Below are 288,358 nucleotides of genomic sequence, written 5' to 3'. Positions count from 1 at the left end.
GAAATGTGGTCATTGATTTGCAACCAATACTTGATGGTATTTTACAGGTGACAACACATATGCCTAGAGAAGTTAGCTTCCTCTTCTGGGTCCCCCCAGCTAGTGAGTGGTAGTGCCAGAGGAGCCGGGCATCCCATCCCTGTCCCAGGTCCTTTCCATTCCGGCACGTGGATCGCCTGTCCCACACTGACATAATTGGCAGGTTACAAATGATTTTTCATGCATAACTACTTTGATTTGCACTTGTTTGCCAAATCCACACATTAGCAAGTTCAGGACCCTAGGGAAAAGGTTTACATAGGACCTTCTGAAAACTAGTCTAGATCTAGGATGGCCTGAAGGAGACCCAAAGGGTTATGTGGGTGAAGGAAAAAAATGACACCCTGTCACTCCCCCTTCCCTTGGGGACATGTGGATTACTTACTTTGTGGATTAATGTGACACAGTCTTTAATCCCACGCTGGCTATGCCTGCTGCTCCCTCCACCATGTGGGGCGTGCGTTCAAGCAATGCAAACTCAGCAGTCAGTCTGCTTTTTACACCTGCCACTCCACCTACTTTTTAAAAATTTTATCCCCCTTGAGCTTTAGAAAAGCAGAGATAAATGTGTTTTCAATGATCTTTGCTCAACTTCCACTATGAAAACAATCGAAAGCCAGCTGGATGAGAAGTCAGGAAGCCAGGGGCTTTCGTCCAGGTAGGACACTGGTCAGTCTTGGGCCCTCAGGCACCTTGGGTCAGTGTTTCAGCCTTTGGTTTTTAATCTGTAATACAAAAAGAAGAAAGGAGCATTTACAGAGTACCTACTCTGTTCCAAGGGCCTTCAATTATGTCACTTTATTTAGTCCTTTAAAAAAAAAACTCTACTTGATAGGAATTTTTATCTGTGTTATGTAAATGAGAAAATAAAGGGACAGGAAAGCTAAAAGCTAAATGAATTGCCCCAGGCTCAGGTGGCAAAGAGGAATCTGAGCTGAAATTTGCACCTAGGACCATCTGACTCCGAACTTTATTTACGCTTGGACTAGTAATCCAATACAGTCTGTAATGCTCCTTTTTATTTTAATATTATGCTCTTCTGTAAGCACAGTTAATCAATAGTTGCCTGAGTTTGTTACAGTGAGTCATTCCACGGGGTCTTATTCTGAGGAGTCAGAGGCCCTGAGGAGATCCAGTACATCCCTTATTTGGTCACCATGACATTAGCTAGCCCTCCTGACATTCTAAGAAGTAGTTTTATTGCCATCAGGAGAAATCTGATACTTGCCTTCATCTTACATGCCTCTTCCAATAAGAAAAACATTTCCTTGGAGGCCCTTCACTTATCCTTCCTTAGAAACTTAATGTTTGCATAACTGACTTTACCTTCAGTTACTGAAGACTGTTCATCAACAGAGCAAAGATATTTCACTTTATATATTTGAAAGATTCTAACCCACCTAGACTCAGGAAGTAGTATGAGAGGTACTTGCTTGATGAGAAGAGAGACGATGAGAATATTGGTGAGGAAGGAGCCCAGGGCACGGAATAACCAGCTACTCATTATTGTAGTGGAGATTGGTCCTTCCGCCTCCTGTTCCACTGAGGTGCCCCTGAAGTCCAACTCAAATGAGAACCTAACAGGCTTCAACTGCAAGCTCACTGTATAACAGCTGGGAGAGGGGGGTACGGTGGTGTGCACCCCACTCTATGGGAGGAGAGACAGGAACACGATGTCTTACCTTTTCTTTTTGTAGTGAGACACGTATATCATCAAGCCTGGTCCTTTTACATTGTACTTATGCTCTTTAAAGATAAGGATGATGTTTATTTTATTTGTTGTTGCATCCTAAGTCTAGCCCAGTGCCTAGTGCATTGTTGGTGCTCGATAAGTATGTGTTAAATAAATGAATGGGCCAATAGGGAAGATAATTAGGGGAATCCAGGCCATCACTGGATTAAATGTTAGTTAGCGAAGCCACCTAAATCATATGATATCAGCTCCTTGAGACCAGTAACCGTGTTATACTCATCTTTGTGTTCCCTAGGATTTAGGCTTGTGGAGTAGGGGCTCAAACATTTCTCTGGAATCAAATCAGCTTTAGGGACCCCTATGATCATGTAGTAAAAACACCCTAGAGAATGATATGGTGGAAGATGAAAAAAAGGCTAAGTGATCTGAAGTTGAGAGTGATAAGAACAATAACAGCGACCACATAATCAAACTTGGTAGTGACCAGAGGCAAGGACACTCGCGGGAAGGAATGACACTAGAGCTGGTGACAGAGTTGTCCAGGGAAGGGCTATGGTGGCTGGGTCCTGCATGCCAAAGTAGAGTCCATTCGCATTTGCACTTTAGCAAAGGTGACTCCCCCACACAACACTCTGCTCAGCAGTTGCCCCATCATCTTCCAATGGCCCAAAATAGCATAACCCTCACTAGTCAGGTTATTTTTTCTTTTTCCCTGTTCTCATATGCAGCCACTTCCCGAGTATATGAGCACTGAGATGAATTCCAGCTTCTGCCTTCCTGGACCCAGTACCGCATTCCTCTTCCTCTCCAGGGACAACTCACCAAAGGGTCGAGGGGTTCACTATACCCATGACTCCTGAAGATGGCCATGCTCAGTGATTCCAAGGGGATTCCCTGTTCTACACTGTGACTGCCATGGCTGACAACTATGTCTGTTAAAGAGGAGTGAAACATGCTTTTTAATCTTTAGTGGGGCCCCTCCCCTGTTTAAGAGAGCATCTGGTTATATAAAGCCCAAGAGGGGGAGAACAGAGGACTTAGTGATGCTTCATAGGTTTCTGGCAGGGGGGTCAACTTAGAGATTGACTCAAAGCTGGCAGGAATAGGAACAAATTAATGGCTTTTGTGGGGGGTGAGTAAGGCTGCTTTAAAGCCCAGTGGGAACAGTGAACTACGTGGATGAACAAGACAGACAGGAAATATTCTTGAATGGAACAACAATGCGGGAAATATTTGGATGAGAAAACTGAGACAAAATGAAGAAATGCAGAGAGCTTTTATGTCCATCCTGAAGGTCTGGAGACATAATAAGAGCAAACATGACCCACTCAGCACTCTTCTAAGCTCTTTAGATATTTTACTTTATTTAGGCCTCACAACAAGTCTTTGAGGTAGATATTAGTATTATATCCACTTTACATGTAAGGAAACCAAGATAAAAACTATGGAGTAACTTACCCAAGGCTACACACAACTAAGTGGTAAAGAAATCTGGAATGTGGGCGCCTGTGTGGCTCAGTCAGTTAAGCAGCTGCCTTCGGCTCAGGTCATGATCCCAGAGTGAAGTCCCAGGATCGAGTCTGCATCAGGCTCCCCACTCAGCGGGGAGTCTGCTTCTCCCTCCGACCCTGCCCCATCTCATGCTCTCTCCCTCTCTCTCAAATAAATAAGTTAAATCCTAAAAAAGAAAAGCTGGCATTTGAAGCTTCAGCTCTATCCTATACTAACAGTTATTCAGCACTCTGTACTAGGTAGTATGCTTTAGTCTAGATCTGGGGTGACCCCAGGAGACCTAAAGAGCTATGGGTGAGGGAAAAATATATATCCTGTCACAACCCCTCCAATTATTTAGTCTGTGAATTGATGTGACACAATCTTTAATCCTATGTTTATTTAGGTTTTTTTTTACATGTGTCCTTCCCACAAAATACTTGTATCTACACATCTAAGTGTGTATATGGTGTGGTATTTATGTACTCCTATGTAATTCACCGTCAGTCCTCAAGATCATGCCTCATTCTTACCTCTAGTTTTTAGCATGGTTTCCATTAGCAATTCCTGAGAGGAAATGAGCCACTCCTTCCAGTTAACAGACGGTGAAAGTGGTTTGGAGGAAGTCATTGGCTTGAGCAAGGTCACAGGTCAAGTTAGCGGCATTTGGCTTAAATCAGGATCAATAACCTCTGTCTCCCCAGCCTGATCCTTAGAGGGGCTGCCTGTCCCGGGACCTGGGCCACATTCCAAATTGGGTAATCCGGTGCATGCTGCCTGTCTGAAATTCCCCTTGTGGTTTTGCTCACATCTGGTGTTTTTCACTTCTCTTTCTAAACACGTGCTTTGATCCTACTGCTGCTACAGCAGAAGGATGTCCATGGTTCCAAGGAGCATAGTTAATCTGCTGAGAGGTGAAAGATACTCCTCTCAACAGGACTTCTAAAAATAAACAATATCAGAGCCTCACTATGTCATGCTTGAAGCCCTTCCCGGAAACCCCCACGTTTTGTAAAGTCTACAGTCTCCCTACAGCTTCCAAACCTCTAATGTGCCTGGAGTCTTAGCCTCCCCTCCCCAGGTCCCCTCGAATGCCCAAAAGGTTTGAAGTCTCATGCTGTTCTTCCTTTGGGTCATTCCCAGAGTAGACAAGGGTGACACGTGGTTAAATGTCTTCCATGAGCATTCTGTGGTCATATTTCTCCATCAGTTAACACACGTTGGACTAAGAGCTATGTATATTTACTTCCAGAAAACCTTATCTACAACTAGATGACTTGTTTTACTTATTTTGTCCAACTTTGATACTCATTTGCCTCTTACCTTATCTTTGTAAGTCTGGTTCTTAATTATAAAAGTATTTTTCCATTTCATGAAAATGTTTAGGGAAATAGAGAATAAGAAAAAAAATCCAAAATCCTGGTACTCGTAACATAACATTATTAATTTATTAATTATTCAGGGTTTTTTACTTCCATATGCTATTTTCTTTGTATGGGTGTATGTGTATTTTTTGTTTGTTTTTACATGGCCAGAATCATAATTTACATGCAATTCTTGCATTCTCTTCTTTTCACTATTTAATATTATATTAAATGTTGCTACATAACTAGCAGATATAAAATGAAAGAAACATGTAGACTTTGGCAAGGGGAGAGCCAAAAGCCATCCGTGACCTCCCATAAACAAATGGATTAGGAATATCATTTGTGGGGACACAACTCTTCCCCAAGTTGCTGAGGTTTAAAATGGGGATAGAGAAGGCATAGCTGACCACAAAGAAGCAAAGCAGCCCAGAATTTTTGGAGACGAAGGATTAATTTGAAGTCACAAATGGCCGGATTCAAGATTCAAGACAACCCCCCTGTTAAGTCAGAGGCAAGGCTAAATGCTTTGGTAGCACCTGCCTAGACAGTCTCCAGAAAAGAGCACCTTATCACAGATATGGCCAGAAAGAGGGGTGTTTGGGGAGCACTGCTCCACGGGAAGGAACATTTTCCCATGCGCTGTGGAAAGTTATAATAAGTAAGTTACATTACCCATTCCATTCCCGGAGAGTTTTCAGAGAAGAAATGAGGAGGCAGGGCATTCTTTATTCCTGCTGGAGGGAATTGTTTGGCTTCCTAGCTGTGTTTCCTACTTTCTCATGCTTCTTCTTTCCTTTTCAATTGCCCCATCAGACCCCCCTACACCGAACTAAGAAATGTTACCCCAAACAGATTAAGTTGTCCTCATGTTACCAACCTTTCCCCAATCCACCTTCCAACCTCTCTTGCTTTCCTTCTCGGACCCTCCCAAACCCCAGGTGTCCAGCCAGCTCCTCTGCGCCGGCTCACTCTCCACATCCACCCCTGCCTCACACAGAGGCCAATGGCAAGTGGCGCCCACATGCCCTGCTTAGCAGCCAGGGTGAAGCCTTCTTGTGAGAACAGAGCTATCCCCTAATGAGAGGTAGGAGAACACAGATATTATACCCTGCTTTACTTCTTTGGAGCTGCTCTCTATCCCCATTTTAAACCACACCAACTGACCAGCAGCCAGGCACATCGGGCACCTCATGCCTCACGACAATGCTGGACGATTGGTATGGCTATTCTCCAATTACAGATGAGGAAACTGAAGCCCAGAGATGTGTGCATGTACTCATATAGAACTCATATAGGACGTAAGGGAACTGATGAAAAACCCAAAGTTGCAGAGAAAGGTACAAAGAAAAATTACCCATCACCCACCCTTCCCTCGGAGCCACTGTTCACTTCTGTTTTTTTCTTTTTTAAGATTTATTTATCTGAGTGACAGAGAGAGCACAAGCAAGGGGAGAGGCAGAGGGAGAAGCAGGCTCCCCACTGAGCTGGGAGCCAGATGTGAGACTTGACCCCCAGACCTGGAGATTATGACTTGAGCCAAAGGCAGATGCCCAACCATCTGAGCCACCCAGGCGTCCCTGTTCACTTCTTTATATACTTCCTTTCACTGTGTGTGTGTGTGTGTGTGTGAAAGAGAGAGAGAGAATAATCCATGACATATATGGGGTTTGTTTTGTTTTACAAAATTGGGATGATACTACTTTTATTAGTTTGCTAGGGCGCCACAACACAATAATGTACCACAAACTGAGTGGCTTAAACAACAGAACTCAATTCTCTCTGGTTCCAGAGGCTAGAAGTCTGAGACCAAGGCGTCTGCTGGATTGGTTCTCCCCAGGGCTATGAGGGAGACTGTGCTCCAGGCTCCTCCCCTAGCATCGGGGGCGGGGGGTTTCTGGCCATCTTTCCTGTTCCTTGGCTTCTTCTCTGCCTTCACCTTCACCTGCTCTTCTGTCTGCCTGGCTCTCCACATGACAGTATTTTTATAAGGACAACAGTTGTATTGGGTTAGGGACCCACCCTACTCCACCATGACCACATCTTCACTTGAATAATTACAATTACAATGACGCAATTTCTAAATAAGTTGGCGTTCCAGGGAACTGGGGGTTAGGACTCCAACATATCAGTTGGGGTGGGGAGAACACAATTCAACCCATAACAACTATTTACACAATATTTCATCTCTATTTTTTTTCCACTCACCATTCTATTGTGATCATTTTCTGGGACAGGTGCATTTTTGTCACGGAAGGGGACTGGAAGTTGCCCAGGGCATATGTGGGCAGGGTGGAAGGCCTGGGTGGGGCATCACCTTGGGGAGCAACCCAAAGCTACGGGGGGAAGGCAGGAAATGGAAAGAACATATAGAAAGGGCAGGAGAGCTGTGAGAACATGGACCATCATCATGGTTTGCCTACCTCACAGGTTTTCTAAGTACTTCCCAGAAACAGGTGTTAGAAAAGGAAAGCTGCCAGGACCTCCCAGGCCCTCCAGGCCCAGCTCCCCACCCATACCCTCATCCTGCCTGGGAGAGCTGCAGAGACGCAGACAAGAGGGAACGAGTGTGAGGGAAGTTCGGAAGGTGAGTGTACAAGATCTGTCAGCTAGGAAGCACTGCGGTATGGTCATTAAGAAGTCCCACACAGACTCAGAGAAATCTGTTTTCAAATTCCAGCTCTGACTCTCGTGTTTCTGTACGATCTCGGGCATTATTACTCAGTCTCTCTAAGTTTCAGTTTCCTTGGCTGAAAATGCGCCTGATTATAGTACCTATTCACAGGGTCGCCGTGAGAATAAAAACGAGGTGATACGTGTAAAGGGCTTGCTGTGGTGCCTGGACTGAAGAAAACCCCTCATGCACGCAAGCCACAGATACTCCCCGTCTGTGGCTCCTGGGGGCTGCGCTGATGCTAAGGATGCAGCAGGAAACAGAAGTGACACAGCTCCTGTCCTCACACAACTTACGTCCTGGTGAGAAAGGTAGATACTGAAGGAAAGAAATGCACTCCTGAAGCCTGTCGTTAGAAACTAAGTAAATAATTTGAAGAAAAAAATGATTTCTGAGAGAGAAGAGTGGGGAAATGGATTTAGTTTTGTGGGGATGGGAAGGGAAATGCTGAGGCGGGGGCACTCTGGGGAAATGACAGTGGCCGAGACCTGAAAGTCAAGTTGGAAATGGCCAGAGGGAGGGTGGAGGTGGAGGGGCGGGGAAGAGGATCCCAGGTAGAGGGAATCAACCAAAGACAATCAGAGCTGGGTGTCCTAGAGCAACCCAATGGTACCTGAGTTCCTGCTGGAGAACCCGGCTGATACCAGATCTTGTAGGGGGTCAGGAGATCTCTGTGCCTGCCTGTACTGCCCAGGCAGTCACAGGGGAGAGGGCAGTCAGAGAGAGGGTAGGAGAGGTGGGAACACCAGGAAAGAAGAGGGACAGGGCCCAGGTGCAGAGGGGGGATTCAGAGAGAAGGATGAGGTCTAAACAGGACCAAAGGATTTGACAGCTGAACAGTCCTGTGAGGCCTCTGACTGAGGTCAGAGTGAAAGCTACCTTGCACGGGGTCAAGAAGCAGCGTGTGGGGAGGAAGTAAAGGAAGAGGAGGAAGTTAGCATATATTCTTTTCAGAAGCACTATGATGAAGAAGAGAAAACGGGTGATAGCTAAAAGGAGAATGGCTTTGTTTATTTTTCTTTTAGATGGGGGCATTTTTGAGCATTTTTCTCAGCTGAGGAGAGGGATCCACTGGACAGACCTCCAAGATAGGAAGAGAAAGTAGGACTAAGTCAGCTTTCAGGAGGCCTCATTCCTGCGACTGTCTTGCCTGCGATCGGAAAGTGGTAGACTCTGGTGTCTTTATAGGGCCACAGACCTAAAACAGTGCAATATCAGTCAGAGATATGATTAGTCAAAAACTCTGCCCACAGCATTTCCGTGGTTTTTTTCAAATTAAAACTATACATTAAAATAGTCATATTTTTAAATTCTGGATTTCAAGGCAATAGGCATTTAAAGTAAAATTTCAGGAAATTCCTATCCAGACACAATTAAGAATTGATCCCAATAACACTTTAGTGCAATTCATGGTCCCCTTAATGTAATCCTGGTTTTGGTTTTTAATTTGATAGAATCCTTTCTTTGCATTTACCTTGGATTGCTTCCTTGGGTCAGAACCCTCCAGGGCAGCCCCAGATTTCAGGTCAGTTTGGCACCAACAGCTCTTTTCAATATTTTAAGTCTTAATTTCCCAGTTGCTCAGAATTCTTCTTCCTGCCTCAACGGGAGATGGAAAGACAATGGCCCTGTTGGACTGACGGACCCAAGGAACAAAAAAGTCTCACGTTACCTTCTCAGCTTCTCATCAGCTAGGAAGGATCCACATTCGCCATCTCACCTCCTCCCTTTCTCAGGCAGCAGAAGAAAAAAGACAAATTACTGATTTTAATTTATATCAAAACTAAACATGCACAAAGTCGACAGAATCAAGTAGTTCTATATTAATAACTAGTAGTTCCCCACTCCACCCTTTCACCACATCCTGGGGATTCCCTTCATCTCTTATGTTGAGTATTCTGGTTCTTGAATTCCACCTCTTCCTCTTTCTTGATTCACGCCATTGTTTTGGTGGAGCGCATCCTCCAGTAGCTTCCTAAGAAAGAAAGCAGGGAAGACATAACACACCATGAGTGCCCTGCCCATATTCTCCTGGCACCTGCCACATCCGTGCAGTCTAAATTACCAATACAGGGGCGCCTGGGTGGCTCAGTCGGTTGAGCATCTGCCTTCAGCTCAGGTCATGATCCCAGGGCCCTGGAATCACGGCCCACATCAGGCTCTCTGCTCAGCAGGGAACCTGTTTCTCCCTCTTCCTCTGCCTGCTGTTCCCCCTGCCTGTAATCTCTCTGCCAAATAAATAAATAAATAAATATCTTTTAAAAAATTACCAGTACAAATGTCTCTTTGTCTGAGGGCTTCTTCTGGACAGCAAAGGTTTGCTCATGAAGAGTTAGGGATAATCAACCCCCTTCTCCCAGGGAGTAGCTCTTAACCAATGAGCAATGAGGGTTAGTGGAATAAATCCCTCAGCTTACTCAGCCCTGAGTGGGGATAACTTTGAGCCATGATTTCCACACTGGTCTCCGAGAGTCTCTGCAAGGAATCAAGTTCCAGGTGTTCACAATAACTTACTAGATATAGTAGCTTCCTTGTTTCACTTCCCCACGGTCCTAGAGGTGTTTCCTGGATCATCTCCCAAATAAATTGCTTTTGCTCTTATATCTTCTATCCTATGTCTTATCTTTTTGCTGTACTTTCTACTTTTCACATCTTCTGGTGAGTTCTTTTTTTCTGGGATCGTATTTAAATTTCTAAGATTTTTTTTTTTTCTCTGACTGTTCCTTTTAAAAAATAGCACTTAATCCATTCAACTGTCAATGGACATCTGGGGTCTTTCCATATTTGGGCTATTGTGGACATTGCTGCTATAAACATTGGTGTGCAGGTTCCCTCCAAATCATTATTTTTGTATCCTACGGATAAAGAAGATGTGATACACACACACACACACACATACACACACACACACTGGAATATTACTCAGCCATCAAAAAGAAGGAAATCATGCCATTTCCAATGATGTGGATGGAACTAGACAGCATCATGCTAAGTGAAATAGGTCAGTCAGAGAAAGACAAATACCATACGTTCACTCCTATGTGGAATTTAAGAAACAAAACAGAGGAACATAGGGGAAGGGAAGGAAAAAGAAAATAAGATAAAAACAGAGAGGGAGACAAACCATAAGAGACTCAACTCTAGAACACAAACTGAGGGTTGCTGGAGGGGAAGTGGGTGGGGGGATGGGGTGACTGGGTGATGGGCATTAAGGAGGGCACTTGATGAAATGAGCCTTGGGTGTTGTATGCAACTGATGAATCACTAAGTTCTATCCCTGAAACTAATAATACACTACATGTTAACTAAATTGAATTCAAATAAAAAATTTTTTAAATAAAAAAATAAAATTTAAGCAAATAAAATTAAATTTAAAATGGCATATAGAAATACATATAAATATAAAAAACTATTTTTAAAAAATAGACTATCCTGTCTCATCTCTCTGAGGATACTGATAATTTTTTGCTTTCTTTTTCTCTCAGAGATGATGCCACTTCCAAATGATCTTTAGGGAATTTCTCTCCAGTGTGTCGGGTTCTCAGAAAATCTCCAGGCTGGGTGTCGGGGTTACAATCTATGTAAAGGAAGAAGGCAGGGGGTCTGTAAGTAATCTCCTTTTTTCTTCAGTATATTATCCTTCTCACAACTGTGCCTGGTCCTCCTTCTGTCTTACTGTCCCAAAGAATGAAAAAAGCTCCATTTTTTGGCCACTGTGGGGAAGGGTCAGTCCACTTGAGAGACGCAAGGGGAAAGGGAGAGTTGGGGGGACCTCTTTGCTTCTTGAAATTTCAACTCATCTTACTCTTTTTAGCCACAGCTTTATTCACAAAATACCATAGTTCCTGGTGCCACAAATTGCTGAGCGTGTAGAGAATTCTGAAGTATAAAGCAAGTGACATTAGCTTTCTGTTCCACTGGCTTAGAATTCACCTTACTTGGGTCTCTTGGTTCAGTTACCACACATTCATCTACGTTCCAGGTTTTAAAATTATCCTGCGGTTACCCTTTTCATATTCTCTTTGTCCTTGTAGGTTTAGCCTTAAAAAAAAATCCATTTACTTAAATTCTTGTTTGCTTATGTATGCATGAAGTAATTCTGGAGACTGGGGCACCTGGGTGGCTCAGTCGGTTATGCATCTGCCTTCTGCTCAGGTCATGATCCCGGGGTCCTGGGGTCCTGGGATTGGGCCCACATGGGGCTCCCTGCTCAGTGAGAAGCCTGCTTCTCCCTCTCCCTCTGCTGCTCCCCCTACTTATGCTCTCTCTCTCTCTCTTGTTTTCTGTGAAAGAAAGAAAGAAGAAAGAAAGAAAGAAGAAAGAAAGAAAAAAGAAAGAAAGAAAGAAAGAAAGAAAAAGAAAGAAGAAAAAAAAAAAGAAAAAAGAAGAAAAAAGAAAAGAAAAATCCCAGAGACACACGTAACAAACTAGTGAAAAGCTTACAATGGACAGGAAGACAGTGGGACCCAGGCCAATGGGAGATGTAGATGAGGGAAACTTTTTTCCTCTGAGCCTTTTTACATTTTTTTGGTTTTAGAACCATGTGAATATATTACTTAACTTTAGGTTACGTTCTAGGAGGGAGTGGAGCACAATGTGTGTGTCTAATCTGTTCTCTTTACCTGGAAGTCTCAAGTGTTATTCTTCTAAATCAGCATTCTCGGGGTTGAGACCATGCAAAGCTTCCCACCAAAAGCCATTCTAAGCACGTTCAGAAGCTACAAGCAAAAATATGGACAAATTTGACTCTGAAAATTAAAAATTTCTGCAAGGCCCAAAACAAAATCATGAAATAATGTCAGAAAACCAAAAACAAATTGGGAAAAAATCTTTTCAACAAATATGAAAAAGGTACAGTTTCTTAAAATCTGGAGTTCTTACAAAAGAATTAAGAACAGATTGAAATCCAATTGAGAACAATAGACAAAGGAAATCTATAGAATACACAGGTATTTACAAGTACCTTTTTTTTTTTAAGATTTTATTTATTTATTTGACAGAGGGACAGCCAGCAAGAGAGGGAACACAAGCAGGGGGAGTGGGAGAGGAAGAAGCAGGCTCCCAGCAGAGCAGGGAGCCTGATGCGGGGCTCAGTCCCAGGATGCTGGGATCATGACCTGAGCCAAAGGCAGACGCTTAACAACTGAGCCACCCAGGCGCCCCACAAGTACCTTTTAAGTATATGAAAATGCTCTACCCCACTCATGGTTTAATGAATCAACATTAAAATAAGAAACCAGGTGTGCCTGTGTGGCTCAGTCAGTTAAGCATCTGCCTTCGGCTCAGATCATGATCCCAGGGTGCTAGGATCAAGCCCCGCATCAGGCTCCCTTTTCAGGGGGAAAGTCTGCTTCTCCCTTTCTATCTACTTCTCCCCCTGCTTGTGTGTTCTCTCTCTCAAATAAATAAATACAATCTTAAAAAAAAATTAAATGAGAAACCAGGAGCGCCTGGGTGGCTCAGTCGGTTAAGCATCTGCCTTCAGCTCAGGTCACAATCCCAGGGTCCTGGGATGGAGCCCCGCATTGGGCTCCCTGCTCAGTGGGGATCCTGCTTCTCTCTCTCCCTCTGCTGCTCCCCCTGCCTGTGCTCTCTCACTCTCTCTCTGGCAAATAAATAATAAAATCTTAAAACGAGAACCATTTTTCACCTACCAGAATGACAACATTATAAAAATCTTGTAATACACACTGATGAAGTAAGGATATGGAAAACAGGGAGACTAGGACATTTTTAGTAGGATTAAAAGTTGGTGCAGCCTCTTTGTAGTACAGTTGGATACTATCTGTCCAAAGTTTCAAAGTTATACCCTCTGGCCCAGCAACTTCACTACCAGAAATTTGTCTTATGTGTATGCTTGCACTGGGCATTAAGACATATCAAAGGCATATTTACAATGATATTCATTACAGCCTTATTGGTAGTCATAAAAACCCTAAGCAATGCAAATGTTCACAGAAGACTGGCTACATAGATTATGGAATCTTCATTCAGTGAAATACTAAGCAGCCATTCAAAAGAACGAGACTCCTTTATATTTATGGAATAGTCTCCAACATAGATTAAGTTTAAAAGCAGAATAACGAACTGTGTGCATAGAATGACCCCACTGGTCTGCATGGTGGTTTTTAGAAAGTATTTTTTTTTTAAGATTTTACTTCTTTATTTGAGAGAGAGAGAGAGATAGCCAGGGAGAGCATGAGAGGAAAAGAAAGGGAGAAGCAGGCTCCCTGGCAAGCAGGGAGCCCATTGCGGGGCTCGATCTCAGGACCCTGGGATAATGACCTGAGCCGAAGGCAGACACTTCACTGACTGAGCCACCCAGGCGCCCCATAAAGTATTTTTTCTTACAGACATTGATAGGTTTACATACACAGAGACTATCTCTGGAGGAATATATAAGAAACTAGCTAATTTGACTACCTCTCAAGAAGGAAAGTGGCACAGTAAGAGGCCAAGAAAGGGAAGGAGATGTTGTTTCTGTCTTAAATATTGTTTTTTACTTGCTCTTTTTCAATCAAGTGTATGTTTTAGAAAAACACTGGACGTACTGGTCAGGGGTTTGGGTTGCAAGCCACAAAAACAAACTCCAATTAATTTAAGCAGAAGATGAATTTATGAAGGGATATCGGGTGGTTCACAGGTGCTGCAGGAGGACTGGAGACCCCAGGTTTAGCAGCGAGCCAGAAACGCCTTCTCGAGTTATGCTGCAGAACAAGGGCGTGAAGGGTAACGCTGCTGGGATGGGACACCCCGAGTCCAGATGCCCATCCCTGCTGCTTGAACCTCCAGCACAGAAAACTACCAACGTCGTCTATATTTGGGGCTGCTTCAAAGCATGACGGGAACTCCAAAGTCATCCAGTCCAACCTCATTTGTGGATCAAGAACTGAAATAGTTCTGGGGGGGGGGGGGGGAAAGCAGGTGGTTTGAGGCTTCACCCAAGATAGCCAAGCCAGGAGAGTAATAGAGCTGGTACTTCTCTAAGACCCGTGCCCATCGCATTGTGTTGCTTTCTGCAACTTTAAGAGGAAGAGGGAGAGCAGTGTTCTCTTTGTAAATACTCAGATGTTCAGATCACACTCGATTTCTCAGACAGCAGGGCTGGTGCTCCATGCCTGACTTGCTGCCTATGAGCTCTGCCGTGAGGTTTTACTCTTGCCTTCTGCACGCCTTTCTAACCTCCTTTAATTCTTCTTTAATTTTAATTCCGGTAGAGTTAACATACAGTGTTATTTTAGTTTTAGGGGCAATATAGTGATTCAACAGTTCACTGTATCAGTGCTCATTGTGATAAGTGTGCTCTTAATTCCCTTCACCTAGTTCACCCATCCCCCCACCTCCCTCTGCTAACCATCGATTGTTCTCTATAGTTAAGAGAGTCTGTTTTTCAGTTGGTCTCTTTTTTTCCCCCTTTGTTCATTCGTTTTGTTTCTTAAATTCCACATATGAATGAAATCATACGGTATTGGTCGTTCTCTGACTGACTTATTTCATTTAGCATTATCCTCTCTAGCTCCATCCATGCTGTTGCAAATGGCAAGATTGCATTCTTTTTTATGGCTGAGTAATATTCCATTAACTCTTTTCTGGGACTACCAGTTTTGCACTTTCCAATCATCTCATGGCAATTTGTATTACTTCTCAAACCTGGCTTTATTACTTGCTGATGTCTTGGGAAAATATTGAATAAGACATAGTATTAGATGGATGACAAAAGGAGAAGAAACAAAAAAAGACAAGTTCATGTAGGTGCCAATCATTTATTTGGGGAATGGTCATTTAATGCTAGATAATGAGGACAAGGGTGAGCTACAAATCAGAACTAGATATATTTCTTGCTCTGTAGAAGCTTACTTTCTAGAACAGTTGCTCCAAACTCTTTTCATCATGCCACTCAAGCCAAAAAAAAAAAAAATCACATACCCAACAACTGCATATTTATTATAAATAATATAAGCTCTACTGTACTGGTTTTTGAATATTGGTAGTTTAATTTTCTTAGTATCTTAAAGAATAATAAAAACAAGTGTTCACATATTGTCTTCCCTCACCTCAGTATATCACCTTTGGCCCCCCTTGAGCATGGTTCCAATAGGGGAATCAGATGGATACCCCAAAATACTATACCACAAAAAAGTGTGAAGAGGCCTGTCACATCAGAGTGAGCAGAGTATTCTTAGAGGATTGTGGAAGCATTGCAAAAAGAAAGGAAAGCTGCGAATATTCAAGGGCTTCTGACCTAGATCCTGAGCCCAGCTTGGGCCACGCATCAATCTGGGCTTCAGTTCCTTGGCTGGTGTTTGTGCAAAGACTGCTTGATAAAAAGGCTGCAAATGGGGGCCTCTGTCCCCTCTGAAGCATCCATTTCCCAGCACCTCAGGCTGGGAAACATGCCATCCCATGATGTTAGGGACAGACACGTCTGACACATGGCCCAGAACTACCTTTGACTGTCCACACAATCAACAGCGGAGTGGCAAGTGCCATGGATGTGGAGGCAGGACACTGAATCCTGGCTCTCTTGCTAACCAAAGGTATGACTACAGTCCCTCAGCTTCTCTGAGCCTCAATTTTCTCATCTGTAAAGTGGAATAATAAATGCCTTCTAGGATAGGGGTGCCTTAGTGGCTCAGTCTGTTAAGCATCTGCCTTCAGCTCACGGGTCCTGGGATCAAGCCCTGCTTTGGGATCCCTGCTCAGTGGGGAGTCTGCTTCTCCCTCCCCCTCTCCCTCCCCCACCCCACCCATGCTCACTCTTGCTCTCAAATAAATAAACGAAATCTTTTTTTGAAAAATGCCCTCTAGGATATTAACAACTGCTAACATGTGTTGGGTTTTTCATTGTGCAGTACACGAATCATCTCATGAACTCCTCATGACAACGTGATGAAGTAGATGCTATGATCGTTCCCATTTTGCAGGTGTGGAAACTAAGCCCATACCCTACCCACTGCGCTCCCTGCTGACCGCCCAGTGCTGCCCGGGGGTGGGCAACTAGGTAACGTGAACCCTGAGGTACGCACAAGGTACCCTTACACATCGTGTAAGATGTAGTCATTGTCCTCAAGTCTAAATTCAAACTATGCTTCTCTACACAGCCTTGAAGGTCAACAAAGTAGGATCTGGTTGGAAAGAAAAGGTGGAGAAAGAGAACTTTAAAGTTACCCTCGCTATTTTGGGTGTATGAGTCTGGGAAGAGCGCCAGGTGAAGAATAAGGAGACCAGCTCTGCCCCCACTTACACGCTGCGAATCTGGACACATCATTTGAGCCGAGGTTCCTTGTCTCTTAGGGATCCTAATAAACGAGCTCTACGGGGTCTTCTTGTTGACTATTTGCTAAACGCGCCGCAGTCTGGACTCTCCCTGCTGTCAGGGCAAGTGGCTGAGCGCGGCAGGAGCACCGGAGGCGCTGCTTGGGTCGGCGGGGGCTTACTCGGAAAAGGCCTTGTAGGGGCCCCAGTGACAGTGGATGGTGACTCCAGCCAGAGCTCTGGTGGGCTGGGCTGGTAATTACAAGGAAACATTGCAGAGAAAGTTTCTGTTGTGGTTGTTCCCTCTGTTGACTTTGGGCAGTTCTGTCATTTTTGAAATGACCCTTCCCAGATGAGATTGTCCGTTTTCAGCTGGGTAAAGCCAGAGCCTTGCAGCTGATGGGGTATTTGAATCCCCTGTGGCTCGGTCGCTGGAGGGAGGCCAGGGCAGCTGACCCCCCCCACCCCACCCTAGCTTCAGGGAAGTGAGGCCAGAGCTGCAAACTTGCTGACACTGGCCAGAGGCCTGCAAACCCAAATGTCCTCCTCTCCTCCGCCTCAGGGGGGCAACCCGAAGAAAACCAAACCACTAGCTTTCCAGAGCAGGGAGTCTCCAGCCGAGCCCCCTCCCTTGGCTCACAGCCTCTTGGGGACAAGGTTACAGTTACAAATTGAGAACTGCTGACGTCTCCTTTTTGGTTGTTGTTTTAAAAACAAAACAAAAACACAAAAAACAAAAAAACAAAAACCACACGTACGCTTTCCTTCATGACTTAAAGCTTCACATAGCTGATTCAGACCCAAAGGTATATATTTACCTGCTTTGCTTTTCTTGTTTTCTCAAGTTTGAACAGTATGAACGCGGCCGTTTAGGAGTCGGAGAGAAGGAAATCTCATCTGCGTAGAACTTTTTCCTAAACTTTCCAGTTTCTTTTGGCCTCTGAAAGCCAAAGAATAGAGTCTTTTATGCCGAAGATTAGAAACATCTGGCCCTCACGTTTGAGCAAGGCCGGGCTGAAGTGCGCAGAGCCAGGTGGAATGGCCTGCCTATTTGAACTATGGAATTTAAAGCCTCGAGAGGACTAAAAGTTACTAAATTCAACCGCCTCGTCTTATAGATAAGGAAACAGGCCCAGAGAGGTTAGGACTTGCTTAATGTCACATATCTTGTGAGTGTCAGAGGTGAAGCCAGACCCGGAGATTAACTGGAGGAAACTTGCTCCCACCGACCGCTGCTTACATAGACCCAGGCACGGGGAGGAAACGAAAACAGAAAGAAAATGTGTATAAATATGCTTAAGCACTCTGTTTAACTATTTCCACTTGTGCCTGCTTCCGCTCAGTTCTCATCCACGGGCTAGCTGTGCTTCCTCAGGAGAAGAAAGGGATTCAGTGTTCCCAGAGCACCTACTATGTGGCAGGTGTTCGCGACATTATTTCGTGGTGGAATTTTCACAACACCATGAGGGAGGCATTATTATACCTGTTTTGCAGAGGGTGAAACGTAGAGGTTAAGTGCACTTGACCAAGGTCACATGACTCAGAAGCGGTGGGGTCAGGATTCGAATCCAAATCTCTCCAATGCTGCAGCCTCCAGACGGCCTGACACCACATTGCCGTGGTCACTGCGCGTGTCACAGTTTATACTTTTATACTTTCCCGCTTTCAAAATCACAACCTCGTTTTCATAAGTATTACTTTGTGGACATAATCATTCATGCAACAAATATTTATTAAACAGCTTCTCCACGCCAGGCACGATCAAGACGCTGAGGCTATAGCCGGGAGCATTGTGCACGGATCCCCGCTCCTGGAGAGCACAGCTTCTATGGGCGGACGCAGTGGATAACCCAAATCCGTAAGTCAGTCTAGGTGACAAGTGCGAGCGCGAGGTGGGGCAGCGGGGGTGGGGGGAGAACAAAACAAGGCGGGGGAATAGGAAACGTTGTGAGCTGGGGGTGGGGAAGGTTAGCAATTCTAAATGGGATGGTCAGAGAAGGAAAGTCTCCTCGGTGACATCTGAGCAGATCTGAAGGTGCTGAGGGAACAAGCCAAATGGGTATCTGGGAGAAGAGGGAAGGGCAAGTTCAAAGTCACTGAGGCAGGAGAAGGCCTGGTGTGTTCAAAAACAGTTAGGAACCCTTAGGGCCAGAGTGGAATGCGCAAGAGGAAAGAGTATCCGATGGAGTCAGAGAGTAATGGGGGCCAGATGAGCCAGGGCCGGGGACCAAGAAAAACACCAGCTTTTCTGCTGAATGAGAAGGCGGCCGTGGAAGCTTTTGAGTGGAGGATCGACACATTTTCATTTTCGAAACGATCCCTGTGACTACGGCGTTGAGAGTAGACCAGGGGATGGGGAGCGGGGCGGAAGCAGAAAGACACATTGAGAGGCCGTTGCAATAATTCGGGTGACAGAAGGTGTGACCGGGACCAGGGGAAGTGAAGGGTGCAGTGAGGAGCGAGGCAACTCAGGGTGTATGTTGACAGTGGGACCAGGGTGATCACCTCCTGTCTCACGTGCCCGGGTGTCGCAGAGCATCTATTGTGGGGTCTAGGTGTCCCAGCGGGCATTATCACAGATCATCTTTCTATTCACATTGCCACTCACACTCTTTGCATGTCTTCTTTCCTTAGGATGAACTCCCGGAGCTGGATCACTGAGTCAGAGAAGGGGACCATCGTTATGCCTCTTGTTCCATACTGTCTCCTCCTTAGTAGGCTCCGCCAGCAGGGCCTGAAAGATCCTTCATTTAAGATGCTCCGGAATTCCTCTCCTATCGCCAGCATCTCTCACCCTCTCTCCCACTAGGGTTTTCTTCTTTTTCGCCCTCTCCTCCTTCTCCTTTTGAGGAACTTATAAAGGGGAAGGGTAACAAAGATAGACAAAGTTTAGTGCTCGCTACGGACAGAGGTGAGCAAAGACATGGAGGGATTTCTTCATTTTTTTTCTTCACTTTTCCTCAGGGTCTTACAGCCCTGAGAAAGGGCCAGCTGCTTCCCTCAGTTAGATGGAATCTTCTGTAAGAATCAACAAACTAACAATACTGCTGACTTGGAGACCCCCCCTTTTATTTTCCTTCTGGGGAGATCAATGGACTTAACAATTTCAATTATCTTCCACAATGTCCCCTGGTGCTAGATCAAACTGCCTCCCTGAACAAACATTCCTCTCACCAGGGTGGGAAGTTCACAAACTTTTTGACTCGGTTTATTCCCCTCCCCCATCCGTTTGGTTCCCCTGTCAAAGGATGCCCTTGCTTTCCACCATTCCAGAGCGGACTTGCTCAGTCTTCCTTATCCAATTTCATTCTAAGTATGGAAAAAAATGTTTTCATTATGTATTAGGGGCAGATGCATTCTTATGGACTGACCAGTTTGTCAATTTCTGCTGGTCCTAAATTTCATACAGAAATGCAAGAAACTCAGAATAGCCAGACGATCTTGGAAATGAACAAAGTTGGTAGACTCATGCTGAAAGACTACAGTAATCAAGACGGTGTGATACTGGCATAAGGATAAACATTGGGATCGATGGAATGATTTAAGAATCCACAAGTAAACCCTAACAATTATAGTCCGTTGATTTTTGACAACGAGGCCAAGAAAATTCAATAGGAAAAGAATAACCTTTTCAACAAATGGTGCTGGAACAACTGAGTAAACACATGCAAACAAACTAAGCTGGACCTCTAGTAAATATCATACACAAAAATTAACTCAAAATGAATCACAGACCTAAACGTAGGGGCTAAAACTGTAAGACTTTTATTTTTTTAATTAATTAATTAATTAATTAATTATTTTGACAGAGAGCACGAGCACATGAACAGGGGAGAGGCGTAAAGGGAGAGGGAGAAGCAGACTCCCCACTGACTCTGGGATCATGACCTGAGCCCAAGGCAGACGCTTAGCCGACTGAGCCACCCAGGTGCCCCAAAACTATCAGACTTTTAAAAGAAACCTTCAGAGTAAGTCTTTGTGGTCTTGGATTGGGCAATGATTTCTCAGAGAGAACACCAATACAAAAGATTGATGTGTTGAACTTCATCAAAATTAAAAGCTATTGTGTTCAGAGAATGCCTTGAGAAAAGCTGAAAGGACAGCCCAGAGAATGAGAGAAAATATTTGCAAATCATAAATCTGATAAGGGACTTGTATCTAGAATATTTAAAACTCTTACAATTCAATAATAAAAAGACAATTCAACTTAAAAATGGGCAGTTACAAGAGACTCTTTTCCAAAGAAAACATACAAATGACTAATAACACAGAAAATCATTAGGGAAATGCAATTTCACCCACTAGAATGGCTAAATAAAAAAAGGCAGACAATAACAATTTTTGGTGAGGATGTGGAGAAATTGAAATCTCATACACTGGTGATGGGAAAGTAAAATGGTGTAGCCACTTTGGAAAATGGTTTGGCAGTCCCTCTCAATGCTAAAAATAGAGTTACCATATGACCTAGCAATTCCAATCCTGGCTATCTACCGAAGAGAATGAAAACATATGCCCACACGAAAACTTGTACGTGAATGTTCATTGCAGCTTTATTCGCATAATAAAAAAAAAAGGAAATTACCCAAATGTATCACAGCCAACAAATGTATAAACGAAATGTGATACAGCCATACAGTGCAATACTCTTTGGTAATAAAAAGCCACAAAGTACAGAAACAGGCTACAATATGGTGGAGCTTCAGAAACATTTTGCTAGGTGAATGATGCCAGGCACAAAAGACCACCTATCGTGTGAGCTCATCTATATAAAATGTTTAGTGCAGGTAAATCCATAGAAACAGAAAGTAGATTAGTGGTTGCCTAGAACTAGGGAGAGCAAAAGGGGGGTGGGGGAGTGGAAACGGTGTGTGAGTGCTAACTGGTACAGGTTTCTTTTTGGGATAATGCAAATGTTCTAACATTAAGGTGATGGGTGCAAAACACTATATACTAAAATCATTGAATGGTGTACTTTAAAGGGGTGAGCTTTACAGAATATACATTTTATCTCAGTACAGCTATTTCTAAGAAGTGGCTGCTTGTTCTGGGAAAATGACACCACATTGTTCTGTTCAGTGCCCTCAAAAAATTAGTTCGTGTAATGCATGAAGGAATATGGAATGGGACTGGCCTACAGGGTCGCTAGTAATAAAAGCTGGAGACAGAGAGGGGCCAGGGGAAGAGGAGGACAGCATAAGGGACGGGGGAGGGATGATAAGGAATAGGCAAAGAGATACACCCAGAAATGAAGACATAAATCGTCCTAAGGTTGGAAAGCCGGGCAGGAAAGGGAGAGGAAATGTGGGAATGGAATTTGCAGGGTATCTTTACGCTATAGGAATGGAGGTGGGATGGTTCAGAGCAAAACTGCAAAGCAAATAATTAAAAGAATAAAAACTTCACTGATTCGCTATGTGTATCATGCTGTGTAGAGCTGATGGGAATTACTCCGTGAAAGTATGCAAGCACTGTAGATAATTGGGAAAGGAATCATGCTGCTGTTGCCAAATTTGTATCAAAGCACAATTATAATGCGATTCTGCAAATAGCCAGAAAAGATAAAGTGTTGACCCTTCTTAACAAAGCTGTGAATTAACATGAGGTAACTTTTAGGAAACTGCTTCTTTGTCTAAGCAGAAATCCACGTTTATAATCCTATTTGTATATCTCTTGCCTCTCAAGAAGGGTATTTTTAATTTCTAAAAATGTCTTCCCTAAATTAAAGCTTTTTAGAGAGATGTTGGATCTGAAATGTGTCCATTTTTTTAAATGAGGATTTTAAAATAAGAAATTTGTTGTATCTAGTAAGACACACACACTCGTGGAGGCACACACTGTCTCCCCAAAGTTCAAAGCATGGTGAGATACAGGTCACACCACTATTAGCCTGTCCCTGGCAGGTCATGGCCTTGCCGACTCAAGAGCCCACCTCCTCCTCACAGTGCGTCACATAGGGTAGAAAAGCCCGAGACAGATCAGCTGTGACCAGGGCTTACTCATCTGTACAGATGCTAGATGATGATAGTTATAATAATTAGCATGTGTAAAGGGCTTTGCGGTATAAATGCCACCACCGTGCATTTGATTTTCATTTAATTTTAATCTTCAGAGAAACCTCTTCTTTTTTCTCCCCAGGGGAGAGAATCAAAATTTAGGAATGAAGTGAGATCTCTCCTCGAGTATGTAAACATACCTAAACCTCTCTCGGTCTAAAAAAATGAAATCCATTCTTTACTTCACGTGCCCCCCAGCCAACTCATCTCTCTCCTCCTGAGGAAGCTTTTTCAAAAGCAGCTCACACTCATCATCTCCCCTTCTTTGCACTCATTTTGTTCATTTCCCTGTGTAAGTAATGTAGTGTGGCAGGGCAGGTCACAAGCTGACAGCACCTGGGGAGCACAGTCAGGCGCTCTGTACAGCTTGGATCATGCCTGGTTATTAAACACAACTTGTGGGTTTAACAGAATGAGTCCTTGACCACTCAAGTCAGCGGGCAACCTCTGGGCAGGCAGTCTGGCTTGGGAAGCTTGTAGCATTCCTCTGAGCTTCAAGGAGCTTCCGATTCTTGGCTACTTCCCCGTCCTTCCTCTCTGAAAGGGAGGAAGAAAGGAAAGAAGGAGGGAGGGAGGGAGGCAAGGATCGTTTCAAAGCAAAATCATCTGACTACAGACTCCATTCCCTTTTTCCTTTATTAGGATCCATTCCAACTCACTGCTGTTGGGGCTGCTAAAACAGAGACCACGTTTTTGCCACTTTAGATCTGGCCTTGTAAGAGAAGAACTCTTTCCCTCACCTCACCTCCTATCAAAGTACCTACCATTCCTCCATTGAAATTTCATTAACGATCTAGATCTTGGAAGATTTTCTGGGACGAAGAGAACACAAAAGTGGAGCCTATCAGCAGAGGTGAGCCAGCAGAAGGGAAGGGGGTTTGCCCCAAGGCATGCTTCACCTGCTCCCCAGTGCTCCCAGGAGTCAGTCCTGGTCACTTACAGGAGAGGAAAATGGGGTGAAAGAAGGCCATGAGTGAGTTCACAGCCTTGGTACACAGTGAGTTCTCTCTCCCCTCCCAGCTGCACGAACCATATTTCCTGTTCTCTTATGTGAAGTGTGAGCTTGGCACTCTGTGAAGACGCAGTGCCCACTTTCAGCCAAGCAAAGCGGCCTTTCCTCCAGATTGACATGGCTGTGCCTCTTCTCAGTGCTCTGCTTCTCCAGCTGCAGAAGCAGGGCCCGGCTCCAACCTCCCCAGATCCAGAGAGAATGAACCACTACGAGGCTCTAGCAGTCCACGGAGTTCCCAAACTTACCAGCGTTTCAAATCTAAACATAGCTACTACCCACTTCCCTGCACTTTCCACCCGCTTCCCTATAATTCAGGCTGCTGAACAATCAGTACCTCCTTTGACAACAAGGGGGACAAGTGTGAAAAGCCAGGGTAGGCGATGGGCAAACTCAGAAAGTAGGTGGAACATTTCTCTGATGTGCCATCTCGTTCCTTTCTCCTGCTCCCTCTCCTGAAGTCAGCAAAGAGTCTGCAAATAGTCATGTGTACGTGAGTGTGAATTTCAAGTTCTCAAACGGTAGCTCATAGGGACTTGATCTTTCCTTATAAAATAAAACAGTTTTGGCCACCACGAGAAACAGCTTGTCTGGCAGGTAGCCAAAGGACTTTTAGGGACCACGGGGTCCTTCATCTGACCATCCCACACAGAGAGCTCCTTCGAAACATGCACAGAGCTGGACCAGGTGGAGCGTCTGAGACGGAAGGTCCACAGTCATTCATTTCAGGGACTTTCCCCCAGCCTCTGCCTCTCTGGTGGCTTTGCTGTCATCACCCACCTACTTAGGCCAGACCTGGGGACACTCATGGGTGACCCAGGAAGGCTGGTTCAGGGGAAGTGGAGGACAGGCTGTGCTGATTATTTATTAAATGCTGTGGCTTCTTCCTCCTCCACAAGGCTCCTCATCAGAGGGTGCGGCTTGGGTCATGCTGGGCACTCAGCAGCTTTGTGGTGGGTATCGGTTTGTGCTTCCTCCCCTTTGCTTTCGATTCAGTGCTTTCCTGTTGCAGTCTGAGCAGTTCTATTTAACCACAGCCCCACAGCAGCTACCGCTGCATGCAAACTGGGTCCACCGGGGGGCAAGTGTACGGCAACCCGAGGGGAAGAAAGGGCTGAGAGGTGAGAAAGGAGAGTGGTGTAAGCCAGCTGGAAATGAAGAAAAAAATTCCCAAGATAGAATGCCATGATGAATAACAATCCAGAAAACATTCCAGTAATTTAAAAAATATGTTCCAGCTACATTCAGCTATGGTAAAAGTCAATCCTGATCTAAGTTAATCAGCTCAAATATATTTTCATTGGAACATACCTTTGGAGGTATTTTTCAAAGAAATAAGAAATCTATAGGTGAGATGAGGTGAACTGGGGTTTTAATTCAAGAAATAATTTAAAATTAAGTATCCAAATTCAGGTCTGATTCAGGAATAAGATAAATGACAATTTGGGGGTAGAATTTAAATTAGACAGGTTTGAAGCCCAGGCAAAGGAACAAGAGTTTGTGAAGGCCTAGAAGCAAGAGAAGGCAGCGTGTGTTTGCACCACGGGAGGCCAGCATGAGTGGAGTGCAGGCTGATGGCAGCTAGGCAGGTGACTGATCGTGGAGAGCTTATGAGCCATGCTAAGACGTTTGGACTCTAGCCTAAGGATAGTGGGAAGCAACTAAATGATTTTAAATGGAGGAGGTGAATTTACCAGAAGTGCATTTATAAAAAAAACCTTTCTCGTAGCTGGTGAAAAATGATCCAAGGGGAGAAAAACTAGAAGCAGGAAACCAGCAAAGACTTACAAAAGTCCAGAGGTGACTGCTTAGGCCAGGTGAGGATGAGAATAAGTGGGTAGATTCAAAGAAGTTGATTTTACTGGACTTGGTTATTGATTGAATGGAGAGAGTGAGCAAAAGAGAAATCAAAGATGAATCCCTGGTTTCTAGCTAGGGCAACTGGGTGGATGTTGTGGCATATATTAGGAAAAGGAACATCAGAAGAGGAATAGTCTGAGAAAGTGAGTTGATTAATATGACTTAGGAATATCCAATCAGAGAGGTTCCAGAAGGTAGTTGTTATATTAGTGTGGAGTTCAGGGGAGATGAGATTTGGGAGTCAGCGGCATATAACTCTCATAAAGCCATGGAAGAGAGGAGATTTCTCAGATGAGGTGTAGAGGGAAGACAGGCTGACATAGGACAGGGTCCTGAGGAACACCAACACCTAAGGAGTTGGTAGAGAGCTTGCAAAGGTGCCTAGGATCCATGAGGAAGGTAGGGGGGAATAACAGTGTGTGGAAACCACAGGAAGACGGTGAGTCTATCGAGGAGATTGATGGTGTCCGTTTCTGCTCAGTGTCAGGTAAGACAAAGATTGATATAGCCACCGGGTTTAGTAATGGGGGACATTACTGTCCTTCATGAAATCCCCGTCTGTACAGTGGGAGTCGGTGCCAGATTAGTCTGTGTGTGAGAGAGGGAGAAGTGAAGAATTAGAAATAGCAAGGCATGCCGACTGTTTCCTCTCCCTCAAATGCCCTTCCACGCTTTACCTACTTGGTAAAATCTTCCTCCTTCCAGGGTAGGGGTGAAGTGAAGGATATTTATAAGCAAGCAAACACAAATCCAAGGAATATTTTCTTTTCCAGATGCAAATTCAGCCAGGGCTGGAAGTCAGGAAGTGGGTGACTTACTCCATGCTCACCAGACAAGAACTTTCAACCAATAAAGGAGGTCTGTACACTCCCTGGTGCCAGTGTGGGGGTGTTGGTCTACATTAAGCCAAGAATGTGAGGCAATTCTTAGGAACAGGAAGAGGTTTAGCTGGGATGGGACGAGGACTCTGACTTGAGGGAGGTGGTAGAGGGAGTGGAGTGGGAAACAGAGTAGTTTTTTTTTTCAAAGAGCAGAGCTAGCAATGAGCTGACAAAAGCAGAAGGGATTGAAAACCTATACCTGAAAGCCGTTCTACCCCATCTCTAATTACAGTAAAGCACACAGAAAAAGGATCAGATTCAGAATTGTACCACCTCTTGTACCACCTATTGGGGAGAGAAAATACTCACCTCAGGACTCTCTTGCCACAAGGGACCCCCGCCTGCACTTTTCTCTTCAAGCAAAGAACAGCTATTCTAATCATGGATGAGAAAATTTATCGGTAAGATGGGGATAGTGGCTATCAACATACATGATAACATGTAGAAAAGCACCTTACATGCTATTTAAGAACAGTTCACGGTTGCCTGGGTGGCTCAGTCGGTTAAGCGTTCAACTCTTGATTTCAGCTCAGGTCATGATCTCAGGGTCCTGGGATCGAGCCCCACGTTGGGCTCTGCACTGAGCATGGAGCCTGCTTGAGATTCTCTCTCTCCCTCCCCTCCATCCCTCCCCCCACTCACACTCTCTCTCTCTCTAAAAAAAAAAAAAATGCAAACAATGAATCATGGAACACTACATCAAAAACTAATGATGTACTATATGGTGACTAACATAACATAATTTAAAAAATTAAAGTAAAAAAAATTTGAAAAGAACAGTTCAAATGTTAGCTGCTGATGTTCTTACAAGGTATACAAGCACAAGCATATTTTTAAACAAATTTGAATAAGAAATATTAGATACAGATGACATTTGCTCTGAATGACACAGACGCATGTTATGGCAGACGTTTTTAGACACTGTTGGGAATCTTTCTTTGGACTTAACCAGTCATCTTAAATGGAAAGAATCAGCCCTGAACAACTTACTTTCTTCAAGCTTAAAAAAAATTATTTAAGAATTGGTGCTCTGTGAGATCTAAAAATCTGGGGTTAAATGGAAAAACATGGCCAGAGGTTTTTGTTTGTACAGGTCAAATCATTAAACTGAGATTAAAGAAATAGCCCAAATTATTTTCCTCAGAGGACAAAGAAAAGGCAAACAATTATTTTAAATGAGTGTATTTTTGTTATGGTATTTATTTATAGCAATGAGATTTGCCTTGTCTGTCACATAAAGACCATAATTTTTTAAAAGCTCTTCTCTTTTCAGTATAGTTGTTTTCCAAACACTACATTAGACACTTTGAGGAAGTGGCAGTCTTCAGACTGGAGTTTTGCTGCCCTCTTCTGGGAACATGAAATCATAGCCCGAGAAATAGCCCGAGAAATGGACCTGAATACTGCCACACAACCAGACCAGGCAGAAAACGGCCCCATCAGTAATAAAATGATCACAAAGGAAGTTCGTTAGTTTCCAGAGGAACGAGCAGAATTACATTGATGACCACTGCTTTCCTTGAACAGTTAGAATAGTCATGATAATAGTGATACACTGTGGTACTTAGAGATCCCTTCATGGCTCATAAACTCATGACCGTTATTGCATTTTTACCTGCTTTTATCCTCAAAGAGTGCACATGAAGTGGGTGAAGCAGGTCTCATTCCCACTTTCCAACCATAGGAAACTGAGGCACATGGTACCTAGGTAACCTTAAGCCTTATAGCTACAGACTGGCAAGCTGGATTTAGAAACCAAGTCTCCTGGCTCTGGGTTCAGTATTTTCCAGCCTTCCCCACCACGTTCCCCACAGACCACTGCTGCATGTGACGGCGGTAGTTTGTCTCTGTTGAGGTTTCATATAAATCGCTATCCTTTTCCAGTAATGTCCATTTTACACTACGCTGTTTACCTAACTGATGAAAATAAATATACTGTTCTGTATAATTCTAGCAAGGCTACACTGTTATTGCAGCAAAAAGGACAAAAACAAACATATCTACATAAATCCCACAAGCAAGTGGATGGGCTGTAGCAGAACTTCTTAAACTTTTGCTCAAAAGTTCTTTAGTGTTTTGTTTTGTTTTTAAGAATCTTCAGCAAGCAGACTTCTGCAATAATAAGTCCCAACTCTGCTATGGGGAAAACTGAGTTTTGAGAAAGATGAAAGAAAAAATAATGATGAAAAAAAAAGATGAAAACAACCAAGAAAAACCAGCTCAAGAGTCAACGTATTTTCATTCTAAAGTTCTAACTGTGCAAATAACACGCTTTCCATATTAATGTAAATGGCCAAACAAAAGGCAAATAAATATGCTCTTCAGTCCTCACTTTTATAGGGCTTACTACCTGCCTCTGCATGCCCAGCCCAACAAACCTCACTGCCTACCCACACTACTTGCAAGGGCATCACTGGGAGTTTGGCAGGTGCAAACTGCCATCGGTTGCTCACAACTAAGCCTTAAACCAGTTTTTTTTTTAAGTTCTTTTTTTAAGATTTTATTTATTTATTTATTTATTTATTTATTTATTTATTTATTTAGACAGTGCACGCAAGCAGGAGAGGGGCAGAGGGGGAGAGAGAGACTCTCAAACTTTGCACTGAGCCCCACACTGGGCTCAATCTCACGACTGAGATCATGACCTGAGCCGAAATCAAGAGTCGGGTGCTTAACTGACGAAGCCACCCAGGCCCCCAAACCAGTTTCTTAACTCTAGCATGGTAAAATATGTCTTACTTTATATGGCATGGTGGTCAAGGTATTTATAATTGAGCTGGAGTCACTTTTTCAGATGGCAATTTGGCAAGGGGTTGAGTGACATGAAAAGCTCGCTTAATATTATCCATACAATATACAAGCGTGATGCCTCTGTGGCCAACTGAAAACATCCCCAGACCGATATCTGCCAGTCTATTTGACTTTTGTACTTTCTCTTCAAGTCAAATTTGTCTCCACATCTTAATCTCTTCTCCCTCTTCACCTTCTTACTTCCAATTGTTTCTGCCCTAAAGAATCAATTTCATTTGCTGTACTATCTCTCTTCCTTTTCTCCGATGTCTTCACCATATATTGCTAGAATCTTCCTGTTTTTCCTTTATTTTGTTTTTCTGTTTCATTTGCCTTTTCCCCTTCCCATCCCTTATTTAAGGTGGGGGAGAGGGGGGGTGGCGGGGAGGGCCAGAGGGAGAGAGACAGAATCTCAAGCAGGCTCCACACCCAGCACGGAGTCTCAGTAAAAACTCATTGTGCAAGTACTTTCTATTCAGCCACGATGCCCGTGTGTGCAGGTAGTAGAAAAAGAGTATTCAATACACAACACTCAGGGAGTCCTGATTCCATCACTAGGAGTCTTTGAAGGTGAACTTCACCCAACGAGAGATGACTGGGAAATTTTGGCTTTCGAACAGCTGGTCACTGTTGAATAGACTCAATTGTAGATGTAAAACAAAAATCTGGGAGTGGAGCAGGTGGGAAAAATAGGAATAAGCAGCATCTGTTTCACTGGGTGGAAACAATAGTATACGAAGAGTCAGGTTAAGACAGAGGTAAAGAGAAAATAGAATAATGTCAAACGTTTGAGGTTGAGGGGTCACTTACAACTTAGAAACTGAATGTGAAAAGTTTGACAAGCTAATATGGAACCAAAGATGTCCAAAAACTTTTGGTGCAATGTTCAGCCCTACCTCTACAACCTTCTTAAACACCACACTCACATATAGGCACACATAAGAAGAAAAGAAAGCAAATACCACAGAACGACAAACAGATGAAATTTCTCCCCCATAAGTTAACTATAGCCTAAAAGAGATGGAGACTCAGTGTTAAATATGGCGAGGAGAACCAAGAAGATTTACTTTACTGTATACCCTGATACATCAAATCAACCATGATAGTAGGGATTAGAGCACCAGATGCAAAAAATACACGAGTCGAATCATTGAACACTACATCAAAAACTAAAGATGTACTATATATTGGCTAATTGAACATATTAATTAAATAAAATTCACAAGTGCACAATGATTGTCAAAACAAATACTTTAATGATATAGAATGGGGAGGAAATATTCTTTTCCACAGCACAATGCCAGCAAATACACATTGTATAGGAAGGATAAAGTTAGATAGAATTCTTCCAATGTACAAACACAGATGCGGTTATGATGCACCACAGGGATCATTAAAGATGGCAAAATTTTAGAAAAAGACTTTAGAGAAGAAGATCTTCATACATTCTCAGAGAACCCCTTGCCAAAATGCTAATTTTAGGAAGAAAATCATGTGTCCTGCTATGAACAGATCTGATAGGCCCTCCATAGCAAAGTAACCAATGAAGCTGTCACAAGAATGGTGATGGGCAAACTTGGACCCTCTTGGTCTCCAGGTGGGCTGAGCTGGGACACACACAGCGTTAACTATGGAGTGTCCTGGCCAGAGGGTTAGGCTGAATTTAGTCAGGAGGAAATGATCAGACAACTTCAGGATGTAGACCCTTAAGCCAAGACATCTGACTGTCCCCTACAAACAAGGAAATGTCAGCACCAGCAGACACAGCCACCTAACGGTGAGGAGATGTTTTGGGTTCAAAAGGACTAAAAAAAAAAAAAAAAAAAAGGAACACATTCTTTTTAGTCCTTTGGAACCCAAAATATCTCTTCTCGCTTGTGTTGTCTCTTCTATGTGGTGACACTGACTGTTTGAAGAAAGTCCAGTCATCTTGTTCAATGATCTACATTCTCAAGTTGTCTGGTAACTTCCTCATGCTCAAATTCAGGCTAAACCTTACCAGCAAGAACACCGCGTAGTTAATGCTGTCTGCTCCTAGCGCAGCCCATCTGGTGGCCCAGAATGTCCAGTTTGACTTGTGGTCTTTTTCCATGGTGCTCTTGACTCAGGTTCTCTGCAGGGTGGAATTGAGAGCAGCAAGACTTAAGGTCTGTCAAAACTGTGTCATCTAGTCAGGCATTGGTCTCCTGAGGGATTTCTCACAACTGGAGCTGAAGGCTAGAATCTCTCTCATCAAAGCAGTCTTTTGCAGTCAAAATCACAGAGAATGGCTTGTGATTGTGATGTTGATTCTCAGCAAAGGATCCCACCTGTGCTGTGTTTGGGCTTTAAGTTGATTTGCTGTTCTAGATTTCTTTTCATCAAGTGGAAAATGATGGGGTTTTGTGATGGGGTTTATGATGGGGTTTTCTTCACATGAGGAATCTCTTAGTTTCTGAAGTACTTGGTATCTGAGAGAGAAAGAGAGAGAAATCAAATGTGAGTCTTGGTCAGATGGCTGAGCCTGGAGGGGTGGCTACCTGGTGACAGAGGCCAGGAGCAAGCTGAACCCCTGTCCAGAGAAGGAGCCTAAAGGGGAGCCGCAGGCAGCCTGAGGGGGAGAGTGAGAGCCACAGGTCAGAAGTAATACCTCACTAAACTGAGCGTCAGCCTGTGTTGCAGGATCTAGGGACCCCTGTGCTCCCCCACCCCCCAGCAGGAGCCTGGTGATATCCCAGCTCAAGGCTGCTGTGAGCTTTGGCCAGATCCCAACTACCCCTTCCTCAGTAGCCACTTCACTCTTGAGCCCCCTTCATCAGAAGCCCAAGTGATGGCTTTCTCACACCTCCCAGAGAGGGATGCACCTAGCACCCAGCACACACGTTCAGAAACAGACTGCTGTAGGAAGGAGGGGACCCTTGGCAGACAAACACACCCCCTTCTCACCCTTGTCCCCGTCTTCTGAGGAGGAGGCCAGGCTATGGAATGAGTCCTAGAATGTCAGAGCCAACAGGGGCCTCAGCCTATCTCCAAGTTCCTTTCTGCCATGTGCAGATGAGGACCTCCTAAAGCCATGTGACCTGTGTCTGAAAACCCTGGACTGAAACCCTGGCTCAGGCCCTGTGCAAACATGTGGGGGAAGGGAGAGGAAAGCCTCTGATCTGGAGGTGTGGGCAAGCAGTAGACATTCTTGGTCACTTGGCTGGAGAGGAACAAGCCCAAAGGGGCAGAGGGAAGAACTCAAGGAGGAGAAACTCAAAGGGGAATTCACAAAAAGAGAGCAGGGGTGTTACCATGGCCCTAGTCATTTTCACTCAGGGACGCCAACATTCTCTGAAGGTAATCTCACACAGGATAGCCCTTGGGGCATTTCTAGGACTATTCTCAATGCAGAGACTCACCATACTCTGAAGTGAAAATGAAAAGGCATTCGTTTTAGCTCTCTAGATTCTCATCCCTTCTTTTCCAAAGTTTCCCTAAAGAAAGAGTCTCTCAGTGTTTACCCTGGTATAAAGAAGGACCTGCAAATGGGTTGATATAGGAGAATGAGACCTAAGGTTCTTTACTGAGATGTTGTATAAGGACAAAATTTGATTAAAATATTTTTTTTCAGTCTGCAGTGAACCTGCAGGGGGCTGTGAAATCCACTCAGTGACTAGTGAACTGTCGATTTCATTGTCATAGGAGGAAAGAAAGCACTAAATTCTTTGACCTTTGATCAGGGAAGAGATTATGTTTTGGACTCTGGGTATCTATGTAATATTTATTTTTTTCTTGTCTTTTTTTCTTTCATTTTCTTTTTTTACTTATTATTCTGTTTCGTTAGCCAGTGTATGGTACATCATTAGTTTTTGAGGTTGTGTCCAATGATTTATCAGTGACGTATAACACCCAGTGCACATCACAACACGTGCCTTCTACATTATAGGGGCTGAGGAGAAACCTAACTCCAGGCAGTCCGGTGTGGCACTCCCAGCTGTGACAGGTTCTCATTTAGTTTTTCTCATGGAGGCTCTTTCTCCTCAGCTTTACACTTCTTATTCACATGGAGAAGTTGAGGGTTACGTGTCCTCCTAGGTCAGATTCCCTGAACGACCCAGGAGGAGAGTCCTTTTGCAAGTGACTCATTAAAACAGTGCTCCTGGGAGGATGAGGCCTCAGAGTTGGGCAAGCAGGGAAGGAAGGCAAAGAAGCCGAGAAAGTGTGTGATTTCCGGCAAAGTTCGCGTGTTTGGCGACATGTGTAACTGACACTGCTCTGCCGAGGAGGGCCATGAGGCCTGCTTCCCCGTGGCCATGAGTGGAGGGGAGAGGGGATCTCAGGACGGCCCCAGCAGGAACACAGCAGAGTTCAGATGCAACCAGGTGATGGAGATGGCAGGGCCGGCAGGGTGGCAGCCCCTTGGGAAACAGACAAAAGCCCAGACAGAGGTAGCACCAGCTGTGGGAGTGACCAAACGAGGAAGACAAGGCAGTGTGAGTGTGTTGGGGGGTGCAGCTATCATCTGAAGGACAGCAATAGGAATCCGTGCCCCAAGAGCCACAGGGGGCGTGATTACCTCCATTCCCTAAGCCTGAGGGCCACGGAATCTGCATGCGAGTCTCCACCGGCCAAACTGCAGTTTTCTCTTGGGAATCTTCTCTTCCATGACACCTAGGGCTTTCCTGTGGCCAAAGACTTGACACTCACACTGGCTGTCCCTCGAGGCCTCAGCGGCATCGCCCTCCAGCTTGGGAGGGTTCTTCACGCAGAGGGAAGCATCCAAACCCAGCTCTGGATGGAAAAGCACATCAGCAGGATCTGTTGTTATTCGTGATCTTTCTGATCCTCCACCCACACTGACGTCAAAGGACGACATCGACATCGGACAGAAGGAGCAAGGCCATCCGAGTGTTCAGAGGGGAGGGGAAGCCAATGGACACGCTTTGATTATTTCCTGTTTTGTTCATTTCTCTCACACTACCTGTAGGGATAAGAATGCCAGAAGGCCAAAGTGCTTGCAGTTGACAAAAGTGAAATCAGAGAAGCAGAATTGGTAAAAACAGAGTTCCGGAGAAGAGAAGACAAAGGCAGGGCAATCAGGCTGGAAAGAGGCTGTGCTATTGGTGGGAAGAGACTGTAGACATCAGCTAAAATCAAAGTTGAAGGGAAGCCTTTGGAGAGCAACCAGGGAAGAGAAAGCTGGGGAGTTGACACAACACGCGTCAACACGTGGTGCACTTCATACGTGTACACTCTGGATAATACACACACGGATTATACATCGTGTATGTGACCTGAGATACAAATGTGTGTGTCTGTATGTACGTATGTACCTAATTCAGTAAATGATTAAATAGGGATCTGGGGGACACGGAACCTAATATTCTAACCTCCCTTCTGGTCAGTTGAAATTGGAAAAAATACACAATCCAAGGACAATGAGAAAGGGGGTGGAAGAAACAGGTGACTGTTCAACACCACGGAGGGATTACAGGGGGGAGCAGGTGGAAACAAAACAGAGTAAAGCCATCTGCCATGGCGTGACAGTTTGTATTTGCCCCCAGTTCATAGGGGTGAATCACAATCCCCAATGTGATGGTTTTGTGGGGTGAGCATCTCGTAGGCAGATGCCCCCTAGAAGGGATCCGTGCCCTATAAGGGAGACCCCACAAAGCTCCCTCACTCCTGGGAGGACAAGGGAAGAAGGCGGCCACCTCCGAACCAGGAAGGCAGCGTCACCAGGCCCCAAATGTGCACCTGTTTGATTGTGGTTCTACCGCACCTGCAGAACTGTGAGATCACAACTTCTGTTGTTGACAAGGCAGTCTGTCTGTGGCATTTTTTTCCTCAGAGCCGGAATGCAAAAGAATCCGGCATGGAGCCTGGTTTCCTGCTCAGGCCTCTGTGAAAGGTGAGTCACAGAGAGAGGAACTGAGCCAGCGGGGTGAGTCGGGGCCACGACAGTGGGCGCCATGGAGAAGTGACAGAGAGGCTCGAGGGGGAAGACAGTAAGTACGTCAAGTTCTAAGGCCCTTGTCGGGGCTGTGCTTCCCCAAACACTCCCTGAGCTCTTTCTCTGGGGCCTCTCCCCGGTGCCACAGTCTGCTGCTTATGTCACCTCCACCTGAGAACTGCATCTCCTCATTTCTCAGGTAGTTCTGACAGAGGAGCCCCAGGCCAACCCAGGCTCCAGGAAGGGGCAGTGAATGCAGGAGGGTAAGGAACACACGACCCAGGGGAAGGTCAGAAAGCTCAGTCTTCAGGAAATCTGAGCAGAGGTGGGTCCTGATGAAGAGGAAGCTGGGGACGAGGCCCCGGAGATGAGGGGAGATGATGAACTAGACGGAGGATCAGAGGAGAGAGTGACGTGTGCACTTCATGTAAGAAAGGGGCCACTTATGTCCTTAGAAAAGGGAAAAAAGAAAAATAAGTGGGAGACAGTGTTGTGAGGCCAGTATTACCATTGTGACTGTGAGCACCGAACAGGGAAGATTGCCTTGAAGATGTCGTAGGAGAGAAAACTGGGCACAGGAGCCTTTCTGAGAAAGCTAGGGAAGATGGGGTCCAGTGAATGTGGAGCCGCTGACAACTGCCCCGCCCCCCATGAAACAATGCCCCGAAACCATTTGCCGAGTGCTAAAGCCCCACAGCGACCCACAAATTAGACATGACAAATTCATAGATGATGTCAAGCAATTTCTGTTGAATCAGGCCCCCCAGAATTTATGCTGTTTCTTCTTTCCCGTATTGATGGAATGGAGATACTAGTTTTGCGCTTTCCGATGAAGGGACAGAGGGGAAACTAGGTAAGAGGATGAATAAGTTGGCCACTTAAAGAGCTAGGAAGTTGCAAACCCAGGACCCGGGGCAGAGCTGATACTAAACACCGGGCTCTTGCTGACCTCGCTGGATTGGAGCATCATGGGGTTCGACCTCACCCCGTTGCTGCCTCCAGCCACAAGCCTGTGACAACCAACACAGGGACTAGAACTTCCTACTCCCCTCCCTCTCACCTTGGAAGAGCGGCCATTGGTTCCCAGAACCCATCTTGGCGTCCAGGCTCCCGATGGCAGAGGAGAGGCCGAGCCTGGCTCTGTTGTCACCACAATCCAACTGCTGTTCCAGCCGCTGTCGCAGAGAATTGGCCACCTGGGTGCTTGGCTGTGTCTGTGCTCCTGACATTTGCACCTTTGCCATTTGGAAACTCACATTTCCACTCGATGGGCCCTGGTGATGGGGAGCCTGCATCGGGGCTGAAGCAAGAAGAGATTTCAATGGGATCCACCCCAGGGCTCCTTAGCTGAGCACTCCCAGAACACCCACGTCTGATGTCCCTTCTGGTCTGAGAGACCACCCTGTGAGCAGGTACAAAGGTAGACACCATGTGTATGAAGGAGATGTCAGTGTTGTGTCCAAGCCTAGGGATGCTGGAACGGCAGGTGCCCACCCGGCAAAGTCCCTGAGGTGAAAATCACCCCTTTCACTCCACCAGGCCTTGGCATGGGCACACAAGTTCATTCCTATCATTCCGTTAGTCGTAACCTTCTTCCTACAGCCTGGAGAGAGTAGGTCCTAGAGAGTTCTTAGGGCATGGGGAGAAGGAGTTGCCAGTGGGAGCTGGGCAGCATTACAGGGGTGCCAGGCAGCCAAGTGAAGAGCCTCCTGGGGACCCCTCGTGACAACAGAAAAGGCCTGGGACCTCTCAGCTCTCATTGCTTTTGGATGGAGCCTCATGGAGACATTGATCTCTCAGAGGGGCTGAAAGAGCCACTGGCTCTGCTCACAGGACAGAGTGACTGACAGGGTAGGAGTTGGCAGATGTGTGGCAGGGTCACAGGGATCTCTGGGGGCAGTCTTGCAACTTTTTTGTTTACATTTACAACTGTTTCAAATAATTTGGTACAAAAGCAGAGAGGACAGGACCAACCCCATCCCCACATAGGCCCTACAGGACCGAGTGGAGACCAGTGGGCAGTCTGAGCTGGTGCGGGTCTGAGGTCCCATAACCACTGGCCAGGGGTCGTGGGCAAGTGATATGACATTGCTGAGTCTCAGCACCCTCAGCTCTCACAGGAGATGCCACACCAACTGGAGAGTGTCCTGTGAGGACACGAGCGGCTCCAGCACAACAGCGCTGCTGGTGAGCGGGCACGGAAAGGGACGTGGCAGACAAACGAAGCAAAGTAACTGTGTGTTTCATTTCTGCTTCCTGAATTGCTGTAATCCTGAGGAGGCCTTTCCTTCTTGGCCCCTCCGAGAGGAATGGGAAACAGGGGAGAAGGTGGTCCTAGGGTGGAGAGACTGTTAACTGACCAAAAAGATGAAGGAACAAAATGTTTCATGGCCAATTTCACTAGACAACATTGACACAGTGAGGAACATCATAGACTCCTTGCTGCTCCTACAAGGTGATTTGATGAGCAAGGAAAGTCGGCTAACAACGCAAACGCTTCTCCCAGAAGCAAAGTCCGAATTGTAGCCTGAGTGGGAAGAAATGAGAATTGGATGTTAGCCTGCACTCCTGTGCGAGTGTGACCCAAGGGGGTCTTGCTGAGCAGGCAGCACTTTTCTGAAGATTCTGGACAGGGGAACAACTCTGCTTTGCTCCAGAATGAGGCCAATACCCACGGCAGGTGCACGGACCATTGACCATTTACATGACATTATGCTACTGAGAGCAACACTTGACGGGGAGAAAATCACTGAAGCTGCACACAGGGTGGAAAGGACACCATCCGTGGAGGATGGAAAACCAGGGCTAGAGCTTCGGCTTCACTGAAACCACGGGGTCAAGCTAGGACTGGGTGCTCAGGATCTTCTATCTAAATGCTGAGCATTCTGGGCTCCCCAGAAGCCAAAACTTTGAGCTCAGCAACAATATCACAGATGCTGCAAATATGGAGCACATGCAAATCTGTGTGGAGAGCCAGACAGTTTGCAGGACACTACAACAGATATACAACTGGCAATAGAATCTCATGAGTAGCAGAAGTCGGTTCTTACAAAAAAAGAAAGAAAGCAAGAAAGCAAGAAAGAAAAAGGAGAGAAAAGAAAGAGTCCTGTTACCCAGATATCTACAGTTGACATCGTGGTGGCTGAAGGTTTGCTCTCTTCCCTGCATTTCTCCTCTCTAAACTGACTTGGTACCAAGGGCCTGCACTTGGGAGGGGGCTTGGTGGCAGAGGGAAGTCTGGGACAGAAGGAAAGGAAAATTGTCTGACCCACATGATGCCTTTTCTTTTTTTTATACACTCCCCACCCAGTGTGGAGCCCAACGTGGGCCTTGAATTCACAACCCTATGATCAAGACCTGAATGGAGATCAAGAGCTGGATGCTTAACCAACTGAGCCACCCAGGTAACCCAGTGTTTTTGAAATGATATCCAAGAGCAGAGTTCAAACCAGTTTGAGTCTCCAGGGTCTGTTGGCTGGGATGCACATCTCAGCCAATTTAGGTTGTTGGATACAGAGAAGACAGGCTTCCTGACCTCCCCTCCACCCAGGAGTGTTGTGCCCCTCGATATGGGAGTACTTACCATCCACACCCAGACCCAAGAAGGTTTCCTGCTTATCAAGTGTGAATGAAACACTTGTGTAAGGTCTGCAGGTGTCTGGCAGGTCATGGCCAAATGAAGAAGTCAAATAACAGTCATCCAGGGAGTCCTGTGCGTCTTCATTCTCTTCTGTCACTGGCAGCTCCCTGTGGAGCCTCGTGTGACAGGCAGGACTGGAGATGCAACAAGAAAGTTGAGTCAACATGGAGTCCCAGCTGCTTTGGGCGGCAGGGAGGAAGCACTGGGCACAGAAAAGAAATGCGAAGTCTTCTTCCCATGAACCTTTCTGCCTCCATCTGGTGCCAGAGTGTGGATGTACCGGGGATAGATGAGGCAGGCAGGGAGGGAGCAAGAGCTGGAGGGGCCCAGAGCATGGCCAGAATGGGAGACTAAAGGGAAGGAGTCTGAACCACCCCAGCACACAGCAGTCACAACACACAGCACACTCAGAAAACAATAAAACCAGCATCAACACTTTTGCATACGTTTTGTTGACATTTACAGAAAGCACCAAGACAACCCCAGACTGGCAGCATTGTAGATTCCTAGAAAGCTCGTGTGTCCGAGGCCTACTTGTCTAAATACTGAGATATGAATTTTTTTACACACTTTTCTTGCCATGAATTCCTGCCAGCGTCATAATGCGAAACGAGCAGAGACAGATGTGCATCTTAGGCTGGACTCAATAGAAAGAGAGACCATGAGAATTCAAGAAATCCTGTGATTGGTTAGTATACCTGTGTCAATGGCCTGAGCCTCCAAATTTGGGACGCATAAAGAAAGGGTCCTATACGAGTACCACAGTGAAACAGAGAACATTGCTAACGGACCATTTTTATGGGTGTCTGAATGGGTGAAATAGGTACATTTAGCACTTTCTAGATTTGCCGAGAGCCAAGATCCCCAGACATTACCACTGCATTAAAGCCCATGATTCTTCAGAGTTACCTGGCGCATATCCGTCCTTGGTCTTCTTCCTCCACAAGATCATTATGACTGTCTACAAATAAATACAGACAGGGCCAGTCATGTTAAACAACACCATGTGTACATTCCAATTAAGTATCTGATACAACTAGCAGACGGACTGTGCGCCGCTTAGCGGGGCAGAAGGATATTGTGAGAGTAACCATCCAGGAGGCCTCAGGTAGTGTCTTGGGAATGTGCCTTGGTCTGCTTTCCTGAGCCATTGGGCATGAGCTCCCTGCTGTGGTAGAGCCACATCTCAAGAGTCTGTGTACAGCGTGAAACATGTGTTTTGCCACAGATTTTGGGCAACAGCTTACCTACATTCTAAAAACTTAGTGCAACCTTCTCTCATTACCTTATGCCATGAGATAAATGGTTTAAGGGAATTTAGACACAGAGACCAGACTGATGGATGGAATCTGCAAACCCTCAAATCAAAAGAAACCTTTTGTGTACAATTCTTTGTGCTTACAGACATATGAGCCATGCATGGGAGGGGCAAAGGCCAGAATCAGCTGTGCTTCAAGGAAACCTACGAGCAAGCTGATGGTAGAGGTGTTGATGACCTGATACTCTGATGACAACTCAGTGTAGACAGCCAACATAGAGGACCCAGACACTAGGAGTCAGAGCAGTCAGGCAGGGAAACAACAAATTGAAAGATGTAGGTAAGGCTGCCAACATCTTTGGACAAGCACAAAAATTCAAGAGACAATATTCAGCTATGAAAATGAGAGTATTGCAGATGAAGAGAGTATTTAATGGAAATCAGGAACAAAGAAAGAGACCTCTGCATGTGGAGTACAAGTGAGTGTGAGCTGTCACATCTGCCTTGAATCGAATGTCCTAACTTCTGTCAGAAGCCATAAGCATGGCCTGAGATGAGGAACAAAGGGCAGGTGCCTGACTCACCTGAGGTTTGTGCTAAAAAGTGTATCCTAGAGCCTGACTCAGATCCTTATGTCTACTGGACTTCTACAGAGCAATGACACATTTCTGCACAACCAGAGGTTGGGATCCCAAAAATAGGGGGTCAACTTGGGAGTCCAGTTGGAGCTTTATCACCTTGACAATGGAGGACTCACTAGCTACTTCCAGAGCAGAACAGATGTCCAGATCTTCGAATGAGGTGATGTCAGCCTTGCTACAAGTCCCGAGGGAGTCAGACAGGTCAGGAAGGGCTGAATAAGTCAAATAGCATTCATCCAGGGAGTCACATGGGGTATCCTCTTCCACCTCTGGCAGCTCTGCGGTGAGCCTCGGAGGGTCGGGAGATCTGAAGTTTAACACAAGAAAAGTAGACACCCCAGCATCCTACTGGTTTTGATGGGAGGCTGAGAAGTATACTCATAACAAAGGGGCACAGCTGTGATTAACAGCAAAAACTATCCTCCTGTTACAGGGGCAGAGTGTGGCTGCTGTGGGGGCAGTAGGGACTGATAGAGAACAAAAGGTGCTCAGGATAGTGGCCGCAGAGCTAAGCTTCTGAGCAACAAACTGAACGACTATGGAATGGAACACATAGCTCACAGCGCACATGGGGAATCCTAAAGGTGGCTTCAACACTTCTGCATAAATATTGTTGATACTACCTTGGGTGACCAAGTGAACACAGGCTTTAAAAGACAACATCAACATGGAGAGACCTTGTGTCGTTGGTGCCTCTTTCTCATCCTGTGACATGACGTGAATGGTTTTTTTAGGTATTCTTTGGCTATAATATATCCTCGGTGTGGTAACACCAAACAGGGAGAGGCAGATAGGCCTCTCACTCTCGTTTTAGCAAAAGGAGAGAACAGGGGAATGCAGAGAATCCCAGTGACTGCTAATTCACGAAGTTTCACCCCCTGCAGGTTATTGAAGTGAAGGGGTCAGTAAATGGAACTTAACCATGTAACATGTGAAGCCACACTTCATGGTTAAACAAAGGTACTTTGTGATTGGAGAACGGATAAAACAGGCATGTCTGGCAGTTTCTGTTTCTTCCTTAAAATGCAGTTTAACCACTGAAATAACAACCCAGGATTCTTCAGAGTTACCTGGGGCCTATCAGGTCTTGGTCTTCTTCCTCCTTATGAGAGATCTCATTTTCTGTAAATACATAAAGACAGGGAGGTCATTAAGCAGATCCTGCTCGGTACATTAATAATCTAGTGTCTAATGCTAGCCAGGCACTCAGATATGCTCAATGTGAGAACAGGTTTAGGCAGAAAAATATTTCAGGGTGCTTCTGATATTGTCTTATGATAAGTGGCTTGATTTCCTGGCCTGAGGCACTGAGGAAAATTTACTTTTTCTAGGAGATGATCATCACGGTTGCCCTTGGCTTAAGTCTGTGCAAACACTTTACTTACCTTTTTCATACAGATTTGGGGAGCCAGCCTCCATGCATTCTAAAAGGATTACTGCAGAATTCAGCCTCTGCTCATCAGAGAGCCTGCTTGTTAAAGACGTAGTGGAATTTTTACAAGGAGAGTGAACAGATGGAATGCAAAGACAAACCCTCAAATGAAAGTGAGTGTTTGGTGCTACATAGAACGTTGTCTCAATTCATGTGGTGGGGAAAAGCAAAGCACAGCTCTGCTTTGGGAAACATAAAAACAAGCTCTCAGTGGAGGGACTGAGGGTGGGTGTTCAAACAACTGTTTAGGAAGACAAGTCAACCCAAAGGAAAGACAGAGCGGGGCTTGGAAGAGCAAAACCAGTTAACCCTGGACAAGAATGTCAACTGACAGTGGCAGGCATAGATTCGTAAAGGACGTGGCTAAGAGATGAAACGTAGAGCTTATTGAAGGTGAGAAGAGAGGTTTCATCCAAATTAGGTCTGACAGACACCTTCTGCGCTCATCTTGCTCAGGTGAGTTGAGTGTGGCCCAATGACGTGACAGAGAAGCCAACATGACATGGGCATGCCCTCGGACTAGGAAGAGAGCAAAGCTCCCTGACACACCTGATATCTGTGCTTCAAACTCAATCCTAGAGCCCAGTTCAGATCAATATGTCTCTACAGGGCCTGCGCACAGGGATGACCTCTCTCGGCACAGCAGAGGTCTGGGGTACAAAGAACAGGAGATCTATGTGGGTGTCCAGTTGGAGCTTTATCACCTTGACAATGGAGTACTCACTGGCCACTTCTAGAGAGGAACAGACTTCCAGGTCCTCAGGAGAGAAGATGGCGGCGCTCCTGTAAGGCCAGTAGGAGTCAGACAGCTCAGGAAGAACTGAATATGTCAAGTAGTGTTTATCTGGAGAGTCCCGTGAGCCGACCTGCTCTACCACCTCTAGCAGCTGTCCGCTGAGCCTGCAGGGTGGGGACAACCGAAGATTAACCTGAGAGGGATCTGAAATCCTATGTCCTGTCTGGCTTTGATGGAAGGGACAAGGGAATGGTCAAGAAAGCAGAGAGGCTGACCCATTCAGGAGAGAAACAACTCTTCTTGTTTGAGTGCGACAAGCTCTGTTTGTCACAGGAGCAGCAGATAGAAAGGACAGTAAGTGCTCAGCGCACAGGCCAAACAGCAAGCTTGTGAGGAAGGAGCCTCAATTATCTCTGTGCCATCCAGTCATGACTCACTACATACAGAGTCTCAGAATGGTGGCTTTCCCCCTTCCTGTCAAATGGCATCCAGTTCTGCATGGAGTGGCCAAGCGACTGTCCCAGCTATCTCATCCAGAAAGGCCTCTTTCTCTCAATATCTGGCACGATAGTATATGTTTGTCTTCTTGCTGTGATATGGTCTTGCTAGGAACACATGTCAACATGATAAATCTAACAGGCAGAAAGAAGACATGCATCTCTCAAAAAAGCACAGAGGAGAGAATGAGCGAGCACAGCGATCCCTGTGACATATTAGTTTACCTGGGTCGGCTGACTGTGGGTTACTCAACGAGAGAGGTAACTAAGAAATGGGAAGCAATCCAAGTACCACAAAAAAACGGAAAGCATTGTGAAAAAGGATAACTTGTCATTGACCGAATAGATAATATAGTTCTCTTCAGCACTTTCTGCTTTTCCCTGGGTGCCACGTTGGAATTCACAGCCCCCAAGAATTCAGAATTACCTGGGGGCAACTGACTCTTGTCCTTTCGGTCCCTCCTGATCAATTTGGTTTTCTGCAAATAAAGGAAGAGAAAGAGTTACATGACGCAGACTCTCCTTCACAAATGCCCACTCTTAGGTCCCATGTAGCACAGGAGAGCAACAGAAGCAGATTGAAAACAGGCAACCGTGAGAGAACTCATCCAGGAGGGCTTAGGAGGGCCCTGCAAGCAATCACTGGCATTGCTCTCTTAAGCCATTAAACAAGTGACCCTGGTATGACAGGCCATCAGCAGAGCATCCTGTCTTGAGTGTAGGCAAACAACACGTTGATTCTTTTCCCCCCGAGATCCTGGGGAAGAACCCGGTTGCTTCCTAGACGGTTGCTGCAATATTCAGGCTTTTGTCATCTGAAATGCTGTTGGTGAATGGTTGAGAGGAAGAAGCCATTGAGATTAAACCCATGAATGGAATCTATACACCATCAAAGCAGAACAATCTTCAAGGCTGCATAGACACTGGGGCCTTTCATGGGGTACGTCTGTTTCAGGATCCTGCACGGCTCAAGACAAACATACACTGTCCGATAGCATTGGTCCAGTTCTGGTTCTCAGCTAACTTGAGAGGAGGGAAGATAAATGAAGAGACAGACTAAAGGAAGGGAACACACCAGGGGAGTGACACCTCCAAAGATATAGGAAAGCCTGCCAAGGCTGTCAGGCATCAAAGGAGAGAGACAAGTGGGGTTTAGAATAGCAAAGCCAGTTACCCCTGGACAAGAATGCCAACTGACAGTGGCAGGCATAGATTCGTAAAGGACCTGGCTCAGAGATGAAACGTAGAGCTTATTGAAGGTGAGAAGAGAGGTTTCATCCAAATTAGGTCTGACAGACACCTTCTGCGCTCATCTTGCTCAGGTGAGTTGAGTGTGGCCCAATGACGTGACAGAGAAGCCAACATGACATGGGCATGCCCTCGGACTAGGAAGAGAGCAAAGCTCCCTGACACACCTGACATCTGTGCTTCAAACTCAATCCTAGAGCCCAGTTCAGATCAATATGTCTCTACAAGGCCTCCCCACAGGGATGACCTCTCTCGGCACAGCAGAGGTCTGGGGTACAAAGAACAGGAGATCTATGTGGGTGTCCAGTTGGAGCTTTATCACCTTGACAATGGAGTACTCACTGGCCACTTCTAGAGAGGAACAGACTTCCAGGTCCTCAGGTGAGAAGATGGCGGCGCTTCTGTAAGGCCGGTAGGAGTCAGACAGCTCAGGAAGAACTGAATATGTCAAGTTGTGATTATCCGGAGAGTCCAGTGAGCCGACCTGTTCTACCACCTCTAGCAGCTGTCCGCTGAGCCTGCAGGGTGGGAACAACCGAAGATTAACCTGAGAGGGATCTGAAATCCTATGTCCTGTCTGGCTTTGATGGAAGAGACAAGGGAATGGTCAAGAAAGCAGAGAGGCTGACCCATTCAAGAGAGAAACAACTCTTCTTGTTTGAGTGCGACAAGCTCTGTTTGTCACAGGAGCAGCAGATAGAAAGGACAGTAAGTGCTCAGCGCACAGGCCAAACAGCAAGCTTGTGAGGAAGGAGCCTCAATTATCTCTGTGCCATCCAGTCATGACTCACTACATACAGAGTCTCAGAATGGTGGCTTTCCCCCTTCCTGTCAAATGGCATCCAGTTCTGCATGGAGTGGCCAAGCGACTGTCCCAGCTATCTCATCCAGAAAGGCCTCTTTCTCTCAATATCTGGCACGATAGTATATGTTTGTCTTCTTGCTCTGATATGTTCTTGCTAGGAACACATGTCAATGTGATAAATCTAACAGGCAGAAAGAAGACATGCATCTCTCAAAAAAGCACAGAGGAGAGAATGAGCGAGCTCAGCGATCCCTGTGACATATTAGTTTACCTGGGTCAGCTGACTGTGGGTTACTCAACTAGAGAAGTAATTAAGAAGTGGGAAGCAATCCAAGTACCACAAAAAAAAAAAAACAGAAAACATGGTGAAAATGGATAATTGGTCATCGACCGAATAGATAATATAGTTCTCTTCAGCACTTTCTGCTTTTCCCTGGGTGCCACTTTGGAATTCACAGCCCCCAAGTATTCAGAATTACCTGGGGGCAACTGACTCTTGTCCTTTCGGTCCCTCCTGATCAATTTGGTTTTCTGCAAATAAAGGAAGAGAAAGAGTTACATGACCGAAATTCCCCTTCACAAATGCCCACTCTTAGGTCCCATGTAGCACAGGGGAGCAACAGAAGCAGAGTGAAAACAGGCAACTGTGAGAGAACTCATCCAGGAGGGCTTAGGAGGGCCCTGGAAGCAATCACTGGCATTGCTCTCTTAAGCCATTAATTAAATGTCCCTGATAGGGGGCGCCTGGGTGGCAAAGCGGTTTAGCGTCTGCCTTCGGCTCAGGGGGTGATCCTGGCGTTATGGGATCGAGCCCCACATCAGGCTCCTCCACTATGAGCCTGCTTTTTCCTCTCCCACTCCCTCTGCTTGTGTTCCCTCTCTTGCTGGCTGTCTCTATCTCTGTCAAATAAATAAATAAAATCTTTAAAAAAAAAAATGTCCCTGATATGACAGGCCATCATCACACCATCCTGTCCTGAGTCTATGCCAACAACAAGTTGATTCTTCGCCCCCCCCGCCCCGAGATCCTAGGGAAGAACCCAGCTGCTTCCGAGAGGGTTGCTGCAACCTCTACGACATCAGCCACAGCAACTTGTTTCATGACACATCTCCAAAGGCAAGGTAAACAAAAGATTAAATGAACTTCTGGGACTTCATCAAGATAAAAAGCTTCTGCACAGCAAAGGAAACAGTCAAAAAAACTAAGAGGCAGCCCTGGAATTGGAGAATATATTTGCAAATGACACTACAGATAAAAGACTGGTATCCAAGATCTACAAAGAACATCTCAAACTCAATACACAAGACGCAAATAAACAAATCATAAAATGGGCAGAAGACATGAATAGACACTATTCCATTGAAGACATACAAATGGCTAACAGACACACAAAAAAATGTTCAAAATCATTAGCCATCAAGGAAATTCAAATCAAAACCACACTGAGATACCACCTTACGCCAGTTAGAATGGCAAAAATGGACAAGGCAAGAAACAACAATTGTTGGAGAGGATGGGGAGAAAGGGGATTCCTCCTACATTGTTGGTGAGAATGCAAGTTGGTACTGCCACTCTGGAAAACAGTGTGGAGGTCCCTTAAAATGTTAAAAATGGAGCTACACTGTGATCCAGCAATTGCCCTACTGGGTATTTACCCCAAAGATACAGACATAGTGAAGAGAAGGGCCATATGCACCCCAATGTTCATAGCAGCATTGTCCACAGTAGCTAAATCATGGATGAAGCCAAGATGCCCTTCAACAGATGACTGGATTAAAAAGAATTGGTCCATATATACAATGGAATATTACTCAGCTATCAAAAAGAACGATGTCTCAACATTTGCTGCAACATGGACGGCACTGGAGGAGATAATGCTAAGTGAAATAAGTCAAGCAGAGAAAGACAATTATCATATGCTTTCTCTCATCTATGGAACATAAGAACTAGGAAGATCGGTAGGAGAAGAAAGGGATAAAGTAAGGGGGGGTAATCAGAAGGGGGAATGAAGCAAGAGACTATGGACTCTGAGAAACAAACTGAGGGCCTCAGAGGGGAGGAGGGTGGGGGAATGGGATAAGCTGGGGATGGGTAGTAAGGAGGGCACTGGGTGTTATATGCAACTAATGAATCATCGAACTTTTCATCAAAAACCAGAGATGTACTGTATGGTGGCTAACATAATATAATCAAAAATATTATTATATAAAAAAAAGAGAGAGATACAGTGAAAATTAGGAGGTCTGGAAGTGACCTCCTGTGCCTGGGCTGGAGAGGTATATGAGTCTGGCAGGGCCACCTTGAGAGCAGTGATTGGCAGTGGCCCAGACATAAAAGTGCTGTGACTTAGACAGGAGTTGAGCAAAGCTCACTGACTCATGGAATGTCTTATATCAAACTCAGTCCTACAGCCTGGATCACAACAGTTTGTAAGGATAGGATCTACTTATGGGGATTAAGACTCTGAGTCTACACAGGGTGTGAGGAACAAGGAATAGGGACACTACCTGGGGAACCACATGGAGTTTCATCCCCTTTGGTATGGGACCATTCTCTGGCTACATCCAGAGCAGAGCCGATTTCCTGTTCTTCAAATGGGAACTCACCATCACTGTAAGACTGGTCGCTGTCACACCCTTCTTCCAGAACTGAAGGGGTCAAATCACAATCATCCACTCTGTCCTGTAGGACTTCCTTCTTTTCGACTTCTTCCTGCTCCACGCTGTGCCGGATGAGACAGGAATGACAACAGATCAAACCAGGGGGATCAGACATCATGGCTTCCTAGCTGGTTTTGATGGGAGTTATAGGGAATGGTCACTAGAAGCAAAGGGCCATCGCTTGGAGAGGGAAAAAGCTATCCATCCTACAAGAGGCAACGTGTGGCTGCCAAGATGGGGGATGAGGGGAGAGTAGCAGCAGCAGATACGCAGAGCACTGCCCACAGCAGGGCTGACGAGGAATGAGACTCTACCGCCCCAGTATGGTACAGTCACGGCATGAAGCACAGATGGAGAGCAGGCCCGGGGCAGCCACCACGTGCCTGAGTCGTGTTGACTTTAACATAGATTGACCAAGTGGTTACAGCTCTGGAGTCACTGCAGACTGCAGAAATGTGTGGCTACTAGGCACCTTCGTATTAATAGTGTCACATGACACCCCACGTGTTTGGTTTTGGTAAGTTACTTCTCTTGCTGGTTAATTTTGCTAGTGTCTGTGTACCAATTCCTTTGCTGGTCACCTTCCTACCAAGGCCCTTACAGAACTCTGTAGGAAGTAGATACGCATCTCCTGGTGTCCAGTCACAGGAAAGAATGGGTATGGTGTCCATACGGGGAGTCCCGAGGCTGGTGAATACATCTTGGTTTACAGCACCACAGAGACAACAGGCAACAGGGCCGTCCTTTGCTGACCACCTATAGTTTTGCTAATCCTTGCTTCTGACATCTGTGACTCTCTTGACCTCACTTCCTTTTCTTTCTGAGACCCTGTCCATTTTTACACACACATTACCGGTTCCTGAACATTCATTGTCACCTGGGGGTCCATGTTTCTTCTTCATGTTCATCCTCCTCATCATCATAATTTTCTGCAAATAAATTCAGAAATGTCCCATCAGCTGTTCCCACATCACCACTATGAACACAGTGGCCTCTATGGCCCGAGAGACATAAGTGTCCTTGCATGACTAGGCATCCACTGCATTTAGGGCACTGTCTTTAAGAATTGCTGTGGCATGGCTTTCTGATGCATCAGGCAGTGTGTCTCTGATTCTGAGGATCAGCATCACTGACCCTGGGCAACAGCTTCTACTGTCTCTTGTTGTCCATATCAGGGGATGCTTGTCCAGTTTCAATCTTGGCTTCTACACACCATGTCTAGCAGCGTGCCACGAGTCGCGCCACAGGCACAGGCTCTCTGTGCGTTCACAGCTCTCACATAGAGCCTCCTCCTTGTCCTGAGGACAGGACAACCACCCTGTCCCACATCCAACCACTGGGGACTTCATGGGCCCCCGCGTGGGCTCCAGTGTTACCAAGGGGTCATCTAGGAAATGTGTTCCTGTCTAAACAGCGTTCCCACCTCCAAGTCCTACTGCATCAAGTTCCTCATCCAACTCCACACGGTCAGGGGCTCTACTTTGTCTGAAGTGCATTCATGAATTTTCCTTATCTGCTCACTACAGTGACAACAGGTTATTTGATATACATTACAGATGAGGAGACAGATATGGACGAAGTAAACCTCACTCTCTCACCCACAGTTCATACAGACTTGGCTGAGTCCGGGAACCTCCCACTTAGGCGGGGATCCTAGCACACTAACTAGCTGCCTCCTGTCACAGTCTTCTTTCCGGGATCTAACACTGGTGGATGCTGCCTCCTGCCCCAAGGGCTGCGTTCCCTCAGGGAGGAAGCAGACATGTGGAGCACTATGACCTCCAGCCTGTGCATTTCTCCTCTCTGTTACCACCTTCTAGTCCTGGTCCTCTCATGGCCTTGCGCACAATGGGGAACAGAGGACAGCTGCTACAAACAGTGTGAGGGCAGGTGGGAAGTCTCTTGTGAGCCCAGGGCCTTGGAGAAGCTCAGTGCAATCAGGGCTTGTGGCTGCCTTACCTGAGCTGAGCTTTCGGGCAAGGCACTTGGCCAGCCTGCGTCCCTCAGCCAGTTGGTCTTGGAAGCCCTGTCCTTGGCAATGCTCAGGGTCATCATGGGAGAGGAGGTCCTCGAGGTGTTTATCAAGGAGTTGGCAAACATCTCTCCCTTCGCGTAACTTATCATATAAACGGGTCAGCTCTTTAGCCTGGTCTTTGATCAGCAGATGGCACTGTCTACGGGGGGACAGAGAGAAAATTTAACAATGCAGAGAGTTGATCAATAGATTATAAGAGCTTTTGGGGAGATTTCTGGCAGAATTTCCCACAAGAAGCCGCCGAAACAAATTTGTGCACATGTGTGGTTACCTGCCTGTGGCAGAGAAAGAAGAAAGTAAAACAAGGCCTCCTCTGTATCAGAGAGTGCTCCTGTGAGCCCCCTTGACATCCCTTGCATCTTTTCCTTCTGGAAACAGACCCAGGGGTCCTCCTAAGCACACGTCACAGACATGTCCCTCAGCAGCTCACTTTGGGCATATCCATTTCCCTGGAACTCCATATAGTGCGTCGTGCAGCAAACGGAAACACTGGCAGACACAGAAGTGTGGACCGTAGGGCTGGTGTTAAGTCCTGAGCTCAGGAGAATGGCAGGGTCAAGAGGACAGCATTTGCTGAAGGAATGGATGACAAGCTGTAGTCAGCCACGTCGTGACTGTGTGAAAGGGAAATGAGGTAGTGATCTCACAACACTGTGAATGTGCTAAATGCCACGAACTGTTCCCTTGAATTTGGCGACTTTGATATTTTTTTACAAGAGAGAATGAGGCTCTGAGTCATTGGAGTCCATCATTTACCAATCACTGTTGTCTTAGTTGTTTTAGACATAGTTGTGGAACGTGCCTGCCGTGAGGGTTTCTGCCCTTCTGGCCCAGACTTGTTGCTGCCCCAGGTCAGAGATGCCCACAGCTTCCCTCAGGCCTCCCACACAGAGCCCTGCTTACCTGAGCTTCTCAGCCAACGTGTCTGCCCGCTCCCTCTTCTCCAGCTGCCCCTTCTCCCCCAGCACGGATTCGATGATGTCGCTGGACTCTTCGCACTCTGAGAAACAGAGATGCCTGCCTCAGTGGAAAGCTGCATATGCTGCAGTGCTCGCTGCCTTCAAGGGAGGAGATGGGGTCCATTCCAGCGCAAATGGAACCCTGGTAACCAGGCTCTGCGCGGGGAGCTCCACTTCTCATTCCTCAGCCTCCTAACTACAGGGCATTCGATTCCTCCCTGTTTCAGAGCCCAGGAAAGAACAGCCCCAAAGCTCAGAGGGGAAGTAGACGCGGTGAGTAGCAGGTATTTGGCGGAGTCAGGATTCGTATCCCCTGACACCGACCCTGATCATGGCCACTCTAGCAAGTCTTGTGGCCTCTTAAGTAAAACACTAAGCAGGGACATGACGTAAGGCCCCCAGGACTCCAGGACCGATGGGTCCCCTGAGCTAGGATTTCTATACTGAACAAGTATCTCAAAGGTAAAAATTCACCAGATACACTTGTGTGAACTAGAATGCATAAAACCAGAAGGACCTGAAAGGAATATGGCCAAATCCTAATAAAGTTTGTGTTATTAATCATAGGAATGATGTCAGCCTGGGTTTTTGCTTTTTTTTTTTTAATGAAAAGACAATAGTAATAAAACATAAAAGAGAAAAGGCCATATGGCAAATCATTTTAAGTTTATATCCTTATGATAAATTTATTATAAGCATATACTAAAATCTTTTCATGACTAATAAATAATCTTTTCCAGGTATTCTCTTAAATCCAGCACCCTCTTCCTGTCCAAGTGTTAAGACACCATCTGCTCCCACCTCTATCCCACGAGACCTCATGGCTGCCTAACAAGCTGAAATGTACTAGCAGTTTGAGAACCCACTACTTGTCTTCTCCTTGATTTCCAAGAGAGTCATTTTCTCTAAGATCTGTTGAACCCACCCACACGGTGCCAGGCAGGATGGCGCTGAGTTCACGCAGTGGGAGCCAGTTCATCATGTTAAAAGCAGGGCTGGAAAGAAGATGGCAAGGGCCATGAGCAGGAGATGACGTCAGGGCCCCAGGGGGCATCATCCTGGGCAGAGCCAGGGTACAACAGAGTTGGAAGACAGAGGGTGTCTCCCTGAGCAGAGGCTGGCCTCTACAGCCTCAGACAGTCTTCCCAGGCCCTCGAGACCATCAGGGCTCATCCCACCACTTCCTAAATTCCTACTCGGCCTTAAATAGGAGACATAACAGCTCTTCAACAGGATTTGTGTTGGGGACAATTGTCCTCACAAGACGATGAACCTGAAAAACATGATGCTAAGGGAAAGAAGCCAGATGCAAAAGGCCACATGTTGTATGATTCCATTTATATATGATGTACCCAGCATATAGGTAAATCCATAGAGACAGAAAGCAGACTGGTGGTTACCAGGGGCTGGGGGAGCAGGTGTGGGAAATAACTCCTTGACCGGTTAGGAGGGTTTACACTGGAATGATGAAAATGCTCCGCAGCTAAATTAGAGGCACTGTTTACACAACCCTGTGTGTGTGCTAAAGGCCACTGAATTGTCTGCTTTAGAATGGTTAATTTGATATTATTTAAATTTCACCTCAATAAAAACATATATATATTTTGTGTTATTAGAAGCAGTAGAATTATGAACAGAGTTTACACGGTGCCAGGCTCTGCTGTTAGAGCTTTACAAGGAACTACTCAGTATTCATTTCGACTCAGAGAAGTAGCACCCACGATAGTAGTAGTTTAACAGAGGAGGAATCTGAGGCACAGGAAGATAGGCAGTTGGATTTGAGTCCAGGAAGCCTGGCCCAGAGCCCATGCTCTTCACCCCTGTGCTGTGTTACCTCCACCGCAAGCCCTCGGGTGATACCTGTTTTCATCATCTTCACAACTGCTTTCCCAGTTAATGGGATGATTATCGGGAAAGTTGTAAATAAAACTTTGTTTGTCCTTCCCTGAAAACTCATCACCTCTTCACTTTCCTAAATAACAGGCTTCAATTTTTACTTTTGTCTGCATCAATCGTTCTTAATTATACCTCCCCTTGTTGTATTGAAAGCAGATTGTGAGAAAATGAGAAAACTTCGGGCTAAGAGTTGTCAGGATTCCTTCCTATCGCTCGGCTGTCCACGTGCCCCATTCTCATGATTCCTTCTGTCACCGCAGCGCCCTCCTTAAGAAAAGGCCTCCAAGCTCCCCATTTCAGGCTGACTGTGGGGGACAACCTACCCCACGCACTGGCTTGGGTGATTCCTGGGGCCATGGTCTCCCCCACTCACCCTCATTCTCACTTGGCCACATGTCTCATGGCCCAGGCCTGGACGTGTTGGCCATCCTATATCACTGAAGGTTCCCCTTCTCAGGGAGATACAGGGGAGGTAGCAGAGGTTGTCTGATGTTTCTGGAAACACCCTCAGCCCTACCACAGGGTATCAAATGGCCTCTGTGGAGCCAGGAAGCAGAGCCTGCACGGGTTCCCTCTCACCAGGGGAGTCACTGTGTGGATGGCGTCACCCACGGATACCACAGTTTCAGGGAAAGCAGACCCCACCTCCATCTCCTTGAAATCAGGTCATGTCAGCTGCTACCCTTCCCCCATGTGTACCATCAGCATGTTTCCCCAGTGTCACTAACTCGGTGCTTTGCCAGTGGGACATCAGAGGAACCTGACCTGATGGAGTTCTGGAGTCATTGTGATGCAGGATCTGACACAGCACAGAGACAATCCTGAGAGGACCAGGCATTTCTGTGTCTGCACCAGGAATCAATAACTGGGATGTGAACTCTAACCCCACCCTACTTCTCACAGCTAGCCTGTGGAGGTTGCTAACCTGTTTGTCTTCAGTTTTCCCATCCTCAGCAAACTGAGGCTAAAATACCCACCTCTACCATTCCTGGATTGTGGTCAGAATGAAATTTATCGTGACAGTGGAAATAGAAAGGACAACATCTGCAGAGGGTTTTAGTTTCTCAGAAGGAATACAGACAGCCATCGCTTTGGTGAGCATGACCTTGTAGGACTTACTGTATTTCTGCAGCTGGTTGGCCAGGGAGTAGGCAGTAGCTTCGGATATAAGGAATTTCTCCTTGAGGTCTCGGAAGTCCTGCTTGCTTTTCTCCAGCTGGGATTGAAGGTCCTGGTTGATTTTCAGGAGGCTCTTTTCTGCCCCAGGATCGGAAAGAGGGCCAAGAGGTGCTGCCATGGTGACGTGTGGCAGAAGAGGTAGAGCTGGGGAATGAGCAGAAGAAACCCAAACACAGGATGGGTTAAAACCCAGTGAAATCAAGTAGTTTAAATCAGGACTGAGGGTTGAGGATACAGGAATTCTCTACTTACTGTTGGGAACAATTTGAACAACACCCCACAGCACTTGAGACTCAGTAACCACAAAAACAAGGTTCAAGATGCCAGAGCTGATAGCCGAAGGCCCTGCCCCAGCTCAGACTCCAACCGGAATGACAGAGGGAGCACCCAGAATGCCAGGTAATGGTCTGCACTTACAATAACAGATTTGGAACGTTGGGGCTTTCAATGGAACCCGGGGAGCCACTGCCTTCCAGTTGCCGAGGCCGTGCTGATACACCAGGCTGCCCGGTCTCCCCTGAAGGTCATCACTGATGGAGACCTACCCTCAGTGGCCACTCTCAATAGTTGTCCACCCTTGTGCTGAGACCACAGTTCCCATCTCTTTCTAAAAAATGATGTCAGCATAGTTCTCATTCTTCATTCTTATGTGTGTATAAAATCATCAAGGCACAAATAGCTTCCCATGAAGTTTCCCTTTTTTTTTCTTAAAGATTTATTTATTTGAGAAAGAGAATGGGGGCATGGGTAAAGGGAGAGAGTGAGACAAGGGGCTCAGTCTCACAACCCATGAGATCATCACCCTAGCCTAAACCAAGAGTCAGATGCTCAACTAACTGCACCTCTCCCAACAGGTATTCTTAAGGGCTGTCATGAACTCATCCCACTTGTCTTTAAGGTAAAACAGATCTTAAGGGAAATATTCCAAAGTCGCAGACTATCACGATGTTCTTCTCTGTGTCTTCTCTAGTTTTTTTTCTCTAGCCATTAAAAACACGAGAAACATGCTAGCGCTTTAGTTATCTTTAGTTGCTTTGTATTTGAAAAGCTTTTAAATTTATTTGGATCTTCCTCTATTTACATCACATTTTTAGGATGTATGTAGTAAATAAAGTTTTCTTTAAAGTAAAACAAACAAACAAACAAACAAATGACAAAAAACCAAGAACATAAGAGAAAAACCAGAGTTAATCTATGCAATGAAGTTTGGAAACTGTTTCCTGTCCCAGCTCTCTCAGTGTTCTTCTTCCTGCATCTCTGTGTTATGTAAGCTACTCTTCCCCTTCTGTGGACATGTATTTTCAACTTTCTTAGCTATAAACCTAGGAGTGGATTTGCTATGTCATATGTAACTCTATGTTTAACTTTTTGAGAAACTGCTGAACTATTATTTTCCACAGCAAAGTGTGACACCATTTTACACTCCCACTAAGAATGTGTAAGAATTCCATTTCTCTACAAGTCATACTAGTGGGGTGAAGTGATATCTCACTGTGCTTTAGATTTGTGTTTCCCTAATGACTGATGATATTGAGCACCATTTCATGTGTTCATTGTTGCATTGGTATTATCCTTTAGAGAAAGTCTACTCAAACTCTTTTTCCCATTCTTAAATTGGCTGTCTTTTTTATGGCTTAGTTGTAAGAAGCTTTTTGGTTTTGGGGGTTTTTTTGTTTTTTGTTTTTGTTTTTGTTTTTTGTATTCTAGATAGCAAACCTCCATCAGATATACAATTTGTAAATATTTCTCCCATTGTGTGGATTGGCTTTTCACTTCCTTGATAGTGTCCTTTGAAACTAAAAGCTTTTAATTTTGATGGAATCTGGGTTATCTATTTATTCTTGGGTTGCTTGTCCATTTAAGAAACTGGCTTCTAACTCCAAATCATGAAGATTTATAACTACATATTCCTCAAAACATTACTTTTGAATGAGAACTTTCCTGGGTTTTATGGGGTGGTGGACATTATTTGATAATGTTTCTTGTCTCTTGATTAATTGTCTCTTGATTGATATCTCAATTGATACTCTTGTGCTTGTTTTCCCTCCTATGGAGCATGCCTTGGCCTATAACAGGGAGTTTGGAAATGGTATCTAATGATATCCTGGCCTTGATTCAGGGGAGAGTCCTGGTTATATAGTTGAGTTGGTCTACACCTCATGCATAGTTTCACAAATTGCCAGGGCCTATAGAGGTGAGTAGTTGATTATCTTTCTGAGGAACACTTGTCCGGTAGTCCAGATCATTCTAGGGCTAGGGTGGACTTTCTCAGTCCCCTCCAGACCGAGAAGACTGCAGGGGTTGGACCTAGTCAAGAATTTCATCTCTGGTCTTCATGGAAAGTAGACATGCCTCAGGGTTTGGGGAAAGTTGTTCAATACAAATTGGTTCCTCTCCAATCTTTATATTATATACATGATTTCATTCTAGAAAAGGTAAAAGGTGAAAAAAACTAAGAGGCACCCCACAGAATGGAAGAAGATATTTGCAAATGACACTACAAATAAAAGACTGGTATCCAAGATCTATAAAGAACTTCTTAAATTCAATACATGAGAAAAATAATCAAATCAAGAAGTGGGCAAAAGGTATGAACAGACACTTTTCCAATGAAGACATACAAATGGCTAACAGACACATGAAAAAATGTTCAAAATCATTAACCATCAGGGAAATTCAAATCAAAACCACATTGAGATACCACCTTACGCCAGTTAGAATGGCAAAAATGGACAAGGCAAGAAACAACAGATGTTGGAGAAGATGTGCAGAAAGGGGAACCCTCTTACAGTGTTGGTGGGAATGGAAATTGGTACAGCCACTTTGGAAAACAGTGTGGAGGTCCCTCAAAAAGTTAAAACTAGAGCTACCCTATCACCCAGCTATTGTACTCCTGCGTATTTACCCCAAGGATACGGACGTAGTGAAGAGAAGGGCCATGTGCACCTCAATGTTCATAGCGGCATTGTCCACAATAGCTAAATTGTGGAAGGAGCTGAGATGCCCTTCAACAGACAAATGGATAAAGAAGATGTGGCCCATATATACAATGGAATTTTACTCAGCCATCAGAAAGGATGATTACCCAACATTTGCAGCACCATGGACGAGACTGGAGGAGATTATGCTAAGTGAAATAAGCCAAGCAGAGAAAGACAATAATCATATGGTTTCACTCATTTATGGAAGGTAAGAAATAGCAGGGAGGGGGCGCCTGGGTGGCACAGCGGTTAAGCGTCTGCCTTCGGCTCAGGGCGTGATTCCCAGCATTCTGGGATCGAGCCCCACATCAGGCTCCTCCGCTATGAGCCTGCTTCTTCCTCTCCCACTCCCCCTGCTGGTGTTCCCTCTCTCACTGGCTGTCTCTATCTCTGTCGAATAAATAAATAAAATCTTAAAAAAAAAAAAAAAGAAATAGTAGGGAGATTGGTAGGAGAAGGAAGGGAAGAATGAAGGGGGTGTAAACAGAAGGGGGAATGAACCACGAGAGACTATGGACTCTGGGAAACAAACTGAGGGCTTCAGAGGGGAGGGGGTGGGGGGATTGGGATTGGTCGGTGACGGGTATTAAGGAGGGCACATATTGCATGGAGCACGGGGTGTTATGTGCAAACAATGAATCATGGAGGGGCACCTGGGTGGCTCAGTCATTAAGCATCTGCCTTTGGCTCAGGGTGTGATCCTGGAGTCCTGGGATTGAGCCCCACATCAGGCTCCTCCTCCGCTGGGAGCCTGCTTCTTCCTCTCCCACTTCCCCTGCCTGTGTTCCCTCTCTCAGTGGCTATCTCTCTCTGTGTCAAATAAATAAATAAAATCTTTTTAAAAAAACAAAAAACAAAAACAAAACACACACACACACAAACAATGAATCATGGAACACTACATCAAAAACTAAGGATGTACTGTATGGTGACTAACACAACATAATACAAAATTTAAAAAAAAAGTAAAGGTGAAAGGATATTTATTTTAGAACAACTTGTCTGTTCTTCGCCAATTGTTCGTCTATGCTTTTAAAAATGTGTAAAGGACAATTCAAGGTCAAATACATTCTTAGCAAAAGTACAGTTCTTGCACCCTACCAGGTGATTATACTGAATCCTATGAATTGTCTTATTACTCAGATGTTATCCTTTTCCTGATGAGAAAAAAAAAAAAAAAACCTGAGAAATATTACAAAGCTTCCCAAGGCCACATATCTAGTGAAGAGAGGAGGCAGCATTAGAAACCATTTTGGGGGGCACCATCCAACTCTTGACCTTAGCTTAGGTCTTGATCTCAGGGTCCTGAATTGGAGCCCTGTGTTGGGGTCCACTTAAAAAAAAAAAGGCAACCAATCTAGCAGATACCCCATTGGGTTTTCATATGCTTATTATCATTTGGATGTCTTCTTTTGGGATGGGCTTTTTAAAATATTTCTGCTCATTAATATACTAGGTTGTTTCTCATTTTCTTTGTGTTTTATAAGAGTTCTTGATATATTTTGGATGAGCGTTTTGTCAGATATATGTATTGAAAATAATCATTCCTGGTCTACAGATGGCCTTCTCATTTTTGAAGAATGTCTTACGGTATACAGAAGCCTTTATTTTTCATGAACAACAATTTAATTGAATTTTTTATAGTGAGTGCTATTGTGTCCTGTTTTAGAAATATTTGTCTATGCCAATATTATGAAAATACTTCCTATTTTTCTTTTATAAGCTTTGTAATTCTTGCTTTCATATCTCCAATTAATTTCGATATGTAGTGGGAAGTGTTTGTTAAAATTTACTTTTTAAAAAACAGGGGTGCCTGGGTGGCACAGCGGTTAAGCATCTGCCTTCGGCTCAGGGCGTTATCCCAGCGTTATGGGATCGAGCCCCACATCAGGCTCCTCCACTAGGAGCCTGCTTCTTCCTCTCCCACTCCCCCTGCTTGTGTTCCCTCTCTTGCTGGCTGTCTCTATCTCTGTCAAATAAATAAACAAAAAATCTTTTTAAAAAATTTGAAAAAAATAAAAAATAATAAAAAACAAATCATCTTTTGCTCTATTGTCTTTAACAGAAAAGTCTTCCACTTATCCAGTAAAGAATATTAACATATACACACACAAATATACAAAATCAAATAGCTGTGCATATGTGGGTATATTTTTGAATCTCTGTTCTTTCACTTTGATATATTTATGTCGGTTAAGTGTCTGACATTGATTCCGGCTCAGGTCATGATCTCATTGGTGGTGAGATCCAGCCCCAAGTAGGTCTCCGTGCTCAGCAGGGAGTCTGCTTGAGATTCTGTCCCTCTCCTTCTCCCTCTACTGCTCCCCCACTCACTTTCTCTCCCTCTCTCTCAAATCAATCAATTTTAAAAACAAAACAGAATTTACAAACTATTTTCTAGAGTAGTTGTAGAATTTAACATGCCCATCAGCAGTGTACGAGAATTCTAGCTCCTACACATCCTTGCCAATACTTGGAATGGAGATTCTTTTCATTTTTGCCATTTTAATTGGCAGATAGTGGTTTCAGTTTGCATTTTCCTAAAGTAATGATGTAGATCTTGTCATGTCCTTATATGCCTTCCGTATATATGCTTTGCTGAGCTGTCGTCACAAATCTTTTACCCATGTTATCATTTTGTTTTAATTTTTTAAAGGTTTCATTTATTTATTTGAAATAGAGAGACAGAGAGCAAAAGCGGGGGTGTGGAGGCGGGTGGGGAGGGCAGAGGGGGAGGGAGAAGCACATTCCCTGCTCAGTGGGGAGACTGACAGAGGGGGTAGGGGCTCAATCCCAGGACCCTGAGATCATGACCTGAGCCAAAGGCAGCTGCTTCGCCAACTGAGCCACCCAGGCACTTTTCTTTTACCCATTTTTAAATTGGATTGTCTTCTTCTTAACTTTTGAGAGTTCTTTCAATGGTTCTATTAGGAGATCTTCAGCAGATATGTAATTTATAAACATAGTCTCCTTGTATTTTTTTCCCTTGATTTTGCATTCTCTCACCAATGTCTTCTGAAGAGCAGAAGTTTTCAGTTTTGATGAAGTCCAAATTTGTTCTTTCATTAATCACAATTTTGGGTATCATACCTAAGAAACCATTGTCCGGGGGCGCCTGGGTGGCATAGTCGGTTAAGTGTTGTGATGCCAGGGTCCTGGGATCTAGCCCCACATCGGGCTCTTTACCCAGCGGAGAGCCTGCTTCTCCCTCTCCCCTCTGCTGCTCCGCCGCTTGTGCTCTCTCACTCTATCAAATAAATAAATGAAATCGTTAAAAAAAAAAAAAAGAAAGAAATCATTGTCCAACTTTAGGTTCTAAACACTTTTTTAAAGATTTATTTATTGGGGTGCCTGGGTGGCTCTGTTGGTTACTCATCTGCCTTTGGCTGAGGTCATGATCCCAGGGTCCTGGGATTGAGCCCCCTGTCGGGCTTCCTGATCAGCACAAAGTCTGCTTCTCCCTCTCCCTCTGCCTGCCCCTCTGCATGTGTTCTGTCTCTCTCAAAGATATAAAATATTTTAAAAATTACATATTTATTTATTTAATTTGTGAGAAAGTGACAGAGAGAGAGCAAGTAGGGGGAGGGAAAGAGGGAAAGAAATTGAAGCAGACTCCCCACTGAGTGCATAGCCAACTCTGGGCCTGATCCCACCACCCATGAGCTCAGGACCTAAGTCAAAATCATGAGTCAGATGAGCCACCAACTGTGTCACCCAGGTGCTCCTAAAGACTTTTCTACTATGTTTTCTTTGAAAAGTCTTAACATTTTAAGGTTTCTATTTAGGCCCATACTCTATTTTAGGCTAATTTCTGCATGGTGTGAGTTATGGATCCAATTTTATGTATTTATTTCTACATGCATATACATAGGTCATATCCATATTCATGTGCTGAAAATATTACACTTGACCACTTACTGAAAGATTATACATTTTTAAAAGATTTATTTATTTATTTTGGAGAGGGAGGGGCAGAGGGAGACAGAGAGAATCCCAAGCTGACCCCCTGCTGAACATGGAGCCTGATGCAGGGCGAGATCCCAGGATCCTGAGATCATGACCTGAGCCAAAATCAAGAGTCAGACACTTCGGGACGCCTGGGTGGCACAGCGGTTAAGCGTCTGCCTTCGGCTCAGGGCGTGATCCCGGCGTTATGGGATCAAGCCCCACATCAGGCTCCTCCGCTATGAGTCTGCTTCTTCCTCTCCCACTCCCCCTGCTTGTGTTCCCTCTCTCGCTGGCTGTCTCTATCTGTGTTAAATAAATAAATGAAATCTTTTTTAAAAAAAAAAGAGTTGGACACTTCACCAACTGAGCCACCAGGAGTTCCAAAAGATTATATTTCTTACAACGCTTTGCTTCTCACGTTTATCAAAAACCTCTTCTCCGTATAGGTATTAGTTTCTTTTTGGAATCCGTAATCCATTTTATTGATCTGCTTACCTGTCATATGCCAATACCAATCTGTTTCAATTACTATAACTTCAGAATCGTTCTTCAAATTAGGTACAGCTAGCCCTCAAACTTGGGTCTTTGTTTCACACGTGTTTTGGCCACACTAGGTCATTTACAGTTTTCTATGAATTTTAAAATCAACTGGTCACTTTCTACCAAAGATACAGGCTGAGATTTTGAGAGTGATTGAATTGAATGTATATATATCAGATGGGGAAAATTGATGTTTGAAAAGTATTGAAGCTTGGGACCCATGAATAAGAATGTCTCTTCATTTTCTATGGCTTCATTCATTTCTCTGTGAAATATTTTGTGATTTTCGATCAGATCTATCCCTCAGTATTTCAGGCTTCATGCTATTATCAATGGTATCACTTTTCACATTTCAGTGGGGCATTGCGATCACATAAAACACACCTGAGTTTTATATGTAGATGTTGTATTTTGATACAAACTGAAAATGCTTTTCAGAGTCAAGCTAGATCTGCCAGTGACCATATCTTTGGAGATTTAGGTATTTGCCAGGTGACAAGAATCTTATTCCATTCACTTGGAGTTTTCTTAGCAGCCCAAAGAAAAGGTAAATAGCCCTACAAAGAGTCTTGTGGACCAATGCATGTGAAATGCTTTGTATGTTCATTAATAAACTTTCCTTAAGAGTAACCACTCAGTTGGTAAGGCTGCTAATCTATCTTAAGTTTAGATGTGATACCACAGTTGCAAAATTTAAAGGCCACTGTTTTCTCTTATTATTTTACTTAGTCTTGAATAATCTACTGCCAGCATGATGTACTACCAGAAGCCTTGGGACGGTATGCAATGATATATCCATCAAATACCATGAATGGTGCCCAAATCTGATTCGTCTTCTTTCTGATGTGATCTATTATAAAATGACACCAACAGCATGAAAACAATTAATAGTGGCAGGCTGAGGGCTGTGTGTGACTCAGTTGTGTGACTGAGTTACCGTTGGAGACAATGGCTCCTACTTCAAATCTGAAGTAGGTGTCCACTCCCATGAGTCTGTAAGCGTCAGGTCCTGATTCTGCAACAGAAGCTGTAGTCCTTTGCGTCAGCTTCATTCCCCCAAGGAAGAGAGAAAGATCTTTGGTTTAAGTCGTGAGTGGTGTGTGTAGCATATTTAAGTTACCTCTTTAGGCTTTGAACTTAACATCCTATCAGGCAAAGCTTGCTCACCTCTGTGACTCACAAGTTCAAATTCCCAGTGGCTCAGGTGACATGTCTCAAAAAAACCAAAGCATCCATTCAGTATTAGGTGTCTCTCCTAAAGTTCACCCTTGATGGCCTAAAATGTGGCACACAAGCAGCTTTATATGTGTTTGATTTATGTTTGTCTAATGGTTTTCCAAAGTCTAAGTACACAAATGACCTTCGGTCCAGTTTTTGTTTCCCAATGCTCTGCCTATTTGACAAGGCTCAAGAGTCAATATAAACACAGATTTATTTCAATTTATTTATAACCAACCAATCATTGTGTACATCACATATAGTTCTATACATTCCTTCTTTTACCTGTTTACTTTTGGATGTTGAGAGGATAGGACGTTACTCGCCTCTTCCACTGACATGCTGAATTACAGTTCTGCTCTCTGTTAAAACAAAACAAAACAAAAAGCTGCTTGACTTGTTATTCATCAAAGTCATCGTAGGATGTGTTTAAATCTCATTATTTGTGAGCATCATTAATTTTTAAAAGATTCTATTTATTTTAGAATGAGTAGTGCGAGCTGGGAGAACAGAGGGGCAGACTCCCAGAGGGAGCAAGAATCTGAGGCAGACCCTGGGCTGAGCGTGGAGCCCAACTCGGGTCTTGACCTCACTACCATGAGATCATGACCCGAGCTGAAACCAAGAGTCAGACGCTTAACTGAATGAGCCACCCAGGTGCCCTTTGGTTTTCTAAGAATGGAAAAGTCATTTTTGGCTCAAGCCAATAGTGGATAACCTGTGAAAGAACTATTGCATTGCTCAACTTCAACCTACTCACATATTATTTTAATCTGATTGTTTTAGGTGCCTTCCCCATTCTCAATTGAGGCTCTCCTGAAATCAACCTGTCCTTATGGGAAACATCAGAAATATACGCCCAAGTAACAGGCAGAATTTGAAATTCATTTCCCCATTCTATACCATCATCTAATATGCCCAGAGGGAACCGTCAACAATTCTGGATACACCTAGAGGTAACTTGTACTTATCCTTACCTAGCTAATCCAGTCTCTATTCCATATTTTCTTTTTTTTTTAGTAAGATTTTTTATTATATTATGTTAGCCACCATACAGTACATCCCTAGTTTTTGATGTAAACTTCCATGATTCATTACTTGCGTATAACACCCAGCGCACTATGCAATACGTGCCCTCCTTCATACCCATCACCAGCCTATCCCATTCCCCCACCCCTTCTCCTCTGAAGCCCTCAGTTTGTTTCCCAGAGGAGAAAATTAACTAGATACAAAGAAGTAGAGTGAATTGATGACCTTCCTCAGTACTAGTGAACAGCTTCCAACAGTAGGCCTTGACTCTTTGCATTTAAAGCATATTTGTATTTGGGAGTTTTTAATTTGGGGGGAACATTGTATGCATTTTCACTTTAGCATGTTTGTGTTCAACTTCCTTTATAGTATATGGTTAACAAGGCTTCTGGACTAGTCAATATCCCCATAATTTCATGTTGAAAACTACTATAGTTTTATAAATCAATAACCAACTAATACACAAGGTTATTATGGTTTTCTCATTGCCCTAAGGAACCGAAGTATACTGTGTCAATTACATACTTCAAATCCTAGACAGACTGTCACATAAAAAGTATTTAAGAAAATTAACTTATGAGAAAATATTCAACTTCGACAGTAATCAAATAACAAAGTACAAAAATTAAAATAATCATTGCATTAAAAAAAGAATTATTGCAGATCATGGACTAAATTTTTAGTGTCCATCGAATCCAAAATTTTGCTAGATATGTTTTCTCAAGATCGTGTAATGTTACTATGAGCCAGCTCACCTGTAACTTCAAAAGCCCCAACCCTTTTTCTCCACCACCTAGGGGCTACTGTCACAAACTCAGCCCAGCCCTTTCTTCTGTCAGCGGCCAGGTGATCTGTTTTATTGCATGACCCTCCTGGCAGAGCAACTTTCCAGCATGTTATGTGCATTAAGGGCTTCCTGTTTCTCTACGACCAATGCAAGAAAGTGGTTTGCTTTGTTATTTGGCATCTAGAGCCATGATTAGCGTCAGCTTTGTTTCCCCAGAAGTCATGAGGTGCTGTTAAATGCAATAACTTTTCTCCCACTACACTACACTTGACTCCACTCAAACATTATATTCCCTAAACCTTCACTTTCTGAGTAGATCCTTGACCCTTTCCATTCATGACCCCCAGGCAGCATTATTAAGAATATTACTAATATCATGTGGCTTCAGATGCAATGGTCTCCTACCCTGGGCCTTCCTGACCTTAGGGTAGAACTATCTGCAGTGAGAATGGACATTTCCAACCCTTATCCAAACATCATTGATCCCTCTAAGCCCACGCTTACGTGGAGGACATCGACCGTGAGGGCAGCTCCAAGGTCGAGGCTAGGTGCCTGAGGCAGAGCCTCATGGTCACATCCTCCTCCTCTTGGAATTGGTGCTTCCCAGCAGTTCAAACCAAGCCTGCTCCATCCTGTGGGGCACCTCGGCAGGTGCACAGGTTCACTGTGGCCTAAGTTACTCTCTTAGTCCTCCTTCCTCAGCTCGGGCACCTCCTTGCAGAGTCAGAAGCTGCTGTATGCATTCCGTGGTCTCCCCTGATTTCTTTGAACTCAACTTGTCCTTCTTCTTACCTCCTGCGCCAACCACCTGCTCCACCATTGCCTTGGCCATCTTTGGGTTATTCTCATCCTCCAAACGTGCTGCTTTTCTGTCTTCCATCGGCTCCTTCCGTTCTCTGTTTTCAGTGTGGGCTCAGCTCAGGCTCCTGCAGGAGACACGCAGAGAAGTCAGGTCTCAGCTGCAGTCCCCAGGACTGCTTAACAGGCACCTCAGTCCCTCATGCACTCACAGAATCTGAGCAGGAAGTAACTTTGGAAAATTTGAATAACAACCTTATCTTACAGATGAGGAAACTGAGGCCCAGAGAGATTAATTGCCCCAAACTCCTTCATCACTTGATGGCAGCAGAGCCCCCACACTGGCCTTGGCTGCAAGCTTCCCTGTCGAGGCTCCTAACACATCCTCCAGAAACCCACAACAGAATTTCAGGGGACACTGAAATTAAAAGTTCCCCTTAAAAATGCATAAATAATTTTCAGGAGACTTTGGATTAAATCAGAAGGCCTATTTGGGGACAAATCTTTTCTCACAGCGATATAGCTCTCTTCCTTTTATTCACTTTTAAATCACTGGCTAATAGACCAGGATCACAGAACACAAGTGTATTACATAACACTCATCATGATCACAAATAAAATGCACTTACGTGATTATCGCTCAGATATCTGACTCCTGTGCCAACATTCATTTCCCTGAGAGCTGGCATCGGTCTGCCTTGCTCAGCCATGTCCCCAGTGCCTCCATGACAGCCTGCCAGGTGAAACATTCAGTAAATACTTGTCAAGTGGATAAATAACAGTTACCAGGAATGATGAACTTTTACTGATCTCCAGTCCCAACCATATTTCTGTTCCAACTCTATCCCGGGTCTGTGCTGAAGCAATAAAAGCACAGCCTTCAGAGAAGCTGTCCAAGAGTCCGATACCAGCTTCACATACGCTTTACTGGATCATTTAATTATCTCTTTGAGCATATGTATCTCCTGTATGATAGAAAATGTATACTATAAATTAGGAAAGGCAGCATGAGCCACTGGAAAGTTAGATGTGAACTGGGACATCATGCAGCAGACAGGGCTCCAGTCCCTGGGCACCTGCTGCAGAGCTAAAGGACACCTACATCAGAGTCACTGTGGTGCTTGTTAGAATCCCCTGGGAATAAGGCAAAGAAGCTGCATTTCAGACAAAAACTCCAAGGAGATTCTCATGTATGAAAAAAGCCCATTTTAAACAAAGAGCCTAGGATGGAGATTCTGACGCCCCAGTGCTCACAAGACTGACCCCGCTTTGAGCAGACCAAGTCCCTCATCCAAGGTGGCTTTCAACGGAGAAAGGGGACATTTCCGGGAAGGGCTCCTACGTGATGTGGGTCCTGCTTCCAGGACTTGGGTTTTTAGGGTGTTTCCTCCTCGGCTCCAATTGCTGGGGGATGTCAGCCCTCATGGGAGTCATTTCTTTATGAAGACCTCTGTCATTTATTCTCCCCCTGGAGAAGAGACAGCAGAGATCAGTTCTGGGCTCCACAGTTCTAGCCTTCCTCCTAAGCCACCTGGGTAAACTGAAAGCATCATGACAGACAGAAATCAGGGTCAGGGAAGAGGATCCCAAAGGAGTGAGATGGTGAGGGCAGCCCCTCCTGGGAGTGAGAACCACAACAAGGTCACTCTCAGACCTGTTCAGGTGGGGATGACATACCAACCATTAAGGGGAGGATGCTGTCATGAGATGGAAGTGGAAGATCCAGAGGCCTGTGAGAGAAAGAAAAATAATAATAATGAATTAAATGAAGATGCAAACATATGCGAGCCCAGAAGTAAAGCCTCATGTCACAGAGTATTATTCCTGAGTCTTGAAACCTATCCAAGGAATTCTTGCTGAAGTTTATTTTGGTGGATTTCCAAATTATTTTGGATCAGTGACCTTTTTATACCTTCCATTTTCCCTCTTTTTGAACTGGAACCTGAATAATGTTGTCCTTTATCTGTCTCACTATTGCACAAGGGGGACAGATCAATTGTTCTGTAGTTTCTCAGGTCTACAGAGGGAGAGGAATTGTACCCTGTGGTTAATGGACACCCTCAGGAGTCTCATCCACACCTGATATAAATGATTTAGATGTGATTTTGTAATTTTGAGCTGATGACATTAACACGACTTTTGTTTGTTTGTTTGTTTTTACTTTGAACTGATGCTGCCATGGATGAAACTTTGGGAATATTAGGGGTAAGGTAAACGTATTTGCCTTTGGAAGGGACATGTATCCCTAATCCAGAGGATGGCCTGTAGTAAAGAGAAGTTAAAATGGTCTCCAAATATGTCTCCACCAAATCCCTAGAACTTGTTAGAGTGATGAGATATTGCTCCCATGATGATGTTGTTATATAGCATGGCTGACTTTATGATGGGGAGATAATCTGGGTGGGCCAGATCTAATTGCATGACTTCTTAAAGAAGAGACCTTTCTCTGGCTGGCAGGAGAAGACAAAATCAGAGTGAAGCATGAGAAGGATTCAGTGCACCATTACTTGTCTGACAATGGAAAAGGCCCCATGAAAAAAGAATGGAGGCAGCTTCTAGAAGCAGAGCATGGCTGCTGTCTGATAGCCAACAAGAAAACAAGGACTTCAGTCCTACAACCACAAGCAACTGAATTATTTTTTTCCATTTAATTTAATTTAATTTTTAAATTTAAATTCAATTAATTAACATATAGTGTATTATTAGTTTCGGGGTTCAGGTCTATGATTCATTGGTCTTATATAACACCCAGTGCTCATTATATCACATGCCCTCCTTAATGTCCATCACCCAGTTACCCCATCCTCCCATCCCCCTCCCCTCCAGCAACCCTGTTTGTTTCCTATGATTAGGAGTCTCTTATGGTTTGTCTCCCTCTCTGGTTTTGTCTTGTTTTATTTTTTCCTCTTTTCCTTTATGAGCCTCCATTTTGTTTCTTAACTTCCACATATCAGTGAGATCATATAATAATTATCTTTCTCTGACTGACTTATTTCACTTAGCATAATACTGTCTAGTTCTATCCATGTCACTGAAAATGGCAATATTCCATTTTTGTTGGCTACATAATATTCCATTGTGTATATATACCACATCTTCTTTATCCATTCATCTGTTGATGAACATCTGGGCTCTTTCCATAGTTTGGCTATTGTGGACATTGCTGCCATAAACATTGGGGTGTAGGTGCTCCTTTGGATCACTACATTTGCATCTTTGGGGTAAATATCCAGTAGTGCAGTTGCTGGGGCGTAGGGTAGGTCTATTTTCAAGTTTTTGAGGAACCTCCATACTGTTTTCCAGAATGGCTGCACCAGCTTGCATTCCCCAACAATGTAGGAGGATTCCCCTTTCTCTGCACCCTCATCAACAACTGTCGTTTCCTGATTTGTTAATTTTAGCCATTCTGACTGGTGTGAAGTGGTATCTCATTGTGGTTTTCATTTGTATTTCTCTGATGCCGAGTGATATTGAATACTTTTTCATGTCTGTTGGCCATTTGTATGTCTTCTTTGCAGAAATGTCTGTTCATGTCTTCTGCCCATTTCTTGATCAGATTATTTGTTCTTTGGGTGTTGAGTTTGATAAGTTCTTTATAAATGTTGGATACTAGCCCTTTATCTGATAAGACATTTGCAAATATCTTCTCTCATTTTGTCAGTTGTCTTTTGGTTTTGTCGACTGTTTCCTTTGCTGCGCAAAAGCTTTTTATCTTGATGAAGTTCCAATAGTTCATTTTTGCCTTTGTTTCCCTTGCCTTTGAAGACATGAAGCAAATGAATTCTTCCAGCAACTGTAGTGAACTTGGAAGAGGAGCCTGAGCATCAGATGAAAACAAAGCAAACTGACACCGGGATTTCAGACTTGTGAGACTCCACGCACAGAACCCACCCACACTATTCCAGATTTCTGAATCTACAGGACTGTGAGATAACAAATGTGTGTTGTTTTAAACTACTGTTTTTGTAATCTGCTAATATGCAGCAATAAATCATTAATTCAGATGCTTATCTCTATATCTCTATTTTCCTGATTTTTAAAAAAGATTATTTATTTTAGAGAGAGAGAGAATGAGCAGGGGGAGGGGCAGAGGGAGAGAGAGAATCTCAAGCACACTCCCCACTGAGCGCAGAACCCACGGCTGGGCTCAATCTCACAACCCTGAGATCATGATCTGAGCCAAAAATCAAGAGTCAGTTGCCTAACTGACTGAGCCACCCAGGTACTCTGCTACTTTCCTGATATTTTAATTTTCAGAAACATTATGTTAATTTCTATAAGAGAAAAAAAAATCAAAGAAGCACAGTAAAAATCTTGTGCTCACTTTCGCATGACTGTTCCCAAGCCCTGGTAACATAAAGGACATTGTGAAGGACATTTCAGGCGCTGGAGGAATGTCTCTCTAATGTTACTAACCAAACTTCTGAAAGAATAAAGATGGTATAATATTTAACTGCATGTTAAATATGTGAATTCATCATCTATCACCATTTCGTATAGCAGATAGTTTGTTGTTATTTTGTTTTCTTTTGTTTAGCTCCTTGTTCTCCTGAGCTACCAGACAAGATTTCATAGCAAGTACCACTTACCAGCAGAGGAGAACCAATTCAAAAGAGCAATAGAACAATATGTTAAGTTCCCCCAAACAAAGTCCCTAGAATGCAACCTCTCTTCTAGTTATCACCAAAGAAAGAAAAGGACTTACTATATAAAGTCCCAATCTAATAAAATTTCAATTTAAATTATCTGTTTTCCAAATTGTTCTTTTGCTCAGGTGTAGTCATGGTAAGCAGGGATTAGGGATTGACTACAAAGAGGTTTGAAGGAATCTGGGGAGGCAAAGAAAATGTTCTAAAACTGGACTCTGGTGACAGACAACCCTATAAATATACTAAAATAATTGATCTGTACATTTGCAATTAGTAAATTTTATAGTATTGTGTAAAGGTTCTCCAGAAAAACAGGACCAATGGAGATGTATTATGAGTAATTGGCTCAAGCAATTCTGAAGGCTAAGAAGCCCCATGATCTACCATTTGCAAGCTGCAGACCCAGAAACCCAGTGGTGTAATTTCAGTCTGCGTCCAAATGCCTGAGAACCAAGGGATCCAATGGTATAAATCCCAATCCAAGAGCAGGAGAAGGCACTGATGGGCCAGCTCAAGCAGAAAGACAAAAAGGAAAAATGGATCAATTTTTCCACTTTTTGTTTTATTCAGGTCCTCAAATAATTGGATGATACCCACACATATGATAGGAGGCAACCCAAATAACTAAGTCCATTGAATCAAATGTTAATTTCATCCAAAACATCCTCACAGACACACCCCAAAATAATGTTTATTCTAAGCACCCTTTGACTCAGCCAAATTGACGGATAAACTTAACCATTGTATATATGTTATTTACTTAAAAAAAAATATCAGGGCATCTGGGTGGCTCAGCCAGTTAAGCATCTGACTTCAGCTCAGGTCATGATCTCAGGGTCCTGGAATCAGGCTGGGTTGGGCTCCCCACTCAGCAGGGAGTTTGCTTGTCCCTCTTCCTCTGCTCCTCCCCTTGCTCGTACTCTCTCTCTCTCAAATAAATAGATAAAATCTTTTTTAAAAACCCAAAACAAACAAACAAACTAGGTTTCTACTCCAACATGAAAAGAACTTGGAAGTCATCACTCTCATCCTTACAAGAAAAAATGCTGACAAAACTGAAAATCTATGACTCTTCTTGGACCAGACAAGTGAGGTCATAGGGCATGTCACTCCCAAAAGTAGAGAGACAGGCTAATGAAGGGAATCACAGCTTATTGGGAACAGAAGCTACTGGAGCCAGCAGCTGGCAGAAATCTTCAACGGTAATTGACAAATTTCTGGAACCGAGTGTGGAATAGCTTGAGAGTTTAAAATTCCTGGGGGCACACATTTTGTGAGGTTTTACCTCCAGGAACCTGAGCAGGTTCTCCTGGTGAAGATTAGGAAAATCCCCAAAGGACTGATACTACCGACTTCAAGGTGATAAAGCGGTAAAGCTACGGTAATCAAAACAGGGTGGAATTGGTGAACACACAGACAAATAGACCAATGGGACAGAGTCAGAAATAGATCTCCATAAATAGAGTTAACTGATCTTTGACAAAGGAGCAAAAGCAATTTAATGATGAATGTATAATGATAGTCTTTTCAACAAATAGGGAGCAACTGGACATCTACATGCTAAAAAAGGGGGGGCTCTAGATAGAAACCTAATACTTTTCACAAAATTTAGGTCATAGACCATATAAAACTATAAAACTTCTAGAAGATAACATAGGAGAAAATCTAAGTGACTTTGAGTTTGGTGATGACTTCTTAGATACAACACCAGAGACACAGTCCATGAAAGAAAAAATTGATAAGCTGGACTTCAATAAAACTAAAAACTTCCATTCTATGAAAGACACCACTAAGCCAATTAAAGACAAGACACAGACTGGGAGAAAATCTGGGCAAAACCTGTATCTGATGAAGGACTGGTATCCAAAATATACAAAGAACTCTTAAAGGTCAACAATAAAGCAAATGGCCCAGTTAAAAATGGGCAAAAGATCTAAACAGACACATCATCAGAAAAGATATACAGATGGCAAATAAGCCTATGAAAGATGCTCAGAATCATTTGTCATTAGAGAATTGTAAATTAAAACGACAATGAAATACCACTACACACTTATTAGAATAGCTAAAATCCCAATCACTGATGACAACAAATCCTGGGAAGGATGTGAATGAATAGGAACTCCCATTCATTAGTAATGGGAATGCAAAATTGTACAGCCACTTTAGAGGATGCTTTGGTGGTTTCTTACAAAACAAAACATACTATTACTTTTGATCGAGAAATCACAGCCAGATGAGGTATTTACCCAAATGAGGTGAAAACTTATGTTCAAGCAAGAACCTGCATATAGTGTTTATAGCAGATTTATTCATAACTGTCAAAAAGTGGAAGTAACCAAGATGTCCTTCGATAGGTGACTGGATAAACAAAGTGTGGTACATCTATAAAATGGTATTTAGCAATGAAAAGAAATGAACTATCAAGCCATAAAAGACATGCAGGAACCTTAATATTACATAGCATTAAGTGAAAGAAACCTACAGTAAAGTCTACATACGATGTGAGTCTAACTATAGGACATTCTGGAAAAGGCAAAACTATAGAGACAATGAAAAGATCAGTGATTGCCATAGGTCTGTGAGGAAAGGAGGGATAAATAAGCAGAACACTGGGACTTTTTAGACAGTGAAACTATCCTGTATGATACTGTGGTGGTGGATTCATGACATGCATGTGTTGAAACCCATAGAACTGTATGACAAAGAATGAACTCTAATGTAAATTACCGGCTTCAGTTAATAATGTGTCAATATTATTTCATCACTTGTAACAAACGCACCACAGTAATACAAGAATGTAAAAGGAAATTGTGTGAGGGAGGACGGGGTGCACATGAACTCATTTATTAATTTATCTGTAAACTCAAATTGTTCTTTAAAAACAACGTCTACCAATAATAATAATTTAAAAAGTAAGGATGCAACACTCTCAAACCAAAGTGTTCCTGGCATTCTGTAATGATGTGGTTAATACTGAGTGTTGAGGTTCACTAACCTAGAGTCTGACCAGTTGGTAATTTTGATGCCTGTGCCGTCAGCCTCTGGCCCCAGCAGTTCTCCGGGAATCCAGATGTTGGATCATATAGGTCAAGGTGGCCTTTGTGCTCCAGATGGAGCAGAGGGACTGGAGGCATCTGGTAAGAATGGAGAAAAACCATCCCACAGGGCAGAACTAGGTGAATTCAGGACGACACCCCACCTGCAACAGCAAATCAAAATGCGGGGTGAGGTGGGAGGACTGAGAGCTGCTGGGTGAGATCACCGCCTGAAAGATAAAAGCTGCTGGAGAAGCTTTGGTAAGTTTTGAGAATCGAAAGCCAGAAAATGCATTTCAGTAAAGACTAGAACTTCTGGTGATGGGCTTGAACCACCAACTTTCCACTGATAGCCATAGGCGCTGATTATACCACCAAGACCAGGTTATTACAAAATCTCAGTGTTGCTATGGGTGAGAACTTGCTCCCCAACCCCTCCATCCTCTGCTTAAAACACACTTAAAACCCGCTGGCGCTGGCAATGGAGACATTGAGTCTCGATATTGGGCAGAGTTTTGGGGCATTGATACTAGCGAGTGAGCACTCGAGGCCTCATGCCGGGCCCAGGGGCCTCCCCCCAAAGTCTCCCTGCTCTAGGTGACGACCACAGGCTCATGGGCCGAAGTCGTCCATTTGCCATTCTTCCCTAGCGTCACCTGTCGCGCTCACCTCGAGTTCCTCAGCCAGAACAGGTGCTCTGGGAAAGACACTAACCTGCTGTGCCCCCCAACTTGCTGCCTGTTCTCCGTGCCTCCAGAGGAGGGCTCCATCAGGCGGGACCTGGGGTCTACTCACCATGCAGCCCCTGTGCACAGCAGGGCCGAGCACCAATAGGCACCCAATAGATGCTCAGTGAAGATGCGTTCCGCAGCAGGGTGTTGGGAGGGACCAAAAATGTCACTGTGGACTCTTAGGTTTTAGTTCTAGAAGAACCCTGGAATGGAAGAATGTGAAAGACTTTCAAAACTGGTTGTTTTTTAAAATTGGCAGCTGAATCGTGTTAATGTCCGGATCGTGGAAACGTCTAGAGGGCACCACCTGGAACTGCACTGAGCTCTCCACCCAGGGCCTTGTGGCACCCTCAGCCTGTGGGGACGCCAACGGGGGAAAGGGTGAAGAGAAAGGTGAGGGTGGGACAACCAGTGAGAAGAGAAAAAAAACGAGAGAGAGATAGAGAGATGCAGTTATAGCCACCGAGGAAAAAGCCCAGGAGAAAATGCTGTCACCTACTTACACCTGACCACACCACCTTAGGTCTTGGGTGGCGAGCCTTGCTCATGGGGGGGGGGGGGGGTACAGGGGCCATGGCAGCTTCCTTTCGAATCCCATTCATAATAGGGAGAGGACTCTCTGTCCTGGATTGAAGCCGGCAATGCTGTCTCATTTTACTCTTTGGACCCGGGAGCTCTCCCTGGGGCGAGGCTGCGCTGGGCGCACTTTTAAAGGACGGTTAAGTGTGGCGAGGCGCTGAGACTCAGCCCGAAGTCCTCATATAGGGACTCGGCAGCTCCCCCAGGACGGAGGCCCAGAGGGCGCGGCTCCAGGGCTCCCGACACCTCCAGGAGGACAGGGGCGGGGGGGATTTCTTGGTAAGCGTCTGGGTTCGAGTGGACCTTCGTCTAACTGGGAAGTTGGATTGGTTTTCTTCGGACAAGACGTTGGGGCATCCTCGGTGATGCTGACCCCAGGACGCCGTGTCTGAGGGGACCACGGGAGGCGCCGTTGTCCTTCCACTTACAACGGCTTCCAGAGGACTAGGTAGCCCGCAGGTTTCAATTTCCCTGGACTTTGCCTGTCGGATTTAGCTTGCGGAACGCGATGTCGCCGTTTGGGGTCGCCCCAGCCACCCAGTCGCCTTGGAGCAGCCCCTCCTGCCCAGATCTTGGGGACTGGCTGCGGACCCTCAGTCATTCCTCTGGGGCCACCTCACTCCGCCTCCCCAACATGGACCCCGAAAGAGCCCTGACCAGAGAGAAAGGTCTTCCTCATCGTCCTCTCAGACTGGGTAGCCCAATCCTACGCTGGCCTGAAGAGTGGCGGTTTGAAGGGAAGAGAAGGAAAAGGAGCAGTAGCCAAGAAGGAAGGAAAGGAGGAGATTGAGGGAGCTAGAGAAAATGGGTGGTGAGGAAGACAGCAAGAAAGACGGGAAGGAAATAGGATCAGGAATGGAATGGGAGGGGCTGGAATCCCAGAATTCGGAGGATCACCGGAGCTCCCAGGGCGGTGGGAAGAGCACAAGTGCAAAGGGACGGAAAGGAACACCTGGTTTTTTTCTGGCAGGAACTTCACCTCAGGGCAGGAAACTAGTCATCCAGGCAGAGCAGGTGCACCTCCCTGTGGCTAAGCTGCAAATGGACGTGATCTCGTTCCCCGACTCGCGAGCCCGGAGAGCGGCAGGGAGAACGTGAGTAGCGGCGACTCCTCGCGGGTCTCGGAGCTCTGCTCCAACCCCGGGGGGAGAAGACGAAACCGGCAGGAGGCGCATCCCGGGAACGCAGGGCGGAGGAAGGCGATGTGCAGACACCTCGGAGAGGCAGGCCAACCTGCGCCCGGTGGTTCCATGGTGTAATGGTGAGCACTCTGGACTCTGAATCCAGCGATCCGAGTTCAAGTCTCGGTGGAACCTTCCCCTTTGGGCCAAGCCGCAGCCACCTTTTACTCTCTTCTCCAATACCGAGCGACTGACACCTGCCTTCCCGTTCCCGCTGCCCCCGCTCCGGGGAGGGAAACTCCGGGGGCGTCGCGCGCGGGTCCGGCTTGGGCGCCTCGCAGCCGCGTGCCCCGCGCTCTGCCACCTCCTCCTCAGGAATCGGGGACCCAGAAGCCCGCGTCTCAGAGTGGCGTCCCCCCCACACACACACACTCCCCACGGACACAGGCGGGGCACCGGGCCAGTGCTGCCCCTCGTCGGGGTGCCCCTCGGGCCTCGGGATAAAAGGCGGCGGCGGCGGCCACTAAATCCTGCACCGCGAGGGGCGTCCCGCCGCGCGTCCTGAAATTGCACCCATTAGCCTGCACGCGTAGAAAACGATAGCAGTAAGAAACAGCGCTCCTTACCTCGGTCGCGCGGTGGCGAGACTGAAGTTTCGGGTCCTGGGTTCAAGCATAGGGTCGGGTGATTTTCGTTTAATTTTTCTCGGATCCTTTCCCACCAGCTACCAGAAGAATCGCGAGTCTCTGTTCAGGCCAGTAGGGGTCGCGGTTGTCCTAAACTTTGTACTTCAGTGTGGGGCGTCTCCTCCGTAAACCCTAAACCCAGGGAAAGAGAGATTCTGGCTGGGGATTCTCTGTGCCTGACCTGCGGCCGCCCTCGGGGCTCCTCCCGGGGCGAAGGTGACGTGAGCCAGGGCAGCTCCGAGTCCTGACCTGCGGTGCTCCCCCTCGTTCCTGGGGCGGCTCTGCTCCACGGAGAAGACGCCTTAGGACGGGACATGACGGAAACACGCCGGTTCTCTTCTGCTGGGTAGAAAAATCCGGTCCCAAGTTCTGAAGGATCTCATAGCTAGTGAAATGTTCGCCGCCAAATCTTAGTTTTGAAACTTCCACCAGTTCACAAAGGACTGTAAAATACAACTTTTTCAAAGGCTCGCTTTGAGGGTCTGAGAAGCAAGGGGTGAGGGCCGGAAGGCGGGAGGGGAGAAACGGGAAAGCGGAGACCGGAGGAGAAAGAAGATAGGAAGGAGAAGGGGCGGAATCCGAGGGCGGGGAGCCTGGTGTTCGGAGCGCTGGTTCAGTTGCCGCTTCTGGCTCAGTCTGGAGCGCTCCCGCGTTTGGGTTGAATCTCCTTGATCCCCTGAGAACTTCGGCTCTGCCTGGAAAGTGCGAACGTACGTTCCTGGCGTTTGTCCTTGCTCTCTTCATTAACTGTGGAAGTCAGAGTAGGAGGGTAAATAGACCTGAAAGTTATTGGGAACCAGGTTAGGACCTTGTTGAATTCCTTGGCCTTACCTGGCAAGTAGACTTTCCCTCTCTCGTCTTGCAAGAGGACTGCCGGCAGGACAGGCTTTGCGACGGTCGAAGCACCCAAGACCATAAAGATTGTCAGGGACTAGTTCTTTGCTGGGCTTGTGGTGGCTGAGCAGACTGTGTCCTTCCAGAGCGTGGAGCTAGGGGTCTGGCCAGGAGACTGAGCAAGGGGGCCAGTCAGGGTTAATCAGGAGGCTTTCTCCAAAGCATCGCAGACATTCCTTTTTGACCTCCGCCTTCTTTACTGGATTGATTCTTTTAATGGAACTGCATTTATGCATAGATTTTAATACCCTTTTCTGGCCAACTATAACCGCACTCCCTACCAAGACCTGAGCTCCAGACTTTGCTTCAAGGAGAAGATGCCCTTCCTTTATATTCTTTAGTTCAAGCGCAGTGTCTGCCTGGTGACCAGGACAGCCCCTCACTGCTCCCCTCAGGTTAGGAAGAGCAGATGCTCCTCCACTCCCAGCCCCTCTGCAGCCCCACGCATATGTATGGCTTCAACCCATACAAGCATATCCTAGGCCTACGTCTTTCAAAACTTCTTTCCTCATTGCAGAGTGATACGTTTTCTTCTTGTCCTTCTTGTTGACTACCCAGCACTCCAGCATTTTTCTTCTTTTGTTTTTGGAATTATTGCTCCTTTTTTGGATAATATCTTCCTTGTACTGTTCATGAAGGTACTCTGCCCTCATTTGCTCAAGGAGAGGGCATTGACTCAAGCAACCAATCCAGTACCTCCCTGGAATATGAAACTGGGGCGGGGGGGGGGGGGGTGACCAAAGAGTAAATAAACCTTAGATTTATCCACTTGAAAAAAAGAGTCCCTGAAAACACTGGTCTTTTGTTCCTGCTATTTGTATCCTATGCGGCCCAACTGTGAATATGGAGCTTACATAGTTAAAATAATTGACCCATCAAATTATGATACAAATATACCGGAGGATAAAGCAAGAGGAGGCGTATTTGGGTGTGGGGGTGATAATAGAGGAGTATGTGAGAGATAATGTTTACAGTTTGAAAGTCAAGAAGTAGTAAAGGGGGGGTTGCTGTTTTCCTAAATAAACTTATAAGTATATATAACTTTGATAAAAATTTGTCCCAAATACAAACAATTCCTTTGCCATATATGTACGTATGTGTGAATTTAAAGTTTATTGTTTGTATCTTGAATATACATTTTTATGTAGTCATATTATTGGCTCTTTTCATGGAAGAATTCTGGGTTTGGAGTCTTGCACAGAACATTTTCCCACTGCAGGTCTATAAAAATATTAGCAAAAATAGGTTCAAACAAAACGATAGGTAAGTACTATCCAATTTTGGCAAAACATTGGAAAAAAGAATATTTTCATAAAATGCGGGGAATATGACCTGCTACATTTTCTTTTCAGGGTAGTTGGGCAGGCATTAGCAAAATTTGATTTGACAATTCCATTTTTAGGACTCTGGAGAAAAGGAGAGGAGTGATGACAGATATTTGTATAAGGGTGTTCCCTGCAGTAGTATGTGCGATAACAAATATTGGAGCCAATTGCATCACCATCAATTAGAGACTGGTTGAATAATGACTCATTTATATCAAGAAGGATCTTAACTAAAAAGAACAAAACAGGTAATGAAAACACTGATGGCAATGGCACTGGTAAGAGCTAATGTGTATCGAACATTTGCTTGTGAGAGTCATTGGCTATGTTCTTTCCCTACACATCTCATTAAAACTTTGGACAACCCAAATACTCCATTTTGCTCATCTTACTTGTAAAAATGGAAGCACGGAAAAGTCAAGTAACTTTTTCGGACTGATTATATTTCCCACCCAGAGCCTGTGCCTTCACCGTGGGTGTGACCGGGGTTTTCTTGTTCTCTCTTTTAGAGATTTTCAAATACGACTCTGGAACTCCAAACCTTTTCCTCAAATAGCCGCTCGTTGCTAGTGGTGCCCGGGAAATAGAAGCATAAGTTCAATGCCCCAACGAGAAATAGAAAGGCTTTAAAGGCCAACTTTCCCTGAAACACAAGCGTCCCTGGGTGGGATCGAACCACCAACCTTTCGGTTAACAGCCGAATGCGCTAACCGATTGCGCCACAGAGACACCTGGCGACGCACTTTGAGAAATTTTAGCCAGTTGTATTATATATATAATGGTTTTGTGTTCCTGGTCAAAGTTTTTATGATTTCCAGTTATAAGAGAAATGAACACTGGGGATATAATGTACAACATGACGGCTATAGTTAACCCTGCTGTATAGTACATTTGAAGGTTGTTAAGTAGGTGTTATGAGTTATCAAAAGGAAAAAATACGTTAAAAAACCTTTTTTAAATCTATATAAGATTGTGGATGTTCACCAAACGTGATCATTTCACAATACATGTAAGTCAAGTCTTTACGCTGTATATCTTAAACTTGTAAAGTGCTGTACCTCATTTCAATCTCAATAAAACTAGGGGGAAAGTATATGATACATAATCGTCTCGTTGTACAGAGGTACAGAGAAGTGTTCTTTGTGCCCAAGCTAGGGCACACTCAACTCTTCTGTTTTGCCTAACTTCCCTCCCCGCTCCAGAAGCCTGAGGGCGCGGGAGACATTGAGGCCAAGAGTCCTTTGCTTACCTAAATTTGGGCGACGACTTGGAGCCCGAATGAATGGAGAACTCCCAGGATCAAACATCAGGTGCCCGGGTGACAACCGCAGCCTCTCGGTTTGAAGTCATATATTTTCCGGTTCTTTGCTCCACTTCATCTGTCCTGCTCCCCGCTAGTACCCTCAGATCGCGGGGGCGGGGGGGGGGGGGGGTGGGGAGCGCGGGCGCGCGCGTGAAGTACCAGAATCAGCCGTGCCTCCACCGCGCTAACCTCCTGGATGCGTCTAGATGGTAACTCCATGGGGGCAGGGACGTTGGGTTTGCTCACGATGCAGCCCCCTCGTTTACAATATTGCCTGGGACTTAGTAGGCTCCCAATAAATGCTCCGTGAAGGAGTCCATTCCGCCGCAGAGGCCTGGAGGGGACAGGAAAGGCACCAAGAATTTCACCTTGGACTATTAATTTTAGTTCTGGAGAATCCCCTGAATGGGAAGACGTGGAAGCCGGCCATTCTTTAAAATCTTTATACTGGAAGCTGGTTTAGAACGAGGTCAAGGTCCTGGTCTTGGAAACGTCTAGAGGACACCACCTAGAACGTCACTGAGCTCCCCAACCCAGGACGGTGCGGCGGCCTCAGCCTAGGGGACGCGGGTGGGCGCAGGGAGAAAGGTGATAGAGCTGGAGAAGGAAGTGGGTGTGAGTGAGGGCAGTCTGGAGTAAGAGAAAGAAAGGGCAAAGGGAAGAGGAGTGAAAAGAAAGCTGAGAGACACCAACACTAGCCAGTAAAGGAAAAACCAGTTAAAAAACGTTAAGGCTTTTTAAAAAGATCAGTTAATAGGTCTCAACCACAGCGCAGCAGGCTGTCGTTGGCGTGCGGTAATGGTACAGTGGTTAGTACTCCGCGTTCCGACCCTAGTAACCTTGCTTTAATACGAGTTTTGACGTTATCTAACTCGCTCTTTTCTTCTTTACACAACCCCCCACCCCAGAAAAGCCGGCGATATGGTGCAATTTCCCGCTATGAAACTGTAGACTGCTAACAGTTGTACCAGGCTCTCCAGGTCCCACGTGGCGGAACTCCCAGCCTCAGCCTACGACGGGGAGCAGAGGCATGCGTGACTTGAGGAAAGGCCGAAAGTCGCCCAAAGGCTAGGTCTGCAGCGCCCGCAGTCCCCACCCTTACCCCCGCCCCTAGAGGCGAGGCAAAGACAGCAAAAGCGCCAGACCCGCTTTGGGGAAGGAAAGAGCGTACACCCAGAACCACTTACTTTAATTTATGGGTAAGACTGAAGAAAAGCACCCAGCATTGCCTTGGAAAGCGAATTCTTGCTACTATTAGGTAGAAGACAAAAATCCCAGCTTTTCACATCTAGCTTGTTCAGTCTGTAGTCTGTAGTGTATGACTTCCACTGATGTCTTAATTATAGCAAAATGGACCTTTTCTTTTGGTACAAATTCTCCATAAATTTTAACATATATGTAGATTTGTGTAGTCACCACCATAATTAGAATACATACAGTTCCATCTCACCAAAAATCTTCTTTGTGCTATCTTGTCACTGTTACAACTCACCACAAACATCAACCCTTGCAATCATTGATCTGCCCATCACTGTAGTTCTATCTTTCTGAGAATGTCATAAGAATGGAAGCGTATAGTATGAAAAGTAGCCTTTTCAGACTGGCTTCTTTTACTCAGCACGGTGAAGTTGGGATTCCTTTAAGTTGTGTACATCAGCAGTTCCTTTTTATTGTGGTGTATTCCATCTAGTGGGTATACCACTCTTTTGTCTGCCAGTTAACCCTTTGAACAATATTTGATGATTGTAGTTTCTGCTCTTAAAAATCAAGCAGCTATGAACATTCCTGTAGAGATTTTTGTGTGCACATTAGTTTTCATTTCTTTAAGGTGCAGTCCTGGCAACCTAAGTTTGCTAGATCATATAGAACTTGCATGCTTAACTGTATGAGAAACTGCCAAATCTTTTCCAGGGTGGCTATACTATTGTGTATTCTCACCACCAGTGTTAAGAGAATTCTAGTTACTCCTTATCCCAGACACTTGGTACTGTCATTCTAGTAGGTGTGTAATGGTATTTCATTATGGTTTCAGTTTGCATTTCCCTAATGCCTAATGATGTACATGTGCTTATATCCTCTAGGGAAGTCTGTTCATGTCTTTTGCCTATTTTTTTCATTATTGTTTGTTTCCTTATTGTTAATTTAAGATTTCTTTATATGTTCTTGTCACTAGCCTTTTGGCATATTTGTGTTTGTTAATTTTTTTCTCCCAGTCTGTACCTTTTCATTCTCTTAGCTGTTTTTTTGGAAAACATTTTTAATTTCAGTGAAGTACAATTTATTGATTTTTTCTTTTTTTCTTTTTTCCTTTTTTCTGGATAGAACTTTTGGTGACATACCTAAAAACACTGCCTAACCCCATGTCATGAAGATTTTCTTCTATAAAACATTTAGTCTGTGCTCCATTTTGAGTTAGTTTTTGTATAAACTGTGGATTTTTCATCATATGGATGTCCAATTATGCCAACACAATTTGTTGAAAAGAAAAAAGCCTTTCTTCACTGAATTGCTTTTACACCTTTGTCAATAATCAATTGGACATATTTCTGTAGTACTATTTCTGGACACTTTGTTCTGTTTCATTGGTCTGTGTGCTATCCCTTTGCTTATCCACAATATCTTGCTAACTGAAGCTTTATAATAAGTCTTAAAAACGGGTAATCTTATTCCTCTAACTTTTTGGTATTTTTACAAAGTATATTTAGTTCTTTTTAGGTCTCTATCTCTCTGCCATTCCAGACCAACAGAATGAAAATCTGCTTATATCTACAACTTTAAAACTACAAAGACTGTGAATAGGAGGAAAAGATCATGGTCTTCTTTTCCTATGGTGTCTTCTTGAAGTAGATCCAGGCAGGAAGAAGGGGGAGTGCTGCGGGCGGCCGCAGGTCAGGCACAGAGAATCCCCAGCCAGAATCTCTCTTTCCCTGGGTTTAGGGTTTACGGAGGAGACGCCCCACACTGAAGTACAAAGTTTAGGACAACCGCGACCCCTACTGGCCTGAACAGAGACTCGCGATTCTTCTGGTAGCTGGTGGGAAAGGATCCGAGAAAAATTAAACGAAAATCACCCGACCCTATGCTTGAACCCAGGACCCGAAACTTCAGTCTCGCCACCGCGCGACCGAGGTAAGGAGCGCTGTTTCTTACTGCTATCGTTTTCTACGTGTGCAGGCTAATGGGTGCAATTTCAGGACGCGCGGCGGGACGCCCCTCGCGGTGCAGGATTTAGTGGCCGCCGCCGCCGCCTTTTATCCCGAGGCCCGAGGGGCACCCCGACGAGGGGCAGCACTGGCCCGGTGCCCCGCCTGTGTCCGTGGGGAGTGTGTGTGGGGGGGGGGGGCGCCACTCTGAGACGCGGGCTTCTGGGTCCCCGATTCCTGAGGAGGAGGTGGCAGAGCGTGGGGCACGCGGCTGCGAGGCGCCCAAGCCGGACCCGCGCGCGACGCCCCCGGAGTTTCCCTCCCCGGAGCGGGGGCAGCGGGAAAGGGAAGGCAGGTGTCAGTCGCTCGGTATTGGAGAAGAGAGTAAAAGGTGGCTGCGGCTTGGCCCAAAGGGGAAGGTTCCACCGAGACTTGAACTCGGATCGCTGGATTCAGAGTCCAGAGTGCTCACCATTACACCATGGAACCACCGGGCGCAAGGTGCCCTGCCTCTCCGAGGTGTGTGTACATCGCCTTCCTCCGCCCTGCGTTCCGGGACGCGCCTCCTGCCGGGTTTGTCTTCTCGCCCCAGGGGTTGGAGCACGGCTCCGAGACCCGCGAGGAGTCGCCGCCACTCACGTTCTCCCTGCCGCTCTCCGGGCTCGCGAGTCGGGGAACGAGATCACGTCCATTTGCAGCTTAGCCACAGGGAGGTGCACCTGCTCTGCCTGGATGACTAGTTTCCTGCCCTGAGGTGAAGTTCCTGCCAGAAAAAAACCAGGTGTTCCTTTCCGTCCCTTTGCACTTGTGCTCTTCCCACAGCCCTGGGAGCTCCGGTGATCCTCCGAACGGGACTTGGGACTTGCTGGGATTCCAGCCCCTCCCATTCCATTCCTGATCCTATTTCCTTCCCGTCTTTCTTGCTGTCTTCCTCACCACCCATTTTCTCTAGCTGCGCGGGCCTTCAGTCGGCTCAGGACCATCCCGGGGGTGGGGCGACTCCAGAGTAAAGAATCTGGGGTTCGGCGCAGCTCAAGACTGGCTGGTCACTTCCCGCCAAATTGAACCTCAAGCACTGGTCTCTACTACGGGTGTCTGGGGATGAGATGCGTCCCGGTATCGCCCCTGCGTGGCCACGCCGAGTACAACGTACAGAGCTCCAAGCAGGGCCGGAAGCTGCTGGAGCCAGAGATGCCAGAAAATTCACGGAATGCTGCACCATACTCAGTACCTTGAAATTAAAAGTCCGACAAACCACCGACTAAAATAGATGTACAGAAGAGAAAAAAAGTATGCTCCTGTCTCCTGGCTACAAGAGGGGGTTGGAAAAGCAATTGAGATAGTGTTTTGGGATTCAGACTGGATAGTCCGCCACTGTGAACCTGGGAATCATTACTAGGCAGAAGATTGAGTCATAGAATCCCCAGCCTTCTGCAGCCAGCTCTCTACTTTTTAAATTTCCAGTGACCCAGAGACGGCCAAAGCTCTCCAGCCACCATGTTTGCCCAACCCAGCATCTGAGCACCTGGACATTCCTAACTCTTGAGCCGGGAGGTAGGCGGGGAGGGGAGGTCTTGGACTCTTGGTGTGAGAAAGGAGGGAAAAGGTTTCTCCCCTTAGACTGAATGAAGTATGCTAGTCAGATTCAGTGGGTAGTTATCAATGAGCCAGAGCTGTGGTTTATATCCTGTTAACAGTGGTTAGTTACTCCTATGGAAATTAGTGTGGAGGAGAGGAATTTTCCCCCTATGCATTTTTTATCATGTAATTTACAAAGAGAATAAATATATCGATGTGTTCCTTAGGTTTTAAAAAAAAAGGATGAAAATAAGAAAAAGTGAAAGAAAGATGTTTCAGATGCCAGTACGGAGGCAATTTAATTGGGGAGGGGAAAAGGAGAGCTTCTTTGGGGAGAGAACTCAGAGTGGGCGCCACAGTTCTGAGAAGATCCTAGGGGATAAAGCTGGAGCTTCACTCTACCCAGTTGGGGCAGAGGAAGGAGGCTGACTGTTGGACTGAGTGGCATTCTCCTACAGGTGGCTTATTTGGGGTCCTATCCCCAGTCTCTCACAGTCTGGGGGTGCCTGGGTGGCTCAGTTGGTTGAGTGTCTGACTCTTGGTTTTGGCTCAGGTCATAATCTCATGGGTCATGATCTCAAGGGTTGTGAGATGGAGCTCCGTATCTGGCTCCGCTCTCAGAGGGAAGCCTGATTGAAAAATTCTTTCCCCCTGCCTTTCCTTCTACTCACTCTCTCTCTCTAATAAATACCTAAATATTAAAAAAAAAGAATACTAGACACAGTCTGTTATTGAGGTTCTTGATGTTTCTTTCAGAAGTCTCAATTTCTTAAGTCAAGCAGAGAAAGACAATTATATGGTTTCACTCATTTATGGAACATAAGAAGTAGGAAGATCGGTAGGAGAAGAAAGGGAAGAAGAAAGGGGGGGGGTAAACAGAAGGGGGAATGAACCATGAGAGACTATGGACTCTGGGAAACAAACAGAGCTTCAGAGGGGTGGGAGGTGGGGGAATGGGATAGGCTGGTGATGGTTAGAAAGGAGGGCACATATTGCATGGTGCACTGGGTATTATACGCAAGTAATGAATCATGGAACTTTACATCAAAAACTAGGGATGTACTGTATGGTGACTAACATAATATAATAAAAAATATTATTAAATAAAAGAAGTCTCAATTTCTAGTTTGTAGAAGGGCATTGTGTAAGGGAAAAAGCGGAATCACTGTGTAGGATGACTGAATGGCTCTGGATAATGTTCCATTATAACCAACAATCTTAGCATGGTCAAGAAATATACACAAAACAGGGGCACCTGGGTGGCTCAGTCGGTTAAGTGTCTGACTCTTGGTTTTGGCTCAGGTCATAATCTCAGAGTTGTGAGATCTAGCCTCTCTAGGGTCTCTCTGCTCAGCGGGGAGTCTGCTCAAGATTCTCTCTCTTCCCCTCCCCCTCCCACACATGTGCTCTCTCTCTTTCAAAATAAATAAATCTTAAAAAAAAAAAAAAGAAAGAAGGAAATAGGGGTGCCTAGATGGCTTGTCGGTTAAGTGTCTGCCTTCGGCTCAGGTCATGATATTGGGGTCCTAGGATTGAGCCCCAGGTCTGGTTCCCTGCTCAGCAGGGAGTCTGCTTTTCCCTCTGCCCCTCCCCCTCGTGCTCTCTCTCTCTCACTCACTCTCAAATAAATATAATCTTAAAAAAAAAGAAATAAACACAAATTAATTTGATTAGTGATTACCGTGATTAGTGATTACCCTGAGACTTTGTACCAGTTACAACCATTAAGTTATAATTATATATATGATATGATATGATATGATATGATATAATATAATATAATATAATATAATATAATATAATATAATATAATACATATTGCTAACATAGGGAGTTTGAAAGTATTCCTCCTTGGGGTCACACAGATAAAATGGCATTAAATCATTTAGTGTCTCTTTCTCTCCCTCTCCCCACCCTTTCTCTCTCATACCACACACACACACAGGCATGCACACACACAACTGCCTCATTAGCAGAGATTTAGTATAAATAGCATTAAGCATTTAGCAAGTTACAGGCCAATAAACTCAACTAAGCAGTTGTGAAATCTAATGTGCACTAGCTTTTGAAATTTTAAGAATGAGTGATCCAGTGTTTCTGCCATATCTTCAACTGGTTAAGGAGAGTACATGTGACCCTTGAACACCACTGGTTTGAACTGCGTGGGTCCACTTCTGTGTGATTTTTTTTCAATATATACAGTACTATAAATGTATTTTCTCTTCCTTAAGAGTTTCTTAATATTTTATTTTCTCTAGCTTATTTTATTGTAAGACTACAATATATAATAATACATTTAACATAAAAAATATGTGTTAATCGACTATGTTACTGGTAAGGATTTCCAGTCAATAGTTGGCTATTAGAAGTTAAGATTTGGGGAGTCAAAGGTTATATGCAGATTTTTGACTGTGGGGGGGGGGTGGTCAATGCCCCTAACCCCTCAGTTGTTTAAGGGTCAGCTGTATTTTATTTCCTTCTTATTTCAGCCTTCACACTGATAAACTCTGTTATGTGATGAGCTGCCCAATGAACATATTTCATGTCATTCTTCTCCATTTTGTTCTTGCTTTGGGATCAGAAGCAACGTGATTTGCATACACTTAAGCCCAAACAAAGCTTTCCTATTTCTGTTGAACAGTTTCAATGCCTGTGCAAAATACTTTCCTGAAAGTTCAGGATTTTCAACTCTACCTTGGTTATATTTAACTTCAATGCCCTGCTGACAACATCCCTAGACCTGACAGGGTAAGTGTTGTGTGGATTTGTCACCATGAGCTCCTCTAAACAAAAAGCTTCTCTGCATAGTTGTGTTCATTAATATACAGTTCTGCAAGTTTATGCCATACTCCTTGGTTACCAAAAAAAATGTTCTAAATCCTCATTCATGGTAAGCTTGAACAGCTTCTATATTTCTCGTAGGGCTTTTTGAGTATCAATTTTGTGTTTTCTTGCAGTAGTTGGATCTTCTTATAAAATTGGATTACATGGCTGTAGTATAACATCGTTATATCTTTCTATGGCTTCAGATTTTGCTTATCTCTGTGACTGCCAGGAAAATTCAACACCTGAAGGTCAAAACAATGTCAAGCCATACCTTGGGCTGCAAGTATCACATATTTTCCAAATGTCATTTCCAAGCTTAGAAACATAGTCATGGATTAATTCTTCAAATTCCACCATTTGATCACTGTTGCAAGAATTTTTTTCTTTTTTGCATTTTAGATCACATTTCCTCCCAAGTGACATCATAAAGTTCTGAGACCTTTGCTATCTTTCCAGAACCTAGAGGCAGCCAGGTGAGAGGATGAGCCAATTCATTTGTTCTTTCAGTGCTAGGGGCCAGCTATTGAAAATTTAACCATTATGAAGATGGCTTTTTGTTGGTACACAGCATTGGAAGTGCTCTAACCTCCACTTCATTCTCTCTTGTCTCACTGCCTGACATAAATTGTTTAAACTTCATCAAACCATAGGATAATTCTGGGTTAAAAGAAACTTAGAGTTCATCTACTTACTGTCCTCCTTTTATAGCTGAGAAAATTGAGGTAAAGTGACTTCATCGAATTTGCACAATATTCAATGGCAGAAATAATGTTAGAACCCTGGATGCTCAGAGCACAAAGCTGACATCACTTTCCTCTGTACCATGTGTTTTTTCTAGAGAATTTTAGAAATTAAAATTTTGTGATCATTTTTTTATGTCATAATTCCTTTTTTTATTATAATAATATGTTTTATTATATTATGTTAGTCACCATACAGTACATCCCTGGTTTTTGATGTAAAGTTCCATGATTCATTAGTTGCATATAACACCCAGTGCACCATGCAATACGTGCCCTCCTTACTACCCATCACCAGCCTATCCCATTCCCCCAACCCCCTCCCCTCTGAAGCCCTCAGTTTGTTTCTCAGAGTCCATAGTCTCTCATGCTTCATTCCCCCTTCTGATGACCCTCCCTTTCTTTATCCTTTTCTTCTCCTACTGATCTTCCTAGTTCTTATGTTCCATAGATGAGAGAAACCATATGATAATTGTCTTTCTCTGCTTGTCTTATTTCACTTAGCATAATCTCCTCCAGTCCCGTCCATGTTGCTGCAAATGTTGAGAAATCGTTCTTTTTGATAGCTGAGTAATATTCCATTGTATATATGGACCACATCTTCTTCATCCAGTCATCTGTTGAAGGGCATCTCGGCTCCTTCCACAATTTAGCTATTGTGGACAATGCTGCTATGAACATTGGGGTGCATATGAACACTGGGGTGCATATGCTATGAACATTGGGGTACACACTACATCTGTATCGTTGGGGTAAATACCCAGTAGTGCAATGGCTGGATCATAGGGTAGCTCAATTTTTAACTTTTTAAGGGACCACCACGCTGTTTTCCAGAGTGGCTGTACCAACTTGCATTCCCACTAACACTGTAAGAAGGATCCCCTTTCTACACATCCTCCCCAACATTTTTTGTTTCTTGCCTTGTCAATTTTTGCCATCCTAACTGGAGTAAGATGGTATCTCAGTGAGGTTTTGATTTGAATTTCCCATATGGTTAATGATTTTGAACATTTTTTCATGTGTCTGTTAGCCATTTGTATGTCTTCATTGGAAAAGTGTCTGTTCATACAATTTGCCCACTTTTTGATTTGATTATTTTTCTCGTGTATTGAGTTTAAGAAGTTCTTTATAGATCTTGGATAGCAGTCTTTTATCTGTAGCGTCATTTGCAAATATCTTCTCCCATTCTGTGGGCTGCCTCTTAGTTTTTTTGACTGTTTCCTTGGCTGTGCAGAAGATTTTTATCTTGATGAAGTCCCACAAGTTCATTTTTTCTTTTGTTTCTCTTGCCTTTGGAGATGTGTCATGAAAAAGGTTGCTGTGGCCGATGTCGTAGAGGTTGCTGCCTATGCTCTCCTCTAGGATTTTGATGGATTCCTGTCTCACATCGAGGTCTTTCATCCATTTGGAGTTTATCTTTGTGTATGGTGTGAGAGAGTGGTCAAGTTTCATTCTTTTGCATATAGCTGTCCAATTTTCCCAGCACCATTTATTGAAGAGACTGTCTTTTTTTCCACTGGATGTTTTTTCCTGCTTTATCAAAGATTACTTGCCCAAAGAGCCGAGGGTCCATTTCTGGGTTCTCTATTCTATTCCACTGGTCTATGTGTCTGTTTTTGTTCCAGTACCATGCTGTCTTTGTGATCACAACTTGTAGTACAACTTGAAATCCGGCATTGTGATGCCCCCAGCTTTGTTTTTCCTTTTCAGCAATTCCTTGGCAATTCAGGGCCTTTTCTAGTTCCACACAAATTTAAGGGCTGTTTGTTCCAGTTCTTTGAAAAATGTCATAGGTATTTTGATCAGGATGGCATTGAAAGTGTAGATTGCTCTGGGTAGCATACACATTTTAATTATGTTTATTCCTCTGATCCATGAGCATGGAATGTTTTTCCATTGTTTTGTGTCTTCTTCAATGTCTTTCAAGAGTGATTTGTAGTTTCTAAAATATAGATCCTTTACGTTTCTGGTTAAGTTAATTCCAAGATAACATATGATTTTTGGTGCTATTGTAAATGGGTTGGATTCCCTAATTTCTCTTTTTTCAGTCTCATTGTTCGTGTATAGAAATGCAACTGATTTCTGAGCATTGATTTTGTATCCTGCCACATTACTGAATTGCTCTATAACTTCTACTAGTTTGGGGGTGGATTCTTTTGGGTTTTCCGTATAGAGTATCATGTCATCTGTGAAGACAGACAGTTTGACTTCTTCTTTGCCGATTTGGATACTTTTATCCCTTTTTGTTGTCTGATTGCTGTTGCAAGGACTTCTAGTACTATGTTGAATAATAGTGGCGAGAGTGGGCATCCTTGTCGTGTTCCTGATCTTAAGGGAAAGGCTTCCAGCTTTTCCCCACTGAGAATGATATTTGCTGTAGGCTTTTCATAGATGGTTTTTATGAAATTGAGGAATGTACCCTGTATCCCTACACTGTGAAGGTTTTTAATCAGGAAAGGATGCTGTATTTTGTCAAATGTTTTTTCTGCATCTATTGAGAGAATCATATGATTTTTGGCTTTTTTCTTGCTGATAAAGTCTGTAACACTGATAGATTTGCGAATGTTGAACCACCCTTGCATCCCAGGGATGAATCCCACTTGGTCATGATGGATAATCCTTTTAATGTACTGTTGGATTCTATTAGCCAGGATCTTGTTGAGAATTTTGGCATCCATATTCATTAGGGAAATCGGTCTGTAATTCTCCTTTTTGATGGGGTCTTTGCCTGGTTTGGGGATCAAGGTAATATTGGCCTCATAGAATGAGTTTGGTAGCTTTCCTTCTGTTTCTATTTTTTGAAATAGCTTTAGGAGAATAGGTATTATTTCTTCTTTGAATGTTTGTAAGAATTCCCCAGGAAAACCATCTGGTCCTGAAGTTTTGTTTTTTGGAAGGTTTTTTATCACTGTTTCAATCTCTTCATAATTAATTGGCCTGTTTAAAAAATCAATTTCTTCTGTTTCAGTCTTGGTAGTTTATAGGTTTCCAGGAAGGCATCCATTTCTTCCAGGTTGCTTAATTTATTGGCATAAAGTTGTTGATAAAAGTTTCTAATGATCCTTCCTATTTCATTGGTGTTGGTTGTGACCTCTCCCTTTTCATTCATAATTTTATTAATTTGGGTCCTTTCTCTATTCTTTTGGATAAGTCTTGCCAGTGGCTTATCTATTTTATTTATTCTTTCAAAGAACCAGCTTCTAGTTCTGTTGATCTGCTCTACTATACTCCTGGTTTCTAATTCATTGATCTCTGCTCTAATCTTGATCAACTGCTTTCTCGTGCATGGATTAGGCCTGTTCTTCTATTGCTGTTCCAGTTTCTTGAGGTGAGAATATAAAAACTGCATTTTAGATTTTTCTATTCTTTTGAGTGAGGCTTGGATGGCTATGTATTTTCCCCTTAGGACTGCCTTTGCAGTGTCCCATAGGTTTTTGACTGCTGTGTTTTCATTCTCGTTGGTCTCCATAAATTGTTTAAAATTGATTTTTGATTTTCTGGTTTATTGAATCATTCCTCAGCAGGATGGTTCTTAATCTCCAAGTGTTTGAGTTTCTTCCAAATTTTTCCTTGTGGTTGAGTTCCAATTTCAAAGCGTTGTGGTCTGAGAATATGCAGGGAATAATTTCAGTCTTTTGGTATCGGTTGAGACCTGTTTTGTGACCCAGAGCATGGTCTATTCTTGAGAATATTCCATGTGCATTAGAATAGAATGAGTATTCTTTTGTTCTGGGGTGTAGTGTTCTATATATATCTATGAGGTCCAACTCGTCTAGTATGGCATTCAAAGCTCTTGTTTCTGTGCTGATTTTCTGCTTAGGTGATCCATGTATTGCTGATAGTGGAGTGTTGATGTCCCCTACTATTAATGTATTTTTATCTGTATGTCTCTTTATTCTGGTTAAGAGTTGGCTTGTGTATCTAGCTGCTCCCCTGTTGGGGGCATAGATATTAATAATTGTCATATCCACTTGTTGGATACATCCTTTAAGAATAATATAGTGCCCTTCTGTATCTCTAACTATAGTCTTTAGTTTAAAATCAAAACTGTTGATATGAGAATTGCTACCCCAGCTTTCTTTTGAGGTCCATTGGCATGAAAGATGGTATTCCATCCCTTTACTTTCAGTCTGGATGTATCTTTAGGTTCAAAATGAGTCTCTTGTAGACAGCAAATGGATGGGTCATGTCTTTTTATCCAATCTTCAACCCTGTGGTGTTTATGGGAGCATTTAGGCCATTTACATTGAGACTGATTATTGAGAGATATGATTTTAATGATGCCATGTTGCCTGTAAAGTCTTTGTTTCTATAGATTGTGACTTTCTGTTCTGTATCCCTCTTGGGGCCTTTTTACTTTTATAGAACCCCCCTTAATATCTCCTGTAGGGCTGGTTTCGTGGTTACGAAATTGGTCAGTAACTGGTGATACTGGAAGGTCTTTATCTCTCCATCAATTCTTTTTTTTTTTTTAAAGATTTTATTTATTTATTTAACAGAGATAGCCAGCGAGAGAGGGAACACAAGCAGGGGGAGTGGGAGAGGAAGAAGCAGGCTCATAGTGGAGGAGACTGATGTGGGGCTCGATCCCATAACGCCGGGATCACGCCCTGAGCCGAAGGCAGGCGCTTAACCGCTGTGCCACCCAGGCGCCCCCTCTCCATCAATTCTGAGTGACAGCCTTGCTGGATAATTACTTGGCTGCATGTTTTTCTCTGAAAGAGCTTTAAAAATGCCCCCCAACCCTTTCTCTCATTCCAGGTCTGTGTAGACAGGTCTGACATAATTCTGATAACTTTGCCTTGGTACGTGAGAAATTTCTTTGCCCTGGCCGCTTTCAATACTGTATCCTTGGATCTAATATTGGCAAATTGCACTATGATGTGACGTGACATAGGTTTGTCGTGGTTGAACTTGGGAGGGGTCCTCTCTGCCTCTTGGACACGAATGTTTGTTTCCTTTGCTAGATTAGGGAAGTTTTCAGCTACAATTTGTTCAAATATCTCTTCTAGACCTCTCTCTTTCTCCACCCCCTTGGGGATGCCCATGATTCTGACATCAGAATGTTTCATTGAGTCAGTAATCTCCTGTAACCTACATTCTTGAGATTGGATTTTTTTGAGCCACGTTTCTGTTTTAGCTTTCTCTTCTACCATCCTCCAATTCACTTTCAATCTTCTGCCTCATTTACCCTGGCCATCAGAGCATCTAGTTTTGACTGCATTTGATTCATAGCATTTTTAATTTCTGCCAGATTCGCTCTCATTTCCGCCCTTAGAGATTCTATATTCTCATTAATATTTTCGTTAATATTTTTTTCAAGTCTACACATCGTCTTGACCATTGTTACTCTGAATTCCATTTCTGATAATTTGTTTATATCCATATCCATTAGTTCTGTGGCAGAGGCCACAGACTTGTCTTTTCTTTGCTGGGGTGGGTTTCTCCTTCTCGTCATTCTGATGAGGAGAGGTTGCGGAGTTGTCCAGAGCCCAAATTATTGACCAGGACCTATGCAGTGTGCACTTGTTTTATAGGGACCTTAGGGATGTGGGCTTCTTGATTTTTCAGCCTGCCTTCTGGGGGGAGGTGCCTGCTGCGCCGATACTCAGGCAACCCTGTTTGGGTAGAGTTGCCCCATCCCTGTGAGGGGGAATGGGGATGGGCACACTGTGAGCCAGTATTTCCAGGCTTTTGTTTTCTGGTGGCTTTCCCTGGCGGTTTGCTGTGTCTCTTTGGAGAATCAGAGCAGCAGTGGCCGAATCCCAGCCTCTGTCTCAGAACAGAGGGATCGCAGTCCACTCTCCACTGAGCTCTTCTGGCCACTTTAACTCTGTTTCTGTGGGTGCTGCTAAACCCTGCAGCGTCCTGGGATGTGCGCCCCACACCCAGCGTCCCAGCCCTCACTTCCAGGGCTGGTACGTCTCTGTACTTTGTGTTTCTAACACTGCCATCCGCCAGCCGCCCCCCGCGCGCTCCTGAGCTCTGTTTCAGTGTGGTTCGTGCGCACTCCAGAGCTCTGGTTTTCAGACTGGTTGTGCATGTTCCCCAGCTCACGGTCTCAGTCTGCTCTCTCGCGGGTGCCTGTCCGGGAGTCAGCCCGCTCCCCAGTGTAGGTGGCTACCGCTTCCTGGCGCCCGAACACGGAGGCTCCCTCCCCCTTCCATTTATCTTCCGATATCTGTGCATGGTTTCACAGCTCCCCACTTCGTACCTCAATACTCAGTGCTGGAGATGTTCATTTGTAGAGATCCAGATGTATCTTCCTGCATCTCAGGCTGATTCCATGGGTGTTCAGGATGGTCTGGTACCTATCCAGCTCGACTCAGGGGACCACCTGAAAAAGGGGACCCCTACTCCTCCGCCATCTTAACTCCTCCCTCTCATGTCATAATTCCTAATGCCAGTCCTTTTATCCTGAATCATCACAAAATGGCTTGCCTGGCATAAGCTCTCAATAAACTTAGGTGTGTGATATTTTGCACAAGTAAAACACAGCTTTGTTCCCACATTCAAACCTACAATTGAACCATATAAAGATATTATTATGGATTATTTTCTTTATTTCTCAGAGTTACTGACCTGAAGTGCCAATTTGTTTAATCTTTCCCATGACCTTGAGAATCTCTGATAATGCAAAAGATAGAATCTTCCTAATGTAAGCCCTACCTGTCAAGGAATTATTACTGAACTTTTCTTTCTATAGCCTGTGTCATGAAAATTATAATAATGAACATAAAATTATAATAATGAATATCCTTTCTCAAACAGTACACATACCTCTTTCTCTCCCTCTTGCATCCCCATATTATTCCAACAACTGTCTTTTCTTCTGTCTTATTGAGAAACCCTGTTTTAGTTATTCTCTTCCCCATTCTCATGTTTCAAAGCATTTTTCCTTGATGTCAAGAATGGTTTCACTGATCATCTAGGAGATTCTTTGGATTTTCAACTACCTATGTACTTCTTCAGTGATTGTGTAAGCGTTACCTAGGAAATTTGTGGGGAAAAGGAGGATTCCTTTGCTTTATCCCTATGCCCAGAGATTCTTAACAAGTTCCTCATGTGATTTTGGTATAAGTGCTCCCTAGATTTGCAGCCAATTGGAGAATGAGGGATTCACATTAATTGAGTGACTTCTCAGACTTCACATACACACAGACACACACGTGCGCCCACACACGCAAAGTCATCCAAAAGCTCTATATGTAATGTTATATTCTCCATTTTGTAAAATAAGATAATGAGGCTTGAAGAGATTAAAGAAGTTGCCTACTATTCTATATTAAGTAAGCGGTGGATCTGGTATTCAAATATAATAATGTCCTTTTCCAATCCATGGTTTTATTGCTTCACTTCAGCCCCAGTAAAGGATTGAGTGAGGAATACACTTAGAATTAAGGAATATTGGTAAAAATTCATTGTTTATAATGACTTTATTTATTCAACAAATATTTATTAACTATGTGGTGGGGATTTGTGTAGTGGGGACAAGACAGGTCCTACTCACATGAAGATTATCTTCCAATAGCCGAACATTATACATATAGTTACTAAAAACATTGTAATTGTGATGAACATTAATTATTACTTATGTGTTCCTTGGTCCAATTTGATCAGCTAAGGATTGAAAGCTGCCTGAGCATAAAAAGTATACCTATAGAGTCCATGAGAATATATTTTTCCTGGGCAAGAATTTTCTGATTTATTTGTCTTAAAAGTGAGAAAACATTGTTAATTTCACAGGCTTCTGACATTCTAAATATGAGGTTGTGTGGCATGTTGCAAAGAGCACTGACCTGGGAGTCTTGAAGCTGCTGGATTTATAAAAGCAGCTCTGCCACCAACAGGCTATGGGAGCTCTAGCAAGTTTGTTAATCTTTGCAAGTATCAGTTTTTTTCATCTATAAAATTAAGTTATTGTCCTTAATTTTTCTAGTTTTCCAAGTTTCTTATAGAGGAACAGCCCCACCATGGTACCCTGGAGACCTTGTATATATTCATGTAGCCACACAGGTAAAGGCTTGAATTGCAGCTAATCTAAGTCTTGGTAGAATATCTTTTCATCCACTAGAACATGTGAGGATGGGAGGCTTAAGAGAAGTTGCCCTGAAGATTCCACTCACATTCCTATTTCCCCTGATAGGCTATCAATAGCTACCAAATTTTGGTAAGATATGATGCTTTTTCCTGCCCCCCTCAAGGTACAGCTGGGACTATAAAAGCATTTAGCTGCAATCCAGACCTGGCTCCTTACCCATGGGTATTCTGCAGCTCACACCATCATTATTAGCCCCTTTTGTTTTGGTGTTATATGTTTTGGTGCAGAGGACAGTGGCCCAGGAAGCTGGCACTTTTGGCTATTCTTTCTTGCACTGTCTATGTAAGTAATAAACTGAATCTAAAAGTGGCATGTTGTGTTTTTGCCACCTGAATCAGTCAGGCCTTGGCCTCATTTTATGTACTTGACAGTTCCTTCCTGCTCCAGTGTCCTGTGTCTATGCTGAGCTAAGGTGTATGTTAAAAGAGTCATTAGGAACTGCAACCAAGACCAGGCCATAGCCCCTGGTGTATGTGTTTGCTGAATAAATGCTGTGCTTAGCTGAGATAGTAGTTAGAGGAAAGAGTATCTATAGGTTTAGAGAATGAGAACAGCATGCAGAAGGATGAGCTGATGGTGGTGTCTTGATAGCCAAAGGGGGTAGGAATGAGGATAGTCTTTAGGCTAGGATCAGAAAGCTTGAGGAGAAACTAAGGGATACCTACAACATTCAACACCTTAAGGAGGAGCCTGGGCCGAGCAGTGAGGACTGGAAGAGTAACTCACCCCACATTGAATTTATATACCTGGCCAAGGAGAACCATAAGTGGATTCAGGGTTCATCTAAACTGTTGGGAATAATCAACTCCAAGGGGAGGAGGAAGTAACCATGAGACCCTGCTGCACACCCTAGGACTTGACCTTCAAGCTGTCCTCACAGTGGATGCCCAGCAAATAACTGTTGGATTAGCAGGAATGAAATCTTAAAGAAGTATTGGAGAATTTTGTCTTCATGGTTCTTCTTTTTGGGATCAGGAGGGACTAAGGAAAAAGGACCATTGCATGTAAATAAATAGTGGTAATTGTATTTTTCTGTACTTTCAGTTTACAAAGGGTTTTACACCTTATATCATGAATATTTAATGAGTAATTAATTTTCCTGACACCATGCTGCACCCTGGAGGCAAAGAGGTCAGTCACATTCTCTTTGAGGACTTCTAGTTGGTAGGAAATAACTACTCAAAAACAGATAGTTTTATCAGAATGTGGCAACTGTCCTAACCTTTAGATATTATAGCAGCATAGGGGAGGGGCACGTAATTCAGGACAAGGACATCTCTTGCTAATGAAAAGGTGAAACAGTGAGAATTTTTAAGGACAATCCCATTCTCATCAGAGCTCACCACAGGAGACTGTCCCAAAGAATGGTTGGTATAAGGCAGGGTCTTCTGTAAAGAAGGGTCTTTGCTGCATCTTTGGAGAGTGCTGAGAATTCCCCAGAGGATTCTTGGAATAAGAACTCAGGTAGCTAACAGACATCCAAATTAGAAAGGAAGAATTAGTATTGCTAAGATGCCCATACTATTCAAAATGATCTATAGATCCAATGCAATCCCTATCAAAATCCCAAGCACATTTTTTGCAAAAATAGAAAAACCCATCCTAAAATTCATGTGGAATCTCAAGGGACCCCATATAGCCAAAACAATCTTGAAAAAGAACAAATCTGGAAGAGTCCTCATGTTTTCTGCTTTTAAAACTTACTGGAAGTCAGCTTAGTCAATTAAAGGGCTCATTTCACTTGTTTCCAATATTTCAGGGATCACTGTTCTTTACTGCTTGGTTTCCCTGAAAACCATTTTTTCATACATTTAGTCTGGATGGCTAGTTGTTTTAGGTGGGAGGGTAAATCTAATCCCTGTTATTTCATTTTGACCAGAAACAAAATCTGGTAATTTTTGATTTGATATCAAATGTTGTGACTGTTTACCTCATTGATTGCTACATATTTTTGTATTCCTATAGGTATTCTTTTTTTTCCCTAAAGATTTTATTTATTTGAGAGAGAGAGAGAGAGCGAGAGCGCTAGCATGCACAAGAGTATGTATGAGTGGTGAGGGGGGCAGAGGGAGAGAGAGAAGTAGACTCCCTGTTGAGCAGAGAGCCCAACGTGGGGCTTGATCCCAGGACCCTGAGATCATGACCTGAGCTGAAGGCAGATGCTTAACTGACTGAGCCACCCAGGCGCCCCATATTCCTATAGGTATTCTTGAGTTTTGTTTTCGTATGCAGTTATTTGGAAACCATTTGGCCCTGCAAGAATTTTTAATATAGTTCTTTTATTTTCCACTCCCACATCACTCCAATACTTGACAAATGTCTTAGGACAATGTGCTTCAGTAAAGCCCTCTTGCTATAATTTGTCTTTATCACCTCGGCACCATCAGACTTTGAGAGATTTCACTCTACCTTTTATAAGGCTTTTCTACTAGCTCTTAAGCGTTCCATGCAAGTTCAGACCTCAGTTAGTGTCCTTTGGGGAAAACTGAGGACGCATCTGAAGCCCCTCAAGTTTTCAAGTCCTCCCCTTATCGCCAATGTGCCACTAAGAGCTTTGTTGGTTTTACTTTACCCCATCAGATATCCTCTGCCTGCACAAAGCTCAGTTTTCAGTCCATGCCCAGAATCAGCAAATGGCTACAGGGAGCAAGATGACTAGTGATCTCAGTTCATTTGGACAGTTCTACCTTATTTCATGAACTTGAGTTCATCTAGACCTGGTTGCTGCTACAGTTCTCTATTGTAGCTAAGAATTCTGAGCTCAGACTGGCTCTTTAACTGGTAGAACCCTGGACTGTCAAATTCCTCTACTCTGTCCACAGACACCCTAACTCTAAGTCACTCTTCTAGAGGACCTATGAACCAAATCTGCTAATTGGGGGAGAAAAAGAATTACCATCTTCAGGTTGGCAAAAATGTTTCCATTTGTGGATAAAACAGTGTCTCCTGACCCCCCAAAATATTTTTTGAGATCCAGTTGCATGCAACACCCATCCCACTCCCTACCTCAACATCTAACTTCTAATTGTGACCTGTAACTATTGTAATCTATAACAAAGATCCCTGAAAACAAGAACTAAGCTAGGGTATCGTTCATAGTTTTGAGGAATCAGTCAGCCTGGGGTTAAGACTTCCCCCAAGATCCAGGTACACAGGTCTGCAGTAATCTTGGTGGCTCTTTTAGGTGCTCAGTATTCTTACCTGATGTTCTTTTCATAATCTATCATTAGCAGGTGGGCTTTGGAAGCTGTAGTGAAGGGAATCTATTTCAGAAGTAGTAGAGAAGTTTGTGAAAACCTACTTTTGGTTTAAACAGATCATACATCATATGGACCTTGGGTCTTCTGACCTCTGACAAAGAACCTTGCCCTCCTCCATAGGAAGTCAGTGAAAAGAGAAAACTCTCAAGACAGAAGTCTCCTTCAGAGCACAGCTGAATCCCTGAAGAATTCTAACTGGTAGGAGAGCTTGATATAATTCATCTTCAGCCAGTGGAAGTGCCCTGGAACCAAGGAATGGGTTTAGGGAGAGGAGGTACTCTAGACTTGCATGTGCTGCTGGACGAACACTGGCCACATAAGCTGGGGGGAGGGGAGAGGAGAGAATCATGATGTCTTTGAACAACCTGTGTTATGAGTAACTGTCAGTGCAGAGGATGAGGGGGCTCTGGAAGGAATATGAGACCCCCAGGCAGGCAGGCCAGAGAGAAATGCTCTAGGAAGCACACACCAATGCAAATTTGGGCCTTGATAGAATTCTGGCGCCATGCTGTTTTAGCGACCAGGGTGCATGATGTTTAGAGCATTCTTTAAGAGACTGAGTCCACATCACATCTGACACTGTGCCTTGTCTGCAGTTAGTCTCTTGACCTGCTACTGGAGGTTGAGGTTAACTTTTGTTCTGTTTCTGTAATCACTGGTGTTCATCACCTGCCCCACTTCACCCCTTCACACATCATTTCTCTCATCACCTCCCCTTCTCTTTTCACCCTCTAGTCACTCCCAGTGTCATTCTTTTGTCTCCTTTAAGGAAATTTAACTCATTTTAGATGCTGTAGAGTGGCAAATATAGGGGAATCTGACTGTGTTGTTTTAGGGAAAGTCCAGAGGTCAGCTATGTAAGCACCCTATGAAATAGAGGGATGTAAGACAAAAATTATCCTGTTACCATCATGAACAAAGCCATCTGAGGAGAGTGATTTGGTGTCAGAATGAAGCACATACTCTGCTTTCATATATAATGAAGTATCTGTAAGTAGGGAGACTCTTCATCTGGGACTCTAATACGGGTGCCTGGATCCCATACCAGAGATTTCCATTTAATTAGGGATGGAGGTATTAGATGGGGCATCAATATTTTTTTAGAACCTGCATAGGTGATACGAATGTACAGATGGGTGAAAACCCTTAGTCTAGGGCCTAAGTAAATCCAGCACAGGATAATAGCTAAGTGTGCAGATTTTTAAAATGTGCCAAATTTCAAATCACTGAGTTCACATTCCTCTAGTTAATGCTGGCATAGCCTGGAAAAGAGGAAAAATGGCAGATGGTTGGATGACTTCACTTGTGTCCTGCACCATGACCTCTCCCTTTATTCAAATGTGTTTATGTGGTGATTTGCATTCTTTAGGTTCTGAGACTACCAAGGCAGACAGATCTTTACAATATAATCAGTGACCAATGAAGAACTCAAATATTATTGCTGTATAATACTTTTATTCAACAGTTTTATGGGAAAAACCTCACATTTCTGTATGTGTTACATCACATAATTTTCAGACATGTCAAAGTCCAGTGACAAATTACATTTGGGGAAAAGCTTGTATGCCAATCCTTTGTGGAATACTGAAAAGCAACCCTGTACCTCGGCACTAAAGGTTACAAAAAGCACCGTTTAAAGGAGGACTCACATATTTAATTCCCTTCCAAATTATAGTCTTATTCCCCCTTTATGACAGAGCTGCACTCATTCAAAGTGCTTCAGTGAAATAACAACCAGCATCCTTCAATTTACCAAAATTCAAACAAGTCTCACAAATAGGGCCCAGCGTGGAGATTAGGACTAATGGATATCGGTGAGCTTTGGCTGCTCCAAAACCACAACCTAAGTAAGGTAATTGTTCTGTGGATGGGAACAGAAAAGAGGATGATCAAATACAGAATATAATACTTATGGTAGGTGGCATTCCTCGATCATTTAACTTGACTACAAAATCCAGAGTGTTTGGCATTTCACAGCAATCTTACTGCAAACGCACTGTGCTACACGCAATTAATTCAACTCCAACTAATGTTGGAGCTAATAAAAAATTTAATTTTTAATGAAACTTAATCACTTCAAAGCAGAAGAGAGAAAAGCAAATCAAGACAAAGTCCACATTTGAATCCTAGAGGGATTCCATTGCTAAGAATTGGATTTCATAAGTAACAGACTCTTGAGACTTCTTTCTTCTTATAGTTAAAAAAATAGATTTGGCCTTTTGTTCCAGAAGTTTGGGTTCACTGCCGAAATGATAGCCCTTCAACCTTCCACTGTGGTGGGCGCTTAAGAAGAAACAAATGCCTAGGATCCAGAGTCTTCCTAACCCCTAGCCCTCCCAGGTGCTCTATCCCATGGGTAACTGGAGCTAGCAGTTCCTGGTAGAAGACAGCAAGGACTTGGCTTTAAGGATGAGTCAGAATAATGGGTGAACAAACTGTATATCTGCCTCTAAGCCTATGCCCCATATCACTAGAACGTGAGGACTTAGAAATCTCTGAGAATAGAATATTTTTCAAACACACACAACATAGACTATTGCATATCATTTTTAGTTGAGGTCAAAATTTTAAAAGCCCTATTTCCCCAATGAGAAGCAGGGGATTCTATCATTAGTATGTCTCCTTCATTTATACCCAGATTAATGTAAGCACAGTCTGGAGGTAACACTTCTTTCCAAACTTAACTTCATTTTAGCAGCATACACGGAGTACTGACACTTTGCAAAGGTTTTACCTCAGATCCATTAGGTCTACAAGAGACAAGAAATTGGAGGCCTGGGTTTGTATGATCCTCTCAGAATCTTCTCTTGGACTCTCCTTTTACAGGGTTTCTCTACCATATAAGCATTGTTTAAAAAAAAAAAAAAAAGGCCAACACACTTGAGGCCAGGTGTGCTCATAGGGGGTGTTACTGACAGTGACCAAATCCCATTCAACCCTAAGCTTAATGCAAGCTAATAACCATGACCAGACCACCAAGATGACTAACATTTGTTTTAGGTAATATTTGGCCTGAGACTCTGGTAAAGTCAGCTTGACAAATGAAGCTAAAGCAGAATATAAAAGAAAGGGTAGAGAAAAGTAACAAGAAAGGGATGTTTTATACAGTAGGACCAGTACGTTGTCTCATTTAATTAACAACAAAAAGGCTATTTTTAGTTCTCAGTTAATTAAGCCTTTAATTGCCTAGTATCCTCCTTAGCTCAGTCACTCTTCCTTTTCCCCACAACCCCCAAGCCATGATGCAGTTCTTGAAGGGTGAGCACTCCTAAAGAGTGATTTTCTAACTCTTCTAACTTTGACTCTGTGAAACTCCTATAAGCAAAACAACAACAACTAACAACAACAACAAAAAACAACCAAGCAAAAAGCCATGTTTTTTAAAACTAAAAAAGTGGGTTTTTCCTGCCTTTATTCATTTTCAAAATCTGCCAAGCTCTCGTCTACAGAAAATAAACTATCCCTTTAACCAACAAAAAAGAATGAATGGGTTATACTCTGGGCTACCTTCCCCCTTCCCTCTCTACCGTCTAGAACAGTTTCTTGGGGACAGACTGTGTGACAGGCTTCTTAGGGCCACAGGCTGTATGAGCAGTGCAGAGAAGGAACAGTGAAGGAGGCATCCCCCAGTTCACCTTGCCTGCCCTCTTCCATACTAGCTGGTAGGCTCCCACTTCACATTTGGCGGGGAGATTACCTAAGAACTTAGGAAACTGACACTTTCTGCACATACCCAGATTAGGGATATTTGAAGGCCACCAAGCACCAAAACCTAGTGTCTTTGGAGTCAGAGCCAGTTCATGGAAGCCGCTGGCCTAAGAAATTGAAGGAATCTCTTTTCCTGCCCCATTCTACCGATACAACTGTGCAAAAATTTTAATACATGAACACATAGGCAATTATACTTCAGTACTATTGACAAGAAATAGTAGTGTGACAAAATCTTCCAAGTAACAACCAAGAATCTGAATCCTCCTATGTGGCCCACTTATTTAATGGGTACTGGAAAAAACAGTAGTATAACTGAAGACAATGTAAATCCTGAGAGTTGCTTATAATAGGATTTGGCCTGGATTTTTTAAAATGACACACCACTCAAAAAGTGGTTGGGACCATAAAAGGTTTCCCACAAAAGCCTTTTGCTGCAGAAGGGGGCCTTCACTGGCTAAAGCAGTACTTACTCTCTGCAAGTAACCACCAAAGCACTTAGCAATTTGCATTCCCAGCAAAACCACCCAATGCCCTACTGCCTCACTCGCAGGATCTAAGGTCTACGTACCCAAAGACAACTGTGTCATCAGCTTTGAACAGGAAAGACAGGAGGTAGCTAAGCTGACCTATGGGTACCCTTTCAGTGTCGCTGGGCACATCCTAACAGTCAAGGTGTCTCTCAAGCCTCAAGTTTGTCCTCCTTCAGTGCTGAATGTTTTGACTTGCATTTATCCTTAATGGAAGAGCCACAGATATTTAGAAAAAGATTTTTATCTCTGAACCCCAAGAGTGGATTGGATAGCTACTTTTCATTCCACAAATGAAAATCATTGAACCCACTTCTTCATCGAACACTTTCAAAAAAGAGAAAAACAAAACGGTTCTGTTTGTACTTGGTGCAGGGAAGTAATACTATTCATGGTTAGGAACCCCAGGGGTATTTTTCTTGCTTCTTGGCCTATTGAGTCTTTAAGTTGAAGAAACTTTTTAGGTGCACCAAATGAACCTGAATTTGTTTCTAGAACAGTGTTTAGTGTAGTGATGTGCACAGGGTTGGCCACATAGATATAAGACTGTAGAGGGCTAAACTACTATTCTTGTTGAAGAAAATCTTGGGAACCATTCATTAAGAGCCTAAAATTTTCCTATTCAGTCTCTTAAGAACAATGAAAAGTCATTTTTTAATTAAAGAAAAATGGAGGCACACAAAAATCTCCCAGGGATGAAAGACATTAAGGTTTCCCCTGGTTTCACTCCCACCTTCAAAGCTGTCTGCTCTGTGAAAGAAAATATGGAAGCAGGGCAAGGCCAGGTGGGAAAACCTATGGGAATGTCCCAAGACAGCCTAAGCTGTGTCACTAAACTAAAACGAGAAAGTAGACCTTCTGCACTCTGCCTTTCTGATAATGCTGAGACATATTTTCTTTAGTAGAAGTTAAAACAAGTGGTAACAAAGTGGCCTGGGCCTGTGCTGGGCTGAAAAGGAGTCTTTCTGGCAGCCCCAGTCTGTGTGGTGGGTCAGGTCTCACATAGCCTTTGGAGTTTTGTGTCAGGTATAAGATCTAAAGGAGGTTATCAAAGCAAGAATGTGAAGAGAGTATAGAAAGGGTTCCTGTGGGGCATCTGGTTTCATAAAAAGCAAAGACTGTGCCACATACTCTACGAATACAGAGAACCCATGCAAAAAAAGCTGCCCCTGCAGGGAGGCAACTGTAAGTAGGGCAGAAGTCCGGCACAAGCCCATCCCTTGGAGAGCCAAGGTAGCAGTGGTAGAATCTCTACCCAACAAGGATCCTGAGAGTTGGCTCTTCATCCATTTTAGGAAAAAAGCTTCCTGTAATGGTTCTTCCTGCAGCTCCCCCAAACTGGTCTTGGTGAGTCCCCACAGCAGAGAGAACACATCTAGCTAGGAGGCTTCCACTAACCTTCCTCTCATATATGTGCATGTATGTGTGTGTGTATATATATATGTATGTATATGTGTGCATACACACACACACACATAATTTTTTTCCTTAAAATAAATTCCATGAACTCATAAAGCTCCCGTCTGCAATCAAATGCAAAAGCAGAGCATCCTACTCAAAGGCTCTGAAACACACATATTAGCCTCAAAGCAAATTAGCCTTCCAGTCTTAGTTAAGACTGGTCCAGTCCAGAAAGGCAAGAGAGATGCTTCTCTTAAATCCTGGGAGGCAGGAAGTGATCCCTTCAGATGGGCTTGTACAGCAGAGTAGTGACATACTTCTTCTTGTAACGATGGGTTGCGCTAAGGACCATCACACTGTCCTGCAAGGGAAAGACACGTGCAGCTAATTTGTTAGTTCAGACTACAGGTGGCTCTTCCAGCCTTCAGTCCTTCACAGTTGCCCACTTTTAACAGAGATAGTTGATATTATATAAGCAGGCTGGTTCAATTCAACTTCAATTCCAATCCTGATTCCTACTGTTACTCTATTTGTGGTCTTGAGTAATATACTTGATGCCTCTAAGCCTTTTTTCTCATCATGACAAAGGATAACACCTACCATGAAGGGGGCTCTGATGATTCTATGAGAATATCTGGCAGAGTACCTGACACAAAATAGGTGCTGAAGAAATATTAGTTTCCTATCTTCTTACTCATTTCCCTACCTCAAATTTGAATCTTCGGCTTAAAACTATCATGAAAAAAAAAATCCTGACATTCATTTTTAGAAGGAAGTCTAAAATGCAGTGAGAAGAAAGGGGAGTGATTTTTTTTTTTCTTTCCCATTTTCAAACCCCAAAGCAGGTCTAATTTCCATTTAATGCCAGGGATGAACTTAAAAAGTTCGTTCTAATCAAGAGAAGATTCAGAAATCCCTCTCTATCCTTGAACAAAGTATACCCCAAAATCTTCCTTGGAAAGACACTCAATCCAATGGATCAACTCCAAACAGCCTAAACAATCTGACAGAACCAGGAGTGGGTCAAGGCCAAGCTGAATCACAGTAATCAAAACCCTGATCTGGGTCAGAACCAATATGACAAGTCAGAGGTACTCTTTCCCTGGCTGTGTTACAGCTCAAGGGTATGCCATGGGAGGAGACGGTAGGCCCATGAGCGTCAGTTGACAGTCAAGGAGCAGTTACAGGAGGCAAAATTCAGTTTGATCCAAAGAACTCAAGCAAATCCAACTGAGAAACCAATGCATCTTCCCATTTTCCCATATGCTGTGTTATCTACAATGAATGTTTCTCAGATTAACATTCTGTGACCAGAGTATGCTGATCACAGCCTAAATACGACAAAAGCCAGGAAGGTAAAAAATTCGGCTCCAGGAAGGGTTTGGTAGAAATGAGAAGCAGCTGAGAGAAAAACCTACTTGGAAAGACCTGGCACAGTGATCTCTAAGAAAGAACATGGAATGAGGACGGGAGGACCCCAGTCCTCTCTCTGGTACTTACTGGCATTATGACCTTCTCTGAGCTTTAGTTTCTTTATCTATAAGACAGGGGTTAAAAATAATACTTACCTCACAAGGTTATTATAAAAATTAAATTCAATAATATATATTTGAAAAGTACTACATAATCTATTAAAGATAACTGTATCAGTGATTTCCCTAATCTGGCTGCACATCTAAGAAATATAAGCAGCTTAAAAGACAGTTACTGGGGGTCCATCCTAGATGCACTTATTCAGAATCTCTGGGGATGTAGGCTTTGAAACTGTATTTTTACAAATTTCCCCAGGTGATTCTGATGAGGATACAGCTCTGTATAGTAACTACAGAGCTATATAAAACTTCATTCCAATAGCCAAACCACAAAGACATGCATGACAAGACTGAAAGGGTTATCTTCAACCCAGACTCTAAAGCAGCAGAGAAACTAAGGACTCTAGAATTGGAGGGGACAGAGCAAATCTGGTCACCTCTCTCCTTTACCTAGTGTAGTGGAGTGATGCAACCAGTGGGTGTATGACTGAAGCACTCAAAAGCAGCACATATCCACCTTTAAAAAGCAAAAGCCTTAATCACATTCAAGCATTCTCTGAACTGGAAGATAAACTTGCTTTGCCTGCAAATGAAATCCTAGTGCTGTGAACTCCAATTTAATGAAGGAGGTGGTACAAAGGTTATAGCTACCCAAAAAGAAACCAGGAAGCAAAAAAGTTCATTCAATCACAGCGCAATTTAGCTAGCCAGAACATAGAGGTACTAAGATTAAAAACGAACAAAAAATCCACCTACTAGTTAAAAAAAAGGTTTTTCTCCTATTATTTGACCATTATGGCCAGCTTTAGCGTCAGTGAAGTGGCAGGCCAAGTAACCACTGGAGAACATGTGTCACCCCTGCCCTCCCATTTTAGGGAAGAGCCAGGCCCACCACTTACCTTAATGGATAATGCATAGAGATGGTTCAGCATAACATGATTGGGCTCAGGAAGCAAGGCTGGATCACACTAAGAAAGAAAACAAAAATCACTAAATGGGGTTAAGTGCACAGTTTTGAACCAAACAGTTTACTCTTCCTTAGAGTTCTTTGGATCTGTTGAGAAACGCTAAACTAGAATGTGTATTTCTTTTAAATAATACACTCACCCTAGTATATATCAATCTTTATGTTCTCATTACAGAAAATTAGGAAAATTCTGAGTCCGGGACAGAAACTCTAAGCCTTAGCATCTATTTTTCTCCCTTAATAGAGCTAAAACAAAAATCTTGCCCAAAACACATACAGAAGATTTGTGTTAAGAGGCAAAAATAATCTTAGTGGGAATCAAGTGAATTGACTAGAGATGTAAATTATATGGAAAAAAACACACAAAAACCCAAACCTTTTATACTCCTTTTTATATCCCCAAATGATAAGTATGCCTTATCTTGTGTTGGACTAGAAGTCCCAGAAATTGGTTCTAGCAATCCATGGCTCTGGGTCTAATTTATGAGGACCAGAAGATAACTATGAATTTTGGTATCAGTACCTGGAAAAGTAACAACTCAGCCCTGGAAAAAGGAATCTGTAATGCTATTGATATGTGTATGATATATATTCTCAACACAGCTTTGTAAAAATCCCAACTTCTAGGATTATCAACTAGCTCAAATGGTCCTAGTAACCCCCAGATGCCCCAGTAATTCTCTCAGGATACTCACAGAAATATTAGTGTCCTTGTTAAGAATAACTTGAAGAAGGTGAGGAGGTAGGATGGGTGGGGATTTGAATCTCTCCTCAGATCGAAACACATACATTTCTTGACCATAAGGCCCTGGGGGAGAGCTGGAGAGGTCTGGAAGAGATTTATCCAAATATAAGGGAAAGTTGGAGAGCTAGTAAAAATACATGAAAAAACTGTCAATACATGGCAGCTAATATTAAATATGGGAAAAGCCATAGATCATAAACTTGTAACCTGCTGGTTCTACAACTGTAAGGCAAAGAAAGAGTCTGAATCATCCTGAACATGAACCCTGAAATTCCTCAACATGGCAACATGATATGGAGGACAGAGGAGGGGAAGAGGAGTGAAAGACATAGGTTCAGAGAAGAGCCATTCTATTTATCAGCTGTATGACCTAGAACAAATCCTACTACGGTCAGTTTCTTCATTCATGAACTGAAAGATAATAATCTCTACCCTATTTCACAATGTTTTTATAGGAATCAAAGGAGGTAACAGATGTAACAATGCCTTGTAAACTGTCAAATGATGTGAAAAAATTAGATTTTTTTCTTTTTTCCACGCAAGCAACAGATAACAAGGTTATAAACTCTCAGACTGCTGATACTACAATAATTGCAACAATGAGGACAAGATTACTAATGATGTAGTAGCTGTTAGGGAAATGTATATCAAATGCCACTTCACACTCATTAAGATGGCTATAATAAAAAACATATAATAATAATTGTAGGTCAGGATGTGGAAAAATTGGAACCTTTGTACGATCCCCATTGCTGGTGGGAATGTAAAATGGTGCAGCAGCTCTGGAGAACAGTTGGGCATTTCCTCCAAAAGTTAAACTTTATTTATTTATTTATTTATTATTTTTTAAAGATTTTATTTTATTTATTCGACAGAGGTAGAGACAGCCAGCGAGAGAGGGAACACAAGCAGGGGGAGTGGGCGAGGAAGAAGCAGGCTCCTAGCGGAGGAGCCTGATGTGGGGCTCGATCCCATAACGCCGGGATCACGCCCTGAGCCGAAGGCAGACGCTTAACCGCTGTGCCACCCAGGCGCCCCGCAAAAGTTAAACTTTAAGTTGGCATATGACCCAGCAATTATACTCTTGGGAAATGAAAATGTATGTCCACATAAAGACTTGAGCACAAATGTTCAGAACAGCATTGTCTGTAACAGACAAAAAGTGGAAACGATCCAAATGTCCACCGGCTAATGAATCAGTGCAATGGAATTTTATTCAGGAGTGCAGTACTAAGACATATCACAGCACGGACGAACCCTGAAAACATGCTAAGTGAAAGCAGCCAAACACCAAAGACCACATATTGCGGAAAGGTCCAAAATAGGCAAATCCGTAGAGACACAAAGTAGATCAGGAAATTGGGTGAAAGAGGGAAAAGAGAGATATCAAAAGTATGCTAGTTTCCTTTCTATATAATTATGATTCCATGTCTACTGTTCATCAGTTGCTTCTCCAGAATCATATAATGTAAAAATGTAGAGTTTCAAGTGGCCTCATCACTTAATTAATATAATTAAACCCTTATTAATCACTGCCCCACCAGGCAAGAAGAAGGTTCAGCTTTATTTACTGAGCTTATATAATGAAAACTATTTTTATGATTTTCATAAACAGGCAATTATAATACTATTGATTGGTCTTTTAGAAGCTGCATAAGCCACCTCTGTGCTCTGAGATTCTAATATGCTCCACTTAAGGTTGTGTCTCCTCACATGAGAATGACTGAGAAGCTAAGCCTCTGATTTTAGTAATATGGAACTGAGAACCAGACAGGTCGAAGGACCTGTCCATGACTTCAAAGCTCGTGAGTAGCAAGGGCAGGCTTTGAACTCACGAGGGAAAAGTGTGCTCACTAGGAAAAGGGTGCACAATTCTTTAGACAGTTACAGCCTTAATGTAATGTACTAAAATGGTAACCGTGAGCGTGGTTAGCAAATCACTCTTCTGATGCTGTAGCAAATGGGAAGAAAGCCATGGAAAAAGTAATATTGGGAGAAACAAAAGGACACAGGTCTTTTCCTCTAACAAGGAATTTTTTTTTTAAACCAAAAACTGATAGAACTTCAGTTAACATACACACAAAAGAGCTGTGGGGTTTTTGTAACCCTTTCTCCCCAAAGACAGCCATAGTTGGAGGGCCATACAAAAATGCAGACCTGCCAGCCAAGCTATCAAATTGGCAGAATTAAGCTAATGCAGACGCAGCTAAACAAGGCAAACCAGACGGAACTAGTCTCGCTGGATGATACTGCCAAAAGGTCAATGAAACCTTGAAATATTACTAGAAATAGCTTTTTAAACTACAGGCTATAGCCCATTAGTGGCTCATGAAAGAAAGGATAAAATAGAAAACAGAGTGTATCATATATAACAAAGACACACATTCTGCTGAGATTTGTGTTACAGGAATGCGTGTGTGTGTGTGTGTGTGAGAGAGTGAGAGTGGGGAGGGGGAGAGAGATGGGGGGAGAGAGAATGGGTTACAGTGTAAAACAAATGTCTTGCTGTAGATCTTGGTTAAAAAATTTTGAAATCAAATATACTAAACTAAGATTTTTTTTCTCTCAGACAAGATCTAAATGTTTAGAAGATAAACATATACATATGGGGCGCCTGGGTGGCGCAATCGTTAAGCGTCTGCCTTCGGCTCAGGGTGTGATCCCGGTGCTCTGGGATCGAGCCCCACGTCAGGTCCTCCACTGGGAGCCTGATTCTTCCTCTCCCACTGCCCCTGCCTGTGTTCCCTCTCTCGCTGGCTGTCTCTCTGTCAAATACATAAATAAAATCTTAAAAAAAAAAAAGATAAACATATATATAGACAAAAAATATATATATTAATAAATTATAATTTGTATATATATGTAAAACACATATATGATTCAGAAGATTCCTGAGGAAAAAATGAAAAACAAAAACCACTCTTGGGAAGAAAAAGGCATTATAAGCAAAACACATCAAGAAAGAGCAAATGCTACGTTACCTCTACAAGATGTCTCCGAGCTTTCCATTGAATCTAGCTTTAAAGCATCAAACACCTCAAAGTCCGATTTCTTGACATGGATCAAATTGTTAATCGTGCCAAGCTGACTGGTAACCACAGGCTGAAACAATGAATGGAAAATACTCATATACCCTGTTTTAAATTCATCTCTTCCATCTAACTCTCCTATTTTAAAAAAATGATCATACTTGGCACCTCCATCTTTAATCAAGAGAGAAATCCTCCAGTGTAGGAGCTCATCAATCCTGACAGCAATGATGTTTGACACCAAGGGGAATAATAGCCAAAAGGACACAGTTAAGTTAATGGTTGCCCTTGGAGATCAAGGCCTTACCTCTGACGGATCATGAACCCACTGTCCATCCACAAAGAACTTGTACTGGTGCTCTCCCTCAGGGAGGTCTAAGATGGCAACAAAGTCATTATGGCTACAGAAGAAAACAGAAGGTTAAACAGGCCAAGTTCCTGTTACAAGAGAGAATGTAAATGTAAAAGCCATGAGACATTCACAACATCATACCAGTGATCTCCCACATTCCTAAGCGATTCTCCCCCCTGAAATAAAAAAATTTATAGACCCATTATCCTTTTCTGTATCACCTTGAGCACATATTTGCCAGCCCCTCCCAAGAACTTTAGTTCTTAATATCTGGAAAAGAATAACAGATGTTAATCCCCCAAAATGGTTCACCTTAGTACAACTAATTTGCTTCAGCAGGAACAGATCCTTCACAAGTGTAAAGAAGACAGCAAGTAGCTTCACAATACAGAAGTGCCTCAAGGTACCCTTCCCATAGTTTGTGTGAGTGCCTCAAGGTACCCTTCCCATAGTTTGGTGAGCATTTTCTGAAAAATGACTTACTTATAAAGGGCCATTCTGATTACCAATTAGTTCATTATTGCTCTGCAAGCAACAACTCACATTACTACCTAGAATATCAGTTGTGTTTTGTTTTAGTGCAGAAGTCAGAACAAGTGGACTCAGCCAGTTACAGATGACTTCCCACAGGGATAGACAGGACTTGTGTTAACACAGTCCTAAAGAATGTACCCACAAAGCTGTACGATAAGTTCCTCTGAGGCAATGATATTCTAACTGGTTAAACATTTCTGACTCCCTGTGAGATTTAAAAAAAAATGCCACAGCAGTAGTCATTGGCCACAGAAAATGTTCTAGAGAGAGTCCCTAGCGGGTAGAAAGAAGCAGTCCAGCCAGGTCTCTCTCCTGAGAAGGGAAATCAGGTCTCTACTCCTGGACCCTGTAGACTCAACCAAGACACTCGTCTTCACCTCTTAATCAGTGGAATCTTGGTGCTCCAATTGTTGAAGGACCCAGAGATGAAGACCTCCTTGCCTCCTTCAGACCAGCGGATAACAGTGGGCCGGGCCTGCTGTGTGGGCTTTACGGAGTCCTCCAAATCCTGCTGCCATGATACAAACTCTTTGTCCCCAGGGAGCTGTAAGAAGGATTAGGTCATCCCTAAATTGTGACCCAGGAATTCTTAAAAGGTCACTCTCCTCCCTAGGGCAGAGAGGGGTGCTACATTTCTGGTTAAGGATCAATGAGCCTTGAAATTAGCAACTGCATCAGATTTTGAACAAACTATGGAAAAATAACCCATCTAGGACTAAAATGGTCAAATGGCTTACGCTCAAGGGTTGCCCAAATCACAGCCTAACTTTAGAGTTTGCATATATCACTCACCCTTTCAGAGCCTTAGGATCTCCTTTCAAAAAAAGAGGTGGGGGAAGCTTACTACTCCCTGTTACCAGATTAACCCACAGGCAGGCAATTATGATATGTTTCTGAGTCCCTCTTAAAAGAAAAAATATGAAAAAAGTATGCTTCCATAAAAAGCAATAAAGTTAGCCATGTATTTTTCACATGTAAATATGAACAGCTCTGAATTATCAGTTGTAATACAAGTTAGAGATACTGAAATTCATAAATAATTCATAAACTTCATTCTGGCTAATCGGTTACAAAAGGACATTAAAAGTACAGAAAAATTGTATCATTGGTTTCTTAATTTTTGGAAACTGGTTATGAAATCTTACTTGCTCACTTCTGCCAGGTATATACTAATTATTTCAGGAGTGGGGATAAAAATTCTGGAGCCTCAAGGAGCATCAGATCAAAAACACAGCTTCCTTTTACAAAAGCAGTTCCAATATCAAATGAGGTCTGTAGGATTCTAAAAAAAAAAAGGACTTCTTACTTAGTTTCTTTTCATTACCATCCTTTAGAACAAGAGTTGGCAGACTATGGCCAGGGAGCCAGATGCTTTTATAGATAAACTTTTATTGGAAAATAGTCACACTCACTCATTTACATATTATCTACAGCTGCTTTCATGCTAAGCAAAACTGAATAGTTGTGACAGAGATTGTATGGTCCACAAGGTCTAAAATATTTACTGTCTGGTCCCTTACAGAAAAAGTTTGCTGATCCCCAATTCGAAATGGTTTAAATGACTTCGGTAAATAGGTAAATAGGACTGTACTGCATCAAGTAAAAACATCACCAAATAAAATAATGTGGGTTAAAAAAAAGGATTAACTTATTCATTTGGGCTTTACTCTGAAAATGGCTAAGGTAGTCTACCTTCTATACGGTCTCCCAATATTCCTCAAAACTATACTATGAGACACCTGTAGCAGCATAAACTCAAGTAAACAGAGAAACAGAATTGAAGGGACTTTCACATTCCATAAGGAAGTGTCTTAAGTGAAAACCTTTATCTCCATATTCTTATAGCAATGCACTCTTGCCTGACTGGCTGCATCAGAATTACAGAAATTTTTACATACGCCTAAGAATAACTCAGATTCTGATTCAGATATAGGGCCTAGGAATCTGTTTTTAAAAAGCTTTACAGAGAATAATAATACTGTGATTGTTAAAATAAAGGAAAAAACTCATCTTTACAGATAGATCCTAAAATATTTACAGATAAAATGTTTGATAAGATGTCTGGAATTTGTTTCAAAATAACTGGTGGGGGGAGAGTGGATTGGGGTATAGATGATATAAATTTGTTCACAATTTGATCATTGTTTAAACTGGGTGATGGGTATACAGGAGTTCATCGCACTGTTCTCCCTACTTTGAAACATGGAAAATGTTTCCAAATTTCCATATAGTGTTTAAACAAATCTCAAATGATTCTAATGTGCAAATAGGATTGAGAACCATTGAACTAGTCCACTGAAGAGGACTGGCATTTGAAGCAATGTAGGCCCCACTGCCACTGTTTCTACGAGTTACTTTCATGATTTAGTATTTGCAGTTTAGAATTTGAAAGCTGCAAACTATTAATATGCCTAGCTTTGGAAGAAAGCCCTTCCACATATGACATGACATTTCTGTGGCAGGCCTGAGTGCAGCTGACTAGCTGAAAGACCATTTACTCCAAGTTAAATCGTCAGCAAAATCACCAGAAAAAGAGACAAAACAATGAGAACTACAGTTTGAAAACGTTTAAGTAAAACATTGAAGGAAGAAGTAAAGAGACTAGATGGAAAACTATAAAATTTGAGATGTAGAAGAGACCTTAGGAATTATCTGAAATAATTTTCTTATTCACAAATGGCAAGACTGAGGTTAGGGAAAGAATGAACCAAAATAGGCTCCATTTCAGATGGAGCAACCTGGCTTTTATTCAGCACACTGATTATTGCAGTCACAGTTTGACAATACACCGTACTTAAATCCTGAGTCATCGATGTAGGAAAAGGGTAAAATTACACGGTGGATCACCTTGAGAAAGCTTTGAAAAAGTAAATTCAAATGACTGGGTAGATGGCCCAAATGTTGAGGAAGAAGTTCTGAAGTGGGAGAAGGAAGAAGAAACCCCAAGAAGTGGTTCTTCTTATCACCTTCACTTCTTTTTCTGTAGTTATGTTCTCAATTGGGATTCAAGAAAATAAACTGTAGAATCCAAATTTCATGTGCTACCTATGGGGCAATTCATTCTTTACTCTCTCAAACCCCAATTTGGTGAAAGGTTTGAAGTGATAAGAAACATCAAATACACCCGAATCTCCTCAAACCCTCCATTTTTCTACTTTATCCCACTCATACAGCGTGGAGGGATTATTGTATTTCATGCTGACAGCTCTAAATGTGACTAGAAACATTCCGATGGTAATCACATTGCTGTTTGTTCCGTCTAACTCTTCTATGGATGAACACAAGTTGCCACTTCTCTGAAGGTCCTTGGATTTGAGACAAGGTCTTCCGGGCAGCTGTGGGTGGTTCTTTTTCAGCGATGGTAACATCATGAACTACTATTGGGAAGTGGAGAAATCCTGCAATCATTTGCTCTCCCACTTGAGGATGTAGCTGGGCATGAAAAAAGCACCCCAGCCACCACGATATAAAGTATAAGATGAAAACTGAGCAGCAAACCAAAGGAGGTCCTTTACTGTCCCCCAAGACTGGAAAAAGTATCAAAGAAGCAAGTGGTTGCTGCTCACAATCATGCCAAAGAGGGAGAGGATCAGAAGCGCTGAGTTCTTAGTAGCGCAAAAATGACACTGATACATAGAAATTGTCAGGAAAAATAAATTCATTTACCCACCTCAGGGTAAATCTGAGAAAGTGCCGCGGATGATCAGCAACTCGGGGAACCTACCGTCTTAAGTTTTCTACCAGGGTTTACAACCTATAAACTCATCAGTACTCTAAAAGAGGGCACCTGCCTGTTAGGAAAACCAGGGATGGGGTGGGGGTGGGGGTCTACAGTCCCTATCGTAAAAATATGGACAACAGATTAATCGAAAAACAAAATTCCGCCTCTATCCTATTTTGAGGCAGCACCGCAGGAGTAATCACCCTCCAACATCTCCGTCCCCCCCCTCCCAAAATCCCTTTAATTCAGAAAACCGTATCCTAGGTCAGTGTGATAAGAAAGAACCAGGAAAGGGAGGAGGAGCCCTGACTCCCAGCCTGCTGCAGCTGCGCCCAATGGGGGCGTGGGGACGCTCACCTTGGAGTCCGGCAGGCTGAAGACGCTAGGGTCGTCGGTACTCCCGACCATGATCTTATGCTCCTTGCCCGGCGCATGGCCGCCGGCGCCCTCGGCGCGTGAAGCCTTGGCGCCGTGGCGCTCGCCAGCCACCCGGTCGCTGGTGTTTCCCATGGCTGCAGCTCGAGTCGGGGGCCACCTGCCGTGGGAAACAACACGGGTCTAGGAACACCCCGGCGGCCGCGTCAGGGGCGCTCTCGGCTCCGCCCCTGCGCCTGGGGACCCGGGCAAGGGAATCCCCGCTCCAGGGAAGCCGTGCCCGGGGTCCCCTCCTTCGCTGGCCTCCAGGAGCGCCCGGAACCCCCCAAAACCCTCTTGATGCCCCCTGCTCAGGAAACCCACTTTAGGGAACACCCCGCATCCCCGCGCTCACTGCCCGGGGACGCCCCCACCCCAATCACCTCCCGCGATGCTCTCCCTCCTCCCCTAGCCACTAGTGCGATGGCTGTTCTGCGGACAAGGCCACCAATAAAGTTATTGAAATTGAAGCCGCGCCCCGGGCTAGCTATCCGGGTTTCCTCCTAAAATGGCTACAAGGCCAGTGGCGCGAGACCCGCCCCGCGCGCGTTCCCTACGGCCGCGCGGTGACGGCTCCCGGAGCTCGCCGGCCCCTCTAGCCGCCGCCGCCTCTATGGTAGGCAGCCTCCGGCGCCAGGCGGGGGCGCCAGCTCTGCAGTTAGCCTCGGGCGGGGCGGGAAATACCTGCCGCGGCCCTGGACCAGGAATCTTTGGTGTGGTCAGCTCCAGGGCCTGCCTTCCGGAGGAGGCGGTCTCCAGATGATAATTAGGGCCACGTCCCTGGGCACAGGTGCTCCGTACCCGGAGAAGCGGCGCTACTTTCTTCCCGGCCTCCTCACCGGGCTTCAGGTTAGCCAAAACGTTTTCTCGGCAGCGTTTTTATGGGAAGCAACCGGAGACGTGGGTTCCTATGGGGAATTAAAAACCGGACTTCCTACTAGAGTCAGGCGGAAGTAGTGGCAGTTGTTTGAGGTTCAAGCTAACTGCTGTGGGGAGTAGTCAGCCCTGACTGGGGCCCCAGGGAAGAAGGGATGATTAGGAGATAATCCTTGACAAATTAGTGAAACGTTAGTCTGAAGAAGAGAAAGCTATTCTAAACTAAGAAAGAGCATATGCAATGAGCAACCCGAAAAGAAATACAGTTTGAGAAAGAGAGCAACGACAAAAACATCCGAAGGAACACTGAAAACAGAAAGGGACGAAGATTAAAGATTGTCCTTGGGTTGGGACAGATCTAGGTCTTTACCGATAATTGATGGAACTTACATGGTATTTACTAATTCTTACTTTGTATCACAATCATGTGCATGTCTAATTCCCTACTAGAAACCCTCATCACTCAATATGTGTTGCACAGACCAGCATCACTAGCATCACCTGGGAGCGTGTTAGAAGTGTAGAATTTGAGGCTCTGTCCTACAGAAATCAGAATCAGCATTTTAACGAGATCCTCAGGGGGGATGTGTATACATGTGAAAGTGGAAGGAGCATTGCTTTGACACCTGGCAGCGAGCGGATCTAGATTTGATTACTCTTCATATTCAGCATGCATCTTCTACCGAGTAAGCTTTTAATAAACATTTGCCCAATGAAGGGTACATAAATACTGTTTACTACATTTCCAACAAGATAATACCACTTAAATAGCCAGCGATGGGGAACCCCAAGTCGTAAAAGGCCACCCTTTCAGAATGAGCAGCTCTATTTGTTGGAAGTTTATTTTTAATTGAAAACCCATCCACTGGAGTCCGGCAAATCCACTTCTCTTCCTTTTGTCTTTCCTCTGCTCCTAGTAAACTCAGTTATTCTCTGGCTCTTAACCAAAGGCAGTTTGCAGAAAAAAGGTACACCTTTTGCTCATCCCTCGTAAATCTCCACTGCCTGGTTACCTCCTCTTTGGTTCCTACCGTTCCCCTCCCTGCCAGTTCCTTTCATTCTTTCCATGGGACTCTGAAGCAAGGCCCTTGAAGGAATAATACATTAAATCTTAACTTGTGTGCTATTCAGCTTTCTAACTGCAGGGTGGTTTCTCTATGACAAATAATACGTCCTTGGGGTCTACCTTACAGTAGTCAGATCAGCATAGGAGAAGCAAACCAGGTATTACATTGGCCAATGGAAAACTTATTAAGAAAAGAAATAAACTTCTTGTAAAACTAAATAGAAGTGCTTTTTGGGTTATCTCCTTTAAGGGATTACCCATGACACTGTTTTGCTCTGATAGCACTTTTAAGTCAGTCAGTAGTTAAAGTCAGCCTTGCATATTGCATATTTAGACACAGGAGAAAAGTAATTAACATTGTAGGATGGATTAATTATTTCCTTCTAGTCCCAAGTTTCTTTGTTTGCTGTCACCCCAATGTTCAGTCTTTCCTTACAGAGGGAAAGAAAAGGAGGTGATAGGTAATGTAATTGGTGGGGGTTCTCTTGATGTTACTGTGTCTCAGATGTCATTTCTACTGACCCTCCTCAGATCAGCCATTCTGCCTGATGAACAGAGGAAAATAACAGAGAGCATGGGAAGCCTTATAGCACAGTAAGCTTTTATGTATACTGCTACAGGTGTCCTTCTTCTGAGAGGTGAAGAGGTGGGAATGGGAGAAGAGTATATTGATTTTATAGAACTCGATGACAGGTTAGTTGGGCGTCTGGAGATTTACATTCCCATTTCCCCTCCCATTTGTGGTCAGGGATGGGTAGGACATCTCATCTTGGTGATTTACATTTCAACAATCTGATTTTTTTAATAAAGTTAAACATTCACTCAACATGTAGTTTAGTAATCCCACTCCTAGGTGTTTATCCAGGTGAAATAAAGATGGATTCACACAAAAACCTGTACACAAATGTTTATTTGTACTAAACATGTATGGCTTTATTCATATTTATCCCCAAATGGAAACAATAGAGATGTCCTTCACCTGGTAAATCAATGAACAAAATGTGGCATAGTTGTAAATGGAAAACTACTCAGCAGTAAAAAGGATTAAACTGTCCATACACACGTGGATGAATTGCAGATGCATTATGGGGAGTGAAAGAAGCCAAATTCTATTTGACATTCTGGGAAAAGCAGAGGGTCAGAAACAGAATTGTACATTCCAAGAGTTGAGGATGGGAGGGAGGGGTTGACTACAAAGGAGCAGGAGGGAATGTGGGAAGCGGTACAGAACAGTTTTATATCTTGATTGTAGTGGCCAAAACTTGCAGAAGTGTATCTGCCAAAAGTTATAGAACTATACAATTAAAAGGGTGACTTTTATTGTAAGAAAATTATACCTCAGTAAGAAATAAAAATAATTTAATACTATTTTAAAAATCAGCTTTAGCAAGAGGAAAGATACAAGTTTATACACGAAAGAGACTACTCATTCATTGTAGAAACCAATTATTTTTAAAAACAAATACCATTGATTTTATTTTAAATTTTTTCCAGCTTTATTGCTGTATAATTGACAAAATTATGTATATTTAAAATGTATAACATGACAACTTAATATAAACCTTGTGGAATGATCATCACAATCAAGTTATTTAGCACACCTGTCAATCCACATAGGTACCTTTGTGTATGTGTGATGACAATGCTCAAAATTTGTCTCTTAGCAAATTTCAAGTATACAATATAGTTACTATTTACTATAGTCACCATGCTGTGCATTAGATACTCTTATTCATCTTATAACTGAAAGTTTATACCCTTAAACCAACATCTCCCTATTTTTTCTACCACCAGTCCCTGGCAACTCCATTATACCCTCTGATTCTCTGAGTTGGACTTTTTTTAGATTCCATGTAGAAGTGAAATTGTATGGTATTTGTCTTTGTCTATTTGACTTATTTCCTTTCTCTGTCTGACATTTCACTTAGCATAATACCCTCGAGGTCTATTCATGATGTCACATGTGGCAAGATTTTTTTCTTTCTCACGGCTGAATAATGTTCCATTATATATAACACATTTTATCCATTCATCTATAGACAGACATTGAAGTTGTTTATGTATCTGGGCAATTGTAAATAATGCTACAATGAATACGAGGGTGCAGATACTTCTTTGAGATCCTGATTTCATTTCCTTTGGATGTATACCCAGAAGTGGGATTGCTGGATCCTATGGTAGTTCTATTTTTAATTTTTTGAGGAACCTCCATACTGTTTTCCATAGTGGCTATCCCAATTTACAGTCCCACCAACAATGTATGAGTGTTCCCTTTTCTCCACATCCTTGCCAACACCTCTCTTCTCTTTTTGATGATAGCCATTCTAACAGGTATGAGGTGATATCTCACTGTGGTTTTGATTTGCATTTCCCTGATGATTAGTGATGGTGAGTGTTTCATGTACCTGTTGGCCAATTGCATATCTTCTTCGGAGAAATGTCTATTCAGGTCTCTGTTATTGTTATTTCTAACAAGAAATGTTTATTTAGCCTTTATACCACTTCTGGTACAGAGCTCCTAAAACCCTTGGAATTTCCTAAGTGATGAGTGCACTAAAGTTGTCTCGTTATGTTAAAGAAGGGACTTTTAGAAGGAGGGACCAACTTAGATGGTTAGAGGGCTGGAACTTTCAGTCCCACCCCACTGACCTCCAGGGAGTGGAGAGGGTCTGGAGGTTGAATCAATTGCTAGTGGACAATGATTTAATCAATTATGCCTATGTAATGAAGCCTTCATAAAACCCAAAAAGAACAGGGTTTGGAGAGCTTCCAGGTTGGTGAACATGTGGAGATTCAGGGAGAGTGGTGAGCTAGAAAAGAGCGTGGCAGCTTCATGCCCTTTTCCCATACCTTGCCCTATGTATGCCTTTGCTGTTCCTGAGTTACATCTTTTTATAGTAAATCAGGAATCTAGTGAATAAATGGGTTTCCTGAGTTCTGTGAGCCACTCTAACAAATTAATGGAATCCAAGGAGGAGGTCTAGGAACCTCCAATCTATAACCTGTTGGTCAGAAGCCCAGGTGACAACTTGGACTTGTGATTGGTGTCTGAAGTATTTAAAAAAAAAAAAAAGAAGTATGTGTGCATATGGGGGTTGGGGCACTTCTGTAGGACTGAGCCCTTAAACTGTGGGATCAGACACCATCTTCAGATACATAATGTCAGAATTGAGTTGAATTTTAAGACACGCGGCTAGTGTCAAGAATTGCTTGGTGGTATGGGGTGTTAATCCAACTCCCACGCTGGAATTGGTAACCATAACCCTTAAGGACCTTTGCTTTAGTTGAATTATTTGTTTTCTTGCTATTGAATTGTTTGAATTTCTTATATATTTTAGATATTAGTCCCTTATTTGATATACCGGATATATAGTTAAATATCAGATAAATATTTTCTCCTATTCTGTAGGTCATCTGTTGATTGTTTCCTTTGCTGTGCAGAAGCTTTTTAGTTTGATGTTGTTCCACTTGTTCATTTTTACTTTTATTGCCTTTGCTTTTGGTGTCCAATCCAAAAAATCATCACTAAGACCAATGCCAAGGAGTCTCCCCTCTGTTTTCTTTGAGGAGTTTTATATTTTCAGGTGTTAATTCAAATCTTTAATCCATTTTTAGTTAGTTTTTGTGAGTGGTATAAGATAAGGGTTTAGGGGCGCCCGGGTGGCTCAGTCATTAAGTGTCTGCCTTTGGCTCAGGGCGTGATCCTGGCATTCTGGGATCGAGCCCCGCATCAGGCTCCTCGGTTGGGAGCGTGCTTCTTCCTCTCCCACTCCCCCTGCTTGTGTTCCCTCTCTCACTGGCTGGCTATCTCTCTGTCTGTCAAATAAATAAATCAAATCTTTTTTTTAAAAAAAGATAAGGGTTTAGTTTCATTCTTTCGTATGTGGATATTCAGTTTTCCTAGCACCACTTATTAAAGAGACTTTTCCAGAATTTTTTGGTTTTGGTACCCATGTCGAAGATTAGTTGACTATATACAGGTGGGTTTATTTCTGGGCTCTCTACTCTCTTCCTTTGGTCTGTGTCTATTTTTATGTAGGTACCATACTGTTTTGATTACAGTAGTTTGAAATCAAGAAATGTAATACCTCCAGATCTGTTCATCTTTCTCAAGATTCCTTTGGCTTTTTGGGGTCTTTTGTGTTTTCTTATTTTTTATTTTAAAATAATTTTACTGGCCTGGAAGTGGTAGTGAAGTTCTTACATTCTGTCCACCCAAAGGAAGAAGAACCAAATTAAAAGGTCCAGAATTTTCCAGACATATTATCATTAATTCTGTCCTTCTGATTCCAAAGGATTTGCATGTGAACTATATCATGTGATCTCAAAACTGCCCTGTGAGGGTAGACAGAACAGATGATTATATCTCATTATAAACAAGGCTCAGGTTAAATATATAGCCAGCATTTCCTAAAATGATATGTATACCTCATTCGTTTTTTAAAAACCTTGATGCTGGGCCTATTCTAAGCAGTCCCTGCTCTCAAGTTGCTCACAGTCTTGAAATCTCCAAGTGAAGAATGACTATGACTCCAACTAGTTAGGACCCCAAACCTGACACTTCTAGACACATAAGTATCTGTACTGACACTTATGGCTAAATATTCCCTCAAAATTTCCTTTTCCATTCCCCCACCCCCCTCCCCTCTGAAGCCCTCAGTTTGTTTCTCAGAGTCCATAGTCTCTCATTCTTGGCTGGTGATGGGTAGTAAGGAGGGCACGTGTTGCATGGTGCACTGGGTGTTATGCACAACTAATGAATCATCGAACTTTACATCAAAAACCAGGGATGTACTGTACGGTGACTAACATAATGTAATAAAAAATATTATTATAAAAAAGTAATGTATATATTAATCTAGTAAAAACATTCATTTGGGAAAAAAATTCCTTTTCCAAAATAAACTTACATTGTTTGAAGAATTAGTATTTCTATTAGCATCATAATTATTAACAGGCATTGATTGAGCACTTAATATATATATCACCACATGAGTACTGATTTGGTACAAAGAGACTGTTAGCTGTAAATTGTTTGACTTAGGTCAAGTATCTTTATCTTCCTAATTGTAAATTTTCTCCTTTGTAAAATGAGAAGATTGTGCATGTCATCACTAAATCCTGGGTTAGAGTTGAAGACATTAATGTGAATTCATGTTTACCTTCATATAGATACAGATGGATAAATACAGAAATAAGTATGTGTGTATTTATGTGGTAGTATATACACATGTATTTCCAAGCTCTGTCCTATGAAGGGCCTAGAAAAAAATGACACCCCAGTGGCCATGAGCACACCTGCACCCAGTTTTTTTGGTTTCTAATACCATTCTCTAATAAAAGGAACCAGGACTCTTGGGAGAAATGGCTGCTTTTAGGACTGGGACACTGAGTATATAAGATGAGTCCGGAGCAGCTGGTAGTGCCAGAAAGTGAAGAAGCGCCTAAACCAAACAAACAAGCAAGCAAACACACACACACACAACACAAACAACTGGGGTGTGTCGCAGGAACACAGGAGCCAATGCAATAGCTCCTAATGGCTAAAGATGGGATAATAGGAAATAAATAATACAGTATTGGATTATAACCCAAATTGTAATGTAAATATTCGGGAGTCTATACTGATATAAAGAAATGATTAAATAAGCAAATAAAGGGGGAAAGAATTCTTCCCATACAGAAGAATTCTGACAAATTTATGTAGATATTCTACTCTCAGAGAGATGGAACATAACTGTCAACTGCTCAAGTGTAGGCTGAGTATAGTAATTCCTTCTAGAGAGTACAACATATAAGGGGGGAAAAGAAGAACTTAACAGTAGAGAAACCTGACAAACACTGCATCAGCCAGTTGATCAGAATTAACAGTATTCACGATAAGTCATTAGTAGCATGTACCCTTCATATAATGTAATGAGAATAACACTTTACCTCTGGTCTTTTTCCTGAAAAACCATAACCTCCGCCTAATCGTGAGAAAAAATATCAGATACTCACCAGGTAAGGGACATTCTACAAAATGCTTAACCAGTAGTACTCTTCAAAACTGTAAAGATCATCAAAAACAGGAAAGTCTGAGAAACTATCACAGTCTAAACAAGCCTAATGATGAGGGGTAATGTATTTTGAGTGGGATCCTGTGACAGAAAAAGAACATTAGGAATAAACTAAATAAATCAGAAAAAAGTATGGAACTTAGTTTTTTTTTTTAAAGTGTCAAGGTCCTGAAAGACAACAAAAGACTGAGGAACTGACAAAGATTGGGAGAGAGTAAGGGTACATAACAACTAAATACAGTATGGGATCCCGGAGTTGATCCTGGAACAGAAAAAGGAAATTAGTTTGAAAATTGGTGACATTTGAATAAGGTCTGTGGTTTAGTTAACAGTATTTTATCAATGTTAATTTCCTTGATAATTGTAATGTTATATGAAATCTTATAATTAAGGAGTCTGGGTAAAGTGTATCTGAGAACTCTCTGTACTATTTTTTATTGAAATATAATTGACATACAATATCCTAATAGTTTCAGGTGTACATCATAGTGATTTGATATTTTTATACCTTATGAAATGATCCCCCGATAAGTCTAGTTACCACCTGTCACCATACAAAGTTATTACAACGTTATTGACTATATTCCCTATGCTGTACACTACATCTGCATCACTTATTTATTTTATAACTGGAAGTTTATATCTCTTAATCCCCTTCACCTTTTCTGCCCCTCCCAACCCCTCCTCACTCTGGTAACCAACAGTTCGTTTTCTATATCTATGAGTCTCTTTCTGTTTTGTTTTGTGTGTTCATTTGTTTTGTTTTTTAGATTCCACATATAAATGAAATCATACAGTATTTGTGTTTCTCTGTCTGGCTTATTTCACTTTGTGTAATTTCCTCTAGGTCCATCAATTCTGTCACAAATGGCAAGATTTTATCCTTTTTTTATGTCTGATTAATATTTCTTTGGATATATATACTACATCTTCTTTATTCATCTATCCATGGACGCGAAGTTTTCTTTCAAATCTTGGCTATTGTAAATAATGCTACGGTGAACATAAAGATGCATATATCTCTTCAGATTGGTGTTTTCATTTTCTTTGGATAAATATCCAGAAAGTGATGGGCATTAAGGAGGGCATGTGTTATGATGAACACTGAGTGTTATACGCAACTGATGAATCATTGAACACTACATCTAAAACTAATGACGTGCTATATGTTGGATAATTGAATTTAAATAAAAAACACCCCGAAGTGGAATTGCTGGATCATATGGTAGCTCTACTTTTAATTTTTTGAGAAATCTCCATATTGTTTTCCATAGTGGCTGCACCAATTTACATTCCCACCAACAGTGTATGAAGATTCCCTTTTTTCCATATCCTCACCAACACTTATCATTTTTTGTCTTTTTGATAATAACCAGTCTGGTATAAACCAATCTGACGAGTCAATATCAGTTGTGAGGTGGTATCTCATTTTGGTTTTGATTTGCATTTTCTTGATGATGAGTGATGTTGAGCATCTTTTCATGTGCCTGTTAGCCATCCATATGTCTTCTTTGAAAAAAATGTCTGTTCAAGTCCTCTGCCCATTTTTCAATCAGGTTGTTTGTTTTTTGGAAATTAAGTTGTGTACGTTCTTTATTTATTTGGAATATTAATCCCTTATCAGATGTATGATTTGCAAGCATCTGCTTGCATTCAATAGGTTGCCTTTTTGTTTTGTTTATGGTTTCCTTTACTGTGCCAAAGCTTTTTAGTTTCATGTAATCTCATTAAAATAAACATTTTAGCTTTTGTTGCCCTTGCCTGAGGAAGCTGGTCCCAAAAAATATTGTTAAAGCTGATGTCAGAGCTTACTGCCAATGTTTTCTTTTATTTCTTTGGTTTTAGGTCTTACATGCAAGTCTTTAATATATTTTGAATTTATTTTTGTACGTGGTGTAAGAAAGTGATCCAGTTACATTCTTTTGCATGTAGCTGTGCAGTTTTCCCAACACCATTTATTGAAAAGACTGTCTTTTCCCCATTGTATTCTTTTCTCCTTTGTCAACGATTAATTGTTGATATATGTATGGGTTTATTTCTGTGCTCTCTCTTCTATTCCATTGATCTATGTGTCTGTTTTCATGCAAGTACCATATGGTTTTGATTACTGTAGCTTTGTAGTATAGTTTGAAATCAGGGAGCATGAGACCTCCAGCTTTGTTCTTCTTTCTCAAGATTACTTTAGTTCTTCAGGGTCTTTTTTGATTCTCTACAAATTTTAGGATTGTTTGTTCTATTTCTATAAAATTGGAATTGCCATTGGAATTTTAACAGAGATTGCATTGAATCTGTTGATTGTCTTCGGTAGTCTGAACATTTTAACAATATTAATTCTTCCACGTCATGAGCCTGGAATATCTTTCCATTTATTTGTGTCATCTTCAGTTTCCTTAATCACTGTCTTATAGCTTTCAGTGTACAGGTCTTTCACCTCCTTGGCTAAATTTATTCCTAGGTATTTTGTTCTTTCTGATGCAATCGTAAATGGGATTGTTTTCTTAACTTCTCTTCTGTATTGTTAGTGTATTCTTCAATGTGCAGATCTATTGCATTTCTATACAACAAAAATGAAGCAGCAGAAAAAGAGATCAAGGAAATGATCCCATTTGCAATTGCACCAAAAACAATGATACCTAGGAATAAACCTAACCAAAGAGGTAAAAGATCTGTACTCTAAAAAGTATAGAACACTTATGAAAGAAATAGAAAAGGACACAAAGAAATGGAAAAGCATTCCATGCTTATGGATTGGAAGAACAAACATTGTTAAAATGTCTCTACTACCCTAAGCAATCTACATACTTAATGCAATCCCTATCAAAATACCAACAGCATTTTTCACAGAGCTAGAACAAACAATCCTAAAATTTGTATGGAACCACAAAAGACCTCAAATAGCCAAAGCAATTCCGAAAAAGAAAAAACAAAACTAGAGGCATCATGATTCTGGATTTCAAGCTCTATTACAAAGCTGTAATCATTAAGACAGTAAGGTACTGGCACAAAAACAGACACATAGATCAATGGAACAAAATAGAGAACCCAGAAATGGACCCACAATTACGTGGTCAGCTAATCTTCGACAAAACAGGAAAGAATATCCAAGAAAAAAGGACAGCCTCTTCAACAAATGGTGTTGGGAAAACTGGACAGCCACATGCAGAATGAAACTGGACCACTTTCTTATACCATACACAAAAGCAAATTCAGAATGGATGAAAGACCTACCTGTGAGATAGCAAAGCATCAAAATCCTAGAGGAGAACACAGGCAGCAACCTTTTTGACCTTCGCCATAGCAACTTCTTACTGAACACATTGCCAGAGGCAAGGGAAACAAAAGCAAAAATGAACTATTGAGACTTCATCAAGATAAAAAGCTTCTGTACAGCGAAGGAAACAATCAATAAAACTAAAAGGCAACCTACGGAATAGGAGAAGATATTTGCAAAAGACATATCTGATAAAGAGTTAGTATCTAAAATCTATAAAGAACTTATCAAACCAACACCCAGAAAGAAATAATCCAGTTAAGAAATGGGCAGAAAACATGAGTAGACACTTTTCCAAAGAAGACATCCAGATGGCTAACATGAAAGATGCTCAACATCACTCATCATCGGGGAAGTGTGAATCAAAACCATGATGACATACCACCTCACACCTGTCAGAATGGCTAAAATTAACAACACAAGAAACAACAGGCGTTAGTGAGGATGTGGAGAAGGGGGAACCCTCTTGCACTGTTGGTAGGAATGCAAACTGGTTCAGCCACTCTGGAGAACAGGATGGAGGTTCCTCAAAAACTTAAAAATAGATCTACCCTATGATCCAGTCATTGCACTACTGGGTTTTTACCCAAAGGATACGAAAATACAGATTTGAATGGATACATGCACCCTAATCTTTATAACATTATCAACAATAGCCAAACTATGGAAAGAGCCCAGATGTCCATCAACTGAAATGGATAAAGAAGATGTGGTGTGTATAGAGACACACACACATATACACTGGAATATTACTCAGCCATCAAAAAAAGAAACCTTGCCGTTTGCAACGACATGGATGGAGCTAGAGTGTATTATGCTAAATGAAATAAGTCAGTCAGAGAAAGACAAATGCCAAATGATATCACTGATATGTGGAATTTAAGAAAGAAAACAGGTGAATATACAGGAATGGGGAAAAAGGAGAGAGGGAAACAAACTATAAGAGGCTCTTAAGAATAGAAAACAAGCTGAGGGTTGATGGAGGGAGGTGGTTGGGGGATAGGCTAGATGGGTGATGGGTATTAAAGAGGGCACTTGTTATCATGAGCACCAGGTGTTGTATGTAAGTAACGAATCACTGAATTCTACTCCAGAAACCAATATTGCACTGTGTGCTAACTAAAATTTAAATTAAAAAAGGAAATGCAACTGATTTCCGTATGTTAAATTTGTATCCTGCAATTTTACTAATTTCATTTATTAGTTCTAACAGTTTTTTGGTGGAGTGTTTAGGATATTCTGTATGTAGTATCATCTGCTATTACTGACAGTTTTACTTCTTCCTTTCTGATCTGATTGCCTTTTATTGCTGTGACTAGTACTTCTGATACTATGTTGAGTAAAAGTGGCAAGAGTGGGCATCCTTGTCTTGTTTCTGGGCTTAGAGGAAAAGCTCTCAGCTTTGTTAGTTGTGGGTTTGTCCTGTATAATACATTATTTCGCTACCTACTTTGTTGAGAGCTTTTATCATAAAAGGATATTGACTCTCTAGTCTTTTTCAAACTTTTTAAAAGGCTGAAACCCGTTCAAAATAAAAACTTAAAAAATTACTAAAGCAATCAAAATAAAACACATGAGCAAGTCCAGTGCTATGATTTATAGTCAGAGGACTCTTCAAATGAGAGAATTTGCATCCAAGGAATAAAGAAAAAAGAATGTTCTAAAATATGCTTTAAAATAAGTTTATTTAAAATTCTCATGTAGGGGAAGATGCTAGTTTGAATACATCCCAGCTCCACACCACTCCTCACTCTAACCCAGTTTTCATAAGTTAACAGCTGTTGGTTTCTTGTACATAGTAAGAGTTCATAAGGACCTCAGGATTAGTTTGAGGCCTGACAGAGAGAGCAGGTACAGGTCTTCCTCACCTGGCTAAATCAAAGCGCCTCAAACTTTGCTGTGCATCAGAGTTACCTGGTGGGCTTATTAAGACACACTTGACTAGGCCATGTACCTAAAGCTTGTGATTCAGTAGGTCTGGGGTGGGATCTGAGAATTTCTGTCAAATTCCAGATGATGATGGTGTTTCTGGGTACTTGAAATGCTAGGCAAGAGTCTGGAAACCAGTATAGGACCCTGATAAAAGTCAATGTGCGCAAAAGAACTGAATCTTACAGCCATTATAATGCTTCTCATGTCCCCAAAATAAAATAAAGAATCAAAACCAACCAAGATATGGGAGAACAGATTTCCTATACAGAATTATAAACAAATTATGTAGATACTACCCCCTTAAGGAGGTGAAGCATAACTTCACCTCCCGAGATGATTCGTCTTTATTCATTTTATTTGTTTTTTGTAGTACTTTTTTTTAGTACAGTTGAGACACAATGTTACATTAGTTTCAGGTGTACAACATAGGGATTCAATAACTCTATATGTTATGCTACACTCACCACAAGTGTAGCTACCCTGTGTCACCATACAACACTTACAATACCGCCGACTGTATTCCCTATGCTGTACCTTTTATTCTCATGACTTATTCATTCCAGTTATGGATACTACTTATCATTAGAAAGGCCAGCTTCCAAGTTTGATCTATGGCTGGTTTCTGGGAACTTGGATTTGGGGAGGGTTATTAGCATCCTAACTGATAGAGTGGCTTACTGTGCCTAAGCTATTTGTGCAACCATGTGCTTTAAGCTGAACACCTGCTTTCCTTCTGGGACTCAGGAATTTTGATACAAGCTAGGCAGAGGGTGTCTATGTCTAGCCCCCATTAAAAACATTGGGTGCTGAGTGGAATGATGTGAAGTCTTCTGATTGCTTCTTATTTCATAGAGAAAAAGGAAGCAAGGTGATTAGCTGACTGTGAGGAAAGGGAGCAGGTTTGAGGTTTGAGTAGCTAAAAGATGTGAAATAATCAACTAAGAGAGTAGAGCAAAGAATTGACTAGAAAAATGAAGTGGGATTGGCAGGTAGCACTGAAGGCCCACTTAGGTTTAGCCATCATGAGTTTAAGATGTTAAGTCAGCATAGTGGTGTTTTTGTCTTGCCATATAGAGTTGTTTTAGTGGAGGAGCATAACCAAAGGTAAAATTTAGCCAAGCAAGTTTGGGGGAGGTGGGGCACAGAAGTTGAGAGTGCATGTAGGGTATGATTACAATGTTGCACCATGGATTTTAAACCAGGTAGCCTGGAAATGAAGACAGAGCAGATTGATGGAGGGCCCAGTGGAGTCAAAGAACTGATGGAGTTGAAATGAATGAATTTAAAAGGTAAGAGGTGGTTTTAGAGAGTGGGGAATTGAGTAAAAAAATAACATCGAGATTTTGGTGGTATTGGAGTCATTGGTAATGACAATGTCATAGATAGGACCATGGGTGTCAGTAGATAAGGTGAGGTAGATCATAACATCATTGGAGTGAAAAGGTCATTGAACTGAGAGACCAGGTGGCAGAGAGTGTTAGTGTCTACTTCAACACTCATACTCATTCTCCCTTCCTCCTTAATAACAGAACCTTGGTTTTTACATAGGCACATTGACTACTCTGTATAAAGACGTTTCTTAGCCTCCCTGGTAGCTAGATGCATATGATAGTTCTAATGAGATCTAAGTGGGAATGTATCCTAAGTGGAAAATTCTAGTAAGTCTCCTTAAAAGAAAAGGGTTATACCTTCTCCTACATTTCTCTTTCCTTCTCTGTAGAATGGCCGTATAACAGCTAGAGCTCCAGCAACCGTCTTAGACTGCGAGGTAAAAGCAACATGGTAATAGTGGAGCAGAAAGAGGAGCTGTGGAATGGTTATACCATCTTCCTCCAGACACTCTTACTCCAGACTTTTTTATATGAGACAGAAACAATTCAATTTTTCTCAAATTCAATTTTATTTAAGCCATTGTTACTTTGGGTTTTTCTATTATATGCAGCTGACCCAAATCCTAACTAATACATCGAATTGGTGAAAGTATTGCCTACATACTTGTTAAGATCAACTACAGGAATAGTCATATTTGTAAAGAGAGTGAGGCAGAGAGCTTGGTGCTAAAAGCTTCACTGAATGAAGGGGAATAAACTTGAAAGGTCTGTAAATTACTTTAAATAGTAGTAGTGTGTGCTTGGAAGAAGGTGGGGAATTTGATAAAGGAGAGAGAAATGAAAATGAGGATCAAGGAAGACATTGACCCCACCTTCTTTCCTTTCCTGTGTTAAGATGCTGACTTTTTAAATTTATTATTTAGATTTTATTTTTTAATTTTTTTACATTAAAAATGTTTTTTTAGAGAGAGAGGGGCAGAAGGAGAGGGAGAGAGAAAATCTTAAGCAGGCGCCATGCCCAACACATGTGCCCAACACAAGGCTCCATCTCTCAATCCTAAGGTTATGACCTGAGCTTAAATCAAGAGCTGGATGCTTAACAGACTGAGCCACCCAGGTGCCCCAATACTTTTTAGATCCTGTGTTTGATAGAGAAAGTAAGTTGTAGACAGGACATATCACTGTGTTTCAAAACAAACATAACATTGGAAATGACATACTGACTCAGATCAATTATCTATCCCAGAATATTTTCTAGGAGAACATGCTTGCCCCATAGACATTGCAAAACGTTAAGCATCCCTAAGCTCCTTAATCACTTTTTTATAAAAGTATTAGTCACTCTTTTATTTTTGTGAATGTATATATATTGGGGTATATTCATGATTTGATTTAATCCTTTAAAAACATTCATATATTAAAGAAAACTCATGTCAAATTTTTTCACTCAATTAATTAATTTACTGAGCTCTTACTATGTTTTAAGCAGCACTGGGAATATATAGAGTAATTAAAAAATGTCTTCCTTCAAGGAATTTACTAGTTCAAGGAAGAAACAGGTGAAAGAACCAATTGATACTAAATAGTGTGACAAAAATATTCACCAAATAAAATTGAGCAAAAGAAGGTCATCTATTTCATATTGGGGATCATCAGTAAAAGATTCCTTTTTGAGCAAAATACCAGGTACAATAAGAGCACAGAAGAAGGTCATCTATTTCATATTGGGGATCATCAGTAAAAGATTCCTGGAAGATAACAGATGAAATGAATCTTGAGGGTAAAATAGGTGCTAGTCATCTGGGCAAGTGGAGAATTTACCAAGAGGAGGGTACAGCAAAAGAATATTTGCAGAAGCATGGAAGAGTACTTGGAAAATTCCAAGTAGGCATCTGGAGGATGTTTATATACTATTATATATATTGCCATTGACAAAAGTAACAGGGCACAGACCCAGTATTAAGTAAAATTATCTCATTTATGAATATACTTGCCATTAATATACCATAAATTTTGCTAGTGGAGACTATTGGCTCGATCTGCTCAGCTACAGGAAAGAACTTAATCTAAGTGATCTTAAGAAGATGTTTCTTTTGACCTTATTTCACCATTTTCTCCTCTCTACAATTATAGTTTATATTTATTCAGCAAAGAAAACAAAATTGCTGTAGTAAGTTATATTATGCTTTATTAGAACAACTTAATTTTGTAATCAAGGGAAACCATAATTATTTATTTATTTATTTATATTTTTTATTTAAATTCAAGTTAGTTAACATACAGTGTAGTATTAGTTTCAGGATTAGAAGTTAGTGATTAATCACTTACATATAATACCCAGTGCTCATCACAAGTGCCCTCCTTAATGCCCATCACCCATTTAGTCCATCCTCCCACTCACCTCCCCTCCAGCAACCCTCAGTTTGTTCTCTGTAGTTAAGAGTCACTTATGGTTTGCCTTCCTCTCTGTTTTTATCTTATTTTATTTTTCTTTCCCTTCCCCTATTTTCATCTGTTTGGTTTCTTATGAATAAAATCATATGATATTTGTCTCTCTCTGACTTATTTCACTTAGCATAATTCACTTTAGTTCTATCCACATCATTGCAAATGGCAAGATTTCATATATATACCACATCTTCTTTATTCATTCATCAGGTGATGGACATTTGGGCTCTTTCCACAATTTGGCCATTGTTGATAGTGCTGCTATAAACATTGATAAACATTGAGGTACATATGCCCCTTCAAGTCAGCATTTGTGTATCCTTTGGATAAACACCCAGTAGTGTGGGATGCCTGGGTGGCTCAGTGGGTTAAGCATCTGACTCTTGATTTCAGCTCCGGTCACAATCTCAGTGTTGTGAGATTGAGCCCCATATCAGTCTCTGCACTGGGCATGGAGCCTGCTTAAGATTCTCTCTCCTTTTCCCTCTGCCCCTCCTCACCTCCTTCTCTAAAAAACAAAACAAAACAAAACAAAAAAATCAAAAACCCAGTAGTGCAATTGGTGGGTCATAGGGTAGTTCTATTTTTAACTTTTTGAGGAACCTCCATACTGTTCTCCAGAGTGGCTGAACAAGTTTGCATTCCCACCAGCAGTGCAAGAGGGTTCCCTTTCTCCACATTCTCACTAATACCTGTTGTTTCTTGTGTTGTTAATTTTAGCCATTCTGACTGGTGTGAGGTGGTATCTCACTGTGGTTTTGGTTTGTGTTTCCCTGATGATGAGTGATGTTGAGCATCTTTTCATGTGTCTGTTAGCCATCTGTATGTCTTCTTTGGAGAAATGTCTGTTCATGTCTTCTGCCCATTTCTTAAATAGATTATTTTTTGGGTGTTAATTTTGATGAGTTCTTTATAGATTCTGGATATGAGCCCTTTATCTGATATGTCGTTTACATGTATCTTCTCTTATAGATTGGTTGCCTGTTGTTTTGTTGTTTCCTTCATTGTGCAGAAGGTTTTTGTTTTGTTTTGTTTTTTGTTTGTTTTTTAGAGAGAGAGAGAGAGACAGAGAGTGGGGTAGTGAGAGGGGCAAAGGGAGAGGGAGAGAGAGAGATTCTAAAGCCGGCTTCACGCTAGGCATGGAGCCTGATGCAGGGCAGGGCTTGATCTCACAACCCTGAGATCATGACCTGAACCAAAATCAAGAGTCAGATGCTTAATTGACTGAACCAGCCCGGTGCCCCTATGTAGAAGCTTTTTTATCTTGATCAGGTCCCAATAGTTTGTTTTTGTTTCCCTTGCCTCTGGAGATGTGTCAAGTAAGAAGTTGCTGCAGCTGACACAAAAGAGGTTGCTGCCTGTTTACTCCTCTAGGATTTTGATGGATTCCTGTCTCACATTTAGGTCTTTCATCCATTTTGAATTTATTTTTGTGTGTGGTATAAGAAAGTGGTCCAGTTTCATTCTGCATGTTGCCATCCAGTTTTCCCAAAACCATTTGTTGAAGAGACTGTCTTTTTTCCATGGATATTCTTTCCTGTGTTGTCGAAGATTGGTTGACCATGTAGTTGTGGGTCCATTTCTGGGTTCTCTGTTCTGTTCCATTGATCTATGTGTCTTTTCTTGTGCCAGTACCGTACTGTCTCGATGATTACAGCTTTGTAATAGAGCTTGAAATCCAGAATTGTGATGCCTCCACTTTCCTTTTCTCTTTCAACATTACTTTAGCTATTTGGGAGCCTTTTTTGGCTCCATACAAATTTTCAGATTGTTTATTCTAGTTCTGTGAAAAATGCTCATGTTATTTTGATCGGGATTGCATTGAATCCTGTAGATTGCTTAGGGTAGTATAGACATTTTCACAATGTTTGTTCTTCCAATCCATGAGCATGGAATGCTTTTCCATTTCTTTGTGTCATCTTTAGTTTCTTTCATAAATGTTCTATAGTTTTCAGCATATGGATCTTTTACCTCTTACCTAGGTTTATTCCTAGGTATCTTATGGTTTTGGGTGCATTTTTAAATGGGATCAATTCCTTGATTCGTCTTTCTGTTGTTTCATTATGGTGTATAGAAGTGCAAAAGATTTCTGTGCATTGACTTCATATCCTGCGATTTTGCTGAATTCATGTATCAGTTCTAGCAATTTTTTGGTGGAGTCTTTCAGGCTACGACTTCCAGTACTATGTTGAATAACAGTGGTGAGAGTGGGCATCCCTATCATGTTCCTGACTCTAGGGGAAAATCTCTCAGTTTTTCCCCATTGAGGATGATCTTAGCTGTGGGTCTTCTGTTTATGGCCTTTATGATGTTGAGGTATGTTCCTTCTATCCCTGCTTCCTTGAGGGTTTTTATCCAGAAGGTATGCTGTATTTTGTCAAATGCTTTTTTGCATCTATTGAGAGGATCATATGGTTAGTGGTGAATAATCCTTTTAATATACTGCTTATTCAGTTAGCTAGTATCTTGTTGAGAATTTTTACATCTATGTTCATCAGGTATATTGGTCTGTAATTCTCCTTTTTAGTGGGGTCTTTATCTGGTTTTGGAATCAAGGTAATGCTGGCCTCATAGAATGAGTTTGGAAGTTTTCCTTCCATTTCTATTTTTTGGAACAGCTTCAGAAGAATATGTATTAATTCTTTAAATGCTTGGTAGAATTCCTGGGAAGCCATCTGGCTCTGGGTTCTTTTTTGTTGAGAGATTTTTGATTACTGATTCAAAATCTTTGCTGGTTATGAGTATGTTCAAATTTTCTATTTCTTCCTGCTTCAGTTTTGGTAGTTTATGTTTCTAGGAATGCGTTCATTTCTTCCAGATTGCCCAATTTGTTGGCATATAATTGCTCATAATATTCTCATAATTGTTTGTATTTCTCCAGTGTTGGTTGTGATCTCTCCTCTTTCATTCCTGATTTTATTTATTTGAGTCCTTTCTCTTTTTGATAAGTCTGGCTAAGGGTTTATCAATTTTGTTAATTCTTTCAAAGAACCAGCTCTTAGTTTCATTAATCTGTTCTACTGTTTTTTTAAATTTCTTTATCATTTATTTTTGCTCTAATCTTAATTATTTCATTCTTTTGCTGGTTTTAGGCTTTATTTGCATTTCTTTTTCCAGTTCCTTTAGGTGTAAGGTTAGGCTGTGTATTTGAAACTTTTTTTGCTGCTTCTTTTTTTTTTTAAAGATTTTATTTATTTATTTTGACAGAGATAGAGACAGCCAGTGAGAGAGGGAACACAAGCAGGGGGAGTAGGAGAGGAAGAAGCAGGCTCATAGCGGAGGAGCCTGATGTGGGGCTCGATCCCACAATGCCGGGATCACGCCCTGAGCCAAAGGCAGACGCTTAACCGCTGTGCCACCCAGGCGCCCCTGAAACTTTTTTTGCTTCTTGAGTAAGGCCTGTATTGCTGTATGCTTACATCCTCGGAATGCCTTTGCTGCATCCCAAAGGTTTTGGATGGTTGTGTTTTCATTTTGATTTATTTCTATGTGTTTTTTTTTTTATTCTTTAATTTCCTGGTTGACCCATTCATTCTTTAGTAACATGTTCTTTAACCTCCATGTATTTGTGGTCTTTCCATGTGGTTGACTTCAAGTTTCATAGTGTTGTCATCTGAAAATATGCATAGTATGCTCTCAATCTTTTTGCACTTGTTGAGGTCTGATTTGTGACCCAGTATGTGATCTATTCTAGATAATGTTCCATGTGCACTTGAAAAGAATGTATATTCTGCTGCTTTAGGATGAAATGTTCTTATATATCTGTTAAGTCTATCTGGTCCAGTGTGTCATTCAAAGCCATTGTTTCCTTGTTGATTTTCTGCTTAGATGATCTGTCCATTGCTGTAAGTGGGGTGTTAAAGTCCCCTACTATTATTGTATTATTATCCATGAGTTTCTTTATGTTTGTTATTAATTCACTTATATACTTGGCTGCTCCCAAGTTGGGGACATAAATATTTATAATTTTTAGATCTTCTTTTTTGGATAGACCCTTTTTTTGATGTAGTGGCCTTCTTCATCTCTTATTACAGTTTTTGGTTTAAAATATAGTTTGTCTGATACAGCTTTCTTTTTTTTTTTAATATTTTTTTATTATATTATGTTAGTCACCATACAGTACATCCCTGGTTTTTGATGTAAAGTTCGATGATTCATTAGTTGCTTATAACACCCAGTGCACCATGCAATACGTGCCCTCCCTACCACCCATCACCAGCCTATCCCATTCCCCCACCCCCCATCCCTCTGAAGCCCTCAGTTTGTTTCTCAGAGTCCATAGTCTCTCATGCTTCATTCCAGCTTTCTTTTGATATCTATTAGTGTGATAGATGGTCCTCCACCCCCTCACTTTCAATCTGGTGGTGTCTTTGGGTCTAAAATGAGTCTCTTGTAAGCAGCATATCAGTGGGTCTTGTTTTTTTTTAATCCATTCTGATACCCTATGTCTTTTGATTGGAGCATTTAGTCCACTTACATTCAGAGTGATTATTGAAAGATGAATTTAATGCCATTGTATTATCAGTAAATTCACTATTCCTATATATTGTATCTTTTTAATCTTTGTTGCTTTTGGTCTTTTCCACTCAAAGGGTCCCCTTTAATATTTCTTGCAGGGCTCATTTAGTATTCATTAGCTCCTTTAGTTTTTGCCTGCCTTGGAAACTCTTTATTTCTCCTTCTATTCTAACGGACAGCCTTGCTGCATATAGTATTCTTGGATGCATGTTTTTCTCATTTAGCACATTGAATATATCATGCCACTCTCTTCCAGTCTGCCAAGTTTCTGTGGACATGTCTGCTGCTAACCTTACATATCTACCCTTGTAGGTTAAGGACATTTGGCCCCAACTGCTTTCAGAATTCTCTATCATTGTATTTTGCAAATTTCACCATGGTATGTCTTGGTGTTGACCTGTTTTTGTTAATTTTGAGGGGGAGTTCTCTGTGCATCTTGGACTTGACTGTTTCCTTCCTCAGATAGGGAAATTCTCAGCTATAATTTGTTCAAATAAACCTTCTGCCCCTTTTTCCTGCCCTTCTTCTGGGACTCCTATGATACAGATATTATTATGCTTTGTGGAATCGCTGACTTCCCTAAGTCTGCATTCGTGATCTAATAGTTTTATTTCCCTCTTCTTTTCAGCTTCATTATTTTCCATTATGTACCTTTTATATCATCTATTTGTTCCTCTGCTTCTTCCATTCTTGTTGTGATTACATCCAGTCCATTTTGCATCTCAGTTATAGCATTTTTCATTTCAGCCTGACTTGTTTTTAGGAGTTTTATCTCCACAGCAAGGGTTTCTCTGGTGTCTTTCATGCTTCTTTCAAGCCCAGCTAGCATTCTTATTACTGTTGTTCTGAATTCTTGTTCAGATATATTGCTTATATCTGTTTTGAGGAAATCCCTGACTGTGATTTCTTCTTGACCTTTCTTTTGGGGAGAATTCCTCCATCTTGTCATTATATCTAGGTTTCTGTCTTTTGCGTGTTATGAAACCTGGTTATGTTTCCTGCTCCTGAGAGTAATACTATATTAAGAAGGGGACATACACTGGCCAGGGCCTGACACTTCAAGTCTTTCTGATATATGCTGTGTATACTCTGCTGTTGGTTTTTGGCTGCTCTTTCCCACAGGTCAGTCCTCTGCAGAGTTCCTTCTTGCTTTCAGTGGGGAGTGTTTGGACCTTTAACTAGGTGTGCTTTGATTTGTTTGTTCAGATAAGCCTGATATTAAAAAAAAAAAAAGTTCTGATCCAAAAAAAGAGAAAAGGAACAAAAATGCAAACAGACAAAAGACTATAAGCCTGATTCCGAAGAAAAAGAAAGAAGGAAAAAAACAAAAGAAAAAAGAGAAGCCCAATCCAAAAAATGAGAAAAGGAAACAAACAGACCAAGAAATGAACAAAAAACTATAAACCTGATTCCAAAGAAAAACTAAAACTAAAACTAAAAAAAAAATAATTGGGGGAAAAAAAAAAGAAAAAGAAAGCCTGGTCCTATTTCCACCAGAACTGAAGCTGACGCTTTGGAGCACCCTGTGATCAGTAGATTTGTTGCATGCAGGGGGGCTGTGTTGGTTTTCTGAGGGAGAGACCCACTGTGCTGGCTCAGACCTGCCCTAGAAAAGATTCCCCTGCCAGGCACAGGTGGGCAGGGTTTAGTGTGACCAACTCCAGCCTCCACGGGAGATGCTGTGTTTCTCTCTGATAGTGCTGGTGGGGGTGGGGGTGGTGGTGGGGAGGTGGTGGAGATGGTGGAGATGGCATCACCCTGCCTCTCATCCCGGGGAAGGGGAACTTATGGCTGCCACTGCTCAAGAGTGTCCCAGGCTTCATCAGATCCTTGCCCTCAACCTGTCTGTGCCCTGGCCTTTGGCAGGCCTGGTGCCACAGTTCTGTGTTTTGTCTCTGGCCAGCAGCTGGAATTCAAAACTCCACGTCGTAAAGGACCCAGCAAGGCACAGACCCACTCTCCTTCCCCAGAGGAGAGCCTCAGAGCATTGCACCTGGCACCGTTCCCAGAGAAACAGTTTCATGGCCAGAAAGTTGCCTGGAGTCTATGTTAAAGCAGAGTGGAAAGCTGCAAGCAGGTTATCTGCCTTTTGTGTAAGCCTCTGTCCCCAGCTATTGAATGGCTGCTCAGTGGCACCTGGAGAATCCTTTGTCCATGGAGAGGTAGTATACCGTGTTCCAAATATACTCCAGGAAAGGGAATGTTCTCTCCCAGTGTGACCCAGCAGATCCCCACACCACAGTGTCTTGTGTGAACTATGTGCTGCTTTCTCTCCTGCTTTCTCCCTCTTTCCCTGACTTCTCTTTGTGAAAAGGGCTCCCTCCCCTCCACAGCACTATGGCTTTTCTCTCCCACATTTCATGTCTCGAAATCTTGCATCTACCATATTCTCTTCCTCCAATTGTGCAGATTGTTTTCGTAGTCTTCGCACTGGTTTCCTAGTCGTTCAAAATGATTTGATGTTGATCTAGCTGTGTTCGAGGGCTGAGGAGGCCCAGGATCCCCCTACTACTCCGCCATCTTAACTCCTCCAAAACATAGTAATTAAACAAATGACACTATCCAATAATCTCCCTCTCTCTCAGAAAATTCCACTAGAATATGGCTCTGGGTCAAGTCCTGAACCAAATAAATGTATTTCTTTTTTAAAAATAATTTTTAAACTTTAGAATCATTTTAGATTTAAGAAAAGTTGCAAAGATAGTACAGAGTTCTCATATACCCCATACCCAGTTTCTTTTGTTGTTAACATTTTACATTACTGTGGTATAGTTGTCACAACTAAGAAACCATTATTGTACATTTTCATTAACCAAAATCCATACTTTGTTAATAATATTTCTTTAGGGGCGCCTGGGTGGCTTAGTCAGTTGAGTGTCTGCCTTCGGCTCAGGTCACAGTCCCGGACTCCTGGGATCAATCCCCGCATCAGGCCCTCTGCTTGGCGGAGAGTCTGTTTCTCCCTCTCCCTCTGATACTCCCCCTCTAGTGCTCTCTCACTTTCTCTCCCAAAAATGAATAAAAAATTTTTAAAAATAATATCTCTTTCGTTTTTTTGAAAATGTACTAAAATTTAATTATTCATAAAAGCTGTAATTTAATCTGACAGTAAAACGCAAGACGTAATATTAGAGTTGGTTTTTATATTATATATTTTAGCTTTGAAAGCCATAGAAATCAGTTATCCCAATTTTTTTCCTATAAAAGACCCATTTTTCAAAACATTATGCACAATTTTAATTAGAATATACAGACAGAATGATGTTTTGTAATTTCAAAATATAAAATGAAGCCAATGACTCAAAAAGTTATCTGCTACAATGAGTTTGAGGGGAAATTTCATAATCTATATCATTATAGATAAAAGTATAATGGTTCAACTTTTTAGTGTTTGACAGGGAGAAATCATGACAAAAAGACCAATATGAGGGGCACCTAGGTGACTTGACTAGGTGTCTGATTCTTGGTTTTGGCTCAGGTCATAATCTTGAAGTCATGAGATCAAGCCCTGCGAAGAGCTCCGGGCTCAGCATGGAGTGGCTTGGGATTCTCTCTCCCTGTCCCTTTGCCCTTCTCCCTGCTCACCAGGCTCTCTCTCTCTAAAATAAAAAAAAATAAATCTTTAGAAAAAAAGGTCAGTATGAAATCATTTGATTATACTAGCAATAGCTAACATTTAAAATGCATCTATGCTCTTTTGTATGGTCATATTAGAGTTAAATATATTTTCACATCTGTTATAACTGCTATTACAAAGGAAAAATACTATTGTCGTATTTTCTAAGAGCTATACAAAGAACAATTTTTTTTCTCCAGGGAATTGGTGGAAACCAATATAAGATTTCAGTTATTCACAAAATGTATAAACAGGAGAGGCCTTTTCAGCTTTAATTTTTGAAGTCTGGAATGCTGGCACTTCCCAGTTAGGTAACAGTTCATTCCTGTAATCTGGCCCCGAGCTGCTGCTTAGTACAGGTCTAACGCAGCAGACATGACTTCTTTTTAGGCTTCTTCTTTTCCACTGGTGTTTTTCTATTTATCTGTTTTGACCAGGTCATAAAATATCTCATTAATGTTGATTTTGACTTTGCGAAAGATTCTTTTTTTTAATTAATTTATTTTTTATACTAATTTTTATTTTGTTATGTTAGTCACCATACAGTATATCCTTAGTTTTTTGATGTAATGTTCCATGATTCATTATTTGCGTATAACACCCAGTACACCATGCAATATGTGCCCTCCTTAATACCCATCACCGGCCTATCCTAATCCCCCACCCCCCTCCCCTCTGAAGCCCTCAGTTTGTTTCCCAGAGTCCATAGTCTCTCGTGGTTCATTCCCCTTTCTGTTTACCCCCCCTTCATTCTTCCCTTCCTTCTCCTACCGATCTTCCTATTTCTTATGCTCCATAAATTAGTGAAACCATATGATAATTGTCTTTCTCTGCTTGACTTATTTCACTTTGCATAATCTCCTCCAGTCCCGTCCATGTTGCTGCAAATGTTGTATAATCATTCTTTCTGATGGCTGAGTAATATTCCATTGTATATATGGACTACATCTTCTTAATCCAGTCATCTGTTGAAGGGCATCTCGGCTTCTCCCACAATTTAGCTATTGTGGACAATGCTGCTATGAACATTGGGGTGCATATGGCCCTTCTCTTCACTACGTCTGTATCTTTGGGGTAAATACCCAGTAGTGCAATTTTGCAAACGATTCTAAAAAGGGACAGTCACACCAGTGTCATTCTAAATTCTGACCAATTCTTTGCCAACTATTCCTTCATCATCCAGGTCACATTTATTGCCAGCCAAAATCATTGAAACATCTTCTGTGCCCTTTACCCATCAAATGGTCCTATAAGTCATTAAATGTGGGCTGAGCTATAATAGAATATGCTTGTGCAAATCCTAAGGCCGTTCTTCATATACAAATCCCTCATCACTGTAAATTTCTCTGTCCTGCTGTGTCCAGGATTTCAGGCATACACTTCTGGCAATCCATTTCAACTTGTCTTCTGTAAAGACAGAAGAATCTTCTGTCTTTGGGTCATATTTTGGGTTTAGGAATCTTCTATCATTGGGTCATATTTTTCAACAAAAATTCCGGGAAAAAACTGAACTGTCAGAGTAGACTTCCCATGCCTCCTAAACCAAGGGCCATTGGCTTATACTCATGCATCATGTGGTCTGTTTAAATACTGAGAGTCTACTCAGTGCCACTGAAGGTGCAGTGAGACACACACTGTTATATACAGGGTAACCACTCTCTGACCCAGTTATCCCTCTTCTGGGAATCTGTCCTCCCCTGTCCCACCCAGGTCCGGGCCTCCTCCTGCCTCCTCTCCGTGATGGCTCCTGCTCTGGCGCTGCACAGTGGTGGCAACAGCAGCCGCACCTCCAGAGCACATTCACCTAATATTTAATGTTCCAGTTCCTATCCAGGATACATTACATTAGGTAGTTTATTTTGTTGCTCAGATTGTTTTGCCTTTGGCCATTGAGACCAATGGCTTCAGTTGGCTTCTGTATCCCTTTGAAATACACCTATCAGTTTGCCTTTTGAGCACTTTCTTACTTTCTGGCACAACAAGAGTGTGTGTGTGTGTGTGTGTGTGTGTGTGTGTGTGTGTGTAATATAATGGGAAATGATAAAATATAATGGGAAAGTGATAAAACCTTTCAACATAATTAGAAAAGCAAGGCCTGGTAAATTAATGAATATTAGTACACAATCATCAGCAACTAGGGCTTTGTATCTTGAGTTGTTTTTAGTTCATTTCCTATTCATATCTTACTTTTAGCTTGGTTTAGAAGTTAACCAATGATTTTTTTTGTAACCTTGCATATTGTAAGTAAAATGAGAGAGTCAATGAATTTAGAATGACATACTTTTTACTTAAAGAGAAAACCGATACTTATTGATATTGTATTATCAAAGGATTGTCCATTCAATAAGCTTACATGTTAAAAGAGGCAAATTTATATGTTAAAAGAAGAAAATGAAAAAGAAGCAAGCAACCTTTAATTTACTTGAACTAGAGTAATCTGAAGATTGTAAGATAGTAGGTCTATTTTTATAGATGATAAATCATCAGTATCAGAAGTTTTAGGGATGGAAAAAGACCTAAGAAGTAATACCATTTCTAATTCTCAAAAGGCATTTCCGTGGTAAATTAGGCCCAATGGCATGGAAATGTGCAAATAGTTCAACGTTTAGGAAGAAGTTGTAGTTCTCACATTTCTGGTTCTCCTATGTTTATTAAAACTGGGGCAGACAGTACTTTCTAATTTGTTCCTTTACTTGTTCACATTTATTCTTTTGTAAATATAGGCAGCAGTGTATATTTACCAGGTTTGTAAATATAAACCTGGCTAGTACATCCAGTATCATTCCATATGAAATTTGGTGGGCCCAACTTAACACTTACTTAACTTTGTGAGACAAAAACAGAACAAAGGTTCTACAGATGAGAAAAAGGAATCAACAACAGTCCTAGGACATAAGTGGAAGTCCCTGCTTTTCATTTAATTTGCTCTGTTTTTCAGAACTACATTGTATGACATTAAAAGAACTGTTATAAGCAGAATGTCCCTATTTTATTTATGTATGTATTTATGTATTTATTTATTTATTATTTTTAGGGAGGGGGAGGGGAGAGGGAGAGGGAGAAGGAGAATCTTTTTTTTAAATAATAATATTTTTTTATTATGTTAGTCACCATACAGTACATCCCTAGTTTTTTATGTAAAGTTCCATGATTCATTATTTGTATATAACACCCAGTGCACCGTGCAATACGTGCCCTCCTTAACACCCATCACCAGCCTATCCCATTCCCTCCCCCCCCCGAAGCCCTCAGTTTGTTTCCCAGTGTCCATAGTCTCTCATGGTTCATTCCCACTTCTGTTTACCCCCCCCTTTCTTCTTCCCTTTCTTCTCCTACCGATCTTCCTACTTCTTATGTTCCATAAATGAGTGAAACCATATGATAATTGTTTTTCTTTGCTTTACTTATTTTGCTTAGCATTATCTCCTCCAGTCCCGTCCATGTTGCAGCAAATGTTGAGAAATCGTTCTTTTTGATGGCTGAGTAATATTCCATTGTATATACAGACCACATCTTCTTAATCCAGTCATCTGTTGAAGGGCATCTCGGCTCCTTCCACAATTTAGCTACTGTGCACAATGCTGCTATGAACATTGGGGTGCATATGGCCCTTCTCTTCACTATGTCTGTGTCTTTGGGGTAAATACCCAGTAGTGCAATTGCTGGATCATAGGGTAGCTCAATTTTTAACTTTTTAAGGGATCTCCACACTGTTTTCCAGAGTGGCTGTACCAACTTGCATTCCCGCCAACAATGTAGGAGGGATCCCCTTTCTCCACATCCTCTCCAACAATTGTTGTTTCCTGCCTTGTCCATTTTTGCCATTCTAACTGGCATAAGGTGGTATCTCAGTGTGGTTTTGATTTAAATTTCCCTGATGGCTAATGATTTTGAATATTTTTTCATGTGTTAGGGGAAGGAGAATCTTAAGCAGGCTTCACACCCAGCGTGTGAGCCTGCTGCAGGATCTCACAACCCTGAGATCGTGACCTGAGCCAAAATTAAAAGTTGGACGCTCAACCAAATGAGCCACCCAGGCACCCCTCAATCCTGTTTTAATACAAACATGACCTCTTTGACTATGTACTACTTAGACTCTGTGTGTGAGGGAGTAGAGAGGAGAGAGTAGGAGTAAGGGATGACAAATCAAATCATATCCGTAGGCCATATACCAAAAGTTGGCAGCTACAGATCTAAGACAGTCTTATTGGATCCTATTATGGGAACTAAGAGATCAAAAGAAGACAAGACAGCCAGCTTAAAATCCCAAATTTTTTAACCAAGTTGAACCTATTGGCAGATGCTAGATTATTAGAACAACTCATGAGCCTAGAAAGCTGAAGATAGTTTTCTCATTGAAAAAATAAAGACATGTTGTTTAGGGGAAAAGAGTGAAAAGGACCAGGTATCAGACACACTAGTGAATAGCTAGTTGAAATAAAATGGTTAAGTGTTTATATATCTTATCTTAGATGTATATAACTATTATTTCTCTTATCTCTCAGGAGATATACATTTAGTTACAGTATTAAAAACAAACAAAAGATTAAGCTCCTAACAGAAAACCAGATCCTGTCAGATGCAGAATACATGGAGTCACCCATTTCTTATACAAATATTGACTTATGCTCCCCACCATTATATTTGATAAATGACAACAAACATTTATTAAACACATACCACATGTTAAGAAGTATACTAAGGACAAACAAAGATGACTAAAAGAATACCTGAGCTCATAGTTCAGGGGTTACTAAAAGAAAAAGTGATGGGTCATAAAAGGAAGGGAGGGAAATTAATATGAATGAAAAGTTAGAATCTTACTGTAGGGAAGAGGACAGAGGATTAATGCTTTGGCAAAAGAAAGAAAAGTAGATTCCTAAGCAATGTGAAGCTGAGAGTTGTTCAATCTCATCAGATTCTTAAGGCATCTGTAGATCCAGTTTTCCAAAGAAAACTAGGGCAGTGACAAATGGGACAGCTAAAAGTAGGTCATAATTATAGCAAAGAAAGCAACAGCCAGCATAAACCTGGCCATTGTTATTGTTGAAGTCGTGGAGTTACTGCTTTCAGTTGCTCTAGTCATCAATGGCTTCCTGATACGATCATCTGTGGTGAGGATAGCTTTTCGGGCTCCATCCCATTTTCCAGGGCCTTGAAGACGATACTGGATTGGAGTGCAGGGTCCCCAAAATAGCTGTACTGCCAGTTTGGGGTCAGTGAAGGCCAGAGATAGTAGATTGGGCCTGACACCCACCAGATCAGCAAGTTCTTCCATGGTATCTATATAGTCTCCTTGAATGGTATGACGTTGGCTCTCCACATACCTGAAGCAGAGAAGACAAAAGCCATGGCCTATCAACAAGTCAATCAATCAATCAATTATTCAGTGCTTCTGAGTGCCTGTTATTGGCTCCATATTTGGCTAGGAGCTGTAGAAAGAAAAAGAAGACATTGTCTCCAACCTTAAGGATCTTATATAATCTACTGGAGGATAGAAGATAGATACGCATGAAGCAGAAAAGAATATAAGACTTTTGGTATATTGTGTGGTTTTAGATTGCTAAATAGAAATGTTAGAAGAGGGTAGTTAAAATAGAGCATTAAGTCCTTGAAGAATGTGGAGGATATAACTGATAGCAAACAGCAAAGTGTTACAAGTCGGGGGAGCAGCAGAATGAAGGAATAAAATAGCAATGAGTATGCAATATGAGAATGGAATATCTATGGGTGCTACTGAGAGTAAAGGAGGCATGTTTTAGAAAACAGGAATGAATAGAGAGAGGCGAATATAACATATCCAGATACAGAGGACTCTGATGTTACGAGAGGACTTGCCACAAAAATTCTCAAGTTTGGGATCTTCAGTTGTTTATGAGGGTAGTGGTAGTGGGGTCCACAGAGCAGGACTTCCCAGGGCCAGTGCTAATTTGGAATACTGAAAGAAGGGGGAGGATGACTTATCCCACTAGAGGAAGTGGCCCTCCAAACAGAGTCAGATGGAGTGATTATACTAAGTGCAGATTTGAAGAGCTAAAACTTTTTAGGGGGGAAATGTGGTAACAGATACTTGTGGAAGGAATAGGATTTAGAGAGCTAACTGGTAAATTTTTACCTCCTATAAGGAAAATAAAATAAAGAATAGTAGGACAGAAAGAAAGAGAAAAGCCAAGTCAAACTAATTGAGATTAGGTGGGATAACTTGAGGAATCCAAAAACAAGGACAGGAAAAAATTAGAGAAAATAAATTTGAGGTAGAATTGGTGAGATGGAAATCTAGAGGAACTACCAGATGGTCAAATTGCAATTTATTGAAATGGGACTAGTGTTATAAAAATGGGACTAGACAGGAAAGAATTTGAGTGCTTCCCCTTGGCTTAAGGGTCTGTAGGCATGCATTTATCCTATAGTAATGAGTCAAGAGCTGAGTATTCATGAAGGTTTCACAAGGATTCACTATACTAGCCTTGTAGGGTTGTTGCAAGGATTAAATAAACTCATGCATATAATATACTTTGTGTACATAGATGACCCTCAATAAAGGTTATTGGAAACTGCTCACAGTCAGAAGGTAGTTAGACAAAAATAAGTCAAAGGAAAGTTGAAATAGGATAGTTTACTGCCGGAAAACCAAGGAAAGAAAGCACTCTAAGAAGGAAGAGACGTTTAGAAGCACCAAACTCAGGAGTGAGAAGAAAAATGAAGTTGGTTATGGTTATGGTTAAGGATGGAAGTTACAATGCAGGAGGCTTAGGAGAGAGAAAAGGGTGAGAATTTAGAGAATATACTGTAGAAATTTGTCAGTGAAAGTTAGGAGGGGAACAGCAGAGTACCTGGAAAGGATATCAGGATTAATAAAAACTTTCTCCTCTTCCCAGATAGGGGAGAGTATGCTAGTATAATCAATTAAAGAAGACCACCTCTTTGGCCCTGGAATGATTATACCTCTGACTTTTCCACAAAAATTTAGGATCTTACTGTCATCAACTTCCACTTTATCCAAATAAAAATCATCCAGTGAATAAACTCAAGTTCTGAAATTCAGATTGCTAAATTACCATGTTCACCCAAGCACTAAGGAACTAGCTCATGTTACCACCTTCCCAAATTACAAAGACTGTTCGTACTGTGAGCCTCTGTGACCTGGGTGTGCTGTCACATGATGACAGACAGCAAAGTAGCCTAATCTGATTTGTAAATCTACCTACAGATTTGTAACTGGACTATATCTTCCTCCATTAATTAATTCATTGACACCCTTTCTTTGTCTGGCAGCTTCACTAGCATTTCAAGTAATTCTACCAAAATTAATATACCTGATTTTCTCTCCATGTGCTTTTTCCTACTTGACTTTTCTTTAGGTTCTAATCATAGGATTTTAAATGCTTTTCTCTCCTTTTCCATGTATATCCAAACCACTTGGTGCTATTTCTCCATTTTATTGTCACAAACTATTACTTCCCTTCCCTTCAAAATATAATCTAAATCCTTACCATAACACAAGGAAGATTAAATATAATATAATAGGGGCACGTGGGTGGCACAGTTGGTTGAGTGTCTGACTCTTGGTTTTGGCTCAGTTCTGATCTCAGGGTTGTGAGATTGAGCCCTGAGTTGGGCTCCACCTGCAGGGTGGAGTCTGCTTAAGACTCTCTCCCTCTCACTTTGCCCCTCCCTGCTGTGTGCACGAGCGCCCACGCGCTTTCTTTCTCATATAAATAAAATTAATAAATGTACATCACTCTAATTAAGAAAAATTACATACCTCCTGGAGAATTTCTTACCTTTTAGCGATTTCCTCTTGAACCTTAGCTATTTCTGCTTTCATTTCACTTTGTGAGGGCAATGTCTTTAGCCCTAAAGAGGAAAATCAAAATTTTAAGTGTAAAATTACCTCCCTGGGAACAATAATCCTATTAACAATCACTATGCAATGGAGAACTCAAAGAAATACAGGGTAATTTTCTGTACCCAAGGAGGTTATAATTCACTAGATCACCTTACCCCATCATCACCACAGTATGACATTAACAGCAGTAACTTACTCTATTCTACCTTGTCTTTGGAAGATATTTCTCCTATTCTGCCTTCTAACCAACAACATCTTCCTAATTGGGAAATGAAATAATGGACATGAGGAAATAATAAATGGTCTTAAAAGTATATGAAAAATAAGGAAGTAAAAGGGCAGCCTGCGGGAACCACACACACATTTGTACTCTTTGTAACAAACAGACTTTACGCCACAGGGTGAGAAGGAAAAATAAATTATTGATCCCATTTATGCCTAAAGTCCTAAAGATAAGCTTTTTCCTGTTCTGCTTGGATTCTTCACAATTTCAGAGGCAGCCCAGTCCATCTTGAAATGGCAATAGCTGACCAAAAAAAAAAAAAAAGTTGGCGTGTTTGTTTTTAATGTTAAGCTGATTTTGTGCAGCCCTCAAAGTTTCACTCCTTGGATCTGGTTCAACCCTTTGAAGTGATACTGAACAAATCAGATCCTTCTGCCAGGGGACATTCTTCAAACCTTTGAAGGGAACTCTCATATCTCCCCTCCATCTTCTCTTCTCTAGGTAAACCCCTCAGGCTCCTTCAGTTGTACTTAAAATGTCACGTTTTCAAATCCCTCAAATCTCTCTCCTTTTCATGCACCCCAATTTCACTTTTAAAATATGGGGTGGGGGCGGGGGTAACAGGGTGACGGGTATTAAGGAGGGCATGTGTTGTGATGAGCACTGGGTGTCATATATAACTAACGAATCATTGAACACTACATCAGAAACTAATGATGTACTATACAGTGGCTAACTGAACATAATAAAAATAAAATAAAATATGTCTTTGGGAAAAATAAAATAAAATATATCTTTGGGTATGTGCTGACCAGTTTAGATAAGAACAATTTAAGTCCTTAGTGAAGAACAGTTGTAAGTTCTAGGACATTATAATTCTAATGATGCTAGAGATAAGCCTTTTAGAAGCCATATCATTCTCCTGACTCATATTGAGCCTACTATCCCAAACCCAAAATTTTTTCACATGTTCTCTTGGCCAAAACTGAGAGAGGGTATATAAAAGGGGGAAAGTAGAAATTTGAGAGGTTGAATCTTATACATTCTGGACTAGTCTTTCACCAGGTCTTAATTTTTGGCTGAAATCAAATCACACCATTTCTATATTTGCTTTTCTCTATAATGAAAGATTACATTCTTTTGCTTCACAAATACGTATCAGTTGTCTAAAATCTAGATGAGTGGATTCTAGTCTGGACTTCCCATTGGAATCAATGAAGGAATATTTACTCAGAGATCTCATGTCTGCCCCACTTAGATTTATTAAATAAATATCACCAGGCAAAGTATACCTATTTTGGGAAAATTTCCCAGGAGATTCTAATATATATCTACAGTTATAAGTCATTACTTTATATTCACTCAAAAATAATTTTTGTAGCACTAATTTTATGCCAAGCACTGTTACAGTCATACATGCTGTTTAGCTATTTAAAAGCAAGAACATAAACATAATTAAACATACCACTAAGTAGTTAAGTAATCAACTTGCATGGACACTTACCTTTAAATACTTGAGTGACCCAGCGTCCTTGCAGCTCTGAAATGGGCATAATGGCACCCAAGGGCTGGATCAAGCCTATGATTGCAAGAGTTGGTTTTTCCAGGTTAGGAGGGAAGACTTTTTTATATAGGGATATCTTGTTTTTGACTACTTGGACAGAATCTTCAAGAAAAGGGAAGGCAAAAGTATAGCCTGTGGCAAAGATAACAGCATCAATGTTGTCCTCCCTGGAGCCATCTTCAAATATGGCAGCTGTATCTGTGAATTCCTTCACATTTCCTTTCACCTTAACCAAGCCAGACAGTATACGATTTGGCAGGTCATCATTCACTGTTGGATGTTGACTCAGAGCTCTGTAAGTGGTGATAAAGATCAGAAGAAGGAGAAATGAGAGAAAGAAAAAGAGGTATCCATAACATGTAAGTAAAATTCTACTTTGATGGAGGTGGTTAAACAATATGCTAATGGTCTCCCTGTTGGTCTATCCATGAAATTTGGGAAAGGTCTAACGTATACCAGCTTGGCACTGAAAGAGAAGACAGGGGTGCCTGTGTGGCTCAGATGATTAAGCATCTGTCTTCGGCTCAGGTCATGATCTCAGAGTCCTGGGATCAGGCCCTGTGGCTGGCTCCCTGCTCAATGGGGAGTCTGCTTCCTCCTCTGCTCCTCCCCTTTGTGCACTCTCTCTTTCTCTCTCTAATAAATAAATAAAATCTTTAAAAAAGAAAGAAAGAAAGAGAAGACATTGGAGAAGTAAAAGAAGAATGGTCTTATTTCTCAGGGAATAGCAGTAATATTCTCAGTGATATGATAAGGCCAGAGGTCTATAGATTCTATCCACAGATCAATAGGTCTGGAGAACTGGGCTATCTGCATTCTATTGAGTTTCATTTCTAGTTTCAAAGGCCCAAGAGCTAGAATTAGACCATCATTTTCCAAACTATATAATAAATTACATGTATATAGTAATTTATAGTTCTAAATTGATTCTATGTACATTCACTTATTTGAGTCTCATACAAACCCAATAAAGGAGGGAGAACAGGTGTCATCCAAGTTTAGAGATGAGGAAACTGAGGCCTAAAGAAGTTAAGTGGCTTGCCCAAGGTTACACAGACTAGGATTTTAGAATTTATGTCAAAATGGTTTTCTATAAATTCCCTTGGGAGCCTCTGGGTCTGTTAAGTAGTATTTCCTAGAGATAGCATAGGATAAGGGTGCCACAAAAATAGGGTTTCCAGTGTCTTGGACATTTCTAAAAATCAGCCTGGATCCTTGGGCCCTTAGTTAATAGGCTCTGAGAATTCTCACCACATCATGGTCAGACAGAGCTGGCCTAGCCTCAGGAACATGGCATTACTGTTACTGGTCTATTGCAGTTAGTTATGCTTTGACTCTAACCTTTAGGTACAGATTCTGTTCTTATTATGCCCTCATGATTTCATCTTTCTCTCTAAACTTACTGCTTTTCACAAACAGTACCACCATCTATATAGTTGCCTAAGCCACAAAACTGAGTCTTATATCTGGTCACATGGACTTTTTCCTTTCTCCACTTAATATCCCCAGAATAGTTTTATCTATTCTCTATCTTACCTAGATATTACAATTGTCTTTAGGGCCTCCTGCTCCAGCCCCCTTCAGTCTATCTTCTACATCATTTTTGGAGTGGTTGTTCCAAAATGTATTTATTATTAGGTCACTCACTTGCTTAAAATCTTTCAATGGCTCTGGACTGTCTTCATTCCAAACGTTTTGTTTAGCAGAGTATACAAAGGTTTTAATATATCTGTCCAGTGAGGCTGGAGATATACTCAATCACTCTTTCATCTTTGCCATTTTATTATAGTCCAGCCAAACCAGACTACATGCAAGTCCCAAAGCAAAATGTATTTTTCACTATTCTAAGACCTTGTACTTATAATTTGAATGCTGTTAGCCTGTGTGAACAGTCCTTATTCTTGTGCCTTGGCCATCACTTCCCCACCCCCATTGTGGCAACATACCTGTGTTTAGGCTTTAGGCCAAACATTTCGTGGTCAAACCTTTGGTTCATCTTTTTCTCCAAAAAACTGTTTACTAATGATTGACCACAAATCTTCGAAAGAAAATAATGATATCGAGTAGAGAATAACACATCAAAAGGATATCCGTAGTCTGCTACACGATTCAGGATCCAAGCCCCTCTCCTGGTGCTGAGGAAAACCTGGGGCATGGGGAAAAAATTGTTTGCTTTTGTCACTCTCTGCTCATAATCCTTTAATAGAGCCCTGCTCCTTCAAGATTAAGTTCAAACTCATTTGTCTGTCTTTTTAGTCCCTGCACATCTTTCTTTATTTCCTGTAATTTTCCTTTTCAAACACTAAGAATACAATTAAATTAGTACACTCACTGACCAAGAATGTGTGTTTCTCTCATCCACCACCGCATTTCTGTTTAATGTCATTATGCCTTCTTGAAAAGCCACCTATCCTCTTAATTCTCCAAAGCCTTCTTATTGTTAAGATCCAGATTAAGTGTGCCTCCTCCGTAAGACACCACTGACCATTCTGCCTGACAATTTTCTCTCTGTTCTTTGAGCTTCTCTAGCACTTAACCTGTCCAACTCATTTAAAATCAAGGAGCAGTAGAACTGAAAGCTATTGGACATCATTTAATTTAAAACCCTCAGTCTCTTTTGCCTTTGATATTATTTGCATTATTATAAAAAAACACTGTTATTTATCACTTATATTGATATTAAACTTTTTACGCTCTTATTTCTGTCTCTGCAAATGTGTTTCCTCCAGGGTGGGAGGTATAGCATTGACATCTTTCTGTCTCCCCAACATATCATCATCATTGCTTCCATTTTTTGAGAATTGTGACCTGTAAGTCACTGTGCCAGGTCCTTTATCTATATTCTTACTTAATAAATACAACAACCTCTTGAAATATGTATTATTATCCCCATTTTATGGATGAGAAGCGTGGAGAAAATGAGTAACTTGCCTGAAATCATACAGTTAGTAAGTGGCAGAGTTGAATTTCCAACCCAGGTCTGATGACCCCAAAGCCTGTGCTTGAAGAAGTGTTTCATTGATTATTGAATGGAAAAACTGCAGATCACTAGTAGAACAACAGGAAGCTGGTCAGTCTTTATGTGTCCTCTGCTGGCTAAAGCCAATGTTCAGAGCTGATAAAGTTTTGACATTCAATTACCTGGCGAAAGTATCACTTTCTCTACAAAACTCTTGGAGATAATTTCCAGAATTGTAAGGTACATAAGTACCTGCTTTATGGTCTTTTGTCTATAAACTCTCATATAAAAAGGTGACCACTCTACAGAGGGATAATAATGTATTTCACTCATACGTTCTCACTGATGGTAACCTTACACACTCTGATGATTAAGCACCGTTAAAAGAGCATGCATGAGAGAAATCATATGATAGTTGATTTCCGGGGATGTACTGTATGGTGACTAACATAATATAATAAAATCATTAAAAAAAAAAAAAGAAGGGGGAATGAACCATGAGAGACTGTGGACTCTGGGAAACAAACTGAGGGCTTCAGAGGGAAGGAGGGTGGGGGATTGGGATAGGCCGGTGATGGGTATTAAGGAGGGCACATGTTGCATATGGAGCACTGGGTGTTATATGCAAATAATGAATCATGGAACATTACATCAAAAACTAAGGATGTACTGTATGGTGACTAACAATAAAAAATTATTATTAAAAAAAAGAGAGCATGCACGGTCTTAGGAATCGCACAGCTTTGTGTGCAGTCTGTATAACTTTTGTTACATAAGTATGTGAGTAAATGCTCAGAGTCTCAAAAGATTCCCTATGTATAAAGTAGTGACAGTAATACATCACAGGGCTATTGTGAGAATTAAATAGTGTTTTTGCAAAGGGTGGGGCATATAGTAAACATTCAATAAATGCTTAATGGCTGTCGTCATACTTCTCATTTCAGTTTTCCATCTATACCTTGTTTTAAGCAAACACTGTATTTACAAATTTGGATTTATAAGAAAAAAATGTAAGGAAAGTTGTTTTATAGGATATAGGTGTTTTCTCCTCACAAAAGCATTATAGCACAAAACTTATTATACCAAAACTTCCTTGATATACTGAAACTTATATGTCCATTTAAATTTTTTGATCTACAAACAAATTCTAATAAATAGAATTTAATATGTAAAGCAAAAAGTTAGAACCTGGCAATTGAGTTTCTTTGGCTTGCATTAGTGGTGGGCTGGTGTTGCCCCTGCCACGCAGACATGGTTGTGCTGTGTGTTGTCCGCAGGCTTTCTCAGACACAGCCATCTTATCTCCATCCACTCTGGGTGCTTTGTTCTTTGGCAGTCTACAATTCCTCAGTGCATGGAAGGCCCAGCTCCCTTTCTGACCATTCGATAAGCCAGTGATATTAAAGAAGACTCATGTTTTGGGCCACCATCATATACCTTCACAATCTTTTATCACAACATCTATACATATTTTTACCCTTTTTTTGTTTATATACCTATTTCCTGATAAATCTTGTTGAATTAATATATGGGGTAACATGAAATTACTTTTGTGGTGATGGGGATAATACTAAGAAGTGTTATTGAATGGAGTTTCTGGGTAAAGGTCATTTAACAAAGCTTTGGCATTAAACTTCTATTTAAAAAAAATTTTTTAAACATATTTATGGAGAAACACAGCTTAATTAAAGTTACTGGAAAATGACCAGACACTTACCTATTGCCAATAAAGTTATTCAGTAAAGACATGAATAACAAGATATAAAATGACATGTCTTTTTCTAGTAATTTATAATGAAGACATTTTCTTTCCAGCTCAAAATCTATGATACGAAAAACAAAACAGCTCAGGTCTGGTTGTTGTTGTTGTTGTTGTTGTTGTTGTTGTTTAACACTGGAGTGCAAAATCAGAACCCAAAAAAACAAAACAAAACAAACTCTAGGACATAGAAATTGCTTTAGAGTGAATGTCATTCTGATACCTGACTGTATGCAAAGGCTGGGTGAACTTCTTGCACATGCTACAGCATGGATACTTTTCATACTGATATCCACGTTGTCTTTGGAAAGATTAGACTGTTTCTATTTTCCATTTGGGGAGTGAAGAGGAAAATTCCCCCACCATCCTATGAGTGCAAAGCCTTCTGCTAAACGAGTGTGCTTTCCTTCATATGAGAGTGTGGCACTTCCACTAGCCTAAACAGGAGCCACACTCTGAATGCTGCATTTGATCAAGCTCCCGAAGCAACTGTTTGGTCTTCAAAGTCCGAGGCATACTCAGAAGAGACAGCTGATTCGGTTCATTGGGATTCTTTAGTGTGAGGTAAACTGAATGATGGGAATCTAACAGGGAACGTTGGCTCAATCATATCATTATCATAATGTTGCCAACTGAGGCAATGGAGCCAAGCCCTGTGTTTGCCATTGGCACTGATGGGCCATGTGCAGAGGTATTCATACTCTATGTGGGGTCTACATACAGCTTCCTTGATGAAGCAAAGTAAATAATTTACTGATTCAAACCTGCTTGGCTGTGTGGCAAATTTCCACAGCCAGATCCCCTCCAGAATTCCCAATGCCAATTATAATGACTCTCTTTCCAGTGAAAATTTCTGGATTCTTATAGTCTCTGCTGTGGAAGTACTGTCCTTTGAACTTCTCAATTCCTGCAAGAGAAGGAAAAATATCGGATGAGGTTTATCTGCTATCATTTGTCAAACTATTCATTTTGCTGGCAAGTGTGTAGAGTTTAAGCACACATCTCCAAATGGTCTCCCTTTACTCACCTGCATGCTTGCCTTTCTGAATATTTTTGCCTATTTTCTTTTCTCATAGTCTCAGAGCAGAACCTTGTGGCTTCCTTATCATGGATAGTCTGCTTACCTCAGGATCTGTTTGTATTTTGGACTTGTAGACTCCCAAATCTAAACTGCTGCAGAAAACTTCCTTTCTCTTTTGTCTTTTCATCTTTAAATACCTACTTACATTTCAATTGGAGTACGTATGTTTTCATATGCTCTAGAGTATACTAGAGTGTTTTTTTTTTTTCAAAATGAAAATCCAGGTCAAAAACTATAATTCAGTTCTTTAAGTTTTTATGAAACTCAATATTTGTTTCCTTGATTGCTGAAAAGGTCCTTTTTCAACCTAATACAGATCAACCCCATGTTCTTTCTTTTGATCCTTAGAAAAACTAAGGTTGTTGTGAAACCAGAGATAGAGCCCTCTAATTTTTCTCTAGTCTCCAAAATTAATGTTATTTCTACCTCCCAAATGGCAGTAATCAAAGTTGTCCCAACATCTTTCAGGGGAACATGTAGAATTAGGATAAGCCTTATCTCATCCTTAGGTAGGAATCACTCAGGCCACAATCCTCCCATTCCTCAGAGATCAGGTCACAGGCGTGGTTCAAGGGTTTCTTTCCTTGTAGGCTACTCACCAGGAAAGCTTTCCAAAGGTAAGTGAGCATTGGTGTGATGGCCAGTGCAAACCATGACTCCATCAAAGACATTTACCTCCTTTTCCCCTTCAGATTCTGTGACTACCTCCCATTGGCCTGAAGTGGAGAAATCAGGCTGCTTCTTCACACTGCACACAGTGGTCTGAAAAGAAAAGTGATAGCTACAGGAGACTAACCACAGCCAATACAGTGGACATTTTCCCTGACATGACTCTCTTTGCAGAGTGATATCACATAATAGAGCTCATGTAGGGATATTTGATTTTTATATTACACACATAAGAACTTTGTTGTCTGGGGCTGTGGTCAGAGTGAGAAAACTCTCATGAGGCAGGCTAAATAAAATAGTTGGCAGATTAATGTTGCACTCTCCTCTGCTTCTAGAAAAGTGCAAATTACTCATTCTCTTAGACCATGCCCTAAGATGTCATGCAACACTTGAATAGAACTTGGGTTTCTCCTCTGCTTCTAAGGCAGTCCATGCCCTAAATACCTATTCCTCCCCTGGCCCCCAGACATCCTGGGACCCTCCAATATCTTTTTACCCCAAATCCTGTTCTCACTGTCTAGGCTTAAACTTGTGACTGAGTCCTAGGACTCTGTTAGAGTTTAAGAACATCTCATTGGCTCATATTTTATGTATGAACTTTTGTGGTTCCTCTCTTTGGCTCCCATAAATGCCCATTTTACAAGTAATTATAAAGAAAGAGGCTGCAAGATGAGATAGTCAGTGGTATAATTTTTAGGTTTAAAAAATGGGTTATTCTATCCAGCCTAAGGAAACGTTAAGAATGTATTCCTATGTGGTTCTAGGGTTTCTGACCATAATGTCTTGGTGGACTCCTAGAGATACCACCTCTGTATAACCCTGGCCATCCTGCACTATTTAGAGTTCTTCTCTTTAAGTTTCTTGTTTTTACACAGGCTTATTCCCCTGCATGGGTCACCCTTTTATTCCTTCTTCATTTGGCAGATTCCTACTTACCTTTCAACATTTAGCTCTTACATATTATCTCCTCTAAGAAAACTTCCCTGGTGCCTATTGTCTCATGCCCTGAATGGTTAAGCACCCTTCCTCTGAGCTAACAATATATAAATCTCTATGGCATTTATTACCCTGTAAGTCTTTACTTTTAAATTTATAGAAATTTTTTTCTTCATTTTTATATCTTCTTAACTAGGCTATGAAATCATTGATTTTTTTTTTTGTCTTTGTATCTCCAGTGATTAGTATGGTAACAAACTTGTTAAATGTGTTTAACAACAAGTGAAGGGAAGTCACTGGACTATAAATGACTTACTTTGTTAGTTGTCACTGGATATTACCACTTTATTATCATCGTTAAATAGAAAAAGTCATGATTTAGCAGAATGATCAGAAGGTAGAAGGGAGGTGGGGGTGGGGAATTAGATGCAGGTGGTCAAGCGGTACAAATTCTAGTTATAAGATAAATAAGTACTGTGGATATAATAATATATAACATGATGACTATAGATAATACTGCTGTATGGTATATGTGAAAGTTGTTAAGAGAGTCGATCCTAATATTCTCATCACAAGGGGACAAAAAAGTAAAAGATTTAGGCTTTTTGCCAGCTGTCAGAAATATGTGTTCTTCTGTGGCCAGGGTTAAAGATGATAGAAAAATCAGGCACCTGGATGGCTCAGTCAGTTAAGCATCTGCCTTTGGCTCAGGTTGTGATCCCAGGGTCCTAGGATTGAGTCCTGCTTCGGGCTCCTTGCTCCATGGGGAGCCTGCTTCTCCCTCTGTTTCTGTCTCTCATGAATAAATAAAATAAAATCTTTGAAAAAAAAGATGATAGAAAAATCATGGAAGTCTTAACAACAGGAACCATTGAAGTGATCTGATATAATCATCTTGTTTTACGAACAAGAAAATTTTTACAAACAAAAAAACAAGAGACATCAAAGTTGAGGAACTTAACTTCTCTGAAGTCACAAGTTGATTAGTGGTAGAGCAAAGACTAGAAGTCAAGTTTTTGTTCCCCATTTCAGTGTTCTTCTCTTTATACCAGAGTTAACTTTTTGGCTTCCTCAATAACTTCCCAATAACTGCTTCACTGGGTTGTTTGTGATCACATAAAAGTAATGCATTGGTGTGATGTGAGAAGCACTGGGTGTTATACGCAACTGACAAATTGTTGAACACTATATCTGAGACTGAGAATATGTTGGCTAATTGAATTTAAATTAAAAAATGCATTGGCAAGTACTTCAGAAAGTATAAAAGGTCTAAGCAGTGCAGATAAGTTGTGGTGGATCCAGAGGTTTTAAGTTTCCATACCTGTCAGTTCCCTTCTCTAACTGGGAAAACACTTCCCCTCATTTGTTTTATTGCAAAACATTCTGGCAGGTGGCTTCTAGGATCTGCAGCCAAAATATACAGAAAAATGACCTTTCCATGAATGTATTCCAGGCACAGAGAAGACAAAAGAATGGAGTCTTTGTCTGGATAGGATAGATATATGGACCTATTAAACCAGTCTTTACACGTAAGCACTGGTAAATGAAGCCACATTATTCATTTATTTGACACGTAAGCACTGGTAAATGAAGCCACATTATTCATTTATTTGACAAACAACTTCAAACACAAAGACAACCACAAAATTCCCTACCTTAAATCGAATATACTTTAAAAGATCAAATTCTTTGGCATACATCCTGAAATACTTGAGGACCTGGGAGTTGTGCATGAAGTTAGGATAATGATCTGGGATGGGATAGTCACTGAAGCACATCATCTCCTTAGATGTGTTGATGATCACCGATTTGTAAATACTGGCCCTTCCTTCTTCAGGATTTTCCTGCATTAAATAAGAAGCATTCATAGCAACTTGAGAATTACTTCATGGTTTATTAACAGTCAATAAACATTCAAAAAAGTTTTCTGAAAGAAATGTCGATTAAAAAAAGTTATATAGACACACAATTCTCCACATCTCCCAGTATTTGTGTCCTTGTGTTGTCTCTTCCCTTTGAATCTGAGTTGTCTTTGTGACTTGCTTTTGACTAATAGCATGCAGTTGGAATGATACTGAATAGCTTCTAAGACAGTCCTAAGTAGTCTTGCAACTTCTGCCCTCTGTCTCTTAGAAAGCTTGATCTGGTAGAACTCAGCAGATAGGTAAGAAGTCCGACTACCTTAAGTCACCATTCTGTGAGTAAGCCCAAGTCAGACCCATGAAGAGAATGTTTGGGATAGAGAGATGTTCAGCCCCCAGAAATTTGATTTATCCCAGCTGAAGTTCTAAACATGTGAACAAAGAGACCATAGCAGATGTACAGTCTCAGCTGTCACCTAATTGCAATGACATGAGACTCCAAGTGAGAACTGCTCATCTAAATAATGGTCTTATAAATATTTTATATATTTCAAAGCCTAGGTGAGTTTCAAGGGTTGTTGTACACTGGTAAGACTGCTCTCCAGGAAACATTGTACTAACTTCCATTCTGTCCAGCATACATTCCCATATTTATTACCTCATTTTTACTCATTTAAAAGACTAGTACTCAGTGTTAGCACAAACAGAAACTTATGAAATGGGAATGTATGCTGGAGAGAGTGAAGTTAGTACAATGTTTTCTGGAGAGCAATGTGGCAAGTATATGAAAACCCTTGAAACTTAGCGTTTTTAAGAAATATTCAGCATAGTAGACAAATTTATGTTAAATTATGTTAATGATAGTATTATTTATAGAAAAGAAATAAGCTAAGTGCCTATGATATTGTGACTTATAAGAAATATATATTGGTCATTCAGATAACCAAAATATTTCTCTCATATGTATTTGGGCTTTGTATATATTTTGCATATATATGTGGACTTGCCTACAGTTTGTGACTCAAAGCTCCCCAAACCCTTGGAATTTCCTAAGGGTTAAGAATAATAAAGATGTCTTTTGTTGCGTTAATGAGGTGACTTTCAGAAACTACTTAAGGATAGGGGCTGATTAGCCAAAGGAGCCAACCAAGGGGCACCTGGGTGGCTCTGTCAGTTAAGCGGTCCACTCTTGATTTTGGCTCAGGTAGTGATCTCAGGGTTGTGAGACTGAGCCCCGCATTGGACTCCCTGCTCAACAGGGAGTCTGCTAGAGATTATTTCTCTCCCTCTCCTTCTGCCCCCCCCCCCACCATGCACGTTCTCCCTCTCTCTCTCAAATAAAAAAAAAAAGAAGCCAACCAAGTGATTAGAGGGCTATAACTTACAGTTCCAATCCCACCCCCACCACCGATCTTTGGGGAGGGAAGAGAGGCTGGAAGTTGAATAAATTGTCAATGGCCATGATTTAATGATTTCATCAATCATGCCTACAAAGCAAAGGTTCCACAAAAACCCAAAAGGATGGGGTTTGGGGAGCTTCCAGGTTGGTGAGGATGAGGAGATATGGGGAGAGTAGAGCACTCAGAAAGAGCACAGAAGCTCTGTGTCCTGTCCCTATACCTTCTCCTATGCATTTCTTCCATTTGGCTGTTATAAGTTATATCCCTTTATAATAAACTGGTAATCTAATGAGTAAATGGGTTTCCTGAGTTCTGTGAGCCACGACAGCAAATTAATCAAACCCAAGGAGGGGGTCATGGGAACCTCTGATTTATAGCCAGTTGGTCAGAAGTATAAGTAATAACCTGGATTTGTGACTAGTATCTGAAGTGGGGTGCAAGTGGGTGGCCTTTCACAACTTTAAAAGTACATATTACTGCTTCTTCATTTGGAAAATTCCTATCATTCAAGAGTCATATCAAATGGCACTTCTTTGAAGAAGACTTTACTGTTTCCCCCACAGAGTTAGATTTCCCATTCACTTCCAAGCTCTCAAAGGCAACTTAAACTTAACACTGTAATATTCTGTGTATGTTTCTATGACCATGAGCTACCCGTGAATAAGATGTATGTCTTATTTTTCTTTGTGTCTCTATCATCAATACAGTGACTGATATATAGTGGATATTCAATAAGTGCTTTGAAATGAATTAATGACTGAATTATGGAAAATGAATTTGGAGACACCTAAACTATAATTTTCAAATCTAGGTAGGAACATTGAAAGTGGCCTATAATATAACTTTTAGTAAAAAAAAATTAATATTACAAAATTAAATTTACATTCTTACCACCAAATATATAAATTTATGTCTGCATGGGGCAATTGTATACTACCTATATTTACCCATGTTTATATAATTGTATAACCTCTCCCCTGTCAGATGGTTCTGAGTATATTTTATTTAAGTCAATAAAACTTGAAAATAGGGAAAAACAAGTTGATTTATTAAGGAGGTAGTATTTTTTCTTTTATCTTTGTTGAAATGTTGTTTATACAACACCCATTCATGATTTAAAAAAAAAAAACTTCAGCAAACTAAGAATAGAGAAAAATTTCTTCAATTTGATTAAAAAATCTACAAAATACCCACAGCTAATATCATAATTTAATGTGAGAAAATGGACAATTTCTCCCTTAATTGGGAACAAGGCTAAGATATCCTCTCTCACCATTCCTGTTCAACTCTGTACTAGAAATCCTAGTTGATGTGATAAGACAAAAAAAGGAATAGTGGGTGTACCAGATTGCATTCCCACCAACAGTGCAAGAGGGTTCCCCTTTCTCCACATCCTCGCCAATACCTCTTATTTCTTGGGTTGTTGATTTTAACCATTCTGACAGGTGTGAGGTGATATCTCATTGTAGTTTCGATTTGTATTTCCCTGATGATCAGTGATGTTGAGCATCTTTTCATGTGTCTGTTGGCCATCTGTAGACATTGGAAAAATGTCTATTCATGTCTTCAGCTCACTTTTTAATTGGATTATTTGTTTTTTGGGTGTTGTTTGATAAGTTCTTTATAGGTTTGGGATATTAACCCTTTATCAGATATATCATTTGCAAATATCTTCTCCCATTCCATAGGCTGCCTTTTGGTTTTGTTGATTGTTTCCTTTGCTGTGCAGAAGGTTTTTATTTTAATGAAATCCCCATAGTTTATTTTTGCTGCTGTTTCCCTTGCCTTAGGAGACTTATCTAGAAAGAAATTGCTATGGCCAATATCAAGGAGGTTGCTGCCTATGTTCTCCTATAGAATTTTATTGTTTCATGTCTCACATTTAGGTCTTTCATCCATTCTGAATTTATTTTTACGTGTAATGTAAGAAAATGGTCCTGTTTCATTCTTTTACATGTTGCTGTCCAGATTTCCCAACACCATTTGTTGAAGAGACTTTTTTCCATCGGATATCCTTTTCTGCTTTGTCAAAGATTGATCGCCCATATAGTTGTGGGTCCCTTTCTGGGTTTTCTCTTCTGTTGTATTGATCTATGTGTCTATATTTTGTGCCAGGATCATACTGTTTTGATTACTACAGCTTTGTAATATAAGAAGTCTGGAATTGTGATACCTCCAGCTTTGCTTTTCATTTTCAAGGTTGCTTTGGCTATTTGGGGAAAATAGCGTAGAGGTTCCTCAAAAAGTTAAAAATAGAACTACCCTATGACCCAGCAAATGCACTACAAAGTATTTACCCAAAGAATGCAAAAATACTAATTCAAAGAGATATTGTTGATAGCAGCATGATCTACAATAGCTAAACTATGGAAATAGTCCAAGTCTCCATCAACTGATGAATAGGATAAAGAAAATGTGATATATGTACATACATGTATATACAATGTTATGTATATATGTATATATATCCATGTATATATACATATGTACATATATATACATGTATGTATATATATTACTCAGCCATAAAAAACCCCAAAATCTTGCCATTTTCAACTATGTATTAGTATTATGCTAAGCAAAATAAGTCAGTCAGAGAAAGACAAATACCATGTGATTTCGTTCATATGCGGAATTTAAGAAACAAAACAAATGAGCAAAGGAAAAAAAAAAGAGAGCGAAAAACAGACCCTTAACTATAGAGAACAAACTGCTGGTTTCCAAAAGGGGAGATGGGGGTTGGGTGAAATAGGTGATGGGAATTAAGGAGTGCACTTGTTGGGATGAGCACTGGATGTTTTATGCAAGTGTTGAATCACTATATTGTACACCTGAAACTAATATTACACTGTATGTTAACTAACTGGAATTTAAATAAAAACAAACTAACTAATTAATAAAGTGGCATTAAATCCCTCCCCGCAAAAAAAGGAAAAGAAATAAAAATATACAGATTGAGATGAAGAAATAAAACTATTTTTATTCAGAGATAACATATTTAGAAAATCCCAAAGGATTGGAAACAACAACAACAACGTGGAACTAATAAGCAAGTATAGCAGGGTTGCAGGATACAGGGTTAACATACAAAAGTCAACTACTTTCCTATATACCAGAAATGAACAATCGGATTTAAATTAAAAAAAAAATTTACAATAACACCCCCAAAATTAAATACTTAGGCATAAATCTAATAAAATATGTATACGATTTATATGCAGAAACTATAAAACACAGATGAAAAAAATCAAAGATCTAAATAAGTGGAAAGATATTCTGTGCTTATAGATTGAAGGACTCCACATTGTTAAGATGTCAGTTCTTCCCAATCTATAGATTCAGTGCAATCCCAACCAACATCCCAGCAAGCTATTTTGTAGACACTGGCAACTTGATTCTAAAGTTTATATGGAAAAACAAAAGGCCTAGAGAAGCCAACTTTGTACTTAAGTGTATATTGTGCATAGTGACTTTCTTTCAAAAGAGTACAGTATGGCAAGGAGAAAAAAAAAAAGGAGTGACTTTACAGTGACAAAACCTGACAAACACCATCTCGAGCCAGGTCATCAAGGTTAACATCAATAGTGATGAGTCATATTTATGTACTACTGATATGATCTCATGGAAATGACACTTTACCTCTCTGGTCTTCTTCCCCCAAATCCATAACCCCAGTCTAACCATGATAAAAACAGACAAATCCCAACTGAGGGACATTCTGTAAAACAACCAATAATTCTCAAAACTGTCAAGATCATCAAAAACAAGGAAAGTCTGAGAAATTGTCACAGCCAAGAGGAGCCTAAGGAAACATGACAACTAAATGTAATGTGGTATCCTGGATGGGATCCTGGAACAGGAATATATGTAAAAAACTGAGCAAACCTGAATAAGGTATGGACCTTCAGTTAATAAGTATCAGTATTGGTTCATTAATTATGACAAATGTATCATACTAATATAAAATGTTAATAAGAGGGAAAACTGGGTGTCAGATATATAGGAACTCTGTACTGTCTTCCTAATAATTCTGTAAATCTAAAACTGTTCTGAAATTAAAAGTTTATTTAAACATGTTTGTACATAACACATTTTTTAAAAGAAATTAAAATTAATGAGTGGCAGGGCCATTTTGAAACTAAGATGTTTATGGGGGCAAGGGTAGACATGTTCCTAACTTCTGAATTTAATTTCATTAATTTATTCATTTATTCAACAGATATTTCTAAAGTCCTTCTGTAATAAAAACACTATATTAGATGCTAAGAAATACGAGTTTGTCCCTGTCTTCCAGAAGTTCAAAATTTAGTACAAGGAGTAGAACCATGCTTTCTAGAGCAGGTCTGTTGGGTTCACAGAGCTAAATACATCACAGATCTTACCCCTGTGGCAAAACTCATATATTTATATTCTTTTTCATGTCACTAACACACCAAAGTGTTTTCTTGTGTCAACAAAAACCATCAAGGGGCATCTGGGTGGCTCAGTCGGTTAAGTGTCTTCCTCCAGCTCAGGATCCTGGGATCGAGTCCCGCATCGGGCTCCCTGCTCTGTGGAGAGCCTACTTCTCCCTCTGCCTCTCTCTCTCTCTCTGTCTCTCATGAATAAATAAATAAATTCCTAAAAAAAAAAAACCATCAAGCTCTTCCAAACACCTGATTGGATCTCAGGTAGGGTTTACCACTGTGTCAACCCACTGCTTTTTATAAAAGAGAGTGGGAATAGAGCAATATTGGGTCACTGAGTGGAAAACGAAGCTGCTGCACTGGGGTTTTAAATTTTCCTGCCATCAATTAATAAGCCTGCCCTCTACAAATGTACCTTGATTGCATGACTCACACATCTGAACAAGAAGTTCATAGAAGAGAAGAGAACAGGGCAGTGTTGCTCTTCTGTTCCTTTGATAGACTTAGAATTCCATGGGATAGAAGCACTCTTAGGACTGTTCTCAACCTTGTCTGCATATTGGAATAATCTGGGGAACTCTAAAAACACTAATGCCTCGTCCCTACTCCCAGAGACCCTGTTTTAATTGCTCCTTGTCTAATATGCAGACACGGTTGAGATCTCCTGGTAAGAGGTACTGTGCTGACCCCAGAAAGCTCAGGGAACCAGAGTTCATCCCATCAACCTCAAAAGTCTTTTCTCCACACATTCTTAGCTAAACTGCAAAATGCTTAAGGACAGTGGACATCATCTAACAAAGTCCAAAGTCTAATATACTGTTACTTATTTTGTTTTAAAGATGCCATATCATTCTCATTTATCAACTGGAAAGCTGAGGTTAAAAACTTTAGGGCAAAGGTCTCCACGTCAGCTGCCTATTACAGATAAGTAGTGGGGAGCTTTATTGGCATCACAGGCCAATAAAAGCAGAACTTCTAGATGGACTGACATCAGTATTTGTTAAAGTTCCTAGGTGATTCTTTAAAGTACAGCCAGTGCTGAGAACCACTGCTGTCTACCCTCTTCTAAGTGTTTTTGCATTCATTCATTTGTCTTTTATTTTTTTGGAGGGGAGAGAGTTAATAAATTTAAGAATTTTAAAAAACCTATCCATCTAAGGGTGTTTATTACTTAATTTATATTTTATTTTGTTTTAATTTTATATTATATTGTATCCACTTGGTATCTTTTTTTATATTACTTGTTTATATTATATATACTCTTTTTTTAAGATCTTATTTTTAAGGAATCTCTACACCTGATGTGGGGCTCAAACTTAGAACCCTGAGATTAAGAGTTGTATGCTCTACTGACTGAGCCAGCCAGGTGCCCCTACATATATTCTTTATACTCTTTACTACTGGAAATGTAGTTCTCAGATCAGCAGCATCGACATAACCAAGGGGTTTATCAGAAATGCAGAATCTTGGTGGCACTCCAGATTAATGAATCAGAATGTACATTTTGGCAAAATCACCGGTGATTCATATGCACATTAAAGTTTGAGAAACACTGCTTTGGTATGCTTTAAGGATTTTAAAGTTCAGATTGACTAAAGAATCTTAAAAAAAAATATTTCCAGCATTAAATACTTATTAAATCCTCAGCATTCGTAAGGGGTTTATCATTTTAAAGCTATTTCACTCATAAAGTAATATTAAAGTATGAAAAATCAAAATGATATTTCTCACATTAGCACCTACTTTCCACCATCAGTCTGATCTAATGTTAATAAGGAGACTAACTGACTGAAATTAATGTCTTGAGAACTTATAAATAATTATTACTGGAAAGTATTCAGCAATACTAAGAAGGAGGCAAGTGGAGAGTAAATCATATACTCCTGTTTGGCAAGTGGAACAGAGAAAGAAGAAATAGGAAAATGCAAGTGATGGTGTCTGAGAATAAAAATATGGATGTATACTGAATCCCTGGGACCTGTCACAAGGAAAAGAAAAGGGTGGCCCTGAGTCTCCTGTGTCTTACTGGAATTCCAAAGTGTTTGGGAATGATCCTATGTATGACAGAAGAGTTAGGGAAGTGGGGGAGAGCAGGACTCCAAATAACAAACCAACGGGGGGGGTGGGTGGGGTGGGGTGGAGAAGCAGGTCTCAGAGGAAATTCTTGAGGAAAACAGCATCAGCATGTAAAAGATGTTTAATCCAAAATTAATTGGTGTTTATAATACATCAGGATCCACAACCGTGTAACTGTGGATTGTGTGAGAATGAAGGTCCCTGTTTCCATAAGCATTCTAAGCAGCCCCTCAAGACATTTTGCTACTCAAGGATTTATTTCTAAAACATAAATATATATGGCACCTAACATGTGCCAGACATCACAGAAATATATAGTGTGGGTGTGCATATGTGTACGTATGTATGTGTATATATATATGTGTGTGTGTGTATGTGTGTGTAAAATATATTACATATGATATATAATATAATGGGCACAGATGTAGTCTGTCTTAACAGAAGTCAGAGTTATGACAAAATATAGCTTCTTTATTTTCAAGGAAGCAGTTCATATTGTGCTGAAATTTTGCCAAGTGGATACTCAGAAAAAAATCCCAGGTTAGGTTTTTAACAGAGAACAAGTTTAAACCACTTTGCAGGTAAAAGCCAGAAACCTGAGAATCAGGTAGAATGGGGACCTGAACTGATTTCATTGCCTGATTAGCTATTGCCAAACGTGGCTAGGATGCTTACCAAAGACACCGGAAGCATGGGCCCCACTCCAGGCATACTGAATAATAATAACAATGGCATATAGCACTTACTGTATACCTAGTACGGTTGTTAGTGTTGACATAAATATCCATTCACTTAATCCCCACAATAACTCTATGAAATGGGTGCTATTATTAGCTCCTTCTCAATGATAGGAAAACAGAGGTACACAGAGGTCTAGTGATTTTCCCCAAGATCACACTGCTAGTAGGTACAGGCCTAGGATTTGAACCCAGGCGATGTGCTTAACTTTTATACTATGTTGTGGTTGGGTTTCAAAAGCATAATTTTCTATTAATTACCAAACACCGATTAACAGCCTTTTCAGTTCATGCCCAAGACTGAGGCATGGGGGTTCTGCCAGGGGGTATTCACTCTAGGTCTGAGTAAGGACTATTGTCAAATAAAGTTTGTTCCCCATTCAGAGCCAAGATGTAAAAGGTCTGCAGTGCTGTTCAACTAAGGAATGCTATGAAGCCATGTATGTATGTATGTATGTATGTACTTTAGAGAGAGAGTGAGTGCATGAGTGAGAGGGGCAGAGGGAGAGAGAGAGAGAATCTCAAGCAGACTCCATGCTGAGGATGGAACCCAACGTGGGGCTCAATCTCACGATCCTGAGAACATGATGTGAGCTGAAATCAAGAGTCAGATGCTCAACCGATTGAACCATCCAGGTGCCCTGCTGTGAAGCCATTTTTAAGTGGCTGATCAACACTGTGTTTGTTTGTATGAAATATGAAACACATCTGGAGACCTTAATACCATTCACTGGTTTAGAAAATGAGTTTAAAAACAAACCCAATGAATGCGTGCCACTTCAAAGATCAGTAAAGATGGTTGATACTCTTTGGCATATAATTAACTTAATTATCTTTTAAGTAGATGATAACTAAACTTAGTAACAAGTTACAGGGCTGGGTGTACATATTAATAACTCAACTTTAAAACTGAATAAACTGCAAGGGTAAGAAATACCAGTTGCAGGTGCCCTCTGCCCTCTTCTGAAGATAGGCTTCTGAACTAAATTTGATTTTTCAAGTGATAGAAAAGTTCAAAGCAAAGAAGGAAGCCAGAATTTATATTCTATTTGAGGTCTAGGATTATTAGAGAATTATTTAAATTGAACCAGAATTCAAAGAGAAGGAAGGAAGGAAGGAAGGAAGGAAGGAAGGAAGGAAGGAAGGAAGGAAGGAAGAGAAAGAAAGAAAGAAAGAAAGAAAGAAAGAAAGAAAGAAAGAAAGAACGAACCATAAGGTCAGAGAGGACTGAAAAGGGGATCCGTGGAAGGAGTTGTAAGCAAGTATTCTAGATCACTTACTTATTAATGCAGACCAGGAGCAACCACTCTAAATTTCCTAACCCCTTTACATTTTCTAATGTTTGTTATCTTGTTACACTCCACCCTCACTCTGCCCACCCCCCCAAGATTGTTTTACCCTCTTTCAGATAGCAGCAAAACTCATTAAATGAAAATGATCTCTGTGCTATTTTCATTTTCATAGACATCAGTAAAGTACAAACAAGTGATACCTGGGTCCTATTTTGCTGCTAGCCTCGGGGGAAAAAAAGAACCTGAACAGAACCTGAGGTGATGGCTGACCGAGAAAAAGCCAGCAGGCTGAATTCTAGCAAGTTTAATTACTGTTAAGCCCATCGTATTTCCTGACACAAGATAAAATATCTCATTGTTCGAGGAGGTCATCAAGAGAGCATGACCACCGATTGACTGGCAAGCCAGAGTCAGGCAATGGAAGGCCCCTCACCCTTTCCCCTGCCCTTGGGCAAATCTCCATGGGTAAAATCCACCTCTGGGTAATCAAACCAGTGCCGAGGGGAAACATCAACTGGGAACCAGTCAGCCTGTCATTCCTGCAGAGTGGTAACTGTTAATGTAAATTGCCTGGGAAACATAAGGATAAGCAATCCAAAACTGCACTGAATGGCCGGTAAAAATTCAGATCACTCATCGTGGATGACAGCACACTACCGAGAACTGAACAAGGTAGTCCCTCATCCATGCGGCTGTGCCCACACTTGCCACTATCTATATACCTTGCCCAGAGTCCTAGGAGTGTACTATGCTGTGCTGGACTTAGCAAATGCCTTTTTTCAGTATACCCCTGACCACTGAGTCACAAGACCAGTTTGCATTTACATGGGAGAGGCAACAATGGGTCTTTTGAGTGATTCCCCAAGGTGCCCTGCACAGCCCCACCATATGTCATGGGATGGTAGCCTGAGACCTGCCCTGTTTTCCTTCTCCACATCACTAAAATGGGTCCATTGCATTGATGATATAATGTTAACATGGGAAGATTTGCCTCTGCTGGAGGCAAACTGTGGAGGCTTTGCTGGAGCATATGTGAGAAAGAGGATGGGCAGTGAACCCACAAAAAAATTCAGGGTCAAGGCACTGCCATAAAGTTTTTGGGAGCTGTCTGGTCAGATAAGACTTGTGTTGTGCCAGAAGCTGTGATCGATAAGGTGCAAGCCTACCCAACCCCTAAGAATGTAAACGAGATGCCAGCCTTTGTAAGAATTTGGGGACTTTGGAGGAGTTTTATTGCCCACGTGGCACAGTGCCCCCATTGCTTATACCACCTGGTAAAGAAAGGGCACATGTGGGACTGGGGATGTGAGCAGCAAGCTGCCTCTGAAAAGGCCAAAATACTAGTAAAGCAGGTTATAACCTGGGCATCTCCCAAGCAGGACTACCATTCAAATTAGATGTGTCTGTGACTCTGGAATATATGGGCTGGGCACTGACAGAAATAAGAGAAGGAGAAAGGACTCCTAGGATTTTGGTCTCATTTCTGGAAGAGGGAAAAAACCTGTCTACCCCCATAGAGCAAGGGCTCCTATCAGTGTAAAAGGACCCCTCCAGGTTAAGCCTCTCACTAAGGAACAGAGCATTGTGGTAAGAACTTCCCTGCCCATCAAGGGATGGGATGAGAATATGTTCCATTGACCCACCTCTGCCATGGCTCAAATTCCCACTGTGATTAAGTGACATGCCTATCTGCAGCAGAGGAGCACCCTGTCCACCAGCCTACTAGAAATGCAGGTGCGACTAGGACCTAGGGAGGATGTAGATCCTCCAGATGCCCCTGCCCCTATACCTGTTGTGTCCCTGTAGCCTGTAGAGAGGGAGTGGGGAAATTCTAGCTGATGCCTGGTATACAGATGGCTCTAGTCAGGGCAATCCCTCCAAGAGCACTACAGTCACTATTTTGCCCAACAATGACACCATCTGGCTGAAAACAGGAACAGAGTACAGTAGCCAGTGGGCTAAATGCAGAACAGCTTGGCTGGTGATTCATGAGTTCTGGCTGTTACTCCTTTGTTAACACTTTGCACTGACAATTGGGCTGTTCTAAAGGGATGAAACTTACGGCTGTGACACTGGGAAGCCGAGGGGTGGATGATTGTGGATGAGCCCTTGTGGGGATCAGGATATGTGGAAAGACATTTAGGTCCACCCATAAGAGCCTGAGGTATAACTCAGTGTTTTCTAGATCCGTGCTCCTAAAGCACTGACATCCCCTGGCAATCAGGAAGCTGATACCCTAGCTCTTGAACTATAGTGACTCAAGTTAACGCGGTAACAGCATGTCTTGTGTGTTATAAACAATGCCAAAGGCAACTACCAAAGGAATCTGGGGCTACTCACCAGTGTTCTCAACAAGGGAGGGATTGGCAAATTGATTATATTGCCTCACTCCCTCAGAATGCGGGTTATACCTATGCCCTGGTTTGTGTGGACACAGCACCTGGCCTAACCCAATCTTTCCCTGTCAGTGTGCGAACCAGGCTTCCACCATTAGGGGATTATAGAAGCTGAGTACCATGTATGGATACCCTCATCAGTAGACATGATGGGGTGCTCCCATTTCAAAGGTCATGATGTGCAAGACTGGGCAAAAGTCATGACAGTGAATGGAGGTTCCAGCTCCCCTAGAATCCCCAAGCAGCAGGGATGGTAAAAAGAAAAATGGAATATTAAAGGGGCAGATGAAATTACTAACAGGTAAAACCATTTTGGCCAAGCAGACTAAAGTACTGTCCCAGACTTTAACACATTTGCATGATCAACCAATAAGTCCTATTACCCCATATGCCAGACTGGGGACCCCCACTAAGGCACTCAATACTGTAAAGGTGCAGAAGTTGAAGAACCCAGCCATTGCCCCAGCTCTCACCGAGATCAGCATGCTGTGCTGTTGAGAACACCAAACCCTGAGAAAGGCATTATCTACTGGAATTTGCAATGGGAAGTTCTACTGGGATGGGTGAGTTACTTTGCACGCCTGGGTGAGGAGGAACTACTCAGTCTCCACTGGGATCCCATTGTCCTGCTACAAGCTAGACCTGTTGAAACATACTATATCTGCAATGGAATATGTACCATCAAAAGAGGGGGAGAAAATGGGGGTCCTGGTCTGGCATATCTGCCTAGTCCATCTCAGATGGCCAACACAGATGGTATACATGATCTGGTCAAAGTCCTAAAACTGCAGCCACACTAACATCTAAAGATCAGGCCTTGTCATTCTTGTAGCAGAGAAACACCTCCCCATACAAGTTCCTACTAGATATCTGTTTGACCTTAGACTCTGCTGCTCCTTTGGTGTCCAGTTACAGGATGGGCACCTGGTGGAAATTCCTTTCTACATGGGCCCACTCCTATGTCCAACAAAGAAATCAATCCAACTGATGGCTGTGTGGGCAGCTGCCCCTCTCTAGCTCCTCAGGATTGCCATGGTGGGTATCATCCCTTCAAGAAAGAGACTGAAAGGCCCTAAAGCAGTACCTTAAGGAAGAACAAACTAGTACCAGCATTCTTGGCTCATCTGCTATTACCAATACTAATCCCGAAACCTGGCCTGTGGCACACTATCAATAATACTGGGCAAGGGTCTTCTCTTTCTATCAAACTAAACATTAACCTGATGACTGGAAGGGTCCTAGAAATACCACCATTGAGCCAGATTTGAGATGGATTTATGGACATTTGAACACCCACACACCCCTATGTTGGGAAGAGAAAAGTCATTTGAAACAGAACCAACACAACTGTACCAGGAATATAGGCTGGATATCACTGGAACTGTGTATTCAGTCACTGTCATAGTAAAGGAGAGTGACTAGTTTGGCGCTAACTGGTCACACCACCCAGGTGTTTTATTGGGTAGCCCCAAAAGGGGCCTAGTGGTTGTGTGGAACAAAATTTTGGCTACGGATCCCCCTGGGTGGTTGGACCACTGCACCCTGGGTTTTCCCTGGACATAGGGGAGAATTCCCCCCACCCATGGTAACAATACTTGACCAATTTCCTTCACCACAAGGCTAGATGGGCACACTGTGTCTTTCACTAACATGGAGTATGGCTGCTGTCTTTGTTTCCTCCATTGGCCCAGTGGATGTTATAGCACATACAGAAATCATTACTAAATTCACCCAGCAAGCATTAAATGATAACTAACAAACCTTGTCTTTACTGAATACTGAAATATCTCTAGTGAGAAAAGTTGTCCTCCAAAATAGAATGGCTTTGGGCATTACTTTTGCCTCCAAAGAGGCACCTGTGCCATTATCCAAACAAAATGCTGTGTGCTCATGCCTGATGAGTCTGCTGATGTATCACCTTTACTAAATCACATGAGAACATAAGTGAATACCCTGAGTGATCCATCCCTCAGCTAGGTAGGGAACTTAATAAATCAGTGGTTGGGAGCCTGGGGTTCTTGGTGAAAAAAGATTGTTTTGGGAATCATTACCTTAATCTGTGTTTTCTTTTGCATGTGCCTACACTGTTGCTGTGGTATCTGCCTCCCATGCAGACAGACAGACACCAAATGGGCCACCTCCACGATAGCGAACCCCCCCAGCTGACTGCTGGGGAAATGCCGTAGAAGAGGAGGCTATGTGACATTGTAAAAGCTGGTTAGGAGAGGTGGCATGTTGGGGGGGTCATCGAGAGGATATGACCACGCATTGACCCAGAAGCTGGGCCCTCAAAGACTTCTTGGAATGTACATTTTGCTGGCCTTACTAGGGATGTGGTGTTGAGACCATGTGCATGGTACTGACTGAATCCAGTTAAAGCCTCTATATGAACTTTTAACATATGGCAGGTGTGGAGATGTGTTTGTCTTGCTGCTGCCCAGGACAAGCCTCATATGTAAGTTCCCTTATTTAAACCTGCTACCTGCCAACCTGGAGTGGCCTGCCTCTTTCTTGGGTCTCTCTCTGCCCTCCACGAAGGAGACCAGTTTCAGATTACACCTGGGATGCTCCTGAAGTTGCAAGCTAACACTCCTGCTAGTCACCTAGTTCCAGTGAGGTTTCCAATTATTAAAGAACCAGGAGACTTACTTGGAACCTCCAGAGCCCTCCGATGTCATCAGTCCTTTCAAAGCAGACAGGCTCCAAGCCCTCATCCAGGCAGCACTTGATAGAGGAGAGCCCGCTCACACCTCCCCCAATCACTGCAATTCTTTTCTTGGTCATGGTCTCCAGATACCTTTACCAGGCCAGATCAATGTAACCTGTCAAAAAAAAAAAAAAAAAAAAAAGACAAAAGACAGAATGAAAGCACACATCAGTTAACACATTTCAGGGAAGAAAGATCTTGGCCATGGCATCCTCCAAATAAATTCTGCGACAACAGGTGCTTTAGGATAAACCAGATTCGGCTGTCCTCTTGGCCATAAGGAATTGCTATGAAAGGGATATGGGAGCTCTGGGTCCGCAAGACCGAAGCCGAGAGCCCTGCCATGGTAGCCTGTCCCACTGCCTTTTCTGCAGCACCTGGCCAATCCTTCAGCTGCCGTCCAGAGGCTACTTCCGCTCTTTGGCCGTTGTGGAGTATATATATAAATACAAAGCAACAAAGTCCAAACAGCGACAGCCAATAGGGAGAAGCTCTTCCTCTCCACCTCCTTTCAGCCAGAGCCCCGAAACACAACGGCACCCACTCTCTCCCACAGGGAGAACATTACATGGGCCAAAACTGCCTTGGACAGAAAAAAAAAAAAAAAAAAAATCCTACCACCTCTGTTTTCCGGCTGAGGTTGCCCGGAGGGTCAACTACCTCTCTAGAGGCGGAGCAACGCTGCGTTTCCGTCCCTAGCCTCTCCTCAGCATCCACTTTTAACTTCCTGGTATCTGCCTTAAAGGGACAAACTCCTCTTGGTGAAGAGGAAACTAGCAATAACCCCAAAGCAAGGCTTGCTCTAAAAGCTTCAGCGGAGAACACCAACCTTCAGCAGATGTGTTAAAACAGATCCCGGTTCCCTCATCCTCCTCCCCACCCCGCTCCCACCTCACAGATTGGCTCTTCGGTTCCAGGTTGCTGGTAGAAATTTACTTAAAATACCCGTGCACTAAACTGGGGCGGTTCAGTGAGAAAAGGATGTCGTTTCCTACTTAGAGGAGTTTCTAGTTTAGCAGAGAGGACCAAACACAAACGTCATTTCAATAAAATAGAAATACTTTTAAAAAGTGTTTTCTCAGGGCGCTGGGTGGCTCAGCTGGTTAAGCGTGGGTTCTCCATTGCCGCTCGGGTCAGGTTCTCAGGGTTGGGAGATTCAGCCCCGTCCAGGGCTTCGGTTTAGGGAGTGGGCTTCTCTCCCTTTCCCTTTGCCCTCCTCGCGCGCTGTCTCGCTCTCTTTCTCTCTCTCAAATAAATCTTTTTCCTTTTAGAGTGCTTTCTCTGACACGCATAAGTAATTAAAAACATATTCACTTTTAAAATAGAACTTATTTTTGTCAAATATAAAATCATGCAGAAGAGGCCAGTGTAATGCATGTAGATACACACACGGAGTCAGAATCAGGGCCCATCCAACCCACCAGACTGTTTTGATAGATGTGAGGGGGTGTTCGGAGAAATGAGCAGTGGCTGATGCCATCTATTTGTTTACCTTCTAACTTACTTTCTTAGTCAACTTGGCACAAGATGGTTTGATGTCACTAATGTCAGTCCTGGGTTTTGTCTTGCTGGCCTCTCCCCAAAGTATCTTTTATGGGCCAATAATGATCATTTCTCAAGAATTCACCTTGTACCGTTCAAAAAACCTGATGGGAAAGAACCCACGTAATCTCTCAGCAACCCCATGAGGCAAGTACTATCACCACAAGGCAGGAATGCAAACCAGGCAGTTTAACTTATAAATGAGTTATTTGTAAATTGGATAATTTTGAATGCATTTGAGATGCCTAGATACAGGAAAACAGGTGACTACCTTTATAAATTGAATACCAATCTCTCCCTTACTGAGTCAATTTCATAATTTCAGAACAATGCAAGAGTTACTTTTAAAACAATATTATAAATGTAATTTTATTTTAATTCTCTACTGCTTTGTGTTTTTCAATTAATTACTTTTAAATTTGGCACATATGTTTTGTGTCTTATTTTAAAAGATTTTATTTATTTGACAGAGAGAGCACAAGCAGGGGGAGTGGCAGGCAGAAGAAGAGGGAGAAGCAGGCTCCTTGCTGAGCAGGGAGCCCAATGTGGGGCTCCATCCCAGGACCCTGGGATTATGACCTGAGCCAAAGGCAGTCATTTAACCAACTGGGCCACCCAGGTGCCGCTGTTTTGTGTTGTTTTTAAATTACTTATAAAATGTTTTAAACCTTGACTCAAATTTTCTCAGTCTAACTGCGAATTTGAAAGTGAGTCAATTTCTTTATTGGGCTGTAACAATATATGCTTTTGTTAAGTCCATATTTTGCATTTTACATTCATTCAATAAATATTGCCTGCTGGAGGCCACTTCTTTTAAGATGACAGCTATAAAAGATAGAAAGAGCTTAGCTTAGATCTTATTTGAAGAACTGCCAAGGAAAGCTGCCTGATAGGCACTGGACTGGGACATAGATTTTCACTTTCTTAATTGTGTCTTTTGATGAGAAGTTTTAAATTTTGATGAAATCTATTTAACAGTTTTTCTTTTATAATTAGTACTTTTTGCTCCTATTTAAGAAACTTTTGTACATCCCAAGTTCATATAGCCTCCTGTGTTTCCAGCTAGATTTATAATTTTAGATTTTAGATTTAGATCTATGATCCATTTTAAATTAATATGAATGGTAAAAGTATAACGGTCAGGTGAATTTTTTTTCTATCTGGATATTGTGTTCTTCCAGCAGCATTTATTCTAAGATCTTTCTTTCCCCTTGAATTGCGTTGGTGTCTTTGTCATTGGTCATATATGTGTGAACCTATATCTGGACTCTGTTCTGTTTCACCGATCTATTTGTTTATCCTTTTACCTATACCATATTGTATTAATTACTTTAATCTAAAATTTGAAAACTGGTTATATACATATCTTCCATCTTTGTGCTTACTTTAAAGATGATTTTGACTATCCTGGTTTTTTTCAATTCCATGTAAATCTTAAAATTAGCCTATCAATTTCTATCAAAAAAGCCTCCTGGGATTTTGATTAGGATTACATTGAATGTATAGACCAACTTGGGAAGAACGGACATCTGAACAATTGAAACTTCTAATCTGTAAAATAGACTATTTTTCCTTTTATTAGGTCTTCTTTGATTCTCCCCGTGTTGTTTCATAATTTTCAGTGTGGAATCTTGCACATTTTATTTAGCCCTGTGTATTTTAGTTTTAAAATCCTATTGTAAATGGTGTTGTTTTACCCAAGGAAGAAATAATCCAATCAAGAAATGGGCAGAAGACATGAACAGACATTTCTGCAAAGAAGACATACAAATGGCCAACAGACACATGAAAAAGTGTTCAACATCACTCGGGAAATACAAATCAAAACCACTATGAGATACCTACCACCTCACACCAGTCAGAGTGGCTAAAATTAACAAGTTAGGAAATGACAGATGTTGGCGAGGATGCAGAGTAAGGGGAACCCTCCTACACTGTTGATGGGAATGCAAGCTGGTGCAGCCACTCTGGAAAACAGTATGGAGGTTCCTCAAAAAGTTGAAAATAGAGCTACCTTACAACCCAGCAATTGCTCTACTAGGTATTTATCCCAAAGATACAAATGTAGTGATCCGAAGGGGCACTTGTCTCCCAATGTTTATAGCAGCAATGTCCACAATAGCCAAATTATGGAAAGAGCCCAGATGTCCATTGACAGATGAATGAATAAAGAAGATGTGGTATCTATATACAATGGAATATTATGCAACCATCAAAAATGGAATCTTGCCATTTGCAATGACGTGAGTGGGTATTATGCAAAGCAAAATAAGTCAGTCAGAGAAAGACAATTATCATATGATCTCCCTGACATGTGGAATTTGAGAAACAAGGCAGAGGATCATAGGGGAAGAGAGGAAAAAAATGAAACAAGATGAAACCAGAGAGGGAGACAAACCATAAGAGACTCTTAATCTCAGGAAATAAACTGTGGGTTGCTGGAGTGGAGGGGGTGGGATGAATGGGGAGGCTGTGTGATGGACATTGGGGAGGGTATGTGTTGTGGTGAGCACTGTGTATTGTGTGGGACTGATGAATCACAGACCTGTACCCCTGAAACAAATAATACATTATATGTTAAATAAATAAATAAAATTTTGGTTTCTGAATAAAAAAAAATAGTGTCGTTTTTACATTTTCATCTTCCATTTGTTTGTTGCAAGTATAAAGAAATACAATTGATATTTGTGTGCTTACTTTGTATCACATGGCTTTGCTAAATTCACTTATTACCTCCAGTAGTTTGTAGATTCCTTGGATAGTTTATATATACAATCATGTCACTTATGAATAACATGTTACTGTTTTCTTTCCAATTTTTTATTTTTAAATTTTTTTCTCTCCTTATTGCACTGGTTAGGACCTCTAATACAGTATTGAATAGAAGCAGTGATAATACACATCCTTGTCTTGTTAGGGAGAAATATTCACTATTTTATCATTAAGTGTGATGTGATTTGTACGCTTTAGGTAAATAATCTTACCAAATTGAGAAGTTTCTCTCTATTCTTAGTTAGCTAAGAATTTTTGTTATGAATGGGGGTTGAATTTTATAAAATACTTTTTCTGTATCTATTAAGATGATCCTATTGTTAAAATTATATTGAATGATTTATTTTAATTTTCTTTTTTTTAAGATTTTATTTGAGAAAGAGAATGGGGGAGAGGGGCTGATGGAGAGAGAGAAGCAGACTCCCTGCTAAGCAGGGAGCCCAATGCAGGGCTCAATCCCAGGATCCTGGAATCATGACCGCAGCCAAAGGCAGACACTTAACTGACTGAGCCACCCAGGCACCCCCTGAATGATTTTTTAAATGTTGAGCAAACTATGTCTTTCTAGAATAAACTCACATAACCATGATGTGTATAGTTCTTATATAACATTGTATTTGATTTGTTAAAATTTCACTTGGAATTTTTTTCCATCAATATTTTAAAGGGATATTGCTCTATTTTTTTTCTTGTAATGTCCTTGATAGGTTTTTGTATCAAGGTTGTGCTGGCCTCTCTGAAAGATTTTGTGTAGAATTGTTAATCTTTTTCCTTAAAAGTTTGGTAGCATTTACCAGTGTAGCCATCTGGATCAGGTGTTTTGATTGTTGGAATGTTTTAAATTATGGATTTAATTTCATTTAAAGATAGAGGATTATTCAGATTTTCTCTCTTCTTGTGCCAGTTTCTGTAAGTTGTGTTTTTCTAGAAAGTTGCCCATTTCATCTAGGTTGTTGAATGTATTGGTGTAAAATTATTCATGACATCCTCATTTTTTTTTTTTTAAAGAGAGAGAGAGAGGGAGACTGAGTGGTTCATGGAAGGGAAGGGGGGAGGGGCAGGAGGAGAGGGAGAGAGAATCTTAAGTAGGCTCCATGCCAGCGCAGAGCTGACACAAGGCTTGATCTCACGACCCTGAGATCAAGACCTGGCCAAATCAAGAGTTGGACCCTTAACCGAGACACCCAGGCAGCCCCCTCATATTATCCTTTTAAAGTTTGTAGCACCTAGAATGATATTGCCTCTGCCACTCCTAATATTAGTTATTTGTTTTTCTCATTTTTCTTTTTCCTTGATCAATTATGTCAATTTTATTAATCTTTTTAAAGAATTGTCTTTTGGCTCCATTGACATACCCTGTTTTATATCTCTTTTCTATTTCATTAATTTCTGATTTTGTGTTTATTATTTCCTTCTTTCTACCTTTGCTCCTTTTTAAGCTTGTAGAGAGATGGTTACTTAATTCATCAAATCTCCATCTGAGAACTACTATAGCTGCATCCCACAAATTTTCATATGTTGTATTTTCATTAGTGCTCCTTCCAAAATATTTTCAAACTTCTATTGTAATTTCATCTTTGATGAATGGATTATTTAGAAGTTACTTAATTTTCAAATAATTTGGGATTTTCTAGATATTTTGTTATTGATTTCTAGCTTAATTTTGTTGTCACTAGAGAACATAATTTGTATAATTTTAATCCTTTGAAACTGATTACTAGTTTTACGGCTTAGCATATGGGATAGTGTGTTCAATGTTTCATATACATTTGAAAAGACTGTGTAACCTGTAGCTCTTAAGTATAGTGTTCTGCAAGTGTCCATTAGGTTAAGTTGCTTGATACTGTTGTTCAAATGTTCTATATCATTACCAATGTTTTGTCTGTTTGTTCTATTGATTATTAAGGAGGTATGTTAAAATCTCCACATATAATTCTAAAGTTGTCTTTCCCATACAGTTCTGTCAATTGTTTGCTTCATAAATTTTGAAGTTCTATTATTAGGTACATACACATTTAGGATTATGTCTTCTTCCTATGGAATTGATCTTCTAAGTACTATAAATTTCCTTCTTTTTTCTTTCACTTCTTCCTTAAAATTTACTTTGACAGTTTCATATGGTTACTGTTCGCTTGGAATATCTTTTCTCATTATTTTATTTCCAATTACTTGTATTTAAAACAACTACTTGTATTTAAAGTGTGTTTTTGTAGGCAGGATATTGTTGGGTCTTTTTTTTTCTTTTTATCAGTCTGACAACCTTTTTCCTTTTTCTTTTTTTTTTTAAGATTTATTTATTTATTTTTTAAGTAAGCTCTACACCCAGTGTGGGGCTTAAATTCATGACCCCAAGATCAAGAGCTGCATATGCTACCAACTAAGCCAGTCAGTCTCCCCAGCAATCTTTTTCTTTTAGAGAGTGATTAGTCCTCTTAAATTTATTGTGATTACTGACATGGTTACTGAAAATTGATTTATTTTTAAATTTTACACCTCTTCTTTGTTTGTTCCTCCTTTCCTGCTTTCCTTCAGCTTCATCATGTTTTAGTTCATTTTTCTTTTATTATCTTTTTAGATCAATTTCTTATGTTTTAATGGTTATTCTAATGATTATAACATGCATTCTTACTTTATTACTATCTTGAATTATTATTTAACTGCTTCACAGTGTAAGAGTCTTACAACAGTATACTTACAATTTTATCTCCCCTGAATTTTGTATTATTGTCATATATATATATATTTTTTAAAGATTTTATTTATTTATTCGACAGAGATAGAGACAGCCAGCGAAAGAGGGAACACAAGTAGTGGGAGTGGGAGAGGAAGAAGCAGGCTCATAGCGGAGGAGCCTGATGTGGGGCTCGATCCCACAGTGCCAGGATCACGCCCTGGGCCGAAGGCAGACGCTTAACCACTGTGCCACCCAGGCACCCCTGTTGTCATATATTTTACTTCAGCATGTTATGAACCCCATAATACATTGATAGTATTGTTGTTTTACATGGCAGACAGTCTTTTAAAGAGAGTTTGAAATGAAAATTATAAAAATACCATTTATATCACATCAAAATATCAAATAACTGGCTACAAACTGAATGAAAGATGTGCACGTTCTCTATGCACAAAGTGGGGGAAGTATTGGAAAAAATAAAGAAAACCTAAATTAATGGAGTGAGATACCATGTTTATGAGTTATGAGTCAATTTTGTAAAATGTCCATTCACTGCAATTTACTCTTCAAATTCAATGCAATGCCAACCAAAATCTCAACATGTAGGAGAGTGTGTGTGTGCACATGTGTGTGAGGCTGATTTTAAAATCTTAGCTATGACACCCAAAACAGAACAAGCCTCCCAAAAGATGTGCAGATGGCAAAGAAGCCTTTTCATGGATTGAAAGAGCTTATTATATATTAAATATTATGTATTTATATATTAGAACAATCTCAGCACGCACATTTAAAGCTTCAGCTCATATACACATCCACTTGCATTTCAGTGGCCAAAGCAAGTTATACAGAGTCAGCCTATTGGAAGGCACTGAAGTCACGGATAAAGGCATAGATGTATGATCATTTTATAGGGTATGGATAGTTACTTACAGGGAGAAAGTGAGTAGTTGGGAACAGTGATACAATCTACCAAAGCTGTCTATCCATGATGCCACCACTAAGTAGATAGCCCATATTGTGTGTGTATGTGTGTGTGTGTGTTCTGCTTACTTTTAGAACCGTGTCTGTGAGCCATGCTTATGAGAAAAACACTATGGAACATTTTTTGGTGGATTCCCCAAGCAAATGAGGTTATGATGGGACCTCAACAATGCGGGATAATTCCTAATTTCTTGAATCTCCATTGGTGAGATGCAGATACCTGGGTGATCAGAAGGTTCATTCCCAACTTAAGCTGTTTGGTCCTTCACAATACCCCGGACATTCAAATTCGTGTTTATTTATTTATTATGGTTATTATGGAGATGTCCTTTTCCTTCTGTGGAAATATGTCACAAAAGTTAAATTCCAGAGTTGGCCAACTCAAAAGCCTTCTGTGATTAGCTGTGTGGATTGCACAACAATACATTTTTAGATGAAAGAAAATTGTGTAAAACTGCATGTGGTTAATTTAGTGGCAAGGCATGACAGTCAAAAGGTGTTCAAATAAAAAGGAGAAAACACAGCCCTGTAATCCAAAAGACCTGTGGGCAAATTCTGACTTGTGGTCAGTACACAATCTTTGTACTTTGTCCTCAGAGATTTATTTTATATTATTCCAGTATTATGCCCTTACCTTTGGTACTAAAGAGTAATGGCAACTTTCTTTTTTTTTTTTTTTTTTTAAATGATTTTTTATTATATTATGTTAGTCACCATACAGTACATCCCCGGTTTCCGATGTAAGGCTCGATGATTCATTAGTTGTGTATAACACCCAGTGCACCATGCAATACGTGCCCTCCTTACCACCCATCACCGGTCTATCCCATTCCCCCACCCCCCTACCCTCTGAAGTCCTCAGTTTGTTTCTCATAGTCCATAGTCTCTCATGTTTCATTCCCCCTTCTGATTACCCCCCCTTTCTTTATCCCTTTCTTCCCCTACCGATCATCCTAGTTCTTATGTTCCATAGATGAGAGAAATCATATGATAGTTGTCTTTCTCTGCTTGACTTATTTCACTTAGCATTATCTCCTCCAGTGCTGTCCATGTTGTAGCAAATGTTGAGAACTCGTTCTTTCTGATAGCTGAGTAATATTCCATTGTATATATGGACCACAACTTCTTAATCCAGTCATCTGTTGCAGGGCATCTCGGCTCCTTCCACGATTTAGCTATTGTGGACATTGCTGCTATGAACATTGGGGTGCATATGGCCCTTCTCTTCACTACGTCTGTATCTTTGGGGTAAATACCCAGTAGTGCAATGGCTGGATCATAGGGTAGCTCAATTTTTAACTTTTTAAGGGACCTCCACACTGTTTTCCAGAGTGGCTGTACCAACTTGCATTCCCACCAACAATGTAGGAGGGATCCCCTTTCTCCACATCCTCTCCAACAATTGTTGTTTCTTTAATGGCAACTTTCTAAACTGACTTGACAAGAGTCCTGTAAACCAGATTCACTTTGTTGATATACTTAAATGCTTACTCTTTATAGTACATTTCCCCTGAATTTCTAGGTTTTAAATTTATTATGTGTTATTTGATGCAAAAGATGTATAATAATATCAAAAGTCAAAATGAAATTTTCTCCTTTCGTGAGAGAAAGAAAACTCTTCTTTCATCCCAGTAGAATGAACTTTCCATTTGAGGGCCCTGACCTAAGCCTAACCCGAGTCCCAAGGTCTAAGTTCATGTACCTAAGAAGAGGTCAGTACAAATTTTCATCCATGGTCACAGCTTTTATTCAGGCTCTATAACTGATTTAGTGGACGCTGCCAGCTGGGATCCTGCTGTTACCCAACAGGGACATAATGGCCAACAAGCAACTTGTTTGCTAACCTGTGCATGATCACGCTTGTTTTCATAGGGTGGGTAGCTGCTAAGACCTGTCGCTAGCGTGATCTGGTTACCATTAATCTTACTGAGTGCCTATTGCAGAGGATTTACCTTCTCTGTAGAGTAATAAAACAAATAATTAATATGAAGCCATGATTACATAACCTGAGCAATGAGTTACAAAGGAGTTGGGGTTAGATTTTATTGGCAGTTAGCACTGACTTCCTAGAAAAAACTGTTGCATAAGTTTGACCATCTGGGACATGTCTTCTCTGTGCTTCAGGTTTGTAACAATCATGGCTCCTGGACTTTAGAATTGTTCTGCGGGTACCTCATTCAAACATTCAGCAATACTATTTATTGAGTGCATATATGTGCCAGGCACTGTTCTAAGTACAGATTCAACAAATCCTTAAAGTGAAATCCTTATCTTCCCTTCCTCAAACCAACCGTTGTTCCTGCAATTTCTATCTCAGTGCTGGCATCAACATCCACCTAGTTATCCAAGGCAGAAGCCCCTGAGTCTATATCAACATATCTTTCTTCCTCAGCCCTATATCCAATCAATGACCAAGTCCCCTCAAGTGTACCCTCACCAATCTAAAGAATCTATTATTCCTTTGCTAACCTTGCCTCAGTGCCTTTGCCCTGTGGTCTCCCTGTCTTGAACATTCTTCTCCCTGACTTCACACAGCTGGCTTCTCATCATCCAGATCTTAGCTCAAATGTCATCTTCTTGATGACATGCTCTTCCATCCACCCTATTCAGAGTTGCTTCCCAGCCCTTTTCTTAATCTCATTACCCTGTTTTACTACTTGTTCTCACCAATACTACCTGATAACTTATTTGTACCCTCCCCACCATTTTGTCTTCCTCCATCACTAGAATCTAAGCTTCATAAGTGCGGAGACTTTTTCTGCTTGTTCACCCCTGTTCTGGACACTGGGGATATGGCCAGTATAATCATTCTCTATTGCTCTCATCTGGCAAAAGTCCAACCCTGGTAAGCTCCAATACTCTTAACTATTCCCTACTTGCACTCATCACACACCATACTGGCTGGTGTCATGACCATAAACCTTGCTGCTGCTTGGCAATGCTACCGTATTTCTCTAGCCAATTCACTATTCCACAACCCGGACAACTATTGCACACATTTCCCTCCTAACACCTCCAAAATCCCATTCCCCTTCCTCAAAGCTCATCTGATGACTTTGCTTATTTCACCTATAGAAACAATCTGAAGAGATCTTCCACATACTCTCACTACCAAATATGTCTGTATACCATGCCTCTGCGTGTTCCAGGTCATGAACTGTCTGTGCTCTCATCTAGGTCAGCCCCTCCTCTCATTCAAGGACATCACTCCTGCAGGATCAGTTTTTCTCTCTACAGGATCCTTCCCATCAGTATTCAACATGCTCTAATATCACCCATCTGAAAACAAAACAACCCTCCCCTTGAACCCATATCCCCCTTCAGTTACTGCTCCCATTTTTCTATTCTCTCTTACAGCAAAACTCTTTGAAAGAGATGTGTGACATCTCTTTCTGTCTCCACTTACTTTCTTCCTGTTTTCGTTTCTGAACCCCCTCCAATCAGGCTTTTGACTCCACGATATATAGAAATCATTCTTGGCAAGATCATCGATGACTACCATACTGCCCAATCCAGTGTTTCTTTCTCTATTTTAGTTTAGTCCACATCTCAGTTACATTTGACACAGACAAACACTCCCTTCTTCTTGAAATTCCTCTTCATTTGGCTTCAGGGACACCACACTCCTACTTCTACTATATCACAGGCTGTTGCTCTTAGGCTCTTCTGCTGGTTCCTCCTCCTCTTCTCAAGTTCTAAATGTTAATTGTCCAAGGCTAAGTCTCTTTTATAATTTCAGTCATTCCCCAGGAGGTCCTATCTAGTACCAAGGCTTAAGGTCCATCTGAAAATGATGACTTCCATATTAATATATTCAGTTCCAACCTCTCCTGTGAACTCCAGACTAATCTACCTGATTATTCAAAATCTCTACTTGGATATCTAAGAAGAGTTTCATGCTACTGTGTCCAAAAATGAATTTGGTTTTTATTTTTTAAAAGATTTTATTTGAGAACGGGGGGGGGGACAGTATGAGAGCAGGGGAGGAGGAGAGGGACAACCAGACTCCCCTGGGAGTGGGGAGCCCAACTCGGGGCTCGATCCCAGGACCCAGAGATCATGACCTGAGCTGAAGTCAGAAGCTTAACCGACTGAGCCACCCAGGCGCCCCATGAATTCCTTTTATAAATTGAAGTATAGTTGACATTAAAAACGAATTCTTGATGTTCCTCAAACCTCCTCATTCTCAGTCTTACCCCCTCCATAACTGGAAACTCCATTCTACCATTTGATCAGGCTAACTCCCCGAAATCATCCTTTATTCCTGGACTTTTCTCAGATGCTCAATCTGTTTACTTTATAGAATCTACCTTTGCAATATATCTAGTATCTGACCCACTACTCATCACTCCACTGCCACCATGCTGGCCCAACAACTATCATCTCTTGCCCAGACTCCTGCAATGGTCTCCTAACTGGTCACCCTACTTCTACCCTACCCCCTTCCATACACTCCTTTCATACACCATCTAGAGTAAAACTTTTATAGGTGTTATCTTACTAGTAGTTGACTTGGGAGTTTCTCAGCTACCTTTCCTAGCTGTATTTTTGATGTCAGACTCAATCCACCAAGAGAAATTTTAACTTAAAGCTAGGACCCTATCGTTGGTATTATGCTAAAACAAATGTGCTTTCAGTTAAAAATAATAAAGTCTCTTTTGTTTGAGTGGCAGGTGGTTGATATTGCTGCTTTAGTGGATGTCTACCTACAGAACCTGGAGGGGAGGAAAAAAGTCAAACACAGAGATCGGGATGCAGAAATCACTCACGAGGAGCGCCTGGGTAGCGCAGTCGTTAAGTGTCTGCCTTCGGCTCAGGGCGTGATCCCGGCATTCCGGGATCGAGCCCCACATCGGGCTCCTCGGCTGGGAGCCTGCTTCTTCCTCTCCCTCTCCCCTGCTGTGTTCCCTCTCTCGCGGGCTGTCTCTCTATCACATAAATAAATAAAATCTTAAAAAAAAAAAAAAAAGAAATCACTCACGAGCAACCACAAGGGCAGAAGCCCTCCAGAGAAGCCAGGAAAGGATACAAATCTCATTCATGGTTTTGAAAAAAACATCAAGTAGGAAATCAGTGTAGCCCCATTATGGAACTGTTTCTCTTTCACCTTAACATGGATAACTACCTGATTTTTATTTGCTTATTGCCTGTCTCTTCCTTTTAAAATATATACTTAATTTGAAATATAAGTCTAATATAAGTATGTTTTACTTAAATGTTCTGCAAATGCGACTAGCGGCCTCTATATCCAGTGCCAAGAGCGCTTGACACATGGTAGGTGCTCAAAACAGTGCTTTGGGTTTTTATGAATAAATCAACCCGAAGACACCTCTTTTGTAGCTCAGAACTAATTTCTCCCTTTTATTTTAAGGGTAGATGAGACTCGGGGCGGGGGCGTGCAACTTTAATCTGAGTTTACTGAAGATAGAAGCACCAAGGTTAACCTAAATGGGACTAGTATTTTGATGACATTACCTAGAGAATAATATGGTTCCTATTCTAGCTTTCCTCATCTAATGTGGGGACAATTCTAGTACCTATTTATAGGGTTACCGTGAGGGTTAAATAAGAAAATAAATACCTGTAAAACCCTAAGCGCAGCAGCTCTAACTGCATCATTACTGCAGTTATTTGGTTATTATATTTTGTATCAGTGGTACACTACTAATTATAAATTACTACGTCATAAATCCACTCAAAGCTGATGTTGTCATGGTGACCCTTAATCTAACACATTGCTTCAATTTGTTCCCCATAATTCACTTAAGAAATCCATTGCGGTAATGACAATTTTCATGATTTTAATATCCTACCATTCAGAAGTTCCTAACTTTGGCCTACGGCCAACAGGGAGTAAATAAGAGGATTTCAGGGCTCAAACCAATTTATCACTGGTGCAAACGGAACTGAGCACACCATGCTTGACATTCTTGCTGTGAATCGCTGGAGGTCAGGGACCATGTTTTACTGAATTCTGTAGCCCCAGAGCCCAGCAGAGTCAATGGTATGTCCTGGCGCATAGTCAATGGTGCTAATAAATCAATGGTGAGCATAGTCCAACCTCCGGACGAGCGGAGAACACGCAGAGCACATCCGGAAAGAGTGAAAACGAGAGTCGGAAAGCGAACTCGGTGTACCGCTAGCCCCAGTACTCCGCGCAGTACGCGTCCTCTGGCGGCGGCTGCGCGCTGGGATCCGCCGGGGCGCGCCGGAAGGAAGCGCGCGGGCGCCGCGGGGCGGAGCTTCTCTGGGCTGGATGGAGAGCGCTGGTCCCGCGACATGTAGGGGCTCCATGCCGGGCTTCCTACGTGCCCTTCAGACCCGGAGCCGAGGCGAGGCGGTGCGGGCACGGGTGCAGGAGCAGGACCTAAGGCAGTGGGGCCTGACAGGTCAGTGGCCCCGGTCCAGCTTCGTCCGGGGCCTGTCATCTCGTTGGGACTCGCCCCGGCGAGCCGGGGGTCCCCGCGCCAGGAACGGACCTTCGGCGCCCTGGGTGGGCCGTCCTGTGTGTTTTGTTTTGTTTTGTTTTGTTTTACCTGAGGGTGGGGCAGGGCACAGAGGACCCGGGTCGGGGGCCAGGTAGCCATTGCCCCCGCCGGCGCAGCGCGGGGTTGGCGGGCGCGGAATGAATGATTCCGGATGGGGAAGCGGGGCGAGGGGGGAGGGGGGACGACGATTCATTGAGACCCCTGTGCCGAAGGTAAGCCCTTTCTTTCCCTTTCTTTCTGAAGATGCAGAGGAAGTCCTGGCGCCCCAAGAATGTGTGTTGTTTAAAGTTTCTGTTCCGGTCGGTTTGGAGGCCTGGACTGCGGGTTTCATGAGTTGCTCCTGTAAAACTATCAGAACCGCCTACTTGCATCCGCTGTCTTCTTCATTTAGCGTGCACGTGCAGTTCTTTGATAATTTCCCATTGGTTAATTCTCCCGCAGTGCTTCATTTTAAAATACAAAGCCAAGCAAAGTTTATTAGTTCTTACCTTACCGCACTTAAGTGTATTTTATTTATACCAGTCCTTCCCTAGAATCTCTGAAGCTCGAAGCTCTTCAAACAGCGAGGGTGACAGCATCTCCTGTGGATGGAAAAACTCAGGCCTTATTTTCTTATTTCTTGGCCTGGCTACGCTTGACTCACCACCTAACCTCTCCAGTCCTCGATTTTTTGAATTATAAAATGGGGACGCAGAGCATGCTTTAACTGCATTATAGAAACTTGGATCAATAATAATCAGTGGTGTAGACGTTAATTAATTATTTATTCAGTGTTACTGGGAGCTACATACTGTGAGTTGTTAGGTACAGAGATGCACAAAACAAAATCGGGCCCTGCCCTACCAGAGTTTCTACGCTCGGGACTGTGAGTGCTTCCAAAAGTATAAACCAATATTTATTAAACCTCTTGTTACGTACTAAATGCCAAGGAAGTGAGGTTTTGTTCATTCTCAGAATGAAACAAAAGATGCAGTTCTGTATCCAGCTTAGAAGAGGAATGAAGATGAATGGGTGGGATACAGACACGAAAGAGAAAGACCTTTCCTGCGTCCCTGAGGCTGTGTGAATGAGTGTATCTGTGTCTGTAAGGAGTGTGTATCCAACCTAAACAGAAATTTATGGACTGGTGTTTATGTGGGTATCTTACATATTTGTGTGTACCTATTCTTTGCATGTGTTTTTAGGTGTGATGCTTTGAGAACATTTGTGGGAGAAGGCTAGATGAAGTGTGCTCACTGATACAGATAATACATCTGGAGAAATGTCATCTGGATGTGTGTTATTTTAGTAAAAAGTAGGAGACATAAGATGTTGCACCTTTGCTTGTTGGTGAGTTAGTTAATGAAGAAGGAAGTAGACACATGTGGAAACTTAGTGATGGGAACAATAAATTGGTAAAGGGAAAGAAAAAAATAGAAAACAGGTATACACAAAAGAATAACCATTGAATATTATAGCTTGAAATTCCTGTTTCTATTTACTAGAATTTATACGTTGCAAAATGATTTTTTGAGAGTTGGTTAAAAATCTTCACTGATTTTTTTTCTCCTTATTGCAGAAGTAGTACATGTTCTTTGTAAAACATTTAGAGTAATATTCTTTGCATAAAGAAAAAATTTAATTGCCATAATCCTCTTACTGTTAATATGTTCTCATTTATCCTCCCAGTCCTTGATCTGTGTGTGTACATATGATTTCTTTTTTTCTTCTCTGAGGCAGGGTGTGGAGCGAGGGAGAGGAGCAAAAATGGGGTTTCATATGCATACTTTTTGGAAACAGTTTTTTCTTCTAATATCATTTAGTCTTTCTAGTCATTTCGTCTTCTTCAATATCATATTTAGTGGATACAGATCTTTCAGTGAATGGATGTGCTATAGTTTAACCAGCCAAATATGTGGGTATTTAAGTTTTTGATTTTTTTGTGGTTATAAATAATACTAATAAATGTCCTTGTAACCAAATTTTATTACATTCATAAATTTTTAATTCTTTCAAGGCAGCATTTCTAGGCCAAAGAGTATGTGAAAATTTTGCTCATTTCTCCACATTCTCACGAACACTGATATTTTCTGATTTGAGAAGTTAAAAATGTTCTTTTGTTGTTTAATTTAATGTTTGTTTCCTAGTATTGATGGACACTTGGATATTTGTCTTCTTTTTGTTCCTTGTGTATTTATGTTTCTTGCCCATTTTTTAACTGTTTGTCTTTTGCTTTGTTCTTACTTGCATTGATATTAAATATTTGCTACAGGTATTGGGAATATGTTTTCTAGTTTGTCTTTTGATTTTGAGTTGTGTGTTTGTGTATTTCAGTGGTGATGTTTAAAAATTCTTTGTAGTCCAATCTTTCAGCCTTTTTCTAAATTTTTGCCTTTAGTATTTTGCTTAGGTGGCGCTTTACTACTCTGAATTTATTGTTGTTGGCTTAATATTTTTCTTCTAGTACATTTATGATCTCTTTATATTTAAATTTTTATTTCCCCAGAAATGTATTAGGAAGGAACTTGACTGTCTTTTTTTTCTCTCAAATATGTAATGAATTAGCCACTTTTTGAAAACCAATGAAACAGGTATTTGCTATGCAGTGTTCTTCCCAGTGATTAAAAAACTTTTAGTTAGGGGCACCTGGGTGGCTCAGTTAAGCATCTGCGCTTGGCTCAGGTCATGATCCCAGGGTCCTGGGATTGAGTACCGCATTGGGCTCCCTGCTCAGCAGGGAGCCTACTTCTCCCTCTGCCTGCTGCTCCCCCTGCTTGTGCTCTCTCTCTTTCTCTCTCTCTATTTATTAAATAAATAAATAAATAAAATCTTTAAAAAAAAACACAAAAAACAACCTTTTAGTTGATCTTCGTCCCCTGAATAGTATCGCAGATAGATCCCATACATTCCAGTGAACTTCAGAAACCCAAAGAACATTGGATCATAAAAGTGTGTAGGACCACTTTGTTTTTGGAACATGCAGACCTATTACTTGTGCTGTTTTTCCTGCTTTTCCACGATAGGCGTACCTCAGAGATACTGCAGGTTCATTTGGTTAAAAACCACTGCAGTAAAGTGAATATCGCAATAAAGCTAGTCAAGTGAATTTTTTTGTTTTCCAGTACATATAAATGTTATGTCTATATTATACTGTAGTCTATTAAGTATGCAGTAGCATCAAAAAAAAGACCAATGTACATACCTTAATTAAAAAACACTTTATTGCTGAAAAATGCTAACCCATCATCTGAGCTTGTAGTAAGTTGTAATCACCGATCACAGATCACATAACCGATACAACAATAATGAGAAAATTTGAAATATTGTGAGAATTACCAAAATGTGACACAGAGACACAGAGTTTCTGTTGGAAATGCTGTTGGAAAAATGGCGCTTATACACCCATTTTACTCAGGGTTGCCACAGACCTTTAATTTGTAAAAACAAAACAAAAACAAAAACAGCACAGCATCTGTGAAGGTCAGTAAAGGGAAGCACAATAAAATGAGGTATGCCTGTACTCCTCACCCTCCTGAGAGGTAGGCAAGAGAATTCAAACAACTCTGTGATAGATATAGCTGATGGTACTGTCACATTTATTTCTTCCCCAGCCCCCAAGCCTGCCTTACCACATCTTCGAGGCTATAAAGCAAAAGACTACATTTCCCAGACTCCCTTCTAGTTCTGTTGTACATGATGACTGTGGGAGATTTGGAAGGGGAAAATGTGGGAGAAGCCACAGTCTGGGAGGGATTTGGGTTTTCTGCATTTCTCTTGGAGAGTAGTCTGAGCATCCGTTTTACTGGTATGGATTGTAGCTGAGGTGGGTGGGGTCCTGGAGCTGACAGTTGGACTAATGGTCTTGTGAGATAATGGAAAATATATATTGGCTCTGTCCCCTGGTTCCCAGAGTAGGGTTCCTGAAACCCTTGTAATTTCGTGGGTGACAGAAGTATCTTTCGTTCTAAAGAGGTGACTCTGGGTATGTTCCTGGATGGCTCTTAGGTGGGGGCTGGTCACAAGAAAGGACAAGCCATAATTAGAAGCTTGGAATTTTCAGCTCCAGTCCCCATTCCCTTGAGATGGGAAAAGGGCTTAAAATGAAGTTAATGATTGATGATGACTACATGCTGAAGCTTCCATTAAAAATCCAAAAAGTACAGGGTTGGGAGAGGATAAAATGGGATTGTTTTCTTAATATCTCTAATAGCTTGTTGTAAGTGTATAGAAATGCGACAGATTTCCGTGTATTGATTTTGCATCCTGCAACTTTACTGAATTAGTTTATTCTAATAGTTTTTTTTGGTGGCGTCTTTAGGGTTCTCTGTATATGATATGTCTTCTTCAAATAGTGACGGTTTTACTTCTTCCTTTCTGATTTCGATGCCCCCCTTTTTTTCTTCCCTAGTTGCTGTGACTAGGACTTTCAAAATACTCTGTTGAATAAAAGTGACAAAAATGGGCATCTTTGTATTGTTCCTGATCTTAGAGGAAAAGCGAAGCTTTTCACCATTGAATATGATGTTTGCTGTGGGCTTGTCCTATATGGCCTTGATTATGTTGAGGTATATTCCTTCTATACCCACTTGTGTAGAATTTTTATCACAAATGGGTGTTGATTTTTGTCAGATGCTTTTCCTGCATCTATGAGATGATCACATAATTTTTATCTTTCATTTTGTTAATGTGGTATATCAAATTGATTTGTGGATGTTTATCCTTTTATCCCTGGAATAAATCCCACTTGATCATGGTGTGTGATCCTTTTAATGTATTTTTGAATTCAGTTTTCTAATAGTTTATTGAGGTTTCGCATCTATGTTCTTCAGGGACATTGACCTATAATTTTCTTGTGATGTCCTTGTTGGGTTTCAGTATCAGGGTATTATTGAACTTGTAAAAACAATTTGGAAGTGTTACCCCCCAACCCTTCTTTTTTTAGAAGACTGAAAAGAATTGGTATTAATTCTTCTTTGAATGTTTAGTATAATTTACCAGTGAAGTCATCTGGTTCAGGACTTTTGTTTTTTGGGAGGTTTATGATAACTGATTCAATCTCTTTACTAATAATTGGTCTGTTCAGATTTTCTATTTCTTCAAGATTCAACCTTGGAGGGTTGTATGTTTCTAAAAATGTATTGATTTCTTTTAGGTTGTTTATTGGTATGTAATTGTTCGTAGTAGTCTCTTATGCTCATTCATATTTCTGTGGTGTTGTAACGTTTCCTCTTTCATTTTTTTAAAAGATTTTATTTATTTCATTTGAGAGACAGAGAGTGAGCAGGGGTAGGGTCAGAAGGAGAGGAAGAGAATCTCAAGCAGACTCCATGCTGAGCATGGAGCTGGATGAGGGGCTTGATCTTAATGACCCTGAGATCATGACCTGAGCCGAAACCAAGAGTTGAACGCTTAACCAACTGAGCCACCCAGGTGCCCCTCCTCTTTCATTTCTGATTGTATTTATTTGAATCCCTTTTTTTCTTGTTGGGTCTAGCTAAAGGGTTGCCAATATTTATCTCTTCAAAGAACCAGCTCTTGGTTTTAGTAATCTTTTCTGTTGTCCTTTTAGTCTCTTTTTCATTTATTTCTGCTCTGATCTTTGTCATTTCATTCCGTCTGCTAACATGGGCTTTATTTGTTCTTCTTTTTCTAGTTCCTTGTAAAGTTAGGTTGTTAATGTGAGATTTTTCTTGTTTCTTGAGGTAGGCATTTATCTCTGTGAGCTTCCCTCTTAGAACTGCTTTTGCTGCATCCCATAAGTTTTAATATGTAGTATATACCTTTTCATTTGTCTCATGGTGTTTTTTAATTTTGCTTTTGATTTTTTCATTGACCCATTATTTGTTCAGTAGCATGTTGTTTAATCGCATGAGATTTTTCCAGTTTTCTTTTTGTAATTGATTTCTAGTTTCACAACATTGTCATCAGAAAAGATGCTTGATATGATTTCATTCGTAACTTAAGGCTTGTTTTGTGGCCTAACATATGATTGATCCTGGAGAATGTTCCATGTGCAGTTGAGCAGAATGTGCATTCTGGTGCTTTGAATGGAATGTCCTATGTACATCTGTTAAGTCCACTGGTCTAATGTGTCATTTAAGGCTGATGTTTTCTTATTGATTTTTTTGTCTGTATGATCATTGACGTTAATTGGGGTATTAGGATCTCTTACTGTATTTCTGTCTCTTACTAGTATTGTATTTCTTATTATTGTATTCTCCTTTTAGGATTGTTAATATTTGCTTTATATATTGAGGTGTTCCTATTTTGGGTGTATAAATATTTACAAATGATATATCCTCTTGTTGGATTGACTCCTTTGTTATTATGTAATGCCCTTCTTTGTCTCTTCTTACAGTCTTTGTTTCAAAGTCCATTTTATCTGATATAACTACCCCCAATTTCTTTTGGTTTCCATCTGCATCGTCTATTTTTTCCATTCTTTTACTTTATATGCTTATGTCTGATATGACTCACTTGTAGGCAGAGTATATGTGGGTCTTGTTTTTGTTTTTGTTTTAATCCACTTAGCCACTCTGCCTTCTGGCTGGAGAATTTAGTCCATGAACATCTTAAGGGATTATTATAGTATGTATTTATTGCCATTTTGTTTTCTGGTGGTTTTGCACTTCTTTTGTCCTTTCTCTCTTGCTTTCTTCCTTTGTGGTTTGATGATTTTCTATAGCAGTATGCTTGGATTCCTTTCTTATTATCTTTTGTGTATCAACTATAGGTTTTTGCTTTGTGCTTACCATGAGGTTTACATATAACAGCTTATATCTACAGCTGTCTATTTTAAGTTGATAATAATTTTGAACTCATTGTAAAGCTTTACATTTTTACTCTTCCCCCACCAGCACGTTTTATGTTTTTGATGTCACATTTTACAGCTTTTACTCTTTTGTGTACCTTATTTAATTATTATAGTTATGGTTAATTTTGCTCCTTTTGTCTTTTAACCTTCAGACTATTTTTATAAGTGATTAATCCACTCCCTTTAGTATATATTTACCTTTACCAGTAAGATTTATACTTTTATATGTTTTCTTGTTACTAATTAGTGCCTTTCTTTTCAGCCCAAAGAGATCCCTTAACATTTCTTATAACGCTGGTTTAGAGGTGATGAAATCCTTTAGCTTTTTCTTGTCTGGAAGACTGTTTTTTCTTCAATTTTGAATGATAACATTACTGCGTAGAGTACTCTTGGTTGGAAGTCTTTTTCTTTCAGTACTTTGAATATATTGTGCCACTTTTCTGGCCTGCAAAGGTTCTGCTGATAAATCTCCTAATTGTCTTACAGGCTGTCCCATATACATATCAAACTGTATTTCTCTTGCTGCCTTTAATATTTTCTCTCTGTCTTTAACTTTTGACATTTATATTGTAATGTACTTGTGGGTCTCTTTGGATTCATCTTACTTGGAACTCTTTGGATTTCCTGGATATGAATTTTTTTTCTTTTCCTTTCCTAGGTTAGGGGAATTTTCAGCCATCATTTCTTTTTTTTTTTTTAATTTAATTTTATTTAAATTCAGTAAGTTAACATATAGTGTATTAGTTTCAGAGGTGAACTCAGTGGTTCATCAGTCTTATATAACACCCAGTGCTCATTAGATCACATGCCCTCCTTAATGCCGGTCACCCAGTTACCCCATCGCCCCTCTCCCCAACACCCCAGTTTGTATCCTGTGGTTAAGAGTCTCTTAGTGGTTTGTCTCCCTCTCTGGTTTCACCTCACTTTATTTTTCCCTCCCTTCTCCTATGCTCCTCTGATTTGTTTCTTAAATTCCACATATGAGTGAAATCATTTGATAGTTGTCTTTCTCAGATTGACTTATTTCTCTTAGCATAATGTCCTCTAGTCCCATCCACATCGTTACAAATGGCACATTTCATTCTTTTTGATGGCTGAGTTATCTATCTATCTATCTCACATCTTGCTTATCCATTCATCTGTTGATGGACATCTGGGCTCTTTCCATGGTTTGGTTGTTGTGGACATTGCTACTATAAACATTGGGATACACGTGCCCCTTTGTATCACTACATTTGCATCTTTGGAGTAAATAGCTGGTAGTGCAATTGCTGGGTCTATTTTTTACTTTTTGAGGAACCTCCATACTGTTTTCCAGAGTGGCTGTACCAGCTTGCATTCCTACCAGCAGTGTAAGAGGGTTCCCCTTTTTCCATATCCTCACCAACATTTGTTGTTTCCTGACTTATTAATTTTAGCCATTCTGACTGGCTTGAAGTGGTATCTTATTGTGCTTTTGATTTGTATTTCCCTGATGCTGAGTGATGTTGAGCATATCTTCATGTGTCTTTTGGCGATTTGTATGTCTTCTTTGGAGAAATCTCTGTTGATGTCTTCTACCCATTTCTTGACTGTATTCTTTGTTTTTTGGGTGTTGAGTTTGATAAGTTCTTTATAGATTTGGGAAACTAGCCCTTGATCTGATGAGACATTTGCAAATATCTTCTCCCATTCTGTCGGTTGTCTTTTGGTTTTGTCGACTGTTTCCTTGGCTGTGCAAAAGCTTTCTTCCTCGTTGAAGACCCAGTAGTTCATTTTTGCTTGTTTCCCTTGCCTTTGGAGATGTATCTAGCAAGAAGTTGGCTGCAGCCGTGGTCAAAAACATTGCTGCCTGTGTTCTCCTTTAGGATATTGTTGGTTTCCTATCTCACATTTAGGTCTTTCATCCATTTTTTTAAAAATTTTTGTATATGGTATAAGAAAATGGTCCAGTTTCATTCTTCTACATGTGGCTGTCCAATTTTCCCAACACCATTTGTTGAAGAGACTGTCTTTTTTCCATTGGATATTCTTTCCTGTTTTGTCAAAGATTAGTTGGCCATAGAGTTGAAGGTCCATTTCTGGATTCTCTATTCTGTTCCATTGATGTATGTGTCTGTTTTTGTGCCAGTACCATACCGTCTAGATGACTACAGTTTTGTAATAGAGCTTGAAGTCCGGCATTGTGATGCCACCAGCTGTGGTTTTCTTTTTCAACAGTCCTTTGCCTATTCAGGGCCTTTTCTAGTTCCATACTAATTTTAGGATTTTTTGTTCCAGCTCCGTGAAAAATATAGATAGTATTTTGATAGGGATTGCATTGAAAGTATAGATTGCTCTAGGTAGCATAGACATTTTAACAGTATTTGTTCTTCCAATCCATGAGCATGGAACATTTTTCCATTTCTTTGTGTCTTCCTCAATTTCTTTCATGAGTGTACTGTAGTTTTCGGAGTACAAATCCTTTACCTCTTTGGCTAGGTTTATTCCTAGGTATCTTAGAGTTTTCAGTGTAAGTGGGATCGACTCCTTAATTTCTCTTTCTTCTGTCTTGTTGTTAGTTTATAGAAATGCAGTTGATTTCTGTGCATTGCTTTTTCTATCCTGCCACTTCACTGAATTCCTGTATGAGTTCTAGCAATTTCGGGATGGGGTCTTTTGGGTTTTCCACATAGCATATCATGTCATCTCCGAAGAGTGAGAGTTTTACTACTTCTTTGCTAATTTGGATGCCTTTTATTTCTTTTTGTTTGATTGCTGGGGCTAGGACTTCTAGTACTCTGTTGAACAACAGTGGTGAGCGTGGACATCCCTGTCGTGTTCCTGACCTTAGAGGAAAAGCTCTCAGTTTTTCCCCATTGAGAATGATATTCGCTGTGGGCTTTTCTTATGTGGCTTTTATGATATTGAGGTATGTTCCTTCTATCCTTACACTGAGAAGAGTTTTAATCAAGAAAGGATGCTGTGCTTTGTCAAATGGTTTTTCTACATCTATTGAGAGGATCATATGGTTCTTGTCCTTTCTTTTGTTAATGTAGTGTATCATATTGATTGTGGATGTTGAACCACCCTTGCAGCCCAGGAATAAATCCCATTTGTTTGCAGTGAATTATCCTTTTAATGTACTGTTGGATCCTATTGGCTAGTATCTTGGTGAGAATTTTTGCATCCATGTTCTTCAGGGATATTGGTCTGTAATTCTCCTTTTTTGGTGGGCTCTTTGGTGCAGGGATCAACGTAATGTTGGCCTCAAAGAACAAATTTGGAAGTTTTCCTTCCATTTCTATTTTTTGAAACAGCTTCAGAAGAATAGGTATGAATTCTTCCTTAAATGTTTGGTAGAATTCCCCTTGGAAGCCATCCGGCCCTGGATTCTTGTTTTTTGGGAGTTTTTTGATTACTGTTTCAATTTCTTTGCTGGTTATGTGTCTGTTCAGGTTTTCTATTTCTTTCTATTTCAGTTTTGGTAGTTTATATGTTACTAGGAATGCATCCATTTCTTCTAGATTGCCTAATTTGTTGGCATATATTTGCTCATAATATGTTCTTAAAATTATTTGTATTTCCTTGGTGTTGGTCATCATCTCTCCTCTTTCATCTTGATTTTATTTCTTTGGGTCCTTTCTCTTTTCTTTTTGATAAGTCTGGCCAGGGGTTTATCGATCTTATTAATTCTTTCAAAGCTCCTAGTTCTGTTGATCTGTTCTACTGTTCTTTTAGTTTCTATTTCATTGATTTCTGCTGTAATCTTTATTATTTCTCTTCTCCTGCTTCTCCTCCTCTATTCTTTATTATTTCTCTTTTCTCCTGGTTTTGGGCTTTATTGGCTGTTCTTTCTCCAGCTCCTTTAAGTATAAGGTTTAGTTGTATATTTGAGACCTTTCTTGTTTCTTGAGAAATGTTTGTATTGCTATATACTTCCCCCTTAGGACTGCCTTTGCTGTATCCCAAAGGTTTTGAACAGTTGTGTTTTCATTTTCATTTGTTTCCATGAGTTTTTTCAATTCTTCTTTAATTTCCTGGTTGACCCATTTCATTCTTTAGTAGGATGTTCTTTAACCTCCAAGTATTTTTGTTCCTTCCAAATTTCCTCTTGTGATTGAGTTCAAGTTTTAAAGCGTTGTGTCTGAAAATGTGCAGTGAATGATCCCAGTCTTTTGGTACTGGTTGAGACCTGATTTGTGACCCAGGATGTGATCTATTCTAGACAAAGTTCCATGTGCATTCCAGAAGAATGAGTATTCTTTTGTTTTAGGGTGGAATGCTCTGTATATATCTGTGAAGTCCATCTGGTCCAGTGTGTCATTCAGAGCCCTTGTTTCCTTGTTGACCTGCTTAGGTGATCTGTCCATTGCTGTGAGTAGGGTGTTAAATTCCCCTACTATTATTATATTATTATCAATGTTTTTCTTTAATTTTGTTATTAATTGGTTTATATAATTGGCTGCTCCTATATTAGGGGAATAAATACTTACAATTGCTAGATTTCCTTGTTGGATAGACCCTTTAACTATTATATAGTGTCCTTCTTCATCTCTTATTACAGTCTTTGGTTTAAAATCTAATTTGTCTGATATAAAGATTGCCACCCCAGCTTTTTTTTTTATGTCCATTAGCATGATAAATGGTTCTCCAACCCCTCACTTTCAATCTGGAGGTATCTTTGGGTCTAAAATGAGTGTCTCGTAAATAGCATATCGATGGGTCTTGCTTTTTTATCCAATCTGATACACTCTGTCTTTTGATTAGAGCATTTAGCACATTCACATTCAGAGTAACTACTGAAAGGTATGAATTTCATGCCAGTGTATTTCCTGCAATATCTCTGTTTCTGTATATTGTCTCTGTTCCTTTTTGGTCTGTGTTACTTTTGGGCTCTCTCTTTGCTTGCAGGATCCCCTTTAATATTTCTTGCAGGACTGATTTAGTGATCACAAATTCTTTAGTTTCTGTTTGTCTGGAAACTCTTTATCTCTCCTTCCATTCTGAATGACATCCTTGCTGGATAAAGTATTCTTGGCTGCATATTTTTCTCATTTAGCACTCTGAACATATCATGCTAGTCCTTTCTGGCCTTTCAGGTCTCTATAGATAGGTCTGCTGCCAGCTTTATGTTTCTGTCCTTGTAGGTTAAGGTCCTCTTGTCTGGAGCTGCTTTCAGAATTTCCCCTTTGTCTCTGAAATTTGCAAGCTTCACTATTTTATGTTGAGGTGCTGACCTCTTTTTATTGATTTTAAGGGGGGGTTCTCTGTGCCTCCTGAATTTGAATGCCTATTTCCTTCCCCAGATTAGGGACGTTCTCAGCTGTAATTTGCTCCAGTATACCTTCTGCTCCTTTTCTCTTTCCTCTTCCTCTGGGACCCAATTATTTTAATAATGTTTTGCTTTGTGGTATCACTTATCTCTCGAATTCTCTCCTCATGGTCCAGTAGTTGTTTATCTCTTTTTTTCTCGGTTTCGTTATTGTCCATTATTTTGTTTTCTTTTTTTTTTTTTTTAATGATTTTATTTATTTATTTATTTATTTGACAAAGAGAGAAAGCATGTGTGCATAAGCAGGGGGAGTAGCAGGCAGAGGGAGAGGGAGAAGCACACTCCCCGCTGAGCAGGTAGCCCAATGTGGGGCTTGATCCCAAGACCCTGGGATCATGACCTGAGCCGAAGGCATACACTTAACTGAGCGAGTCACCCAGGCACCCTTTTTTTCCATCATTTTGTCTTCTGTATCACTGATTATTTCTTCTGCCTCATTTATCTTAGCAGTTAGGGCCTCCATTTTTTTTCCCATCTCAGTAATAACCTTTTTTTTTTTTTCTTTTTAAAGATTTTTTATTTATTTATTTGACAGAGATAGAGACAGCCAGTGAGAGAGGGAACACAAGCAGGGGGAGTGGGAGAGGAAGAAGCAGGCTCATAGAGGAGGAGCCTGACATGGGGCTCGAACCCGGAACGCCGGGATCACGCCCTGAGCCGAAGGCAGACGCTTTAACTGCTGTGCCACCCAGGCGCCCCCAGTAATAACCTTTTTGATTTTGACCTGATTATATTTTAGTTCTTTCATTTCTCCAGAAAGGGTTCTCAAGTGTCTTCTATGCGTTTTTCAAGCCCAGGTAGTATCTTTATAATCGTTATTCTGAATTCTAGTCTGACAAAGTCCCTGGCAGTGAATATTGCCTCTTGTTCTGTTTTTTTTTTTTTTTTTTTTGGGGGGGGTGAGTTTTTCTGTCTTGTCATTCTGTCTAGAAAAGTATAAGTTAAGGAGAAGAAGATACAAAGATAGCAACAATGACCCCCCAAAATATATACTATCAAATCAGAAGCCATCAGAAACCAAAAAAGAGGGAAAAAAAAGAAAAAGTGAAAGAGAGAATATAATCAAACAGGTGAACAGAACAGAGCAATATACTAGATCCTAACAAATAAACGTTTTTTGTGGTTTGTTTGTTAGAAGAAACTAGATCCCGAAATTGTAAAGAAAGAAAAACTTATGCATATCCAAAAATAAAACTGAGTATGATGAAAGGAAGCCAGAAATGAAAAAAAGTATAAAATATAAATGTAAAAGTGAAAATTAATGAAGATTTTAAAAAGTTGATAAAACACAAAATTAGTTGAAAAGGAAAAAAAATTAAAACTGAAAGACTAAAGAATCATGAGAAGAAACCATGAAATCTGTATACCGTTTTCCCCCAGCACTGGAGTTTTGCAGTTCTGTGTGATTGGTAAACTTGGTATTAGCCGGATATTTCTGCTGGTCTCCTGGGGAAGGGGCTTGTTGCACTCATTCTCAGCTGTCTTTGCCAGGGCGGAATTGTATTCCCCCTTGCCAGGGGGCTGGGCTCAGCGTAAGCAGCTCCAGATTGCTCTATGTGTCTTTTGTTTCCTAAAAGCTTTTCGTACCACTATGGGGGTTGGAAATGAAAATGGCGTTGCCCCAATATCCAGTCCTGGAGCTGAAAGTTTATGCTCCCTACTCTTCAGTGAACCCTCACAGAAAAGCAGTCAGTCACTCGTCTCCCTGGTTTCTGTCTGCACTTTGTATTCACCCAGCTTGTGACCAAACGTTTTTATCTCAGGCGTGCAACCCTGTTTCGAGTCTGCAAACTTTATGGACTCCTCCGGTGCTCAGCCTTGCTGCTCCTGGGGAGGGAGAAGGAGGACTGTCTCACCGTGGTTCTGTCGCTTGCTGGGGCCCTGCTCAAAGAGCAGTCACCCAGTTGTGTCAGAGTTTGAGGTTTATGGCCACACTGAGCAGAAAGCCCCCTCTTGGGCTATCTCTTTTTGTCCAGCTTCCCTGCTCTGATGCTTGGGGCTTCGCTGCACTCAGGAACCCCCGTTCTCTCTGTGACCCCTAGGATCCTGAGACCGTGCTGTCCCACCTAGGATTCTGCCCTGCTTAGTCACCCAAGCACATTTCAGGTGGGACATCCCCCACTGGAGCAGATTACTGAAAGTTCCGATTTTGTGCTCTGCTGATCTATCACTTTCCAGTACCGGCTTATGGAGGCTCCCTCCATAAAACCCCCGGGGTTTACCTTCGGATATATGTCCTCAGATTTACTTCTTCATATCTCCTACCTTGGAAAAAGTGGTGGCTTTTCTATTTGTAGAATTGCAGCAATTCTTTTCCCAGATTTCTGGTTGAGTTTGTAGGTGTTCAGAATGATTTAATAGCTATCTAGCTGACTTCCATGGGCCAGATGAAACTAGGGTCCCCTACTTCTCTGCCATCTTCCTTGAAAAACCGCCATTATTTCTTCAAATAAGTTTCTCCCCCCTCTTCTCTCACTTCTCCTTGTGGGACTCCTATAATGTGAATGTTAGTGTGCTTGATGTTGTCCCAGAGGTCCCTTTAAGTTTTCTTCATTTTAAAAAATTCTTTGTTCTTTGTGCTGCTCTGTTTAGGCAAGTTCCTGCTGTGTCTACAGGTTCACAGATCTTTTCTTTTGTTTTATCTAGTCTGCTGTTGAACTCTTCTGTTGTTGGTTTTTTTGTTTTGTTTTTTGTTTGTTTTTCAGCTCAATTACTGTGTTTTTCAGTTCTCTGAATTCTGTGTGGAACTCATATTTTCAGTCTCTTTGTTAAAGTTCTCATGTAGTTCATCCATTCTTCTCCTCAATTAGATGAGCGTCTTTATGACCGTTACTTTGCACTCTTCAGCAGGTAAATTATTTAACTGTTTCTTTGAAGTTTTTTCCCAAGGGTTTATCTGTTCTTTTGTTTAGGACATATTCATATGTCTCCTCATTGTGCTTGTCTTTCCTGTCGGTTTCTATGCATATTCTGGGTCTTGAAGGGTTGGTTTTGTGTAGGACATAAAGTAGGTGATAAAACATACTATTCAACCCTGTTAAGCTCTTGGTTGTCTTTCACATCTTTGTGATTTTACAGGCAGCCTATTTTATTTTATTTTAATTGATTAATTTATTTTTTAGATTTTGTTTATTTGACAGAGAGAGCCAGCAAAGTAGGCAGAGAGGCAGGCAGAGGGAGGAGAAGCAGGCTCCCTGCTTAGCGGCGAGCCCAACACGGGGCTTGATCCCAGGACCCCAGGATAATGACCTGAGCCAAAGGCAGACACTTAACCGACTGAGCCACTCAGGCACCCCAGCCTATTTTAGTTTTAATAGTTCCCAGTAGTTATGGTGTGCCAAGACCAGTCAGTTTCACAAAGGGAGGGATCTCAGTCAGCAGTTCCATTCAGACTGGATTGGAAGCCAGACCCTCAGCAGCTTTTAAAGAATACAGATACATGCAGTGCTGGGGCACCTGGGTGGCTCAGTCAGTTAAGCATCTGACTTCAGCTCAGGTCATGATCTCAGAGCCCTGGGATCAAGCCCCATGTCAGGCTCTGTGCTCAGTGGGGAGTCCAGTTGTCCCTCTGCCCTTCCCCCCACTTGTGCGTGCATGTGCGCTTGCTCTCCCTCTGTCTCTCTCAAGTAAATAAATAAAATCTTTAAAAAAAAAAAAAGAATGCAAATATCTACAGTCCTGTTGGACTGTAAGCAGAAGCCCCACTGTCCTCAGAGCCAGGCAATTTTAAGGTGTCCTTTGGGCAACAGTGACAAACTTGGGACTACAGACAAGTATATAAGCACTTTTCTGGGAGATTTTAGTGGTCTGTAGCAAGGAGGCAAGGTGAGAGTGTGGTGGTGGCACCCTCCAGCCTATGTTCCCTGAGAGTACTTTGTAACCTCTAGAGCCTGCCAAAGGGTGAAGCCTGCCCCAAGGCTGAAGTTCTAGGACCAGCAAGGAGGACTTTTCATTTGTTTCAGTTTGCTGTCTGTTTAGTGCTCTGGCGGTGGCAGCATGCCATTGTTACAGTCCTGTGGGACCCAGGAACGCAAGCCCCCCTAGCCAGCAGAGCCAGGCAATCACGGGAAATCCCTTGGGTGGCGATCACAAAAACCAGGGCACCAGACGTAAAAACTGGGCACCAGACATGTATAAGAGCTCCCCTGGAGAGATGCTGGCACTCTGGAGTGTGGCAGAGGGAGAGAGTGAAGATAGTGCGTACCTTCCAAGGTCTCAGTTAAGGTTTACAGTCAGCATTAGACGTGTGTCTGATTAGAAGCTACTTCTCAGGGGGTGCTGGGTGGTTCAGTCCTTGAGCATCTGCCTTCGGCTCAGGGCGTGATCCTGGCATTATGGGATCGAGCCCCACATCAGGCTCCTCCGCTGGGAGCCTGCTTCTTCCTCTCCCACTCCCCCTGCTTGTGTTCCCTCTCTCGCTGGCTGTCTCTGTCAAATAAATAAATAAAATCTTAAAAAAAAAAAAAAAAAAGAAGCTACTTCTCAGGCTACAGATAATGGTAAGCTAATAGGCCTCTTTCCTAAAAGATTGAGCCCTTGGGCCTGTTGCCTCTTGCTGTGCCCTGGGGGTGGTAACTACTTAAGAACTCTTTCTTCATTGGTTAGAGTACTGTAAATCCACGATTTTAAGCCTGGCCAGAGCCAGGCAATGTAGAGGTGTGTCCAGGCAGCAGCTGCAAAATCAGGGCTCACCAGAAAAGGATATAATCTTCTTTCTGGAAGATACTGGTGAATTGGAGTGAGGCTGAGGAAGAGTGCAAAGATTTCATCCACCATCTTCTGTTCCCTGAGAACAACTCTGTAGGCCTCCATAGGTGTGCCAAACCAGAAGCCTGTCACTCAGGCCAAAGCTCATGGGCAAGCAAATAGGCCTCTTTCTCAGGAAAACTGAGGGTGTGTTTTTGTCTGTTATCTGTTCAGTGCCCTGGGGGTGGTAGTCTGCCAAGAACAGAATCTCCAGTTATTACTGTCCCGTGGGACCCAGCAACACAAGCCCTCCTACTCTCCAGAGCCAGTCACTCAAGGAGCGTCCTCTGGATAGCAGTTGTAGAAACCAGGTCACCAAAAGTAAAAAACTGGGGCACCAAATGTGTGTAGAAGCTCCCCTCTTGGAGATACTGGTGTTCTGGAGTATGCAGAAGGATAATGTAAAGATGGCACCCACTGAAAAAAGAAAAAAAGGGGGGGGAGGAGAAAAAGAAAAGAAAAAAAAAAAGGGAGATGGCACCCGCCTGCTTTAGCAAGGCACAGAGAGAGAGCAAGAAGATGGGACCTACCAGCCTCCATCTCTGGGCAGTGCCCCAGCAGGCCCCTGCAACCGCAGACAGTGCTCTACTGTTAGGAAGTGAGTCTTTTCCCCATAAAGTCTGAGCACTTTTCAGAGGGCTGCTTCTGTGCTGTGCCCTGGGGTGGGTGAGTTTGTGTGTAGGTCCTTTTAGAGTTGTTCCTCAGTTTTTCAAAGCCAGATGTTTTGGGGGCTCCTCTCAGGTGCTGGTCTTTTTTTTTTTTTTTTTTTTTTAAAGATTTATGTATTTATTTGAGAGAGAGAGTGCATACATGTAAGCACATGAGCAGGGATGGGGGAGCTCAGAGGGAGGAGAGAAGCAGACTCCCTGCAGAGCAGGGAGCCCACTCACTGCAGGGCTGGATCTCATGACCCTAGATCACGACCTGAGTTGAAATCAAGAGTTGGACACTGAGCTGACTGAGACACCCGGGCGCCCCACTCTCAGGTGCTGGTCTTAAGAGTTAGGTGCCCAGTGTGGGGTGCGAACCCTTCATCCTCTCCTAACTGTGGGTCATATCACCGAGGGTGGGGTTTACGGCAAGATTGTGTCTCAGCCTTTCCTGCCCTCTGCAGTGTTGTTTCCATCTCTTTTGCTCGAGGTGAAGAGATCGCTCTACCAGTTTTTAAGTTATTTTTTTTCCCCTATCTCCCAATCCAGTTTTTAAGTTTTTCTCAGAGGAAATTGTTCCATAGATAGCTGTAGATTGGTGTATCTGTGGGAGGAAGTATGCTCAGGATCTCCCTACATTGCCATATTTTTTGAAACATTTATTTTATTTTAACTCTTATTTGCTTTCAGTTGAGTATAGTTGGACACACAATGTTACATTAGTTTCAGTTGTACATCGTAGCGATTCAGCTTCTCTATATGTTATGCTCATTGCAAATGTAGCTACTACCATCTGGCACCACTTAATGCTGTTAAAATATCATGGACCATATTCCTTTTCTGTTCATAACTGGAAGCCAGTGTCTCCCACTTTCCTTCACCCATTTTGCCCATCCCCTCACCCCCACCTCCACACTGCCATCTTGAGCTAGAGCCTCAGTTATCTGAATTTTCTAACCTACAACTGGGGATAATACCTAGTACATGAGTGTAAGTATCAAATGAGACAATTTAGGTAAAGTGTTTGCTGCTCTTCCTGGTATTTAGGAAGTGCTTAATAAAAATAACTTGTTCATTTTTTTAATGTTCTACAATTATTATATACCATCTAGTTTCTTTGTAAAGGTCATGAGTTACTAAACCAGAAAGTTATATTTTTGTTAAAGTATGTTTGGGGTCTTCTCTTTCCCCCAGATATGGTTATTCTCTGAAATTGGATTTTTTTTTTCCCCAAGGGAGAGAGAAAAGAGAGAGAGAGAGAGAGAGCAGAAGCTCCATGTGGGTTTCAGATGTTTCCTGCTGTTCTTGTGCGCTGTTAAATATTCTCTATGCAAGATCATGTCAGTTCTTAATGGTGCTGTTTGTCTGTTGAAACATAATTTAATCTAGTCCTGTCTTGATTTTTTTTCCTTTACCACTGTTGGCAAACTTAAATGGTTGCAGTTAAGCAGCCAGACACATGTACCCTCCAAGTGTTGTTGTTTGTGGTTATGTTGCATTAGTAATGCCTCATTCCTAGAATGGACACTGACATGGGAGCCAGGCAGTATAGAGGCCAAATCCCAGGTCAACTTTCTCGTCTGTCAGATGGATCCTGTGACATGGACAGGCTGTTTTAGGGCTTCAAATATAATGGTGACTAAGTCTGCTCAAAAAGTCATTTGGGAAGGAAAAAAAAAGTTATTTGGAAGTCAGCACATGTTTACATTTCTATAACTTCCTAGCAAGGGATATAGCTGTAATGTTCTTTAGTTGACGTCTTAGAAGATAGCTTGTGTGTGCTGAAATGGCTTCTTTTCAGACTTGCTGTATTTTTTATTTCTAGGGATTCATCTACGCTCTTATCAGCTGGAGGGAGTCAACTGGCTTGCCCAGTGCTTCCATGGTCAGAATGGCTGCATCCTGGGAGATGAGATGGGCCTGGGTAAGACCTGCCAGGTATGTTACTGTGGAGTGACCACTGTTCACCTCCGCTGAAATACCTCCTCACAACTCATCACTGTCTTTAGCTGCTAGCTACCACTGTGGGTTTTTATACTAGGAGGTAAAACGCCTGAACCTTTGTTAAGAGATTATGACCTTGGAATTGACTTTCCTAGCTATGGGGATGGTTTTGAACTGTGTCACTTGACATAGGATTGCAATTAATGGGCAAGGTTTTTCTCTATGTAAATGTATCTGTCGTACTGTTCTGTCGTGTCCCCCGCCCCCCCCCCCGCCCCCCAGGATCATATGGACTCCTCCCTTCTTAGCAATACTTCTATTTAGTTAACTGGATCTATTTATCGCTCTTCCTCAGTGGGTGGTAGGGACTACTTCTCATTTCTGTGCCATGCTAGAGAAGTGCAGAGGAAGAATCCTGTCTTCCAAAATGCAAGTCTGACCTCACATACGTAAACATCCAGTTGGAGCAGTTCTGCACATAGTTCTGCACGTTCTATCTGACCATGTGTTGGAGACTACTTTATAAGCCACATATACCTCATTGATCTTGGGGTTATTCAGAACACAAAATGACTTTTGAGTCTGGTTTGTCACCTTCAGCTTTCTCAGGCAAATAAATCAGGTTCTAGTACATTCCTGAACTGAGAACTATGCAACCAAAACAAAGGTAAGTTTTCTGGGTGTCTCTGGGAGCCAGGCTAAGAGACACTCAGATCATGTGCAGAGCCCTCCCTGCAGTCTCCTTTGCTTTGCACATTGGGATCCCCCGGACTTCATTCAGAGCCTGCAAATTCCACTTGTCCTTTGCCTTTCTCCAGAGTATTCATACAGCTCTACTTTAAGTGTCCTAAAACTATTATACCTCCAGATTCATGTTGCTAAAATTTTGTTTAGAATTTTTGCATCTGTTCATGAAAGATACTTGTCTGTAGTTTCCTTTTATTATAATGTCTTTGGTTTTAGTTTTGTGATAAAGATGGGCGCATAGAATGAATTGAGAAGTTTTTGTCCTCTTTGGTTTTCTAGAAGAATTTGTGTATAATTGGCATTGTTTTTTTGTCCTCTTTGGTTTTCTAGAAGAATTTGTGTATAATTGGCATTGTTTTTTCTGTGAATGTTTGGTAGAATTCACTAGTGAATCCAAATTAATTTTGTAGATCTATGTGGTTTACAGTAACAAAAAAATAAATTTTCTCTCAATATTATCCTCAACAAAAGCTAAACGGAATAATTTTATTCCAGTAAGTACTTACTGGGTGATTGCTCTGGTACAGTCTGGGCTGGGAAGCAGTGGATCGTTAAAAAAGGAAATTATTTTTTTTAAGAAGGAAATTATTTCCACTATAAAATTAATGTAATCTCAGTTAAAAAGTAACTGTCACCCTAGAGCCCCAACACTAACCATAAGCATGAATAGCAGTGTGTTTTAAATGGTTGACATGGTGCACATGTAGCTTGTATTTTATTAATCTAACTTTGTTATTGTAATTATCCATTTTATTATATTCCTCACAGTCATCTTCTGCTGGCTATATAATATTCCATCTAGAGAATTCACCATAATTTAAATATCCTGCAGATGAGGGATGGCCAGGTGTCCCCTCTTTTTGGCTGTATTAACCTCAGTGTGAACATCCTTGGGCATATAGCTTTTTCAGGATTTTGGATTGTATCTTTAGGATAGATTTTCTCAGAATGGTTCAGCATTTGGGGATGGGGGGTCCTCAAACATTTTGTTTTATAAAAGAGTGCTATTTTCTCTGTGAATCTCAGCAACCTTTTTAAGAAACTTTTCTAGTCAAAAGTACGTACAGCCATGTCCTAAAATATGCCTGTTTGGCTTTTCAAAGATTTTTGTTTCATATGCCTGCTTAAGCTTACGAGGTGTTACTGTTTGTTTTCTTCACTAGAATGTATGTTCCAGGAGAGCTAGGAGTTTTGTCTGTTTTGTTCACTGTGATGTACTTGAACTTAGCACAGTGCTTAGCAAATAGAAGGCACTCTATAAATGCAGACAGAAGGAAGGGAAATGTGAGGGAAACGGGGGAGGAAATGAGGAAGGAAAACATCGTCCCTCAGGAGAGTGTGGCAAGCAGCAGAGAGCACCGCATGGTAGGTCATCGTCAGTCACATCTTGGATGTGCTTGCTGTATGTTTTCAGTTTCCTTGATCTGGTGCGGTATTTGCATTGTTTTCATTTATTTTTCTTATCTTTCCTGATTTTTTCCCTTTGCACTACAGGGTTCAGTTACATCAATACTGAGCACCACTGCTTGTTAACTGTTGATGTAATTGGGTACCGTACATTTCTTTGGCAATTGTATTTAGGCTTACGTGATTTCACTTTAGGAATGGATGACTCTCCCGACGTGTGGAAGATGGTACATTATTTTTTTTGTGCACTAAGTCTTCTTTACGAGTTTGTGTTCCCTCCAAGGTCCTGGGAACTTTGTGGTTGTTTCTCATGTGGAAATGTGATAAAAACTGCCTTTTTGTGTGTTCCAGACTATTGCTCTCTTCATTTACTTGGCAGGAAGATTAAATGATGAAGGACCATTTCTGATTCTATGTCCCTTGTCTGTTTTGAGCAACTGGACAGAAGAGATGGAGAGGTACAGAGCAGATGTAGCTGCAATTTTGTTTTTTACATCGATAAAGATTTTTTTTCTGGGTGGTATGTGAAATATGATAAAGCAACATATTGTCCCAATCTGTGATTTTATTTCTTCCTGAGAAACTCTGACCTGAGGCAATGTAGGTAGAGAAAGAATCCGATGGGGGAAAGGTCCAGTGGATGTTATTATAACTATTTGGCAATTTGAAGATCAGTACTCAGTAAATTTTGCTGAACTAAAGGAGAAACTATCTTTTTCACAGTGACATGGAAGTAACAACATGGAAAAAACAATTTTCTCTTTAGAATTAGTACAGCGCCCTTGTAGATATTCATCCAACCCTCTGCCTTTCACACAGGAACTTACCGATAGTTTTACCTTTACTCTGGTGAGATTCCAGAGTCCCAGGACTCTTTCTGATTGCAGGACATCATGAAGTCTGCACGTCCTTAATCCTTCCATGAAATGTAATTTCCCAGATACCTACACCCTTCCCTTTGGCTCTGCGTTGGTGTTCATCTACCTTTTCTCTTGGATTCAGATTTGCTCCAGGTCTTTCCTGCATAACGTATGCAGGTGACAAGGAGGAGAGAGCCCATATACAGCAAGACCTAAAACAAGAGTCACGTTTTCATGTGCTGCTAACTACCTATGAGGTATCCATTTATTTCTCTATAGCAAGAACTCTTAACCTGGGACTGTACATGTTGTAGAATCCACTGGAATTAAATTTAACTTTTTTTGAGAGCATACATTTTCCTGGGAGAAAAGTCTACTTCCATTAGATTCTCAGAGAGGGACCATGACCAAAGGAAGAGAAGGACCAAATTAGTTGCACATATCTCCCTCTTTCCTGGTGCATCAAGGGTAAAGGTTCTCCAGGGAGGTGGCACTTGGCCGGTGAATAGGTGGAGTCAGGCAGGTAGGAGAAAGGGTTTTGGGGGCTGAGGGTTGTCTGTTAATGCAGGATGGGAGGGTAGGACACTTAAGTTCCAGTTTCTTTTTAAGTTCCTGTTCTTTAAGCAAAGACTGACTCACCTTAAGCAAGACCTTCCACTTATTCATGCCTATGTTTTGTTTTTCTCTGAGATAGTGCTACTTAAGAATTTTGCTTAGAACTTTTTCTACTTAGTGAATGAATGAGGCTTAACTCTCTTAAACTACAGGATTTAGCTAAAAAGAAACTAGTTTATAATATCAGTTGTGTTAATACTACTTGTAATGTGTCTTTTTTCTTAATTTTTCAGATTTGCTTGAAAGATTCATCATTTCTAAAATCGTGAGTATGTTGCACTGCTTCAGAAACTGTTGAATATATCATGAGAGTCATGTCTTTCCTTTACATTTTAGTGCTTTGTCTCTTTCATCCTATGTCTGGTACGTCTTCCTGGTATGTCTTCCACGAGTCTGATTTACAGGCAGGTGGCATAGTGGGAGGCCTGCTCTATAGCCCCTTGCTCATTAACTGTGTGCCCTTGGTTACTTAACCTTAGTGAACCTCAGCGTCTTCATCTTTGAATTGAGGATAGTTAAATCTCGCTTTGAATGGCTGTTGTGAGGATTAAATAAGGTGTACATGGTGGGTGGTTAATAAATATTAGATTCTTTACATTGCAAATGCATAGATATCTTTCAGGACTGCTATTTGGAGCTTTTAGTATAATAGAGGAGGTGAATTATTCGAGCCTTTTCCTAGAAGTATCCTAAAGTAGCAGTCAGTGCTATAAAATTCACTTTTTAGGAAGGGAGTTTTAAATATACTTTAGTAGTTAGCTTTCAGGCTTTCATATCAGCTCATGAAGTATAGGAGACTTAGATTTACTTCTTCATACCACCTGACACTAGGGGTAATATGTTACAGTGTAGGGTCAGGACTGCGGTTGCAATGTAAATTGAACATTAGCCGGACTTCAGATACATAAGAAAAGATGTGTTGACAGGATTTCATTCTCCATAGACTGCATAGTAATGATGTGGTTAGGTGGGGATTTGCATTTTTAATATTCAGAAACTTCTGTTTTCAAAGCGCTTTATCAGTATTTTACATGCTCTCATCCAGGTTCTTCTGAGTTGGATTTCTATTTTCATCTTACTTTGAGATACTAAAGGCCCAGTCATAGATTTCATGACTTCCATCCTGTGTTTTGGTTCACTACGTTTCATTTAAGTGAGCACATTATCTTATTCTTCTTAAGAAGAAAACATGCTTTCCCTCTTTCTTTTTTTATTATTAATATCCAACTTAATACTTGTTGAAGATCTTTTCTTTGGAAAAACACTGTTTGGGAGTTACCAGCAGTGCCGGGAAAGTAAGCTATAGAGCTTCCTAAGAGGACGTAGACTCCAGTAGAGGGAGAGGCAGTATTTGGATATCCATAATACAAGGCAGGATGTGGGAAGTCTCAAAAGGCTAGAAGATTGGAACATAAATGTTTTGGGGTACTTAAATTATCCTACGTGATCTTCATGAAAACCCTAGTAGGCAGGTATTATTTATTTATAGATGAGGAAAGTAAGAGATTAGGTAACCCAGCCAAGGCTATGTTGCTAATAATGGCAAAACATTTATCCAAATGCAGCATGCAGTGCTGTGGAGACTTTTAAAAAGAGCTTCTCAAAAAAAACCAAAAACAAAAAATATCCGATACTGATATCAGAAAAAACAAAACAAACCCCAGGGACAGCTTCTCAAATCATCTAGGTGCACTGGAGTTTCACACTGTTCATTAGACAGTCTTTTTATATTAAATCATCCATCTTAAATCCATCCCACATGAATTTAAGAACCTAAGTAATAAGGGGGCGTTTATAATATTGGCTAATAGTATGAACCCCAGGGACACATTTATTCTTTTGATATACTTGACAAGGTTATTTTGTATATTACTATATCACACGCTGAGAAGAGCCAGAAAGTGTAATGTATTATCTGCCCTAAAGAGGTTTAGTGGGGAATTAAGATTGTGTACTTACCAGAATGAGAAATATGAAAAATTTTTTTTGATAATAGACCTATGAAATATGCAGGTCAAGAGATTTAGAAGTTTCCTCATCCCACTCTGCATTCAGTGCTGGAATTCAGTCCACCTCTTCCCCTCCAGGGGGCATCCTTTAGTGTACTTTGGTGTTCTTTGATGAGTGATTTGACCTTCCTTTCACTAAACCCACATCCATCTCCTTGTAGGCTGCTTCACTGCATAAGCTTTTATTGTGTAAGACTTTAATACCCACCCAGTTCGTCACGAGGAAATAGGACCGGAATTGTTTTGAATGCTGATTCTGACAGGCCAGGTGCTATTTTATGGCCACTTTGCCAGCTTATCTCATGACCACTGTCCAACACCAGTTGGACACTTACTGCTCGTAATCCTTAAATGCATCTCCTCCAGATGCTACCCAGCAGGAATGATCCCAGTTCCTACTCTCTTTGGACCCCCAGTTCTTGCTCCGTCTACTTCACTCTCAATAGGTAGATGGTACTAGGTTTCCGTTTCTTACCTGTTTTCTGGATTTTCTCTGGAGCCTCAGAGGAAGAGGGCTGCTTCCTTGGAAGGGCAACATCTGCTCAAGATCTTTCTCTAAATTTTGAGTGATTTTTATTTCCATACCCGCTATCTTTCCAGTGTTCTGTCTTACTTGTATATATGTTTAGTATTTTAAATATAAAAACAATGTAATAAGGGGGCACCTGGGTGGCTTAAGCATTGGTTAAGCATCTGCCTTCGGCTCAGGTCATGATCTCAGGTCCTGGGATCGAGCCCCGCCTCTGGCTCCCTGCTCAGTGGGGAGTCTGCTTCTCCCACTTTCTCCATCCGTGCTCCTGCTCTCTCTCTCTCTCAAATAAATAAATCTTTAAAAAACAAAACAAAGCAATGTAATGAGATTACAGAATGTTTACAAACAAAAATTTAAAAATCTTGTAACTTTCACTTTGTTATCTCTTGCATGGTTTCTCATTTGTGAGAAGACACATAATATTTATATATTTTTTAGTTATCGTATAGGCCTTTTTATTGTAAGATAATCATAGTATTTAAAATGCTGAATAATATTTCATCACGTATAATTGGACTTTTATTTTTGGCTTTTTGCTATTTTAAATAATGCAGCTTGGAACATATTCATACATACATATTTTTCCATATTTCAAAATTTTTTTTTGTGCTCTAGCAAGAGCCACCAATGACTTCCATAGTATATCCAACGGCTGTATCTTCCCAAACGTCTTTAACGTTTGATCTTACTCACTGCTTTCCCATTTTTCAATCTAAAACACTTGTTAAGCTCCTATGACACCATTTTCTCTTGATTTTTCTTCTGGGTTTAAATCTTAGCTCTACCTCATTCTAGCTTTATGACCTTGAGCCAGTCACCTAACCTTTCTGAGCTTTAGTCTCCTTGTTGGTAAAATGAGCAGAGTAATGTCGACTCACTATATTCTTTTAGATTAAATAACAGACATAAAGCCCTAACCAAGCACAGGGTCTGGCACATAGTAGATGGTCATAAATGTTTCCTTTTGCTTTCTGTCTCTAGCTCCTTCCTTTCTGCCTTTATGCACAGATCTTTCCCATCTTGGAAAACAAATTCCCTTAAATTTACTACCTTATTCAGATGTTGTCTTATGTACATGGCAGGCTTTCAGATAAGGTAATTTGAGGGGCGCCTGGGTTGCATCCAACTCTTGATTTCAGTTCAGGTCATGACCTCAGGGTTGTGAGATCGAGCTCTGTGTGGGGCTCCATGCTCAGTGGGGAGTCTGCTTGAGATTCTTTCTCTCTGCCTTTCCCCCCACTCATGCACACGCCCTCTCAAATAAGTAAGTAAATCTTTAAAAAAAAAGGGCAATTTAAGTGTGTTTCTAATAGAATGGGCTTAATATTAGTATTTCCAACACTAGTGCCATTTGTACAGTAAGACTTTTTGGGTATGAGATACGTGCTTGGGTTACACAAAACTGAAAGCTTGGATTTTTCTCTCACAGCTTCCCTTGGAGTGTTCTTGTTGTGGACGAAGCTCACAGGTTGAAAAACCAAAGCTCCTTGCTGCATAAGACACTTTCGGAGGTAAACTCACAGGATAGTCTTAGTTTTTGTACAACTTCCTTTAAAAAAAATACTATCTTGGGCCTGTATAGAGTTAGTTAAGTTGAAACATTTTTTTAGTCAGATTTCTGTAGGGCTAAATAAACATTTTGTGAGTAACAGAGGTAGTACTTAATATGGCCTAACTTTTTCCTCTCATCTTTTACATAGGAGATAACAGTTACTGAAATCTGGATATCAAATAATAAGATACTACCTCAATAAAATACATTGTATTTTTGGAAATGTTTCAACTCTCTTTTGATCTTCAGAGGGATAGTTCTTTAAAATTAATCTTATTATAACTCTTCTCTCTGCAATAGCAAATACATCTGACATGTTTTACCCTTCCCCCCATTTACCTTTTTTAAGATTCAATAGTTCACATGGAATAATGAAGAGACCCCATTGCATGCCATTAACTATTAGCTCTAGTCACTCTTGTCTTTGTCATACTTTTGAATGTGATACTCTTGATCTCATTCCCTTCTCTTGATCTCTGGCATCATTCTGGCACAGTGAGAAATGAGAAATGTCAGTACAGCTCTAGATTTGCCCTCTTTTCTGAGGAGCCAGTGGAACAGCTTGTAAGAAGTGCCCTTCTCCTTGCTGACCTTATAAATAAGACCACATATGCAAATTCCTGTGGCCATCACTGAAGTTTGGTCCCTGTCCTATAACATCATGTCCTATAACAAATGAGTTAATAAATTTAGAGGTGATTTGGAGGAAAGTCTTAGGTCTGAATTCTCTGTTTACTGGCCAGAAGTTGTAGTTTTTAGCATTTTAATGCAGATATGGTCACTGTCTGTTATTAGTCCAGTCTCAAAGATTGCTATGCCCTGGTGGGCCCCCTCTGCTCTGTGATGTCTTTTGCCTTCTTTTAGGGACTCTTAAAGTATCTTTTTCCCAAGAGGGTTTCATATTCTGGCACCTAACCCTATAAAAGACTGCTTCGTAAACTACCATGCCAGTTTACTGATGGATAATGGGAGAAGAGAAGCAGGTGTAGTAAAGGAACTCCGGGTTTTGAAGTGGGGAAACTAAGTTCTGTTGCTGGTCCCAGAGTCTTTCCTTGTTATTCATAAGGAAACTAAGTCTCAGAGGGATTATGTGACAAATTTCTGTGTCATCTAAGCATGAGGTGGGGTTTGAATTGCAGACAACTTGTTGGTTGGAAAGAAATGTATTTATTGATAGGGCTGAGAGGTGGGGAGAAGGGTAGTGCCTTTCCCCCCTCCCCTTTATAATATTGTTTTCAGCTTGTTTGTAAGATTTGGAAGTAATTTGTAGTGAAACATAGGAGTTGGTTATTACAATTTGTGCTGTCCGTCATTTACATTTACAAAGTACATTCACAAAGTAAGTATAGTCCCTTGACAAAGTAAGGCTGCTGTGAAAAATTACGTAGAAGAATATTTAACAACATGGGAAATGTTTGCAAAATATTTTACACAAAAAGAAGTTTTAAAAATACTGTATACAAAGAGATGGCCTCTGGATTTTTTTCACCCAGTTATAAGTTTTGATACTAAATGGACACTACTGTGAATAAATACATTAGCTCATATGACGTATTAGCTCATAAGTTGACTGTAGTGACCAAAAATCCTGGTTGTCTTTTTGACTTCATATTCTTGGTCACCCCAGCTCTTTGCTTGGTGAACACATTGTAAAAAGGTGAGTTGGTTGTTGAAAACATTTGTTTTTGACCAGTTCCCATATTTACATTCTATGGAAACATTGCCCTACCAGCAGAACAGACATGAGTGGGTAGACATTGATGAAATAATTTAAAAAGAAAACAAAAAAAAGGAGATCGGAAAAAAAAAAAAACAGTAATACAGCATTTTCAAATCAGTTTTAATTGTGTCATTCCATCTGTTACCTTTTCTGACTACAAAAGCAGTATCTTCTTATGACCCCCCCAAATCAAAACATAGAAACACAAGAATAAAAATAAAAACCATCAATAATCTTACTCCATGAATACATTAACATTTGGTATATCTGCTGCCATATCCTTTGCTGTGCATGTGAACACCCAAACACATAAATATGCATATATATTATTTTAGAAACCAAAGTATACTGCATTTTTATATTTACAATAAGGTGTGTATATGTATACATATGTGTATATATGTATCATACTGTATTTCAGTATTTAATGTACACGGGATATGGCTTTCCATTTTTGCTGCATTATTTAACTCAAATGGTAGAAGTTCTTATTAATGTCGGTTTAGTGGTTGTCCTTTGCTTAACCTAATATCCATTATTGTCTTTCCTAACCTTTTATTTCATTAGTCTCTTATTCTTGTTCTTACCTGTTGCTCAAAATTTAAAGAATTTCTTTCATTTTGGGCTGTATAAGGCCCAGAAACATCCAGAAGTCTTGGTTTTGGATGTGATGCACTGTAAAGTTGTACAGAGGACGTTCTTCTAGTATAGATCTTCTTGCTTGTAGTGGTGGGGCTGATGCCATAGCTGTTTCAAACTGCTTGAGTGTGTACCATGTGCCTGTGATGCTTCAGTAGACTCACCCATGTGGGTAGTAAAATACAGCTTGAATCCCCACTAAGATTGAGGAACAGTCAGCATATCCAATACTCATGTAGTACTTCGGAGTTCACACAGTGATTTCACTTACCTCCTTGTGACAGTATCTCCTTCATGGATTATTGTCCCCTTCTTACAACTGAAGAGGTACTATTTCCTACATCAAATCTCTAGTATACGGCTTGAACCGCGTCTTCTAGTTTCATGTCCTCATGGTCATCCCACTAAATTATGCCTCTCTGTACAGGTAAAGGTTGTGAGAGGGAACAGGGTCTTGCTTTCCAAGGTTATGAATTTTTTACTTTACTTATTTATGTATTTGAGTTCTCCGCAGTCTTCAGTCTCCTGTTGACCGGAACTCCCATCCAGAACAGCCTTCAAGAGCTCTACTCTCTCCTCAGTTTTGTGGAGCCTGATCTCTTTCCCAAGGAGCAGGTGGGAGATTTTGTTCAGCATTACCAGGATATTGAGAAGGAGTCTGAATCAGGCAAGTTCCCTTCCTAGAAATCATGCCCAGAAGTCTGGGCCCAGAAACTGCCCTGGTGCATAATAGATACGGGGTTATAAATAGGAAGGAAAGAGAATTGATAACTGGAGGGCACCTTCTAGGGAGATGAAGAGCCACACAAACCTGAGGGGTTGCTAGATCCCTCACGTTGTACCCAGTTGTCTGCTAGTCATGATTCTTATTTGTTACGTGATTCTACAGTAGGGCTTAATGGATCATTTTGGAAGAGATAGAAAGTGTCTGCTTTTTTTTTTACCCACACGTAACTTCTATACTTTTGTGATTTGTTAACTTTCTATGCTGTTTCCTGAGGCAGAAAAATATGTGGGCTCTATAGTCCCAAACTACTCAGCATTCCACAGCACTGGAGTTTCTATTAACAGTGCACCAAAGCTAAGAGTCTGGGGTGAGTAGCTGGTGGAAGCGAAGGAGGGGAGCCGTCCTCATTTATACAGCTGCCAGTTGCAGTCTTCTCTTGCATTTTGCCCCACTGCCTTATAGAATTACCTGTGTATCCTTGTACTATTATCCCAGGATGATTGTTCAGAATAAATGCTAGGCATGCCGACTAGTGGGGGGATATGTGTACCAGATGAGTATGAGTTGGAAGGGCTTCTCACAGCAAAAGTGCTCATACCACAGGCTGGAGATTACCTGGGAACTTCCTCTGATTGCCTCCATGTTTAGGGTTGCCAGATAAAATATATGACACCCAGTCAAATATCACATGGGATATACTCCTATTACAAAATTATTTGTTGTCTATGTGGAATTTATATTTCACTGCATTCTTGTCTTTTTATTTACTGCACCTGGCTACCCAACATGCAGTGGAATTCCAGTTGAGGCTAGTTTTTGAAGTTCGTAACACCTGGGGAAGGAACAAGGGAGTTGAAGTGAAAAGAACTGGATTTGAATAATAGCAACATTAGCATCCAGCTCTGTGACTTTGGATTAGGTGTGCTTAACTTAGCTATAAAAATGGGGACAATATTACTTGGCCTCTACTTCTGAGCTGCTATGCTGGTTAATCAGATTAAGTGCAGAAGTATCCTGGAAACAGTAAAACTCCATGCAAATGAGATTATTAATGAAAATCTAGTTCTTTGAGTGTTCTTGAGTTGAGAGCCAGTAACAATTTTAGAAGGAGTTGGGAAAAAGAACCCAATGAAGAAGAAATATGGTTAACCCCTCAACCAGGGGTTAGGGGTGTTGACAGTCCCCACACAATCGAAGATCTGCTAAAACCTAATAGCCTGCTGTTGACTGGATGCCTTACTCGCAATGTAAACAGTCAATGACCACATATTTTGTGTGTCATGTGTATTAAACTGTATTCTTAATAATCAAGTGAGCCAGAGAAAAGAAGATGTTAAGAAAATCCTAAGGAAGAGAAAATACACTTACAGTACTGTAGTTATTGTATTTATTGAAAAGAAGTCTGCATTTAAGTCAACCTGCATAGTTCAACCCCATGTTCCAGGTTCACCTCTACTATGAAAAATTACCATACTGGTCTAGCATGTGGAATTGGCCTGAAAATTTCATCCTGCTCTTGTGTTGTTGTTTTTTCCTTACACAGCGAGCGAACTACACAAACTCTTGCAGCCATTTCTGTTGAGGCGGGTGAAAGCTGAGGTAGCTACAGAGCTTCCCAAGAAGACAGAGGTAGTGATATACCACGGCATGTCAGCATTGCAGAAAAAATACTACAAGGCCGTTTTGATGAAAGACCTAGGTAATCAGAGGGCACTTGACTGCTTAGAAACTAAATGAGGATATGATTTTATTATTATCCCAGGATGATTGTTCAAAATAAATACTAGGCATGCCTACTAGTGGGTATACGTGTACTAGGTGAGTAAATATTTTATTACCACACTTGCTTTGTATAGTAATATGGGATGGAATTTTGTATTCTGAATAATGTTTAGGTCAGCTGCAATGAAACCATGTGGGGTATCTTTACTACAACGCAGACTTTATCGGTTGTTGGACTTGGGAAATTTCCTTTTCTTCCCCGCCCCCACCAGTTGTCCTTACTGCGTAGAAGTTAGTTAAGCAAACACTTCTAGGTATGCCAGTCATGCCTTTCATCTTTCTACCCTGTCAGATATTTAACACGTTGCAAAGCTTTTTTGTTGGATCAGATTCACTGAGAGGAATTGGGAGTGGAAACAGAGAGAGGAGTAGAACAGTCTGTCACTTTGTATTATTCTATCTCTTGGCTCCACAACAGTAGTTAAAGAAGGGAATTTAGAATTGTGCAGAAATAACAACATACTCCTGAGTTCATTTTGTAGTTAGGCTTCCTTAAAACAAAGGGGTAGTTAAGAAAACAGTGGATATGCTGGTAAATTCTTAATGCAATTCAGTTGAAATTTAGGAGGTTAATAGAGGTTTGAGAGATAGACTACTGATAAATAAGGTTAACTTAGAGTTTTTGTTTTGTTTTTGTTCAGTAGTCCCTATCTGTCTCTCTGTCTCTGTCACTGTTTTCAGATGCATTTGAAAATGAGATGGCAAAGAAAGTTAAACTTCAGAACGTCTTGTCCCAGCTTCGAAAGTGTGTGGATCACCCATATCTGTTTGATGGTGAGACAATGCCCTTTTTTCTCACGTTGCTTTTCATGAACATTTCTTTCTTTCTTTCTTTCTTTCTTTCTTTCTTTCTTTCTTTCTTTCTTTCTTTCTTCTTTCTTTCTTTCTTTTTCTTTCTTTCTTTCTTTCTTTCTTCTCTCTCTCTCTCTCTCTCTCTCTTTCTTTCTTTCTTTCTTTCTTTCTTTCTTTCTTTCTTTCTTTCTTTCTTTCTCTTTAGATTTTATTTATTTATTGGACAGAGAGAGACACAGTGAGAGAGGTAACACCAGCAGGGGGAGTGGGAGAGGGAGAAGCAGGCTTCCCTCCGAGTTCCCTCCGAGCAGGGAGCCAGATGTGGAGACTCGATCCCAGGACCCTGGGATCATGACCTGAGCCGAAGGCAGCTGCTTAAGGACTGAGCCACCCAGGTCCCCCTCATGAACATTTGTGGCCAACATCATTGCAACATTCTTCAAAAGAATTACCTGTATTTACTGTCTAGTTTTGCCCCCATTTTCTCTTGTTAATTTTTTCTGTGGATGTAATCTATCGTTCATATTCAACTTTCTTCAGTTGTCCCCTTAATGGCCCTTATGGCTTTGATTTTCTTCTTTATTTTTAAATTCAAAATTCAAAAGCAAGTCATAGATCTGAATTATATTTGTCTGTCTCTTTATTCTCCTATAATCCAGAAACGTTCCCTCAGCCTTTTTTTTTTTTTTTTTTTTTTTTTTTTTTGATCTTGCCTGAAATTACAGTTCTGAAGAATCTCAGGGTTGGTTGTTTTATGGGTTGTCTCATAATCTGAATTTACGGATTATTTCTTTGTGATTAGATGTCCCATTGTCTTTTTTTTTTTAAGTGAGCTCCATGCTGGAGCCTGCATGGAGCCCAATGCAGGGCTTGAACTCAGGACCCTGAGATCAAGAGTCAGGTTCTCAACTGACTGAGCCATCCAGGTGCCCCTAGATGTCCCATTGTCTTAAACCCACTCCACTGTCAGCCTTTCATTACCACCCTTGAACTTTACAAGTTTACCAGTGATCTACAGTGGTTGTCAGTTCACATTTTAATTCACCTCTCGAAACCTTTGACACGGTTGATCACTTCTTTCTTGAAACACTTTCTTCCTTGGGCTTCTGGAACAGCACGTTCTCTTGCTTCTCCATTTCCCTACCTCCGCTCCTTCTCAGCGTCTTTGGCTGCTTCCCCTCCATCTTAGAGATGTCTGCAAATTTGCCTCTGAGTGCTGCTTTAGCTACAGACCACACATTTCACTAGGTGGTGTTTTCATTTTTATTCAAACGAGGGCTTTTTTGATTCACTCTGATAGGTAGCCTTTGGGAGACTTCTAGGACTTCTTTGGCCATTGGGGCACTGGAATGGATAGGATCAATGTGGAGAGTTTGCTGGAGTCATTTTAAGGGAGTATTTGCAAGTAGCACTATGAATTGTTTCAGATGTCACAGAATCTTATTCAGGTACATTTCTCAATCTTCTTTTAAGGCAGGGGACATTGGGAACATGTAGATTTTGAAAGAAGCCCTCTAGGTTATTCTGACTGCCACCCCCACCCTGAGAATTACTAGTTTATACATCTAATCATTATTTTTTGATTTGTTTTCTTGAGTGAGAGTCTCAAATTTTCAATTCTCTGGCCTTTAGCATGTCCTTATGCCTCCCTTTCCTAAAGAGTGGGCTTGTTCCCTGGATGGACATTTACTAGGTATGTTGAAGGTATTGGGCTCTGTGATTGATGTTAAGCAGCACCAAGATTATCATACAAATAAATAATTAGAAAATGTCTCAAAGAGAGATGAGACAGGCCCATTTTCCTTTAGAAGGAGCTTGACTTCTTGTTGTAGCCTCACCATCAGCTTCTCTACGTAAGGAGTCAGCCCTGACCAGGGCACACATTATTGGGAATGGTTCCTTTTTTTTCAGGTGTGGAACCAGAGCCTTTTGAAATTGGAGACCACCTGATTGAGGCCAGTGGGAAACTTTATCTACTGGATAAGCTGCTGGCATTCCTGTATTCCAGGTAGGTGGTCAGTTCACATTTTCTGCTCTGAGCTGGTAATTTTTAAAGCCAGATGATTCACTGATTTCTTTTTTTCTTTTTTAAAGATTTTATTTATTTATTTGAGAGAGAGAGAGTGAGAGAGAGCGTGAGTGGGGAGCGGGGAGAGGGAGAAGCAGGTTCCTCCCTGAGCAGGAGTCCAACTCGGGGCTTGATCCTAGGACCCTGAGATCATGACCTAAGCCAAAGGCAGACGCTTAACCAGCTGAGCCACATGGGCACCCCAATTCACTGATTTCTTGAGACTAATTCCAGTTTTCCTTTTTTTCAAGACCGTGATTCCAGTTGCACCTTCTTTGCAGCTACACCCACACCCCATCCCATATCTACCCCATCCCCTCCATAATCATCCTTCCCTTCCCTGAATTCCTATAGCACCTAGGACCCTCATCCAGCACTTGGCAATGCACTGCCTTAATCTGCTCTCTGTTTAATTGATGTGTAGTAATCTTACCGCTCCAGCTGTGGTGTTTAGTTCCACAAAGACAAAGATAACGTCAAAGATTTCTTTTTTAATCGCCTGCTGGTATCTTTCATTGAACTGGTACCTAGTGAGGACTTAGTAAGTATGCACTTTTGTTAACCTGTAGGGTTTGGTTCAGAGAAAACTTGAGGAACTCTTTCCCAGAAACATGGGTTGGGTAGCAGAAGACCAAGTCACTTCTGGAAACTTAAAATGTTTAGCTAAGTGTTCAGCGGCTGGTATCCAGCCTCTACCTGATCCTCCTAGTCCCCAGAAGGACAGAAAAGTCTAGAAAAAGCCCAGCTACCTAAGAGTTTCAAAGTTGTCCCTGTGGGACAGCTGTCCAAGTGAGCCTGAGCTAACCTTAGAACCTCAGATTTGGCAAAACCACCCAATGTTAGGAATGTGCAAACCAAATAATTGCATGTCTTAGTGTATTTTATTGGCTCTGATATATCTAGTCTAAGTGTGTTAGAGGTGCATCGGAAACCGGGGATGTGCTGTATGGTGACTAACATAATATAATAAAAAAATCATTAAAAAAAAAAAAAGTGTGTTAGAGGTGGAGGAGGACCGTAAACATCTTCTGTCCAACCTTTTCATTTCACAGGTGATGAAACGGGCCTAGAGTGGTTGTGTGACCTGTCTAAAGTCACGCAGGCAGCAAGTGACAGAAATGGGATTAGAATTGAGGTCATCAGGGGCGCCTGGATGGCTCAGTTGTTAAGCGTCTGCCTTCCGCTCAGGGCATGATCCCGGGGTCCTGGGATCAAGCCCCACATCAGGCTCCTCCGCTATGAGCCTGCTTCTTCCTCTCCCACTCCCCCTGCTTGTGTTCCCTCTCTTGCTGGCTGTCTCTCTGTCAAATAAATAAATAAATAATCTTTAAAAGAAAAAAAAAAAGAATTGAGGTCATCAAGTTCGATGCCTTTTCCACATGTTTGGGGCTAGAGTCTTGAAGGAGTTCTTCATAATTATTCCTTTACATACTTCACAAGCTCAGATTAAATTAGTTTTCCTAATGAGACTCTTGTTTTGACAGTGTCATATTTCTTTCTTTGTGAAAACTTAAAATAATACCTGATAACATGGGACTGTAGGCTCATCTTCATTCTTGACTTAATTCATTTTGCCTCCTCCTTTCCCCTCCTTTCCCTATACATAAGTTTTTTAATGTATCATATGGGATATGAGATGCCACCTGCCTCTTGCTTCTCTAAAGTGATACTTCTCAGACTTTTCAACCAATACAGTTGTAGATGAGAGGACAGTGATTTTACACCCCCAAGTAGAGAATGGCTTTAATTGGCTGACCACAAAAACCCGTTGGGTTTTGTGCATTTGAATTTTGCATTTTATTCTTCACATACCTTTATTTATTTTGCTGTTAAAATGAAAGCATATATTTTTTTCCATTAGTAAATTGACATTCCAGAAAGAGGTGCCTTGGTTATCCTGGGGCTTTCTGTACCCCCTGGTGCATTGACACATGCTCCTGGGAATATCTGTAGTTTGAGAACTTCGGCTCTGCAGAATATGGCTGCATGTGAAGTTATTTATGTGGAACATTTAGCATTTCTGAAGAAGTCTCTGTAAATGATTATGGTATTTATATTTCTGCTTCAGTATTTCATTATTTATAAACTCGTATTCTTTGATAAGTTTCCCCTGAGGGAAACTCACCTTAAATACTTAGAGTCGGCAGCCTTTCCTTTTCTCTTTCTTGCCAGGGGCCATCGAGTTTTACTTTTCTCCCAGATGACCCAGATGTTGGATATTCTCCAAGACTACATGGACTATAGAGGTGACATTCCTTGGCCACTACATTGCTTAAGCCTTTTTTAGACTTAACAGTCCAGTAGGTCCATGAAGAGTAATCTGGGGGGTGGGGATGTTACAGAGGAAAGCACTGAAAGAACATCATTCTGAACCAAAGGAAGATTGAAAGTAAGGAGAGAGGTGTGTTACACAAGGATTGACAGCTGGGTAGAGACACGTGGGCAGAAATAAACATACATTCCCACTGGTGATGTGATTTAAAATTATGGGTCCTGGAAAAAAATCTGAGTTGCAGAAATGTTGAGTGTTTTTGAAAATGTTTGCTAAAAAAAGAGCTTTCAGTGTCTTGCAACATTCAGTTCAACAGTTGAGCACTTAGGATCAGTAGAAAAGATGAAATTATAGAAATCCCATATATCAACCAAGGGAAAGGAATATTTTTTCTATATAAACAATAGGGAATGTAAGTTATTACCTGGGGATTCTGTTTAATATATAATAAAATGTATGTGGGATGATGGCAAAAGGCTGTAACACTGATCTTAAAATCAGTGGTGAGGGAGTATCAGCTTCAGACCTTACTGTTTAAAACATGAATTCAGAGTAGGTCTTTCAGAGCCACTTGACGCCCCCTAAGGACTACAGTACGGTACCTGGTCCACTGGATACTTGCAGGAAATGCCATTGGTATGTTGAGGGATCCCCAGATTCACAAACAGGGCTTGAGCATATAATTCCCCTTCCTGACAGGGGTCTGTGGTAATGGGTGGAAGACAGCTGCTGGGCCATTGGGCGGCTCACTCAGCAGCTCCTAAGTGCTTGTCTTACTGCTTGTGTAAGTAAGAGTTCTGTCTCGGCAGAATTGGGAACTACCACACAGAATGGTTCACAGTGTGTTTCAGGGTTGGGATAGTCAGAATTGACTATTAACTCCACAAAGGCCAAATACATCAACTGCATGTATTTAAAAAACCCAGAGAGGTATGTCATGTTGCGTTCTTTTGTAAAACAATGAAATGTCACCTAAATTTAGATTTTTCCCATGGAAGTTGCTTTAAGTAGAGGCATACCTGTATACAAAATGGGACAAAATTAGCATTTGGTTTTGAGCTGACAGTGTTTTATTCCCCAAGGAATATGTGAAAAGGGTTTCTATTTCTGTTTTCTTTTTCTGTGTGAAGGGTACAGCTATGAGCGTGTGGATGGTTCTGTGAGAGGAGAAGAGAGACACCTGGCCATTAAGAACTTCGGACAGCAGCCTGTTTTTATTTTTCTCCTGAGTACCAGAGCAGGTAGGCGCACAAGTATTGACGAAAGCAGACAAATAAGGGGGAGATACAGTACTGTTATATCCCGACCATTAATATGTTTTTCCCTAATTCTCTGAAAGGTGTGAGGTCATTACCAAGGAACATAAGAAAGGGGAAATGAGGGAGTTGCCATAAGTTAATCAAAGTACTGGACTCCTAGCATGGGGTTCTTTCCTGTCCAAGTTATCCAAGCTGTCAGCTCAGAGAAGTAAGGCTGAAACTAGGGGTTGTTGGAAGGTAATTTTAATCTGCTTTGACCACTGACCTGGTTTGTCCTGGAATATGTCTGCAATTTCATGGAAGGTTTTATTCACATTCAGTAGAGAACACCCTCCTTCCCAGCTGTGAATTTGGGAAGTAAGATAACCTGTTAGTTATCCCTCTTCCTTAAGTAGCTCTGGAATAGTGCTGTGAAAGCTTAATAAAAATCTTTTTTTAAAAAGTTGTGATTGTTATGAAATTGCCAGCTCTTTAGAATTATTTTTAACATTATCTTTGTGAGTTAAGTCATAAATATTTTATGTGATATTTATAGTGCTTTACCAGTTAAAGACTGCTTTCATAGATAGATGCCTTAGTTGTTTGAAATCAGTTCTCGGAGATGAAATTATTCTTATGTCATGGAGCAAGCCGACCTTAAATTAGTTTTTTTTTTTTTTTTTTAAAGATTTTATTTACTTATTTGACAGAGATAGAGACAGCCAGCGAGAGAGGGAACACAAGCAGAGGGAGTGGGAGAGGAAGAAGCAGGCTCATAGCAGAAGAGCCTGATGTGGGGCTTGATCCCATCACGCCGGGATCACGCCCTGAGCCGAAGGCAGACGCTTAACCGCTGTGCCACCCAGGCGCCCCAAGTTTTGAACTTCTAGAATCTTAGTTTGTTTTTTTTTTTTTTTTTTAAAGATTTTATTTATTTATTTGACAGAGACAGCCAGTGAGAGAGGGAACACAGCAGGGGGAGTGGGAGAGGAAGAAGCAGGCTCATAGCAGAGGAGCCTGATGTGGGACTCGATCCCGGTACGCCAGGATCACGCCCTGAGCCGAAGGCAGACGCTTTAACGACTGCGCTACCCAGGCGCCCCTGGAATCTTAGTTTTATTATCTTATTTTTTGTAGACCTAATCTTTTTTTTTTTTTAGATTTTTATTTATTTGAGAGAGAGTGAGCAAGAGAGTACTAGTGGGGTGGAGGAGCAGAGGGAGAGGGAAACAGACTCCCTGCTGAGCAGGGAGCCCGATGTGGGGCTCCATCTGAGGACCCTGGGATCATGACCTGAGCCGAAGGCAGACGCTTAACTGACTGAGCCACCCAGGCACCCTGTAGACCTAAACTTGATAGAATAGATGCAGGGACACTAAAGGGATTCCTGTCCTCTATTAAGGGAAATCACTATTTTTATAAAGAGAAAGTTTCATCTTAGAAAGTATTTATTAAGTGTTTTGTACTGTAAGGGTACATAAAAGATGTGTTAGGTAGAATTCTTGACCATAAGGAGATTGTTCACCTGTGTGTGTCTCATCTCTGTATTTTAAAGGTATAACCTGATTCATTTAGCTTCACTTGCTTCCATTATCATAGACTACACCCTGAATCAGCCATTTATTCACGTCCTCTGTTGTCTCAGGGATGGTTTAGGAGACACTGGAAGGATCAGGGCAAATGCATCTTCAGTGTTGGAAAACAGCTCTATTTATGCATTACCGATTTCATCATCTTCATATTCAGAAGAGTAGCATTATGTTTGAAAGGTCTAAAATTAGGAAGAGAGTCAGCCCCTTGGAATACTCAGAATTAGCCAACACAGGGTAATCTTTTAAGAGCTGAAGCAGTCCTGGACATGAGCCTTTTCCAAACACTAATGGTCATGTTTCCAGTCACTTTTTAGCTGCAGAATAGTAGTATTATCATTTTCATTTAACAGGTTTCCATCCAACTTTCAAGTATTTCTGTGATTGAAGCATATTGCCACCAGGTGGCAGTGATAGCTCATGATAGACCCCAGACAAGACTGGAGAATAGCTTATTGTAAAACATCACTCTGTAATGAGTAAGAGCTGAACTGAGACAACATTAACCCAAGAAGAAGATGATAATTTTTATGGAGTGCACTTTAATGAAATAAGTGTCTGGGAGAGAATAATGGTGTAGTGGGTGAAAGCAAAAGCTCTGGAGCCAGACAGACCTTGTGGAACTGACCCCTGGCTCTTTCATTTTCTAGCTGTGTGATCTCTAGTAAGTCCCTTGGCTTCTCTGTTCTTTTATCTATAAAATGCGAATAATAATAATAATCTACTCATAAGGTTGTTGTGAGGTTTAAAGAAGTCGATATATGTAAAGTGCTTAGAACAGTGCCTGGCACGTAGTAAGCACAGCACAAGTGTAGCTGACGTTGTTATCAGGTATAATTTAGCATCTCTCAGTAATCAGTCTTTATTATCTCTTTATTCCAACTTTAATTTTATATGAAGTCTTTAATTAGAATATTCCTGCCTGACTCGTCTTGAGAGCCAGCTTAGATCAGTAGCCCATTTCAAAAGTCAGTCCTTAATTCAGCCTCTTGGAACAAGCCCTTTCAGGCTCGCTTGTCTCAGCAATGAGCTGTAACGACCCTGGCAAGAGGGAGTCCCTTTTGTACTTGTTTCCACATTAATCAAAGACAAGGCTGTAATTTGCTTTCATGGTCCTCTTAATTAATTCTCATCATCCAAAGAGCCTCCTCAGCCCTTTTCCTACAATGCTGAAGAAGGATCAGAAAGTTGTCCTGTGGAGTGTTCTTGTCCTGTGGTTGATTTTGTTACCTTCTTTTTGATTAATGTGGAAACAAATACAGAAAAGACTTTCTCACGTTTTCTCCTGTCAGAAGGAGGTAGTTTCCTGCTCTGCTTAGGAGTGTAATAAATAAATGTCATCCTCTGTTCTCATTAGCCCGTATCAGGGATCTTGCTACCTTAGTTGTAACCTGCGATGGATGTTAACTCCTCTCTTAACAGCACCCACAGCAGAAGACCTCTCGCATATTTAAAACTGTTCTTTTGAGAGAGCGTGCATCCTCTTACGCAGACTATTCTAAACAAACCAATCAAACCCTTTAAAACGCCTTCCTGGCACTAACTTAAGCACGCACTTTGGCTTCTTGGTCCCGCTCCTCTCATTCTCTTACTTTCGGTAGTTAAATTTTCCCAAGTCAGGCAATATGAGCCTGGGTAGCGCTGTTAACCACTCCAAGGTCCTGGAGTTGGGGATGGAGTGTCGGTTTGAAGGGTGAGGCCAGTTGTTTTGACTGATCTTAATTTACCAATCATACCACTGTAGCCTTGTGTCTAGCCAGCATGCTGCCGATCATGTTCCTTTTGCATTGTTTTCAGGAGGAGTTGGCATGAACTTAACGGCTGCAGATACTGTTATTTTTGTCGACAGTGATTTCAATCCTCAGAATGACTTGCAGGCAGCTGCCAGGGCTCACCGGATTGGCCAGAACAAGTGAGAGATTTCAACACCAGCGTCCTTCCACATCCCGGGCTCCTCGGCAGTTCTGGGTGGGAAAGGAAAGTGAAGAAGCTGGTCCTGTGACGCCCCATACAGGAGGCCCAGAGAGCACGGGGTTTTAGCCCAGTTTTGCTGCTGACTCCTTAAAGGCTGCGGGCCAGCACACATTCTCATTCGAGATCTGCTTCGTTAAAAGGCCCAATCAAACCCTGAAAAGACTAGAAGGAACCTTTAGAAGTTATTTAACTCCTCTTTCCTGAGTTAAGGTCTAATTCAGTTTAAAAAATGAACTTACAGAGTTGTGGAGTTAAGCTAAAAAGATGGACCTTACCCTTTGACCAGAAGATAATCGAGATCTACCAGAGGTTTCCCTCCTCTGTTCCCATCAGAAACCCTAGTTTATGGCCCCCTTCTCATCCCTTCCTTGACTGTCTTGGAAAGCTTCTGTGAGGTCAGTTCTAACAAATGTGCAGGTCCACATAGCACAGTCTCCCGTTAGTACCCTGAACGTGGCATTTTGGGTTTGTTTCCTTTTAGGTATATCCGCCTTGCATGCTTGTGTTCATCTGTGCAGACCCTCACAGCACACTCCTCTCCTTTGACTCTGTACAGGTCTGTTAAAGTTATTCGGCTGATTGGCCGAGACACCGTGGAGGAAATAGTCTGTAGGAAAGCAGCCTCCAAACTGCAGCTTACCAACACAATCATAGAGAGAGGCCATTTTACTCTGGGGACCCAGAAACCTGCAGCCGATGCTGACCTCCAGGTATAATACGTTGTTCTTCCCTTAAGAATATGTCATATTGTCAGTACTTTCTCGTGGGTGAGAAAGTAAACACAGAGAACTGGCATTAACGCCCACTCTCCCCAGCTACACATGTGTTCCCTGGCCAGAGATACCTGCATGGTATCTACTGCATGCAAGCAAGTGCTGGAAGTGAATTTGATATATGAAGGTAGCAGAATGTAGAATAACGAGGATGGGCTTTAGATCCCCCTCACTTGAATTCGGATCCAAGCCTTGTCACTTAGTGGCTGTGTAGCTTGAGCAGATATCTTCACCTCTCAGATGTACTCTGTTTGCATTTCAAAAAATGAGAATACTGCAAGTTACCTCAGAGGACTGTTTAAAAAATTAGATAAAGAACTCAGCATAATAAATGATGATTAATCCCGTACCTCATCTAACCCCAGACCCTTTGATCAGTGAGTGACCTTCATAGTCACAGGAGGGTAAATGAGATGATCAGGAATTCAAAATTATGCTTTAGGAAAAATGGATGAAAGAGTACAGTGCTTGAAGATGGGAATATTGGATAGGAAACAGATGCTGACTTGAAGGTTTTCTCTTCTTGAAGAGGGCTTTGAGTTATTCTGTAGTAGCTCCTAGGTTAAAATTAGAACCCACATTATAATGTATTATAATGTTCTTCCATTTTGGCCCAGGGATCATATTCACTGAAATAGAGACTAGCACTTCAGATAATAGCACATAGTAAGCATTTAATAAACGTTCACTGCATCTGCCTCACTGTAGGATAATGAACCTACTTCCCTCTTTCAGGACTTGAGAATCTTATACCTCTTAAATTTAATAAACCACAACCACATCTTTTATTACTGGATTATTTTAAAACAAATAACGAACAAACTGCTTTCATCTGAGACAAGGGCATTGGGTTGTCACCTTTGTTTTTGACAACCAAAGAGATAATTAGTGTAGTCTGGATGGGGAAGAGAGAAAGCAGATTTTAGAGCCAGGATGTAACCTGGTGTCCTTGAGCTGGGCAAGGTGTCTGATAGAGCCCTCTCAAACAGCTGGTGTTGGGAACAGTTTACATTCCCAACAGTATTTGGCTCACAAATACTAGACCATCTAGAGATAACTGACCCAATCTAAAAGGGTAAAATACGAACTAGAAGCCAAGATATGAGTCTGTCTTGATTTGGAATCTCAGAGAGTTAGTGCTTAAGGAGTTGCAAAGCTGGAAGTAGGAAGCTAAAGCCAGGGAAATTATTTCAACTGTTTGGGTGGTTTCTGTATCCCTAGGGAATAGGCTAAGGATGTATTTGAGGTAAGGGAAGAGAAACAGGATAGGGCAGTGCAAGAGGAATATCCAGGAAGATTAGAATTGAGAAATGGCCTTCAGTTCTGGCTATCAGTTGATACTGGTCTTTGCGAAGGTGTTTCCATAGAGCGCTGTGGTAGGAAACCAGATTGCCTAAGGAAAGAAGACAGTTAAAGGTAGAGGGAAAGTACCCAGTGTAGCCTTTTCCTTCCAAATTTGTCACTGGGAGAGAAGCTAACTGGGTCTCTGATTTCTCATGTGGCTACTGGAAGTGCCTGTGAGAAGGACTCTGAGAAGTGCTATAGATAGTGGAGGATATTACTGTTCTTTGGAAAAAAATTGGCTAATTTTTCTTGTTGTTATGGGGAATTGTCAAAGTCAACATCACTGATCAGTATTTATCACCTCTCTGCTTGGCTGTCATCCGACTACTAAGTGGATCTATTGGTATCATCATCATGGGGAGAGAAGAATGGCTGACTAACAGGGAAGGGATTGCCTTGGGTGCTTAAGCCATGTAGCAGAATCACTGACATCCCAATGCTTGTTTTCATGAGAACTAACTGGACTTTTTCATTCTCTCCATTCAAGTTGAGTGAGATACTCAAATTCGGTTTGGATAAACTGCTGTCATCTGAGGGGAGCACCGTGGATGAGATAGACCTGGAGACGATCCTGGGAGAAACAAAAGATGGCCAGTGGATCTCTGATTCCTTGCCTACAATAGAAGGAGGAGTCAAGGAGCAGGAAGAAGGCAGTAAGTTGGGGGTGAGAGTAGAGCAAATGGTGCAGCCGCCCGAGTCACACATGAGTGAAATTGGTCCCCATAGAAAGTCCTGGATAGTGCTCCACGGGGCATCTTTTTCCGGCCCAGCCCTGTTCTTATCTTGGGCACACTGTTTAAGACTTCCTTGGTCCAAGAACTCTTCCTAGACTGACTGGAAATTGTCTGACTATTCCTTTGTAGCTGAACTTTGAACCTGCTCAGCGATATTAATGCTTGTAGTAGTATCTCAAAGATTTTAATTTCTTCTATTTCTGCCTTGGTTGCAAGCATTTTCTCCTTCATTAGTGAATCCCACTGTCCTTTGTATGGTGTCCTCCACATTTTCCTTTTCTCAATATATTCCTTTTCTGAATATTAGAATGATTTGTTTTTTACATCAGCTGAACATTTATTCTGTGCTTGATCAAAAGTGTGTCCTGCATCATGTGCTTTATACCTGTTTTTTTCATTTAATCTTCACCATACCTCATAAGGTGTAGGTACTGCTAATTTTTTAGTGAAACAATATATGTTGATTATGGGAGGATTTTGTCTTTTCTGAATTTGGTCAGCATTTGTCTTTTTTGTACATTTCAGTTCTGAGTATTTGAATTTCTGACTTGAAGTGTTTTTTCACATAGTAGCTTTGTAAGGATATTCCCTGCTGTCTTATACTTATTTTTTTTTGTGTACCAGTGGCAGCAGGGATTCAGTGTGGACAGGGTGAGGTTTGAGAGCCTTACTCTAAACTTAATTCAAGAGTACCTTATTCCACACATACACAGACGTGTAGCTTCTTTTTTGGTAGGAGTGGGGTTGGCATGACTTCTGGTTTTGTGATTCTCTTGTTTCTGTAGGATTCCCAATTTCCATTACTTGCTTCCTTTTTCTGCCACAAAACTGCCAAAGGCTGTCTCTTTCTCCTCCAAAAGCAGTGCCTTCCCAAATTGCTGGCTGCAATTGCTGGTCCCTTCCTTTCAATTCCTCAGTAGCCCATGCTCTGATCTACCGAGTTGGAGACTTGTCTTTATTATTTTTGCATGTAGGGTGTGTGGTGTTCTTCGGGGGGCTGTGTCCAACACTGCCGGTCTCTGCCTCACTGTCTAGTGTGGGCTTGGGAGCTGGCTCTGTTGGTGTTTGGATGTTTACTTCTCTACTTACCTGCAAATGGAAGTTTGTAATACTCTCTGACTCCTCGTTTTATAGTAGACGTGGATTAGGGGTGGTTTTATAGGCTATATGGAGAGATTGGAATTTAGACAGTTAGTATTATTCTATAGGACACAGCTCTTTGACTTTTGTTATATTTTATCTTTTAAATATCTTAATATTAGCGTCCCATTTTTATTCTTCAAGTACTTTTTCTTATTCTTGGTTTTAATCTCATCCTGTTTTCGTTTTACATATGATAATGTCCTCCCTTGACACATTTATTATCGCTTTTATTTTTTTTTAAAGATTTTATTTGTTAGAGAAAGAGAGAGAGAGAGAGAAAGCACGAGCAGGGGGAGGGGCAGAGGGAGAAGCAGACTCCCTGCTGAGGAGGGAACCTGATGCAGGACTTAGCCCCCTGCATTTTTTCTCTTTCCTCACATTGCTGCTTTTGCTGCTTTTTTTCAAAATTTGTTTTGGAATCTCTTGCTTTTGTCTTGAGTGTTCTTGAAATAGCTGCTGTCCTCTGGCTGTCTGTAAACACTGTTCACTGAAATGTGCCAGTGAAGTGCCCAAGCTGACAGCTCAAAGCCAAGCAGGTATATGGTCTCCTTGTCTTTATTCCAGCATTACTGATTGGGGAGCTGGCTTCTGCATTGAGGAGACCTTCCCAGATGTCTGCATTTGAAGTCTTTTCATTGGGCAACTAGTTTCTCCAGAGATGAATCCTTTAGTATCTTTCTTGGGTTGGAATAAACCTGTTTGCTCAAATTGAAGAGACAGTGGGCGACAAGGGTTCACGGTGCTCCTGTTACTTGGTGTACACAATTTCTCTCAGATCCCCCACTCTCCAGCACCTTGTCCTTGTACGTCCTTTGAAGGATTGACAGGGTCTGTATTCTCATAATCATCGCTTGACTAGGCACCTGTGTTTGGCTTCTATTGTTTTTCTTAATCTTTTCATTGCTTCAGCCACTTTACGTTTTCCAAATTATTGAACTTTCCATCCACTATCGTCTCATATCTTTTCAAAATCCGTTTACTGCCATTTAGTGGTTTTAGGTGGGAGAAGAAATGGGTGCATATGACCCTATTTTGCAGTTATACTTGGATTACGTGAAATACTGAAGACCGTACCCATTTCTGCACCCATCTAGATTAATTTCAGGTTAGTTTCCTAATGTTATTAGAACAAAATAAAATTTTGCTGTTTTCCGGAAAGATAATTATATTCCTCAGTCACTGCAGCTGCCAGAAAAGATTTCCTACTTATATTAAAATTTGGAATCTTGTCTTTGTTCAGCGAGTACATGTTCACTCTGTGGTAGATGGTTCTACTAGCAGGATGTAGATTAGGGTCTAGGCCTGTGGTCTCCAGCCTCCTCCTGGCTGCAGAGTGAGGACAGGGAGCACTATTAAAAATAATATAAATGAATATGAAAGACCGGTAGTTAAAGCAATTCCAATCAAAAGCAAGTAAAAAAACCAGGGTTGCTTTATCTGGAATGCCAGGGTTTTTTCAAAAGCATGTTTGTAAGTTGAGAATTGCATGCAATATGAAGCTACATATGTTGATCATATTTGACACTTCTCAGCTCTTTTTTTTTCCACTTGTTGATAGAGCACCTCATTGAAAGCCCCCTGCTGATTTAATTAGCAAATGCCAATTAGAATTACAGCTGGTTGGATTTGGGTACAAGTGTGAAGCAATTGATCTCTTGAGAATGAAAATGTTTTGCTTTCATACTCTCTAGAGAAAACATACTTAAAGCTGATTTCATAGTGCTGTGAAAATACATTCTTTGGGAGTATGTGCTATTAAATATGCTTCACTTTAGAATCATTATCTCACCTTTCTGTGGTTGCTGGTCTTGGCTTCTTGTGACTTCTCTTTATCACGGATTCATGATCTTGGCACATCACCCAACCTTTCAGCTTTTGTGTCCTCACCTGTAAAATGTTGCTGTTAATGTCTGCTTTATTTTTTTTTAAAGATTTATTTATTTATTTGACAGAGATAGAGACAGCCAGCGAGAGAGGGAACACAAGCAGGGGGAGTGGGAGAGGAAGAAGCAGGCTCATAGCGGAGGAGCCCGACGTGGGGCTCGATCCCATAACGCCGGGATCACGCCCTGAGCCGAAGGCAGATGCTTAACCGCTGTGCCACCCAGGCACCCCTAATGTCTGCTTTAGTCTTTTAAATAGTTGAAAAATTAAATGTGATAATAGATGTGAAAGTGTTCCAATAGCATAAAATACTATCAAGATTACACTATTGTCATTATTGTTATTACTATAATTAGTATTTGCTGGCCTGTTCACTCTCGATCCTTCTGCAGACACAGGAATGCCCTGAAAAGAGCATGCTGGCTTTTTAGTCAAAATTCTGCCTTCTTCATTTATTAGCAGTGAGAACTGGGGAGTCCCTTAATCCCTGTCTGAGCCTCATTTCTCCTTTTCTTCAGCAGGGTTAGTTATACCAGGATTGTGCGGAGGCTCATAAAGATACGTCATGAGATCTGAAGAGAATATTGTAAATCTCAGGAATTGTTTTTGTGATTCTCCATTTTCTCATAGATTTGCCACTTGTTCCTTTAATACTACAGAAAAGGGGGGCAAAGAGTTGAGTATTAAGCATGGGCAGAATAAAAAAATTATATTCTCAGTTATCTTTCATTAAGTGATCTTAATATCAGTGAGACCTATGCTGAAGAGCAGTGTGGAATTAGTGATGAGTGATCCCAAGATTCAGCAGGGTGGAGGTATCCAGCAGAGACCTGCAGACCAGCTAGAGATGGACCAAAGGACATCAGCCACGCCCTCTCCTTTAAATAGTAAATGTGTGAGATCCTCACCTGTCAATGTTAGTGAGATCCAAAATCAGTACCCCTTATCACAAGCTAGTCTTAGCCCATTTAGAATACAAACTGTTCTCTTCTTTGCCCTGATTGCTTTGAATAGAATTAATCCGTTTTTCTCTGGTATCTGACATTTCTCTTTTGTGTTTTATGTTCTTAGAAAACCATATGTACTTATTTGAAGGTAAAGATTATTCCAAGGAGCCTAGTAAAGAAGATAGAAAATCATTTGAGCAACTGGTGAACCTGCAGAAAACCCTTTTGGAGAAAACTTCGCAAGAGGGCCGGTTACTCCGAAATAAAAGCAGTGTAAGGACTATTAATTTACGTAAAAGAATAAATTCTCCCAGGGGCGCCTGGGTGGCACAGCGGTTAATCGGCTGCCTTCGGCTCAGGGTGTGATCCCGGCGTTATGGGATCGAGCCCCACATCAGGCTCCTCCGCTTTGAGCCTGCTTCTTCCTCTCCCACTCCCCCCTGCTTGTGTTCTCTCTCTCGCTGGCTGTCTCTATCTCTGTCAAAATAAATAAATAAAATCTTTAAAAAAAAAAAATAAATTCTCCCAAATTTGCATACTAAGAATAAAAAATGATGCTGGGAGTGATTTATTGAGAAATAAGCATGTAAATATTTGTTGGAATGTAAGTATAATTAACTGTACTCTAGTATAGAAACCGTGTAAAAGTTGGCATAAATAACATTAACAGGAAGAGTGTGTTTTACCATTTAATGCAGGTGAAAGCAGCCCTATCCATCTTAGCCATCCCAGAAGGGATCACCAAAATACCACACCCTGCTCCCAATAATTTGACCCTGTGTCATTAAGAGAGTGTGGCAGTCATGAACGATGTATGTAGTAATGTCCTTGGTATTTGGCATTTAGTATGTGCTCATTAAATGCTAGCTATCATTAAGATAATCTTGATGTTGAAATACTCTGAAAAAGAATTATATAATACGTTATAGGAGGATTTCCTTTAAAAATGGTTAAACTGGGGCCCCTGGGTGGTTCAGTCGGTTAAGCATCTGCCTTCAGCTCAGGTCATGATCCCAGGGTCCTGGGATCGAGCCCTGCATCGGGCTCCCTGCTCAGCAGAGGAGTCTGCTTCTTCCTCTGTCTCTGCCCTCCCTTAGCCCCTGCTCATGCTCTCTCTCGCTCTCTCAAATAAATAAATAAAATCTTCTTAAAAAATTAAAAAAAAAAAAAGGTTAAGCCTAAAAATGGCCTCTTGCAAGGTATGCATGCTTTCTATAAAAAAAAAAAGTTACTTTTCTGAAGTACCTGGTCCTGTTGAAATCAATCAAATGATATACTGCTGTACCAACCATGCCAGTGCTTTGGTTGAGCTTAGAGCACAATATCCTGATCACTGGGCCAGTGAGATGTGTAATGTGGACAGTAAATTGAAGTGTCTTGCCACCACTTCCCACCACACAAGGGGGCAGGGAGATGCAGTTTTGTGAAATATTAAGCATGTTGCTTTCACACAAGATGTGTTTTAGGGATGAATGAAACTCATGAAGGATAGGCAGCCCCCAACCTTCCTGGTTATAGATCTTGTTCTTCCTACAGGTTCTCCTCCCAGGCCTTGCGGAGGGGTCTACCAAAAGGAAGCAGATTCTGAGCCCAGAGGAACTGGAGAACAGAAGGAAGAAGAGACAAGAAGCAGCAGCCAAGAGAAAGAGACTAATGGAGGAGAAGAAGAGGAAAAAGGAAGAAGCAGAACATGAGAAAAAGTATGTGTGTATTATTTGACTGTATTATCATAAAGATGATAAGGGTCACATTTAAAGGAATCAGTACTGTAAACTGAATCCACAGTTAAACATTTTAAAATTGCAGAAAACTTCTATAAAACTGGTAGCTTCTTCTGGTAATAGAATATTTTTTTAAAGATTGAACTTTAACCCTAACAGTGTACTTTTGTAAAAGTCTTGAGTGCCTAAGGTAGACTCATTCAGTTGAAGGGAGAAAATGTTAAGATTTTATTGTCGCTGTCTGACAAAGAGTAGTTCACTTGAACAGTATCTTAATCTTGTTCTTAAAAACAGGGACATCCAGTGATGGCTGCTCATTATTGAAGTATAGTCAGGAGGCCGCTAGGCTAATCAGTAAGACTTCTTGTTGATTTACAAATAGGCAGAAAACTGCAGTCAGGGTGAGTGTCTAATTGCATTTCCACTGGGCCCTTGCTGTTTGTGAATAGCAGGATGAAGTGCGCTCCAAGGGAAATTGTGATAGGCCAGGTTAATTTCCTTTTCTCTCTGGCCTGTTGAAGGATGGCCTGGTGGGAGTCCAACAATTACCAGTCCTTCTGCCTGCCTTCCGAGGAGAGTGAACCAGAGGACCTAGAGGACAGGGAAGATGAGAGCTCTGCCCAGCTGGATTATGAAGATCCAGATTCAACTGCCATCAAGTATGTTAGTGGTGATGTCACCCACCCACAGGCTGGGGCAGAGGATGCTATCATCGTGCACTGTGTAGGTAGGAGAAGTGGTACTGGCCAAGGGTGGGTACCTTGTTCTTTATGATGCCAAGAACTGGGGAGGAGGAGGCAGAAGCCTAACCTAGGGATGATTGATGGGCCGATGTGGTCTTGTGGTCAAAAAAGGGCAAATTTTAGAATCCAGAGACATAGATTTGACTCTTGGTGCTCTCATTTACCTGGTTGCATATAATTGAATAATTCCCTATTCTCTGCACAAGTTTTTTAAGAGGGTGAAAGGAGTCAGTATATATAAGACAAATCTTTTGAGGAAAAGCAAAACTGCAAGGATATTCCCCCTGCTTCCATGATCTTTGCACTTTTTACTTCCTCTGCCTGGAACCCTCTTTCCACAGATAACCACAGTAAGCATTGGTCAAATGTCTGCATCTCAGAGAGGTCTCCCCTGAGTGCCTCATGTAAAACAGACCCCACCTCCATGCTTCTTTTATTCTCTACTCCTTTCCTACCTTAGTTTACTTTATTAATACATATCACCACCCTGACGTATTATGAATGTATTTGTTTATATGGTTGTCTCATTGCACTAGAAAATAAGTTTAATGGGAGCAGGGATTCATTTTGTTGTTGTTGTCCACTGCTGTAACAGTAGTACCTAGAGCAGTGTCTGACATGTAATACATGCTAACAAATATTTGTAGAATGAGCGAATGACTGTAAATAGAAGGTACTAACCAGCTATGTTAGTAGTAGCTCAAATAAGTCATTTAACCTTTTTTCTTCCTTACCTGTGAAATGGGAGCTGTATGCTGTTGAATTACCAGTGCTTTAGCTGTATGTTACACCTACTCTCCACCTTTCCTATTATGATAGCCATGTATATTCCATAAAACCTAAACATATGAGAAGTCCAACCTGTGATGTTCCTGGGAGGCTACATAGGTGTTTCTTTGAAAAATCATCCTTCTACAAATCTGGCATACCTTTGTGTTTTTGAATTATGGACTGGACTTTGCCTTCTATAAATGAAATTTTTTTTTCTTCTTTCAGATGACTCTGGTCGCTGGGGCAGAGGTGGTTTATTCACAGCTTTGGAAACACGATCTGCTGAGCCAAGAAAAATATATGAGCTGGCTGGGAAAATGAAAGGTAAGAAGCAAAGTAGAGAAAACGGGTAGGGATGGAATACAAGAGTAGAGGAAACTTGGGGCAGGTATCACATGGGTTATGAAGCACTAGTTAAGGAGTTGGGAGAGCTAGTTGGGGTCTCATTAGCTAGTTTTGTCATCACTTAGCTAGTTATGTGACTTTGAGGCAGTCCTTTACCCTCCCTGTGCCTATTATCTCATCTGTAATTTCTGATTAATACTTATTCCACCTACCTCATGGGACTATAATGAGGATAGTGGATAGGCAAGTATTCTGATAAATATCAATCCCTCTGTGCATGTTTAAGTATTGGCATGAAGAGCATTTCGTTGTTTACAAACTCCTCTGCGACCAACTCACCCCCTCTTCATAAGGGAATATTTCTTGAAAATGTCAGAGACCTGTGCAAAAGAAATCAGACCTGCCATTAAAGTGCTAATAAGAGCTGGGGTTCGGTGTTGAAGAGGAGAAGGTTGTATTATGAGGTTAGCATAGGCTGAGATACAGCCCTCCCTGGAGACAGAAGTAAAGGTGCTTGGGGCCAGAGGAACTTGGAAGTCTGGAAGTATCCTCCCTTGGCATGGAGAAGGAGAAAGTCTCCTTCTTTAACGTGCAGAAATCACAGAGCAGCAAGAGGAGTAAAATTATTACCGTCATTATTTTCTGGGGATTTGAGAGGCCAAGGGACCTTGTTCAATAGAGAAGGGCCCTTCAGATTCTTTAGAGATTAGTTTTCCCTGATTCTTCTGCCTAGTTCTTTAGGGTGGAAAGGGATATAAAGACTTAGGAGGAATACTCTTTCTACTAAAATAGGTTACTGATAGAAAGGTTTAAAGGTTAAAATAACTGACATCTAGATATTGATTGGACAGTTGGAAAAGCAGAGAATTCAGGAGATGTCAGAAATGAAGACTGAGGAATGCCTGTTTAGATCCTTGTTTGAAACTGTGAGGGAGGCAGGACAGGGAAATGAGAGAGCAGAGAACAGAACATGGAAGACACCTCCACTTAGGAACAGCAGCAAGAAGGTGAGACAGAAGGAATTGTGAGCTAAGAGAACCTTGAGAATGTAATATTTTGAAGTATAAAGGAGGAGAGGGTGTCAAGAAGTGGACTGCATTGTCAGGCACCAAAGTGAGGATGAGAACTGGGAAAAGGCCATTGGATTTGCATGACTTTGGAGTACTTTGAGGAGAGTGTGAAGACTAAAGCTTGGTTGCACAGAGTTAAGGCGTAAGTGGTTGGTAAGGAAATAGGGTTGAGAGTGTGTACTCTTCTGAAGAAGAACTGAAATAGGGTAGAGCAGGGTAGGTGAAAGTGTGGGCTAGAATTACCAGGGAGAGCTTCATGGAGGCAGTGAAAGTAATCTTGGGCCGGGAAAGATGGGTTGAATTTAAGTGAGTGGAGAGAGAAATGGATGACGATCCCTGACTGTGTCTCATACTTTTTGATATTCCCACAACTCGTCATTCCCAGTACAGGGTGTTGAATGACCCAGGCAGTTACACAGTGAATGTGTTTAGGGAATAGTGTGTAGGCCAGGCAGGCCAGAGTAGAGGGTTGAGGCTGAGGAAGAGAGGAGAGTTTGATTTTAAAGAGAGGGATTTGGACCACATTATAGAAGACCGCATGTGGCTTGTCCAGGGAGATGCCATTCTAAGCAGGACCTTATCCAGTGGGTAATGGCTAGTCATTTGGGACTTTAAATAGAAGGTGGCCTAACAGAGCCTCTATTTTAGAATAACTTAAAAGATTGGGGTGTGTAGGATGGACTGAGAGGAAAGGTTCAAACTGAAGTATGTAAAACCATATCATTATTTTAGCACGTTTTTCTAGAGCATTAGTTTGATTTGATTTGGATGAGTTAGGAAAATGTACAAATAGATGCAGATAGAGTAGAGTGCAATATTTGAGTGGTTTAAAATGAACAGAAGACTTCTGAAGGAATTTCAAGTTCATAATGCTCTCCCCTACCCATCCGCAGATGATCTGGGTTTGCATTCACTCTCCAATACTGCAGGAGTACTATGTAGGTACTACATAAGGGACATGGACCTGGGAGATCATAAAAATTCAGAAGTGAAGAGGGTGACATCACCAACATTGGCAGTAGAAGACATTCCTCCTTTACCCTTTTAATCGATGAATTAGACATCCATACACAAACGAAAGCATGTTGGTGGGTCTTTTGGGACCTAGCACCTTACTCCGAAGGACCAGAGAGGAGGCTTACCCACCACTGCCACCCATAAGAGACAGACAAACCGCCATACAGGCTACAGAGCCAGCACAACTGCCTAGACCCCTCTTACCTCTGTCAGGGAAAAATTGGATGAGTGCTGACCGGACAGGTACTCATGCATGAGACAGAACTTGCAAAGATCCAGCCTTCCTGTAGGAAGACTCCAGCATACCATTGGAGAAGGAAAAAAAGAGAAAAAAAAAAAAAGGAGTTGGTCACAGTGGAGGTGGTAAGAGTAACTCTCCTGCCGCTGCCTCTCCCCCAAGGAAACACTGAATGGACTGATGTATTTGGTGGAAGTGACCTCTCCTGTGGGGGGAAAGGAAAGTGGTAAGTAAGCTCCTAGCTGTCCCAGTCAGATGGAACACAGCTAGAGAAACCCATTTTTCTTTGCCAGCACCCAGAGTACTAAGGTGGGAGTTCTGTGACTGGGAGCAGGCAGATCCGAATTTCAAATGGTGTCAGAGGGTTTATGCTCAACAGGAAGTTCATCCACAGGCTCCCGCAAAACACTGAGTGCTAAACCCACACTTCCTATGACTCTGCTGCCGGCTCTTTGTGCAGCTCCCAAGTGTGTCTGTGAAAGCGAGCTCTGGTAGACAGAGAGCACGCTCAGAACAGGCCATGGTCATTGGTCAAGTAAAAAAAAAAACACAATCCTGAGCTATATATAGTTCTTCTAGAATGCTATTTCCAATAGGCAGCTTGGTGAATTGTAACATCCAGAGATGACACAAAGGCTTAAAATTTTGGCCCTAAGAAAGAGCAAGAAGAGTGGAGCAGGTATACCTCATAAACACAAGGAATAACTCAGTAACAATACCACAGAACATAAAACCATCTGCTGAAAGCAGTGAGCACAGAGTTAAGGAGGTATCTGTTACTTCAAATGCAAAAGCAGCAGTGCATAACTATGAGGAATGTGAAAAATCAAGGAAATATGGCATCACAGAAAGAAAATGACAGTTCTCCAGCAACCAAGCTCAAAGGCACAGAATATTGCAATCTAACTGATAAAGAATTCAGAATAGCAGTTATGAATAAATTCAATGAGTTACAAGAACACTCAAAGGCAATTCATTGAAATCAGGAATAAAACATATGAACAAAATGAGTTCTGTTCTGTAAAAGAGAAGCAAACAAGTTCTGGAGCTGAAGAATTTGATGAATGAGGTGAAGACTACAATAGAGAGCAGCTGAGCAGGGCAGACCAGATGGAAGAAAGAATAAATGACTTGGAGGATAGGAATTTTGAAATAACACAGAAGAGATGAAAGAATAGAGATTAAATAGGAGTGAAGAAAGTATATGAGCTATGGGATTGGATCTAAAAGACAACTATCAGAGTAAGACAAATCTCAGAATAATCAGGCTTCGAGAAAAGGAAGAGAGGGAGAAGGGGGCAGAGTTTATTTAAAGAAATGATAGCTGAGAACTGCCCAAACCTGGGGAAAGACTGGGACGTATAAGTCCACAAAGCTAATAGATCACCCCATTATTCAATGCAGAAAGACCTTCCCCAAGACACATTATAATGAAACTGAAAAATTAATGATAAAGAATCTTAAAAAAAGCCAGGGGGGAGAGAACATAACCTAAAAAGGACCTTCATTAGGCCGACAGCAGATTTCTCAGCAGAAACTACAAGCCAGGAGGGAGTGGAATGAAAGATTCAGTGTCTAAAGACTGCCAACTAAGGACAGCGTATCTGGCCAAGTTATCTTGCAGATAAGATATTCCCGACAAAAGCTAAGGGAGTTCACTACAATAGACCTACCTGTGTGCAAGATGCTGAAAGGAGTTCTTTAAGCTGAAATGAAAAGATACTGATCAGTAACATGAAAACATGGAACACAACACACTAGTAAAGGTGAAAAATAGAGTTAGGTAACTGTAATCTATATTAGGATGGTGCTTTAACACTCAACTCCAGTATAAAGGTTAAAGGAAAAGAATAGTAAAAAAGAACCATTAATGAATACAGAATATAAAAAGGTAAAAAGGGATAAAAGGGAGAGCCTTAATAGGTGATTGAACATAAGTTGCTGTCAGCTTAAGATGGACTGTTTTACCTGTAAGATGTTTTATGGTAACAACATAACAAAAACCTAGAGCAGATCCACAAGAGACAAAGGGGAATGTAGCATACCACCACAGAAAATAACCACTTTATGAAGGTAGGCAGGAACAGAGGGAAAAAGAAACAGTGGAAGTACAGAGCAGCCAGAAAGCAGTGAGTAATGTGACATTAGTAAGGACTTACATAAATTAATTACTCTAAATGTAAATGGATTGAATCCACCAAGCAAAAGGCACAGAGTGGCTGATGGAAAAAAATAAATCAACAGGACACAGCTATTTGCTGCCTACAGGAGACTAACTTGAGCCTTAAAAACACACATAGACTCGAAGGGATGAAGAAAGACACTCTGTGCAGGTGGGAACTGAAGAAAGTGGGGGTAGCCATCCTTACATCAGACAAAGTAGACTTTAGACCAAAATGATAGTGAGAGACAAAGTCATTATATAATGATAAAGGGATCGATGCATCAAGAAGGTATAATGATAGTATATATGCACCCAACATCAGAGCACCTAAATATATTAAATACTAACAGATATGGAGGGAGAAATAGACAACAATGCAATAATAGTATAATAGCGATATATCACTTTCAACAATGCACAGATCATCCAGAGGGAAAAGCAACAAGGAGATAGACTTGGACCAAATAGTACATCCAATTGACCTAATAGGTATCTATAGAAAATTTCATCCAACAGCAGTAGAATACACATTTTTCTCAATTACACATGGAACATTGTCAGGAATAGATCATACGATAGAGCACAAAACAAGTCATAGCAAAATAAGACTGAAATCATACCAAGTATCTTTTCCAACTGCAATGTGTGAAACTAGAAATTTTTAATGAGGAAAGTTAGGAAATCTCCAAATATGTGGAAACTAAACAGCACACTCCTGGACAATGAGTGAATCAAAGAAGAAATCAAAAGGCAGACCAAAGACTATTTTTAAACAGTTGGAAAACAACATATCAAACACGGATGCTGCGAAAGCACTTCTGACAGGGCAGTCGATAGCAATAAATGCTTGTCTTAAGAAATGATATTTCAAATAAACAGCCTAACTTTATACCTCAAGAAACTAGAAAAAGAAGATCAAAGTAAGCCCACAGTTAGCAGAAGGAAGGAAATAAAGATCAGATCTGAAATAAAATTAGAGACCAGAAAAATCAATAGAGAAGATCAGTGACTCTCAGAGCTGGTTTTTTGAAAATATAAAAATGATAAACCTTTAGCAAGAGTAAGAAAAAGAAGACTCAAAGTCAGAAATGAAAGAGGAGAAATTACAGCTGACACTGCAGAAAAACATTAAGATCATAAGTCACCACTATTGAACAATTTTACACCAACAAACTAGATAATCTAGAAGAAGTGGATAAATTTCATAGTCATACAACCTACTAAGACTGAAGATCTATAAAGCCTGAACAGACAGATTATGAGTGAGGAGATTGACTCAGGTTTTAAAAACCTCCCAGAACCAGATGCCTTCATGGACAAGTTTTACCAAACTTCAGGAAGAATTAGCGCCAACCCTTCTCAGTCTTCCAGAAAAATTGAAGAGGAGGGAACACTTTCAGACTCATTCTGCGAGGCCGGTATTACCATGATACCAAAGTCAGGTAAGGACACTATAAGAAAAGGAAACTGTAGACCAATATCCTGATGAATATCGATGCCAAAAATCTCAAAAAAATATTAGCAAACCAAGCTTAAGAACTCTTTAAAAGGATGACACAGCATGGCCGCTTGGGATGCAGGGATAGTTCCTCATGTGCAAATCAAATGTGATACACCACATCAGTAGAATGAAAGCCAAAAATCATTAAACATCTCAACAGATGCAGTAAAAGCATTTGACAAAACACAACATCCTTTCATGATAAAAACACTCCACAGAATAAGTATAGGGGGAACATACATCAACATAATAAAAGCCATGTACGTTACCCACAGTTAACATTGTATTCAACAGAGAAAAATCAAAAGCTTTCCCTCTAAAACCAGGAACAAGATTGGGGTGCCTGTCTATACTCCTCATTCTTATTTAACATAATAATGGCAGTCCTAGCTAGAGCAATCAGGCAAGACAAATTAAAAGGCATCCAAATCAGAGAGGAAAAAGTAAAGTTGTTATTATTTGCAGATGTGATCTTATATATTGAAAACCTCAAATTCTCAATATATTGGATTTAATCAATTGGAAAAAGAACTATTGGATGTAATCAATGTATTCAGTAAGTTGCAGGATCTAAAATCAACACACAGAAATCAGTACCTTCTCTATGCATTAGCAATGAAACATCTGAAAAAGAAATGAAATGCCATTCACCATTAACATCAAACACAATAAAATATCTAAGAATTAACTTAACCAAGGAAGAAAAAAGATTTAGACAATGAAAAATACAAGACTTTGTTTAAAGAAATTGAAGAAGACATAAATAATTGAAAAGATATTAACTCTTCTGATCAGTGATTGTGAAATATCATTAAAGTGCTCATGCTACACAAAGCCATCTCTGCTTTAATGCAATCCCTATAAAAGTTCCAATAGCATTTTCTACATTAGAATCCTAAAATTTGAATGAAACCAAAAAAGACCTTGAATAACCAAATCAGTCACTAGAAAGAAGAACAAAGCAGAAGGCATCACACTTCCTGATTTCAAACTATACGACAAAGTGATAATAATTAAAATGGTATGGTACCAGCATAAAAATAGACACGTAGATCAATGGAACAGAATACAGACCCCAGAATTAAACCTCTACATACATTGCCAACTGATATTTGATAAGGGAGCCAAGAACATCCAATAGGGAAAATGTAGTCATTTCAGCAAATGATGTTGGGAAAACTAAATAGCCACATGCAGGAAAATGAAATTGGGACCCCTACCTTGCTCCACTCACAAAAATTATCTCAGAATGGATCAAAGACTTAAACATAAGACTTGATACCATAAAACTCCTAGAAGAAAACCGAGGAAAGAAGTTCCTTGAAATTGGCCTTGGCAGAAAGTAATTTTAAGGAAGAAAATCAATAAGTGGGGCTACATCAAACTTAAAAGCTTCTGCACTTTAAAAGAAACAATAAAATGGAAAGGCAACCTACAGAAAGGAAGAGAATATTTGAAAACCGTATATTGGATAAGGGGTTACTATTCAACATTGATAAAAAACTTGGACAACTCAGCAGAAAAAAAAAAAAAAAACCAGTCTGATTGAAAAGTGAACAGAGGAACCAAATAGATATTTTCCCAAAGAAGATGTACAGAAACTGGTACCGGTTTCTGGGACAACGGAACATGAAAAGATGCTCAACATCAGTAATTATCGGGGAAATGCATATCAAAACTACAATGAAATATGACCTCACACCTGTCAGAATGGCTATCATCAAGAAGACATTAAGTATTGATGAGGATGTGGAGAAAAGGGAACCATCATGCACAATTGGTGGGAATGCGAACTGGTGCAGTCACTATGGAAAACAGTATAGAGATTCCTCAAAAAATTGCAATTAGAGCTATCATATCTGGCAAGCCCACTTTTGGGTATATATTCAAAGGACATGAAAACAGGTTATCAAGGAGATATCTGCACTCCCATGTTGATTTTTGCATTATTCACAATAGCCAAGATATGGAAACAACTTAAGTGTCAGTCAACGAATGGATAAAGATGTATACACACACACCTGTCCCTTGTATGTGAAATTTAAAACTAAAAAATACCAGAATGAAATGGTGGTTACCAGGGGCTGGGGGTGGTGGAAATAGTAGAGATAACGTTTGAGGGTACATACTTGCACTTAGTAGTTAAATAAGTCCTAGAGGTCTAATACACAGTGCAGGGACTACAGACAATAGAACTTTATTGTAAACCTTGAAATTGCTAAGAGACTAGGTTATAATTGTTCCCACCACTAGAAGGAGTGACAGTTATGGGATGTGACTGAGATGTTAGCTCATGCTACAGTGGCAATTGTATTGCAGTATAAATGTGTAAATCAGTATTTTGTATACCATAAACTTACACAGTGTTATATGTCAGTTACAGCTCCAAAAAAAAATAGACAATAAAAAGTGTTTGTGAGGATGTGGAGAAATTAGAACACTTGTGCATTGATGGTGGGAATGTAAAATGACATAACTGCTATGGAAAACAGTTCGGTGTTTCCTGAAAACATTAAGAATAAAATTACCGTATGATTCAGCAATCCCTCTTGTAAGAACTGCAGTCAAGGACTCCAACAGATATTTGTACACCCATGTTTCATTATTCACAATGGCCTAAAGGTGGAAACAACCCAAGTATCTGCTGCTGGATGAATAGATAAACAGTACGGTATATATTCTACAGTGAGCTATTATTCAGCCTTGGAAACCAGGAAATTCTCACACATGCTTCAACATGGATGACTCCTGAGGACATTAGGCCAAGTAAAATAAGCCAGTCATGGACAAGTATCGTGTGATTCCGCTTAGATGAAGTAACTCCAGTAGATTCACAGAGGTAGAAAGTAAGAGTGGTAGTTGCAGGGGAGATGGGGAGAAGAAGTTTAATGAGTACGGAGTGTCAGTTTTGCGAGGTAAAGAGAGTTGTGGAGATTGATTGCATAGCAGTGTGAAGGTACTTGACACTACTGAGCTGTGCGCTTAAAAATGGTTACTACGATGGTAAATTTTATGTTAGTTATATTTTACCACAATAAAACATTTAAAAAAATGAAAGTTTTTGAGCAAAAAAACCCCTCAGGAGTGTATCATGTGAGTACCTGCTAAGGCAGTGACTGAAGCTAAGAGAGTGAGAAAAAATGAGATTGTAACCTGATTGGCCGAAAAGGAAGGGAGTCCAGGGCAGTCACAAGAGTCCCTCTTGGGGGTCTCAGTCCAGAGTGAACCTCATGTTCCGTCTGTTGCTCTTTTACTTTACCTCAGACTTGAATTTGGGAGGTGTCCTTTTATTTCCTATTGATGATAAAGAGTCAAGAAATGAAGGGCAAGATTTGGTAAGTAACACATCTCTTATCAGAACTAAATTTTGGCTCACCTCACCTTTTAAAACCTCTCCTGTTTCTGCTGGCCTCTCTGTCAGCGTGTTAGTTGCAAGGGCTGCCGTAATAAACCACCACCAGCACTGTACTTTGAGGGATCATTTCTATAGTTTGTTATAAAATACTACCAACTAGGTGGCTTAGAAAACAGATGAATTTCTCCACCGTTCTGGAGGCTACCGGTCCAAGATTAAGGTGCCAGCAGGGCTGATTTCCTCTGAGGCCTCTCTCCTTGGCTTAGCGGTGGCCACCTGTGTGTTTCCTCACATGGTCTGTCCTCTCTGTGTGCACATCCCTGGTGTCTCAGTCTATGTCCAAATTTCTTCCTGTAAGCACAGCAGTCAGACTGGATGAGGCACCACCCTAGTGGCCTCATTTTAACTTATTTGCTTCTTTAAAAGGCCCTGTCTCCACACACAGTCACATTTGAATATGAGAGGACACCTCACACAGTACCAGCTCATAGGAAATGCTCAGGAAACACTGAATAAGAAAACATGACTCAAAACTCCAAGTGTTTCATTGTTTACTATGTGAAAAGTTGTGTAAAAGGTTGTGTTTAGTAGCCAGCCATAAGCAGAAGAGAGGAGCCGAGCCATATTTTCTCTACCTCTATTAACATTCTCCTTTGGGGGCACCTGGGTGGCTCAGTCAGCTAAGTGCCCAGCTCTTGATTTTGGCTCAGGTTTGATCTCATAGTCCTGAGATTGAGCCCTGCAGTGGGCTCTGCACCAAACGTGGAGCCTGCTTGACATTCCCTCTCTCTCCCTCCGCCCCTCCCACCGTGCACACTTTCTCTCTTTCAAAAAAAAAATTCTCCTTTTACATCTTAAGTGTCTCTTACTTACCAGTCCTTTAGAATTCCTCTAAGATGTTTTATTAACCACACTTAACCTTTCTCAAGGGACTGAATTCATATTGAATTTAGAGCCAAATCTTACTGACTTAGAAAAGAAATTTAGAAACCAGGCTGAAAGGGACATATATTTTTTTGAGGTTGGTGGTCTGTGTGGCTGACAAAGTGGCTTCTGCTTGCTCATTTTTTCAGTCATTTCTAAGACATATGAACAACATAGTGGTTATGGCATAGATGCTCAGAATCCAGTGACTCAAGAAAACAACTGGTTACCATATGGTGGTAGGAATGTCAGTCCCAGACACTCCCTTGACACCCTCTCTAGTCTCCCCCACTTAAGTTAGGACAGGGTGGGAATTACTGGAGCAGAGTTGGAATGGGGGGTTGGGAACTGACTGGAGCATCAGCCAGAGGGTTGTATACAGGAACCTGTAAAGTCCTTTCTGCTCCTAAGACTGGAAAATTCTTTCTTTACCATTGAGAGCACTTAGGAAAGACAGCATGTTTTGGATGCTGATTTTAACATATCTTAAAAAGAAGAGGAAATACTTGTGTATAAAGTTACCACAAAATAAAAACAATTATGATGGAAGATTAAATCATGAATTTGGTAGAACGTAGTTCAGGCAGAGCATCCAAAAAAGATGGAGATGAAGCCCCCTCTGTGGGCAGGTCACTTAGTTGACAGTGCAGCCTTCTCGTGTCATGTCAACCATGTGATGGCTGTTCCTCCTAGTTGGCCTTGATTGTGGCTCAGCACCGTGATCGCTCCAATGTCCTGTCTGGCATTAAGATGGCAGCCCTAGAAGAGGGCCTGAAGAAGATCTGTTTAGCAGCAAAGAGAAAGAAAGGTAAGCTTTTCAGGAGATGAATTTGTTTCCAGGCATGTGATAGGATCTTTAAACGGAGATGAGAAATGTTAAGATCTCATTCAATATATATGGTAAAGGTAAACCCCCATATAAGGGACCACACAAGTAACCATCACATCATCTTGATTAGCCTCTTTTCCTTTCCCGATCACTTTTATAGTCATCATCTGTGTGGACCATCTCCCTGCACTGGGATATTTGTATCATGATTTTACAGATGAGGAAGCAGAAGACCAGAGATGTAATGATCTGGTCAGATGCAGTTGGGGAATGCTGTTTATCCTACCCCTTCCCCTCTGCATAGCCGCACCCAGTCCACATTAGCAGACAGTCTCTGCCAAAAGTCAGAGTGAAGTTTTATTTCCAAACCCATTGTGTCTCAGAATTTGTTGAACTGATTGACTTGTTAAAGAATCTGATTATTTCGGGGTGCCGGGGGGGTGGGCAATTAGGTTCCTGACTCTTAATTTCGGCACAGGTCATGATCTCAGGGTTGTGCGATTGAGCCCCGCCTCCAGCTCCCCACTGAGCATGGAGCCTGCTTAAGATTCTCCCTCTCCCCCTTCCTTCCTCCCCCTCTTTATTTTTTTTATAATAATTTTTAATTATGTTATGTTAGTCACCATACAGTTTATCCTTCGTTTTTGATGTAATGTTCCATGATTCATTATTTGCATATGACACCCAGTGCACCATGCAATATGTGCCCTCCTTAATACCCATCACTGGCCTATCCCAATCCCCCACCCTTCTCCCCCTCTCTTTAAAAAGAAGAAAAGAAAAGAATCTTTTTCTATCTAACATTGATCGTATTCTATTTTCATTGTACTTATTTCCAGAGCGTATAGGTCTTTGTGTTTAACAGAATTACTTAATTCTTCCTATTACAGTCCTACCCCAGAATATTTTTGACCTTGTAATGTTATGCTTTGTGTGGGATACCCCATGATTATGTACATTTTTTCTGTTGGAAACCAAAAAGTGACTAAGAGCGTAGTTTTCTCTTATGTATATTTTATACTGAATCAAATTTTTGATGAATGAAGACATCATAATCTATTTTTTTCCTCTTTAACAGCAAGTGTTCATCTTCCACGCATTGGACATTCCACGAAAGGTTTTAACTGGTATGGTACTGAGAGACTCATTCGGAAACACTTGGCTGCAAAAGGCATCCCAACTTACATGTATCCTTTTGTGATCTTACTAGTGTGTTCTCTCAGCTCAGAGAAAATGTCTTGCATTTTCTGATATCACTAATCAAGGCCAAGCCTTCTTCTGGCACATTTTTTACTCTGTCCCTCACCAATGAGACAAAAACTAAGAAATACTTTGTAACTTGTACATATCCAAGGAGATGAATACACCCAAGCATTATTGGGTTCCAGCAGCTAGATTAAAAGGTATATGAAGGGGGTAGTTCATTGAATATGTCATTTGATAACATTGAATCTTTTCACATGAGGTCTCTAGAGATCTTTCAGGCCTGAAGACAAGGCTCTGTTCACTAAAGTAAATAATTAAACAATCAAATGAGGGAACTATTTTACTTTTGAACCTATTCAATGTATTCTTAGGGTACAGTGTGAAATTCTTTTTGACCATTAGGATATAATCTAGTACTGCTAGAGTAGTAGTTTCTTCTAATGATCTCATTGCTGTATCAGTGAGCATTGTTTGAACTATTACACTGAGTCTAAAAAAATCGCTAGAAGCTGAACTGACCCCCAAGTGCTATAATCATACAGAAATTCCATCTTTTTACGCAGATACTTCAATACAGTGTTGTGTTTCACAACATTTATTTATTTTTTGACCTTTATTTATTTACTTATTTTTTTTAATAATATTTTTTATTATATTATGTTAGTCACCATACAGCAGCACATCCCTGGTTTCTGATGTAAAGGTCCATGATTCATTAGTTGCATATAACACCCAGTGCACCATGCAATACATGCCCTCCTTAATACCCATCACCAGCCTATCCCATTCCCTTACCCGCCTCTTTGAAGCCCTCAGTTTATTTCCCAGAGTCCATAGTCTCTTATGGTTCATTTCCCCTTCTGTGTACCCCCCTTTTCTTCTTCCCTTTCTTCTCCTACCGATCTTCCTACTTATATTCCATAAATGAGTGAAACCATATAATTGTCTTTCTCTGCTTGACTTATTTCGCTTAGCATTATCTCCTCCAGTCCCATCCATGTTGCAGCAAATGCTGAGAAATCGTTCTTTTTGATGGCTGAGTAATATTCCATTGTATATATGGACTACATCATCTTAATCCAGTCATCTGTTGAAGGGCATCTCAGCTCCTTCCACGATTTAGCTATTGTGGACAATGCTGCTATGAACATTGGGGTGCATATGGCCCTTCTCTTCACTACGTCTGTATCTTTGGGGTAAATACCCAGTAGCGCAATTGCTGGATCATAGGATAGCTCAATTTTTAACTTTTTAAGGGACCTCCACACTGTTTTCCAGAGTGGCCATACCAACTTGCATTCCCACCAACAATGTAGGAGGGATCCCCTTTCTTCACAACATTTAAATCACTGTAAAAAGTTAGCAGAAAAGTCGTTTTATATGCTTGTACAATTCAAGCGGTATCAAAAGAGTTTTAATAAGATAACAATAGCAGTAATGAGTACTAACAGTATTGGGAGAATTTATGATATGGTGAAGGGAATTAAGGCATGCTACTTTCAGAGTGGTTATTTCAATAATTACTAAACTAGAGAACTAGCAGTTTTAGTAAAGTTGATTTTAAAGTGATGAAATAGATCTTCCTTGACTATCCTTATCAGATATTACTTTCCTAGAAGCAGGGCAGCTGTTCTTCATCCACAGCCCTCTTCCTCGGGACTGCTGGTGCCTTAACAGTTGGCCAGTGTCACAGTCAGCATTCAGCAAGCAATTAATATTTGCCCAGAGCTACTGAATTAGAGTGTTTCAAAAAGGAGTCCGGATCTGGTGGGCCCCTGAGATACTGTGTTTTCCGAATTCTCGTTCTCCAGGATGTGTTACTCTGATTTGGTACCTGTAATACAGGGATGCACACCTTAATCGGGAAAGTCCTCTGGCAGTTTGCCAGGGCTCCCATTTTCATAGCTATTTGCATAATAATAAATTTTCTATCTCTAATGGTTTCATTGCTTGCTTTCTCCTCAATGCAGTTTTCTTCCCCTCCATCAGACTGATTGCTTTACAGAGGATTAGGCTGTGGATTAAGGAGAAATGAAACAGGTTGCTCTGGGAGAAGGAAGCACCTTCAGCCGATTTATGCCTTGGGAAGACAGGACACTGAGGTGAGTTTCCTGATCCAGACCAGCAGAGCCTCTCCTGCCCTTTTCACACTGCTCAGCATCAAGATCTAGAAGACAAAACATTGGCCTAGAGGCCTGTCAAATGTGAACACAGAGAAACCAGAGGATCACCTTTCCCCTTCCCACCAAACTGAGTTCGGCTTAAAGAAGTAAGGGAATTCTGGCAATGGCACAAAGCCAGCGCAGAATGACTAGTGTTATTGGGGAGGGCAGGGGCCAAGAACCACAAGGGAATGAGTCTTGGGGGGAGACACTGTATAAACTGTGGCTTTTCGTGCTTTTGTACATAAAGCCTCAGTCCTGGCTGCCTATCCTCCACCAGCCTGACTTCTACTGCTGTTAGGACCTCAACATCCTGAGTCCTATAGAGACCTCTTCAGAAGCCCCAGCCCTGGGCCCTTGATTTCAAGGAACCCTGGCTGGTGGGGCAGCCAGCCAGGACCAGACCGTCTAAGGAAGGTGGTATCTATAGCGCCTGGGCTGTGCTGTTCCATTTGACTCCCTCCCTGGCACCTTCACCCTTCGACATTTTAGCATCCATATTGAAGACTTCTTAGACCCTAAATTAATGATTCCTTTATTTTTTTTTTCCTCCTAATACTACTTTCCTTTTTTAGAGAGAGAGAGAATCTCAAGCAGGCTCCATGCCCAGCGTGGAGCCCAACGCAGGGTTCTTTCTCATCCCTGAGTGAAAATCAAGAGTCAGATGTTCAACTGACTGAGCCACCCAGGCGCCCCAAACTTCTTTCATTTTTGCTGCCTCTTAACTCCTCCTCTTACTGCTAGGCCTTGACACACAGGTTATTATAATAACTTTAACTCTTGACTGGCGTCTTGTCTCTCCTATAAGTAAACACAGAATTGGAACTCTTTAAAGGGAGGATAATGAAACCTAACCTAATGCACAGGTAAATTGTCACACCTTCAGAAGCAGTCTCAGTACAAATAGGTGAGGTATTAGCAAATGCAAAGAAAACTTGGTTTGCAGAAGCTGTATGCTCTCCTGGGAAGCTGTGCTGTCTTCTGAGGGCAGCATGCACAGGGCCACCTGGGGACGTTTCTGAACATCTGAGAGAACTATCAGAGCAGGGAACTCACTCTCAAAGAGAACACAGCTGACCTTTCAGGGGCACAGTTGTTCTGGGGGTAGAGGTGCTTCATTTTCACCCTGCACTCTGTCCCCCATGCTCCACCCATATGAGCTTTTCCTCTGGATGGAGGTCCTGGCACATGAACCTCTGTCTCATGATAAGTTGGGTAAAACAACACAGAAGATTAGAAAACTCACATAGCACATTCTGCCCGACATGGGTCACTTGTTAGTGGCAGCCCCCTGCTTTGCTTGTCTACCTCAGCAGTTCAGTCATCAACACTGCCCTGTGTCTCCATAAGTCCTTCCTACCTTTTATAATCCCTTCCCTTTTCCCAAAGCGCTGTCATTCTCTGGGAAAGAGAAAAGCTACCTATTCTGTTCATCTCAAAGGTTTTGTTGTCTTTCTCCCACAGCTTATTGTGGGGTCTCTCCTGTTTGGGTGGGTGCCCCCAAATGGGCAATGATCGGGTGGAAGCCAGTGGGTGGCACGGGCACTGAAAAGAATTCACCTGCAGCAGAACAAAGGAGATAGAAATTTATTGAATATAAATTCAATGGCAAGGGAGCTGTGGGCAGGACAGCAAAGGAGAGACTGTAAGTAGGCAGTGGGTGGGGGCTGTTTTTTCGGTGGTTGTTTTTAGAGGGGGACGTGGGGGCAGAGGGAGAGAGAGAATCTTGGGCTCCATGGGGCTCGATTTCACAACCCTGAGATCATGACCTGAGCTGAAATCAAGAGTCTGATGCTTACTGGACTGAGCCACCCAGGCTGTGGGGGCTGTTTTTAAAGAGCGAAGGTGAGGAGGTATGGCAACATATGGAATTTTCCCTTTTTTGGTAACTGTGCCTGGTTGTAAGTAGCCCATTGGTCAGTGAGGGCCTATGGATATTAGAGGTGGGTCGCTGATGGACCTGTCTGTATTCAGCTAGGGGGTCGCTGAGGGCCATTTCTATATTACATCACTCAAGCCTGTTTGCCTAAAAGTAGCCTCTGCACTTATCATTGATACCCTCTAGCGTAGCCTTTGAGGAGGCTAAGACAGGGTTATGAGGACAATACAAGATTTTATTCACTGATGAGCTTCTGTGGAAAAGTTTGTACCTCTACATAAGTATGAAAACCCTGCTTATTGAGATAATGAGGATCTTAAGTCTATTGAACTTCTTCCACATATACAGCCTGATATATTTTCTTAATTTTTAATACACTGTCCTTTACCTTTTGTAACAAGCCTGTGACTTAATTTTTTCCCCAATCAATCTAAAGTGTATACTAAGTTAATTAACCTTCTTCGAGTATAGCTTCAAGGCATTTTATAGCCCCAAATCATCTCTAGGCCAGTGGGTTTTCTTTGCTGTCTACTAACTGCAGTATAAACTTCAGCACTGCTTACCTTCCACCATAATCTAACCTTATTTCCCAAAGACATCTAGCAGTTTCTCACTTGGGCTTTTGCTCATCATGGTAGTTCTCCCTGGACTGCCTTCCCCTAAACCCTTTCCCCTATCTCCACCTCTCCACTGTCTCCTATCAGGTCTGGTTTTCTGTAAGAATCCAGAAAAAGGCATTTCCTGTAATTGTATAAAAATTTAATCTGTGTTTGAACTGCTAATGATTATGTTTACATCGCTTTCTTTGTTGTACCTCATATTATATTCATTGGTCTATTTACTTAACCCTTGGTGAAATAACAAGGTCTTTGAGAAAGATGATTTCTCATATCGCACAAAGTGATTGGCAGACACTCAGATAGATTTGTTGAATTGAAATGGTATTGAGATAACTGGCTAGCAATTTGGGAAAAGTATCAGACTTCCCCCATATATTATAAACTCCAGATGGCTTAAGTATTTAAATATAAAACTTGAGAAGACAGAAACTTGTCATTTTTATGGTATCTGACTAGCAACTGCCCTTTGAAGCTTCTCAAAACTTCTCACTAAAATACCAGTGGCATTAAGGTGAAGATTCACAACCACACTGAAAATAGACAACCAGCCAATCAAATGCCAGAATATGAGAGGAAATGACACTAGTTATAAGGCAAAGTTGAACCGAGATTTCATTTTAGGAAGCAAAGATGGCTTAAAAACCAAGGACCTTCACCAACCAGAAAATAAGCAGCCATTCCTTTATCCCCTGAGTTACTCTGAAGGTGTCCACATCTACTCCCAGCCTTTCTTTCCCTGTTAACAAAAGGTCAACCTCCCCAATCTCAGCTGTAAACTGTCCCCTCCACCCTTCTCAAGAATGCTATTTTACCAGTTCCTTTGTTTATACGTTCAATTTCTTCTTTTAAATTGAAAACTTCCCATTGAGAGAAAATAAGGTCAAGTCTCTCCCACTTAAAAAGAACTCCATTCCTCATTCCCTTCCTCTATCACAAACCTCAAGAGTTGTCCATAATCATCTCATTTCTTCACTTCCCCCTGACTCTAACCCATACCATTCTGCCTTTCTTCACTTTATACCATCAAGAGTCTGTGTTAGGAATACCGTCAAACTTGGGGTGCCTGGGTGGCTCAGTCAGTTAAGCATCTGCCTTGGGCTCAGGTCATGATCCCAGGTCCTGGGATTGAGCCCCACATTGGGCTCTCTACTTATCAGGGAGCAGGCTTCTCCCTCTCCCTCTGCCTGCAACTCTGCCTGCTTGTGCTCTCTCTCTGTCAAGTAAATTTAAAAAAAGAAAAAAGAAAATACCATCAAACTCCAACTCACTAAATCCAGAGAACAATTTTTAGTTTTCATCTTGACCTGTCAGCCAAGCTTAACACTGTTGACTGCTTCCCACACTTGAGACACTCTTGCCTTGACTTCTGTGACAAAATACTCTACTGTGACAAAATAATCTCCAGGAATTATCTTCTATCATCTTTGTACAATTTTCGCCCCACAATCTTTTTTTTTTTTAACCTAGTGTATTATTTTGCTGGAGCTGCCATAACAAAACCACAGTCTGGGTGGATATTGAACAATGGAAATTAATTTTCTCTTAGTACTTATGGCTTTGAAGTACAAAAATCAAGGTGTCAGCAAATTTAGTTTTTCCTGCGGCCTCTCTCCTTGGTTTGCAGACGGCTGCCTCCTTGTTATGTCCTCATGGTCTTACCTTTGTGTACACTCCCTCCTGGTGTTTCTCCGAATGTCCAAATTTCTTATAAGGACACCAGCCAGATTGGATTAGGCCCCACTCTACAGTTCTTATTTTAACTTAATTGCCTCTTTAAAGGCACTGTCTGCAAATAGAGTCACAATCTGAGGTTCTGGAGCTTAGGGCTTCAAACATAAATTTTGGAGGATAATTCAACCAATAACAGGAGTTCCTGAAGTTTCATTTCTATGTCCCCTTCTTCCATTTTGAACTCAGGGTTATTTCATCCATTTATAAATGTGTGAGTCATCTCATAGCTAGCTCAGCTGTCTCCTCTGAACTCCAAGCCTATATACTCCGTTACCTACTTGACATGTCTAATGAATATTTTAAAGGGATCATACATTTACACACCCAAAATTGAGTTAACTCAATCCCTTCCAGTGCTCCGAAATACATCCAGTTATGCAAGCCCTCTGTGTAAAGGTTACCTTTCATATATCTCGTCTCCCTTAAACTCAATCTATAATCAAGATCTAGCCATTTAACTTCATAAGTATCTCTTGAATTCATCCACTTTTCTTCATCCCCACCATCACTTTAGTGTTGATCACCATTATCATCTCACCAGAACAACTGCAAGCCATTCTAACTCTGTCTTTATATTGACTCTTGCTCCCTTCCAATCTGATTGCCAAATTGCAGCGAGAGTAGTCTCAAAATAAAGTCAGATCCTGTCATCACTCATCTTAAAACCTTCAATGGCTTCTCATTGTTCTTAGGGTAAAAACAAAAATCCTTAGTATAAGTTATTTTCTGCATCCATCAACTGCATGTACTAAACAATTTGGAGAGAAGACATCCTACCAAAATGTCAAATTAACCTGGGCTCTTTCCTCCAAAATCAACTCTGGAGGAATTAAAAATGGAAGCATGGAATCTAAGAAACAATACAAACATAAAAAATCCCAGGGTGGATGGAAAGTTTTGAGCTGGTGTATAGGGATAGTTGGTAGCTGGTGTGGCTCTGGGAGGTTTTTCAAGAAAAGCTGTTCAGATCATGCCACCACCATCCTATCCCAACTTTCCCTTGGTTCCATTGTTGCCTGCCACCTCCCTTCAGAAATTCAAGACGAGTTCAAATACCCACAGGGTAAAAGGGCAGGGAAAAAACCCTTGGGGCTAATAGATTGGGAACGAACAGCCTCAAGCAGCTACTCCTCCCCCCTTTCCAAATCCCCAGAGCTGGTAGATAACAACCTGTGGGGTGTCCCTCTCCCCAGTATTGTTTTTCCATTTGAGAGTTCAAGGATGAAGCTCAGCTCTAAAGAACTGCTAACTAACAAAAAACAAACAAAAAAAGGACAGTGGATCTGTGGTGCCTGAGTCTCCCTGCCCTAGGGCTCATTCCTGTCCTCTGTTCTAAAGCTCACCAGGGATGACGATCTGAATGTCTGGACTGGATCTGGACATCTACCTTTCTCCAATGCATATTAAAAGGTAGGTTAGTCAAATATTCCCAGGGTAATATAACTATAAGAAAGATACCTGAGGGTTAAAACTGCCTCAATAGAAAAAGTTAACATTTAAAAAAAAATTAGAAAAACTAAGAATTTGCAATATGTAAAATAACTATATTGAAAGACCTAAAGGAAGATACCCACAATTGAAAGTTATAAAGAATCAAATGGAAATATTACATATGAGAAACTAATGAAAAAATTCAAAAGCTGGGATAAATAATGGATTAGATAGATATCACAGAAGAATGAATTAGAGTTAAAAATTAAACAATTAGAGTGAGGACATTCAAAAAGGAAATGGAAGAATAAAGAAATAGAAAAGTAAAAACATTATATATACACATACATATGTGTATGACAAATTTCTCATAATTAAAGATAAACTACTTGAGATTGATAGTATTTATAGAAAACTAATAAAAGCAATAAGAAGTAGTGCCTGGGTGGCTCAGTCGTTAAGCGTCTGCCTTCGGCTCGGGGCATGATCCCAGGGTCCTGGGATCAAGCCCTGCGTCGGACTTCCTGCTCTCCTGGGAGCCTGTTTCTTCTCCTCCCAGTCCCCCTGTTGTGTTCCCTCTCTCACTGGCTCTCTCTGTCAAATAAATAAAATATTAAAAAAAAAAAAAAAGCAATAAGAACGCACACCTTAGATGGGATAAGAACCCCCCACAGCTAGACACATTGTGGTATAATGTCAAAAGCCTCAAAGTTTACCACAAAAACCATTTTATAAACAGTTTTGGCAGAATTATTCGTATAAGAGGAATAAAACCAGCAGAGGCCGCCTTGGACAATGTACCACCTTGCTAAGATGTTTCCTTCATCCTACTTGAAGACCTTAATATGTCTGAGGATCTTTTTATTATTCCTACACATTTGAATGACTTTTGGCTAGATATGAAATCTGTTTCAAAGTTCTTTTTTTTTAAAGTAACTTTAAAAATAGTAACCTCATTGTATTTTTGCATGTGCTTTTTTGCAGATGAGGACTGGAGGGTATGGTGGGGATAAAACCAAGAAGTGGTCTCTTTATTTAAGGGGAAGGTATAAATACCAATTTAACAACGCCCCTCAAAGCAAAACAAAACACAACAACAACAAAACCCTGACAGATTGACATAAAAAAAGTAAGCTGGTAGAAGCAAATCAATGTGTGTTGTTAATCAGTAAATGCAAATACAGTAAATAGCCAATTAAGAGACTAAGCTTCTCCATAACAACATCTTTCTAGATAGGTCTCCTGAGGCAAGGGAAACAAAAGCAAAAAATAAAGTATTGGAACTTCATCAAAATAAAAAGCTTCTGTACTGCAAAGGAAACAACCAACAAAACTAAAAGACAACCTAGTGAATGGGAAAAGATATTTGCAAATGACATATCCAATAAAGGCTAGTATCCAAAATATATATATAAGAAAGTATTCAACTCACCACCACCAACAAAAAAAATCCAGTTAAAAAATGGGCAGAAGATTATTGTTCAACATAGTACTAGAAGTCCTTGCAACAGCAATCAGACAACAAAAAGGGATGATAGGTATTCAAATCGGCAGAGAAAAAGTCAAACTGTCTCTCTTAGCAGATGACATGATACTCTATATGGAAAACCCAAACTCCACCCCCAAACTACTAGAACTTATAGAGCAATTCAGTAATGTGGCGGCATACAAAATCAATGCTCAGAAATCAGTTGCATTTCTATACACGGACAATGAGACTGAAGAAAGAGAAATTAGGGAATCGAGTCCATTTACAATAGCACCAAAAATTATACGTTATCTTGGAATTAACCAGAGACGTAAAGGACCTATATTCTAGAAACTACAAATCACTCTCGAAAGACATTGAAGAAGACACAAAAAGATGCAAAAGTATTCCATGCTCATGGATCGAAGAATAAACATAGTTAAAATGTCTATCTACCCAGAGCAATCCACACTTTCAATGCCATCCTGATCAAAATACACATGACATTTTTCAAAGAACTGGAACAAACAGCCCTTAAATTTGTATGGAAGCAGAAAAGGCCCCGAATCGCCAAGGAATTGTTGAAAAGGAAAAACAAAGCTGGGGGCATCACGTTGCCGGATTTCAAGTTGTACTACAAAGCTGTGATCACAAAGACAGCATGGTACTGGCACAAAAACAGACACATAGACCAATGGAACAGAATAGAGAACCCAGAAATGGACCCTCAGCTCTTTGGGCAACTAATCTTTGACAAAGCAGGAAAAAACATCCAGTGGAAAAAAAGTCTCTTCAATAAATGGTGCTGGGAAAATTGGACAGCTATATGCAAAAGAATGAAACCTGACCACTCTCTCACACCATACACAAAGATAAACTCCAAATGGATGAAAGACCTCGATGTGAGACAGGAATCCATCAAAATCCTAGAGGAGAACATAGGCAGCAACCTCTACGACATCGGCCACAGCAACTTTTTTCATGACACATCTCCAAAGGCAAGAGAAACAAAAGAAAAAATGAGGCTGTGGGTCTTCATCAAGATAAAAAGCTTCTGCACAGCCAAGGAAACAATCAAAAAAACTAAGAGGCAGCCCACAGAATGGGAGAATGTATTTGCAAATGATATTACAGATAAAAGAGTGGTATCCAAGATCTACAAAGAACTCAAATTCAATACACAGGAAACAATCAAATCAAAAAATGGGCAGAAGTTATGAACAGACACTTTTCCAGTGAAGACATACAAATGGCTAACAGACACATGAAAAAATGTTCAAAATCATTAGCCATCAGGGAACTTCAATCAAAACCACCTTGAGATACCACCAGTTAGAATGGCAAAAAAATTGAGATACTACCAGTTAGAATGGCCAGTTAGAATGGCAAAAATTGACAAGGCAGGAAACAACAGATGTTGGAGAGGATGTGGAAAAAGGGGATCCCTCTTACACTGTTGGTGGGAATGCAAGTTGGTACAGCCACTTTGGAAAATAGTGTGGAGATCCCTTAAAAAGTTAAAAATTGAGCTACCCTATGACCCAGCCATTGCACTACTGGGTATTTACCCCAAAGATTCAGACGTAGTGAAGAGAAGGGCCATATGCACCCCAATGTTCATAGCAGCATTGTCCACAATAGCTAAATTATGGGAGAAGCCGAGATGCCCTTCAACAGATGACTGGATTAAGACGATGTGGTCCGTATATACAATGGAATATTACTTAGCCATCAAAAAGAATGATTTCACAACATTTGCAGCAACATGGGCGGGACTGGAGGAGATAATGCTAGTGAAATAAGTCAAGCAGAGAAAGACAATTATCATATGGTTTCACTCATTTATGGAACATAAGAAGTAGGAAGATCGGTAGGAGAAGAAAGGGAAGAAGGAAGTGGGGGTACACAGAAGGGGGAATGAACCATGGGAGACTATGGACTCTGGGAAACAAACAGGGCTTTAGAGGGGAGGGAGGTGGGGGATTGGGATAGGCCGGTGATGGGTATTAAGGACGGCACGTGTTGCATGGTGCACTGGGTGTTATATGCAAGTAATGAGTCATGGAACTTTACATCAAAAACTAGGGATGTACTATATGGTGACTAACATAACATAATAAAAAATTATTAAAAAAAAAAGAGCTGGAAAAAAAATGGGCAGAAGACATGTACATTTCTCCAAAGAAGACATACACATGAAAAGATGCTCAACATCATTCTTCATCATCAGGGAAATGCAAATCAAAACCACAATGAGCTATCACCTCACACCTGTCAGAATGGCTAAATAAAAAACACAAAAAACAACAAATGTTGGTGAGGATGTGGAGAAAAGGAACCCTCATGCACTGTTGGGACTACAAACTGGTACAGGCACTGTGGAAGATAGCTTGGAGACTCTTCAAAAAATTAAAAATGGGGTGCCTGGACAGCTTAGTTGGTTAAGCTTCCAACTCTTGATTTTGGCTCAGGTCATGATCTTGGGGTCACAGGATCAAGCCCCACATTGGGTGCCACACTGGGTGTAGAGCCTGGTTAAGATTTTTCTCTCTCCCTCAGCGCCCCCCCCCACTCTATTTCTCTCTGGCTCATAAATGAATGAATGAATGAATATAATAATAATAATAATAATAATAATAATAATAATAATAATAATGTAGAACTACCCTATGATCCAGCAATTGCACTACTGAATCATGAAGAAATAAACTGAATTATGAAGAAATAGAAATTTCAAACAGACCAATTACTAGTAAGGAGATTGAATCAGTAATCAAAAACCTCCTAATAAATAGTCCAGGACTTGATGGCCTCACTGATAAATTCTACCAAACATTTTAAAAGAATGAATACCAGTCTGGGGCGCCTGGGTGATTCAGTTGGTTAAGTGTCTGCTTGCAGCTCAGGTCATGATCTCGAGGTCCTGGGATCAAGTCCCGTGTCAGGCTACCTGCTCAGTGGGGAGTCTACTTCTCCCTCTACCCTTCCTCCCTTGCTCTCTCTCTCAAATAAATAAAATCTTAAAAGATAATTAATACCGATCTTTCTCAAACTCTTTGAAAAATAAAAGAGGAATGAAGTACTTCCAAACTCACCTTTACAAGGCCAGCCAGACAAGAAAAGAACAAGAAAGCTACAGGCCAATATCCCTAGTGAATATAGATGAAAAAAATTCTCAATAAGATATTACCAAACTGAATTTAAGAGCACATTAAAAGAATCATACACCATGATCAACTGGGATTTATTCCAGGGATAAAATGAAGAGTGAAGAAATGAAGAATCAAAATCATAATCATCTCAATAGATGCAGAAAAAGCATTTGACAAAATTCAACACCCATTTATGATAAAAAGCCAAATATGACAGACTCAACAGTGAAGAGCTGAAAGCTTTCCCTCTTTGATCAGGAACAAGACATGGATGGCCAGTCTGACCATTTATATTCAACATAGTGTTGGATGTCCTAGGCAGAAAGATTGGGGGTGGGGGAGAAGGAAAGGAAGGAGGGGAAAGGAATGGAAAGGGTATACAAATCAGAAAGGGAGAAGTAAAATTTTCACTATTTACAAGTGACATAATATTAAATATAGAAAGCCCTAAAGATTTCACCAAACAACTGTTAGGTAAATTCAGTGAAGTTGCAGGATATAAAATCAATACAAAAAATCAGCTGTGTTTCTATACAGCTGATTTATAAGGAACTATCAGGAAGAGCAAATAAGAAAACTATTCCATATAAAATTGCACTTAAAATATACCTAGAAGTTAAAAAAAAAAAAAAAGTAAGTTTAACCAGAAATGAAAGACCTGTACACCGAAAACTATAGGACAGTGATCAAAACAAAACAAAACCTCTGAAGATGACACAAATAAATGGAAAGATATTCTGTGTTCATGGATTGGATTCATGAATAATTTACAATGTCCATATTACCCAAAGCATCCTATAGATTCAATTCAATCACTATTGAAATTCCAATGGCATTTTTCACAGTAACAGAACAAACCATCTTAAAATTTGCATGAACAACTAGAAACTTGAAATACAAGATATATTTTAATTATATCTTATTAAAATAAAGTAGATGCTATTTGTACCAACTCCTCCCTGTTTACAAAGTAAATTATTTAGAGACAAAATTTAGAGTTGCTTGAGAGGATTTGTTTCTGACAAATCTGTATTCACTACTACTTAACATTTGGTGTACCAAGTGCTTCCAGATTGATCTTTTATTAAAATAAATTTTTCCAGAAGCATGAAAAAAAATTTGTATGGAACCACAAAAGATCCCAAATAGTCAAAGCAATCTTGAGAAAGAAGAACAAAGCTGGAGATATTGTGTTTCCTCATTTCAAACTATAATACAATGCTATAGTAACCAAAACAGTATGATATTGGTGTAAAAACAGACATATGGGGATCAATGGAACTGAGGAGAGCCCAGAAATAAACCCATTTAATTTACAACAAAAGAGTCAACCGTATGCAATGGTCAAAAGACAGTCTCTTCAGTAAATGGTGCTGGGAAAACTGGACAGCCACATACAAAAGAATGAAATTGGACCCCTATATTATACCATACACTAAAATCAACTCAATGGATTAAAGACTGAATGTGAGACCTGAAACCATAAAAATCCTAGAAGAAAACATAGTGGGTAAGCTCATTGACATTAGTCCGGGCAATGATATTTTGGATTTTACACCAAAAATAAGGGCAACAAAAGCAAAACTAAGTAAGAGCACATTAAAAGATTCCACATCATGGAAATCATCAACAAAATGAAAGAAATGAAATGAAAGAAAACCTATGGGGTAGGATGAAAATTTTTGCAAATGACTTATCTGATAGGGGGTTAATATCTAAAAAGTATTAAAAGATCATTCAATTTAATAGCAAAAATAACCCCAATTTTATTTAAAAATGTGCAGATGATATATCTGAAGAGACATTTATTCCAAAGATGACATGCAAATAGCCAACTGCCACATAAAAAGGTGCTCAAGATCAGTAATATTCAAGGAAATGCAGAACAAAGTCATGAAGAGATATTATATCACACCTGTTAGAATGACTATTATTTTTAAAAAAGAGGTAAATATTGGTGAGAGTGGAGAACAGGGAACCATTGTGCACCATTGGTGGGAATGTACATTGGTGCAGCCATTATTGAAAACAATATGGAGGTTCCTCAAAAAATTAAAAATAAAACTAACATAAAATCTGGCAATCCTATTTCTGGGTATGTATCCAAAGGAAATGAAAACAATATTAAAAAGATATATGCATCCCCATGTACATTGCAGTATTATGCACAATAGCCAAGATGGAAACAATCTAAGTGTTCATCAATGGATGAATGATAGAGTAGGCATGATGTGTATATATATTAGAATATTACTCAGCCATGAGAAAAAAGGAAATCCTGCAATTTGCTAACAATATGGATGGATCTTGAGGAGATTATGCCAAGTGAGATAAGCCAGACAGAGAAAGATTAATACTGCATGGTATCACTTACATGTGGAATCCTAAAAGAAAAAAGTCAAACTCATAGAAACAGAGTAGAAAACTGTTCCCCAGGTGGAAGAATTAAGGAGAATTTGGGTTACAAACTTTCAACTATAAAATGAATAAAATCTGAGCATCTAATGAACAACATGGTTACTGTACTTGACAACACCATTGTATAATCGAAATTTGGTAAGAGAGAACTAAAATGTTATCACTTTCTCCCAAAAGATAAATATGTGAGTTATTGGATGTGTCAACTAGATGTGGGTAATCACCACAATGTACACTTTGAATATCCTACAATTTTATAAGTCAGATAAAAAGAAAAGGAAAAAGGGGAACACTCTTACACTGTTGGTGGAAATGCAAGCTGGTGCAGCCACTCTGGAAAACAATATGGAGGTTCCTCAAAAAGTTGAAAATAGAGCTACCCTACAACCCAGCAATTGCACTACTAGGTATTTACCCCAAAGATACTAATATGGTGATCTGAAGGGGCACCTGCACCCCAATGTTTATAGCAGCAATGTCCACAACAGCCAAACTATGGAAAGAGTCCATATGTCCATTGACAGATGAGTGGATAAAGAAGATGTGGTATATATATGTGTATATATATATATATATATATATATATATATATATATATATATATATATACATACACACACACACACACACACACACTGGAATACTGCACAGCCATAAAAAATGAAATCTTGTCATTTACAATGATGTGGATGGAACTAGAAGGTATTATGCTAAGCAAAATAAGTCAATTACAGAAAGACAATTATCATATGATCTCACTCATGTGGAATTTAAGAAACAAAACAGGATCATAGGGGAAGAGAGGGAAAAATTAAACAATGAAATCAGAAAGGGAGACAAACCATAAAAGACTTTTAATCATAGAAAACAAACTGAGGGTTGCTGGAGGGAAGTGGGTGGAGAGATGGGATAACTGGGTTATGGACATTAAGGAGGGCATGTGAGGTAGTGAGCACTGATTGTTATATAAGACTGATGATTCACTGAACACTACATCTGAAACTAATAATACATTATATGTTAATTGAATTTAAATTTTAAAAATTGTGTCAAAAAAATAAAAAGTAAAAATAAACTTTAAAAAATTTTTAAAAGAAAAGAAAAAAAATCACCTAGGAGAAGATTAAATAGATCAGCTATCTCAACAGATGGGTGATGGAGAGTTAAACAGAATATAAAATTTATTTTTGTAGTGCCATATGGAGATAAGTGGATTTAACAATGAAAAAAAATAATCCTTGACAAAAAACAAAACCATAGGTACAAGGACAGGATAGTGGTTAAATTGTCATCAATTCTTACCCTTCCCTGTATCCACATCTTTTCTCTGGCCTCATCATGGGGAGAGTATACATCAACACTTCTAGACTTTGGGTGTTTATGTGACCTGCTTTGATCAATGTAATATGGGTTAAAGTGATAGCATTTCTGACCTCGTCTTAAGGCCTCAATTGTTTTTGTTTTTTTGTTTTTGTAGGTTTTTTTTTTAAAAGATGTTATTTATTTATTTGACAGAGAGAGAGCACAAGCAGGGTAGCAGCAGGCAGAGGGAGAGGGAGAAGCAGACTCCCTACTGAGCAGGAAGCCCAATGCAGGACTCGATCCCAGGACTCTGGGATCATGACCTGAACCAAAGGCAGACACTTAACGACTGAGCACCCAGGTGCCCCAGGCCTCAATTGTTTATATTTGTTTTCATATATATATATATATATATATATATATATATATATATATATATATATATATATTCTCTTTCCCTATGCTGTCACCATGTGATGTTCCACTGAGTAGCTGCTGTCCCATTAGCATATACCTTAGAGCAACACATGTGAAGCAGAGCTATCCCCAGCTGACCTGCAGAACTGTAGTGAGAGGCATTTCTCCCTCAGCCTAAAGCAGAGGGCTTGTAGAAGAAATAAATGCTTATTGCTGTATACCACTTAGATTTTGTGGTTGTTTGTTATGCAGTAAAAGCTTACTAATACAACAAGAAAACAGCCATTTCACTTTAACACTTGCAGATACCAGGTATAATAATGGAATTTCTGACCCTTCCATTAATTTGATCCCAGAAGCATAATATAGTTTGCACATACTTGGAAGAAAGTCAATTAATATTCAGGTTGCCACCAAAGAATTGCACAATGTATTAGATGGGATATTACTTCCTTTATTATAATAAAGTAATGTATGGAAAATATATGCCAAGGAAATACTAACAGCAAGAAATTGGGATTGGCAAATGTTAATTTTAGTCAAAATATAATTCAAAACAAAGGACCAAAGAAAGATATCTTACATGGATAAAATGTGTAAGAGAAATATAACTATCATTAACTTTTTTATACCTACAATAAATCTTGAAGTGTGTGTGTGTGTGTGAGAGAGAGAGAGAGAGAGAGACAGCAAGAGAGAGAGAGAGAGAAAGAGAGAGATAAATTGAGGCAATTTTCTCTAACATATCTAAGGGGGGGAAATATAAGATTATCACCACGATGCCGAAAAAGTCTTTAACAAACTTCAGTAATCATTGTGATTTTAAAAAATACTCAAATAGGAATTGATGGAAAACAGTCTAAGCATGATAAAATATGAGAGCAGGGAAAGATGGTAGAATAGGAAGATCCTGAGTCCATCTTCTCCCACAGACATACCAAGGCAACAACTATATGTAACACAGCTCACTCTAAAAACGACCTGTAGACTGGAAGAACAGAACTTTCAGTACTAAAGAAATAAAAAGAAGGGCACACTGAGAAGGATAGGAAGGGCAGACACATGGTCAGAAAACAAATCTCTAGAGCAATGGCCTACAAGTGGGAGGAACATCACAGGAATGAAGGAGGGAGGGGATCAAGCCCCACACTGAGCACCTCCAGCCCTGGGGACCTTCATGGGGAAGACAATCCACTGCAACATCTGAATTTGGAAGTTGGTGGAACTTAGCTCTGGGAGAGGTGTAGGGCTGTAGGAAACTGAGTCTCCACTAGAAAAGGGCCAGTGAGCTGTATCACTCAGCATGAGACACAACACAGAAGCAGCAGTTTAAAAATTGCCTGGGGTATACATGAAGAAGATTTACTAATTTTAGGATGTGTGCCTGAGAGGCAGGAACATGCAGGAGCTTTCTCCAGGAATGGAAAGGCTGTCTTCCCCCAGCCTAGTGAGCTGGGGGCATGTGAGAGCCAGTTCTGACACTCTCCATCTACCTTGCTACACTGCTTGCCCTGACTGGTGGTCCCGCTGCAGACCCTACCCACCTAACCCACCTACACAAGCAGGTAACCTTCCAAAGCAGCTCCTACCCCACCAGATCCAGTGGGTAGGCTCAGTCAGGAACAGTATTCTCCCCAGAAGAACTGCTGCCCTGGGAGCGAGGTAAATAGTTTCACCCACCAATGTGCTGGCAATAGCCACAGTTGAGTCTCTAACTTAGGTGCATTAGGAGCTACCCGACACATCAGCATGCCAGCAGTGCTCATGGCCCAGTCACAACAAAAGACTGCACAAACCTACACAGGAGACATCCCTGGAGCACCTGGTTTTGATAACCTGGACATATGTGCTACTGGGTACCACATTAGGTCTTCTACATTAGGCCACCACTTTCAAGGCCAGGAGACATAACTTACCTACCAAAAACTTAGTAGCAAACAGAGAGCCAGACAAAATGAGGAGACACAGAAATATGTCCAAATGAAAGAAAGAGCAAAAACCCCAGAAAAAGGGCTAAACAAAACAGACAAGCAATCTACACCTGATAGTGTTCAAAGTAATGATCATAAAGGTACTCACCAGACTTTAAAAAAAGAATCCGTGAACTCAGTGAAAGCATCAACAAAGAGATAGAAAATATAAAAAAGAATAAATTGGAACTGAAGAATACAATTACGCAAATGAAAAATATGCTATATGGAATCAGCAGATCAGAGGATGCAAAAGAATAGATCAGCAATCTGGAAGACAGGGTAGTGGAAAACAACAAAGCTGAACAACAAAAACAAACATTTTAAATGAGGCTAGGTTAAGAGACTTCTTGATAACATTGACGGTACTAACATTCACATTGTAAACATTCCAGAAGAAGGAGACAGAGAGAAAGGGTTAGAAATTTTACTTGAAGAAGTAATAGCTGGAATTTTCCTTAACCTGCAGAGGGAAACAAGCATCCAGGTCCAGGAAGCTCAGAGAACCCAAAACAAAATGAACCCAAGGATGTCCACACCAAGACACATAATAAATAAAATGGTAAAAATTAAAGGTAAAGACAGAGTCTTAAAAGCAGCAAGAGAAAAGCAAACAGTAGCAAGAGAAAAGTAAACTCTATTAGGCTATCAGGTGATTTTTCAGCAGAAAATTTGTAGGCCAGAAGGGAGTAGTATAGCTTCCCTAGTGCTGAAAGAAAAAAACCCACAAGCAAGAATACTTTACCTGGCAAGGTTATCATTCAGAATTGGAGAAATAAAATTTCCAAGACAAACAAAAGCTAAAGGAGCTCATCACCACTGAACTGACCTTATAAGAAACATGAAAGGGAATTCTTCAAGTGAGAAAGAAAAGACCACGACTAGAAGAAAATTATGAAAGGAAAAAAATTTCACTTGTAAGAGCAAACATACGGTAAAAATAAGAGATCAATCACTTATGAAGCTGGTATGGAGGTTAAAACACAAAAGTAGTAAAAATCAATTACATCCACAAAAGCCAGTCAAAGGATACACAAAATAAAATGGTATAAAATACAATATATAATATATAAAAGATAGAGGAGAAAAAATGTAGTGTTTTTAGTATGTGTGACCATGAACTTAATATAGAGTGCTGTATATATAAGATGTTATAGCTGAACGTCTTGGTAACCACAAACCAAAGACCTATAATAGATACACAAAAAATAAAGGGAAAGGAATCCAAGCATAACACTAAAGAAAGTCATCGAATTCCAATGGAAGAAAGCAAGAGAAGAAGGAACAGAAGAACTACAATAACAACCAGAAAACAATTAGTAAAAATGGCAACAAGTACATTCCTATCAATAATAACTTTAAAGGTAAATAAAATAAATGCTTCAATCAGAAGACACAGGGTGACTGAATGTACCAAAACCAAACAAACAAAACAAAACAAAACAAAACAAAAAACAAGACCCATCTACATCTTCCTATAAGAGATTCACTTCAGACCAAAGTCTAAAGACTAAAAGTGAAGGGATGAAAAATGATATTCCATCACAAATAGAAGTGAAAAAGCTGGGGTAGGAATATTTATATCAGACAAAATACACTTTAAACAAAGACTGTAACAAGAGACAAAGAAGGGCATTACCTAATGATTAAGGGGTCAGGCCAAGAAGAGGATATAAGAATTGTCTATATCTATTCACCCAAATAAGGAGTACCTAAATATACAAAGCAAATATTTATAGACATAAAAGGAGAAATTGACAGTAAGCTAATAAGGTAGGGAATTTTAACACCCCAATTACATCAACGGATAAATCATTCAGACAGAAAAATCAATCAGGGAACAGTGGCTTTGAATGACACATTAGACCAGATATATACAGAACAGTCCTTTAAAAAACCACAGAATACACATTCTTTTTAAGTGCACATGGAACAAATTCTTCAGGACAGATCACATATTAGGCCACAAAACTTGTCTCAATAAACTTCAAAAGACTGAGGTCATAGCAAACATCTTTTTTAGTGACAACAGTATGAAACTAGAAGTCAATTACAAGAAGGAAAGCTGGAAAAAACAAACCTAAAAGCTAAAAAAAGGTGTTACTAAACAACCAATGGGTCAACATAAAACAACGAAAGAGAAAAATCAAAATATACCTTGAGACAAATGAAAATGGAAATACGATGGTTTAAAACCTCTGAGACACAGCAAAAGCAGTTTTAAGAGGGAAGTATAGTGATACAGGCCTACTTCAAGAAAAAACAAAAATCTCAAACCAACTTTCTACCTAAAGGAATTATAAAAAGAAGGACAAAACTGAAAAAGAAAGAAATAAGAAGAAAGGAAGGAAGAGAAAGAAAGAAAGAAAGAAAGAAAGAAAGAAAGAAAGAAAGAAAGAAAGAAAGAAAAAGAAGGAAGAAAGGAAGAAAGGAAGAAAGAGGGAAGGAAGGAAGAAGAGGGAAGAAGATAGGAAGACAGAAAAATGAGGGAGGAAGGAGGAAGGAAGGAAGGAAGGAAGGAAGGAAGGAAGGAAGGAAGGAGATGAATAAGAGGAAGAAGGAAAAAGAAAGGAAGAAGAAAGAAGAAAAAGAGAAGAAAGAGAAGGAAGGAAGAAAGGAAGGTAGGGAGGAAAGAAAGGAAAGAAAAGAAAGAAGAAATAAGCAACAGCAGCAGTTGCCACCACTGCACCGCCACGACCACTGCCCAAAGTTAGGGGAAGAAAGGAAATAAAAATCAGAGTGGAAATAAATGAAATAGAGACTAAAAATAAAAACTAAGATCTGGTTCTTTGAAAAGGCAAACAAAATTGATAAACCTTTAGCCAATGCATCAAGAGAAAAATAATTCAAACAAGAAATGAAAGAAGTTACAACTGATACAACAGAAATGAAGAGAATTATGAGATGACAATGAAAAGCTATAAGCCAAAAAATTGGACAACCTAGAAAAACTGAATAAATTCCTAAAACATACAATCTTCCAAGACTGAATCAGGAAGAAAGAGAAAATCTGAACAGACTATTACTAGTAATAAAATTGAATCAGTAATTTCAAAAAAACCCAAATACCTCACAACAAACAATAGACAAAGACCACATGGTCTCACAGGTGAATTTAAGCAAACATTTATTTTTTTAATAATATTTTTTATTATATTATGTTAGTCACCATACAGTACATCCCTGGTTTTTGATGTAAAGTTCAATGATTCATTAGTTGCGTATAACACCCAGTGCACCATGCAACACGTGCCCTCCTTACTACCCATCACCAGCCTATCCCATTCCCCCACCCCCCTCCCCTCTGAAGCCCTCACATTTAAAGAAGAGTTAATACTATTCCTCTCAAACTATTCCAGAGAGAGAGAGAGGAAGAGAGAGAGAGAGAGAAAGGCTTCCAAATTCATTCTACAAGGCCAGGATTATGCTGATATCAAAACCAAAGATACCACACAAGAAAATTATAGCCCAATATCCCTGATGAACATAGGTGCAAAAATCCCCAACAAAATATTAGCAAACCAAATTCCACCATACATTAAAAGGGTCATTCACCATGATCAGCTGGGATTTATTCTAGGGATGCAAGAATGGTTCAATACCCACAGATCAATCAAATTGTTAGACCACATTAACAAAAATAAAGGATAAAACCTATGATCATCTCTGGCGCGCCTGGGTGGCTCAGTCATCAAGCGTCTGCCTTCGGCTCAGGGCATGATACCAGGGTCCTGGGATCCAGCCCTGCATTGGGCTCCCTGCTCTGCCAGGAGCCTGCTTCTTCCTCTCCCACTCCCTCTGCTTGTGTTCCCTCTCTTGCTGGCTGTCTCTCTCTCTCTGTCAAATAAATAAATAAAATCTAAAACAAAACAAAACCAAAACCTATGATCATCTCAATAGATGGAAAAAAAGCATTTGATAAAATTCAACATTCATTTATGATAAAAACTCAACAAAATGAGTTTAGAGGGAACATAACATAATAAAGGCCACATATGACAAATCCACAGCTAACATCACACTTAACAGTGAAAAACTGAGATCTTTTCCTCTAAGATTAGGAACAAGAAAAGGATGTCCACTCCTGCCACTTATTCAACATAGTACTGCAAGTCCTAGCCATAGCAATAGGACAAGAAAAAGAAATAAGAGGCATTTGCATTGATAAGGAAGAAGTTATTTTATTTTATTTTATTTTATTTTATTTTATTTTATTTTATATTTTATTTTATTTTTAAGATTTTATTTATTTATTTGACAGAGAGAGACACACAGCCAGCGAGAGAGGGAACACAGGCAGGGGGAGTGGGAGAGGAAGAAGCAGGCTCCCAATGGAGGAGCCTGATGTGGGGCTCGATCCCAGGACTCCAGGATCACGCCCTGAGCTGAAGGCAGACGCTTAATGACTAAGCCACCCAGGTGCCCTGATAAGGAAGAAGTTAAACTGTTACTATTTGCAGATGACATGATACTATATAGAAAACCCTTAAGACTCCACCAAAAATCTACCAGATTAATAAATAAATTCAGTAAAGTTGCATAGAATACAAAATACCCAGAAATTGGGATTGGAGGGAAGATGGCAGAAGAATAGGGGACCCACGTTTCATCTGGTCCCCTAAATTTAGCTAGCTGTCTATTAAATCATCCCGAAAAACCTGTGAATTCAACCTGAGATCTAACAAAAGAATTGCTGCAATTCTACATTAGAAAAGCCACCTTTTGCAAGTTAGGAGGTGCAGACATGAATTTGAGGGCATATACCAGAAGATAAACTCAGGGGAGGGAGCCTCGGTAAGCTGGATACCCTAAAGTGATATAGCAGTGGAGTGCAAAATCAGAACTTTTAGAAGTCTGCTCCTGTGAGGGACATCCCTGACTGAAAGGTGCTCAGGTGGTGAAGAGGAGCAGAATCCTAGGTGGGACAGTGTGGACTCAGGATCCCCAGGGTCACAGAAAGAATGGGGGTGCCTGAGTGTGGCAGAGTTCCCAAGCATTGGAGCAGGGAGGCCAGCTTCAATTAGGGAGCCCCAGGATGGCCTCTTAGCTAGGTGTTGGCATAAACCACGAACTGCAACTGCATGATCAGGTAACCCACTCTCTAAGCAGGCCTAGCAAGTAACAACCACTGGGAGACCCTGCTCCTTCCCCCAGGAGGAGTGGCACAGGTGCTTGAACCATCAGGCAACCACTCCCTGAGCAGGGGATCAGGGTGCCACATGCCATGGTGAGACCTGACACCCCCACCCCCACCAAATTGATACGGGTGTGCACTGCAGGAGTCTGCAGAGATTGACACACACAAAAAGGATTGACTACTTTTCCCTGAGGGTGCACTGAAGAGTGGGGGCGGTGATCATTCAGCTCTGGGGCTGGAGATTGGGGTGCTGCCATTTTTACTTTTTTTCCCCCCATCCTCTAAAGTGGCACAAAAAGGCCTTCAGGGACCAAAAGCCACATAGAGCAACGTGATGCAGCTTACACTGAGCCTAGCCCCCTGACAAGCGGTGGTGCAACTCCGCCCAGGCAAAGACACCTGAGAATCAGTGCAACAGGCCCCTCCCCCAGAAGACCAGCAAGAACATCAGTCAAATAACCAAGTTTATGGTACAACTCAGAACTGAAAAACTCCTGTGCTAGGGAAAAATATCATATAGAATTTGAGGTTTTTCTTTTCTCATGAGTCTTAAGACTTTCAGTTTAAAATTTTCTTTTTCTCTTTTCTTTTTTTCCCTTTTCAACTAGTTTCTTATTTTATCAACTCTTTATTTTAAGTCTTTTTTATCAACTCTTTATTTTAAGTCTTTTTTCTTTATTTTAAGTCTTTTTCATTTTTACATTTACATTTCATACATATATTTTTCATTTTGGCTTCTTTTCACTGAATTCAATTTTATATTTTTGTATATATATATATATATATATGTGTGTGTGTGTGTGTGTGTGTGTGTGTGTATTTTTTCTTTCTTTCTTTCTTTTCAATTCTGGGATTTAGTGTCTTCTAACTAATAGACAAAAATGCACCCAGGACCATGTGGATCACTCTGTTTTGTCCACCTGTGAGATTATATTCTCTTTACCTTTTCTTTCTTTTCTCTTTTGGTTTCTGTCCTCTTCAGATTTGTCTAGTGTGTATTTTGCCGGGGTTGTGGTTGATAATTTTTATTTTGTTCTCTTATTCATCTATCCTTCCTGTGACCAAATGATTAGGAGAAATTCACAGCTAAAGAAAGATCCAAAGGTAATATGCTCTGCCATAGATCTAACTGATATGGATGTAAGTAAAATGTCAGAACTAGAATTCAGAATAACAATTATAAAGTTACTAGCTGGGCTTGAAAAAAGCATAATAGACCCTAGAGAATCTCTCAGTGCAGAAATAAAATCTAATCAGGCCAAAATTAAAAAGCTTTAACTGAGATGCAGTCTAAAATGGATGCTCTAACAACTAGGGTAGATGAGGCAGAAGGGAGAGTCTGTGACATAGAAGACAAAATGATTCAAAGGAAGGAAGCTGAGGAAAAGAGAGAAAAACCACAGTCCATGAGGGGAGGCTTTGAGAAATCAGTGATACCATAAAGTGAAAAAATATTTGAATTACTGGGGTCCCAGAGGAAGAGAAAAAGAGAGAGGGACAGAAGGTATATTTGAACAAATCATAGCTGAGAACTTCCCTAATCTGGGGAAGGAAACAAGCATTCAAGTCCAGGAGGTACAGAGAACCCCTCTCAAAATCAATACAAATAGATCAACAACCCAACATATAATAGTGAAGCTTGAAAATTTCTGAGATAAAGAGAAAAACCTGAAAGCAGCTCAAGACAAGAAACTAGTCCTGCATGAAATATTTTTTTAAGATTTTATTTATTTATTTGACAGAGATAGAGACAGCCAGTGAGAGAGGGAACACAAGCAGGGGGAGTGGGAGAGGAAGAAGCAGGCTCATAGCGGAGGAGCCCGATGTGTGACTCGATCCCAGAATGCTGGGATCACGCCCTGAGCTGAAGGCAGACGCTTAACCACTGTGCCACCCAGGCGCCCCCCTGCATGAAATATTAAAGGGGATCCTGTAAGAGAAGAGAAAGCCCAAAAATAACACAGACCAGAAAGAGACAGAGAGAATATACAGAAGCAGGGACTTGACAGATAATACAATGGCACTAAATTAATATCTTTCAATAATTACTCTGTATATAAATGGGCTAAATGCTCCAATCAAAAGATACAGGGTATCAGGTTGGGTAAAAAAGCAAGACCCATCCATAGGCTGTCTACAAGAGACTCATTTTAACCCAAGAACACCACCGGATTGAAAGTGAGGGAGTGGAGAACCATTTATTGTGCTAATGAACAGCAAAAGAAAGCTGGGGTGGCAATCCTTATATCAGAAAAGTTAGATTTCAAACCAAAGCCTGTAGTAAGGGATGAAGAGGGATACCATATCATAATAAAAAGGTCTTTAAAGAAGAATTAATAACTATTCTTCTGAAACTGTTTCAAAAAATAGAAATGAAAGGAAAACTTCCAAACTCATTCTGTGAGGCCAGAATTACCTTGATCCCTAAACCAGACAAAGACCCCACCAAAACAAACAAACAAACAAACAAACAAACAAAAACATTATCAAACCATTATCCCTGATGAACATGGATGCAAAAACTCTCACCAAGATACTAGCTAATAGGATCCAATAGTACATTAAAAGGATTATTTATCACGAACAAGTGGGATTTATGCCTGGGCTGTAAGGGTCATTAAAGATTTACAAATCAATCAATGTGATACATCACATTAATGAAAGAAAGGACAAGAACCATATGATCCTCTCAATAGATGTAGAAAAAGCATTTGACAAAGTACAGCATCCTTTCTTGATTAAAACTCTCCACACTGTAGGAATGGAGGGAATATACCTCAATATCATAAAAGCCATATATTAAAAGCCCACAGAAAGATGGAGGAGTAGGGAACCCCTTTTGCAGCTAGTCCCCTGAGTCAAGCTGGATATGTACAGAACCATCCTGAAAACCCACGGAATCAGCCTGAGACGCAGGAAGATACATCTCGATCTCTAGAAACGAACATCTCGAGCGCTGACTATTGAGGTACGAAATGGGAAGCCGTGAATCTGCGCACATATCGGGAGATAAACAAAAGAGGGAGGGAGCCGCTGTGCTTGGGCACTGGGAAGCAGTAGCCTCCTGCACTGGGGAGGCAGCCAGACTCGCAGACCGGCACCCGAGAGAAAGCCGACTGAGACCGTGAGCCTGGGAATGTGTGAGCGACTAGACTGACAACTGGCGCTCTGGAGCGCACACATGAACCAGACTGAAACCGAGAGGTCGAAAGTGCAGGTGACTAGACTGAAAACCAGAGATCTGGAGCACTCACTGGAACCGGACTGATACTGGGAGATCTGGAGCATGCGCGCAACCAAGCTTAGGAGTACGCGCGCCCACAACCAGACTGAAAACTGGCGATGGGGAGCGCACACGAACCACACTGAAACAGGGAGTTTGGGAGCGCGCTTGGGAACCGGGGCAGCTGGTGGTATTAGAAGCACAAAGGACAGAGATGGGCCGGCCCTGGAAGTAAGGGCTGGGACAGTGGCTGTGGGGTGCGCAACCTGGGACGCTGCAGGGTTTTTGGCAGCAGCAACAGAAACAGAGTTAAAGTGGCCAGAAGAGCTCAGTGGAGAGCGGACTGCGACCTCTCTGTTCTGAGACAGAGGCTAAGATACGGCCACTGCTGCTCTGACTCTCAGAAGAGTCATGAAAAACTGCCAGGGAAAGCTGCCAGAAAACAAAAGCCCGGAAATACCAGCTCACATTGTGCCCATCCCCATTCCCCCTTGCAGGGGACAGGGTGACTCTACCCAAACAGGGTTGCCTGAGTAATGGCCCAGCGGGCCCCTCCCCCAGAAGGCAGGCTGAAAAATCAAGAAGCCCACATCCCTAAGATCCCTATAAAACAAGTGTGCACTTCCTGGGTCCTGGTCAATAATTTGGGCACTGGGCATCCCTGCAACCTCTCCTCATCAGAATGACGAGGAGAAATCCCCCCCAGCAAAGAAAAGACAATGAGTCTGTGGTCTCTGCCACAGAACTGACGGATATGGATATAACCAAATTGTCAGAAATGGAGTTCAGAGTAACCATGGTCAAGATGATGTGTAGACTTCAAAAAATATTAATGAGAATATAGAATCTCTAAGGGCAGAAATGAGAGTGAATCTGGCAGAAATTAAAAATGCTATGAATCAAATGTAGTCTAAACTGGATGCTCTGATGGCCAGGGTAAATGAGGCAGAAGATCCAATTAGTGAATTGGAGGATGGGATGGTAGAAGAGAAAGTTAAAACAGAAACTTGGCTCAAAAAACTCCAATCTCAAGAACATAGATTACGGGAGATTACTGACTCAATGAAACATTCCAACATCAGAATCATTGGCATCCCTGAGGGGGTGGAGAATGAGAGAGGTCTAAAAGAGATATTTGAACAAATTGTAGCTGAAAACTTCCCTAATCTGTCAAAGGAAACAACCATTCATGTCCAAGAGGCAGAGAGGACCCCTCCCAAGGTCAATCACAGCAAATCTACACCACATCACGTCATAGTGCAATTCGCAAATATTAGATCCAAGGGTATAGTATTGAAAGCGGCCAGGGTGAAGAGACTCCTTACATACAAAGGGGAAAATATCAGAATAACGTCAGACCTGTCTACAGAGACCTGGCAGGCTAGGAAGGGTTGGCAGGGTATTTTCAAAGCTCTATACAAGGAGAACATGCAGCCAAGGATCCTTTATCCAGCAAGGCTGTCATTCAGAATTGATGGAGAGATAAGGACCTTCCAGGACCAGCAGAAACTGACCGAATTCATAACCACCAAACCAGCCCTACAGGAGATATTAAGGGGGGTTCTGTAAAAGCAAAAAGGCATAAAGAGACATATAGATAATAATACGTTAATAGGGGACCTCAACACTCCACTGTCAGCAATAGACAGATCACCTAAGCAGAAAATCAACAAAGAAACAAGAGCTTTGAATGCCATACTCGACGAGTTGGACCTCATAGATATATACAGAACACTACACCCCAGAACAACAGAATACTCATTCTTTTCGAAAGCACATGGAACTTTCTCCAGAATAGACCGTATACTGGGTCACAAAACAGGTCTCAACTGTTACCAAAAGACTGAAGTGATTTTCTGCATATTCTCAGACCACAATGCTTTGAAACTGGAACTCAATCACAAGGAAAAATTTGGAAGAAACTCAAACACTTGGAAACTAAGAACCATTCTGCTCAAGAATTATTGGGTAAACCAGGAAATTAAAAATCAACTTAAGCAATTTATGGAGACCAACAAGAGTGAAAACACAATGGTCCAAAACCTATGGGGCACTGCAAAGGTGGTCCTACAGGGAAAATACATAGCCATCCAAGCCTCACACAGAAGAATAGAAAAATCTAAAATGCAGTATTCTTTTAATGATTTTATTATTTTTTTTGACAGAGAGAAAGAGACAGCCAGCGAGAGAGGGAACACAAGCAGGGGGAGTGGGAGGAAGAAGCAGGCTCCCAGCAGAGGATCCTGATGTGGGATGCTTAACGACTGAGCCACCCAGGTGCCCCTAAAATGCAGTTTTTATAGTCTCACCTCAAGAAGCTGGAGATGGAACAGAAGAACAGGCCTAACCCACACACGAGAAAGCAGTTGATCAAGATTAGAGCAGAGATCAATGAATTAGAGACCAGGAGCACAGTAGAGCAGATCAACAGAACTAGAAGGTGGTTCTTTGAAAGAATAAATGATATCGATAAGCCACTGGCCAGACTTTCTCAAAAGAATAGAGAAAGGACCCAAATTAATAAAATTATGAAAGAAAGGGGAGAGATCATGACCAACACCAATGAAATAGGAACGACCATTAGAAACTTTTATCAACAGCTTTATGCCAATAAATTAAACAACCTGGAAGAAATGGATGCCTTCCTGGAAACCTATGAACTACCAAGACTGAAACAGGAAGAAATTGATTATTTAAACAGACCAATTAATTATGAAGAGAGTGAAGCAGTGATCAAAAGCCTCCAGAGGGGAGAGGGGTGGGGGAATGGGATAGGATGATGGTGGGTAGTAAGGAGGGCACGTATTGCATGGTGCACTGGGTGTTATACACAAATAATGAATCATGGAACATTACATCAAAAACTAAGGATATACTGTATGGTGACTAACATAACATAATAAAAAATTATTATTAAATAAAAATAATAAAAAAATAAAAACCCACAGAAAATATCATTCTCAATGGGAAAAAAACTAAGAGTTTTCCCCTAAGATCAGGAATATGACAGAGATGCCCACTCTCACCACTGTTGTTCAACATAGTACTAGAAGTCCTAGCCTCAGCAATTAGACAACAAAGAGAAATAAAAGCTGTCCAAATTATCAAAGAAGTAGTCAAACTCTCACTCTTTGAAGATGCCATGATACTGTATGTGGAAAACCCAAAAGACCCCACCCCAAAATTGCTAGAACTCATACAGGAATTCAGCAACATGGCAGGATACAAAATCAACACACAGAAATCAGTTGCATTTCTATATACTAACAATGAAGCAGAAGAAAGAGAAATCAAGGAATCGATTCCATTTACAATTGCACCAAAAACCATAAGATACCTAGGAATAAACCTAGCCAAAGAGATAAAGGATCTGTACGCTAAAAACTACAGAACACTTATGAAAGAAATTGAGGAGATGGAAAAATATTCCATCCTCATGGATTGAAAGAACTAATATTGTTAAAATGTATATGCCGCTCAGAGCAATCCATACATTCAATGCAGTCCCTATCAAAATACTGTTGACATTTTTCACAGAGCTGGAACAAATGATCCTAAGATTTGTATGGAACCAGGAAAGACCCTGAATAGCCACAGGAATGTTGAAAAAGAAAACCAAAGCTGGTGACATCACAATGCTGAACTTCAAGCTATATTACAAAGCTGTTATCATCAAGACAGTATGGTATTGGCACAAAAACAGGCACATACATCAATGGAATAGAATAGAGAACCCAGAAATGGACCCTCAACTCTATGGTCAAATAATCTTCGGCAAAGCAGAAAAGAATATCCAATGGAAAAAAGACAGTCTCTTCAACAAATGGTGTCGGGGATATTGGACAGCCACATTTGGAAGAATGAAACTGGATCATTTTCTTACACCATACACAAAGATAAACTCAAAATGGATGAAAGACCTAAATGTGAGACAGGAATCCATCAAAATCCTGGAGGAGAACACAGGCAGCAACCTCTCCAACCTTGGTCCCAGCAACTTCTAGACACATCTCCAAAGGAAAGGAAAGCAAAAGCAAAAATGAACTATTGAAACTTCATCAAGATAAAATCTTCTGCACAGCAAAGGAAACAGTGGAAATGCACTCACATATGGAATTTAAGAAACAAAACAGATGAACATAGGAGGGAAAAAGAGAGGCAAAAGAGAAAACAGACTCTTAACTAGAGAACAAAGTGAGGGTTACTGGAGGCAAGGTGGGTGGGGGGAACAGGTTAAGTGGGTGATGGGTGTTAAGGGGGTTAGTTGTGATGAGCACCTGACATTGTATGTAAGTGATGAATCACTAGATGCTACACCTGAAACTAATGTTAAACTGTATATTAACTAACTGGAATTTAAATAAAAACATGAAAAAGAAAGAATAAAATCAACACAAGATGAGAAAACCTATGCAAGGAAAAGTTTAAAATTCTCCTGCAAGACAAAGTATATTTGAACCAATGAAAACACATTCCTTGTACTTGACTAGGACAAGTCAGTATTATAATGATGTTAGTATTCCCTAGGTTAATATAGAAATTCAGTGCAATCCAAATAGAAATACCAACAAATGTTTTTTCACCTTGAGTTTTATAGTAAATTTCATGGTATTTAGTATTTAGTGAGGAAAAGCTGAAATAAGACTTTAAAATATGATGAAGTCCCTATAAGTGAAAGTATACTGTTACATTATTTGACAGAGACTTGGAACAGAATGGAAACTCCAGAAACAAATGTAATGAAAATTAGTATATAATTGGAAATCTCGGCTTACTGGAAATGGACTTTAGAATAAATAGTGTTGGGACAACTGGATAACCATTTGGAAAAAGATAAAATTAGAACCATACCTCACACCATACACAAGAATAAATGACAAATGAAACAGATCTAAGTGTAAAAAAGGAAAATATATAAAATATATAAATGCCAGAAAAATGTGGGAGAATTCCTCTACAAGCTGGGTTTTGATAAAAGCTTTGTAAGTATAACTCAAAATTAAAATACAGTACAGTCAGATGATTGATAAATTCAAATACTCAAAATGGAAAACCTTATGACAAAAAAATACCAAAGCAAAGTCAAAAGACAAGCAATACAGTGGCAGAAAAAATATTTTTAATTATCTTCGGTGGAGAACCATTGTCTTTAATATAAAAATAACTCTTAAATTGGGATAGAAATGATAAAAAATATCAGGTAGAAAAATGGACAAAAGGTGTGAGTAGTCAATTCACCAAATTTTTATGAAGATGTCCCTAAAAGATATATAACTTCACACAGAGTAGTAAGATGCAAAACTACTCCTTTTTAAAGCAATTTCTCACTTATCAGATTGGCAAACATTCAAAAGTTTGACAAACTTTTTTAGAGATATAAGTTAATAGGCATTCATTATGTTGCTGGTTAGAATACAAATTCCCCCGTAGAGGAATATTTAACAGAGCTAAATATTAATTTAGTCTTTGACCCATTAATCTCACTTCTAGAAATTTACTCCGAAGATAAACTTCTAATAAGAAATATATGAGACCCTCCACCCCTGGTCTTGACTGGCAGTGCAGCCCCCCAGACTCGCACTGGTGTCAGATGTGAAAGCCTGTGCTTAAGTAAGAAATCAGTCATTGGAGACATTGAAGCAAAGGTCGGACAACTAATTTTCCAGAACAAAAGGGAACTCATGCATAAGAAAAGAAGTCTTCCTGGAAATCTCGGTTAAGATGGTGGAGGAGTAGGGGATCCCTTTTTCAGCCGGTCCCCTGAGTTGAGTTGGATAGGTACCAGACCAGCCTGAACATCCACGGAATCAGCATGAGATGAAGGAAGATACATCTGGATCTCTACAAATGAACATCTCCAGCGCTGAGTATTGAGGTACAAAGCGGGGAACCATGAAACCGCTCACAGATATCAGAAGATAAACAGAAAGGGGAGGGAGCTACTGTGTTTGGGCACCGGGAAGCTATAGCCACCTGCACAGGGGACTGGGTGGACTCGCGGACCAGTACCCGTGAGAGAGCAGACTGAGACTGTGAGCCAGGGAACACGTGTGACTGGACTGAAATGGAGCTCCGGTGTGCTCACTGGAACCAGACTGAGACTGGGAGCTCCAGAGCACGCGGGGGTGGCTGGCGGCTGGCGGTGTTACAAACACAAAGGACAGAGATGCACCGGCCCTGGAGGTGAGGGCTGGGACGCAGGCTGTGGGGCGCACATCCCGGGACGCTGCAGGGTTGAGCAGCACCAAGAGAAACAGAGTTAAGAAGAGCTCAGTGGAGAACAGTCCGCGATCCCTGTGTTCTGAGACAGAGGCTGAGATTTGGCTACTGCTGCTCTGACTCTCAGAAGAGGCACAGCAAACCATCAGGGAAAGCCACCAGAGAACAAAAGCCTGTAAAGACCGGCTCACAGTGTGCCTATTCCCATCCCCCCTTGCAGGGGACACAGAGACTACCCAAACAGGGTTGCCTGAGTATTGGCGTGGCAGGCCCCTCCCCCAGAAGGCAGGATGAAAAATCAAGAAGCCCACATCCCTAAGATCCCTATAAAACAAGTGTGCACTGCCTGGGTCCCGGTCAATAATTTGGGCTCTGGACAACCCTGCAACCTCTCCTCATCAGAATGACGAGAAGGAGAAATACCCCCCAGCAAAGAAAAGACAATGGGTCTGTGGCCTTTGCCACAGAACTAATGGATATGGATATAACCAAATTATCAGAAATGGAATTCAGAGAAACAATGATCAGGATGATGTGTAGACTTGAAAAAAGTATTAACGAAATGTTAATGAGAATATGGAATCTCTAAGGGCAGAAATGAGAGCGAATCTGGCAGAAATTAAAAATTCTATGAGCCAAATGCAGTCAAAACTAGAGGCTCTGATGGCCAGGGTGAATGAGGCAGAAGAATGTATCAGCGAATTGGAGGATGGGTTAGTAGAAGACAAAGCTAAAATAGAATCTGGACTCAAAAAAATCCACTCTCAAGAATGCAGGTTACAGGAGATTACTGACTCAATAAAACGTTCCAATGTCAGAATCATCGGCATCCCTGAGGGGGTGGAGAAAAACAGAGGTCTAGA

General features: G+C 41.2%; 5 protein-coding genes, 2 long non-coding RNA genes, 3 other non-coding genes and 1 pseudogene across 18 annotated transcripts; 3 read left to right on the top strand and 8 right to left on the bottom strand.

The window, feature by feature from the left end:
* Positions 1 to 30,944: 30,944 nt before the first annotated feature.
* Positions 30,945 to 41,981, bottom strand: LOC125281750 (neuroblastoma breakpoint family member 4-like). The gene is made up of 8 exons (XM_048215384.2): positions 41,948 to 41,981; positions 41,633 to 41,684; positions 40,679 to 40,869; positions 39,573 to 39,624; positions 38,607 to 38,797; positions 36,084 to 36,323; positions 33,647 to 33,861; positions 30,945 to 31,559 (listed from the first exon to the last, which is right to left on the bottom strand). Exons 1-7 carry the CDS (start codon positions 41,979 to 41,981, stop codon positions 33,656 to 33,658), a joined length of 966 nt encoding a protein of 321 aa, XP_048071341.2. The 3' UTR covers positions 30,945 to 31,559; positions 33,647 to 33,655.
* Positions 41,982 to 47,551: 5,570 nt separating this feature from the next.
* Positions 47,552 to 66,562, bottom strand: LOC125282138 (putative neuroblastoma breakpoint family member 5). Its single transcript, XM_057310774.1, has 8 exons — positions 65,941 to 66,562; positions 65,306 to 65,439; positions 62,983 to 63,059; positions 53,951 to 54,154; positions 50,880 to 50,976; positions 49,901 to 50,115; positions 48,819 to 48,870; positions 47,552 to 48,003 (listed from the first exon to the last, which is right to left on the bottom strand). The coding sequence occupies exons 4-8, from the start codon at positions 54,126 to 54,128 to the stop codon at positions 47,751 to 47,753; spliced, it is 795 nt and encodes a 264-aa protein (XP_057166757.1). The 5' UTR covers positions 54,129 to 54,154; positions 62,983 to 63,059; positions 65,306 to 65,439; positions 65,941 to 66,562; the 3' UTR covers positions 47,552 to 47,750.
* Positions 66,563 to 66,565: 3 nt separating this feature from the next.
* Positions 66,566 to 73,232, bottom strand: LOC130543491 (uncharacterized). Its single transcript, XR_008958870.1, has 3 exons — positions 72,959 to 73,232; positions 66,989 to 67,041; positions 66,566 to 66,779 (listed from the first exon to the last, which is right to left on the bottom strand). It is a non-coding gene; the product is annotated as an uncharacterized LOC130543491 (long non-coding RNA).
* A 2,320-nt stretch (positions 73,233 to 75,552) lies between these two features.
* TRNAQ-CUG (transfer RNA glutamine (anticodon CUG)) lies at positions 75,553 to 75,624 on the top strand. The gene has a single exon. It is a non-coding gene; the product is annotated as a tRNA-Gln (tRNA).
* A 3,365-nt stretch (positions 75,625 to 78,989) lies between these two features.
* Positions 78,990 to 79,063, bottom strand: TRNAN-GUU (transfer RNA asparagine (anticodon GUU)). Its single transcript has one exon. It is a non-coding gene; the product is annotated as a tRNA-Asn (tRNA).
* Positions 79,064 to 83,197: 4,134 nt separating this feature from the next.
* Positions 83,198 to 83,269, bottom strand: TRNAQ-CUG (transfer RNA glutamine (anticodon CUG)). The gene has a single exon. It is a non-coding gene; the product is annotated as a tRNA-Gln (tRNA).
* A 3,558-nt stretch (positions 83,270 to 86,827) lies between these two features.
* On the bottom strand, positions 86,828 to 87,921 carry LOC125282139 (ER membrane protein complex subunit 2-like; annotated as a pseudogene).
* A 12,799-nt stretch (positions 87,922 to 100,720) lies between these two features.
* PRKAB2 (protein kinase AMP-activated non-catalytic subunit beta 2) lies at positions 100,721 to 116,992 on the bottom strand. Of its 5 annotated transcripts, none has more exons than XM_048215811.2 (9): positions 116,903 to 116,992; positions 116,162 to 116,339; positions 112,461 to 112,627; positions 111,505 to 111,598; positions 111,150 to 111,270; positions 108,119 to 108,252; positions 107,356 to 107,424; positions 106,425 to 106,461; positions 100,721 to 105,285 (listed from the first exon to the last, which is right to left on the bottom strand). In XM_048215811.2, the coding sequence occupies exons 2-9, from the start codon at positions 116,312 to 116,314 to the stop codon at positions 105,266 to 105,268; spliced, it is 795 nt and encodes a 264-aa protein (XP_048071768.1). In that variant the 5' UTR covers positions 116,315 to 116,339; positions 116,903 to 116,992; the 3' UTR covers positions 100,721 to 105,265. The 5 variants fall into 5 exon arrangements, with proteins under 5 accessions (XP_048071768.1, XP_048071767.1, XP_026344862.1 ...); XM_048215810.2 differs by lacking the exon at positions 116,903 to 116,992 and adding an exon at positions 116,602 to 116,738; XM_026489077.4 differs by lacking the exon at positions 106,425 to 106,461.
* LOC130543412 (uncharacterized) lies at positions 116,983 to 141,338 on the top strand. The gene is made up of 2 exons (XR_008958733.1): positions 116,983 to 117,067; positions 130,625 to 141,338. It is a non-coding gene; the product is annotated as an uncharacterized LOC130543412 (long non-coding RNA).
* A 3,068-nt stretch (positions 141,339 to 144,406) lies between these two features.
* Positions 144,407 to 175,982, bottom strand: FMO5 (flavin containing dimethylaniline monoxygenase 5). Of its 3 annotated transcripts, none has more exons than XM_048215806.2 (9): positions 175,873 to 175,982; positions 175,194 to 175,366; positions 160,031 to 160,219; positions 157,370 to 157,532; positions 156,454 to 156,596; positions 152,918 to 153,117; positions 150,912 to 151,264; positions 149,120 to 149,192; positions 144,407 to 146,662 (listed from the first exon to the last, which is right to left on the bottom strand). In XM_048215806.2, the coding sequence occupies exons 2-9, from the start codon at positions 175,326 to 175,328 to the stop codon at positions 146,317 to 146,319; spliced, it is 1,602 nt and encodes a 533-aa protein (XP_048071763.2). In that variant the 5' UTR covers positions 175,329 to 175,366; positions 175,873 to 175,982; the 3' UTR covers positions 144,407 to 146,316. The 3 variants fall into 3 exon arrangements, with proteins under 3 accessions (XP_048071763.2, XP_048071764.2, XP_048071765.2); XM_048215807.2 differs by having other exon boundaries at positions 175,870 to 175,962; XM_048215808.2 differs by having other exon boundaries at positions 175,629 to 175,923.
* Positions 175,983 to 189,309: 13,327 nt separating this feature from the next.
* On the top strand, positions 189,310 to 256,304 carry CHD1L (chromodomain helicase DNA binding protein 1 like). Of its 3 annotated transcripts, XM_026489085.4 has the most exons (23): positions 189,310 to 189,609; positions 209,016 to 209,128; positions 211,640 to 211,746; positions 212,291 to 212,405; positions 212,997 to 213,028; positions 216,734 to 216,815; positions 219,720 to 219,882; positions 221,486 to 221,641; positions 222,406 to 222,498; positions 224,428 to 224,524; positions 226,757 to 226,830; positions 227,987 to 228,097; positions 231,481 to 231,595; positions 232,214 to 232,367; positions 234,262 to 234,427; positions 238,607 to 238,755; positions 240,019 to 240,182; positions 240,725 to 240,930; positions 241,943 to 242,041; positions 251,317 to 251,387; positions 253,025 to 253,139; positions 254,239 to 254,347; positions 255,968 to 256,304. In XM_026489085.4, exons 1-23 carry the CDS (start codon positions 189,477 to 189,479, stop codon positions 256,038 to 256,040), a joined length of 2,697 nt encoding a protein of 898 aa, XP_026344870.3. In that variant the 5' UTR covers positions 189,310 to 189,476; the 3' UTR covers positions 256,041 to 256,304. The 3 variants fall into 3 exon arrangements, with proteins under 3 accessions (XP_026344870.3, XP_026344871.3, XP_044236230.3); XM_044380295.3 differs by lacking the exon at positions 189,310 to 189,609 and having other exon boundaries at positions 209,053 to 209,128; positions 211,668 to 211,746; XM_026489086.4 differs by lacking the exons at positions 189,310 to 189,609; positions 211,640 to 211,746 and having other exon boundaries at positions 209,046 to 209,128.
* Positions 256,305 to 288,358: the final 32,054 nt, after the last annotated feature.

This window comes from Ursus arctos, unplaced genomic scaffold (assembly GCF_023065955.2).
Source record: "Ursus arctos isolate Adak ecotype North America unplaced genomic scaffold, UrsArc2.0 scaffold_12, whole genome shotgun sequence".
NCBI lineage: Eukaryota > Metazoa > Chordata > Mammalia > Carnivora > Ursidae > Ursus > Ursus arctos.
The sequence above is the reverse complement of the archived record's forward strand: the minus strand, read 5'-3'. Positions and strand labels throughout refer to the sequence as shown.

Excerpts from the sequence above, each read along its gene's own strand:
- LOC125281750 (XM_048215384.2), bottom strand. The coding sequence starts at position 41,981 with ATGGAGGCTGGCTCCCCAAATCTGTATGAAAAAG. Across the intron at positions 41,685-41,947 it reads CCCAAATCTGTATGAAAAAG|AAAATGAGATCTCTCATAAG; the intron begins GTAAGTAAAGTG and ends ATGTATTTACAG. Across the intron at positions 38,798-39,572 it reads CAAGGACGGATATGCGCCAG|TCCTGCCTGTCACACGAGGC; the intron begins GTAACTCTGAAG and ends TTGCATCTCCAG.
- LOC125282138 (XM_057310774.1), bottom strand. The coding sequence starts at position 54,128 with ATGGCAGCACCTCTTGGCCCTCTTTCCGATCCTGGGGCAGAAAAGAGC. Across the intron at positions 50,977-53,950 it reads CAACCAGCTGCAGAAATACA|AGTGCGAAGAGTCCAGCGAC; the intron begins GTAAGTCCTACA and ends TCTGTTTCTCAG. Across the intron at positions 50,116-50,879 it reads ACGTTGGCTGAGAAGCTCAG|ACAGTGCCATCTGCTGATCA; the intron begins GTAAGCAGGGCT and ends GTCCCCCCGTAG.
- PRKAB2 (XM_057310330.1), bottom strand. The coding sequence starts at position 116,314 with ATGGGAAACACCAGCGACCGGGTGGCTGGCGAGCGCCACGGCGCCAAG. Across the intron at positions 112,628-116,161 it reads TCAGCCTGCCGGACTCCAAG|CTCCCTGGGGACAAAGAGTT; the intron begins GTGAGCGTCCCC and ends TCCTTCTTACAG. Across the intron at positions 108,253-111,149 it reads CTCGGAGACATCTTGTAGAG|ACCTCTCCAGCTCTCCCCCA; the intron begins GTAACGTAGCAT and ends AATCTCTTCCAG.
- FMO5 (XM_048215806.2), bottom strand. The coding sequence starts at position 175,328 with ATGACCAAGAAAAGAATTGCAGTGATTGGGGGAGGTGTGAGCGGGCTC. Across the intron at positions 160,220-175,193 it reads GAGGGCTCTGGAGGTTCCAA|GAAAATCCTGAAGAAGGAAG; the intron begins GTAAGTCTCCTG and ends TATTTAATGCAG. Across the intron at positions 157,533-160,030 it reads TAAAGTATATTCGATTTAAG|ACCACTGTGTGCAGTGTGAA; the intron begins GTAGGGAATTTT and ends TTTTCTTTTCAG.
- CHD1L (XM_026489085.4), top strand. The coding sequence starts at position 189,477 with ATGGAGAGCGCTGGTCCCGCGACATGTAGGGGCTCCATGCCGGGCTTC. Across the intron at positions 213,029-216,733 it reads GATTCATCATTTCTAAAATC|CTTCCCTTGGAGTGTTCTTG; the intron begins GTGAGTATGTTG and ends TTTCTCTCACAG. Across the intron at positions 231,596-232,213 it reads CACCGGATTGGCCAGAACAA|GTCTGTTAAAGTTATTCGGC; the intron begins GTGAGAGATTTC and ends GACTCTGTACAG.